This window comes from Bos grunniens, chromosome X (genome assembly GCF_055505025.1).
Source record: "Bos grunniens cultivar Pamir isolate PY7600 chromosome X, Bosgru_T2T1.0, whole genome shotgun sequence".
In the NCBI taxonomy this organism is placed as follows: Eukaryota; Metazoa; Chordata; class Mammalia; order Artiodactyla; family Bovidae; genus Bos; species Bos grunniens.
Window position 1 is genome coordinate 29,379,082 of NC_141194.1, and position 231,810 is coordinate 29,610,891.

The window sequence follows — 231,810 nt, forward strand, 5'->3', positions numbered from 1 at the left end:
TAAATGATATGTTTGTTAGGGTCGATCCTTGGGTCAGGAAAATCCCCTGGAGAAGGAAATGGCAACCCACTCCAGTAGTCTTGTCTGGGAAATCCCATGGACAGAGGATCCTGGAAGGCTACAGTCCATGGGGTCTCAAAGAGTCAGACACGACTCAGTGACTGAACAACAGCAACAAGAATATCATATAGTATTAGTTTTTCTCTTTCTGACTTACTTCACTTAGTATGGAAATCTCTAGGTCCATCCCTGTTGCTGTAAATGAAATTGTTTCATTTTTTTATGGCTGTGTAGTATTCCAGTGTGTGTGTGTGTGTGTGTACACTACATTTTCTTTATCCATTCATCTGTCAATGGACATTTAGGTTGCTTCTATGTCTTGGCTATTGTACATAGTACTGGGGTGCATGTATCTTTTTGAATTAGAGTTTCCAGATATATGCCCAGGAGTGGGATTACTAGATCATATGGCAACTCTATTTTTAGTTTTTTAAGGAAACTCCTTACTCTTTTCCATAGTGGCTGCATCTATTTACGATCCCCCCAACAGTCTAGGAGAGTTCCCTTTTTTCCACACCCTCTCCAGCATTGGTTATTTGTAGACTTTTTAATGATGACTGTTCTGACTGGTGTGAGATGATACCTAATTGTAGTTTTGATTTGCATTTCTCTAATAACTAGCAATGTTGAGCATCTTTTCATGTGCCTAGTGGATATCTGTATGTCATCTTTAGATAAATGTCTATTTAGGTCTTCTGCCCATTTTTTGTTTGTTTGTTTTGAGTTATATGAGTTGTTTGTATATTTTGAAAATTGAGGCCTTGTTGGTAGCATCATTTGCAAATATTTTTCCCAGTCCATAGATTGCCTTTTCATTCTGTTGATGGCTTCCTTTGTTGTGCTAAAGCTTTGAAGTTTGATTAGGTCCCATTTGTTTACTTTTGCTCTTATTTTTATTGCATTGGGAGACTGACCTAAGAAAACGTTGATATGATTTCTTTTGGAGAATGTTTTACCTATGTTCTCCTTTAGGAGTTTTATGGTGTCATGTCTTATATTTAAGGCCTTAAGCCATTTCGAGTTTATTTTTGTATATGGTGTGAGAATATGTTCTAAATTCATTGATTTACATGCAGCAGTCCAACTTTCCCAATCACCACTTGCTGACAAGACTATCTTTTCTCATATACTCTTACCTCCTTTGTTAAAGATCAATTGACTGAAGGGATGAGGCTTTATTTCTGGGCCTTCTATTCTATTCCATTGATCCATATGTCTGTTTTTTTGCTAATACCATACTGTTTTGATTACTGCAGCTTTGTAGTACTGAGAAGTCTGGGAGGTTTATGTCTCCAGCATTGTTTTTTTCCCTCAGAACTGATTTAGCAATTCTAGGTCTTTTATGATTCCATATAAATTTTAGGATCATTTGTACTAGTTCTATGAAAAAAGTCATGAGTAGTTTGATAGCAATCACATTAAATCTGTAGATTGCTTTGGGTAGTATGGCTATTTGGGCAATATTAATTCTTCCAATCCAAGAGCATTGGATATCTTTCCTTTTTCTTAAAATCACCTTCAGTTTCCTTTATCTGTGTTTTATAGTTCTCAGCATATAAGTCTTTGACCTCCTTGGTCAGTTTTATTTCTAAGTCTTTTTTTTATGTGATTTTAAAAGGAATTGTTTCTGGCATTCCCATTTTGATATTTCATTGTTAGTGGAAAGAAATACAACAGAATTCTATATGCTGATCTTGTATCCTGCTATCTTGCTGAATTCATTCATCAATTCTAGCAGTTTTTGTATGTAAACATAGCTTTTACTGGAAAACTAAAAAAAATGTGACTCACTTCATTGTGATATTCACTTTATTGTGGTGGTCTGGAACCAAACCCACAATATCTTATCAATTTATGCCTATAAATTATCAAAAGTTAGAGATCATGAGAATCCTGAAAGCAGCAAGAGAAAAGTGCCTCATTACATACAAAGGGACCCCCAGAAAACTAGCAGCAGATTTCTCAGCAAAAACCTTGCAGTCCAGGGAAGAATGGGATGATAGATTCAAAGTGCTCAAAGAAAAATGCTATGAGCCAGTAATACTAACTATACCTGGCAAAACTCTCCTTTAAAAGTCAAGGAAAAGGCTTCCCTGGTGGCTCAGTGGTGAAGAATTCACCTGCCAGTGCAGAGACATGGGTTCAATCCCTGACCTGGGGAAGATCCCACATGCTGTGGAGCAACTAAGCCCACATGCCACAACTATTGAGCCTGTTCTCTAGAGCCCATGCCCCACAGCAAGAGGAGCCACCACAATGAGAAGCCCGTGCACTGCATCAAAGACCCAGCACAGCCAAAAATAACTAATTTTTTAAAGGCCAAGGAAAGATAAAACTTTCCAGACAAACAAAAACAGAGAATTGTTCACCTCTAGACGTGCTTTACAAGAAGTGCTAATGGGGGTTCTGTAAATTGAAATGAAAGGACACTTAACAGCAACATAGAAGCATAGAAATGTATACATCTCACTGGTAAAAGGAAATATATAGGCAAATATGAAAGTGAAAGTGTTAGTCGTTCAGTCGTGTCCGACTCTTTGCGACCCCATGAACTGTGGCCCGCCAGGCTCCTCTGTTCATGGAATTCTCCAGGCAAGAATACTGGAGTGGGTTGCCATTTCCTTCTCCAGGGGATCTTCCTGGCCCAGGGATTGAACCCAGGTTTCCTGCATTGGAGGCAGATTCTTTACCATCTGAGCCACCAGGGAAGCCCAATAGGCAAATACAGAAATAATGTGATACTGTAAGAGTGGTACATAGGACACATTTGACCCTGGCATAAACGTTAAAGACAAAGGCATTAAGAGTAAATATAAATACAAAAGTTTGTTAGTAGATGCATGCACGCATGCATGCTAAGTCACTCAATTCAGTTCAGTTCAGCCACTCAGTCGTGTCTGACTCTTTGCGACCCCATGAATCGCAGCACGCCAGGCCTCCCTGTCCATCACCATCTCCCGGAGTTCACTCAGACTCAGGTCCATCGGGTCAGTGATGCCATCCAGCCATCTCATCCTCTGTCATCTCCTTCTCCTCCTGCCCCCAATCCCTCCCAGCATCAGAGTCTTTTCCAATGAGTCAACTCTTTGCATGAGGTGGCCAAAGTATTGGAGTTTCAGCTTCAGTCATGTCCACCTCTTTGCAACCCCATGGACTGTAACCCACCAGGCTCCTCTGTCCATGTGATTCTCCAGGCAAGAATACTGGAGTTGGTTGCCATTTCCTTTCCCCATTGTTAGTAGATATATAATATAAAAAGAAGTCAATACTGGTATTAGTAACATAAAGGAAGAGGAGTAAATGTGTAGAAATGTTATATGTGATTGAAGTTGTTATTCATTTAAAATACATTGTGATAATGATTTCATGGATGTATAAAACCTCTAGACTCATCAAGTTGTATACATTAATTATCTACAGCTTTTTGTATGTCAGTCATACTTAAATAGTTTTTTTAATGAGCAAAGAATGCAAAGAGGCATTTCAGAGTAAGAAATAAAAATGCCTAATAAAAAAAATTTAGAAGGCCCATTAAATATCACAGGAAGTTGGGGGAATGAGGAATTGCTTGGTGAAAGGTATAGAGAACTTTACAGAATCTAGAAATAGAAGTAGAAGCAGCTACCACTCCTAGACCCAATCTAGAACTTACAGAGAAGTATGACCATGACTCACTGGATGACAGAGAAGTCATTGTGTGGTCACACCAGCAGAACTTTATAGAAACCCTCTATCTGTAATTTGCTTGGGAAATTCTATATTCCAGGGTTCCTGGGAAGCTGGTAACAGGGAGGTGTCTCATGGGAGGCACTCTGATATAAAACCACTCAAGGTGGGCACCAAGGGAAGTTTCTGGACCCTGAGGGCTGCTGGCTCTAGTGCACTGTGGGTGCTGGATGCTGGAGAAGTTACCCTCACTTGGGACACCCAGCATCCTTTAGGAGCTTGCTGAGCAAGCACATCAGACCATGACATAGAATCCGTTCCCCCCACAGTGTCTCTCCAGCACCTTCTACTGACAAAGCTGAACATTGTGCAGCTGACAAAGGAAGAAGATTTTAAAGGTCCAAACCCATTTTCCCACAACAGGCAGACCTTAGAGTCAGTTTATCAGTAACTGGTGCAGGAAGTGAGAAAGGAGGAGCAGAGGAGTCTGTGAGCAAGGTGATGAAGGCCTAAGAAGTGTCCACACAGCACACCTCCCATAGAGCCACCAGCTTCTGGGGAACAGAAAGCTGTGTGGGCTAGTCCTCCTCAGCCCTCCACCCATAAGGTATTTCAAATATTTTATTTATTTATATATTATTTATTTGGCTGCATTGGGTCTTAGTTGCAGCATGCAGGATCTTTGTTGTGGCACACGACTCTCTAGTGGCGTATGGGCTTAGTAGTTGTAGCACATGGACTCTCTATTTGTGGCACATGGGCACCGGAGCGTGTGGGCTCAGTATTTGCCAATTGCTCTGCAACTTGTTCCCCGACCCAGGAATTGAGTCTGCATCCCCTGCATTGCAAGGCAGATTCTTAACCACTGGACTACCAGAGAAGTCCCACCCATAAAGTTTGAGAGTCAGCTACTAGCACTCTTTGCAACCGCATAGATGGTAGCCTGCCAGGCTCCTAAGAGTTGGACACGACTGAGCATGCACACACACACTAGCTCTCTGCAGGTAAGAACAATTCAGTATTTGCTCTGGGTGCTGTGGTCCTTCCATTCAGAAGACCTCATCCTCCAGGCTCTTCAGCTCTCACTGGCTGTATGTATAAGGTGATTTACTAGCAGCCCAGGAGCATTTACTAGAGAGCATGGCTTGAACAGACTAACATTGTAGTCATTTCCCTGCTGGCAATCAAAAAGGAACAGTAACATAAGAAACATTAAGTATTTTTTGTTGTTGTTTAGTTGCTAAGTCACATCCAACTCTATGTGACCCCACTGACTGTAGCCCACCAGGCTCCTCTGTCCATGGGATTTCCGAGGCAAGGATACTGGAGTGAGTTGCCATTTCCTTCTCCAGGGGATCTTCCCAACCCAGGGATAAAACCTGCATCTTCTGCACTGGCAGATGGGTTCTTTACCACTGAGCCACCAGGAAAGCTCAAGTATTCATTACCATATACTAGAGTGGGCACTTTTATAATATTATATGTGTTAATGTACGTGTGCATCTGAAAATTAGTGGCTTGTCCATCTGGCAGAGCTGTGACTTCAATTCATACCTTGTGATTCCAGTTCCAGAGTTCATCATATGCAATACTGGCTCCCTGTAAGTATCACCGAGAAGTCTTATTGACAAGACGTAGCTGGGTTTATTCTTAGTGCAGTAAAAGAGAGCAAACTTGACAGAATAGTCATTGAGGAGGGGAAAACCAGGATATTTATGAGATTTGGAAGTCTGGATTAAGGAAGGCCTTTCAGTGAGGAGTCTTGGTTTAGGATTAGGTAAGAATTGTGATATACAATATCATGATTTTAGGATTGGTGGACACAGGAAGGTGAGAATTTTCAGGGCAAGGAATTAAAAGTCTGGGTGTGTAGTGTGTCTTTCAGAAAGTTCCCAGAATAGGCAATAAAGTTATATGCAAATATTACCTTCTTGGGCAAGAGTCTGCTGAGATAGTAAATTATGGTGATGAAGACAGTGGAGTATGGAGGAATACAGTCACATTAATGATTGTAGACAGTAAGCTGGGTGGGTACATAGTTTTGGTTGTCATCCATAAGGAGTTTTTTCTTTTTCTCTTTTTCTTCTTGGTAATCAAACCAATTCAAGAATGGTATTGTGGCAGATTATTCTGTGAATGACCGTTAACCAATTTATACATTAAAACTAGCCTTAGCATAATAGCTAACACTTGCATACTACTTTCTATGTGATCTTCATATACTATGTTATTTAATCATCGAAACAACTCTATGAGGCAGGTGTTATTTTCATCTGTATTTTATAGATAGTGAAATGATGCACAGAGAAGTTAAGTAATTTACTCTAGGTCACAGTACAGTAGACAACTGAGCTGGGATTTGAACCCAGGCAGTCTGATTCCAGAATCCTTGGGCTCAGGACCTAATTAGTATACTAATCATTCCATGTTAGGGTTTTACAGCTACAAGTCCCTCAATTCATGTGCAGTTCATATAATTCAAATCAGAGAGGTAAGTCAGATCAATCCATTGCTCAAGGTTAAGCAGTTAATAAACTATGCCCTTAAAACTAAGTTTTTTGGACTTTCCCACCCTCCACTTGGTCTTCTGTACCTCTTAATTTCCAAAGAACAATTCATAAATTCGTTAAATATTTCCTGACAAAGACTAAATACACAAAACATTTAGTTCTTTATTAGTTAGAGGTTTTTGCAAGTTAGAGCATTGACTAAACTTTGATTCCTGCTATTAAATGGAATAAGAAATAGGCACAGAAATTCCTTGTTCTCATAACTTTGAAGTGGCTTCACTAAATGACTTTCATTAAAAGAGGTGACTGAGGGACTTCCCTGACAGCCCAGTGGTTAAGACTCCATGCTTGCAATGCATGGGGCACGGGTTCAAGCCCTGGTTGGGAAACTAAGATCCCACATGCCACATGGCATGGCCTTTAAAAAAAAGGTGGCTGGAAAATAATAGTATCTTATTTAAAACAAATATTCAACTCTTACACTAGAAATGTAAACAAAGCAATGATTTGTGATTTCTCAATGTCTTGTTCCTTGCTGAAAGGATCTATAGTCAGGATAAGCACAGTGCAAGCTTAATATTGCTAACAAGAAGGATGCACAGACAGGAAAGATAAGCTATGACATAAACCTTTTTTGGAAAAGAAAAAGGCATAGCGCCATTAAGTTTCTAATGCTAAAGATTTTTTCCATTAACTCTGGAAATAAAGCTTTATAAAATTATAAGGTCAAGCTTCTTTAGATTTTAGCAAAATGAAAACTCTTTTGTCTTTCACTTGATTTGCCCCTTGTTATGAATTCTAAAGTCAATGGGCAAGCTGATATACAGTCAGTCTTTGAGGTTGGGGGGTGGGGGAAAAAAGATATACAACTTATGAACGATTGCCATATTACCTTTCTGGAACTTCCCTGGCAGCATAGTGGTTAAGACTCGTTGCTTCAAATGCAGGTGGCATGGGTTCAATTCCTAGTCAGGGAACTGTGATTCCCACATGCTACATGGCATGGCCAAAAAAAAAAAAAAAAATTTATGAAGATATTACCTTTCTTTGCTGTGTGTTTCACAAGCAGTTTACATAACCTTTTCAGGATATGTCATCAGCAGCAGCAATATACTTAAATAACATATGCTAACCACACAAGGGTACTTGGCTTTTTAGTAAGCATGGTTTGAAGTGGGCTTTGTGCTTCTTGTCTTTACTCTTGGTGGGTAGAGTGGGAGGAGATAGGAGAGAGGCAGGGCTGACAAGAATGTTCCCATAGGCCTGCTTGAAGAAAGGCAAGTATGTGCTCCCTATTCATCCTCCCCACACAACACACACAGCCACTTTACATAAAGAGCCCCATGCAGATGAAAGAAGCTCTTTATGTCTTGCCTTGAAAATGACACAGTAGTTGTGTCTTTCCCTGGATTGACATGCCCAAAGCTATGTATAACTTCTACTCTGCGTCTCACTCCAACCCCTCCTCAAGCCCCATTCTCCTGACATGATCTCCCTGGAAACCAACCACTGTGGAGACAGTCACCTGGTTCTTAGTAGTTTTCATTTTTATACCAGGGTGAAAAGAATATTACAAGTGAATATGTGCTGAGAAGCTGCTACAGCCCCACACCTTTACCTAATACCAGGCAGAGCAAATTCAAGAAATGCCCTCCCAAACAGGAGATTCTAATCCCATATTTTGCCAACCACGAGGGATTCTATTTGGACAGCCACTCAGCCTTGAAGTTTTGTCCATCCCTCTGAAATGCAACTAGTCAGCATTTTATCTCCACTTTATTTTTTAAATTGTATTTATTTATTATTTTTGGCAGCACGGGGGCTTCACTGCTGCATGGGCTTTTCTCTAGTTGTGGAGAGCGGGTGCTACTCTCTAGCTGCGGTGCGCGGGCTTCTCACTGCGGTGGTTTCTTTTGTTGCGGAGCTCAGGCTCCAGGGCTCATGCGCTTCAGTAGTTGTGGCGCACGGCCTTAGTTGCCCCACAGCATGTGGGATCCTCTCAGACCAGGGTTCAAACCTCTGTTCCCTGTGTTGGCAGGCAGGTACTTATCCACTGCACCACCAGGGGCGCCCTTATCTCCACTTTAAAGAGTAAAACTTAACAGAACTGGGATTTCAAAGACGTACACTTAAGTTCCGGTTTAGTTCTCTCCTAACCTTCCTAACCCTTACACCTCTCTAGGTAGATCACTCTTGTCCGTGATTAATCTCCCGCATTTTGATACATGTTGCCTCCATTTCAGATGGTGGTTTTTTTAACCTCTTTTTCAAATTCTGAGTTGGATACTACTAATGCCACAGCATCAGAAGGAAAGATTGAGCTTGGAGGGGGAGCGGAATTATATATAATTGTTGATGAAAATGTGCACCTGGGACCTTAGAAAAGAATTGATGTTCCTGGGTGAGACGAATTGGGAAATTGGGATTGACATATATACACTATTGATACTATGTATAAAGTATATATTAATAACTAATGAGAAGACTGTATAGCACAGGGAACTCTACTCAGTGCTCTGTGGTGACCTACATGGGAAGGGAATCCAAAAGGGAGGGGAAATATGTACACATATATACATATGTGTGTGTGTGTGTGTATGTGTGTATGGGAATCCTGCGTGCTGTAGTCCATGAGGTCGTAAAGAGTTGGACACAATTTAGAGACTTAGTTGGACACAATGTAGCAACTGAACAACAATGAATGTATACATATGGCTGATTCACTTTGCTATAGAGCAGAAACTGACACAGCAGTGTAAAACAACTATAGCCAATAAAAAAGAATTTAATTTAATTTAATTTAAAAAAGAATTAATGTTCCTAAACAGTATGATTTTACTATACACCAATAAAAATAATTTAATTTAATTTAAAAAAGAATTAATGTTCCTAAACAGTATGATTTTATTTACAGAAGCAATTTCTCTTATTATCCCCAGATTACCTTTTTACTCCTGAATTTTTCATGGGGTTTCTATTTCAAGTTAAATTATATTTTCCTTTTATTTTCCCACCTAAACCTCTAGAGTAAATTTTGTGTATGTGTGCCTGTGGGCATGTCATGTATGTGCACCTCAAATAAATATTACTAGCATCTTTTGTCAATGAAGAGTGATGTTGATACCTGTGTTTTAGCAAGGGCTTTCATGAGTGGTGGAACTTTCTCAAAAAGTGTGGTAAGGACACAGTAACGTGGACACATTCACAATAGAATGTGGTTGTGTCGGTGGGTAAAGGACTCCACAGAAGGACAAAAGCATGGATGCAGACATAGGGCCAATGAATACTCTCAAAATAAAAGGAAGAGAGAAACAATAAAGGAATTAAACACTTGGCAGTCCTGATTGCTTCCCAGGTTCAGCTCACGTGCCAAACTAGCATAACAAGTTTTCCTTCAGCTACACTTGACACAGGTACTGTCAGTGTGAGATTATAAAACCACATTCAGCTTCTATAAATTATTAACATTCCAGCCACTCTGGCTCATGTTGGCAGCATCCCTCTGTAGTCCCAGAGTGGCCATGGTCCTCATGTCTTGTGATAAGCTGAATAAAGGTCCCCCTCTAAATGTCCATTTTCTAATCCCTTGAATAATCCCATGTTCTAATCTCATGGCAAAGGGGATTTATGGTTGCAGATTGAATTAAGGTTGCTAATCACCTGACCTTATGATAGGAAATTTTTCCTAGATTATTCAGTGAGCCCAGTGTAATTATACTGCTGCTGTTTAGTTGCCCAGTCGTGTGCAACTCTGTGTGATCCAAGGGACTCTAACCCACCAAGGCCCCTCTGTCAATGGCATTTCCCAGGCAAGAATACTGAAGTGGGTTACCATTTCCTACTCCAGGGGATCTTCTGACCCAGGAATTGAACCTGCATCTCCCGTGTCTCCTGCTTGACAGGCAGATTTTTTTTCTTTTACCACCAAGCCACCTGGAAAGCCCATGTGTAATCATAAGTGAAAGGCACTCAGTCGTATCTGACTCTTTGCGACCCCATGGACTATACAGTCCATGGAATTCTCCAGGCCAGAATACTGGAGTGGGTAGCCTACCCCTGCTCCAGGGGATCTTCCCAACCCAGGAATCAAACCAGGGTCTCCTGCATAGCAGGCAGATTCTTTACCAAGTGAACTATGAGGGAAACCCATAGCTTCCCTTATGTGTAATCATGCTGCTGCTGCTGCTAAGTCGCTTCAGTTGTGTCCGACCCTGTACAACCCCATAGATGGCAGCCCACCAGGCTCCTCCGTCCCTGGGATTCTCCAAGCAAGAACACTGGAGTGGGTTGCCATTTCCTTTTCCAATGCATGAAAGTGAAAAGTGAAAGTGAATTCGCTCAGTTGTGTCCGACTCTTAGCGATCCCATGGACTTCAGCCTACCAGGCTCCTCCGTCCATGGGATTTTCCAGGCAAGAGTACTGGAGTGGGGTGCCATTGCCTTCTAGGGTCCTCAAATATGGAAGAAGGAGAGTGTCAGGAGTGATGCAATATGAGAAAGACTGGACTGGCCATTGCTGACTTTGAAGATGGCCATAGTCAAGGAATATGAGCAATCTTGAGAAGCTGGAAAAGGCAAGAAAAAGGATTCTCCCCTGGATTCCCCCAGACGGAGGACAGCCTTGGCAGCACCTTGACTTCTCTTCTATGCCTCCTTCAGGAAATCTTCCCGGCCCAGGGATTGAACCTGTATGTATCTCCTGCATTGGTAGGCAAGTTCTTTACCACTGAGCCCCCGGGAAGCCCCCACCATCACTAAATATAATATGTTTTTAATTTATTATTAATCTTATAAGAGATACATAGCATTTTATTATTTTGATTTACATTTCTTTAATTATGTGCAAGGTTGAGGTAATAATACTTTTGACACTGAGTTACTCTGACAGATAACATGCTCATTTGGAAGTATGACAAATCTGTTTGTGAGAAAATAAGGAATGCTTGTATATAAACTGAATATTAAATTGTAACTGTCGAGTTCTGTCACTTTGAGGAGTCCCATAATCTACCTGGGCCTCAATGTCCTCAATCTCAAAATGAGAAGATTGACCTAGATAATCTCTTAAGAGTATATCTAGTTCCAAGTCTACAAACTGAATTGATAAAAGGAAAAAAGATCAACGGGTATCACAAGTATAAATAATAAATGTCTTAGTCCGCTTGGGCCGCTATAACAAAATACCATAGAATTAGTGGCTTATGAACAAGGAACATTTGTTTCTCACAGTTCTGGAGGCTGAAAAGTCCAGGATCAAAGCACCAGTAGATTCAGTGTCTGGTTAGAGCCTGCTTCCTAGTTTCTAGAGCTGTCTTCTTACTATAACCTAACACAGCAGAAGGGACACAGGAGATCACTGGGCACTTTCATAAGGGCTATCCCCTCATGGCCTGATCTCCCAGAGGCCACACCTCCAAACACTGTCTCACTGGGGATTAGATTTCAACAAATGAATTTTGGGGGACACAAAATTCAGCTGATAGCAGTAAATATGGAGAAGGCAATGGCATCCCACTCCAGTACTCTTGCCTGGAAAATCCCATGGACGGAGGAGCCTGGTAGGCTGCAGTCCACGGGGTCACTAAGAGTCGGACACAACTGAGCGACTTCACTTTCACTTTTCACTTTCATGCATTGGAAAAGGAAATGGCAACCCACTCCAGTGTCCTTGCCTGGAGAATCCCAGGGACGGGGGAGCCTGGTGGGCTGCCATCTATGGGGTCGCACAGAGTCAGACACGACTGAAGTGACTTAGCAGCAGCAGCAGTAAATAAACCACAATTTGTAGATGTGGAAAAAAGAAATTGGGGGGCCACGCCACATGGCATTGTGGGGACTTAGTTCCCTGACCCAGGATCAAATGCATGTCCCCTGCATTGGGAGCACAGAGTCTTAACCACTAGACTGCAAGGGATGTCCCCCAAATTCTTAAGATAATAATAATCCACAGCCCCATAGAAGAATTATATTTATCTCTGATTTTTAAACTGTATTTTCATATTTTTATGTTTATACATGGTATAAAATAAAGTTGAACCAAATAATTACATGAGAAGGGAAACCTTCATTTAAAATTATTTGTTACTGAGCAGCAGGGTCCCTTCCAACCCTACTGCTTATACTGTGAATTTTATAAGACTGATATCAATGTCTGTACATTGTTGATTTGTTTTATACAGAATTATGTTATATATTTATTTTCATATATTTATATGGTTCAAACATTTGTCATTTCTAATGGGACTATTAATCTGTTGCCCAAACAGATCACAATGGGCCTAGTAATTTCTACACAGTCGTATTTCAGAAACTTCCAAGTTTTGACTATAATATGAGATGTAAACGTAAATGTCTTTGTAAAAGATGTACTTTTAAAGTACTTCCTTGGAAAAGATTGCCTAAATTCTGTCAGCACTGTATAAGATTAGCATTTTCCCCTACACCTGTGTCAAACAATGACTTGTTTAAATTGATTTATTTTTGTGAATTATAGTTACAATGACACCTTAGAGTTGCTCTAATTCACAAAATTTTAAATTCTTCTGGGAGCTTAACTTTTGAATAATGTCTGAGGGACTTCTCTGGTGGTCTGGTGAGTAAGAATCTACTTTCCAATGCAGGGGATGTTGGTTTGATTCCTGGTCAGGGAACTAAGATCCCCCGTACCTTGGAGCAGCGAAGCCCACTCGCCACAACAAAGATGTAGTACAACCAAAAATTAAATAAATAAGTAAATAGATTTGATTACTACATGTATTTCCTCTTATGTAACTGTACATCATATTCTCTGACCCTGCTTGCATTGGAAAGTAGCTATTGCCTTTATAAACCAGTATCTCTTTTACATACATATTTTGGGTCAGAAATTCTTACTCCTGCATATCAAGTACAAATATCTTTCTCACTCAGTTGTTTTCATCTTATTATTCATTGTTGTGGGAAAACTTTTCATTTCTTATTTTATGCATTTTACCATAGATATTTCTGAGTTTAATTATCAAGAAATTATCTCCCTTTCACAATTAATTTAAGATTTATGATTCTATTTTCTTCTAGCTCTGTTCATAGATGGCTGTTTAATATTTAACCAACTAATTTGAAATATATTTAGGATATGATATAAATATCACTATAAATTAATTTTTCTTCATATTCCTGTCCATTTTCTTCAGCACACTTATTAATGATTCATTTTTATTACTTTGTGTCACTTGACTTGCCATATATTGCTATCTTAAAATGTTATTAGTCTATTTTTTATATCTGTTCTACTTTATAGTTCTGTTTTCTCTACTTAAGATAGCACCAGAAAATTGTGACAATCATTTAAAACTTTGACAGCAAATCCTACAGTTGTCTTTTTTTATATAAAAACATTGGTTAGAATGTTTTTCCATAAAAAGTTTACAGATAATCAAGTTCTGTTAAGTAGTGTGTCGGGAATCACCATATAATCAGTTAACATTTTCTAGTTTACACAGCATTTTTCAAGCAATTAGCTCATTTGAGCTTCATACTAACCCTGAGAGACAGGTCAAATTCCAGACTTGTGACTTAGGAGATGAACACATGTAAGAAATTAGTCCAAAGGTTACTTGGCCAGTAGCTGCTAGAAATGTCTCATATTCCAATATAGAACCGTTTCACCTCCTTATTATCTTGCATCAGAAAACAGTAAAATCCCAATTTTTAATTAATGTTATTCCTTAACTGTCATTTCCTTCAGATCAATTGAAATTCATGATCAATTGAATTGAAATTACCTGGTACAGGGAAAAGCACAAAAATGCTGGCATAGTCATTTATTACTCTTGTGCTCATAAGCAAGGCTTAAAGTCTCTGAGCTCTTTTTTCCCATCTGTAAAATTGAATACCATTCATTCTACTTTTCAAGATTTCAGTGATGAAATGGCATCACATATATGAAAACCCCAAAGAAATGTTGCCCAGGAGAATCATCAAATTTCTCTGAATCTAATTTGTAATGTAGAAAATGAGGTGTGATCGCCAAGGTTTTATCCAACACAGATATCCCATCATTCAGGGCTATTAATAAGGGAAGCAATTGACATTTAAGGATACAGTATCATTACTAGATAATTGCAGTTTCCACCTTTTACAGAGGGTGGCAGTGCTGATCTCTGTAGAGACCAGAATTTGAGGAAGTACAGCAATCTTTTTAGATTTTACCTATATTACCCCACTTAAATATTATGAATGTATATACACATATACATGTATATGCACATGTATATTTTAAGTGGAAACTTTGAGTTATAATATAGTAGTATCCTATTAAGAAAAAAAAAGTTCACCATTGAGATGTCATTTGTACTGACGTTAGAATTTCAGTCAGGTGATTTGTGCCACTACCAAGTAATTCTTTACACTTGAATGTTATGACATTCTTGTTGGCTACCATCACCGCTTGCATATCAGTTCTTTAAGTAGGTTAGAGGTCATCCTCCACCACCACCCTTCTTATTACCTGTGTGAAAAGCAGTGCCAACCATTGAAAGCAGAAGAGTCCATGGGAAGAGATTAAAAGGCACTCTGGTCTACCCACTACCAGCACTGGATATTCTATACTTTATTAAGCAGAGTTAGTCTTGGGCTCAGGCCATGAAAGTTATGTCATTTATCCTCCAGCCTCTCCTTGACCTTTTACCCAGTTCTCTCCTTTCAAGAGGAGCTGGATCTGAGAGGCAGAATGTAGAGGAAAGAGCATGACCCTGGCATCAGAAGATCTGTGTTGTCACCCTTACTGCTGCTTTGAATTTGATTGACTCTGGGTTGATCATTTGAACCCTGGGCCTGGTTTCCTCATTTATAAATTTCAGTGACTGATAGCTTATTGAAGGTTGCCAGAAGATGTGACAAATAAGAAAGTTTTATATAATTGATACATTTGGGTTATTAATTTTCTAAGATCTAAATATAAATATTTAATGCACTGCTTCTTACAGAAATTTGTGAATAATCCCAGGGTTTCTGCATATGCTGCCAACTCTGCTTGAATGACTTCTGCCCTTTACCCTCTGCATTCTGACTCCTGAAGGCTGGTTAGCATTCCCTTCTTACAGGATGCATAGTGCTTACTCTCCCTTCTGTTTAATCTTTACCATATATTCAATCCCCGGTCATCTGTTTATATCTTCCTCTAGACAAACTAGAGTCTTTTGAGGGCAGAGACTTTGAGAACAAGCCTCTTTATAGGTCCTGATAAGAGAGGATGGTGCTGAGAAGACTCTTAAGAGTCCCTTGGACTGCAAGGAGATCAAACCAGTCAATGTTAAAGGAAATCAACCCCGAATATTCATTGGAAGGACTGATGCTGAAGCTGAAGCTCCAGTACTTTGGCCACCTGATGCAAAGACCTGACTCATTAGAAAAGACCTTGATGCTGGGAAAGATTTAAGGGAGGAGGAGGAGAGGGCAGAAGAGAATGAGAGGGCTGGATGGCATCACCGACTCGGTGGGATTAAGTTTTAGCAAACTCCGGGAGATAGTGAAGAACAAGGAAGCCTGGCATGCTGTGGTCCATGGGGACAGGACTTAGTGACTGAACAACAACAATAACTGATAACTAATACAGAGGGCCTTTGACTGTGTGGATCACAATAAACCGTGGAAAATTCTGAAAGAGATGGGAATACCAGACCACCTGACCTGCCTCTTGAGAAACCGATATGCAGGTCAGGAAGCAACAGTTAGAACTGGACTTGGAACAACAGACTGGTTCCAAATAGGAAAAGGAGTACATCAAGGCTGTATATTGTCACCCTGCTTATTTAACTTCTATGCAGAGTACATCATGGGAAACGCTGGACTGGATGAAACACAAGCTGGAATCAAGATTGCTGGGAGAAATATCAATAACCTCAGATATGCAGATGACACCACCCTTATGGCAGAAAGTGAAGAAGAACTAAAGAGCCTCTTGATGAAAGTGAAAGAGGAGAGTGAAAAAGTTGGCTTAAAGCTCAACATTCAGAAAACTAAGATCACGGCATCTGGTCCCATCACTTCATGGCAAATAGATGGGGAAACAGTGGCTGACTTTATTTTTTGGGGCTCCAAAATCACTGCAGATGGTGATTGCAGCCATGAAATTAAAAGACACTTACTCCTTGGAAGGAAAGTTATACCCAACCTAGACAGCATATTAAAAAGCAGAGACATTACTTTGCCAACAAAGGTCCATGTAGTCAAGGCTATGGTTTTTCCAGTGGTCATGTATGGATGTGAGAGTTGGACTATAAAGAAAGCTGAGTGCTGAAGAATTGATGCTTTTGAACTGTGGTGTTGGAGAAGACTCTTGAGAGTCCCTTGGACTGCAAGGAGATCCAACCAGTCCATCCTAAAGGAGATCAGTCCTGAATGTTCATTGGAAGGACTGATGTTGAAGCTGAAGCTCCAATACTTTGGCCACCTGATGCGAAGAGCTGACTTATTTGAAAAGACCCTGATGCTGGGAAAGATTGAAGGCAGGAGGAGAAGGGGATGACAGAGGATGAGATGGTTGGACAGCATCACTGACATGAGTTTGGGTAAACTCCGGGAGATGGTGATGGACAGGGAGGCCTGGTGTGCTGCAGTTCATGGGGTCACAAAGAGTCAGACACGACTGAGTGACTGAACTGAACTGCATACAGAAGGAAGGCGAGAGAAATGATGGATAAAACAAGTACAAGTAAAATAATAATAAAAGGCAGACTGTGAGGTGTCCTGTGGGAGCTAAAGTGAGAACAGGTCACATTTGCTTGAGGAATCCACTTCATGGAAGAAGTAGAATTAGAGATAGTAGATATCACAGGGTGAGAATAACTTGATCAGCAAAAGTTAGAAAGACAGCATCCTAGATGGTGAGAACAGCCCAGTCAAAGGCACAGAACAGGGAAAGAGCAGGACATCTTTGAGAAACAGAAAGCATTGGCAGTGGGTAGAGTACAGATGGGGAAGTTGTGGGGAATGAGACTGCAGAAATGAACAGGAGCTTACTCTGAATTCAGAGATAAGGAAGTTTTAAAGAGTTCCCACTACTGCTTGGCCAATGTCCATTTCTTCCCCTAAGGGCTCAAAACAGGCTTCTCCCCCATTTCTCCTAACACATAGTCAGGGCACAGGCTCTTTCCGCCATTAGGAACTCGCTTGTATCGGGAGCCTCTTCTGGGCCTATCAGAGTGAACCCTGACTAATGATTTCTGGTTTTTATTGCCTCGTCTTCCTACCACCTGTTTACACCTCCTGGGTTTTCTGACTTTGTTACCCTAATTTCTGTTCCTTAAAAAATCAGAACCAACTACATGGACATAGGCCTGCTCTGATTTTTATCATTTTAAACAGTCATGTGATTTACCACACGATCCACACATGACAAGTAAGAAACAGATAAGGTGGAACATGATACCTGCCAAATGAATCATTTAGACAAGCCGTATAGCAGGCTGGGCACTGGAGGCAGAGGGTTTACAAGACAGAAAAAACATTGTGAGCTAGCAGAATTAGTCCATTTTTTTTTCCTTGCCAGGCCCTCGGGACTTCAATAACTTTTCATCTCTGGCGCTAGCCAAGCCTGACCAAAGTAAACCTTCTGGGGTCTGAAGTGCATGCTCAGTAGCTCAATTGTGTCTTTGCAACTCTTTGCAACCCCATGGTCTGTAGCCAGCCAGGCTCTCCTGTCCATGGATTTTACAGGCAAGGATACTGGAGTGGGTTGCTGTTTCCTTCTTCAGGGAATCTTCCCGGACCAGGGATCCAACCCATATCTGCTGCATTGGCAGGCAGATTCTTTACCACTGAGTCACCTGGGAAGCCTAGGGCCAAAGTAGTCTTGTGCTATTAGCCTTGGGCCAGTGCTTGCTGTCATGCTGCCACTTCACCTCTGACCTCTTCTGTATCAGTCAGCTATATGACTGTATATATCTGTGTTGCTTTCCTGATGTGCACAGCAGTTTTCTCATTCCAGGGAAAAGGGCTCCACCCTGAACAACTTGGCTGGCCCTCTCCAGTAGGGTCATGCCGTGGCCTGCAGAGCTGCTAAGTCACGTCAGTCGTGTCCAACTCTGTGTGACCCCATAGACGGCAGCCCACCAGGCTCCGCCGTCCCTGGGATTCTCCAGGCAAGAACACTGGAGTGGGTTGCCATTTCCTTTTCCAATGCATGAAAGTGAAAAGTGAAAGTGAAGTCGTTCAGTCGTGTCCGACTCTTCATGACCCCATGGACTGCAGCCTACCAGGCTCCTCTGCCCATGGGATTTTCCAGGCAAGAGTACTGGAGTGGGGTGCCATTGCCTTCTCTGAGATTGCAACTATGGTACCACATTGGATCTCCTGGAATAATAGTATTTATCCAGAGCAAGCCCATATCTACCATGTCCCTTTAAACTGTGTCATTTTGACTGCTAATAATTTTAGAAGCCATTCCGATAGACTAGTTCCTCTAACCCCTGGACCTGTGTCTTCCCGCTCTTCACCATTAGTCACCACCACTGCCATCTCTGCTAGTCCAATGATGAACATCTCAAAGGTGTGGAAAGGGGAAGCTGTATCCGATTGCATTGCTGACTCCAGTTCTTCAGCCCTCCCTGCAAACAGACACTTGTCATGGTCTCATCATGAATGGAGTGGATTTCCCTGCCCCTTGACCTTGGGCTTGGTCATGTAACTTGCTTTGATAAATGATATCTGGATGGAAGTACCAGTGTGACAGTTTTGAGCCTAGCCTTAATAAGCCTTGCACATTTCCATTTGTTCTGCACTTTTGCCCTCTCCAGGAGATAAACATGCCTCAGAACAAGCTATCTCACTGAAGCAAAGAAGGAAAGAGTATATGTGGAGTAGAGCCTATCTAATATACAACCAGGCTTTCCAGGTGGCGCTAGTGGTATAGAACCTGCCTGCAAATGCTGGAGACACAAGAGACGCAGGTTTGATCCCTGGGTTGGGAAGATTCCCCTGAAGAAGGGCATGGTAACCCACTCCAGTATTCTTGCCTGGAGAATTGTATGGACAGAGAAACCCACAGGCTACAGTCCGTAGGGTTGCAAAAACTTGGACGTGACTGAAACAACTTTGCACACACAATACACAACCAGCAGTGCAAAAAAGGGCCACCCAGGCTACCACAGCAGGGGCACGTAGCCCAGCCCAGCCTAGATCAGCAGAACTCAAGTCAACCAGTAGATGCACAAGAGTTCTTGCCCAACCTATCTGTCCCATGTCACCACTGTGACTAGATCAGGGTGATCACTTGGTTAACGGGAAGCTGACTCATAAGCAGAAGGCAAATGAATTGAGTCAATTAAAAAATAATTTTTTAGTTGTGCTGGCTCTTTGTTGCTACCCATAGGATTTCTCTAGTTGTGACAAGCAGGGCCTGTTCTCCAGTTGTAGTCCACTAGCTTCTTATTGTGGTGGCTTGGCTTGCTGTGGAGCATGGGCTCTAAGGCATGTGGGCTCAGTAGTTGCGGTTCCCAAGCTCTAAAAGGCAGGCTCAGTAGTTGTGGCACATGGGTTTAGTTGATCCTCAGCATGTGGGATCTTCCCAGACCAGGGATCAAACCTGTGTCCCCTGCACTGGCAGGTGGATTCTTAACCACTGGACCACCAGAGAAGTTCAGGGTCAATTAAATTTTTGAGAGTTTGTAAAAGATTGCAATGAGTAAGCAATAGAGGGACTTCCCTGGTGGTCCAGTGATTAAGACTTTGCCTTTCAGTGCAGGGGTGTGCAGGTTTGATCCCTGGATGGGGAACTAAGATCCCACATGCCTAGTGGCCAAAAATCCAAAACATAAAACAGAAGCAATATTGTAACAAATTCAATAAACACTTTTAAAATGGTCCACATCAAAAGAAATTAAAAAAAAAAAAAGCAATGGAGTCTTCTATACGTGGAGACTGAGGTGTCATTTGGAGCCCTGTACCACTTGATGAATAAACAGAGAAAGCTGATCTTTAAGTAGGAAAACAGAGCAGATGCTCAAAGAGTTTCAGAGAAGAGTCACATAGAGGCCAAAAAAATGAAAATTAGAGTAGACTCAGTTCTCAGAGGCTTCTCGTCACCAGCAAACATAAGGCCTGATTGAGCTGCAGGTCTTGTGTATAAGAAGTTGTCTGTTTTGTCATTAAAACCATCACTTAATCTCCCACTTAGCATATTCACGTGCGCACCTGCACACACACTCACACATATATACACACAGAGTTTTATTTTTAGCTAACTTAAGTGGATTTTGTTCCTTGGAACTAAAGAACTGGACTAAGATATTGTCCAAAATGGAAAAAGAGGAAAGGCGAATAACAAGTTATGTGATCGGTATTCCCTCACATGATAGAAAATCAAACTGATTGAGACTGTGTGTCACATAGCTTTTGTTGCAAAACAAACTATCTTGAAATTTAGGGGCTAAGAATAACAAAATATTTTAGTTAGCTCACAGTTCTGTGGATTATTTGTGATGACTGGGACATTTGTGATGGCTCTTGTGGTCTAGGCTGGCTGGGCTGTGGCTGGACATTCTGGGATAGCCTCATTCACATCCCGGTGATTGTTAGGCTGGTTTTTCTTTTCCCTTTTTTTTTTTTTTCTTTTTGGCTGTACCACATGACATGTGAAATCATAGTTCCCTGACCAGGGATTGAACCTGTGCCCCCTTCATTGGAAGCATGGAGTCTTAACCACTTGACCACCAGAGCAAAGGAGCCCTGGCCCAAATGAAGAAGCTTGTTTTAAGTGTCCATTCGTCACAGTGCCTATTGCTCCCTTAGCCAAAGCAAGTCACCTGGTCAAGTGTAGACCTAGGGTGATGGAGACTAAGCAAGGGCTTGGAGACAGGGAGGAGTGAACACATTGGAAGCCATTATTGCAGCACACACAACAGGCTACAGTGGGCAGGGAAGGAGAAGGGACTACTGCTAAAGAAGGGCCTGTGAGAAAGGGCCAAAGGCCAGGAAAATGGAATTTTTAAAGGGGTGAGTCTAAGAAAACCTCCAATTTGCTACAACTTGTCCTGCATAACAAGACTTTAACTCAGAGACTTGTGTGACTCTAAAGCCACAGAAACACTCATCTAAGTAGCTATGGAAAAAAAAAAATGTAGAGACTTCCCTGGAGATCCAGTGGTTAAGTTCCATGCTTCTATTGCAGGGGGCACAAGTTTCTTCCCTGGTCAGGGAACTAAGATCCCACAAGGCATGGCCAAAAAAAGAAAAAGAAATCTTGCCATTTGTGATAACCTGAATGGATCTTGAGGGCATTATCCTAAGTGAAATAAGTAAGACAGAGAAAGACAAATACCACATGATGTCACTCACTTGTGATATCTGTAAAACAGAACAGAAACAAAACAAAACTCATGGATGTGGAGAACAGCATGGTGGTTGCCAGGAGTGAGGAAGGTTTGGGGGTGGGTGAAATGTGTAAAGGGGGTCTCAGGTACAGACTGCCAGTTGTAAAAAGCATAGGTCATGGGGATGGTGAGCAGCATGGTGACAAGTCAGTGGCACTGTTCTGCGTGTTTGAAGGTTTCCAGGAGCCTGGATCTTGAAAGTTCTCATCACAAGAAAAGCATTATTTTAGTAACTTTTTATGGTGATGGATGGTGACTAGACTTACTGTGGTGATCATGTTACAGTGTCTGCAGGTGTCGAATCATTGTGTTGTACACTTGAAACTAATATGTTGCCAGTTATACCTCCATTTTTTCAAAAAAGAAAGAAAAATAGTTATAAAATATACAAGTATCTGAGTATTTTCACTCTGATTGGAATCTATGATCTGCCTTTTCTTCTTTAGAAGAAAAGAGTATCAGTAGAATTAAATGGGGAAAATCAAAAGATTGAAAATAGTCTTTCCTGAATGCAGGCCATGTCACAAGCTCTCTTATATTTGTTAGCAGAGAAGGCTCCCACATAATAAACACAATTATAGGAGGAAAAGCTATTCTACTGCAAAACACTTCACTGAGGGTACTGAAGAAGGCACCAGACCCTCACTTGAAATGGGGCTTGTTCCTTTAAACTTTGTAACCACGTAGCTGTGAATCATGAGTTCGAAGTGGTCACTCTGTTCTCTATTTCTGAACATATATGCCAGTCTGGGTGTCCCTATCTGTGAGATTTTGTTGACTGGCAATGTCTAAAGGATGAAGCAATTTGGACTCCGTCACCTGCAGAATAGGTAGGCATTTCAAAGGATCTGGACATTGGCATTACATCAAAGAAGATTCTCTTTAATGGGCAGAGATGTTCTATCTCCTCGTCCAAAAGAAGACGAAGTCCTGAACTGAGAAACTGATGGTTTTCTCATTGTACAAATACTAATTTACAGATAGAAGTTATCTTCCCTTTAACCAGGTTCCTCTTGCTAGATTGCCTAACCAAAGATTGTGACATCACCATCATTTCCAGGCAGCCAGACATAAACTACAAAGAAAGAATTTCCATTTGTGGACTTTAGTGTCATGAACCAGCAACCGGGGGAAAGGGCATAAAGGGGAGAGGGGAGGTTGAGGTATATTTGAAAATGGAAGTACAAAATATTCTTGAAATTCTCCTGAACAGCAAGGATTTAGGGACCAACTGTTCTTAAAAGAAGGGAAAAAACCCTCTGTCCTCCAGAATTTAGTGATTCCATCTTGTGCCAGTTTTCACAAAATATTTAAAATAGTCTTAGCTTTTTTTTTAAAAAAAGTATTAAATCCATAAGCTTATTAAAATACATGGAAAAGGAAATAGCAACCCACTCCAGTATTCTTGCCTGGGAAATCCCATGGACAGAGGAGCCTGGCAGGCTACAGCCCATGGGGTTGCAAAAGACTCAGACACAATTTAGCGACTGAACAACAGCATTAAAATACAACTAAAAGGAATTCTAAAAAATTCATTTTATCATAAGCAAGAAAATACACCAGTGCAAGCAATGTGGTCAAAAGTAAAGGAGATTGAAGGAATTCCCTGACAGTCCAGTGGTTAGGACTCCGAGCTTCCACTGCAGGGGCATGGGTTCAATCCTTGGTTGGGTAACTAAGACCCCACAAGCTATGTGGTGCAGCAATAAATAAAGTAATAAAGGAGGTCAAGACCAGAGAATCAAAATGGCAATGGGAGGGAAAAAGTGATTTTTCAAACAAAGTAATAAATGCCCAGTAATGTACAGTCAGCTGAGGAGGATAAGTAGGGACAGAACCATCCATATCTATTAGAAGTATTTCTAGTTTCTTTAAAAGAGATTTTTTTAGAGCAGTTTTGAATTAACAACAAAATTGAACAGGAAGGATAGAGAATTCCTATATGGCCACTGTCCCATACCCACAGCCTCCCCCATTATCAACATCCACTACCAGAGTGCTACATTTGTTACAACTGATGAACCTACATTGGCCCATCATTATCACCCACAGTCCATAGTTTATAGTAGGGTTTGCTCTTAATGTTTACATTCTGTGGGTAGTGGTCATGTATGGATGTGAGAGTTGGACTGTGAAGAAAGCTGAGTGCTGAAGAATTGATGCTTTTGAACTATGGTATTGGAGAAGACTCTTGAGAGTCCTTTGGACTGCAAGGAGATCCAACCAGTCCATTCTGAAGGAGATAAGCCCTGGGATTTCTTTGGAGGCAATGATGCTGAAGCTGAAACTCCAGTACTTTAGCCACCTCATGTGAAGAGTTGACTCATTGGAAAAGACTCTGATTCTGGGAGGGATTGGGGGCAGGAGGAGAAGGGGACGACAGAGGATGAGATGGTTGGATTGCATCACTGACTCGATGGACGTGAGTCTGAGTGAACTCCGGGAGTTGGTGATGGACAGGGAGGCCTGGCGTGCTATGATTTGTGGGGTCACAAAGAGTCGGACATGACTGAGCGACTGAACTGAACTGACTGATAATGACATGTATCTACCATTATAGTATCAATACAGAGTAGTTACACCAACCTAAAAATCTTCTGTACTCTACCTATTCATCCCCACACATCCCCACCCCACCCGCCGCTGGCCAGCACTGATCTTTTTACTGTCTCCATAGTTTTGCCTTTTCCAGATTGTCCTATACTTGAAATCATATTGCTTGCTCTCACTTAGCAATGTCCATTTATGATCCTTCCATGTCTCTTCATGGCTTGATAGCTCATTTCTTTTTTAGCACTGAATAATATTCTCTTGTCTGCGTGTACCATAGTTCACTTATCCATTCACCTACCGAAGGACATCTTGATGGCTTCCAAGTTTTGGCAGTTATGAATAAAACTGCTATAAACATCTGCTGCAGGTTTTTGTGTAGATACAAGTTTTCAGCTCTTCTGGGTAAATACTAAGGAGTACAATTGCTGAGTCCAGTGGTAAGAGTATGTTTAGTTTTGTAAGAAACTGCCATTCTGTCTTCCAAAGTGGCTATGCTATTTTGCATTCTCACCAGCAGTGAATGAGAGTTCCCACTGCCCCACATCCTCACCAGCATCCAGTGTTTCTGTGCGGTTTTTAATTACTCATTCTATAACATAGAGAGATTGGTGATAGAGATGAAGACTTTGGTTTTGTGTAGTGGTGAGAAATGGGGCCTTGGGAGAATGGAGAACAAAAAGTATGGTAGAATGACTCTGAAAAGAGGCCACAATTTTTTTTCAGTGATTACTCATTTATGTACATAATGTTTATATGTTTGCAGTATTTTGGGAAAATAGCACTATTGTTTCCTTGTAGGTTGGCTTATACTCTGAGTTCTTTTTTCATGAATAGTAATAAATTCATTGGAGAAGGGAATAGCAACCTACTCCAGTATTCTCGCCTGGAGAATCCCATGGACAGAGGAGCCTGATGGGCTTTAGTCCATGGGGTCACAAAGAGTTGGACATGACTGAGCACACACACATAAGACACACATGTGCATCTCAGTACTTGGTAACCAACCTCATATGTTTGAGTGACTTTGGACAAGCAACTTAGATTCTTGCCTTTATTTTCTCCTACTCTAATAAGTTCAGTTGAGCTAGATAATCTGAAAAGATATTTCCAATCTTTTAATTAAAAAAAGAAATCCAGGGACTTCCATGGTGGTCCAGTAGTTAAGACTCCTTGCTTATAATGCAGGGGGTATGGGAATCCCTGGTCAGGGAACAAGGATTCTACATGCCAAGGGGTGAGGCCAAGAAAAATTTAAATACATACATATGTCTCTTTTCATATAAATTTCCTGAAAGACGCAGATGACTTTAGTGGAATATTTCAAAAATAGAGTTTCCCATTAAACTAACAATGAATATACTTCAATTAACATCATCGTTCCTCCTTTCTTACATGCCCTTACTGAGTGATAAATGAGGTTTTCCTCCGTTTTTTCCCCTAGTCAAGTTTAAATAGGGAGCTTAGACAAACAAACTGTAAAATTACCTTTTCTTTTCAAGAGCACACATTTTTGTCAAAGAATCAGCAAATGAATGATTGTAATCTCACTGAAACTGGTGAATTCCTTCATCCAAACATGTAGTCCCATGCCTACTATGGGACTTTTCAGAAAGGCACTAAAGCAATTTTCTTTTCTTTGTTTGATAGGAATGTGTGAATGGAGCACTTGAAAAGCCATTGCCCCATGATCATAAATGTAATGGATAATTTCTAATCATAATTGAACACAATATTGAACAAAATTGTGATTACACTGACTTCCCTTTTTTAAAATTAATTTTTATTGGGGTGCTGCTGTTTTACAATGTTATGTTAGTATCTACTGTAGAACAAAGTGAATCAGCCATACATATACATATAACCACTCTTTTTTGGATTTCCTTCCCATTTAGTTCACTACAGAGCACTGAGTAGCATTCCCTGTGCTATACAGTAGGTCCTCATTAGTTATCTATTTTATACATAGTATCAATAGTGGATATATGCCACTGAGCTAATTTTTGTCATTATTCATATTTTTTCCATCTTTATATCAGTTTAGTTCAGTCGCTCAGTCATGTCTGACACTTTGTGACCCCATGAACTGCAGCACGCCAGGCTTCCCTGTCCATCACCAACTCCTGGAGCTTGCTCAAACTCATGTCCATCGAGTCAGTGATGCTGTCCAACCATCTCATCCTCTGTCATCCCCTTCTCCTCCTGCCTTCAGCCTTTCCCAGCATCAGGTCTTCTCCAATGAGTCAGTTCTTTGCATCAGGTGGCCAAAGTATTGGAGTTTCAGCTTCAGCATCAGTCGTTCCAATGAATATTCAGGACTGATTTCCTTGAGGATTGACTGGTTTGATCTCCTTGCAGTCCAGGGGACTCTCAAGAGTCTTCTCCAACACCACAGTTCAAAAGCATCAATTCTTCAGTGTTCAGCCTTCTTTATGATCCAACTCTCACATCCATACATGACCACTGGAAAAACCATAGCTTTGACTAGATGGACCTTTGTTGGAAAAGTAAGGTCTCTTCTTTTTAATATGCTGTCTAGGTTGGTCATAGCTTTTCTCTCAAGGAGCAATCGTCTTTTAATTTAATGGCTGCAGTCACCATCTGCAGTAATTCTGGAGCTCCCCAAAAATAAAGTCTGTCACTGTTTCCATTGTTTCCCCATCTATTTGCCATGAAGTGATGGGATTGGATGCCATGATCTTAGTTTTCTGAATGTTGAGTTTTAAGCCAACTTTTTTACTCTCCTCTTTCACTTTCATCAAGAGGCTCTTTAGTTCTTCTTCACTTTCTGCCATAAGGGTGGTGTCATCTGCATATCTGAGGTTATTGAGATTTCTCCCGGCAATCTTTATTTTTTTAATTTAATAATATTAATATTTTAATTTTTTATTTAACTTTACAATATTGTATTGGTTTTGCCATATATCAAAATGAATCTGCCACAGGTATACATGTGTTCCCCATCCTGAACCCTCCTCCCTCCTCCCTCCCCATACCATCTCCCAGCAATCTTGATTCCAGCTTGTGCTTCTTCCAGCCCAGCATTTCCCATGATGTACTATGCATATAAGTTGAATAAGCAGGGTGACAATATACAGCCTTGACGTAATCCTTTTCCTATTTGGAGCCAGTCTGTTGTTCCATGTCCAGTTCTAACTGTTGCTTCCTGACCTGCATACAGGTTTCTCAGGAGGCAGGTCAGGTGGTCAGGTATTCCTATCTCTTTAAGCATTTTCCACATGGAAAATTCCATCTTTATATATAGTAGCCAAAAGCAGAAAATAAAAAGGAGCATACATCTTTGTCTTCTGTTAGCCACTGGAGGCCTGGAGGTGAGCATATGCAGAGGGAAAGGCAAACAAGCACACGAAAGAGAAAGCATGAGGGATATAAGAGAATGTGAGCCTAGAGAGCCAAACAGATGCTAGGAGAAGGAAATCAAAGCAAGCAAAGTGTCATGGTCCCACCTTAAGCACCACTTGCATTTAACAGATCGAACCAAGGCTTCAAAGGCATTCCAGGTATCACCCTTGCCCAGAACCTTATCAGGAACAGGTTTTCAATTGAAAGCTTCTCAACTTACATTAGTTCAAAGGTTTTAGAAGACGAGAAAGCTTCTGGATGCTCATACTTTGACTTTTCCAAAAGAGCCAGTATCTCTGTTGTAACCAAATATGACCAAGAATTAAATTCTGTGAGGAATAGAGATGACATCAAAATGTACTCATCATATCATTTCTCTGGTGCTCTAAAATCAAGTGCCTAAAAACAGCAACCATTTATTATCTCTCATAACTCTCTATGAATGAGTTAGACATAGCTGGTTTTCTTGCTCTGGGTGATATTGGCTAAGGTCACTCATTCAGCTTGGTCCCTCATTTAGCAGCTGCAATCAGCTGGGACCTCTGCTGCGGCTGATACATCCAAGATGGTTTCATTCATGTATCTGGAAGCTGGTGTTGGTCAACAAAAAATGCCATAGTTTACCTTCACATGGCTTCTCATTGGCTAGCAGGTTAGTTTGGTTTTCTTAACAGCATGGTGGCTCAGTTTCAAGAGGGCATATGTTTCTTGTACAAAGACTTATTCAAGTCTCTGCCTGCATCATATTTTCTAACATCCCATTAATCATGAAAGTCACATGGCCCAAGCCCAGTGTCCTCTGTACCTATGAAGGGACAGAAGTGAGTTGTGACTAATTTGGGTAAGTGAGAGTAGCATAGTTACAGGAGATGGAAATGTCTATAAAGTAGTGGTTAGGTTTTGTCTGCTTATCAAGGGAAATGTTACCATTTTATACCAAAAACATTAATATGGGCAGCCTCTGACACAATGTATTCCAAAACACGTCTATATTTTGATATGCTTTTTTACAGCTTAGACTTTGTACATACTGCCCATCACACCTATGACAGTTGTAGGCCTTTATTTGTATCCAGCAGCAAAGTCTATAACAAAACTTTAAAATAGCCACCCTCCTCCTCCGCCAAAATGTGGGAAGGTACAACACAAGGACATTATTATCAAAAGGCACAATTCATTAGGAGCCACTTATATAACAGTCTATCATATTGATAGATTCACTCATTCATTCAATAGTCACTTATAGAACACCCACACCCTAGGGATATAATAATGATCAGGAGAAAATCCTTTGAGGGGTCAGGAATCTGCATCCTTAATAAGTGCCCTAGGTGATTCTGACACAGACTAATGTTTGAGAATCTCTGCCTCTGACCTTTACTACCAGTATTCTAAGTGGATTATTTGATTGTTAACAGAGAACTAAGATTTGGGACAAAGGAGTTCTATACAAGTCAGAAGACAAATTTCTCATATCTCACAGTTTTGCCAAATCCCAGAAAAATAGATATTCTAGCATATGCATGGCACAGTGGCTCTCAAAGTGTGGTCCTTGTACCATAGGAGCGTCACCTGGGAACTTGTTAGAAATGCAGATTTTCATTTGCTGTCTCGTACACAGGGTTATTGTTACCATCTTTCTAAATTCCATATATATGTGTTAGTATACTGTATTGGTGTTTTTCTTTCTGGCTTACTTCACTCTGTATAATAGGTTCCAGTTTTATCCATCTCATTAGAACTGATTCAAATGTATTCTTTTTAATGGCTGAGTAATACTCCATTGTGTATATGTAACCCTGTGTACGAGACAGCAAAAGAGACACCGATGTATAGATCAGTCTTATGGACTCTGTGGGAGAGGGAGAGGGTGGGGAGATTTGGGAGAATAGCATTGAAACATGTATAATATCATGTATGAAACGAGTCACCAGTCCAGGTTCGAAGCATGGTATTGGATGCTTGGGGCTGGTGCACTGGGACGACCCAGAGGGAGGGTAGGGGAGGGAGGAGGGAGGAGGGTTCAGGATGGGGAACGTGGGTATACCTGTGGCGGATTCATTTCGATATTTGGCAAAACTAATACAATATTGTAAAGTTTAAAAATAAAATAAAATTAAAAAAAAAAAAAAAGAAATGCAGATTTTCAGACCTCATCTACTAAACCAGGAATTCTGGGGTTATGGGCCCAGGTTTTAACAAGTCCTCTATATCAGGGATCCCCAACCTCTGGGATCTAATGCCTGATGATCTGAGGTGGAGCTGATGTAATAATAAAAGAAAGAAAGTGCACAATAAATGTAATGGGCTTGAATCATCCTGAAACCAAACCCCATCCCCGTCTGTGGAAAAATTACCATTCGTGAAACCAGTCCCTGGTGCCAGAAAGGCTGGGGCCCACTGCTAGGTGGTTCTAATGTAGGTAAAGTTTGAGAATGATCACCATATCTATTATAACAGTAACATTGCATTAAATGATATATAATGCTAGGGGTTTGTTGTTGTTGTTCAGTCACTCAGTTTTGTCCGGCTCTTTGTGACCCTATGGACTGCAGTATGCCAGGCTTCCCTGTCCTTCACTATCTCCTGGAGTTTGCTCAGACTCACATGCATTGAGTCGATGATGCCATCCAACCATCCACTGTCTGTCACCCCCTTCTCCTCCTGCCCTCAATCCTTCCCAGCATCAGGGTCTTTTCCAATGAGTCAACTCTTCAAATCAGGTAGCCAAAGTATTGGAACTTCAACATCAGTCCTTCTAATGAATATTCAGGGTTGATTTCCTTTAAGATGACTGGTTTGATCTCCTTGCTATCCAAGGAACTTTCAGGAGTCTCCTCCAGCATCACAGTTCGAAAGCATCAATTCTTCGATGTTCAGCCTTCTTTATGGTCCAACTCTCCCATCCATACATGACTACTGGAAAAAAACACGGCTTTGACTATATGGACCTTTGTCGGCAAAGTGATGTTATACTTAGATTGTTAACATGCCTGCGAGGAGATTGTCCAGTTCACATAGCAAGAGGGGAAGGCCCTCAATCTGGCTGTTATTATCAAGTATATTTAAATTTTGAATCTATCTTTAACTTCCTCTGCTACCTTGGGCACAGCACTTCGTGTATCTGCCTAAATCGTTCCAGTCCCATAAAATATAGGACTGTTCCTATTAATTATAATCCTTTCCAGCACTAACTTTCCAGGTTATACTTATTTTTTTGTATCTCTGTCTATCCATATCCAAGTAATCATTAGAATAAAACCAGGAGAGATTAAGGAAAAGCTAACTTTCCAAACAGACTAGACTGTTTGTCTAGAATGTCCAAAATCATTTTGGACAACTGATTTTGAATAAAGACCTGATCAAAGAGGCAGTAAGAAACAAACAAAAAAATAGACTAGAAAAATAAGTCGGGCAAATATGAAAAGACCAAGAAGTGTTACTGGACAAAAAGAAAAAAATTCTCTAAGGAAATGTGGCCTTTCTGCTTATATAAATTCTTTGTAAATTAATAAGAACAAGAAAAACTAGAGGAGAAATATAAATGAAACACCCGGAAACTCTTGGGGGGAAGGGTGGAGTTAACACTGATTCCTTGCTGTACCAGTCAGAGATATTTCACAACGAGCTTTCGATGATTCAAGCTACTTAAATCATTTGCATGAGGGACCTTGGTCTTTACCTCTGGATTTCTTTGATAGAAACATAACTGCTACTAAGCTTCCATCTTGCTTTTCATGATGAACTGTGCTACTTATAGAGTGTTTTCACAGATACTGTGTTACTTAAGTCTCACATTAACCTACCCATGTCAGAGATATTTTCCCTATTTTACAGATAAGCAAAAGAAAGCCATGGGAGGCAATAAGATACTCAAGTTCAGGAAGATTAAGTGTTAAATGCCAGGGTCAACTTCAAACCAAGGTCCTTAGTTTACCAATCCAGTGTTTCTTCTATCGCTTTGCTTACAAATCTCAGTGGGTGTTGGGGAGATCAAGGTGGACCAGCATCCTATCTTATTCCTTTTTATCCATTTCTCTTCCTAATTTTCCTCAGGTTGCCATCAAAGGGCACTCTGCTTGTGTCAGGAGGTAGAAATTCTGGTCTTGGTTCTACCACTGAAGGTCTCAGACAAGTCACTTATGCACTCTGGGCCTCACGTGGACCATTGTTATGATGAGATTAAATTCATTTTATGGCAAGACAAGAAAAATTTAAACATGATGTTATTCTCTGCCTGTTTGGGTTTCCTCTGTCCCCTTTAGTGTGTATTGTGCATCTGCATCACAGACCTCCTTAGGAGATACCATTCCTCCCTAACTTTGTAAACAGTCAGGATGACCCACTACTAGCTTTCTACATGCAGAACTGGATTGTGTAAACATGTCAATATGTCATTTGACATATCACCTTTAGTCTCAAAAACATAACTGTGCTCTGTCTTCTGACAGTCCTTAGAGCTTTCTAAAAGATGGTCTCCTTGGCTATAATCCTCAGGTTGGCTCAGAAAAATTTTCCATTTCTTTCTTAAATCGACTTTTGATTAATTTCTTTTTTGGGGGAGGGCACGCTGCATGGCATGTGGGATCTTAGTTCCCCGACCAGGGATTGAACCTGCACCCCCTGCATTAGGCGCATAGAATCTTAACTGCTGAACTGCCTGGGAAGTCCCTTAATTAATTTTGCATCACCAGTTATTTCCAACTTTTTCTCATAGGATGAAAAATGGAATCAGAATATATATTGGTTGATTTTTATATTTATATATAAATCTATATTAAAAATCTATATATAAATCTATATTTATATATAAATATATTCCCTGGTGGCTCAGAGGTTAAAGCGTCTGCCTGCAATGTGGGAGATCCAGGTTCGATCCCTGTGTCAGGAAGATCCTGGAGAAGGAAATGGCAACCCACTCCAGTATTCTTGCCTGGAGAATCCCATGGAGAGAGGAGCCTGGTAGGCTACAATCCATGGGGTCACAAAGAGTCAGACATGACTGAGCAACTTGACTTTCACTTTCATAATAGATTTAAGTTTCCAGACTGTAGCTGGGGTAAGGGATAAGAAACAGTATGCAAACAGGGATGATTCCAAAAGGATGAGAGTAAATAAGTTTCTGAGAGTCAGAGTAAATATTTAAGGTGTGGAGTTGAGATAAGGCTGAGCTGGATTCTCCCATTTAAGACCCATTGATACCCTTGGTATCAATCATCAATATCAAGGCCTGCAAAACAAAGAGCTTAGTTGGAATCTTAGGAATTGCATTTCCAGAGACACAGATTCAGGTTCTCTTCTGGAGAAGAGAAAGAGTAAAGGGTTTATACAGGCAAAAGCCACAAGGTGGTTCAAGAATTACAACTGAACCAACATAAGAATGGGAATATTTGTCTTTAAGGAATTGTGAGTTACATTACAGTAAGTGTTCCATAAGTATCTTGAGTTTCTGGAACACTGGGCAGATGTTCTGAATGCCTATGTTAAAGATAAGAAGGCTTCAAAGTTTAGATTCCATCCAGGATAAGACATACATAAGTCACTTTTCCTCAAAGACATAAGTTCTGTTTTGGTAAAGGAATGACAATGTGGAACACACAGACTATCATGGGAACCACAAGATCAATAAGTTTCAGAATCTCTAGTACATCTAGCCCTACTTTTTCTGAAATGTTTGAATTCTGATCACACGATACTGCTGAACAAATGATTTGCCGTCCTGTTAGAATCTGAGAGTCAAAAGTGTGTGAAAGTTCAGACATACTCAGGGATTTTTGTTTAATGGATCAATGTGGTAGGTTTGGTGACTTTCTTTTTACTGCCTGTTAGAGTCTAGGAAATCTTTATCTGTATCAGTCAATTAACATTTTTCAGGGTTTTCCATCTGGGACAAGTTGTCTTAATTCCTTTACATTTGCTGGTATGCCTGTCTGTGTCTTTTCCTCTTCCAGGAAATTCAGAAATACTGTTTCATCTGCATTCCTAAAGCAAGTCAGTTTATCAGTACTTACCAAGTCCAGCATCTCCAGAAGTAGGCCTCATCTGGAACACTAGAATTTGATTTCTAAACAGAGTATAGGAAAATTTGCTTCCAGAGCAAGAGTGAGAAAACTGTAAACACAAGAGATGAATAAGTGATGTGGTGGAGAGTAAGGCAAAAGGGAAAAAATAAAAATGATGTTCCAGAACACTGAGAGGAACACTGAGGAAATGGGGTGGAAAAAAGTGTGAGAGTGGAAATAGTACAATGCTTTTGAAATTGATAGAGCACGCTGGTTTACAAAATCAATTTAGTGATTTTTCAACCAGCATTTTAACAAGATGATATGCAATAGAATAACAAAAATACAGAATGCATAGGATTAAAGATAAATATTGTTTTGGAAACATTTAGAACATATGTAACAATATATAAAATATATATAATATGTAACTATATGAATATAAATGCACGCGCGTGCGCACACACACACACTTGAACATATGCCTGGGGTTGTTTTGTTAGCTATTTCTCATAGTAGGTCTCGGTCCAGAGTTTGAAAATTCCTGAAAAACAGGATCCCAAAGAACCCGGCAAAGTAAATTCAAGGTCAAATGAGCAAGCCCCTTTTCTCTCCTTTTTGCTGTCCACAGCATTTAACGGAAGGAGAGGAAATGGCGGGTAAGGGAGAGGACACCAGAGGGAGGTCAAGCGAGGAGCAAGGGCACATCAGGACAGAGAGGAGCCCCGGGACTTTCTGGATAGTCAATTGATGACCTGAGGAGGTTGATTTGTGAGCGCTTTCCTTGAACGCTAAACCGAAAGAACTTCTGAGTTCCTCATCCCTAAAAAACCTCCAGAGGCGAAGGATTCGCGCTGCTCCTGAAGGTGACACTACCTAGGGTCAGCCCCAGTGAAGGAGATTATTCTTAAGTGGGACGAGGAACGGGTAAGTGGGCGGGGCATCGGAAGCGCGGGAAGGCCGGGCGGGGTCGGTCCAAAGAGTGACTCACGCCGTGCTCTGCACAGCCCACCAGAGGAGCAAGCAGTTCCGCATTTTGGAACCCATCCGCGAACTGAAGCCCCAGGGCGTAGGTGGGCTTGTGCCCTTTCTGCGGGCCAGTGATGCTCCCTGCAATGGGCAGCACCAGCTTCCCCCTGCGGCCCTGCCGCAGGCGGGCTTGGCTGCCGGCTCGCCGGGCCCACGTGACCTGCCGCGCGGGACACCGCCTCCGCCGCGCCCAGGCCCCGCCCCATGACGTCACGCTCCCTCAGACTGTCTGAACGTTCCTTCTCTTTCCGCTTTCGGTCATTGGCCGGCCTGGGAGACAGCGCCCCCCCCTTCACCCCGCCCCCGAAGTCGTAGGGAACGCGGGTGGGGGCGGGGCCTGGGCCGGAGGGGCGGGGCGAGAAGGCTCCGCGCCGGTAAAGGGGCCGCTCGGAGCGCGGTCCGAGCCATCTACTGCCGCCAGCCTGCAGGCCCTCCAGGCTAGCCGCACGCCCCTTCCCCGCCCGTCGCCGTCACCAGGGAAACGGGTCAAGACCGCCCGCCAACCCAAAGCTGGTTTCATGGCATCCGCGAAGAAAGCAGTTTTGGGGCCCTTGGTGGGAGCAGTGGACCAGGGCACCAGCTCGACGCGCTTTCTGGTGAGCCCGGGGTGGGTGCCACTTGAGAAGGTGCTGAACCGGGGCGGGAGCCTTGGAACGCCGGGGCTGGGTGTCGCGTCCCCATCCCGTTCTTCCCACGGCCCGGGGCCCCGGCTACGGGGCAAGAGGAGGAGGCCAAGGGTACCGTAGTGGGACTTGCCACGCTGGAGCCGCCCCGCCCGGGCCTGGGGGAACGCGGCCTCTCGCGACCCCCGCGGCTGAGCTGAGTAGCCCTGGCCTCGGTGGTGGAGCGCGGCCGCCTACTGATGGGGGGATTCCTCCCCCGAAGGGAGCTAGGACTCATCGAGCATCCGTGCAGAGCGGCCCGCCTGCAGCCGGGGACAGGTGGCCACACTGACCGCTGCTGCAGTCTTCCCCAGAAGCATTTGGCCTGCCCGGCTCAGGACGTCCTTGGATGGGGGGAAGCTGTGTCACGGCTGTGGGAGCCTAACACAGCGTCTGTGGAGCAGTCAAACAAATATAGTATTTGCGTGATGATGCCTTGTCATCGTCTCCCACAGACATTGCAGAAGGTAGAATGCTCAGGGGGCTGGCGAGTGGCAGAACACGTAAGGGAAAAGTCACACTACACTGCTTTTACCGGAATCTTGATTTCATTTCGAAGCTTCGTAAATTTCAGTTCCGATACTTTGCCTGTTACAAAGATGACTGTCCTCTCGGCACTTCACAACATAAAGTGACAGGGAAATTGTTTCTCTTTTTATTTGCCATGTGTGACAGCAGAGTTTTGCCATAATGGAGTGCTATTTAAGTGACTCTCTGCTGATTGATTTGTTTGGGGCCATTAGGAAACTTGCTCTAAAAGTAATCTAGTACTGAGTTCAGTAAGATCATTTAAAAGTAATTGAAATAAACTGTTGTTGGTTAAGAGCTCATTCTTACAATGGACATTTGACTAACCTGGCAAGTTGATGTAAATATTTAATGATTGCTTAGCTCCCTCTTCACTTCTTTGTCTCAATTCATGTTTTGATGTCTTCTTTAGTATGTATATGTATGTATACATTGTATATACCTTATATATATATATTTTTCAGAACTCTATTTAGTTGACCACTTGACTAAAACCTGCATCTGTACCTTCATTTTGATACTCATCTCTCTTGTCTAAAGTCGGAAGCTTTCAGTCCAGTTTTAGCTTGGTTCTTATTTAATGACTTACGCTGGTTTGAGCTGCCAAGACCTAATTCTCCTGTTTCTTACATTGTTTATCTTTTGATCAGACAGGGCAGGTTTTCCTTTGTCTTATTTTCATATAAATATTTATAAAGTAACCCTGAATCATAAGTAAAAAAGTTCACCTAACTAGATTTGATTAATAAAGTATACAGTCATCACTACCATCTTCCCAAATTAAGAAAGACCATTAAGACATGTGTGTTGACTAACTGTGGGTTGAGTTTTGAAGCCACATTCAAGAATTGCCCACACAAATGCCTGCAGGGGACAGACAGGTAGAGGGAGGAGGAAGGCTGGAGAGCGGACTCAGGCTAAAGGGACAGCCTCTAGCTGCCAGGCGGGAACATTCGCGCTGCACAAGCTTCAGATTCTTTAAGAAAAATTGGTAGTCAAGCGTTTTCAGTGAAATCTTCCTGTCCTTAAATGTTGGCAACTAGTTGCTAATGGACTGTAGGGGCCAAACCAAACATGGCAGTTGTTCCCAAGTTTATACAGCCTTTGCCCTCTCTGAAAGTGGGTAAAATATTTCCTAACTCTGTAGGCTGCCCTTTGAGTTGCCAGCCTGACCGTGCTGGTCTTCCTTTTGACTTGTCAGTGTTGCTGTACATGGGGCTTCCCTGGAGGCTCAGATGGTAAAGAATCTGCCTGCAATGTGGGAGACCCAGGTTCAATCCCTGGGTCGGGAAGATCCCCTGGAGAAGGGAATGTATTCTTGCCTGGAGAATCCCATGGATGGAGGAGGCTGGTAGGCGCTACAGTCCATGGGGTCGCAGAGTCGGACACAACTTAGAGACTAACACTGTTGTCATGCATGTAGCCCAGCAGTTTTCTTTATCTACTACTGCAGGTTGTTCCTGGCCCCTCAGATTCTGTTGCCCGAGGAGTGTCTTTCTGCATTGGTGGGGAAGGAATGAATCAACTTTATATTATCACAGTCGGTTGTTCAGTGTTTGACATGAGTAGCAGGAGCCTTTAAGAAGTCGGCTGCTGTTTACTGTGGCTTGATCTCAATGAGTAAGCTAAGGTGCACATTCAGAAGGCTCCAATCCTGCTTACAGAGTGATGTTTAAAAGTTGATCAGTAAAGTTTCCTGCTCCTTGAGAAACAACTCTTCAAGAAAGCTTCAGAGGTAGATAGAAGACTACTTGTGTGAAGAGATTCTGGGTGAAGTAGAGAAAAATCTGGCAATGGTTTAGAAAGGTTTTTTTTTTTTTTTTTCCTCCCTTGGTTATAAGGAAAGAAGTTGCTAAACCACTGTCTGCAAAATTCAGATAATAGATTTGTTGAACAAGTGCTTCAGTCACAAAGTGATCCCCAGGGGTTGTACCAGTCATATTGTTCCACATCGTAATTATGACTCAGAAATAATTGCTTATCTTCTCAGGAAAGAATACAACAAATAAGAACTGTCATAAGGAAGCTTATAAAGTGAAAAGTATTAAAATAATTTCCTGGCCATTATTCACTGCATTTGCATGTCTCATTCAGTGTTCACAGGACCAATCACCTCACTGAGCTTCCCTGTCCCTTCTTCTATGCCAGTTACATTTTTTCCCCCATAAAGGACACAAGATTTGTTTATTCACGTTCTCTCATCCAAGGGAAATGCCTCCTCCCCATTTACCCATATCTGCTCCTTGAAATTCTGTTCTTCCTCCAAATAGAGGCTCAGTTACCATCTCTTGGTGGAAGTCTTTGCTCAAACCCTTTCTCAGAATTTCTCCCCCTTCCTAGAGCATTCTTTTTATGTCTCTGTTAATAGCTCTTATCAGCTTTACTTTGTGTTATTATGTATCTGCTGAACTTAAAGCAGGAACCTCCTTTTGGAGACTTGTTCATCTTTGTATTCCTTAAAATATCTTGGTCAACATGAGAAATGAACACCTGTCTTCTCTACAGGGAGTGCTTTACACATATTTCTTGAAAAAATTTTTATAGGTCAACTGAATTTGAATTCAGATTCTCCTTTTTATCTTGTCAAAAAATCTTAAACCTCTCTGTCTGATTACTTAATTAATTCTCTTTTAGTAGTAGAGCTGCAAATTTAGAATGTGTTCACTTCTTCCTCTAGTAGTCAAAGGCTTAACCTGGGGACCCTAGGCATATGTTTTGCACCAAAAGAAAATTTCCAACTTGTCTGATAGGAAAGTGAGCTAGGCTTGGCAAGGGTTTACCCAGATTGCAGAGTAGGAACTTCTTGGAAAGAGAATTAGTGTAACAGGTTTAAAGGAGGGGCCATTTCTTTCTAAGTCAAAAGCTTCTGCTTAAACAGTCAACTTCCTTCTTTAATTTGGTAGCTTTGTTGTTTCCCCATTAGATTGACTCTTAAAAAAAGACTCCACCTAGAAGGGTAGGATGGGGTAGGAGGTGGGAGGGTAGCTCAAGATGGAGGGGATGTGTGTATATTGATGGCTGATTGGTGTTGATGTATGGCAAAAACCAACACAACATTGTAAAGTAATTATCCTCCAATTAAAAATACATTAAAAAAACAAAGGCTTGGATTGTGTTGTACCTGTGGTGTGTCAGGTACTTATTGAGGACTTTCCCAGCATTATCTCATTTAATCCTCATAACAACTGTGATGTAGGTAGTATTATTGAGCTCCTTTACACAGGTTATTAGAACATGTTGGGGAATGTGCCCAAGGTTGCAGAGTGACTGGTGGAACTGGGATTCAAATCCAGGTCTCTCCCAGTCAGAAGCCTACCGTCCTAACTCCTCCTGCCTTCAGTAGGTTCCCCAGTTTTCTGAGTACAGTTGTTTCTCCGTATCCAGGGGATTGGTTCCAGGTCTCCCGTGGATACTAAAATCATAGGATGCTCACATCCCTTATATAATGAAATAGCATATCACTTGCATATAATCTAGGCACATCCTCCCTTATGCTTTAAATCCTCTCTAGATGACTTATACCTAACACAAGGTAAATACTGTGTAAGGAGTTGTAAATACAGTGTAGATGCCATGCACATAGGTGACAGGCACAGGGTAACTTCATGTTTTGCTTTTTGGAACTTTTTGGAATTTTTTTTAGAAAACACTTTGGATCTGCAGTTGCTCAAATCTGTAGAAACGGAACCGTGGATGTGGAAGACCTTCTGTGGAGGGAAGATAGGAGGCTGGGCACTTACCAATTCTGATTATGGTCACAGATGAATCTTCACCAAGTAAAACAGACTTACACACTGGTTTCACAATATGTTTTTTTTAAAAGGTTGCCTTTGAATAAGTACTGCTGGTTTTGATCATCTTGTGACTCAGATTAAGTGGGGCCAGGGCAGGGCTTAGGTGTAGTCAACGTGGATAATGGTTGCGTAACCATTTTGTTCCAATAGCCAGCATCTGTGAAGAATGACTTGAATTGTAGCTCTATGCTTATTTTGGCAGGAAACATTGCCTTGGCCCCGGTTGTCTCATCATACTTAGAGATCTCAAGGTTAAGGGATGGGTTTCCGCTTTCTTTCGTTTATGTATTCAACGCATAAATATTAAGCACCCATTAGGGGACAGGAACTAATGAACAGTGAATTTGGTAAAATGAATTTGGCCCACAGTGGAATGAGACCCCTCTTACAATAAATGTAACTGTGTTTTCCAACCCCCACTAAGTTGGTTTTCTTTCTTGCCCATCACATTACAGAAATGGTAAGAACATCTCATCAGAGGGCTGCCACCCTCTCTTGTCCTCTTGTCTCATAAACATAAATGTTTAGAGCCTTCAGTTTGGACCTCCATGAGGGGCAGAGTGGTATCTTTTTTTCCCCCTCTCCAAAGCTTAACACAACATTTGGCATCTGGTAGGTGCTCCTTGGACTTCCCTGGTGGCTCAGTGGTAAAGAATCTGCCTGCCAATGCAGGAGACACAAGAGACATGGGTTTGATCATGGGAGATCCCTGGAGGAGGAAATGGCAACCCACTTGAGGTTTCTTGCCTAGAGAATCCCATGTACAGAGGAGCCTGGTGGGCTACATAGAGTCCATAGGTTCGCAAAGTGTTGGACACAACTTAGCGACTAAACAACAGCAGCAACAGAGGTGCTTGTTACTTGAATAGACATCAGCAGAGAGAGGCCTCCAGAGCTTGATGTGTTGTCTAGAACTCTTGGACTGAAAGACTAGAAAGGGAAAACTTGTGGGGTCTTGGGAAAAGTTGGATTTAACAACTATAGTTATATTAGAGGTATGTATAAATATATGCTATTGAATATAACCTCACTTTTTAAAGAAAAATATGCCATTTGCTATGTTTTCTTTACTTCTCTGGCTTTGGGAAGATGCCATGATGCCATTTGTGGTCAAGTTTGCAATGTAACATGTTCGTAGCTAGTATTTTTATTTTAGATGCTATGGATTTACATAATATCATGGTGTTTTAGAGAAGGAGTTTGCATTCCTGAAAAATGTCTTACTTACCCAGTAGAGTGTGGCATGAGTAGGCTAGAGGGGAAATCACATGGGGATGGGATGCTTGAGTTAGTCACAGAGTGGGTGAGGCAAGCCTGAAAGACAGGTACTTAGTAAGGACTGTATTTCGAGTCTCCACTACTCCCCTTTGGCTGAGACAGAAAAGGTGGGCATTGTTTCAGAAAGTTCTTTTTAAACAGTTCTTATAGAAGTAATTTTCCTTGTTTTAGGTTTTTAAGTGTCCCCCTCTTCCAAATCTGGAAATTGATCATAATGTAGGCACAGTGGTGAATATAGACTAATGACTTCTAACTCTCCTGCTTATAATAGAAATAGTCGTAGTAAGTGGCAGCAGTAGTAGTCGTAGCAACAGCAGTAGTGGTAACATCTTTTGGGTTTCTACTATGTGCCAGCACTATGCTGAACTTTTCTTTTCCTACCTGAACTTGTTTCTTCAGGTTTTCATTGCCCTCCACCACCAAAAACAAACTCCGGAACTGAGACATGATTTGCGCTTAGAGGTGAATACAGAACTGGTGATTTTTTTTTAATTTATTTTTTAACTTACAGTATTGTATTGGTTTTGCCATATATCAACATGAATCCGCTGCAGGTATACACGTGTTCCCTATCCTGAACCCTCTTCCCTCCTCCCTCCCCGTACCATCCCTCTGGCAGATAGGTGATAAGAGTTCAGATTAAAAAAAAAAAAATCATGCATCATCGCCAGTCCAGGTTCTATGCACGATTTTATTTTTTAATCTGAACTCTTATCACCTATCTGCTGCACTGGTGGTAGTAGTAATAATAGGAACAGTAATCAAAATAGTAGCGCTGATAACAACAGTAATTGTAACATCTTTGGGATACATGTTATGTGCTCACCTTGTATGAAATACTTTTCATACATTACTTAGTCCTTTGCAGATGGAAAAATCAGCAACTTAGAAAAGTTAAAGTCAGACAGCTGACATGGGACTTCCGTGGTGGTCCAGGGGTTAAGGTCTTCCCAGGTGGCACTAGTGGTAAAGAACCTGCCTGCCAATGCAGGAGACATAAGAGACACAGGTCGGGAAGATCCCCTAGAGGAGGGTATGGCAACCCACTTCAGTGTTCTTGCCTGGAGAATCCCCATATACAGAGGAGCCTGGAGGGGCTACAGTCCATGGGGTCGCAAAGAGTCTGACACAACTGAAGCGACTTAGCACGAACGCCAGTGGTTAAGACTCCATGCTCCCACTGCAGGGGGCACCTGTTCAGTCTCTGTTCTTGGTCAAGGAAGATCCCACATGCTGTGCTGCATGGTCAAAAAAAGATGAAAAAACACAACCAAAAAACTGATATGGACAGGGCTGAGCTTGAGCCCCAGCCCTAGCTCTTCCTTCATATGACATCAAGCATGAGGCTCTCAACTGCCTTTCTGGCTCACATGCAGTTCTAAAACTCTCTCTCTCTCTCTTTTTTAATAGACATATGGTTGACACAGAAGGTCGTTTAAGTTTAAGATGTACACTGTGTTGTTTGATATATTTGTATATTGCCATATGATTACCACCGTAGCATTATCTCTGTAGCACTGCCTTATCACATCATTCTCACTCATTTTTTTTGGTGGAAACCATTAAGATCGAGTCTCTTAGCAACTTTGAAGTTTCTGGTACATTACCACTGACTCTAATCACTCTGCTGTGCATCAGCTCTCCAGAACTTATTTATCTACTAGTTCCAAGTTTCTCCCCTTAATGGATCTCTTTCTTTCAGCTATGTCCTCAAACATTAGCAACTGACTGCTGGTGTCTTCACTCAAACAGAGGTTGTTTAGAATGAAACTGGCAATCTCTTTACCCCTTTCCATACTGTAATTACTGCTCCTTCCCATACTTTTGTTTTGTAACATTGCCTACTCTTTTTTTTTAACTTTTTATTTTATATTGAGGTATAGCCAATTAACAATGTTGTGGTAGTTTCAGGTGAACAGCAAAGGGACTCAGCCATACATATACATGTATCCATTCTCGCCCAAACTACCCTCTCATCCAGGCTGCCACATAACATTGAGCACAGTGCCCTGTGCTGTAAGTAGGTCCTTGTTGGTTATCCATTTGAATATAGCAAAACACTGCCTACTCTTAACTTGGAACCTGTAACCTGTCATCCTTGAGTATTCCTCCTTTTTTGTCATTCCTCCCTATCCAAGCCCCTAATGCATCTAAATACTTATACCTCCTAAACTGAATATCTCAGCAACACGCTTCATTCAGTACCCACGGCTGCCAAGACAACTCTAGGCATCTTACATGGATCACTGCAGACACATACATCCTCAGCTGCTCTGCCTGCCTCAGCCTACCTTCCCCACTGTTCCCAGTCTTCGTCTGCAAATTACATCTTCTGAGAGCCCCTCTCTGACTCCCCCCAAGTCTGGGTTAGATGTCCTTCCTCCTCTTGATAGCATAGGCAGCCCTATGTTAGAAAACCTCTTCATATTTGCTGCCACTTAATGGATAAAAACATCACAATTAGTCCCGGTATGATTTTGTACTGGAAAAGCTCTGGTATTTAGAAAACCTAGAGCTTAGCCCTGTTTTGTCAGTTCCATCCCATCTCTTGGAGCTTACTTGGTAAGTAAGAGAGCATTTCCGTTAGGTCCATGGGTTTCAGCTTGTATTGTCATTTCACTTTCTGCCTTGGAAGTCCATGGTTAAGTGCACTTCCAGAAGAGTTTAAATCTTTAAGCTGAAGTCAGTAAAATATGAAATCTAAGGTAGGGTGTGGTCCAGAGACTGAGCTAAAACTCTCTGTCCCTCCCTCCCTCCCGGCTTCTGAAGGGTCCTAGAGATGCGGGGAGGATGCTGAACACTGGCCCAGATCTCTTCCAGATCCCATAAACTCTTGTGTATTCCTTTAAATGAATTTTCTTAAAATGAATTTTTTAAAAGGGAGTTTCTGTTCTGTGCCATTGTGCATCTGCAGTTTGGACTGATCTTTAAATTGAGTTTCAAACTTGAAAAGGATGAAAAAGATGAGGAGCATCTGTAACTCAGGGGTGTTTCTCCCTTGCCATCTAACAGTTTTCACACGAATGACCATGCTATTCATTTTATACAGCAAATTGTATAGCCATTGCTATCTTTTGAGATCTACCTGAAAAGAACAGACTAGCATTTTTGCTCCTGGGTAATGTGTTGTCATTGGAGTTACCTACTTCCCTGGTGGCTCAGATGGTAAAGCATCTGTCTACAATGCGGGAGACCTGGGTTCGATCCCTGGGTTGGGAAGATTCCTTGGAGAAGGAAATGGCAACCCACTCTAGTACTCTTGCCTACAAAATCCCATGGATGGAGCAGCCTGGTGCAGGCTACTGTCCATGGGGTCGCAAAGAGTCGGACACGACTGAGCGACTTTACTTTCACCCATCAGCCATAGAGTCTTATGGAAACATCCTTAGCTTACTTTGGATACTTGTCCACCTGCAGACAAATGGATAATCAGGAGGCTTCATTACAATTCCTCACATGAACTAGGTATATGAGAAAAGCACTACTCCACAATGTCACTGTCCAATATGGCAGCCACTGGTCTTCGGTGGCCATTGATCACTTTGAATGTGGTTAGTCTGAATTGAGTTGGACCAGAAGTATAAAGTCTATACCAGATTTCAAAGACTTAGTACTAAAAAAGTAGACAAGCTAATCAATTTTGTATTGATCACCTGTTGAAATGATTTTAGATATATTGGTTTAAAAATGTTAAGATTATTTTACCAGCTTTTTTTTTTTACTGTTTTTTTGTGAGAAAATTTTAAATTATAAAATTATGTTATGAATTATATGTGGCTTGCATTTGTGACTTGCCTTATATTTTTGTTGGATGATGATCCACGAAGCAAGTTGCAGATTCTAAAATAGTAAATCTAAAACTTGCCCCATACACTGGGGAGTGGTGCATGGGGTCAGATCCTAAACACCTAAAGGTGATGTCCATTTTCTCCTCAGAGTCAGAGCTCTAAAGAAGTAGAGAGGTCCAGACTTCATCCTCTTACATCCACATGTTCTGTGATCAGACATCACGCTCTAATATGCCAGATAGGATTTGCCAAATTACTTCCCGTTTCTGTGCCTATTTCAACAACCTTTAAATCCGTTTTTGTGTGTGTGCATAAGGGTCCTGACATTAGCCTACTTAAAACTAGGGGGTGATGGCGGAGGAAGCCTTCTCCATTCATAGCTCCCTAGGTCCACTGTCGAAGTCTTATGAATCCATCTACCAAAAACGCACACCTTATTTTAAAAAAAATTTTCCTTGGAGGATAATTGTTTTGCAATATTGTGTTGATTGCTGCTGTACAACAACTCGAATCAGCCATAATTATATGTGTATCCCCTCCCTCTTAAGCCTCCCTCCCCCTTCCCATCCCACCCCTCTTGTTTCTTGTTCCAGGGTCCTGTGGGGACTTGTAGACTTTGGGATGGAGAAGGCAGTGGCACCCCACTCCAGTGCTCTTGCCTAGAAAATCCCATGGATGGAGGAGCCTGGTAGGCTGAAGTCCATGGGGTCATGAAGAGTTGGACACGACTGCATGACTTCACTTTCACTTTTCACTTTCCTGCATTGGAGAAGGAAATGGCAACCCACTCCAGTGTTCTTGCCTGGAGAATCCCAGGGACAGGGGAGCCTGGTGGGCTGCCGTCTGTGGGGTCTCACAGAGTCGGAGATAACTGAAGCGACTTAGCAGCAGCAGCAGCAGACTTTGGGAATGGGAGTAATATGAGGAAACATACAACTATGGCTTCCTATTAAAGTTTCTGCCATTTAACCATTTCCCATTTGATTTAATAATGTATCTCCTAATAAGTACCTGATAGACCACAGTGTTTTAGATATTCAACAAATATTTATTAATTACCGACCCTAGGCCAGGCACTATTCCAGGCCCTAGAGAAACTTTAGAAAATAAAATGGGACAAATGGAGTGGACATCCTAGAAACTTACACTAATGCTAAAGTTGTAAATTACTGGTATATTACACCGGTTTCTGCCAACTGCCTTTTATTTATGATGTGTCAGGTTAACCTTTGACTTGTGAGATATTTTATCTCCTCAGAGGACTTGAGAATTTTCCTTCTTGCTTTCATTAGTTTATCACTTCCTCCCCAAAAGATGATGTGTGTGGTGAGTAGGGAGGTGAGCAGCGACAAGACTCACCATGTGTTTCCCCTTATTACTTTGTCTTTCTGAGTCTGTCTTCAGCGAGGAATTTTCTCCCACAGGAAACCTAGGCCTGGAAACACTTTCTTAATTGGAGGTGACTTTACTGCTGCAATTAGAGTGATTGGGGAAGTTAATTTTAATTAAAAAATGAACTCTTAACTCTGAAAGGCTAAGTCATGTGATACTTAAATATAGATATACCCAGGTGAAAAATAATATTTGGAAAAGAAGTTGTTAGGTTTTTAGGAAGCGTTATTTTAATGGTGTTAAAATTGCAGAGGCTAGTACTGCACTTATTCTTTGGTAGCTTTCCTCCACAGGTTTTAATGTTTTATAATCCAGGGCCACCAATTCATGTCACAGAGAGCACTCAGCTTGATGCCACCGTCGGTCCTCTTCTCTCCTTCCTGATAACGACTCTCCTTGGCTCTCATAAGAGTGAGATGCACTGTTACACTTTCCTTCAAAGGAATTTACACAGGATGCTTTCCTGCCTGGGCATCTATGATTCCTGTTTCTACATGCAAGATGGATGCAGAATGGAACCTGACACCATCACTATCAGCACTGGTCCAGCTCTTTTATTTTTGGTTTTCCTAATCTCTAAAAGAAATCCATACTATTCACTGGTTGATGTATTAAAGTTCCTACATCTGGAACCATTTTTTTAAAGAATGAAGAATTGCCTCTTCAGCTTTATCTTTAACAGATTTTCATTTATCTAAAAAGAAGTTATTTCTGAAGCTACCTTATAACTTGCATGATTCTATCTGAAGAGAGCATTGTCAGGCATTTCCTCTGAAATGATTCTTCTATCAGTGAATAAGAACTTCAGTTGCTGAATAACTTTTGAACATCTTTGCTGTCTACCTGCATTTTTTACTCTACTCTTGCAATATATTTTTCAGGTTTTCAATTCAAAAACAGCCGAACTACTTAGTCATCATCAAGTGGAAATAAAACAAGAGTTTCCAAGAGAAGGGTATGTTTCCTAATTTAATATGTAAAGATACCTCATATTTATTAGTCCATCTCAACCCACCTGCCCTATGTCTCTGTAAAGTAAACTTGACCAAACACCCTCCTGAGAAGACAAGGAATAGGTATTAGTCAAGAAAAGAAGCAGTAACTTGGGACTTCCCAGATGGTCCAATGGTTAAGAATCGGCCTTGCAGTGCAGTGAACTTGGTTTCTATTGTCAGGGAACTAAGATCTGACTTGCCAAGGAGCAGCTGAGCCCATGTGCCATAACTCAGGCTTGGCTTAGCAAAAAGAATAAATAAATAAGTAAATATATATATATATATATATATATATATATATATATAAAGAAGCACTAACTTGGTAGATCAGCAAAAATGTAGCTGACTGATGGCTTAGAAATTCAGGGACAGAAAAGGAGTTGTAAAGTAATAAAGCAAAGGTGTATTAGATATCAGAAAGTCCACATTGACTTTGAAGGCATTTAGTTTTACATCTTCATTATTGTCAAGCTGCTTCTCTCCTGATTTGCTTGTGAGGGTTTTTTCCTTAAATAAAGAAAAAAAATTTTTTTAACGCATATATCTTAACATCTGCTACTAAATCATCCTTTTGGGAAATAATGTTCATATGTAGTAATTGTGGTATTACTAATATATATGCACTATATAGTACATATACATGTACTGTACAGTGTTCAAAAATTGATATTTATGACACAACCACTTTGAAAAACTATGTGGCAGTTTCTTATCAAATGAATCATATATCTGCTGCATCCCACTCTTAGGAATTCATCCAAGAGAAGTGAAAGCATATGCCTATAGAAAGGCTTATCTACATGAATGCTTATAGTATCTCTGTTCATAATAAAACTGGAAACCCCTCAAATGTTTGCCATCAGTAAACAATGAATATACTATTCATCGGTAAACAATAACAATGAAATACTGTTCGTCAGGTTTAAAACAGTGGCCTCATACATGCAACAACGTGGTTGAATCTCTGATATCATGGAAAATGAAAAAAAGCTGGGCATAGGAGACTACATCCTATATGGCTATCTAAAATTTAAGAATGCTGAACTGATTAGGATGATAGGAATCCCGAAAGTGGTTGCCTGTGAGTGTGTGATTGACTTGAACGCATGAAAGAACTTTTCTGGTGCAATGGAAATATTCTACATCTGGATGGGGGTTAGATTGGTATATGCATTTGTTGAAACTCAACAAATGTGTGCGCTTTAGATTTGTTCATTATATTGTAAAGTTTACTTCAATTTAAGAAAGAGGAAAAGCAGTGCCTTACCAGATTTTCCATTAAAAATGTTCTCCTCTGTTTCAGGGAATTCCTTTGTTTAATAATAAAAGTTATTGACATGTTACTAGCATTAGAATGACTATCTATAGACTTGATCCCATTGCAGTTTAAGAGAGAGGATAGTTAGTCTTGGAAGGATAGAAATTAGAAATATGTGGAAGGAGATCGGGTTTTTGGAAAGAGAAAATTTAGAGACAGAATTCATAGCTTGGGAAAGCTGGGCAGGCCTGGGCGAAAGCTGGGCAGACCTGGAGGAAGGCTGAGAAGAAAGGCATTTGGCATTCCCTTGCTACTTCCAGATTGTAGCATAGGAGTCTTTTAACTTGTGTCATTTCTACTTTTCCATAGATAAGGTATGCCATTTGTTTCTCCCAGATATTCACCCTTGTCATTTATTGTGAGCCATTCATCCTTCTGAGGTCCTTGTACCTTATGTACAATTGCACTGGGATTTGGTCTGAAAACTTAGACCAATCACTTGTCTACATGACATAGTTCTTGGAAGGAATTAAAATTTTTTCCCTACTTTCTAACAAAACATTTTAGGAAAAATCATGACAAAAGTGATTAATATACTTATTTGACTTTAGAATTTGTTGTGCTTCATAAATAAATAAACAAATATAAAAGCAAGGAAATCAGTCAGTGTGTCAAAAGAATAATATCTGTATTTAGTCTGTTTAAAAATGACTAATGACTAGTGAAATGTGAATACTATCAGATTTCATCAGACCTACAAGATATAAAGAATTGGGGAACTTATTTCTTACTAGATTTGAAAAAAAATGATTTTAAAACAGGTAGAATATCTGCTGTTTGTGGCCTAGTATTACCTCCTTTGAAATGGTTAATTACTGCATGAAGAATAATAAAAATGTAAGGAAAATTGGCCCTTCTTTAAGTCATTTCTTTAGAATATTGGATATGCTTTGTTTATCTGATTTTCTTCAGTTTATGCAGCCACACCCTCATAAGTGAACAACTCTAGAGAAATAAATTATATCTGTCTTGCTTGTTTGTGGACTAACCAAAATACTTTCTTTTGTTTGAAGGTGGGTGGAGCAGGACCCTAAGGAAATTCTGCAGTCTGTCTATGAGTGTATAGAGAAAACGTGTGAGAAACTCGGGCAGCTCAATATTGATATTTCCAACATAAAAGGTATTTTTAATGTTTTACTCTCTCTGTGATTATCTCAGTTAAATTCATTCGTTCATTCAGCACATACTCGAGTGCCTGTGCAATGGCAAGCATTTCTTCAAGAACTGAGGATGCAACAATAAACAGGAAGATTAGGTCCCTTTTCTCTTTGCTTTTGGTGCATTTGAGACCACCAAGAACAGCAGAGAAATATTAGCTAATTTCAGATATGGATAAGTTCCATGCAGAAAATAAAACCCAGTGATATGGTAGAGTATACGGAGAAAGGCTTCCTTTAGATTAGAAGGCCAGAGAAGGCCTCTTTGAGGATGTGACACTTTTTCTGATGTCTCAGAGGTCAAAAGGGGCCAGCCATACAAATATCTGGGGGAAGAGTGTTTGAGGAAAAGAAAGTAGCATGTGCAAAGGCCCTGAGTGGGTATAAGCTTGGCCAATTCCTAGATCAGAAAGAAGGCCAGCATGTCAAAAACAACGTAAAAGAAGGGTTGTTTCTTACAACCTGATAAAGGCTTTCAGTTGGAATTGAAATCTGGAAAGTGGATAGGGCATTGTTGGTAAGTTAGGAGTTTGGATGTTGTTCTTAGTGTCACAAGGAGCCATGAGAAGGCTTTAAGTGAGCTGATAGAGGATAACAGGGTCTGACTTGCAGTTTAGAAACAACTCCCTGACCGCTGTGTGGAGAGTGGATAGGAAAGGTGTAAGTGTGGACGCAAAGAGACCAGTGTGGAGACCACCCTGGGAATCCTGAGAGAGAGAGGATGATGACTTGATCAACGGTGGTTGTAGTGAAGGTGAGGAGAAAGGGCCAGAACTTGCTGATGAATTGGATGTCAGGGGAGCAGAGAGAGTACTGGGATGAGGGGGAGAGATGGGTCACAGATGAGACTTGATTTTTTTTTTTTTCCTGGAGCTCTTGGATGGTTATAGAGATGCTCTTTACTGAGGAGAGAAAGAAGGAACAGCTTGGAGTGGACAGAGATTTGAAATCAAAGCACTTCATGTATGAAGTTGCCCTAAAATAATTGAGAGTGTGAGATTATTATAGACACCTCTGTTCATTCCTAGTAGTTTTAATAGAATATCTGCCTATGTTTGACTTTGCTTCATTCATACAGAGAGGGAAAAATAACCCAGACATCTAAAATTGATGTGCTACTAATGTAAAGGGTGAAAGCATAATGTGGTTATTGTCATCTCCTTAGAGTTTAAATGTTTCTAGCTCATCATTCAAGGGCTATTCTGTTTCTTCCTTGGCTAATTTGTCTCTAGATAGAGTGAATAATTAGTTGTTGGTGGTGGTTCCTTAATTCATGTCATCTTGGCTCTGAAATTGACTCACACTCCCAAGTTGAAACATTGATTTTTTTTTCCTCCAGAGTTTCCCTTATTTCCCTAAATAAAAAAAAAGACTAAGCACAATCAAAACTAGTCATTCAGCAAACTCAGAATGCCTACAATGTGCTAAGTGCCCTTGGGACACAGTGGAGCACAAATAGGGTTGTACAGCTGTCAAATGGGAGAAACATGTCAATCCCATGACAAATTCATGGGATACTGTAACAGTGATATTTCTGTTACTGCAGATTTTTACAAGAAATACCCACGGGCAGTTTGATATAGGTTAACAGTTTTTTAATATCCTACCCTCATTTTATTCCTACATCTAAGGGAAAAACTTCACATTTCTTTTAGAGTTGCATTCACCAAGTTTTAGATGAGTTGCATGTGGAAGTGATTGTTGCTCAGTTTTCTTGAGTTGTCCTCACAGCTTTCACAGTCTAAACAGTGTAAACATATGAGGCATTCACCAGCACACTCTGTTGTCAAAATATCCATTACCAGTGACGTTAATCATCTAGGTGGCTGAACGCCATGTTCAGGATGTAGACTCCAGAGCCACTGGCCATGATTTTGACCTCATTCTACCTCCCTTACAGGTGAGGTAGGCTGCGGTGTGTTAGCCTTCTGGACCTACTCAGGTGGTTCTTTTTTCTCTTGTTTTTGTGGTATTCCTGAAGATGACACATGACTGCAGTCCAAGTGACTCGTCTTCCACTTGCACTGTCTGCAAGAGCACTGAACACATAGCTCCCTGCTCTCTGCTCCTCCGTGTCTGGCCAGTGTGAAACTTATACCCTAACCAAAGTGACCCAGCACTTCCTTCTCAACAACTCTCAGCCTATGGCCGAGGAAGAGAACATTCCACAAGCCCATCCATATCAGGCCGATTGTGCTTAAAAAACTTTTTTCCCAGATAATTTCTTGAATGGGCACTGTCAAGGGCCAAGCTTTGGCTAGAGCTCTAGGTCACAGAAGCCTCATGATGTAAAGGATTTTCCATCACCTAAACCTAGTTGTGGATGAGGGGACAGGAAGCCATCACAGGTCGTGGAGCTCTTTAGTGGTGGATAACATGCATGCTCAGCCACCCTGTCTCCTGGTCCAGTCCTCTCTTTCCTGAGCCACACAATGTTAACCTCAAAATGGCTTGAGTTTTGAGTTCCAGTGTGGCAAATAAATGATTTTTTTTCCCCCACTAAAGAGTGACTCATTGATCACTTACCTGGTGGTAATCACTGAGTTCATCATCAGATCAGATCAGATCACTCGCTCAGTCGTGTCTGACTCTTTGCGACCCCATGAATCGCAGCACGCCAGGCCTCCCTGTCCATCACCAACTCCCGAAGTTCACTGAGACTCATGTCCATCGAGTCAGTGATGCCATCCAGCCATCTCATCCTCTGTCGTCCCCTTCTCCTCTTGCCCCCAATCCCTCCCAGCATCAGAGTCTTTTCCAATGAGTCAACTCTTCGCATGAGGTGGCCAAAGTACTGGAGCTTCAGCTTTAGCATCATTCCTTCCAAAGAAATTGGTTGTATTTCTTTTACAAACTCCAGTTTCATTGGTTTTAGTTGTCCTCATCAGCCGAAGTGTGTTGATTTCAGGTCCCTACAAACAAGGTCTCTAAAATCAGAGTTCACTTTCCAGTTTAACAGCTCACAGGAGCCCAAGACAAGTAAATAGGTTGCTGCTTTCCTTCTTGGCTTAGAGAGCTGGGCAGCTCTGTTTGCCTGTCACTGGACTGAAGGAAATACAAAGTATACAGACTGACTAGCCATTATCAAGACTGAAATAATGCCATTTGCAGCAACATGGGTGGACATAGAGATTGTCATAGTGAATGAAGTAAGACAGAGAAAGAGAATATTGTATGACATCCCTTATATATGGAATCTAAAAAGAAATGGTACAAGTAGAGTTCCTTACAAAACAGAGACTCACAGACTTAGAAAACGAACTCATGGTTGCCAAAGAGAAGGATAGGTGGAAGGGATAGGTAGGGAGTGTGGGATGGGCATATACACACTGGTGTATTTAAAAGACATAACTAACAAGGACCTACTGTATAGCACAGGGAACTCTGCTCAGTGTTCTGTGACAGCCTGGAGGGGAGGGGAGTTTGGGGAGGAATGCATACAGGTATATGTATGGCTAAATCCCTTTGCTGTTCACCTGAAACTATCTCAACATTGTTAATTGGCTATACCCCAATAAAAAATTTAAATAAAAAGTATACAGAGTGACAAAACCAGATAATCTCTTTCATCCTCTGTCAGGAGGTACAAACAGAACACAAAATACACTGTTACAAAGTTGAGAGCATCAAATCCTAAGTGATTAGATTGTTCTCACACCCTTGCAAAACAAGGAAACCCCCACGCCCACTGCCTCACCCTACTCAACACATCCACAGGCATTTCCTTCACCTCTCAGACTTGGCCTCTCAGAAAAGGTATTCTTTGTCCCAAAGCACTTCTCAGCAGTGGCCAGATATCATTTGCAATTGTTACAACTTGCCATAAGCACACATCTTCCAGATGCTACTTTCTTAAAAAGCTTTATACTGCTTCCCACATGGAACTTCCAGTAGTCCCAGAGCCTTCCTCTAGGGATTGTATTATTTTGTATGTGTGCGCTCAGTTGTGTCTGACGCTATGCGACCCCATGGACATAGCCCACCAGGCTCCTCTGTCCATGGGATTCTCCAATCAAGAGTACTGGAGTGGGTTGCCATTTCCTCCTCCAGGGGATAGTCCTGATCCAGCGTCTCCTGCATTGGCAGGTGTACCCTTTACTGTGGAGCCACTTTCTTTTACTATGTATGGTTTTCATTTTTTTTTTTTTCAGAAATGTGTTCCAATTATAAATTATAACTTATTTTTAAATAAGGATGCATGTCATCTATAATTCTACAAAGACAACAATTATAACATTCTGGACTACTTCCAAAGGCTTTTTCCTCATTATATTTTCTTAACTGCAGTTATAACTTTTCATAGGCAATCTTAAGCAAAATTTAACCAGATTTTAAATGTATCACTTAACTAGTTAATTTTATAGTGACACTCAGTGTTGAGGAAAACAAAATCCTAAAAAAGTATCTGCCAGATACAAGAGTAATACATTGGGTATTTTATTTGTTTTGTTTGTTTGTTTTTGTTTTTTTTTATACATTGGGTTTTATATGTGCCAATGATTATAATATCTGTAGCTAAAAGACTTGTATGTCATATGCTCTTATTGTAGCTTGACTAGGGTGGCAAATTGTGAAACCTAAACATGTATTCTGAAAAAGAGGGAATTAAAATTGGAAACTATTAAGATAAGTACCTGTGCAGTCAGAAAAGTTTTCTTTGAGGGGCATAGAAAAACCTAGAGCATTTTAGGGTAAAAATGGCAAGTAATCAGCTTGTGAAAGCAGTTCAGAAGTTCAGAGACCTGTATCAGAGAAAGCAGTGCCAGACGTGTTTGTGTCTGGAAGAAAGTCCTGAGAAAGCTGGTTCACTGGACTTTGTCTGCAAGAAAAGCACTTTTGCTTGGCACGAAGGAACCAAATTGAGAGAGAGGGGAAAGAAGGAGTGGTCAGAGTGGAACCTTGTGACTGATGACTCAGATGGCAATAGCTGTAGATAATGTTCTAAATACCAGGTGAAAGAAAGTAAAAAGTAAAATCGCTCAGTCGTGTCTGACTCTTTGCGACCCAATGAACTGTAGCCTACCAGGATCCTCCATCCATGGGATTTTCTAGGCAAGAGTACTGGACTGGGTTGCCATTTCCTTCTCCAGGGGATCTTCCTGACCCAGGGATTGAACCCCAGTCTCCCACATTGTAGGCAGATGCTTTACTGTCTGAGCCACCAGCAAATGAGCCAATAAAGAAGGGTAGCCTGAAGGGCTTAGAATAGAAACTCCAAGATTGCAACTCAGGAAGCAGACAACTAGTTAACCACTAATTAATGCAGTGGGGAAGAATAGGAGAGTTTAGTAGAGCATGAATTCCTGATGAGTCCTCATGGTGAAGGTCACCTTAACAACCATTGCCAAGGTCCTGCTGAGGTCTCTAGCCTCTGCTGTGCCCACAGTGCTGCTAGGGAATTCCTTAACCTTTGAGTGTCCCACTTCGTTCAGTCCTATTCCTTTTGACTGACACTCCACTGTCTGCATAGCAATGATGACACTGAACGGCAGCCTTAAGTAACGTGTATGGAGTAGTTACTGTGTGCCAGGCACTGTTTTTTTAATTTATTTTTAATTGGAGGGTAATTGCTTTACAATATTGTGCTGGTTTCTGCCATATATCAACATGAACCGGCTGTGGCACTGTTTTAATAGGCATCAATTCCAGTTTCTCTTTTTGGAACCTGGTAAGGCTTACCTGGTGACTCAGATGGTAAAGAATCTACCTGCAATGCAGGAGACCTGGGTTCGATCCTTGGGTCAGGAAGATCCCCTGGAGAAGAGAATGGCAACCCACTCCAAGTATTCTTGCCTGAGAAGTTTCATGGACAGAAGAGCCTGGCGGGCTACAGTCCATGGGGTTGCAAGAGTCAGACAGACTGACTAACACTTGGCACTTTCAAGGTGGGAGTTATTGGTGATGTCCATTTTACAGAAGATAAAACTGAGACCCAGGGTTACACTGCTAGAAAGCAGAGGCAGTCTGGCTTTGGAGCCTGCGCTCTATTGAACAGTGCCCAATTGCACAATCCCCGTTTTAGCAGATCGCCTTGTATGCCACTTCATGGAGAAACATGTCCGTATCTCTTGCCCCCTTCCCTCCACCATGGGGTCAGCAAATAAGCTTCTGCCCTAGTGAAGCTCCTCCCTGGGTGTTAATCTCATCCCCTCTGTTACTGTAAGAATCAGGATGGTGTCCCATTCATTTCCAGACCCCTTCCTCCCCTACCCCCATATTCTTCTTTCTCTTCCTATATTCCTGCAAACATTTTTGTCTTCCTTTTGTAAAAAAAAATCACCCCCAAATCTATTCCTTTCACCCTGTGCCTCTAAGTTTCCTGGTAATGGAATCTCATTCATCTTTGGACATCTAGGCAAGGTGTTACAATGAGTAACTCTGCATTGGATGAAGATGATTTAAAACGAGGGAGCTGCTGGTCCCCTTCAGATCTCTGTTGGTCAGAACATTGCTAGTGTGTCTATTCTGGGGTACAGTGTGAGTAATTTGGACAGATAGTTGCATGTTCCTAGGGGAGGTGGTGACGGGACTTTAAACCATGCCGTATGGAGGTGGGGGCAGTGGATCGAAATTGGATTGTTCAGCCTCGGCAAGGGAAGAGAAGCCTGGAGGGACAGAATAACTGCTTCAAGTGTGAAAGGCTGACCTGTGGAAGGAGTCACCTTATTCTTGTATCTCCAAAGAGTGTGGCAAAGATCGACAGGCAGAAGCGACGAGGAAAAGGATTTTTTTCAAATAGAAAAGCTGTGTGGCATAGATTGGTTTGCCTTGTGAAAGGTAGTATCTTTTCACTAGAAGGTGTCTGAATGGTCTCGTAACAGGCAATTCCAGAGATTTGAGCATAAGATGGGTTGATTATATTGCCTTTAAGGTTAAATTCTGAAAGAACCCTTTAGCCCAGCGTATGCAACTCTATGCATGTGGGGAGTATTAAGAAAAATATACCAATGCTCTGATGCTACCCCAGGTAGTTAAATGAAAATGTTTGCTCCAGGCCCTGGGCACTGGAATTCTATAAAAGCTCTGCAGTTGATTCTAATGTACAGCCAAGTCTGAAAACCTCCAATTTAGCTGAATCAAGCTAAACTGAATAAAATGGTATGGAATGGTATTTTACTTAGAGTAACTTACTGTAACTATAGCCCTTGAGTTGTATATAGGTTAGTATGAGGTAATTGCCATCACATATTGTACTTATACCTGATTCAAACTCTATGTCTTGTAAACTATTATTAAAATACATGAAAAAGTTGAATTTCGAACTAACCATAATATGAGTTTACCCAGCATGAAGGATTCTATCGGTGGCTGTTTTTTTTTTTTTTTAAATGCATATGTGTGTGTGCACACACACAGATGGAAATTTCTTGTAGCAGTAAGTAAATAAATGAATGAGGTTATTGTTGGTCGCCTCAGCATAATAAATAGGGTGTTGTAAACTGGGGAAGTTATTGCATTCCTTTTTTATAAGCCAACCTGGGAGTCTTTCTTTTCACTATTGATCTGGGTCTATGTCATGGTGTGCTGATAGTAAAGAGGGAAGGAGTCTGTAGGAAAGAAAAAGAAGCTTGACTTGGAGGTTTGTTTTTCCTGGGGCCATTTGAAGAAAATCAACTCAATACCACTACTAATGTTCCAAATGTTTTTTTTTTTTTCCTTTTCCCCACACTGTTATGTTTACTTGTGCCTATATAAAAAAAAGAGAACTATCCTCAGATTTTTGCTTGTTTTTTTTTTTTTTTTTTAATTCTTTTCTGTTTAATTTTCTCTCAAAAGCTATTGGTGTCAGTAACCAGAGGGAAACCACTGTAGTCTGGGACAAGTTAACTGGAGAACCTCTCTACAACGCTGTGGGTAAGCTGTTGTGCATGGATGTCAAATGCAAGGCCTTTTTCTGCTTGCAGATGTGGTCATGCTAAAACATCTGGCTCAAAAAGCATGTAGTCATGTTTCCTATAATCTCAAAGAGTCTTCTAAGAAATGGGTTGTTATATATTTACCAGTTTCAGATAGTTATTCCCATGTGGAATTAACTCTTTCTTTTGCTCTCCCCTTCCTGATAATTTGTATTAGACAAATGAATCAGTATGGCTAGAACTTTTCGTGATCCCTGCTGTTTCTGACACCTAAAAGAGATTTTACCTCCTCCTCCCCTCAAAACTCAAGATTACACATGTTCCCAGTCCCATGTCTGCCTCTCCATAAAGTACTTGTGTACTTGTTCTTCCCATATAGGCACTTGAATCGACTCTACTGAGCTTATGAAAACAAAAATCTCATCATTTTAGCTCCTTTTGCTATAAACGTGGCTGTGTCCACAGGGTGGAAAGACTGAATCTCAAACATACCACCATTAGATATCACGCTTTATTCAGTGGAAATAACCATGTATATTTTAGTCTCACTCTTAGCAGCATATGACAATTGAGCACTGAATGACACTCTCACTTACTAAAAGGAAGATTTTGTTCTAAATATACAATCACTAAAAGGCATCATTCTGTCACAAATAGAAAAGCACCATTTTTTGGTCAATAAAGTAACAGGTTGTGGGTTGGGGACTGGAGATAGAAGTTGTCAGAGATGGAATGATTTATGGAGTGAGCAATTTTTACTTTGCAGTTACTTTAGTATAGATTGGAAAAAGTGACATTCAAGCAGAAAATGTGCTTAAAAAGTGTTTTGTAAGAGTAGCGTGAATCCTTTGGAAAGAATCTTTATAAAAAATCAAGGTGTTTAATGTTACAGTGTTATAAGAAAGCATTTAGTATGTCTTCTGTACTGGTGATAAAAAACTAAAGATGCAAAGAAAAGGTGAAAGAATTGCAGCCAAAGGTCCTATTAGACAAAGTACCTCTTTTGAATCTTTATTTTCTTCTCATTCTCATGAGCAGCTCATTTTGAATATAAGGAGAATATTACAGTTTTAGTGACTAAGAGAGTATTCTTTCACAGATGAATGTTAGCCAACTTTTTATACTAGTTAGGGTTTTACTTTTTGTTTTCCCCCTTATGAAAGGAAGGGCCTATTCACAGAAACCAGAAAGTTCTTGTTAAACTGTAAACTTTGAATTGTAGAAATGCAGCTTTGGACTTTGAGGTGTCATTTTAAAATAATGCAACTAGGTTAGTTGAAGTTATAGTGAAGGATTTCAGTAAATATTTTGCCAGGAAGACTTTCTGTGATGTGCTTGTTTATTCATTCCTTTTTCTTCTACAATTTCTAGTTTTCTATTTAAAAAATATCAGGTATTCAAAACAAGAATGACTGAAAACCAAGAGAAACAACTGACATTGCAAACAGACCCGTAGGAAATCCTAATACTAGAGTTAATCAGACTTTAACCATGATCTGCATGTTCAAGAAATTCATGGGGAAGATTGATAATCTTAGCAAACAATTAGAAATTTAAGGATAGAAATTTTATAATGGTATTAAACTCCATTGATGAGTTTTACATCATATTAGATGCAGCTGAGGCACAGACACACAAATGTTTAGAAAATGTAGAAAAGTAAGAGAAATATAGAGTAAGATAAGAAGATTCAACATATTTTTAATTGGGGACCCAGAAGAAAAGGAAAGTGAGAGAGGAAAGTTTTTCAAAACTGTTGAAAAATATGCCACCAATTCAAGAAGCACTATGAATCCCCAGGCAAGATATATACACAGAAAGCCATACACAAACACAGGCTGAGACCTAAAGATAAAAAGAATTTTAAAGTAGCCAGAGGATGTGACTTTGATGAGAGCAACACTAAAACTTCTAGCTGATTTCTCAATGGAAACAGAGTACAGCGGAATGAAATTTTGAAGTGCTAAAAGAAAATAATATTCACCTAGAATTCTGTATTTAGTGAAAATATCCTTAAGAAATGAAGGTAAAATATAAAGGCAATGACAAACCAAAACTTAGAAAAATCATTACAAGCAAACCCCTACTGAAAGAAAAACTAAATAGTTTTTTTCTGGTAAAAGGAAAAAAATGTTCTCAGGTGGAAATTCAGCAATGCAAGGAGGAATACAGAGGCCAAGAAAGAGAAAATATGTAGGTCATTCTAGCTGAATTTTGACTGTATAAAATAATAATGTATTGTGATATTCAAAATATATTAAAATTTTAAATACTACATGGCAACAATAGTACATGAAAGGAATATTTAGTAGATGAGGTTAAAGTGTCTTGTGGTTCTAGTACTGTCAAGGATGCATGTTGTAGTCTCTAGGCTAAGCAGTAAAAGAGTAAATAATGTATAATAAAGGGGGAAAATGGAATGACTTTTAAAAAGAATGCAGGAAAGGAAAGAAAAAGGAATAGAACCAGGAAGGACAAATAGGAAGCATTTAAATCCTACCATGTAAGTAATTATATTAAAAAGGACAAGATTACTCTCTTCAGTAAAATCTAGCAAAGGAGTTAATTGAAACTGCTAATGAGCTGATGGGATTAGAACAGTGAGATTGGAGAGACAAATTGGCCAGACCTTTCAGAGGAAAGATACAACTGGTATGTTTGGAAATTGAATAGGGCATAAACATGAAGCAAAAATAAAACACGGCTATAAGATTTTTAGCCTGAGGAAACAGAAGGAAATTAAGTAATATTTAAAGAGTGCCAACATGAGAGAAAAATGACTTTCTTGGACAAGTTGAATATGGGACTTGGAATTAAAGCTCATTTCTGGACAATTAGAATTTGTGGCTCTGTTGTAAAGAGATCGTTCAAAAGGTAGACTTAAAAGTTGATAACAGGAACTTCCCTGGTGGTCCAGTGGGTAAGACTCCATGCTTCCAGTGCAAGGGGTGCAGGTTTGATCCCTGGTCAGGGAACTAAGACCCTGCGTGCCTTGTGGTGCATCCAAAAAAAAAAAAAAAGTTGTTAATATAGTCTCAGTTTATTGTAGATGAATTCACCATAAGAATGAAGGTTACATTAATTTATGCAACTAAAGTTTAAGTGCCTTTCTGTAGACAGGTACTGTGATGACCCCTAGGCAGATAGTGACAAACCAGGCAGTTACTATGCTTGCCTTGGTGACACAGAAGGCTAGGGGTAGAAATTTGGAGGCTAGACAAGGAAAGAGAATAGAAAAGGAGGACAGAGAGTAATTAGCTGGGAGGAGACGCCACTAAGTCATGACAAGGATAAATTCTGCCTCCAATTTTCTTCTACCCAGGAAATACTAAGGTGGCATATGTCCATGCAAGTTTTCAGTTGAGAATATCTACACAATATGAAATCTTTAGAAGCTTTATCTTGAAACAACATGAAAGGGAATTGATGAAAACAGAATCAGCTTTTTACATATTTTTGTCTTTGAGCTTCTTTGTCTTCATTTATATCATGGCCTGTGGGTTTTCAACTTTTTCCCTCTTTCTCTATCTATATATTTTCTTCCTTCCTTGTCCCTTCCTCTTGTAAACCTTTTCTAACTCGATGCCTATCCTGTGCTTCTTCATTTTTCTCTCTGTTTACTTAGTAAATTATATAACCGATGAACAGTATTTGTTATAGGCAAGCACAAGAGAGGGACAGTCTTCTTTTTTTAATTGCTGTTTACTATGTCACCATTTTTATGAGGTCCTGGATAGGTAATCTACTCACTCAGCCCCTGTACAATAACAGAGAGGAGAAATTTGGGGTCCTATTAGTGGACATGAAACAGGCTTGGGGAAGACACTGAAGACCAAGACAGGCTATTTGTTCTTCCTTGTCATTAGGGTGTGTTTGTCATTTGACATCTTTTCTAACGGTATGCTTATGAGATAAAAAAACATGCAAAGGTATCTATTGAGGCACAGATGGTCTGTTTCAGAAGCTTCATATTGTCTTAGCGTTTCTATGTTAGTTCTGTGATTGGCGAGGTGAACATTGGTATGGTACCCAAGGTGGAGATAAAAACACATCCCTCCTTCCTAGTCCCTGTGGCATGATGCAGCCGTTTACCGTGATGGTCTCACAGGTGGATTGCAGCAGCTTTGTGGCCCTGGATCTGAAGCAGGCCTCTGCCTTCTCTCGCCTGTCTTTCGTTTTCCTCATCCCTCTGACTTTCCTCTCTCCCTCTCAGCATTATCTTCATCAATATTTTCCAAAGAATTCCCTCCACTCCTCTCCCCACCATTTTTCTAAGCCTTTTCCTTCCAGAACCACCTTTTTTTTTTTTTTAGTGGTCTACAGGCTTTGCTGTCTTCTTAATAGTATTGAAAAGGAGGTTTATATTGACAAATGTACCACAGACTAAACCGATAAAGAAGCACAAAGCTCCACAGGTAGTTCAGATGTTGAGTGGGGGAAGGCTTGAAGCAACTGATATTTTTGCAAATTCGTATACATATTTCACTGATGCTGCTGGGGAAACATTCTGGCTTGACTCAGATGGCCTGGCTCTTTCCCCACTTCTCGGCTAAGTTTCGTCACTCACTACTGAAGTTGCTTGGTGCGCACGGCAAGCCAAGTACAATAGGACCCTCATCGTGGTAGCTTTCTGTCGAACACAATTCATGATTTAATGTCAAAATATTATTCATAGTAAGGACTAATATCCAGGGAGGCCAGAGTCACTGATGTGAGCCCTGTAGTATATTACAGAAAACCACCAATAAAAATCATGTGTCTCTCAGCCATTATTCCTTCTTTAAATGGTATTACAAACATTTTTTCTAAGGTACTGGATTTAAAGTTTCCTGTGACACATGACTGTTTATGCAGAGAGTGACAGTTTTAGACATTGGTCATTCCCTTTGCCTTTTTAAAAAATTTTTGCATATTAGTTCACCCCAGGCCAATGATTAAATCTGGCTAGTCATCTGTTGAAATCTGAAGGAAACTTGATAAGCTCCATTCTTTTATCTTTTTGGGAACTGGGATATGTTTCAGAGTATCAACATGAAAGAAAACCATAGCTGGCAAACCTCCTAAAACTCCTAAGCAGGCTTGGTCTTAAACAACAAAGGTGTGGTTTTGTATTGTATTGTTTTTCTTGGGAAGGGAGCAGGTTGTTATTTTTTGTTAAAATATGGAGTATTCCACTCTGTCACAATCCACTTATTTTTCGTTTTGTCATATCTGTTGTTACATAGTTCTTTGAATGCCTTACATCTCCTTCAATCCTGGGTAAAGAAATACTGCCATATTTTGTGGTGCTTGGATTCCTCAATTCTGCCAGTTTAAACAAAAAGAATCTAAATTAGAGTTCAACTTGGACCTATGTTTTTTCATATTCTATTTAAGGCTATGACTTCTTCTTGGTTACATCTATATCATAGAGATTTAATTCTGGACTCAGACTCTGGGTTCAAATTCTGCCTTTTCCACTTAATGCCATTCTGTGCCTGTTTCCTGAGTGATTAAGCTGGAGAAATTAAAAGCAGCCCTCATAGGCTTGAGGATCAATGAATTAATACACATGGGACACTTAAAACAATGCCTAGCAGACTATCAGGCTTCAGTAAGTGTTCAGAATGTGGCCACTATTCTGAATTGGCTGATGACCTTTTCAGTCCAGGAACGCCAGATGAAATGGCTGGTTTAAACAGCAGGTGTTCTTTCTTAGGGGAAACGCAGAGCCTACCAGGGGTCACATGCACCCACGTCAGCCATTGGCATCTTGACATTTATACACCTAAAAGCTGAAATAGGTTTTAGCCCCCAAATTTTGACATGCGTGTTTTCATTCACCGCCCCCCCCCAACTCGCCATTTTTCTTTTGGTCCCCACCTGATTTCAGAAAATGTCATCAGCTGAGGGGCAGTCTCTTCCCCTTTACAAATGACCTCATACCCAGCTTAATTATAATAGCTTAACTTTTAGCTAATTACCATAACACATAGCAGTTAAATCTAGTTTCCTAGATTTAATGTCCATTGTGGGGAAAGCAACCCAATAACATTGAGTGTAACTGTCAGCAGTCCTTGCTTAGTTCTTCCATAACCTGTGGCCTTACATTATCTCACTGTCAGGCTAGTAGCACCTCATAGCAAACCATCCCTAGGAGCTGTATTATTTGCCTTTGCTTCTAGTCAACTGAAAATAATTTAGATGATCTCTAGTGTGGTCCCCCCGCCCTACTTTGGTACATTTCCCTTCTGTTGTTCCCAAAACTGATTCAAATTTCTAAATATTCTAAAACAGGTTTCTTACCCTATACTCTTTACTACATCACTCAATTAACCTTGACCCATGGGCTTTGAGGCAACTGCATTTTTCTTTACTCTTAAAACTTTGTTTTTCAGAACAAACTAAATCTATGAGACATATATTGGATATGACTTCATTTAATACAAAGACAAATTCCAGGTCACCCAAGTTGGGTTTTTGGAACCTATTCATTTGATGGTGAGAACCATTTAAATCCAGTTTATTTAGTCTAAGTAAGGGACGTGTTTTCTAGAAACAGGCTGTATGGTGTTCTGGACTCTGTTTTCCTTCTGATGTTTTTCTGAATCACTTTGGACTGAGCAATTCCCTGTTCCCTCTAGACATGCTGTTGCTTTCTGTGGACTTTACCTCCTGCCACCCTTCCAGGGAAGTGCTTTCCTGGGGCACTGCCTTCCCAAAGCCACTTGTTTTCCTATGGATGCCCTGCCCACTTCTGCAGAGACTAGCAGTTCCCTTAACATTCCACTCATACATCCCCTAGTGATGCACTCACTCACTGCATCACACAGCATTTCAGTTCTGCAGTTGGGTCAGCAGTCAATAACCAACTGAGCCACTTTCCTAACTGGGACGCAGACTGTGTGGCCAGGTAGGGAAGAGTCATCTGAACAAGAGGCAGGAATTGACCTGATCTTTGTCCAGCCGGAAATGCTATTGAACCAGAGACTGACTGGACAGCCTCTGTTCCCCTTCTGCTCCACGTCTCTTCCTTACCTTTTTCTACACTCAAATGGGTAGAAGACTGTTCATTGATGAACTTGCCCATGTGAGCCAACATGTCCTAAATGGTCAGGAAGAGAACGCAAACCTTGAACCTGGCCATCTCTAGCATGAATTGCCATTATTTCTCCTAATGCTCCAGCTGCTCCAGTTTCTCCTGGTCCTTCAGATCCAGCTGCCGTTGTTCCCTCTGGCTCTTCAGTTCCAGCTGCTGGCGCTTCCTCAGGTATTGGTGCTCTGGCTCTTGCTCGCACCCCAGCTTCCAACTCCGACGTGTTGGGGAAAATTGACTGCTGCTGTTGGTTCTGGATCTAGCACCTCTTCTGATTGTTCTCAGAAATTACCTCCACATGGGGCTTAGTCCTCCTGCTCGGGATCTTCTCTTTGGCTTTTGGTCTCTTATTCTGCTCATGTAATTCTGCCATCTTAGCTCCTTTAATGAGTTTTCTAATTTTCCTTTGTTCTTAATTCAATTAATTTCAAGCATTTGTGTATTGCTTGGTAGTGTACCGACCACTGACATTTTCCTCTTTGGCAGTTTTACTAATTCATTCCATGTATTCTAATCACTTTATACTCGAGTTATAAAAACAAAAATTCTGCCAGCCTTCTGTGATCATGGGATAATGGAAGGAGAGGGACTTCTGAGACCAGCTAGTCTAAACTGCCTTATTTTATATTCTGGAAACCCAAGTCCTAAAGGGAAATGAGACTTGCTTGAGTCACATAGCTTGTTGGCGGCAAAGTCAAAAATGTAGATTTCACCTCCAGTGTTTTGACTCTCTTTGGTTCATTCTGTGGATACCAGATACTGGTACCAGATACCAGTACTGTGGGTACTTCGAAGCTTTTAAGGGAGGAGGATGGTGCCCCGTTAACTTAAGTAGTCCTTGTCCAAGAGCAATAGAGTCACAGAGCCACTTGATCATCAGTGTGTGTCTAGTTTTGTTTTGAAATTAACAATTGGAACAAATTCAGTGTCCTAAAGAACATGCCCTAAAAAGGGGGTTCTCAAGCTTGAGCAGAACACGGAATAACACAGGTAGGAGGACTCAGGCTCTCCTTGCCTGGACTCGAAACCAGATTCCTACAATGCAGGGACTTCCCTGGTGGTTAAGACTCCACACTTCTACTGCAGGGGGCGCGGGTTCATTTCCCTGGTTGGGGAACTGAGATCCCACATGCCATGCAGCATGGCCACAAAAGGAAAAAAATAAAATAAGAATCCTCTGATGTAGGGACCAGGATGTGTGATTTCAAAGTTTTCCAGGTGGTTCAGGTGAGCTTTCTGGATCAGAACCACTGCTGTTGAGTCTCGCAGTGTTTCTTAAAGAGAGGACGTTTATTTAAAAGGTGTAATTTCTGGGCCCCCTCCCCAGACCTATTGTCCTAGAATTTCTGGCAGTGGGATTTATCTTTAAACTCCCTAGTAATTTTTATGTCCATTAAAATATAGAAAAATGCTGATCTGGAAGGCTTTGAATCAGTAAGCAAAAAAAGCCTAAAGCCTAGAGCAGTGTCCCTTGATAAAAAATAAATTTTACCTCATGATTCAGCAAACCAGCATAACTAAAACAAAGTTTCATAAGTCAATATTTATCCTGCTGAGTTCAGTGAATGTTGACATTTTCCATCCTAACCCATCTTATTTCATTTTTTTTGCATAGGAATCAAAGTTACATTGATTTTAAACCCCTAGCCCATTGTAGTTTGAAACATGGAGGACTGAGATGTGTTCGTGAATTCTACCTGTCACAGATTTAAAACTTTTCTCTAGAATGCCTCTACTTTGCCCAACTACTCTGGTCCAGCCATTAACACCTGCTAGGGTTGCTTGCCTATGAGGAAGGTCCACTTGGGTCACAGTCACACACCACTGCCTCTGTGGACAAAGTGGATAGACTGTCATTTTCCCTGGACACAGGAGACCTTGGAGATTCCATGAGGCTTCTGCTAATGGCTTGTATCCGTCCCAGGGCAAGTCATAGAAAAGTCAGCCCCGACTAAAATGAAGTTATAAAGGGAAAAAAAAAAACCCAGGAATTCTGTGAGTAGTTTTGTTCAGGGGCTGTTTGATTCCTGGGTCAGACAGTATCACCTGGGTCCCCCACCAGTCTGTCTCTTTGAGGTTGACTCCAGTTGTGGCTGATTCAGCTCTCTTCCAGGGCACAGCAGGTCCCAGCTGCACACTCCCAAGCTGAGCTGAGAACAGGGACTCTTGCGGACTAAGCACAAAAATCTCAGGCAGGCTAATCTGACTACACCCGAACCAATCATTGGGGACAAGATCCTAGAGCCGAGGGTAGGGTGGAATCTCAGGCTGAGGTTGAAGGAGGGGTGGTTTCCTAAAGAGAATCAGAGCTACGGCTCCCGGCAGCAAGAAGAATGGATGCCTGGCAGCAAAGAGCAGGGGTCACTGCTTGGCTGTGTATTTCCATGGGCTTCCTCTTTGCCTCCTGTTTCCTTGGTGATGAAGAGCCTTGTTTTTTACTTTGGAAACCAGTATAGCAGGGGTCCCCAACCCCCAGGCCGTGGATCAGTACTGGTCCGTGACCAGTTAGGAACTGGGCCACACAACAGGAGGTGAATGGAGGGCAAGCAAGCAAGCAAAGCTTCACCTGTATTTACAGCTGCTCTCCATCCCTCACATTACTGCCTCTGTCAGATCAACAACAGCATTAGATTCTCGTAGGAGCTCGAACCCTACTGCACTTGAATCATCACCCCTCTCCCCCTCCCTGGTCCTGGAACAAATTGTCTTCCACGAAACCAGTCCTTGGTGCCAAGAAGATTGGGGACCACAGCAGTATAGTATCCTGAAGTCCCTGATTCAGTTCTCCTGCAAAGTAGCCACCATCAAAATCAAGCACAGACTGCCCTCAAGGGAAATAATGCTTTAAGTAATTAAAAAGAATTGATTAAAATCCACAACAGGAAGTAACTGGTTTTTAAATGAAGAGAAAGGCATAGTATAGTTAAGGGTGAACCAAACTAGACAATAACAGCCAGCACTCACATGGGCAGCAGACAAGCATGCATGATCTTCCTGGTGCCCTTTAAATAGACTGTTTTCAGGAGGCATCTGAGCATAGTCAGTGCCTAAAAATATCGAGTGAGCACTCACATATTCAAAGTTACAAAAGTTTGGTTCAGAACTGAAATCTGACAAATAAAGCTCAGCTGATACTATTGTTTGTCTTTCACAATTACTTTGTATACCCTTTAATGCGTTCTCTTTCTCAAGCCTTCTGTTGTAAATCAGAACACAACTTCCTACTTAGGGAGATCAGAAAGCGAGTGATAGTTACTCAGTAAAAACAAGGTTGATCTGTTAAAGTGGAGAGTTTACTTTATAATCTAGCAAGGAGAAAGAATGGTGACCTTTAAATGATTCGTGTAATGATTCCGGATTCTAGTCTACTTTGAAAGAGTTTAATATAAGCATTCTGTACATAAGCAAATGAATCTAATTTTTTCCCTCTATAATAGTGTCAGGTTCTCTACTTTGTCACAAATTGCTACCCAGTTTTTCCAAGGTACAGCCTTTTATACCTAGTACAGTGATCCTGAGCTGTGCATTTTGCCCTGGCAACTAGCCTGCTTTGCATTTAGATTTTTTTCTGCACTCGTGTATGCATAGAAAGTCCATATCCAAAACAGTTTTTCATCTTTTTCTATAAAAAGGATACAAAATAGCACCCTAAGGTATGTATTATTCTCCTAACTTGGTCTATAATTTTGCATAAAAGCTTTAAGTTCTCCCTCATAAATTTATCCTCTCTTCTAACAATATGCCCATTCATTTCTAATTTTCTAATTTCTGTCTTTGGTAAGCTACAGCATTTTAATTGCTTATAGAAACTAATCGGTCTCCTATCCTTGACAGTGATTTCATTAAGGTCTGATTTTTTTTAAATCAAGTTTTTCATATTTATTATTGTGTTTTGATCTATAGTGTGGCTTGACCTAAGAACCCAGTCTACTGTTGAGAGTCTTAGTAAAAGAATCCCAGGAAATAATAACTTTGTCAAGGTAAGAGATCTCTTCAAAAATATGCTATTAAAATTCTTGTTTAACAGAAAAAAAGCTTGGAGATTTCACCAGGCTTTCTGTCTTATTGCACAATTGTTATTTAAATACAATTTATAGAATATTTCTCTACAGATAATTACCTGTCTTCCTTGCTCTGTGGTGAATTGGAGAAATAATGTTCCAAGATAAATAGGCTGGAGGGGATGATAAAGTGTCTCAGAGGCTTAAACCATACTCCCTAAGGAGTGCTTCTATAATTCCACCATGCTTTCCAGATCCTTCTCTCTTGCTTTTTCACCATCCATCAAAGAAAGTTCTGGGTGCTTTTGAGGTTTTAGGCATCTGGACTCAGGGAGAGAAAGTAGAATACACTCCAGCGTTTCCGTGAATTCCTCTTCCAATTTTCTTCATATGAAGATGCCAAAAAATTGCCTAGTTTTCGGTCCTTATATAGATCTCTCTTCAGACAAACGGGGAGAAAAATTTTAAAACAGGTGAGGTACTTTTGTTAGCAAGGTCAAGTTCTCCTAGTATCCAAAAGGAAATTCCAGAGTTTTTTGTTTGTTTGATTTTGGTTTGTTTGTTTGTTTGAGGCTTTTGGTTTATTCCCTTTATATTTGTCAGTGGGACTCTTAAATGGTAGTTTCTTGTGGTTGTTGATTCTGAAAGTGAAAGTGTGAAAGTGAAAGTCACTCAGTCATGTCTGACTCTTTGCGACCCCATGGACTAATACAGTCCGTGGAGTTCTCCAGGCCAGAATACTGGAGTGGGTAGCCTTTGCATTCTGGGTTGGGATCTTCCCAACCCAGGGATTGAACCCAGGTCTCCTGCCTTGCAGGCGGATTTTTTACCAGCTGAGCCACAGTTCAGTTCAGTTCAGTCGCTCAGTTGTGTCCGACTCTTTGCGACCCCATGAACCACAACACGCCAGGCCTCCCTGTCCATCACCAACTCTCATATCCATTGAGTTGGTGATGCCATCCAACCATCTCATCCTCTGTCGTCCCCTTCTCCTCCTGCCCTCAATCTTTTCCAGCATCAGGGTCTTTTCAAATGTGTCAGCTCTTTGCATCAGGTGACCAAAGGATTGGAGTTTCAGCTTCAACATCAGTCCTACCAATGAACACCCAGGACTGATCTCCTTTAAGATGAACTGGTTGGATCTCCTTGCAGTCCAAGGGACTCTCAAGAGTCTTCTCCAACACCACAGTTCAAAAGCATCAATTCTTCAGTGCTCAGCTTTCCTTATAGTCCAACTTTCACATCCACACATGACTACTGGAAAAACCATAGCTTTGACTAGACAGACATATGTTGGCAAAGTAATGTCTCTGCTTTTTAATATGCTACCTTTCTCTTTGGTTTGTGGGATGACCCTTGGTCCCTCAAATGAAAGAAGCATATGTTATTTCTATTATTTCTAAAGCCCATATGTCATTTCTATTATAATTTTTGAGCATGGATCTTTTCACAGTACACTGTGAGCTAAGATTCTTAACTTACAAGGTTGCATTACAGTGTTAAATAGAGATTTTTTACTACGCATATCCATGGGAGGTGAGAAGGAAAAAGGATCACTTCCTGCAGTTAGATGAGGTGCTAAATGAGAATGGGGATTGAGAAGGAAAAGATAGTTGCATTATTTTGATGTATTTTTTTAATCACTTTCACCAGCCCTTCTAAATATAGTGTTTAATATGCTAACTAAAATGAATTGTACTGGATCCATTCTCAAGGAAACCTGTGTTTCATTTTTACCCTCTATCCTTTATTCAGTTAACCTTCCCTTTGTTGAATGTATTTGTGGAATTTATGCAAACTCAATCTTTATATATACACACACACACACTATTTAAATTAATTGAAGTAACACTGGTTTGTAAAATCATATAAGTTTCATGTGTACAACACTGTATTTCAACTGGCAACTACTTTCTTAAATAGAATAACTTTGGGTTGCTTTCATCTGGCGTGTCTTTGAGCTCTATTGTCCACCAATTTTATGTTATTTGAATATGTATGTGTGTTTGACTATGTATTTATTATATTTTTAGCACACAAATATATTGTTTTTGTTAAGTCTTATCTATCTTAAAACAATCTTCTGATTGTGGTCATTAGTTTATGAACTGATAAACTTGCACTCTCTGATTTTTAATAGTTTTAAATATTAATTTCACTGAATATAAAATAAAAGGCAGGGTTTTGGACTAGGTTCTGTGTGTAATACTAACTTATCACAAATGTTAACATCTGTGGCTGAGCTATCTAGGTTTCAGGGCATGTATCATTTAATTTTCTCTTTATCTGGCTACATGGATGCTCTTTGAACTGCAAACATATCCCTCTGATTTTTGTTCACGAACATGCTTTCCTGTGCCACGAGATAGGAAAAGTGTTTTTTATCCATAATACTTTGAGATTGCCTTTAGGGTCATTGCATATTTTGTAATTTGTTGACCTTTTTGATTTGGTGTTTTATTTTAAGCTGTTATGAGTTTCATTTGCTGGCTGAATGTCATAACTGTATTTAGTCCAAGACAGGCCTTCCACTTAGCACTTATTTCAGTGCGGTGAAGCTTCGTTGGCTCCTTGACAATGTGAGAAAAGTTCAAAAGGCCGTTGAAGAAGATAGAGCTCTTTTTGGGACCATTGATTCATGGCTTATTTGGGTATGTTTAAAAATCATGTATGTATGGAAAACATTTTTAAATTGCTTATCTTTTTTCTATGGAGAGTTTCAAACTTTTTAGTTGGCAACATCATTAAGAAAAGCCACTCAAGAAATAGCAGAAAATTTCAGCTGCCATTTGAGAGGCATTTTTGGCTACTTCCTTTTGATTTTTTTCTTGCCTTGTTTCAGTAAAAATGAAGGATGATTGCCAAAACCATATCTCATGTCTGTTACCTTTAGCATAACTAATTTAGGTAATTATCAAGTAGTAAATTTCAGTTGCCTGTATCCCTTGCCTATTATTCACTCCTTTGGTACATGCAGAGGACTGGCTCTAGGACCCACCAGAGATAGTTAGCAGTCTGTATTTACAGATTGTATAATACTATAGTTTTTATTTTAAAAATCTACATATAAGCACGCCAGCACAGTTTGAACCTGTGTTGTACAAGGGTTAACTGTACTTCTTTTCCACTAGCCATTTCTTAGAAGAAATTATCTCTTCTATTTTCTACTATTTAACATGGTAATACACCTGGGACTACTTTTTAGCATTTGCTTTCAACATAACATAGCTGTCTATTACTCAATTAGGCCACGATATGAAAAATCATAGTGGAAATTTCTGTTATATAATCTTCCCTAAACTGAACATGAATGAGTAGAAACAAACATTTCCCAGATACATACATATCTTCTCTTCCCTCCCTCTCCTTATCTCCCTGCCTTTCTTATTCTCAGTTATTTTCAAGGGTATTTTCAAATACACCCAAAACATGGAGGGAATAGTGCCATGAACCTCTAGAATAATGAGTCAGCTACAGTCATTGGCTATGGCCAAACTTGTTCCCACTATCCTCACTCCTTCTCCCCATGGATAATTTTAAAACAAATCCCAGACATATAATTTCATTTGCAAACACTTCTGTAAGCGTGGGATTATTATTTTTTTCAACATTCAGGGAAACGTTAAAGGAACATTGCCCCTCTTGTCACTTGCCAGATCCACAGAACAGATCAGACAAAACCCTCTATCAGGAAGTGGCGCCTTCCCCAGCCCTCCCTGTCTTGGCCAGGGCACGCTCTGCTTTGTGTTCATGGCCAGCAGCTTTCATATGTTTTAGTCACAGTTGAAATAATTCGGACAATAGTTCTCACCATTGCCTGGAGCCAGAGTAAGGCAGTATGTTGAACTGTGAGCTGCAGGACACTCAAGGGAGCACACTGAGCTGTCCCCTTCCTCCCCTGTTCCCACATGATGCCATTGCTGCACTTGTGTTCCTTTCTTACTTCTCACTGCTTCTACATAAAAGAAAGCAGCAGTCCTTGTAGTTCAGGTACAAGGGTATTAACATTAGAGAGTTTAAAGCTCTGCTTTCAGGATAGGTGCTTGGATCAGTGCAGTGCAGCCCGGTGAGAATTGTTACTTCAAAACTGGCACACACGCACACACACACACATGCACACATACAACAAGAACAGGAGCAACACAGGTCAATAACATCCCAAGAGGTAAGCACATCAAATTTAATAAGACTCTGCATCTTCCAAAGATAAGAGGATGAAAGCAAAACTGATTTTTTTTGTTTTCATTAACCATCAACTAGAACTGCTGTCTACTATGATGGCCACTTGACCATATATGGCCATGGAGCACTTGAAATGCAGCAGGTCTGAATTGAGGTGTGCATGAGTGTAAAATATACACTGCATTTCAAAGAGTTAATACAAAAAAGAAGGTAAAATGTCTTAGTAATAATTTCATACATTGAAAGGATATTTTGAATATATTAATATAATATAATAAATAAAACTTACAGTATTATTCATTTCATCTGCTTCTTTATGCTTTTTAATTGTAGCAACTAGAAAATATCCAATTACATGTGTGGGTCAATGTGGTTCTGTTACATTGTATTTCTGTTGGATACCAAAGAACACTAGAAGATGAAGTAATTGAAATGTTTCATTCTCTTGCTGTATGGGCTCTGCAACAGATTCTGGCTCTTGACAAAGTAGAAATTAAATTGCAAATAAGTACAGATTTAACATGTCATTTTCTTCTGTCCAGAGCTTGACAGGAGGAGCCAGTGGAGGGGTCCATTGTACAGATGTAACAAATGCAAGCAGGACAATGCTTTTCAACATCCATTCTTTGGAATGGGATAAAGAGCTCTGCGAGTGAGTTGTGTTTTGCCCTCAGAATAGTTTTCTAATTTGTTGCCTGTCGATAACGTAAATCTTAATTATTTTCAGGTTGTCAGTGGAGCACCAAACTTTGTTGATATTTAACTACAATATACAAGTCTATGTTGTATACTTTTTTTTTTCTAATTGGAGGATAATCGCTTTACAATGTTGTGTTGGTTTCTGCCATACAACAATGTGAATATGTATATATACACCTTCCCTCTTGAGCCTCCCTCCCCTACCACATCCCACCCTCTGGGTCATCAGAGCACAAGACTGGGCTCCCTGTAAGAGACTATTACTGCATATATAATAAACAGGCCAAATTAAGTAATTGTCTCAATTATTCTTCAAGGAAAATTAGGTTCCTTTATAAAAGTACTTTGTTTTTTGTGTACTTTTGCTTTTGTATTGATTTCTTTATGTAAGGAGTGTTAAATATCTAAGCCTACTGCTGGCTTATTTATTTCTTCCCATTTAACTCAACTCTCAAATATGCCCATTTTAAATTTTTGTTTGCATGCCTTTAAATTCATATAAATGTTTCTAGATGTTTACTTAAAATAGTATTATATACCCAATCTTATTTTCTGTTTTTTTTTAGATTTTTTGAAATTCCAATGAAAATTCTTCCAAATGTCCGGAGTTCTTCAGAGATCTATGGCCTAATGGTAAAAAGAAAAAGAAATTTTTTTAATTTAATTTTTATCTTAATAAAAACCTTACTATTCAGAATTCAAAAGTCAGTTGTGTTATGTTTTATATTTTGAGACCCATGAATTTTTTTATGAATGTTGGCAGTATGTAAAATAAGAATTTAATATTGTCTAAATAGTTTTATAACTTCACATTCTTGAGTCCTTCTTGCCAATTTGTTTTATGTATACTTTATATAAAACTACATATAAAACTTTATATACTATGAACTTTATTGGCTTTTCTTTGAGTATTTTAAAGTATTGATGAGATAATCTAATTGCGGTAGGTGATAAGGGAAGATTTGAGCCAGTTTCTTCTTTTAATCCAAATAACTGTTTAGTAGTTGCATTGCCTGCTTTTAATTTGTAGGAAGGTCTCTTCACATTTTAGTGGCATTCTTTTTCCTGTTGAATCTCCTTTAATGGCCAGACCATGTCTCAGATTCTTTGTCAGCCTGAACAAAACTTTAGCAGAGAAGCTGAAAGCAAAGAGTCTGGTCTGATTTGTGATTGTTAAGTAAACTGGTTTTCATCTTGGGCATTTTTACTGTTGCTTTCATTGAAACCACAGAAGAAGTAGTCTAAGCACAAATTACACATAGCATCGCTGAGTATTTCTGATTACACACCAGGAATGAAAACCTCTAGGATGATTTGAACTGGTGTTTAAGCTCAAAAATCTAGAACGTATGGTAAAAATTAAGAAAAGTCTATGATTAATTACCAAAAATTAATGTTTGGACATTTCATAAAAAATATTAGTCTACTTACAGACTTAATACACTACAATACCCGAGTGTTCTGGTTAAAGCTTAAGCAAGAAGTCTTAAGTGTTTCATTTATAATAAAGCCTTTTTAAGGCAACATGGAATTTTTTAAGGGAAGCATAATCATTGCTTATCTACAGTTTAAAAGTGCTTCGATAATTTCATAGCTACCTATAAACTGACTTGGGTCAGAGGAAAAAAAACTGTTCTTGAGAAACAGTTTCAGAGGATGGTTGAAAAAACATTTAACTGGCCTAGTTTTCTCTTGCATTTAAAATATTATCCTTCTGTCCCCCTCTCTCCCCCTTGCTGACTATAGAAAATCTCTCATAGCCCGGTGAGTAGGTTGCCCACCAATGATGCTACCCATTCATTTGGAAAAGATACAGTGCATTTCCATTTAGTTTTAGATAAGCAGAAATCCATTTACTCAGCAAATTAATCCAGACTCTTCCATGACCCTCCAAATTATTATAAGCTCTAATGAAGCTTTAGTTGTTATTAAAACATAATCTTATTTGTTTCTTTTTAAGTCCTCCATAAAACTAGGAGTGATGTTTCAAAATAAAAGACTAAGATAGTTTTCTGAAATGAGAAATTCTGATGGACCCTATTACAAAGTATGGTTGTGATGTGCTTTTGGGCTGTAGCATAATAGGGAAATGAGGTATAGTTTTTGTATGTTCTCTGTGTCTCTTAAATGACATCTTGCCCAACCTTTCAGACCAGTTAGTTGGAAATGCACTGTCACTTTTTCTGCATGCTTCACCAGAGAATATTCCCAGGAATCCTCCAGGGACCCCCTCCCTGTAAAGAAAAAAGAGCGCTTTCCGTGCCTGACCGCACATAGTAGATTCTGCTGGTAGTTTGATAATAACTTGAATAGTGTAAGCAAAGACTTCTTCCAGTATCTGAATACCTTACATATCCAGTCTCTAGGTTTCCTGATTCACTTTCACTTATAAGCCAGGTTCAGATTGTCCAAGAATATATACAGTAAATAAAAGGTCTTGGACTAACCCAAAAGCATAAAAGAAATAAAATATCACCCCACTATCTAGTGGGTATTTTCTAATTTGTGAATGGTTTCCACATGCATGCTCTTACTTCCTAACCATAGCTGTGTGAGGTGGCTTCTCTTCTTCCCCTCACTATCATAGAGAGGGAACCCAAAGCTCCCAGAGAAATGGCAGGCTGAAAGGTCAGGTGAAAGCTTTTGTTTGGTACTCTTCCTAATATCAGGTTCATCATAATGTTTGTTCAGGTTTTTCTGTAAGATGATATGGAAAAACCTGAATGAACTTTTAAGCCAATCCAATACATCACAGGTACTTTGGAGATCATATTCCTTTCCCCTAATTCCTTGATATCACTACATGTTGGTTTGTATTAGTGTAAGTATTTTTTTCAAAATTAAATTTGGTAAAGTTCACAGTCAGCCACTTAAATCTCATTTTTTCCTTAAAGTGCTAGCCATACTGGCTCAAAATCAAAACCACTATTCATGACACAAATTAATTCTTGCTTATGAAAACTTGAAGAATGATGTTGACTATGAACAAATAATGCCCCATACCTGAACCTCTCTCTTGTTTCTTATTTATCAAGAGCAGTTTGGGTAGGAAGAACAGTTAGTAAAATTCAGCCTTCCAAAATAAACATGTTCTGTGCTGGTTTGATAGCTCTGTGTTCATTATGAAGGATGTGTTAGTCTGTTCATAGTAACAGCAATAATAGCAAAGAACTAATGGTCTGTGGCATTCATATAAGCTCAGGCCCATTTTGTAGATGAATAAATTGAGGTATAGAGAAGTTTCAGCAGCCTGCTCAGTGACTAACTTAACTAACCAGGAGTAGATCCTGCATCTCCTGGCTCCCTGTCCAGTGTTTCATGTCCATGTCTCTTCAAGGAATATTTCTAGTATCTCTCTCTCTGAACCACTCATGTAGTTGAAACACTTGCTTTGTCTTGTCTGCCCACATGCTCTGGCATGTTGCTATTTGTGTTCATTTCTATTACAGTTATGTTAGTAGAGCCAAATTTGTGATTATTCATAATCCTTTTTTAAAATTTCATTAGAAAGCTGGGGCCTTGGAAGGTGTGCCAATATCTGGGGTAAGTTTCATCACCAAACATCTCCCTACCACCTCCCTACCCCACCCCCTTTCATGTTCTGGCTTGCCTTAATCAATCTGTTCCTTCTTTAACTATGGAAAATAAGTAAGAGCAGAAGAATTGGCTAATTCTTGTTTTGCTGGGATGCAGTGTGGGCTATTAAGAATTTTGTTGAGTAAATTAATTCCAACTCTCCCTTCCTATCCCTGTTCGGAGCATTAACACATAGGGCAATGGCCAAATGGAGGCAATACAAAGAATATAAGACAATTCGCTCCTTCTTAAATGAAGAAGAAAAAACAAATCTTATGGCTCTCCTAAAAAGAAAATGGATAATATTGTCTTAGTATTCTTTATTGTCATATATCCTTTCAGTGTTTGGGAGACCAGTCTGCTGCGTTGGTAGGACAAATGTGCTTCCAAGATGGACAAGCCAAAAACACGTGAGTTTTAAGAAACAGACCTGCAAACCAAGGGGGTCTCGTTTGTTTGTTTTTTCCTTTGGTGTTTGGAATGAGGAAAAGCTTTTGAAGTTTCTCCAGACCAAAAATTAATAGTTCAAGAGTGCCAGTACCGTTATATATGTTTACACTTTTTGCCATTTGTTTTTCTTCATCTCCTTCACATAAATCAAACCATGGCATATGTAAACACACTGATGAAGCTTGTGAAAACCTTAATTTATAAAATTCAAAACCTTTCCCGTACAGAAACTAAATGCTGGTTTAAAGTATTTTTGCCTTGGGATGGACTTCCCTGGTGGTCCAGTGGTTAAGACTCTACATGTCCAGTGTAGGAGGCATGGGTTCGATCCCTAGTCAGGGAACGTGACAACCCCACATGCCATACAGGCAGCCAAAATGAATATAATTTAAAAAAATTTTTAAATAATAAAAAATAAAGTATTCTTGCCCTTTGCAGAGGTTGTTGGAGGGAGGCTGAGCAGAGGGAAGAAACTCTAATTTTCAACATATTGTTCCTGCACAAGACTTTCTCACTAATTTCAAAGTCATATTTTTGTGGGATTTTTCAAAGTTATTTCTCTGGCACTATGCTTTTTCCCCGTTATTTGAAGTTTCTGCCTCAACACAAAGCAGAAGGAATGACAGAAGTAGAGATTTGGTGCATTTTTCTTCTCATCTTATCTTCTTAATAGTCACACATGTAGTCTGTAACAAGCCCCATATTTAAGAGTGATAAGATGACTCCCACTTTAGGATGAGAAAAACAGATACTCAGAGAAGTTAAGCTAACAAGTGAGGAAAGCAGTCTTTGCATCCGAATCCAGCTGATTCGATTTAGGGCACTTGACCTTTATACTTTACTGTCCCCTGTGTGGAAAAGATTTCCACAGCCCTGGCAGCAGGCTGTCTACCTTTGATGGTTTTTATCTCGAGGATTCTTTTTTTGGCCACACCCCACAGTATGTGGGACCTTAGTTCCCGGACCAGGGGTCAAACCCACACCCTCTGCAGTGACAGTGTGCGGTCTTTACCTCCAGACCGCCAGGGAAGTCCTGTTGAGCGTTTTCTAATTCTCTCACTAATGTTAACTTCACTGCTTACATTCTCCTTTTTGTCAGTAATGGAATGTCTCTGTATTTTAGATGTAGTATTCTTATACTCTAGTAGGGTCAGAAGTCCTCATGCAAAAGTGTGACATTTGGGTGACAGTTTTTCTGAGAAGAGAGATAGGAAAATTCTTCACAGGTCATGCATGGTATCCTGTGGGTCTAGAAACATATTCTTTGAATTCTGGATTCCAGGTAGCTAAGTCAGGAGTCAGAGAAATGATAGATAGAAAAGTAGGCTATCCCCACTACCCTCTTCTTTCCTCCTCTGCCTGGCACCCTAATGCTAGTAAAGCAGATGCTATTTCTCTTTGGCAAGTACCTGACACTGTAGAGCACATGGGAGGTGCCCAGTAAAGTTGCCTGATTTTGTTTCTGTTTATGCTCCCCTCCCTCTTAAGCATTATCAGCCAATTCCAGAAATGCGGGATTTAAGTTAGGGAGGGCAGGCGGAGTACCTCAGCAGCCCCTGCAGGTTGAAAGAGGTGAAGAATTGTAAGATCTTTGGCTCATGTTTCTCTTCCTGAAGGAAAAGATCACAGATATACAATTCATCATAGTATAAATCAGAACTTATGTGCCATAAGAAACTTGGAAGTACTGCTGTTGGGTTTCAAAGGGAGGGAAGAAAAATCACAAAGATTGTTAGTAGTGAGACATTTTGAAGACTGAGCAGTATTGGTGAACACGTGGAACACTGAACCAAGATGCAAATAAGGAAATGGAAAACTTATTTAGAGAAAGAAATGGAAAATTTATTTAGAGAATGTAGAGAACAGTTGGGTAGGGAAGTGATCGTGGGGAAATAAGGCTAAGGTGGTGTGACACCCTAAATTCCAGAGTAAGAGATACTTCCTGAAGGTTTGGGGGCTGCTATTCAGAGATGACTGGAGCTGTTCATTAATGATATGGCAGTCCTGGGTTAAAGTGAGGAGAGGGCTTCCCTGGTGGTTCCGTGGTAAAGAATCTGCCTCCCAATGCAGGAGTCACGGTTCGATCCTTGATCCCAGAAGATCCCACATGCCACATAGCAACTAAGCCCCTGTGCCACAACTACTGAGCTTGTGCTCTAGAGCCGAGGAGCCACAACTACTGAGCCCACATACTGCAACAACTGAAGCTCCCGCACCTAGAGCCCGTGCTCTACAACCAGAGAAGCCACCACAATGAGAAGCCCTAGCACTGTAACTAGAGAGGAGCCCCCACTTGCTGCAACTAGATAAAGCCCGCTCAGCAATGAAGACCCAGCATAGCCAAAAATAAATAACTAAAATTAAAAAAAAAATAAAGTGAGGAAAAACTAGAGGCAGAGAGGACATGGAGGCTACTACAGCATCTCAGTAACAGCAACAAGGACTATGAAGGATGAGGAGGACTGAGATGGAGGTATGGGTGGATGTCCATGGCACTGCAGAGGAACACGAGACAGGAAGCAGGTATGGAGTCTAGTCAGCTGGTCCCAGTGGTTAGACGTAGCCAAAGTATGGAATAGGTTAAAGTAGAAGACTTTATGTTTGGGATACGTTGGTGATACTGGTAGGCTATACATTATACATACATGGTCATGGGGAATGAATGTAGTATAAAAGTATAGATTTTGAATTTCCCATATTTAGAGGTGATTTTTGAAGCAATAAGAATTGATGAAATTACCAAGAAAAAGTATATAGGTAGAGGAGATATTTAGAAGAAGGAAGAGATGACTGGATGGAGAATTCAGACAAATAAAATGTAGTGAGTCATTAATGTGGAGATCCAGGGTCTCTCTTTAAGAGAGGGGCCTGGTAAGCAGTGCAAAATAGAACGAAAAGGACATAGAAATCAGGTCTTCAGTGGTGACCTCCAAGAATGAAGCTTTAATAGAATGCTCAAAATAGAAGCCAGGTTACAAATGGTCAGAAGAGATGCAGGTAAGTAGAAGATAGAGACAGCAAGACAGAATGTGCTATGCAAAAAGGCAACCATCCAGGAAGGGGGAGTGAAGTAGACAGTTTGTTAGATTAATAGGATCTTTCCAACTTTGGGGAATTTTGTTCGTTTGTGTTTTTAATTTAAAAGCTTGTGTTTTAAGTGCCTCCTCTCTCCCAGAGGCTCTAAGTGTAGGAGCAGAGGCCTCCTGTCTCTTCCACAGATTCAACTAGGACCACTCACACACCCCTACCCCACCACTCCCACTGTCTGAATACAGCAGAATCTTGAGAATGGATTGGTAGACCATATAAATGCTGAAAATCCCATATATTTTTGATGACTGGGAATAAAAAAATAACATTTAAGAGGAAAATAATTGCCTATATATGGCTTTGAAAGCAGTAGCCTAGGGACTTCCCTGGTGGTCCAGTGGTTAAGACTCCAAGTTTCTCCTGCAAGGGGCATGGGTTCTATCCTTGGTTGGGGAACTAAGATCCCACATATTGTTTGGCCACAAAAAAAAAAAAAAAAAAAATGTTGTGGCCTAAATGTAGCAAAGAAGTCTCTTCATGTGTTGATAATGCTCATTAATTACTTATTAAGTGTACATGAACTTAAGAATTTACTTCTATGAAGTACCTTGAGCCTCTGTGTCAATTTCGTAATTTAGGACTTGTACACTACTGTTTAGTATACATAGTGTTTATATGGGGACTAAATCAGTACAGATTTCTCCTTTATAAAGTGTGGAACAGATAATTAACTTCCACTTTTATGAATATTTGTTCACGGAGATTGACTTAAAATATGTAGCTTTTTCAGCATTACAGAAGTAAAAAGGTATAGAGATTTATGTGTTTTGACTTCATAAATGTATTATTACCTGAACCTAGTGTTACTTGCGGGGAAGGCAATGGCAACCCACTCCAGTACTCTCGCCTACTGGTGTCTTTGAAAACTGAGGTAGATACTGATGGATGCCATGCTCCCTGAATGTGCTGGCTGGTCATCAAGCAGCCCACAATCATGCTTGAATCAAGCAAAAGAGATGGATGGTATTGGGCGAATTCTTCTTCACATCAGTGGTTCCTGGAAAAATGTTTTTCAGAAAAAATTGCCCCCGTTCTGTTTGCTCCATAAGACAAACACAGCCAGTGGGGTCTGTTGGCTTAGCACTGACTAATATTAATAGCAGCATCTGCTGGGATCTGTCTGCGCACCCCTGGGCTGAGCCCTCCCACCTGGGCTAATGAATGTCACAGAGCACAGCAGCAGGGCCTGTGGGGAGGGAATCCCAGGCAGGTTAGGACAGCTGTGGTAAGCCAGGGATGACAGCCAACTTATTTGAAAAGTGTTGCCATGGGACCCTTGCTGATATCAGCTTGAACCACTTATCTGCTCAGCACAATTCAGAACCACTCGTGCATGTCCAAGTGCCAGATTTGTTACAGAGTCCAAAGCTTTTCCTGATAAGGCCGCCACAAAGTAAATTCAGTTCTTCCCTGGCAGCTGTGCTACGTGCTGGCTCTGACTCTCTGAGCACTGTTAGAACACCCTATCCTGTGTAGGGAAGGGAGAAGATAGACCAGCAATAGCTTTTCCCTCCTAGCTACTCCTGTGCCAAAGTCCAGCTACACTTTTCCCCCACGCTGGACCTACACCGTCTCCATGCCAGAGGTTTACGACTGCCTAATAATGGAGCTAGGCTGGCCTGCCCCATTGCTGAATGGCTATTAGCCATGATGTTTCACTCCACGTGGATTAGTAGAGATGTAACTGTGAGAGAATTTAGGATTTATTGTAACTCAGTGCTATTTTATTAATATAAACATGAACTTGGGTTATGACTAAGCTCCAAATAGTATACTTGCATTTTTTCATTGTTGTTCAGTCACTCAGTTGTGTCCAACTCTTTGCAACCCCATGGACTGCAGCACGCCAGGCTTCCCTTTCCATCACCAACTCCTGGAGCTTGCTCAAACTCATGTCCATTGAGTCGGTGATGCCATGAAACCATCTCATCCTCCGCCGCTCCCTTCTCCTGCCCTCAATCTTTCCCAGCATCAGGGTCTTTTCCAATGAGTCGGCTCTTTGCATCAGATGGCCAAAGTATTGGAGCCTCAGCTTTAGCATTGGTCCTTCCAATGAATATTCAGAGTTGATTTCCTTTAGGATTAACTGGTTTGATCTCCTTGCTATCCAAGGGACTCTCAAGAGTCTTCTCCAGCACCACAGTTTGAAAGCATCAATTCTTTGGCGCTCAGCCTTCTTTATGCTCCAACTCTCACATCCATACATGACTACTGCAAAAACCACAGCTTTGACCATATGGACCTTTGTAGGCAAAGTAATATCTCTGCTTTTCAATATGCTGTCTAGATTTGTCATAGCTTTTCTTCCAAGGAGCAAGCCTCTTGTAATTTCATGGCTGCAGTCACCATCTGCAGTGATTTTGGATCCCAAGAAAATAAAGTCTGTCACTGTTTCCATTTTTCCCCCATCTATTTGCTATGAAGTGATGGGACTGGATGCCATGATCTTAGTGTTTTGAATGTTGAGTTTTTCCATTAGGATTCCACTAAGTACATTTTATTCTAGACTTTTTTCTTTAAGAAAGCACATATTTTTAAAATATTTTGTTTATTTTTGGCCATGCTGGGTCTTGGTTGCTGTGCAGGCTTTCTCTAGTTGTGGCAAGTGGGGGCTACTTCCTAGTGGTGCTTGGGCTTCTCATTGGGTTGGCTTATCTTGTTACAGAGGACGGGCTTTGAGGCGTGTGGGCTCAGTAGCTGTAGCACATGAGCTTAGTTGCCCTGTGGCATGTGGGGTCTTCCCAGACCAGGGATCAAACCAGTGTTCTCTGCATTGGCAGGAGAATTCTTTACCACTGGGCCACCAGGGAAGTCCCTAGACTGTTCTTTAAAACATTATTCCAAGAGTGTATTGATATTTGTTAACTTTTGAAACTTTTCTAAAAATTTAATTTCTTTTATTGTTCTATGTTAAATGTCAATGTTGTATTATTAACGTTTCAGCATTTACTTTTAATAAAATTGTCCCACTGTTCATTCTTCCCCTAACTGTAGGTATGGAACGGGCTGCTTCTTACTATGTAATACAGGCCGTAAGGTTGGTGTTTTTCAAATTAAAAGATTAATGGAAGTCTTCTTTAACTTCATATAAGTAATACTTGAACATAATTTGCTATTAAGTAACTTTTGAGTCAGCAGCTTTTTAAAAAATTTTTATCAGGGTTTAATTTAGAGCTCAATAAAAATGATGAGTATCACTACATTTGAAGCATTCTTGTAAGAACCATTTTAGGTTCTTTAACTTTTATATGTGCGTTTTTAATTGTGTTAGTAGAATATCTCACTAGGAGCTTGTCAGATTCTTAATTCCAATAAGGGATAAACTTTTTGTACTATTTGAGTGTATTGTTTTTTTTTAAAATAATTTTTATTGAAGTTAACAGTTGATTTATAATGTTGTGGTAGTTTCAGGTGTACAGCAAAGAATGTCCACTTTTTTCAGATCTTTTCCCATGTAGGTCATTGCAGAGTGTTGAGTAGAGTTTCCTGTGCTATTGGTTATCCTTATTAGTTATCTGTTTTGTATATAGTAGTATATATATCTCTATCCAAGTCTCCCAAGTGTATTGTTCTTAATACTGGTAATTTTTATTTTTAAGATATATTTTCTAAATTGTCATGTTTATTGAATTATAACTAGATCATTTTTGCTTTAAAAATCTTCTTATGCTTCTTTTTGTTTTCCTGGGTGTAAACTCTTTTTCTCTTTCCTACAGTGTGTATTTTCTGAACATGGCCTTCTGACCACAGTGGCTTACAAACTCGGCAGAGATAAACCCGTATATTATGCATTAGAAGTAAGTACATTTCAATCAGTATAGATAATATGACAGACATTCAAAGCTAAGGAAAATCAGTGGGTTTTTTTAAATTTTTTTCATAAATATGCCTTTTTATTTATTATCTTTTTTTTTAATTTTATTTTATTTAACTTGACAATATTGTATTGGTTTTGCCATATATCAAAATGAATGTGTTATCTGTAAGAATGAAAAGCAACTTCTCAGTCACTATAGCTTTATCATGACTTTGCAACAATTCAGTCACAAAAAAGCTCCATTTCCAATTCTAGTTCTCGTTAATTTTAGTTACTTCCTAGAAACAGTGTTGAACTTCTCAAAGTCATCCATGAGGGATGGAGTGAACTTCTTCTAAACTCTGGTTAATGTAATTTTGACCTCTTCATATGAGTTCTTATGGCATCTAGAATGATGAATCCTTTCTAGTAGGTTTTCATTATAGTTTGCCCAGGATAGATTCATCAGAGAAATCACTGTCTATGGCAACTGTAGCCATACAAGTTGTCTTTCTTAAAACAGTGAGAGTTGAAATTCAAAATTACTCCTTGATTCATGGGCTGCAGAATGTATACTGCATTGTTGTTGTTGTTTAGTCACTTAGTCATGTCCAACTCTTCTTGACACCATGGACTGTATCCCACCAGACTCCTCCGTCCATGTGATTCTCCAGGCAAGAATACTGGAGTGGGTTGTCATTGCCTTCTCCAAGGGATCTTCCCAACCCAGGGATCAAACACATATCTCTTGCATTGGCAGGCAGATTCTTTATCCGTGAGCCATCAGGGAAGCCCATATGTTGCATTAGTAGGCAGGAAAACAACATGAATCTCAATGTAGGTCTCCATCAGAGCTCTTGTGTGACCAGATACATTGTCAGTTCCCTTCATATTTTGAAGGGAATCCTCTTCTGAGCATTATGTTTCCACAGTGGGTTTAAAATATTCAGCACTTCATGTTGTGAACAGATGTGCTGTCATCTAAGCTTTCTTGTTTCATTTATAGAGCACAAGCAGCGTAGATTTACTGTAATTCTTAAGGACCCTAGGATTTTCAGAGTGGTAAATGAACATTGGCTTCAACTTAAGGTCACCAGCTGCATTAGCCCCTAACAAGAGAGAGAGCCTATCCTCTGAAGCATTAAAGTTAGACATTGACTTCTTCTCTCCAGCTGTGAAAGTCTCAGATGTCTTTCCTTCCAATATAAGGCTATTTCATCTACATTGAAAATGTGTTGTTTAGTAGCCACCTTCATTAATGGCCTTAGCTAGATCTTCTGGATAACTTGCTGTGGCTTCTACATCACCACTTGCTGCTTCACCTCACATTTTTATGTTACAGAGACAATTTCTTTCCTTAAACTACGTGAACCAACATCTGCTAGCTCCAAACATTTTTTTCTGAAGCTTCTTCTCTTCCAGCCTTCATAGAATTAAAGAGAGTTAGGGCCTTGCTCTGGCTTAAGGGAATGTTGTGGTTCATTTGATCTCCTATCCAGATCACTCAGACTCGCTCCATATCAGCAGTAAAGTTGTTTCACTTCTTTATCATTCGTGTGTTCACTGGAATAGCACTTTTAATTTACTTCAAGTTTTCCTTTGCATTCACAACTTGGCTAACCATTTGGTGCCAGAGGCCTAGCTTTCAGCCTATCTCAGCTTTAGATATTATTTCCTCACTTGTTTAATTATTTCTATTGAGTTTTTGGTTTAAAGTGAGACATGGGACTCCTCGTTTCACTTGAGCATCATTTAGAGGTCACTGTAGGGTTATTAATTCGCCTAATTTCAATATTGTTCCATCTCGAGGAATAGGGAGGTCTGAGGAGAAGTAGAGAAATGGGGAATGGCCAGTCGGCGGAGCTGTTAGAACATACATACACATTTATCGTTAAGTTCACCGTCTTATATAGGAACAATTTGTGGCACCCCAGAACAATTAGAGTAGTAAAACCAAAAATCACTAATCACAGATCACCTTAACAAATATAATAAAATTTGAAATATTGTTAGAATTACCAAAATGTGACATAGAGATACAAAGTGAGCAAATGTTAGAAAAATGGTACCAGTAGACTTGCTCTGTGCAGGGTTGCCACAAACCTTCAATTTGTGGGGGAAAAAAAAACAAACAAACCTAGTATCTGGGAAGCACAGTAAAATGAGGTATTCCTGGGACTTCCCTGGTTGTCCAGTGGTTAAGACTCCATGCTCCAATGCCGGGGGCCCAGGTTTAACTCTGGTCAGGGAACTAGATCCCACATGCTGCAGCTAAGACCCTGTGCAGCCAAATACATAAATGTTTAAAAAATAATAAAATGAAATATGCCCACCATGGGATTTGTGCCTTCATGGCCATAAATACTGTTTCTGCTACTCTAGTCTGAGAGTTCGTTAATTTAATCTAATCATCCCATTATATCATTGGCTCCAAGAGCATATATTAAAATATCTAGCTCTTTTTGAGTGAATTATCAAGCCACGTCTATGCCATTTTGTATTAATATTTGCACAGATGATCTTTTGTTCATCTAAATTGAGGTCTTTGTTTCTTCCTATTAAATTTCATGATAGTGATTTCAGCCAATTCTGACACAAGTCTGAATGCTTTTTCATTCTTCACCCTTACTCTTCCAGTTTTGTCTTATCTGGAGACTTAACACATTAGCTTTATGATTTTTTTGTATTTCTTTTAATTGGAGGATAATGACTTTACAGTACTGTGATGGGTTTTGCCATACATCAGTATGAATTGGCCATAGGTATACATGTGTCTATTCCATCCTGAACCCACCTCCCTCCCCACTGTATCCCTCCGTGTTGTCACAGAGCACCAGCATATATATTACCATATGATTTTCTTTTGATTCATGTAATTTTTTTTAGTTTCATAGAATTTTAAAGCTGAGGGAAGCAGTGGATTAGATGACAACAGGCTTCGCTATACCCTGCTATCCCCTTGTTTCATGCATGAAGAAGGCAAGTGAAACTGGAGTCATTTGGCCAAGGTAGTTTGATGCAAATCCACATTATTGGACATCAGAGTCTAGATGCCTAGGCTGCCCCACTGGACCATCTCCTTCCTTATACATCTGAATATTCAGGGCTTCAGTCTCCCCAGTCCAGTGTTCTTTTCACTGCATCCCCCATATGTCACACCCTTCTGCTAACCTAGAAACTCGGCCATAACACACACACACACACACTAGTTTGTTAACGACAGATAGAATTTCTTTTCCATATTTTCTAATTCTTTTCACAAAAATCTTGTAAATTTTTTTTAAAAATCAAAAAAGAATGCAGAGAATCAAGCTAGATTGGTATAACTTTTTCTCAGTGAATTCATGCAAATTCCACCTAGTCGCCCTGCTTCATTTTTGGGGAAAGTGCTTATAAAGCAGGTATTTAATACTCATTTCTGTAATTTGACAGATTTTGGTTAGGCTTTGCAATCTGAGGTGTCAAAAAGTAACTTTCTTTACTTTCAGAAGTACTCTCTCTAGGGAATTTCCTGGTGGGCCAGTGGTTGGGACTCCATGCTTTTACTGCCAGGGGCAGAGTTTCAATCTCCCGTCAGGGAACAAAGATCCCACAAGCCACCTGGTGAGGCCAAAATAAATAAATAAATAAAAAATTTTAAAAGTGCCCTCTTTGAAAACAGAAACTATGCCTATCCCTCTTAGTTTTTAGTCTTCTTTCATTATGCCTCTGCTGACTAGGAAGCAACATAAGGCATTTCTAATTGTTTGGGGTTTTTTTTAGTAGTACTTTCAAAATAATAATTATATATTTTTCCAAGAGTGTTTATAATTGTTTAATATTTTTAATAACCATCCAACCATGATGAGGACCTTGAATGCTTTATACCTACCACCTCCACCAGCAGTCATGGAATTTACAATTTTCATTTTCCCCTTTTCTTAAACATACAGTAATTCATACTATTTTCAGTCAATCAAAAATCATATTAATTGACATATTTATCAATTTCTGTGTCCAGTATCATTTCTTTGGTCCCAGACCTTTTATGTCCCCATTCACCACCCCCAGGTTTTTCTTGCTGAGGGACAACCTTTCAAAGTTCATAGAATCTGGGGTAGTAAGCCTATTTTTTATAGGTTTCTCTTTATTGTGCCCTCTCTCTGGAGTGGATATAAAAATCTCAGTTTTTGTAGCTACATCCCTTCCGGCCATGTTTTGCTGCCAATCAGACCTTGGCTGCCCTGATATAAAGTTTTTAAACTTTATATCCTTATCATTGACATTCCATAGTTTTACTATGATATGCCTTAGTTTAGATTTATTTTTACTTATTCTGTTAGGTACTTGGATACAAGTCTTCAGTTCTGAAACATTCTCAGCAATTATCTCTTCAAATATTGCTTCTCTACCACTGCCTCCATCCTCATCTGGAATTGCTATTGTCTGGATATTGGAACTTTCCAACCCACCCTCCATGTCTCTTAACTGCCATTTTATATATTTTTAAATTCTTTGTTTCTCTGTGCTGTATCCCTGGTGAGTTTCTCAGTATCTACATTTCAAAGTTTTCTCTTTAAAACAAATAAAACAAAAACATTTTAATTGTGAAATGTAAAACATAGGAAAAAATGCATAAACCATCAATATACAGCTTAGCATGTTATTATTAAAGAAGACCCATGTGGGACTTCCCTGGCAGTTGAGTGATTAAGACTCCACACTTTAACTGCAAGGGGCCCAGGTTCGATCCTTGGTCAGGAAAGCCAGAAAAAAGAAATATTAAAGATGAAGACCCATGTAACCTCACCCAGGTCAAAAAACAGAACTGCCAAGAACCCACTATGTGCGACTCCCAATCACAGCCTCTTTCCTTTCCCCTCAGGTAACTGCTGCCTTGAGTTTTATCATAACCACTTTCTTATTTTCTTTATAGTTCTAACACTTAAATGTGCAACCCTGAACACCAGAGTTAGTTTTGCATGTTTTTAATAGTTTATATGTTAATAATACAAAAGAGTGAGCCTGAGTAATACAGTATGCAAACTTTGGTCTCTTTCACTCAACATTCTATTTGTGAGATTCACCACTATTGTTTCATTCTTTTTCATTACCATATGTAAATACCACCAGCAGTGTATAAGAGCAATAATTTACCTGTTTTCTCTTGTCTGTTCTATGGTTTATCTCAACTACTACCTTTTATAATCTCACTCAGTACTTTCATTTCTAGAATCTTTAACTGGTTAGTTTTTACCTGATTCTGTTTTATTTCTCTTTTTCTTTTGGTTTGTAATTCATTTTATTTTCATGGAAATCATACCTTAATTTACCTCTTTGGCTTTTGTTTGTTTTTTTCTTTTTTGGCCATGCTACACGGCATGCAGGATCTTAGTTTCCCGACCAGGAATTGAACCTGTACCCTGCAGTGGAAGCTCAGAGTCCTAACCTGGACTACCAGGGAAGTCTCCTAATTCACTCCTTTGAATACATTTAGCACATACTTATTTTAAAGACTTATTTGTCAGATTGGAATGAATTCTGTTCCAACTGTTAAGTTTTGTTGACTGATGTCATTTCTTCCCCTTCCATACATTTTTACTAGAAGTGATGCTTCTAAGCTAGCGTATGATGTGCAGTAATATCTAATTTACTAAAAAGTCTGTATATTTTAATTTAATCAAATTTTAATAGAAGTGTAATTAAATTACACTTAACTTACTTTTAAGTGTACAACATAGTGACTCAGTATTTTTATACATTACAAAATGGTCACCACAATAAGTCTAATTAGCATCTGTCACCGTGCAAAATTATTATAATATATTGACTATATTCCCAGTGCTGTATATTATATCCCTGTGACTTGTTTATTTTTTAATTAATTTATTTATTGGTCACGCCACTTGTGGGATCTTAGCTTCTGATCGAACCTATACCCCCTGCACTAGAAGCATGGAGTCTTAACCACTGGACCACCAGGGAAGTCCCATGCCTTGTTTATTTTATGACTGGAAGCTTGTACCTCTTAATCTCCCTCATCTCTTTCACTCATCCTCCTACCCTCTTCCGCTCTGGCAACCAACATTTTGTTCTCTGTTTCTGTGAGTCTATTTTCTAATTTGTTTGTTCATTTGTTTTATTTTTTGGATTCCACATACAAGTGATACCATGCTATATTTTCTTTCTCTGGCTTATTTCACTTAGCAAGTACCCTCTAGGTCCACCCATATTTTTGCAAATCACAAGATGTCACCCCTTTTTATGGATGAGTAATATTCCATTATATATATTATAAAAGTATCCATTTTATTCATCTATCGAGAGATATTCAGGTTGCTTTCATATCTTGGCTATTGTAAATAATGCTGCAATGAGCATGCTGGTGCATATATCTTTTCTAACTAGTGTTTTTTTCCCTTTGAAAAATTACTCAGAGGTGGACACCAGGGCTCAAGGGTGCCCTTTTCCCCATATCCTCCCCAACACTTGTTATTTCTTGTCTTATTGATAATAGCCATTATGACAGGTGTGGGGAGATTGCATTATGATTTTGATTTGCATTTCCCTGATGATTAGTGATGTTGAGCACCTTTTCATGGGGCTATTTACTATCTATATGTCTTCTTTGGAAAAATGTCTATTTAGGTCCTCTGTCAATGTTTTAATCAGATAGTTTTTGACATTGAGTTATATGAGTTCTTTGTATATTTTGTATACTAACCCCATTTGCAAATATTCGCTCCAATTCAGTGGGCTGCCTTTTCATTTTGTTGATAGCTTCCTTCATTGTGCAAAAGCTTTTTAGTTTATTTTTGCCTTTGTTTCCCTTGCCTGAGGAGACAGTACAAAAAGAATATTGCTGAGGTCAAAGAGCATACAGCCTATGTTTTCTTCTAGAAGTTTTATACTTTCAGATCTTGCATTTAAATTTTAAATCTGTTTGGAGTTTATTTTCATATATGGTGTGAGAAAGTAGTCTGGGTTGATTCTTTTGCATGTAGGTGTTCTGTTTTCTGAACACTATGTCTGATGTTTTAATACTGGATTTCTTCATGTATTTTGAAATTTTCCCTTCTGGTCTCGTTTTCCATTAAGCCAATAGCCTTAGTCAGCAGGTAGACAACTGCTTGTTTTCCAGCACCCCTACACAAGCAGGAGAGCGCCACCGAGCCCCTGGCTTCAAACACTGACACTCTTCCTGGTCTTACATGAAGCACTCTGAATTCTTTTCCTCTGCAGGAGTCAGTTCCAGCCCCTCCTGCTGCCTGACACATACAGAACAATGAATCAGAATCCATCATGCCTGTGGCCTCAAACCCTACTTGACTGTGCATTTCTATTTCTGTCCACACTGATGCTATTCTCTTCTTGAGGTAGCATGTGTTGTTTTGTTTTTCTCTTTTTATATTTTGCCTGTTATCCTCTGTTAGGGACACAGGTGATTTTTTTTAAAGTGCAAACTCAACTATCTCTGTTGATAGGGATTTTATCACTAAGAATGTTAACATCTCTGGGTCCCTATTTCATTGTTAGTAAAAAGGAAGTGGGACACATGATCCTTCAGTTGTTTTGAGACTTTAAACTCATGTTAAACTGCTTAAGTTTGTCCCACTGTTGCTAGTTGGAAATTTTTATTAGTGGTGGAAGATACTGAAACAAAATAGAGCAAGAATTACCAAAATAGAGTGAGTAGTTCTGCCTTCCCTCTGCCATCTGTGTGCCATCTTCCCCAAGCTGTGCTTCTCCCTTCTTCGTTCATCTTTTTCTAAATGTTATTTCCCAAAACAAAATGCTTTTGGGGAGCTTTGATCTGATTATGAACTTGAGCATACTATGGGTTTGATACTTCCATGTTCTGTATTCTGTCACTAGGATATAAGTTCCCTGCGGTCAGAAGACTTGCCTGTCTTGTTCACCACTCTATTCCAGAATCTGGCATATAGTAGACACTCAATAGGTATTGTTTATATACCAAATCCTATATTATGCCATTTTTGCCTATTTAAACATGAGCTCCAAAGAGGATTTCTTATAAGAACCCCATTGTTTTTTTTTAAATTTATTTATTCTTTATTTGAAGGATAATTGCTTTACAGAATTTTGTTGTTTTCTGTCAAACCTCAACATGAATCAGCCATAGGTGTACATATGTCCCCTCCCTTTTGAACCACCCTCCCATCTTCTTCCCCTTCCCACCCCTCTAGGTTGATACAGAGCCCCTGTTTGAGTTCCGTGAGACATACAGCAAATTCCCATTGACTGTCTATTTTACGTATGGTAATATAAGTTTCCATGTTACTCTTTCCATACATCTCACCCTCTCTTCCCCTCTCCCCATGTCCATAAGTCTGTTCTCTATGTCTGTTTCTCCATTACTGCCTTGCAAATAAATGCTTCAAGACCATCTTTCTAGATTCCATATATATGTGTGTGTGTGTGTGTGTGTGTGTGTGTTAGTATATGATATTTATCTTTCTCTTTCTGACTTACTTCATTCTGTATAATAGGCTCTAGGTTCATCCACCTCATTAGAACTGACTCAAATGTGTTCCTTTTTATGGCTGAGTAATATTCCATTGTGTATATGTACCATAACTTCTTTATCCATTCATATGTCAGTAGATATCTAAGTTGCTTTCATGTTCTAGCTATTGTAAATAGTGCTGCAATGAACAATGGGATACATGTGTCTTTTTCAGTTTTAGTTTCCTCAGGACGTATGCCTAGGAGTGGGATTGCTGGGTCATATGATGGTTTTATTCCTAGTTTTTAAAGGAATCTCCATACCATCTTCCATAGGGGCTAACACCCCCCCACCCATTGTTTTCTTTAAATGTCCTTTTTCTCATCTCTTTGATGTGATTTGTGATTTTAGTGTTAAATTTTTCTTTTTTGGAGTTTTTCATCTCTCTTGAGCCAGATATTCATTTTAGGTATAAGCCTTATTTATTAGTTAACTGTTGCTGCATAACAATACTACCACTGATGCAAGTGGCTTAAAACCATACCCATTTATTACCTTACAGTTTTCATGGGTCAGGATTCCGTGCAAAGCTTAGCTGGATCCTCTACTCAGGGTCTTACTGGGCTGCAGTCAAGATTTAGACTGAGATTGCACAAGGTGTAGATTGAGGTTGCAGTCTCATCTAAGACTCCATCTGTTTCTAGGTTCACTCAGGTTATTGACCAAATTTAGTTCCTTGTGGTTGTAGGACTGGAGGTTTCAGTTTCTTACTAGCAGTCAGCAAGAGGCTTCCCTCAGCTCCTAGAGGCCACCTGCAGTTCCTTCCTATGTGAGGACTTAATACCAGCAAGGCGGGGAGAGAGTCCAGAAAACATGTGTGATAATGTTATGCAACGTAATCACATACATATTGCCACATACATCCTGTCATGTTTGACAGGTCCTGTTGGTTAAAAGCAAGTCATAGATCCCACCTTACTTAAAGGGAAAGCATCATGGAAGAGCATGAATAGCAGGAGTTGAGGATGATGGGAGCCTGTAAACATTGTTTATGGACTTTTCTAATGTACTTTCTTAGAAAGTATACTTTCTTCACATATATATATATATATATATATATATATATATATAAATTTATTTATTTTAATTGGAGGCTAATTACAGTATTGTATTGGTTTTGCCATACATCAACATGAATCTGCCACAGGTGTATAATTTCTGACAAATGAGTGCTTTTAATTTTAATTCTCTAACTTGTTACCAAAGTATTAATGATACAGATTACATTTCAAAAATGCTTCCCCAATTCACCTCTCTGCTCCTGTTGTCTTCTCTTTGCAATTACAAATGCTGTAGTTAGATTTTTGCATTTGTAATCATATATAAATTAAGTACAGTATTAATTATATAGTGTTGTGTATTACTGTAGCATACACACAACTATTTCCTGTGCCTAATGGTTGATTTTGAGCACTTTAAGGATAACCTAAAGTTTACATAATTTTTCTCCACATGTACTGATTTTAACCATAACTGCATTGTGAGACACATCCTACATCCTGAAATAATCTACTTTATAATACTGTTCATGGCAGTAACATTCATCTCAAGGAACTTTCGAGGGAACGTATGTTTGCCTGCCATGACATTATATCGGAGCTACCTGGTTATTTTTAATCTAATCTTCACATAGCCTTTTCCTTAGCTTTTCACTTTCCAGGCTGTTTGTCTAGTTTTGAGTAATTTATTTCTCTTGTCCATTTATCATTGAACTTCTTTTTACCCATTTCTATTATGTTTTTCTTTGTGCACGCTCAGTCACTCAGTCGTATCGGACTCTTGGCAACCCTATGAACCTTAGCCCGCTAGGCTCCTCTGTCCATTGGATTTCCCAGGCAAGAATACTGGAGTGAGTTGCCATTTACTTCTCTAGGGGATCTTCCCAACCCAGGGATTGAACCCACGTCTCTGGCATTTCAGGTGGATTCTTTACCGCTGAGCCACTGGGAAAGCCCTCTCATTTCTATTATGTTTTACACCTCAGTTAGGCTTCTGTGTAGCTTTCCCAGTGGATCGTGACTTAGAATAAGAGTTGATTCATATTTTTAGTTGATGAGCTGAAGTATTGAATCTTTATATTTATGATATAATTGACAGTAACTTATTTGATCACAAGTAGACAGTCACCTTCTATCTATCATTTTAGGTTTCCATTCCTGTACTCTTTTCCCTGCCCATCTTCAAAGCATTATACCACCTTCCAATTTATCTCCTGCCTTTGGATTCAGAAGACTACATCTTTTGTGAATTTGGAGGTTTCTCTTATTTTTATTAATTTGTAAAGAGCTATACCAAGTATTATATCATGATACCAAAATTATATACTTATTTCAGATAAGTGTTTTTCATATTAAACCTACTTCTCTGCTCAACAATAGAACACTACTTTATACTCCTGATGACCAAAGTTAAAATAATTTTCTTCTGGAAGCTTGACAGTGGCTTTAAATAATGTCTTCAATAATGTTCTCAATCAGTTACCTTTAATGAAAATCTTGATTTTCCTTTTTTTATAACCACATTGCTTCCTCTGAAAAAAAAATTATCTGAGCGTGTAACATATTGCCCTCATCAGTGGAAAGGAGGTACACCAACATTTGATTTCCCAAAATATGAAGTTCCACTAGCTCATAGCCATAAGACCACTCCACTAGACTTCCAGCTTAATGGCTTTTTAAAATTCGTTGTTTACTCACCTAAAACCATTGGAAACATACACATTTCTTGGTTAGATGCCATGTAGGACCAGTGTCTTTTTGAGTGTATAAGGAGAAAGAACATCTGTTTTTCCATGTAGATCTAGAACTGTGCTGTCCAATATGGTAGCCACTAGCCACACCTGACTATTGAACACTTTGAATGTGGCTAGTCCAAATTGAAATGTGCTGTAAGTAGAAAATATATACCTGATTTCCAAGACTTAGTGAGTTATATATATATATATATATATATATATATATATATATATATATATAAATAAACATATCTCAATGTTTATATTGTTACATGTTGCAATGATAATATTTTTAATATATTGAGTTAAAATATAATTAATCTAACCTTTTTAACTATGGTAACTAAAAAGTTAAATTATATCTGCAACTCACATTATATTTCTGTTAACAGCACTGGTCTAGAGAATCTTACGTGTTTTCTAGTCTTTGGCACTAGTATCTCTGAATTGTTTGCTTCCAAAGGATGTTTCAGAGTTGAATTGTCTCCAGAAGCAAAAAATGTACTTAGTTCTCCTTAATGGTCCTACTCTCTACCTAAGTATATAATATATCAAAGTTAGGAAGTGTATTCTTTGAGGAGAGGCATTGGGTTAGGGTCCCTTGTCAGATGTTTGCTAAATTGTTATTGTCCCACTTTTAAAATCTGGTTCTATCTTCACAGAGATGTCAAATCAGTTCCTCAAATGATTTTTATAGCTGAAAATTCACTGTGTAAAAAGAGCAACTGGTGTTTTGCCAGCTTTTCAGTAGAATATAGTGACTTGTTCTCATAGCAGCTATGAATGGTAGAATGTATTAATAGCAACATGTTCAGCGTCTAGTTTGTTTACATCCTGAAAACTGATGGCAAGAAGGGATAACCATTTGCAATTCAATTTACTGGGGATAGACAGGCAAGCAACGTATAAAAAAGTTCTGTTTCCTACACTTACTGTATTACCTGATGTTTTGGTTTGGAGTGATGCTATGGAAGTAATTTACATTAGTAATCTATATGAAAAACAAAACACAGAAGATGAACAAATGTGTATGAATGAAACATCAGAACCAAGAAACCTTTTTTGGAACTCCTAATGGTTTGTGCTAATACTTCTTTTGGCCCCAGAATCTTTTTTTTTTTTATAAACAGCTTTATGGAGATGTCCTTCCCGTATCACACAATTCACTCTTCTAAAAGTGTATGATTCGGTGGTTTTTAGTATGTTCACAGAGTTTTGCAGTCATCACAACAGTCTAAATTGAGAACATTTTTATTTCCCCAAAGACTAACTCCATCACCTCAACCCTAGGCAAGCACTAGTCAACTTTGTGCCTATGGATTTGTGTACTGTGGATATTTCATACAAATTGAGTTATACAATATATGATCTTTCATTTAGCATGATGTTTTCAACATTCACCCATGTTGTAGCAGAATTTCATGTTTTTTCATGGTCAAATAATTTTCCAGTGTGTAGGTATACTACATTTATCCATACATCAGTCAATGGAATTTGGCTGATATGTTTTTTTAACACTTAAAGAACTAATGAAACTAGTATTTACATTCAGTAATAACTTTCCTGTATATTCCTGTATACTTCCTATATTAAGCCTCCTTGTAATTTCTTTAGGTAACTATTATTATAGTCATTACCATTATATAGGCGAATAAATGGAGTCTTGGAAAGCCCAACTAATTTACCTAAAATTATGAATCTATTAAGAAATAGAATTCAGCCTTAAACCCAGTTCATCTGACTCCAAATTGTATGTTTTCTTCCTTATTGCCACAGCCATACATTCCCCCTCCACTCCATCCCTTGGTGATTTTGTTGTAAAGAATAATTATTTTTTTAATGAATTTTTATTGGGGTATAATCGCTTTACAATGCTGTGTTCGGAGAAGGCAATGGCACCCCACTCCAGTACTCTTGCCTGGAAAATCCCATGGGCAGAGGAGCCTGGTAGGCTGCAGTCCATGGGGTCGCTGAGGGTCAGACACAACTGAGCGACTTCACTTTCACTTTTCACTTTCATGCATTGGAGAAGGAAATGGCAACCCACTCCAGTATTCTTGCCTGGAGAATCCCAGGGACGGGGGAGCCTGGTGGGCTGCCATCTATGGGGTCTCACAGAATTGGACATGACTAAAGTGACTTAGCAGCAGCAGCAGCAGCTGTGTTAGTTTCTGCTGTATAGCAAAGTGAATCAGTTATAAATATATCTGCTCTTTTAAAAATGTCCTTCTCGTTTAGGTTACCACAGAGCATTTGGTAGAGTTCCCTGTGCTATACAGTTAGGTCCTCATTAGTTATCTAAGAATAATTACTTTGCAGTTAGCCTTCTTTGTTGACTTTTTTGTGTGTGGTTGCTAGATTTAATATACTGTTTAATTTGGGAAATGGGCTTAAAAAACTTTCAGGGTAACATTTCCCAATAACTTTGTGGCTACGATGGGAATGTATTCTGGGTGATAATATACCATTGTCATTTAGCAACAGAACAATTGTTCAAGAAACAGATTGCTCAGCACAGTGATGTCCATCTATGGGAACAGGTCCAAGGTCTACTGGAGGGCTCTCTTCTCTGCCTCATGAAAAATTTCTATAAAAACTTAGATAAAACCATGTTTATATTAAAAGACCTGGTTTATGACATTTGTAGAAGTCCCAAAGTTAAAATTTTTGAATTGTATCCATCTGGTAGAATCATACACAGACAATATGCTCAATAAGAACTTTATGTACTGATAACATATTTAATATATTCTCTCTCGGATTCCTTATTTTCCATAGGGTTCAGTAGCTATAGCTGGTGCTGTTATTCGCTGGCTTAGAGACAATCTTGGAATTATAAAAAGCTCTGAGGAAATTGGTGAGTATCTTCTAACAAAGGGCTGGAATCTAAATAATGAAAATTGTTAATATTTTACCCTTGCAGTCTGTTAATGCTTTGCCCTGTATTTGACATTAAACTATATGGGTTCCTATTATGAGTTTGATTTATATATAAAAGACTCTTTGTGAAGATTTATAAAACAACAAATTGACATAATTAGTGGTGCTTATTCATAAACAGTCACGGTAAGGCATAAAAATTACCCAAGTGTAAAATTGAACACCGAAGATTGCCAGAATCTGCAGTTAAATTTATCTGATAAGAAAGAGCTTTAACTCTTATTAGAGTGAGAATTAAAACTCCAGAACCTGTAATTTAAATATTACTATGGCTATTTTCAAATGATAGGTAATTATTTTGAACTCCCTACCCACTCTCCTGCTTGTTTCATTTCACCTGAAGGTGAGATAATCAGGGACACATTTCTGATTAGGAATGCAGTGAAGGCCACTTCTTCATCTGCTAGTCAGCAACCTTAAAAATAGTGGAAACTGGGACTTCCTTGATGGTCCAGTAGTTAAGAATCCGCCTGCCAATGCAGGGGACACAGGATCAATCCTTGGTCCAGGAACTAAGATCCCACATGCCGTGAGGCATCTAAGCCCCTACCCCACTCCTACTGAGGCCACGTGCCCTGGAGTTTGTGCTCCACAACAAAAGAAGCCACTGCAGTGAGAATCCTGTGCCCCATGTCTAGAGAGCAGCTCCCAGGCATTACAACTAGAGAAAGCCTGTGCACAGCAACGAAGACCCAGCACATCCGAAAATAAATTAAATATTTTTTAAAAAATAGTGGAAATGAGCTACAATACCTTAACAAAACGAATCCAGTTCCTTTCATTCTTGGACTGGGTTATATTTTGTAAGGGAGAAATTTGCTTTTGTTGCTCCTCATATTCTGCTACAATTAGCAACATTTTGCTGTACTGCATATTAGGAAACCAAAAGTCCTGTCCTAATATTTTAAACATGTGTGCTTGTTGATGAAAAGAAGTAGTATATATTGGAATGATTTTTTTTGTGTTTTTTTTTTGTTGTTGTTGTTTGTTTTTAACGTTAGAAAAACTTGCTAAAGAAGTAGGTACTTCTTATGGCTGCTATTTCGTCCCAGCATTTTCGGGGCTGTATGCACCTTATTGGGAGCCCAGTGCAAGAGGGTAAGATTTGAAAATAAGGTATGCTTTTGTCTGTCTTGATTTATTTACTATATTAGCTAAAAACTTATTGGTTAATAGTTTTCTATTTTCAAATGATTTTGAAGTATGGAGGAAACCTTTTATACTTGGGAAGTATAATTTTAGAACCTTTAAACTCCAAGAAGTTGGGACTTCCCTGGCTGTCCAGTGGTTAGGACTCCACGCTTCCACTGCAGGAGGCATGGATTCGATGCCTGGTTGAGGAACTAAATTACTGCACTGCATGCCCCATGGCATGATATAAAGAAGAACTCCAGGGACTTCCCTGGTGGTTCAGTGGCTGGAACTCTGCCCTCCCTCCCAATTCAGGGCACCTGGGTTCTAGATCCCACCTGCCACAACTAAGACCTGGTTCAGCCAAATCAATAAATAAATATTAGAAAAAATTCCACGAAGTTATGTCATCTGACAATAAGCCCTGGCTATATTCCTATTCATGTTAGTATTATTATCTTTTATCTTCAAGGCACCTGTAAGTTATGTATTAAAAGGCTATCATCTAGATGAATATTGATTTGGTTTTATATTATTGTCATCTATTCAGATAGGTCATGAACTTTTTCATATGTGGATGCAACATTATAGACTATAAGGATTTTGCCAGCTACTTAATGTTTGTGTCCAGTTTTGGCTTTTTAATGTCTTTTTCCCCCATACACTTCTATGTACCAAATTCAACCTTTCCATATTTAGAACATTCCCGATTAATGACTCATTTATTCTGCTCTAATCTTAAAAATCTTTGTGTGTATTTTTAGGATCATCTGTGGGCTCACTCAGTTCACCAATAAATGCCATATTGCTTTTGCTGCATTAGAAGCTGTTTGTTTCCAAACTCGAGAGGTAATCAATATGGGCCTTTTTCCTGTATTTAATCCATGTTTATTATTCCTATACAAATTTTATATATATATATATGCCAGAAATTTATGAAAATTTAATAAGCTTGTTCTTGTTGTTCAGTCACTAAGTCGTGTCTGACTCTTTGTGACCCCATGGACTGCAGCATGCCAGGCTTCCCTGTCCTTCACCATCTCCAGAGTTTGCTCAAACTCATGTCCATTGAGTCAGTGATGCCATCTAACCATCTCATCCTCTGCTGCCCCCTTCTGTTCTTGCCCTCAATCTTCCCAGCATAATCAGAAATTAAGCCTGGGGACTTCCCTAGCAGTCCAGTGATTAAGCCTTCATGTTTCCACTGCAGTGGGCACGGGTTCCATCCCAGGTCAGGGAACTAAGATCCCATGGGCTGCACAGTAAGGCCAAAAGAAAAAAATTTTTTAATTAAGCCTGCCTAAACAGTAATGTAATAAATGCAAGTTTGTTTTCTTTTCCCAGCTGTCATTACTCTCTAAGTTCCTGTTAGCTGCTGGGCACTGGGCATTTTACAGTTGAGGGGATGCTGAGCGACACATATTAGGCAAAGGATTTGAATAGCAGCACAAACATAGACACCACGGCAGGAAATCAGGGTGCAAAATAGAGTTGTCTGGCTTGCCTGGATATAGAGGTGAGTGCAGAGGAGTGTTAAGAGAAAAGTTTGGTGGTAACCAGACCAAGGAAGACCTAGAAGAAATCTCTTTTTTCCTTCTGTAGGCTTTGGGGAGCTTTTGCGTGTTTTTAAGTAGAAGATGACTATTTTCTGAGATATTACTGTGTGGTACTTTGATGATGTTCATTGCATTGTTTTTTTTTTTTTCAGATTTTGGACGCCATGAACCGTGACTGTGGAATTCCACTCAGCCATTTGCAGGTAGATGGTGGAATGACCAACAACAAAATCCTTATGCAGTTACAAGCAGACATTCTGTATATTCCAGTAGGTCAGTAAGCCCTCATTCCTTCAAACCCCAATAGTCAAGTTTTTTTTGAAGAACTGATTTTTCAGGCATATGTAATTGCTAAGATAGTGATGTTGTTCTCTCCCCTCAGTGAAACCATCCATGCCTGAAACAACTGCTCTGGGAGCCGCCATGGCTGCAGGGGCTGCAGAAGGGGTTGGCGTCTGGAGTCTGGAGCCTGAGGACTTGTCGGCTGTCACAATGGAGAGATTTGAACCTCAGATCAACGCTGAGGGTACTTTTATTTATTTTTTTATTGAGGTAGAGTTGATTTCTAACACAATGTTGTGTTAGTTCCAGCAGCACAGCAAAGTGATTCAGTTATATATACTATGTTTTTCAGATTCTTTTCCCTTATAGGTTATTACATAATATTGAGTATAGTTCCCTGTGCTCTACAGTAATCTTTTTCAGTGAGGGTACTCGTAAAGACTGAAGATTGGTGTACTGTGAAAAGGGAGAGAGAGTTTGGTGGTTTAGTCACAAATCAAGAAATGAAATAAGATTGCAAATGTGAAGGTAATTTCATATTCAGCTGCTAAACATATTTGGCTTCATATCTGAATGAATGTAAATAAGAGAAATAGTTCCCTATTTAAAAAAAAAAACACAAATTTCTATAATCACTTTTTTACCATTCACTTCTACTGATTATAGTCTCTTCATGTACGAGGATAACACTGCCACATTATCAGTTTTATTAATAGCCTGTTAGTGTAACCTTTTCTGACAGTGACAAGGGAGATATATAGACCACTGACCCATCATGTCTGCATTGGGTCCTCTTTAGTGCCAATGACCAGTTTTAGGACAGGATTAACTTGGCTAAGGACCATTCTGGTAACTTTTAAGCACAGCAGGGCTAGCCTGACAAAAGCAGCAACAATTTAAATCAATGAGCATTAAATATTTGACTCACTGTTGTAACAAACAAAACTAAGCCACAAGCCAGACCAATAGACTGTCCCGCCAGGCTCCTCTGTCCATGAACTATTCCAGGCAAGAATACTGGAGTGGGTTGTCAGTTCCTCCTCCAGGGGATCTTCCAGACCCAGGGATCAAATCCATGTCTCTTGCATCTCCTGCATTGGCAGGCAGATTCTTTACCACTGCGCCACCTGGGAAGCCCCAATACCTGTAATTAAGTTTGTGTACAGAAGTCAGGTTTTATATATTCAATTTGGTTTTAAACCTTTTTAAAAAGCTGTGTATAAAATGGTATCATAGAGTCCAAAAGACTGTTCTATACATCTCTGTCTCTTTTGCTGTCTCATACAGGGTTATGTTGATGTATGGCAAAACCAATACAATACTGTAAAGTAATTAGCCTCCAATTAAAATAAATAAATTTATATTTTTAAAAAATGGCATCATAGTGGATTTTGTGGTGGTTCAGATGGTAAAGAATCTGCCTGCAATGCGGGACACCTGGGTTTGATCCCTGGGTTGGGAAGATCCCCTGGAGAAGGGAACAGCTACCCACTCCAGTATTCTTGCCTGGAGAATTCCATGGACAGAGGAGCCTGGCAGGCTACAGTGCATAGGGTGACAAAGAGTTGGACATAACTGAGCAACTTACTTTCCAAGGTCCTCTGCCCTCCCCCAAAGAGAAAGCAGATCAAATAGGATTCTCCTTTCTAATTCATCACCACCTGCTTGTGAATGACCTGGTCTTAGCAGATAGCCTGTCTCCGCATCTCCTTTCATTTTGCAGACCAGGCTGAATTTCCCTCCAACTTCCACACAAGCTTCTCTCTGCAGTCACTGGCAGTCTTTGGCAACCATACTGGGATCTGAGTCCTGGTAAAGCTCCATGTCAGTTAAATACAGTGCAACAAGTGTCAGTTTAATAAGTGAAACAATTTATCAAGAATGATGAGTGAATATAAGTATAGTACTTAGAACATCTTAGTAAACTTTCTTTTTTAAAAAACTTTTTATTTTGTATTGGAGTATAGTAACTAACAGTTGTTATTGATAGTTTCAGGTGTACAGCAAAGTGACAGCCATGCATGTGAAAGTGAAAGTCACTCAGTCATGTCCAACTCTTTGTGACCACATGGACTGTACAGTCCATGGAATTCTCCAAGCCAGAATACTGGAGTGGGTAGCTGTTCCCTTCTCCAGGGGATCTTCCCAACCCAGGGATCGAACCCAGGTCTCCCACATTGCAGGCAGATTCTTTACTGTCTGAGCCACCAGGGAAGTCCAAGAATACTGGAGTGGGTAGCCTATCCCTTCTTCAGTGGATCTTCCCAGTCCAGGAATCGAACTGGGGTCTCCTGGCAGATTATTCCATACATACACATGTATCCATTCTCCCCCAGACTCCCCTCCCATCCAGTCTGCCACATAACATTGAGTAAACTGCCTTTCTTATGTATGGTTTTCCTACCTTCTATTTCTAGAAAGTGAAATTCGTTATTCTACATGGAAGAAAGCTGTGATGAAATCAATGGGTTGGGTTACAACTCAGTCTTCAGAAAGTGGTAAAAATGTTTTTATTGTTATTGCCACTTTGTCCTAGTATGTTAAATAGCTTCTTTAAGTATCTGTTTATACTTAGCAAGGCTGCTCTGAAGAATAGCATTATGATATGCTCATAGTTTCTAACATTTTGAAAACACTTTAAAGTTCTAAACATAAAATGTAAATTATCAGATCGATATATGTGCTTAACTCCTGTCCTGCCATACCTTTCCTTATTAGTTTATTCCTGGTTGATTAGTTTATTCCTTTGATTGATAACTTAATTTTCTAAAAGTAAAAGTAGTTCTAGTTTCTTCCTAATGAAAAAAAAAATCAACTAAACTGTTTTTTTTTTTTTTTCCTCTTCGTGACTGACTTTGCCTTTTTGGGGAGCTGTCTTCATGACTTGAACCGACCAAAAGCTATATTGATTTCAGAATACATTTCACTACTTCCTAGACTGCCCCCAAGTCCTTAGTGAGTGTATGTTGTAAGAATTCATTGAAATCAGAGGAAGAAAAGTACCAAACATAGTAAATTAGAAATGTCATAATTGGGAAATGTTCTTGGCAGAAATTAGAGGATTTTTGTTTTTAATCACTTAGGTGGGAAAGGTATCTACCATAAATAAAATATTTAGTTGTAAACAGCTCTGAGCTGCCTTTAATATTGAAACAGCCTTTAACACACCTTTAATATGGCTTGATAATCCTTTGCTAAATACAAGATTTGGAATTTAATGAATGAAACAATGGCCAATAATATTTTGAAGCATATAGTTTAAGAGAGAAGAGTTTATAAATGAAATATAGCCTGCCTTCCAACCCCAAAGTGAGTATAGAACCACTTTTTTAAAAAATTATTTATTTATTGGCTGCACCGGTGCTTAGTTGCAGCATGTGGGATCTAGTTCCCTGTCTAGGGGTCAAACCCAGGCTCCCGTCATTAGGAGCCCAGAGTCTTAGCCACTGGATCACCAGGGAAGTCCCAAGAACCACTTTTAATGTATCTAGCTTTTCAGACGGAGAAGGCAATGGCACCCCACTCCAGTACTTTCACCTGGAAAATCCCATGGATGGAGGAGCCTGGTGGGCTGCAGTCCATGGGGTCGCTAAGAGTCGGACATGACTGAGCGACTTCACTTTCACTTTTCACTTTCATGCATTGGAGAAGGAAATGGCAACCCACTCCAGTGTTCTTGCCTGGAGAATCCCAGGGACGGCGGAGCCTGGTGGGCTGCCATCTATGGGGTTGCACAGAGTCGGACACGACTGAAGCGACTTAGCAGCAGCAGCAGCTTTTCAGAGAAGCTTCTGGGATCATCCTGTTTCTACTTGAAGCTTTTGTTTATTCTCCTAAATAAGCTTTAGGCTTAATATCCATTGTCTTTAAATCTTTTGTTCTGAGACCCACCTTTCTTTCTAAGATGGTGACAAAGCCTTTCTTGCTAAGACTGTTTGCAGTTTTGAGACCTTTTATAGTTAAACTTCTCAATCATAGGTATTTTTTGTAGCACAGTGCTAGTTGCTTTGAAGGATGCAATAGCCGTGCACTCTGATTTATTTTCTGGTTGCCATCAATTAAAAGCTGATGAAAATGAGTTCTGTGATTTCTTTGACTAGTTGTATTTTTTTTTAATGGCATAGAAACTTCCCTGGCAGTCCAGTGGTTGAGACTCCAAACTTCCAATGCATGGGGCACAGGTTCATCTCTGGTCAGTGAACAAGATCCTGCATGCTCCCCAAAAATAAATAAATAAAATGTATTTTATTTATTTTATGGCCAAAAAAATATTATATGGCCAAATAAATAAATAAAATGGCACAATTCAACCTGTTCCCCTCCCTCGCCATATCCGCCTCCATGTCAATGCCACACGTACTTCTTCCTTACTTGCAGTTGAGGATATAACTTTAATTGCCAAGTTTCCACAAAGCCAATTGATCATTTTCTGTTTGCTTTACCTTATTGTCAGGGAACTTAAAATGCCAAGAAAAAGTGAATGAAAGAAAATTACACGATTTTTTTGTTTCTGCCTTCAGAATTGATGATAAAATAATTTGATTTTTTGAGAGCTTTCGATTTTTCAAACTTGGTGTTTGTTTCAGTTAGGCTGCAGTATATTTAAGGCAAACTGTGAAAACAATTTGTAGTAGATTTATGAAAAGCACTCATGTACAACATTTTGAGAGTCTCTAAAACTGTATAATAATCCAGATAACAATATTCAATTAGTGAAATGCTGATTGTTCCTCAACCAATGTAAGCTATGTAATAATAGTACAGATAGAATCCTATTTTGATGATCTCATAAGGCTATTCAAATTGCTACCTGGCCTCTTATCCTCCTTAAATAGTTTTAATTTATGGGAAGAATATTATGTTAGCTTAATTTCCAAAGCATATTGCCAATTTTGAAGCATTCATATTTATTTTCTTGTTTGTAACTATATTTGAATGGAGTGTAAAGAATTTTTAACATACATTTAATATGTTTAAAATGTAGAAATGATTGGAGATTTAATATTTTTTGGAGAGAGCTTATGATAAATAATGACTTCATGACTTTGTACTCCAAACCCACCAAAATAACGTTTTTTTTCAAAAAGTGTTAAATGTTCAAGATACATAATGTTTAAATTCAAGAAAAGCCTATGTCTGTATCTATATAGCTATTCTTTAAAGGAAATGTTTTTAATCAGGTTAGAAAATATCAAAACAATTGTGTTCTCAGACAATATTTTAAATATAGATAATACAGTTTAGTTTTTAAATTATATAGTAGCATTACTTTTCAGGTTCATTTTGTTATACCAACTGTGTGTAAAAAAGAAAATGAAACCAACAGGGTTTGAAATTCATTTTCAAACTAATGAATTGGACTAATATAACTCTTCTCTGATAGCCAAAGGATCTATAATTTTAATCTGGATGGGGAATGGTATTGCTCACTTAGTATCTTTTGGGAAAGAACCAAGAAAGCTAAAATCAGCAGCCTCCCAAAAAGAAAGTTCTCCTTCAGCTTTCTTTGGCTTTGCCAGTGGAAGGTTTATGTTGGTCTATATGCTCTATGTTCTTGCTGTTTGTGGCATGCTATCTGTATTGTTTGTTAACTGTCATAAGCCCTCAATTTTGATTCTGGTTTTGATTTAAAGTAATAACTCTTTGCTAGCTTTTATGAATATACTATTTTTATAACTTTTTTTTGCTATCATGTGATTCTTAACACAAATATTGTAATTATGTGTCTCTCTTTTGGTTTGCTTGACTGGAATTCCCTCCTACTCGGATGACAACAGGTGACCCTAGTATCTTCTGTAGTCTGCCTTTGGGCTTTTTTATAGTGAGTAGCGTGGTAATGTTAATCGGAGCAAGGTACCTCTCAGGTCAGTTCCTCTTTAAATTAGACAATTATATGAGTTAGCATTAATGTATTTGTGTATAAATGAATAGAAAGTTTTCAGTATTTTTCCTTCTTCCTGTTCTTAGGAACCTGGAAAATCTGTTGAAGGTCTAGTTAATAGACCATTTAATTTAGAATTAAGGACTGTGACTCTGCTTTTATTCTCTTTGATTTTTAGTAGATGATTTTCTTTGAGGGGCTACATTCTGCTGGCACGTGCAGCAGTAAGCACAAGTACTACTGTTCATGCTTAAATGAAAGGATGTTCAGAGTGGTAGATGAAATGTATAGTATTTGAAATCAATTGAACTGTCTTTCAAATGTACTTAAGTTGTTTTTCATACTTATGAAAATCTGCTACAGAAGTCTTAATATTTCAATCCTGGTAAGACTTTTGGCCAGAGTATGTTAGCAGAGTTTCTGTAAAACTCTAAACCCGGGGAAATTTATCGTCACTTTTATTTTAGTTAAGAGAATACATTGGTGAACTGAAATTTTTTTTAAATTATTGCTGAAATAAATTGGTGAAATTCAAACTGAATTATTATTTTTGCATATTCTGAATATTCTTATAAAAGTAAAATTGCTCAGTACATTATAAAACTCACTGTGTAACCAGCATTAATTTAAATATAATAATCATTTTTGGAAGTTGTTCCTGATGATAGTTCAGTTTTTCTTCAAATTATTGGCCTAAATGGAAATGACGTATTTCATGTTGCTAAGAAAGTGAAACATTTAAAAAATCTTCTTAATTAGGGAGTTGGATTATTTCTCTTAATTAATTACAAGATGACCTGGGTTTAAAATGTAAAAATTTTTTATATATATGGGAGAACATCTGTTTTTAGAAGTCTGACAAGCATTAATCAGATTGGCATCATCACTAAAGCACTATATATAAATATGGAATGAAAAGTTATTTATATTAGAAAGGGAATAAAAATTATCTACATTAGCAGAACATTAAATTATCTTTTAAATCATGATAAAATTTCAGTTATGTGCATGAAAATTTAAAATTAGATTTACCATTTTCTGTATTCTTCATGTTTATAATAAATTTGTTCAAATATTTTTCTTCCGTAATAACCATTCCTTATGTTGGTATTAGTGCTTTACATACTACAAAAGGCTTCTGTATACATAAATCTGTACAGAATTAGCAGATGCTTATTTTCTTTCTGCTTCTCAGGAATGTTTGGTGGAAGTGTCTGAGTATTTCCCAGAAGAACTGTAATTTAATTTTTTTTAAATTCTGTTTTAGAAAAAGTTCTATTTTTTTCTTTATCCTGAGGTTTTTTTTTTTTGTTTTGTTTTTGGCTGCATTATGGTGGTCTGGAAGAGAAAAGAAAATAGCATTGCAGCTGAATATTTTCATTGATATTTTTTTCCCTTCTGTTTCCCTTTGATACCAGTACAGAATGAAAAAGCTAGGTCTTTAAAAAAATAGGATATATAACATATCTCTAAGCTGAAGTATACAGTAAATGTCCAAATTCCTAGACTTCCAAAATACATATGATTGCCATCTTTAGGATCTCTCTTGGTAACATATGCTGAGATTTGAGAAAAATTGGAATGACTTTTCTTGGTAAACAGTTAGCAGTAGTGTTCATTTGCTAATTTTGAAATTGGCCCAGTTATATTTGTTGCATTTTACCTGTGAAGCAATATTTAGGAACCATATGGAATTTCTAGCTCAATAATGATTGAATCATCTTCATTGCTTTAACTCCTAAATTGCATGTATATTATTATTGACATATATGATTTTTGTCCAATTTTAGGTATGCCGTAAATACTACCAACTCATGGATTCCAAAGATGCAAGCTCTTTACCTATGGAGAGAATCCAGTGATTCAGTCTCTTAATGTGACGACACTATTCATAAACTGATTTTATTTATAAGCCACTTGCTGCATGATCCTCCAAGTAGACCTGTGGCTTGAAATAAAGAAAATGCAGCAGAAAGAATGCTATAGAAACATTGGGTGTTTTTTTTAACAGCACTAGTTAAGATTGGACCAGCCGCCTTTGGGGCTGACCCCCTCCTTTGCAATCATTTCCTGCCTCATTTCCTGTAAGATCTAGAAAGAATTCAGATCCTGTCCATTGGAATTTTTTATCACATATATTCAGACTCTTATGGGCCAGGATTTGATTCCTGCACTACACACACTTCACTAAGGGGCTATTACTAACCAGCTAAAAATCTGTGATTTTTTGTTTGCTTCTTTTTAACAGACTCCCCTACCCAAAGTCCTCTTTTCTGCTTATTAGGGAGACCACAACATCTTCACTAAATGTTTAAATGGAAGCCTCTACTAAATTCTTAAAATAGAAATTTAGTACCCTCATTCCTTAGGCATTTTTCTAAAAAGTATTTGCCAAAACTGAAAATTCTTCATGTATTTTACATGGTCTCACTAATTATACTGAATTGCTGCTATCTGGATCTTATAGGGAAGGACACTTTCCTTTCTTTTCTCGTTCATCTCTCTTTTTTATATTTTTTACATTGTGTATAACATACATGCCTCTATATTTTGTATAATGAGGGTAGCCCATTTATAAATTAAGAATACATGTTCTCACTAATTACACTGAATTTCTCTCAGGATCTTATAGGGAAGAACACTTCCTTTTCTTTTCATCTCTCCTTTTTATATTTCTTACTTTGTATGTGTAACATACATGCATTTATATTTTATATACTGAGGGTAGCCCATTTATAAATTAAGAACACATTGTATTCAGTGGATTCTAATGGGGCTGGTCTTAAGTGGACCACTATGTGTATAAATATTTTGGGGAAAACAGCTGTATACATTTTTGGGCAATGGTTATACATATTATTTACCAGGAGAAGCTTTCTTGAAGAGCCAACATTTAAAATTTAAGTATATGTTCTATGTGAATAAAAGAAAATGTACTTTATTGTGACTATAATTTCTTATACCATACTTTTATATGCTAAAAAAAAACCTGTGAAATAGTATAGCAAATATTGTTTTCAAATACAAGCACTGAGTCCATATAAAGTTTGCTTTTCCTTTGACATATATTTAGATCTATTTAGGATCCTTTTGAGGGGATATCAAAAAAAGTTTACAAACTTAAGTAGAAAAAAAAAAGCCAAGAATCTCTTTCCATCTAAGTGTGTTATAAATTGCTGATAAGTAATTAAAATTTCTATTTGAGATGATAATATGCTTATGGACATATTATTAATACAATAGAAAAATGGTTTAATTGATAGAAAAAGCTTCCAGTAAACCCAAGAATTTCCTTCTCGCTGCACCCACAACCAAGAAATTCTCAAAAAATTTATTGTGAGGCATTATAACAATTTACCTAACCTAGCTTCTCAATGTCAATTTTAAAATAATCTTAAGATTAATTTTTTTTACTACAAACAAGAAAATACTGCCTCCTAATTATTTTCTTCAGTGATGAAAATGGAAAAATATTTATGTATTTATATATATTAATATAAAAGGTTTTGTTTTGTTTGGAATGAATGGTAGTTTGCATTTTCAGTTCTGATTATGCTGTTTGTAAATTATTGAATCTGCTGGGTTTTATTGGTGCAGCTGCCACTTTAGTGACATAAATGTTACAGAAAGGTACTATGAAATTATTACTTTGTGGCAAGGACACTTTTAAACATCGTTTGTTTCTACAAAGGTAGTTTGAGTTAATGTAAATAACTGTGAAAATCATTGTTCCGATAATTTTAAGATTAATTAATTTTCTATAAATTGTGATATTTATAAATGTTTGAAATGATACACGTTGATATTTAATGATAAATTTACTTAAAATAAATTGACCCTCATTCTTACTTGCATTTCTCATTTACAGACTAGAACTTAGATCAAAGTTAATTGAGAAAGATGGTTCAGGAAACGTTCAGCTCAGCTGTTAGCCCTTGATAAGGCACACACTGAAGAATTAACCAACAGCTGAAGAAGCAGTTTCTGGGATGATGAGCACCTTACTTGTTCTGTCAAAAAAGACTACATTGCCCCATCTCAGCATCCAGAAAATGCCCCGGTGAGGTCAGCATCTGTTCTCAATAGGGTCTTGCAGTCATGGCTAACCATGACTTACTGGTTCCACTCTATGCTTCAGTTCCTCTCTACCTGGGTGAGTTGGTGGAGTCAAGTATGCCATTATTCTCTGAACTCGATCACCAACACCTCAATCTTCTGTTCTCCAGGTAATCAGTAACATAAATAATGCATTTTTGCTCCTGTAATAATATCTTAGAATTTTTTTTAGTGTGTTTCTTTTAAAATGCCTAAGTCTCAGTTCTTTGGCTTATAGGTATTTTGTATCCTGTGGGAATGAAGAATGATTGCAATTTAGGAGGAACCATGAAACAAAAGATGTCATAGCACAGACACTATAACAGCAATGGTAGTCAAGTAGGTAGTTTTTACCTCATAGTGTCTAATCATAAATAGAAGTGCAAAAATTACTATTTTTATAGCTTTAATAAGGTATAATTGATATATAGAAAACTGTACATATTTAAAGTATATACTTTGATGAGCTTGGACTTCATGCATACACCCATTATCCCATCACCAAAATCAAGGTTATAAACATACCACTCACCTCCAAAAATTTCCTGGTGTCCCTTTTGCTTTCTGTGTTTGTATGTTTAAGAATGCTTAACATGAAATCTACCCTCTTAGATTTTTAAATGCACAATAGCATATTGTTAACTATGGCACTAAAAGTTGTACAGCAATCTCTAGGACTTAATCATCTTGTGTAACTAACTTCATACCCATTGAACAATTCCCCATTTCCCCTCTCACCCCACCCCCTGCTAACCACCAATCTCCTATTTCTGTTTGACTTTTTAAGATTCCACACATAAAGTAAGATTACACAATATTTCTTTTTGTGTCCAGTTTATTTCACTTAGCATAATCTAAATTTGTACCAGTGTATCAAATTTGGTACATTGATGTTGCAAACAGTAGAATTTCCTTCTTTTTAAGGCTGATCAAGATTCCATTGTATGTATATACTACATTTTCTTTATCCATTCATCTGTCAATGGACATTTGGGTTGTATCTATATCTTGGCTGTTGTGAATAATGCTGCAGTGAACCTGGGAGTGTAGATATCCTGATTTCGATTCTTTGGGATATATACTCAAAAGTAGAATTGCTAGATCATATGGTAGTTCTATTTTTAATTTTTTGAGGAATCGTTCATACGGTTTTCCATAGTGGCTGCACCATTTTACATTCCCACCAACAGTGTAAAAGTGTTCCAAGAATTAGTTTTTAACTAGAACTTTGTAATAGCTTGTTTTAACTGTACTTTTTAAATAAGGAAGTTTACTTGATCTGTTCTTGCAACCTACAATTCATCAGGTCACATAATAGGCATTACTGGAAAACTGAGTGAGTTTCAAAACCAACTTGATTGCTACTTGATCTATACTTTATAGGTACATATCTTAGCTCTGGTCTTACGTTAAAGGATAAGATGTGTTAAGTATCACAGACAAAGAACTGTCACCAGTGTTTCTAAAGATTTCCTTGTCATCAGATTTAGTGAAAATGACCTAATAACTTAAATTTGGGGACTATAAAGATAAATATTCTGAGAAGCAGAAGATAGGTTAAAAACAAGTTGCTCATGTTAATTGGCTATACCCTAATATGAAATAAAAAGTTTTTTACAAAGTTTTTAAAAACTAGTTGCTCAATTAATTTTAATTAATTTTTGGCCATGCCACATTGCGGTGCAGAATGTTAGGTCCCTAAGCAGGGATTGAAATCTTGCCCCTTGCAGCAGAAGCTCAGAGTCTTAACCACTGTACCACTAGGGAAGCCCCTGCAAATCTAAATTTTTGAGCTTAAATTCAGAGGCCACTGTACACAAATGTTCATGACAGCATTATTCATAATAGCGCAAGAGAAAACAACTGTCTTATCAATTGATGAATGGTAAATGAAAGGTGAGATATCCATACAAGGGAATATTATTCACATGTAAAAATGATAAGGTACCACACACATACTACAACATAAATGAATCTTGAAAACTGCACAGAGTGAAAAAAGTCATACAAAAAGCCACATAGTGTATGATTCAGATTGCGTGAAATGTCCAGAATAGACAAATCCACAGGGACAGAAGGTGGATTAGTGGCTGCCAGAGTCTGGGGCGGGAGTTGGGGTGTGGGGAGGGGAAAAGGGACATGACTGCTAATGGACAGGATTTCTTTTGGGTTGATGATTGCACAACCTTGTGAATATACTAAAAACTGAAGCATACACTTTAAAGGAGTGTATTTATGGTATATGAATTATACCTCAATGAAAGTGTAATTTGCATTTATGTAAAATAGATATATTTGACTAGTCCCTGACAGCATGTGAGCTTATAGACCCTGAAATGAACCCTCTGAAGGAAATAAATTTTATTTGTTCCTCAAAAATATGGAGGTTAATAAATATATCTCCTTTTTATTTCACTTTCACTAACTCTTTTTCAAGTATCTAATATTGGAAATAAGAAAAATCCTTTAGTCACTAATACATAAAAGATTATGAAGAAATAGAAGATCTGGGCTCCCATTCAGCTTCCCAGGGATTTTCATGGTTTGTCCAATAGAATATTACTGATCAAAAGGATACAACTAACTCGTTTTCCCCAAAGACTTGGTAAATGAGGAGGCAGTCTTCTGAACATATTAAGTAAAACATATGACAATAATTACCAGTAACTTGTAGTTTAGAAACTGTGCTGTGTCTTATTTTTCTTGAAGGTTTAATCTCATCTTTCTCCTCAAGCTCATTTTAAACCTTCAGCCTTTTATTAATTTACCACCACGTCTCTTTCTTTACTACAGTGTGTATAGGAGAAAACAATGTCTGTTTGCCACCTACCTCTTCAAATAAGTAAATCTAATTCAAATGACAGTGAATATTTGCAAGTTCATTCTCTACATCACTGGTTTCTCAACAGCCAAGGGACCTCTTTGTAAAATGAGCATTCTTGTCCGTTTAATTTTTGATCAAATTGTTTGTTGGAAATGAATAATACTGTTCTTAGAAAAATTGGAAAATAAGAGGTTAGAAAGAAGGGTAGAAAATCATCCAGACTCGTAAATAATACTTGTGGTTATTTTAATTTTTCCCCTAAACTTTAAGGTGGTATTTTCACAGATCTTGGATGTTCATAAATGTTGTATAAAAATTTTAACCTGCAAAACAACACAGCGTATCATGTATGTGAACACATACAGTTGAACTAGAAGTATGAAACTTGGAGAGGGATGATAGATAACCAAGTTTTGGATGGTGGTTACCTCTGAAAGGCAGAGCATGGAATTAGGCAAGAGACTTCACTGGAACCTGAAAAGTTGTGTTTCTTAAAAAATTAAAAGACTTAAAGCAAACGTAGCAAAATCTTAAGATTTGACTGAGTGATGGGAGTATGGATTTTTTTTTTACTATATCCTCTACTTTTCTGTATGCTTGAACTATTTCATAGTAAAAAGATAAGGTGAAAAAAAAGACAATGTATCATCATCCTAATTATATGTATCAAAGTCCATTAGTTGTAATCTTGTTTATCCTGACACTTTTCCCAATTAAAAGGGCTGAAATCTTACTGATCTTCTGGCACAATTATTTCAAGCACCTCATATAAAGCATCAGTATTAGAATAAATAATGTATATTACAAATTATATCCTTAACCATCCATTTGTTGTGAATTCCATGACTCGGAAAAAATACTTATTTGTCTTATTTCCAGTATAGAACCTTCCAACAAATTTGAATTGTACTACTGTCAGCCCACCACATTCAGAATTATATATTAAGGCTAGAAAATTTCTGGGCCAGAAAGTCTCCATTCTAGATATAGGTTTATTATCAAGGGAGAAAGAGCACTGCCATTATACTGGATTTCAAATTGGGCACAAGACCTGTTTTATTCTATTTCAGGTTCTAGTTCATTACAGTTGAAAGAAAGCACTGAATTATAAAATTGGATGAAATTGGCTTCCTTTCAAACGTGTTTAAAAGACCACAAAGACATGGGCAAAATAAAATGGTGCAGTGACAATCTAATACCTTCTATGGAGGGAAAGTTGGGCTCGGAAACTGAACAATTATCCCCACAATATTCAAAGAACTTTTAATGGCTGTCATATTTCATCTCGGGAGTTGCGGTAATTTATTTATTCACTCTGGGATTACTTCTGTGAACTTTTTTTTTTTAACCCAAGTTCCTAGGTCAGAGCCTTGGGGGGTGGGGACAGACTCCTTTAGAGCTACTGAGCTTCCTGACACCACCATTCCATTCTTGGCACCCATTCCCTTCAAGCCTGCACCTGCCTCATTCCTCAGGTTCCTCAGCTGGAATCAATCGCCCGCCCCTCCAGCCCATCCCCCCATGACATTAGTCAACCAATAAGCCATCGCTGGGTGCTCAGCCCAGCGCCAGCAGCACAAGGGCACCCAAGAGAAAAGGGCTTGACCTGTCTTCAAGGACCCTGCAGTCTGTCTGGAGAAGTAAGTCATACACAGTAAGAACCAAGGAGGTGTTGCACTGAGGGAAGGGTGCCAGAGGAGCAGAGAGGATGGGTTGCTGGGAGCTGTTCGCCTGTGCTGGATTTCTTTTTCCCCATTGTGGCTGGGTATTTCACTTCTCTTTACTCACTGGGAGGTAAGACTGATATTTAGTCGCTTTATCTAATAGATTTTTTAAGGATTTGTGGCCCACGACTGGAAGAACTGGTGAAGGCACAAGTGTTAACATGGATTTCTTTCATCTGATCATAGTAGACAGGATTTCAAATGTAATGTGGTTTTTTTTCTTTAGTTGAGTTGTACTTTGGAAGCTGTAATGGCAATGTTAAGTAATTATAACATGGAAGGATGCTGAGCCATTTCTACTGAATTGTCTCAGATATACAATCACAGTGTGTACCATACAAGATTCCCCTATGTTTTCAAAGTCCATGACTTGAAGTCTAAAATTTTTTGTCGGCTTGCTAAAGGTCATGTGGAATAGAAAGAAGCTGGCTTGTTAGAAACAAATTCAACCGCTAGGTGGCGCTGTTTTCAACACTCAAGGCATTTCTGTTTCTTAGGTAGCCTTCCTTTCCATCATTGTGCGCTGCAGAAGTGGCTGGTATACTTGTTTGGGGTAATCATAATTACATGATAGCATTATAGTGATCATGTGCGATCGCTACAATGATGTCCAGGATGCCTTCATACTGCTGCTGCTGCTGCTGCTAAGTCACTTCATTCATGTCCGACTCTGTGCGACCCCGTAGACGGCCGCCCACCAGGCTCCCCCGTCCCTGGGATTCTCCAGGCAAGAACACTGGAGTGGGTTGCCATTTCCTTCTCCAATGCATGAAAGTGAAAAGGAAGTCGCTCAGTCGTGTCTGACCCTCAGCGACCCCATCGACTGCAGCCTACCAGGCTCCTCCGTTCATGGGATTTTCCAGTCAAGAGTACTGGAGTGGGTGCCATCGCCTTCTCCACCTTCATGCTGCTGCTGCTGCTGCTGCTGCTGCTGCTAAGTCACTTCAGTCGTGTCCGACTCTGTGCGACCCCATAGACGGCAGCCCACCAGGCTCCCCCGTCCCTGGGATTCTCCAGGCAAGAACACTGGAGTGGGTTGCCATTTCCTTCAATGTAGGAAAGTGAAAGTGAAGTCGCTCAGTCCTGTCGGACTCTTAGCGACCCCATGGACTGCAGCCCACCAGGCTCCTCAGTCCATGGGATTTTCCAGGCAAGAGTGCTGGAGTGGGGTGCCATTGCCTTCTGCGGCCTTCATGCTAGGATCATAAAAAAACAAAGGCTTCAGTGAAGCCATTACTCCACTTATACTTTCCTACTGTTTTGGTATTTCTTAGGCTTTTCAGCTCATGAAAAAACTCAGATTTATAGATAATTTTCTTCATCATCTATAATTTAACAATTTAAAGCGGAAATATCTCTGCTAAGTACACATTATTACTCTCCTAAACTTAGTCATAAAAATAGAATCATAGAAAAAATCATAAACAACTTTGGAATTGAGTCATCCAAATTAATTTTTATCTAAGAGAAGTAATGATACTCTGCTTTGCATTGTACTGTCTTCATAGTTGGCCTATTTTATGTAAAGAAGCTTTTTAAAATACCTCTCTGTTCATAGTTGACTCTTGGGAAGACATAGTAGAATCAACCAATTCCAAGGAAAAAATTGTGCACTGATTCTTTTCCCTAATACCAACCAAATTATTTACATTCTTTATTTTATTGTTTCTGCCTCACTTATGTGGTTCTAGAACATTATAAAGAATCTGTTTATAGCAATCCACAAATATGACCAAATCAAGACAAAATTGTGTTAATTGTACCTGGTATTGATCACAACATTATTGTCTCAATACCAAGCAAGTATCTTAAAACTCCATTATCCTGGAGAAGGAAATGGCAACCCATTCCAGTATTCTTGCCTTGGAAATCCCATTAACAGCGAAGCCTGATGGGGTCCATGGGGTCGCAAAAGAGTCAGACACACCTTAGTAACTAAGACAAAAACAATATGCTAAGTGAAACAAGTCAGATAGAGAAAGACAAGTACTGTATGAGATCTCTTATATGTGGAACTAAAATATACAACAAACCTTGAGGAAATAAACTTGATAAACTTTTAGCCAGACTTATTCAGAAAAAAGAAGAATAAAATCAACAAAATCAGAAATGAAAAAGGAGAGGTTACAACAGACAATGCAAAGAAATAGAGGAAAACAACAGAATGGGAAAGACTAGAGATCTCTCAAAGAAAATTAGAGATACCAAGGGAACATTTCATGCAAAGATGGGCTCGATAAAGGACAGAAATGGTATGGACCTAACAGAATCAGAAGATATTAAGAAGAGGTGGCAAGAATACATAGAAGAACTGTACAAAAAAGATCTTCATGACCCAGATAATCACGATGGTGTGATCACTGACCTAGAGCCAGACATCCTGGAATGTGAAGTCAAATGGGCCTTAGAAAGCATCACTATGAACAAAGCTAGTGGAGGTGATGGAATTCCAGTTGAGCTATTTCAAATCCTGAAAGATGATGCTGTGAAAGTGCTGCACTCAATATGCCAGCAAATGTGGAAAACAGCAGTGGCCACAGGACTGGAAAAGGTCAGTTTTCATTCCAATCCCCAAGAAAGGCAATGCCAAAGAGTGCTCAAACTACCGCACAATTGCACTCATCTCACACGCTAGTAAAGTAATGCTCAAAATTCTCCAAGCCAGGCTTCAGCAATATGTGAACTGTGAACTTCCTGATGTTCAAGCTGGTTTTACAAAAGGCAGAGGAACCAGAGATCAAATTGCCAACATCCGCTGGATCATCGAAAAAGCAAGAGAGTTCCAGAAAAACATCTATTTCTGCTTTATTGACTATGCCAAAGCCTTTGACTGTGTGGATCACAATAAGCTGTGGAAAATTCTGAAAGAGATGGGCATACCATACCACCTGATCTGCCTCTTGAGAAATTTGTATGGAGGTCAGGAAGCAATAGTTAGAACTGGACATGGAACAACAGAGTGGTTCCAAATAGGAAACGGAATACGTCAAGGCTGTATATTGTCACCTTGTTTATTTAACTTATACGCAGAGTACATCATGAGAAACGCTGGACTGGAAGAAACACAAGCTGGAATCAAGATTGCTGGGAGAAATATCACTAACCTCAGATATGCAGATGACACCACCCTTATGGCAGAAAGTGAAGAGGAACTAAAAAACCTCTTGATGAAAGTGAAAGTGGAGAGTGAAAAAGTTAGCTTAAAGCTCAACATTCAGAAAACGAAGATCATGGCACCCGGTCCCATCACTTCATGGGAAATAGATGGGGAAACAGTGGAAACAGTGTCAGACTTTATTTTTTTGGGCTCCAAAATCACTGCAGATGGTGACTGCAGCCATGAAATTAAAAGACGCTTACTCCTTGGAAGGAAAGTTATGACCAACCTAGATAGCATATTCAAAAGCAGAGACATTACTTTGCCAACAAAGGTTCGTCTAGTCAAGGCTATGGTTTTTCCTGTGGTCATGTATGGATGTGAGAGTTGGACTGTGAAGAAGGCTGAGCGCCGAAGAATTGATGCTTTTGAACTGTGGTGTTGGAGAAGACTCTTGAGAGTCCCTTGGACTGCAAGGAGATCCAACCAGTCCATTCTGAAGGAGATCAGCCCTGGGATCTCTTTGGAAGGAATGATGCTAAAGCTGAAACTCCAGTACTTTGGCCACCTCATGGGAAGTGTTGACTCATTGGAAACGACTCTGATGCTGGGAGGGATTGGGGGCAGGAGGAGAAGGGGACGACAGAGGATGAGATGGCTGGATGGCATCACTGACTCGATGGATGTGCGTCTGGGTAAACTCCGGGAGTTGGTGATGGACAGGGAGGCCTGGTGTGCTGCAATTCATGGGGTCGCAAAGAGTCAGACACGACTGAGTGACTGAACTGAACTGAACTGACAACAGACAATGCAGAAATATGAAGGATTATAAGAGACTATTATGAGCAACTATATGGCAATAGAATGGATACCCTGAAAGAAATGGACAGATTCTTAGAAACGTTCAATCTTCCAAGCCTGAACCTGGAAGAAATAGAAATTATGAACAACCCAATTACAGGCACTGAAATCGAAACTGTGATCAAAAATCTCCCAAAAAACAAAAGCCCAGGACCAAATGGCTTCACAGATGAATTCTGTCAAACATTTAGAGAAGAGCTAATGCCTATCCTTCTAAAACTCTTTCAAAAAATTGCAGAAAAAGGAACACTTCCAAACTCTATGAGGCCACCAATACCCTGATACCAAAACCATACAAAGACAACACAAAAAAACTACAGGCCAATATCACTGATGAACATAGATGCAAAAATCCAGAAAAAAATTTTAGCAAACAAAATTCATTAACACGTCAAAAAGCTCATACACCATGAGAAGTTGGGTTTATTGTAGAGATGCAAGGATTCTTCAATATAGGCAAATCAATCAATGTGATACACCATGTTAACAAACTGAAAGATCAAAACCATATGATCATCTCAATAGATGCAGAAAAAGCCTTTGACAAAACTCAGCACCCATTTATGATTAAAACTCCTCAAAAATGGGCACAGAAGGAACCTACCTCAACATAGTAAAGGTCATATATGATAAGCCTACAGCAAACATTATTGTCAATGGTGAAAAAGCTGAAAGCATTCGCTGTAAGATCAGGGACAAGACAAGGGTGTCCATTCTCACCACTATTATTCAACATAGTTTTGGAAGTCCTACCTATGGCAATCAAAGAAGAAAAAGAAATAAAAGTAATCCAGATCAGAAAATAAGTAAAGCTCTCACTGTTTGCAGGTGACATAATAATATATATAGAAAACCCTAAAGATACTATCAGAAAATTACTAGAAGTTATCAGTGAATTTAGCAAAGTCACAGGATACAAAATCAAGACACAGAAATCACTTGCATTCCTATATACTAACAATTAAAAATCAGAAATCAAGGAATCAATCCCATTCACCATTGCAACAAAAAGAATAAAATATCTAGGAATAAACCTACCTAAGGAGACAAAAGAACTGTATACAGAAAATTATAAGACACTGATGAAAGAAATCAAAGACAACATAAACAGATGGAGAGATATTCCATGTTCCTGGATAGGAAGAATCAATATTGTGAACATGACTATACTACCAAATGCAATCTACAGATTCAATGTGATACCTATCAAATTACTAATGACATTTTTCACAGAACTAGAACAAAAAATTTCACAATTCATATGGAAACACAAAAGACCCCAAATATCTAAAGCAGTCTTGAGAAAGAAGAATGGAGCTGGAGGAATCAACCTTCCTGACTTCACATTATACTTCAAAGAAACAGTCATCAAGACACTATGGTACTGGCACAAAAACAGAAATATAGACCAATGGAACAAGATTGAAAGACCAGAAATAAACCCACACACCTATGGGTACCTTATATTTGACAAAGGAGGCAAGAATATACAATGCGGCAAAGATAGCCTCTTCAATAAATGGTGCTGAGACGACTGGACAGCTACATGTAAAAGAATGAAATTAGAACACTTCCTAACACCATATACAAAGATAAACTCAAAATGGATTAAAGACCTAAATGTAAGACCAGGAACTATAAAATTCTTAGAGGATAACATAGGCAGAACACTCTGTGACATAAATCAAAGCAAGATCCTCTATGTCCCACCTCCTGGAGTAAAGGAAATAAAAGTAAACAAATGGGACCTGATTAAACTTAAAAGCTTTTGCACAGCAAAGAAAACTATAAGCAAGGTGAAAAGACAACCCTCAGAATGGGAGAAAATAATAGCAAATGAAACAACTGACAAAGGATTAATTTTCAAAATATACAAGCAGCTCATACAACTCAATGCCAGAAAAAGAAACAACCCAATCAAAAAGTGGAAAAAGACCTAAACAGACATTTCTCCAAAGAAGACATACAGATGGCTAACAAACACATGAACAGATGCTCAACATTGCTCATTATTAGAGAAATGCAAATCAAAACTACAATGAGATATCAACTTACACCAGTCAGAATGGCCCTCATCAAAAAGTGTACAAACAATAAATGCCGGAGAGGGTGTGGAGAAAAGGGAACACTCTTGCACTGTTGGTGGGAATGTAAATTGATACAGCCACTATGGAAGATTTTTTAAGATTCCTTAAAAAACTAGGAATAAAACTGCCATATGACCTCACAATCCCACTCCTAGGCATATGTCCTGAGGAAACCAAAATTGAAAGAGACACATGTATCCCATTGTTCATTGAAGCACTATTTACAATTGCTAGAACATGGAAGCAACCTAGATGTCCATTGACAGATGAATGGATAAAGAAGTTGTGGTACATCTACACAATGGAATATTACTCAGCCATAAAAAGCAATGCATTTGAGTCAGTTCTAATGAGGTGGATGAACCTAGAGCCTATTACACAGAGTGAAGTAAGTCAGAAAGAGAATGATAAGTATTGTATACTAATGCATATATATGGAATCTAGAAAGCTGGTACTGATGAATTTTTTGCAGGGAAGCAATGGAAAAACAGACATAGAGAACAGACTTATGGACATGGGGAGAGGGGAGGAGATGGGTGAGCTATATGGAGAGAGTAACATGGAAACTTCCATTACCGTATGTAAAATAGATAGTCAATGGGAATTTGCTGTATGACTCAGGGAACTCAAACAGGGGCTCTGCATCAACCCAGAGGTATAGGATGGGGAGGGAGATGAGAGGGAGGTTCAAGAGGAAGGAGACATGTATACCTATGGCTGATTCATGTTGATGTATGGTAGAAAACAACAAAATTCTGTAAAGCAATTATCCTTCAATTAAAAAATAAAAAATATACAACAAACTAATGATTATAACAAAAAGAAGCAGACTTACGGATATAGGGAACAAACTAGTGGTTATCCTCGGGGAGGGAGATGAGGGCCATATAGGGGTGAGGGAGTGGGAGGTACAAAATGTTGGATGTAAGAGTCTACAAGGATGTATTGTACAACATGGGGAATATAGCCAGTATTTGGTAAACACTGTAAGTGGAATATAAACTTTAAGATTTTCATTAAAAATTATAATTTTTAAATGGAGAAAAATTTCCATTATCATTTTCATTAGCTTTGTACATATTGCTGCTACTGCTGCTGCTAAGTCGCTTCAGTTGTGTCCGACTCTGTGCTACCCTGAGAATCATTTCCTAGGCAGGTTGATAAGGAGTCTAGGGGTCCCCAAGGAGAGAGGGGTCTGGAATTCTCAAGGAGGAAGAAAGGACAAACTTTTTTTCTTTCTCCACATTCCTTAGGATTATATAACAATGTATCCTGCCTAAGGACAGTCTTTGGATTCAACCTTCTGTTATCTTAAAATGTTAATTATGGGAGTAGACCTGGTCTTTACAAGGATGTATCTTGCCTGAGGACAGTGTTATCTTAAAATGTAAAATATGGGAGTAGGTCTGATGAGGTCTTTACAACCTCCAGACATTCTTTGGATTATATAACCTCATTGTTAACACTAGCAAGCGGGTACTCTTTCTGCCCCCTTCTGATGCCTATGTCAGAAGCTTTCTCTGTCTCCTTTATACTTTAATAAAACTTTATTACACAAAAGCTCTGAGCGATCAAGCCTCGTCTCTGTCCCTGGATTGAATTCTTCTCCTCCGGGGGCCAAGAATCCCGGTGTATTCGCGTGATACAACAACCTTTCATCTTGGGGGCTCGTCCGGGATCCTTCAGGACAAAGTAAGGATGCTTGGAGCTTTAGTTCTTTGTTCTCTTAGCGAACACGTTTTCTGCTGTGCTTTACTAACTCTACCGTGTGCTTGTGTGAATGAATGGCATGCCCTGCATGAAGCAAGTAAGGAGCCCTGCTCTGCGGTTCCATGGTGATCTCATAGGGCTTATAGCAGCGGTCTTAGCTTGGGAGGCATTCCGGAAGGTTACTCTGATTCACCCCAGGTGACATCAGAGGCAAGCAAGGTTAAAGGTGAAGAGCTGGACGTCAAGTAGGGATGCTATCAAGTCTACCCCTGGTACATCCCCACCCCATCTCGGTGGTAGAACCGGGAGGGACGAGTACGGCGCCTGCGTCGGTAAGGGACAGACTAAGTCCGACCAGGAAGGAAAAGCTTTTGGTGTAACGTCTGTCTACACCCCCATCTAGAGCAGGGAGGGACGCCTCCGGTAGAAAAAATGGCGCTGGTCGCTTTTTTTCTCTCTTACAGATGGGAGCTAACAATTCCAGCCTCACTCCTTTGAACTGTATCCTGAAAAACTGGGATAGATTTGATCCCCAGGGCTTAAAGAAGACACACCTGGTCTTCCTATGTGATACTGTATGGCCACGGTATCCATTGGAGGACGGCGAACGGTGGCCAGTTGTAGGGTCTCTTAAGTATAATACTGTTCTACAATTAGACCGGTTCTGTAAGGAACAAGGGAAATGGGTAGAATAGCATATGTGTTGCCCTTTTTCTCTCTGCGAAATATGCCAGACTTATGTCCTAAGGGTATAGATTTGGGCGTGAAACCTTCAGCTCCCTCCTGTCCTCTTACTTTGCCCCCGTACCTGGGACTCCAAACTGGGATTCAAACTGCCCACGTGGAGGTCCAAACAACTCCTGTCTCAGTACGACCTCAGACTACTCTGATTTCAGTAGAAACTCAGACCATCGAAGTAAGAGATGAGATGGAGGACAGGAGACAAAGAGAAGAGGAAAAACAGGTTTCTCCAATCTATCCCTGGGATCATATGCACAGAGCAGCCAGAGAGACTGAGGAACAGCCACACAAGCTGTTGCCTCTTTATGAAACACCCACCGGGAGAAATAATCAGTCTGTGAGAGTTAATAAGCCTTTCTCTTATTAAGAAATACAAAGAATCAAGGAGGATCTGGGAGACTATTTAGAGGACCCAGAAAAATATATTAGAGCCTTTAAAGGTGTTACTCTGCTTTATGACCTCACTTGGAAGGATGTGATGTATATCTTGGGACAAACGCTGACTCCTGAGTCAAAGATTCGAGTTTTGGGAAAAGCGGTTGTTTATGGAGATGAATGGCTTGGTAATGAATCAGTAGGGAAGAGGGAGAACGAGATAGCGGCCCTCCCCACTGGGAATCAGGCGGTCCCAACTATAGAACCAGACTGAGACTACAACACAGCTAAAGGAAGATGGGATCAGAGTCATTTTGTTAGACGTTTTCTTGAAGGACTTAGGCAGGCGTTCTAAGCCTTTAAACTATGGCAAATTGGCAGACACAGAACAGGAGAAGGAAGCTCCTGGTAAATTCCTAGATAGACTGAGAGAAGGCCTTCGCAGATTCACTGACATTGATCCCGAAAGTGAAGAGGGAAAAGTGATCTTAAAGGATAGATTTCTCACTCAGTCGGCTCCAGATATCCGCCGTAAGCTATTAAAACAGGTGTATGGACCAAATCAGTCTTTAGATACTCTGTTACAACTGGCTCAGACAGTCTATTATGGTAGGGAATATGAGGAAAAGAAAGAAAGGCAAAAAAAGACAAAGGAAAAGGTGGAAGCCTTCGCCATGGCTATGAAAAACGTTCTTAAACAGCCTGAGAAAAATTTCCAGAGGGGCCCAGGTGAAAAGGGATAAACTTGCTATTACTGTGGAAAGGAAGGGCATCTCAAACGGGATTGCCCTCAGGCATCTAAGCTGCCCCCGGCTCCATGTCCGGTCTGCAAAGGACCACACTGGAAGAGAGACTGCCCCCAGAGGCGTAGGTCTCCGGGGTCCGACTCTCAAGACAATCAGGACTGAAGGTGCCTGGGGATCCCCACACAAGCTCCCATCCTAATTACACCTGAGGAACCCCGGGTATTAATAATTGTAGGGGGCCAATCCGTCGATTTCCTTTTAGATACTGGGGCAACTTATTCTGTGCTTACTGAAGCCCCTGGCCCACTTTCTTCCCCATCCACTTCTGTAATGGGACTGTCTGGACGAGCCAAAAGGTATTATTTCAGTTATTCTTTATCTTGCAACTGGGATTCTGTGCTGTTTTCACACGAGTTTCTGATTGTGCTAGAATCTCCCTCACCACTTTTGGGAAGGGATATACTGAGCAAGGTCCATGCCTCTGTTTTCATGAATATGGAGCCCTTCCTTTCTCTCCCTTTAGTTGAACAAAATGTAAATCCTAGAGTATGGGCTGATGGAAATTCTGTGGGTCGAGCACAAAATGCTATTCCTGTAGTTGTTAAGCTCAAAGACCCACACGTATTTCCACATAAGAAGCAGTATCCACTGAAACCTAGTTAAGGAAGGGTTAAAACCCATCATCGAAAATTTAAAGGAGCAGGGACTATTAATTCCCTGTAACAGTCCTTGCAACACTCCTATTTCGGGTATGAAGAAATCGAATGGTAAATGGAGACTAGTTCAAGATATACAAATAATAAATGAGGCTGTAGTTCCTTTACACCCGGTAGTGCCTAATCCTTATACTCTATTGTCTGAAATTCCTGAACGGGCCAAATATTTCTCAGTAATTGATTTAAAGGATGCCTTCTATTCAGTGCCTTTGGCGGAAGAAAGTCAATTTCTATTTGCCTTTGAAGACCCTATGCAGCCAGCTTCTTAGTTAACCTGGACAGTTTTGCCCCAGAGATTTCATGACAGTCCTCACTTATTCGGACAAAGTTTGTCACGGGATCTACAAAACTTTAATAGCTCTGAAGCAGTGGTGTTACAATATGTAGATGATATTTTGCTCTGTGCTGAGACAGAGGAAGCTTGTTCACGAGCCTCAGAAGATTTCTTAAACTTTCTGGCAGGCTGTGGTTACAAGGCATCAAGAGAAAAGGCTCAACTTTGTCAACAATCGGTTAGATATCTGGGCCTAATCATATCAGAAGGGACTAGGGCCATAGGCCCTGAGAGAATTAAACCTATACTAAATCACCCCCTACCTATGACTTTAAGACAATTGAGAGGATTTTTGGGAATCACAGGTTACTGTCGCATTTGGATTCTGGGTTACGGGGAACTTGCCCGGCCTTTATATAAACTTATAGCTGAAACTCAGCAGGCCCAAACCGACAAACTGGTTTGGTCTCCAGAAACTCAAAAGGCTTTTAAGGTTCTTCAGACTGCTCTCCTGCAAGCTCCAGCTCTGAGCTTGCCCACAGGGTCAGAATTTAATTTGTTTGTCACTGAAAGAAAAGGTGTGGCATTGAGAGTTTTGACACAACCCCGAGGACCTCACCAGCAACCTATTGCTTATCTAAGCAGAGAATTAGATGTAGTTTCACGTGGGTGGCCCCACTGCCTAAGAGTAATTGGGGCAGCGGCTTTATTAGCACCTGAAGCTTTAAAAATAATTAATGGACGAAACCTTACTGTACTGACTTCTCATGATGTGAGTGGAATCTTAAATTCTAAGGTTAATATTTGGATGACAGACAGTAGGCTTCTTAAGTATCAGTCATTGTTGTTAGAAGGACCAGAAGCTAAGCTTGAAGTTTGTGGAAATTTAAATCCTGGCACTTTCCTTCCTGAGAAGGAAAATGAAACACCTGATCACGATTGTTCTCAATTCCTAACTTTAAACTATGCAGCTTGGGAGGATCTAAAGGATACCTCATTAGCCAATCCTGACATGGAAATATTTACAGATGGCAGTTCTTTTGTTCAGGATGGAAAGCGTAAAGCAGGTCACGCCGTGGTGACTGCTGAACAGGTTTTGGAAGCAAAATCTCTCCCCCAGGGAACCAGTGCTCAGTTAGCGGAGCTTGTGGCCCTGACCCGAGCTCTAGAGTTAAGCAAAGGGCAGCGGATGGGCCTGATAATCTATGTGAGTCTACTTCTGCTGACTCCAAATATCCTGAGTCTGCCGTTGGATCCTCAAGACAATGTATTCCTTTCCTGGGCTCACTCCTATGCTGCATTCCACAATCGGTCTAACTGCTGGGTCTGCAGAGAGCTCTCCTCTTCATCAGTGGAAGGCTTCCCGTGGTGGACATCCCCAATTTAAGGAAAAGACTTTCTCCAAGTCCATGAATACCTTCGACAACAATCACATGCGATGCCTCCTCTTCATCTGATGACACTTACCAACCCTAAAATGGACTGGTGCAACACTTTGCACTTTAACTATGGACATAGTGTGACTTTTAATTTTGATTCTGATTGTTTTGTTTTAACTGTTTGCTCCCTACATCTGTAATTGTATAACTGGATTTGTTTCTAGCCGCATGAAAGCTTTTAAGTTACAAATGGTTGCTCAAACTCCTGCTACTGCTGTAGCTTCCTCCAACTACTATTTGGGGCCCCTGGATCAGATATCCTCAATATGAGGATTAGGAGAATATGTTGCCTCACCAATTTAGGGACAATGCCCCTTGTCAGCTCGGAAGCAGTTATGGAACGAGAACGACGCCCCTTTTCCCTAGGCAACATAATTCTCCTAAAAGAAAAGGGGAGAATGAGAGAGTCATTTCCTAGGCAGGTTGATAAGGAGTCTAGGGGTCCCCAAGGAGAGAGGGGTCTGGAATTCTCAAGGAGGAAGGACAAACTTTTTTTCTTTCTCCACATTCCTTAGGATTATATAACAATAATGTATCCTGCCTAAGGACAGTCTTTGGATTCAACCTTCTGTTATCTTAAAATGTTAATTATGGAAGTAGACCTGGTCTTTACAAGGATGTATCTTGCCTGAGGACAGTGTTATCTTAAAATGTAAATTATGGGAGTAGGTCTGATAAGGTCTTTAAAACCTCCAGACATTCTTTGGATTATATAACCTCATTGTTAACACTAGCAAGCGGGTACTCTTTCTGCCCCCTTCTGATGCCTATGTCAGAAGCTTTCTCTGTCTCCTTTATACTTTAATAAAACTTTATTACACAAAAGCTCTGAGCGATCAAGCCTCGTCTCTGGCCCCGGATTGAATTCTTCTCCTCCGGGGGCCAAGAATCCCGGTGTATTTGTGTGATACAACAACCTTTCAACCCCATAGACGGCAGCCCACCAGGCTCCCCGGTCCCTGGGATTCTCCAGGCAAGAACACTGGAGTGGGTTGCCGTTTCCTTCTCCAATGCATGAAAGTGAAAAGTGAAGGTGAAGTCAGTCAGTGGTTTTCTACTCTTAGCGACCCCATGGACTGCAGCCTACCAGGCTCCTCTGCCCATGGGATTTTCCAGGCAAGAGTACTGGAGTGGGTTGCCATTGCCTTCTCCTGTACATATTGAGTTTTATAAAATTTCTAAGAAAATGTTTTTTATTACTGTAGTCCATCAGCACTTTGATTATATATCCACTATAGCACTTTAGCATCCAAATCTAATAAAATACAACTCATCTGGAAATTGATGAATAATTTATAGAATAATTTGTAAACACTTTCCACATACAATTACATGAGATAAAGGGTATACTTTGAAAAAAATCAAAATAGACTCATATTGTTGTTAATAAGCTACAAATAGGATTAAATTCCTTCAATCATAAAATAGTTGTTGAGCCAACTGTTTTAACAATTTATTCCTTAGGGATCTTTTGAATAAATTGTATTTTAAATGGAATTCTTTTTCTGTAAAATAAAACATTTTTCAAAAGTTTCCTTGAATGCACTAATCTAAAAAGAATCATAAACAACTTTAGAACTTAGTCATCCAAATTAATTTTTACCAAAGAGAAGTAGTATAAGTAAGAAATTTAGTTGTAGATGCATAGATGAAAAAAAAAATACTGAAGTAGGAAGACATAGTGAAAGATTCTTTGCTCCCCAAAATATTTTGCCCTTTGCTGTGGAAAGATGTTAAGAAGGAGTTTATCCAAGACACGTGACTAGGATGTTAACCTGAAATAAACTGAATGGCCTTAGAGTTAGACTATTCCTTTCTCTACACTCAGGTTTCTAGGTTAAAGAATGAGTTTTGTTTATTTTATTGAAGTATAGTTGATTTACAGTGTGTTAATTTCTGCTGTACAGCAAAGTGATTCAGTTATATATATATATCCTTTTTCATATATTTTCCATTATGATTTATCCCAGGATATTGACTACAGTTCTCTGGCCATACAGTACAACATCGTTGTTTATCTGTCCTATACATACTAGTTTGCATCTGTTAATCCCAGACTCCCAGTCCTTCCCTCCCCCACCCAATCTTGGCAACCACACGTCTGTTTTCTGTGTCAGTGTGTCTGTTTCTCTTTCATAGATATGTTCATTTGTGTTGTGTTTTAGATTCCACATACAAGAGATATCTATGGCATTTGTCTCTCCCTTTCTGACTTACTTCGCTTAGTATGATAAACTCTAGGTCCAGTGGTTTTTATTTTTAAAGTTGCTTTTTGTGGAGCTACTTTTAGGCCACTTGGGGAAGGGATTAGAGAAAGTAAGATAGAGTTTTTCTTATTATATTTTATTGATCAATTGGCCTTAGTATATCCAAATGGACTTGGCCATTCTAATCATGTATGCTTAAAGATTTTCTGGAATCAAAAGGAAAAAGATTAAAAATCCAATTCTGCCACAAATAATGCGCTTCCTAAAGTAGAATATCCTTAGCTTATTACCAAATTTTGCATAAATATCTTCTCAAAATATTAATTATGTTACTATGTTTCTAAGTTACTGATGTTTTTAGCATCAATATTTCAGTTTAGGGTAGTTGCAGTTTTTAATAACTGGTGGGCTGGGTGTGTCAGTTATCTATTGCTGCATAGGAGACTGCCTCAAAGCTTTGTGGTTTAAAACAACAACAATTGTATTGATCGCAGTTCTGTGGACCATCCATTTGGCCTGGGCTCATTGAGGGCAGTTTTGTTGATCTTGCTTGGATCATTTATGGGCCTCCAGTCAGATGACAAGTTGGCTGGGAGCTGGCTGGCCCCGGGTGACCCCACTCACACATCTGACAGTTAGCTAAGGCTGTCAACCAGAGCACCTAGGTTGCTCACTGTGCTCATGGTGGCTGGGTTCCAACTGAGCAGAACTGCAAGTTGTAGGGCCCCTTGAGGCTTCAGCTTGGGAAATCCTACAGTGTCACTTCTGCTGCTTTCTGTTGGTCAAAGCAGATCATATGCCCAGCCTGAAGTCAGAGGAAGGGAAAATATTTCCTATCTCTTGACAGAAAGAGCTGCAAATAATTCGTGGCCATATTTATCACACTAGGTGATTTGGATCAACCTTCTTATTGGAAATATTGAAATAATATCTTAAAACTATGGAAGACATATATATATATTTATTTATTGACATATATATATATATTTATTTAAATATATATATATGTAAACATATATATATAAAGTTTTATACACTTTATAAACTTTTATAAAGTTTATATATATATATGAACTCCCAGGTTAATGTTTAACGTGGGGATGGTAGCCTGTAGTCCATGATATAGGTTCTCAGAGCACTGAAGATGAATAAGCTTTATTCATCTTGGGATCCAGATGTCCAGGACCAGGACACAGTCACAATAAAAGGGAATCTCTGTGATTCTATAGCATTATGAAGGGACCCAAGAAGACTGAACCTCCAGGATCCATTCCCTTATTCCCTATCCCAGGAGACTAGAGAGAAGGCTGCCTTGGCTCTGAGCACAGCTAGAGTAGAAGAGAGAAGGAAAAGAGCCCCTGAGAAGTTGGCACATGCCTGTCTCATACAAATTTGTACCCCCAGAACTCCTAGCTTCAATGAGCTGGGTCCCTCAAGCCCTGAACTTAGTTGATGAAATCTGGACAGGAAATGCCTGCAAGGTGTCTGGCCTAATCAAACCACAAAGCATCTCACCCAAGGCCATTGGAAGCCACCAGAAATAATTTTCCTAAGGCACCTACCAGCCTGGAGCTCATGAAACCACTGGAAGACAAGACATGATGAAAATTAACCTGCTGAGAGGCTTCTCTGGTGGCTCAGTGGTAAAGAATCTGCCTGCCAATGCAGGATGCACAGGTTTGATCCCTGGTCCAGGAAGATCCCACATGCCATGGAACAACTAAGCCCATATGCCACAGCTATTGAGCCTGAGCTTTAGAGTCCTTGAGCCACAACTACTGGAGCCCGTGGGCCCTAGAGTCCATGCTCCACAACAAGAGAGGCCACGACAATGAGAAGTCTGAGAAGCATAACTAGAGAGTAGCCCCCATTTGCTGCAACTAGAGAGGAGCCCTCGCAGCAGCAAAGACCCAGCACAGCCAAAAGTAAATAAATAAAATAATTTTTGTTTTAATTTTAAAAGAGAAAGAAATGGCCAGACCTGAGTACCACCACGTGCTCAGTCATGGGCCAGTGGCCACCCCAAAAAGCCTAAGTGCAGTTCAGACACTGGGAAGGACCCCAGAGGACCCAACAGCAGGAGGCTATCAGCTAACCTCCCTCCTTGCAGGTGGTCAGAGCCTCTTCCATGCCTGTCACAGACATTGTAAGAAGTGAGAACACCAGTCAGAGAAGGGACAAATATTTGCATTTTATATATATATATATATATATATATATATATGTATGTATGTATATAACCAAGCACTTGTGTCCAGAATTGAAAGAAACTTCTGTAAATCAATAAGAAAAAAGGAGACAACCCAATTTAGAAAAATGGTTAGAGGAATGGAAGAAGCACCTCATCACAGAGGAAATCCCAAAAGCCATACTGTCTTTTTTTAGAGAAGTATATGTGTGTGTGTGTGTTAAGTCACTTCAGTCATGTCCAACTCTTTGTGACCCCATGGACTATAGCCTGACAGGCTCCTCTGTCCATGGGGATTCTCCAGGCAAGAACACTGGAGTGGGTTGCCATGCCCTCCTCCAGGGGATCTTTCCAACTAAGGGATCGAACCCAAGTCTCTTATGTCTTCTGCATTGACAGGCATGTTCTTTACCACTAGTGCCACCTGGGAAGCCCAGGAAGGTATATATAATAGTTAAACTATTAAAATGCAAGGGAGTGACTAACGTGGAAATCAGAATAGTGGCTATTCTGAAAGTCTGTGGAGGGTGTTGTGATTGGGCCATGTCTTAGTCCATTTGGGTTGTGATAACAAAAATATCATAGACCATTGGCTTAAACAACAAACATTTATTTTTCACAGTTCTGGAGACTGGGAAATCCAAGAGCAAAGCACCAGCAGATTTGTTGTCGCAAGAGGGCCTGCTTCCTGGTTCATAGACAACCATCTTTACACTCTGTCCTCACAAGGTAGAAGGGACAAGGGAGCTCTTTGGGGTCTCTCTTGTAAGGGCACTGATCCCATTCATGAGGGCTTCACCCTCATGACATAATCATGTCCAAAGGCCCAACTCCCAACACCATCACATTGGGAATGAGGCTTCAACGATATGAATTCTGAGGGGACACAAATATTCAGTGTATAGCAGGCCATTCTATCTCATGAGTGGAGTTGTGGGTACATGGTGTTCACCTTATAATAATATATTTTATATAATTGCCTATTTATATTTTTATGTGCTTTTCTGTATGTCAATTCTATCTCAAAATAAGAAAGCCAAAAAATTTAAAACACAGCTAAGACCATAGAAGAAAATATCTTAAATGAGAAATAAGCAACATGAATAAAATCTTGGGCCTTATCCAACACTTTTAACTCTGATATTTTTCCTCCATAATATTTATTACCTTCTGACACATCATATATTTCATTAAATGACTTTGCTTGTTTGTTTCTCTTACCATTCTCTAGAATGTATGCTCCATGAAGAGTTTTTTCTAATTTTCTGATTAAGTCTGTTTCTTAAGTCATATTACATAGGAGTGTGTAGAATGCGGTAGATGCTGAATATATATGTGTAGAATAAAGGAATGAATCACATTCTAAGAATTTACCTTTAGCTGCAAAAGACTGTTCTGGTGGTTTGGGAATGGCCATTTTTGAATGCTGCTTTATGAATAATGGGCCTTCTGGTGGCTTGGGTAATAATTTTTCATCATGTATATGGTGATTGGTCACTGGAGTGTTCAGTTTCCCAGAGTCTTGTCTGAAGGAGGGCTCAGTTGCCATTTTGTCTCCTAGGAGTTACCTCCAGAGTCACTTTTCTTCTTCTAAATTCTCCTTAAAGGTTGAGGTAAAGTGAAGAAAGTTTAACAGAAATGATCAGAAATCAGAAAGCAATTCTGGACATAGTTCCTGCATATTATTATCATGCTATTATAAACTCGTGACACTGGTTTTCTCCTACTATGGCCATTGTGATGTCAGTAGAGAATGCTATTGAGATTTTTAAGAAAGGTCTACACTGAACAATTTATGGTGCTTTCCTAGTGTGTAAAGAGGACCATACTTTTCCTAGTGTGGGGTAGGAGACTTTCCCTTTTTTTTAAATATTTATTTATTTTATTTGGCTGCACCAGGTATTAATTGCAGCATGCAAGATCTTTGATCTTTGTTGCAGCATGTGGGAATCTTTAGCTGTGGCACATGGGATCAAGTTCCCTGACCAAGGGTTGAACCCAGGCCCCCTGCATGAGGAGTGTGAGGCCTTACCCACTGGACCACCAGGGAAGTCCCTTCCCTTTTACTGTATATACATTTACATTGTTTGACTTTTTAAGAGGTTTTATAAGAATTGCAGCTTGTATAGATAACAAATAGAAAGTAAATCTCAACTTGCAAGAATCTTGAGGGAAAATAAAATTCATTTCTAAAACATCAGAGGAAAACTAAGGGGAACAAGGATGACATGGTTAAGCTTTTGGGCTCTCCGCCTGGGTTTGACATACAATAATCTGTTGTGTGCTGTTCATCTAGTTGTAAAACTTGTTTGCATTGTTGCCTCATCTAGAAAATAATAACAATCCTCACCTCTTAAGAGTTGTGAGGGTTAAACAAATTGCTTAGAACAGGGGTGTCAGAGAGTAACTGCTCAATAAATGTTAACTATTATTATCTTTTAGTAGATAGGGAAAATAGTCATGATAAGATGTGTGTGTGTATGTGTGTGTGTGTGTGCTCAGTTGTGTCTGACTCTTTTGTGAGTCTATGGACGACAGCCCGCCAGGCTTCTCTGTCCATGGGATTTTCCAGGCAAGGATACTGGAGTGTGTTGCCATTTCCTACTCCAGGGGATCTTCCCAAGCCAGGGATCGCACCCAGGTCTCCTGCATTGCAGGCGGATTCTTTACTGTCTGAGCCACCAGGGAAGCCCTTGCATGTCCTTAAAAAGAAGGAGCCAGAATTTGAATTTAAGTCTGTCTTGTGTGTGCTTTGAGCACTCAGTCGCTCAGTTGTGTCAGACTCTTGCAAGTCCATGGGCTGTAGCGTGCCAGGCTCTTCTGTCCATGGGATTTCCCAGGCAAGAATACTGCAGTGTTGATCCAAAAGTCTACAAATAATAAATGTTGGAGAGGGTGTGGAGAAAAGGGAACCCTCTTACACTGTTGGTGGGAATGCAAACTAGTACAGCCACTATGAAGAACAGTGTGGAGATTCCTTAAAAAACTGGAAATAGAACTGCCTTATGATCCAGCAATCCCACTGCTGGGCATACACACCAAGGAAACCAGAACTGAAAGAGACACGTGTACCCCAGTATTCATTGCAGCACTGTTTATAATAGCCAAGACATGGAAGCAACCTAGATGTCCATCAGCAGATGAATGGATAAGAAAGCAGTAGTACATATACACAATGGAGTATTACTCAGCCATTAAAAAGAATTCATTTGAATCAGTTCTAATGAGGTGGATGAAACTGGAGCCTATTATACAGAGTGAAGTAAGCCAGAAGGAAAAACACCAATACAGTATACTAATGCATATATATGGAATTTAGAAAGATGATAACAATAACCCTGTGTACGAGACAGCAAAAGAGACACTGATGTATGGAACAGTCTTATGGACTCTGTGGGAGAGGGAGAGGGTGGGAAGATTTGGGAGAATGGCATTGAAACATGTAAAATATCATGTATGAAACGAGATGCCAGTCCAGGTTCAATGCACGATACTGGATGCTTGGGGCTAGTGCACTGGGACGACCCAGAGGGATGGTATGGGGAGGGAGGAGGGAGGGGGGTTCAGGATGGGGAGCACATGTATACCTGTGATGGATTCATTTTGATATTTGGCAAAACTAATACAATTATGTAAAGTTTAAAAAAAAAAAATACTGCAGTGGGTTGCCATTTCCTACTCCAGGGGATCTTCCCCACCTAAGGATCGAACCCATGTCTCCTGCATCTCCTGCATTGGCAGGCAGGTTCTTTACCACTGAGCCACCTGGGAAGGCAAACTGCCCAAGAGGTTCAATATCAAGTGTTGATCCTCTGGTTTATAAAACTTTGCTCTTATAAGGTGATCAGTAGACAATAATAATAATAATATTAATTGAGATGTTATTGTATATCCACATTAAGTGCTTTATATGCTTTGTCATACATTATCATGTTGAATTCTCATCAATATCCTTAAAATTATTTAATTCTATTTAACTCTGACTAGATAATTTATTGAGTGTTTTTCTGCTGTTTTTTTCCTTTTAATGCTTGGAGGCCTTTATGCTTGACTGGGTGGGGTGTGAGGGACAAAGATAAATGCTTCTAAAGGCAGTGAGTTAGGAAATAAAGGGCCCAGAGCCCCAAGTCTCTACCAGAGGGAAGGCTCAGGTTCTTTTCCCTACAAAAATCCCAGGAGGGAATTTCAGAGGCCTCGTGGGTGGGCAGGAGTGGGGAGGAGCTGATGGAGTGGTGCTCAAGGAGGCTGATCCTAGGACTAGAATCTTCCCCAGAAGAGACAAGCTCTCTGAATCCCTAGAAGGGGCTCAGGGGTGTTGAGTGATTTGCCCAAAGTCTAAGAGCAAGACACAGGTCTGAGTATGTCAGACTCCAGAGCCAATGCTCTGAACCACACTACCAGACTTCTTAGCATGACTGAGTCTCTTCAGATCACAATTAACTGTTGTCCTTCCACATGCATTTCTGGGGCCCAAAGCTGGGTGACATACATATTCAGAAGTGTTAGCAAGAAACGGTGGTGGGAGAGTAGAAGGTCATGTGCAATTGAGCCACATGCCCTGAAGTTATACTGGGTGAACTTTGATTCCATATTCTAGTCTTTAATGTAGGCTTGCTTCCTAGATATGTGGCTCATTTTCTTTTCTTTTAAACTTTTTATTTTGTATTGGAGTATAGTCGATTAACAATGTTGTAACAGTGTGAGGTAGACAGCAAAAGGACTCAGCCATACATATACATGTATTGTTTCTCCCCCAAATTCCCCTCCCATCCAGGCTGGAAATGTGGTTCATTTTCATTCAATAAAGTTTCCATGATGAATATTTGCAGATGTATGTATTTGTAAGCCTTTATTTTCTACTTCAGTAACCTCTGCCATTAATATTTATGATTAATCTGTAAACCATACAAAGTCATTCCTAAGTAGGTGACCCTAAATTAGCAAACTCCCATCCCATCAACCACAGAAGATTTATCCATTCTAGGAGTAATTTATTTTTTCATCACTGATTCTCTGGGGAGGTTTCAGAGCTTCTTTTCATCATCATTCCTTCTCAGATAACTGGCAAAATAGCCTGAGAAGCCTTTAAAAGTGCTGGATGTTTGATAAATGTCTAGCTAGAACTTTCATTTCAAGTTAAGGACAGAAGGTGATCATTCATCTGTGAATAATAATACCAGAAAAGAAAAGAATGTCTTGATATAGTTGTAATAAAAAGAGCCCTTGATATCTTAGTGTAATAAACAGATTTCTAACCCACCTGTTCTGGGAATTGACAGGTGTAGAAATAATAAACTAAAATGTCTCTGTAAATTTCATAAATGTAGTAGATAAAAGAAAAGGCATCTTTTAAAAAATCTTTTTAAAAATTGGAATTTAAAAGTCAGAGAAACAAGCTACTGTGTCTTAAAACTTTTATAAAGCCACATTTTAAACACAGGGGAGTCGGGTTAGGGGCAGAAGGAAGGGGAAAGAGGCAAATGAAAAAACCTACAAGCAAACCAACCAACCTGGGAACTCAGTGTGGCCAGTAGATTTAAAAGATGTCATTACTGAAAAATCCTGATTAGCTAACCCTGTGGATCCAGGACAATAAGAGACGTGGAGCTGACTCAGATGCTCTTAGATCAACAGACTCCCCAGCTGACTCACAGCCCTGTGAGCACAATCACTGTTGATTGTATGCAACAGATTTTGTTTCATCAATTACATGCTAATAACTGACCAATACTATAGCTGTGTCTGTTGGGCTATTTTTTTTATAATGGAAAGCTGACATAAGCAAACGTACAGTGATCCCAGAAACCCTTTGGGTCAAATACAAGAGAATGGAGACCAAAAAAAAATTCAAGCTTTCCTCTTTAGAAGCCCAAAGCCAACCGGAAGTAATACTGCAGGGCCTGGAGAGCTTGCTAGGGAATCCGTGCTTTAGAGGTATGGTGGAGGATCCAGGAGGAAAGAGTCAGTGGAAGGAGGACGTTCAGTTACTCTCCCCTCTGATCTTGACTGCTGGGGAAGCAACATCATGTTACCGCAGCCAGCACCAGGCTTTTAGGCTTGTCGCCTCTACTCTCGGATCTTCTCACTGTTTTGTCCATTAGGTGAGTTTGTCTTTATAAACTGTTCATAAATTGCTCTTCTGGTTTTAGGGGGTTTAACTGAAGTTCTCTTTGTTCAAGTTTTCTAGTTAAATCATCATATTCGGTACAAAAGGTCAAAGGGGGTAAACTTTGGTTTTTGCTACTTTTATTGCTTTTTGGTGTCATTCCTTTAACAGTCCTTTCTCTAAACTGCCAAATTAAAATTTCTGTCTCCTATACTTAAGATATTGAATAAGTGTTTTATTTAATTTCCTTTTAATAGTTGAGTTTGGTGGGAAGTCTGGGCTAGTTTTAGTTCCCAGTGTTCACATAGCATGCAGTCTCTTGGGTATAAAGTAAGTGCATTTGTTTAAGCCACACTTTTTGATTCATCCAAGCCCACTTTCCAGTATGCTTACCTTGTGACTTAATCTCTGCTGATATGTTTGATACTTGTTAATAAGTTAAAAGAAGTTTTTGACGTTTGTGGAGGGTGAAGGGCAGTGTGTGCGTGCTTTCAGGCCTGATTGAATTAAGCGCTCTGTTCTTAATTTACTACTAAATCCTCCTTTGGCTTTTTATTTCATAAAAGCTTTCTTAGAAAATATTTTATGTTCTTGAGGTAGAAAATATAACACATTTCTTCCCATCCCATAGGTTACACATTGACCTAATGTTTTTATGCCTGATTATTACACTTACTATTATTTCTTTTAGGGTGTGCAGTATATAGACTGTATTAACAAGGGTTGGTGAGGTTTATCGGGCTTTATCAATGATAGAACAGGCTCCTCTGGAAGGGTATGAAACACTGCCAAGTCCTTTGAGTTTTAGGCTACCGCCAGTAGTACGCTGGTAAATAATGCTGTTGTTAGAATCATTTGGGTTTAGGGCTAAACGGAGTGGGATATCTAACCCCAGTTTGGCTGTTGTGTAATCAGAAATGTTAAGGTTAGTTTTACAACTTATTTTTATTTTATTTATATTTTATATCAGAGAAGGCAATGGCAACCCACTCCAGTACTCTTGCCTAGCAAATCCCATGGACGGAGGAACCTGGTAGGCTGCAGTCCATGGGGTCGCTAGGAGTCGGACAACGACTGAGCGACTTAACTTTCACTTTTCACTTTTCACTTTCATGCGTTGGAGAAGGAAATGGCAACCCACTTCAGTATTCTTGCCTGGAGGATCCCAGGGATGGCGGAGCCTGGTGGGCTGCCGTCTATGGGGTCGCACAGAGTTGGACACGACTGAAGCGACTTAGTATAGCATAGCATATTTTATACATTTTATATTTTATTTTATTATTTATTTTTATTTGGCTTATGGTAGCATAGCTAGGACTTTATTTTGAGGTACTCTTTGACATGCTTTACAGTGGATTTCTATTAATTTGGGTACATTGTCTGACTGTGGTGGCCGGCCTAAATTGACCAACCCTGTTCAGTTCACTTCAGTTCAGTCACTCAGTCGTGTCCGTGTCTGACTCTTTATGACCCCATGAACCGCTGCACGCCAGGCCTCCCTGTCCATCACCAACTCCCAGAGTCCACCCAAACCCATGTCTATCGAGTCAGTGATGCCATCCAACCATCTCATCCCCTGTCGTCCCCTTCTCCTCTTGCCCTCAATCTTTCCCAGTATCAGGGTCTTTTCAAATGAGTCAGCTTTTCACATCAGGTGGCCAAAGTATTGGAGCTTCAGCTTCAACATCAGTCCTTCCAATGAACACCTAGGACTGATCTCCTTTAGAATGGACTGGTTGGATCTCCTTGCAGTCCAGGGGACTCTCAAGAGTCTTCTCCAACACCACCGTTCAAAAGCATCAATTCTTTGGTGCTCAGCTTTCTTCACAGTCCAACTCTCACATCCATACATGACCACTGGAAAAACCATAGCCTTGACTAGACGGACCTTTGTTGGCAAAGTAATGTCTCTGCTTTTTAATATGCTGTCTAGGTTGGTCATAACTTTCCTTCCGAGGAGTAAGCGTCTTTTAATTTCATGGCTGCAATCACCATCTGCAGTGATTTTGGAGCTCAAAACAATAAAGTCTGACACTGTTTCCACTGTTTCCACTGTTTCCCCATCTATTTCCCATGAAGTGATGGGACCAGATGCCATGATCTTCATTTTCTGAATGTTGAGCTTTAAGCCAACTTTTTCACTCTCCTCTTTCACCTTCATCAAGAGGCTTTTTAGTTCCTCTTCACTTTCTGCCATAAGGGTGGTGTTATCTGCGTATCTGAGGTTATTGATATTTCTCCCGTCAATCTTGATTCCAGCTTGTACTTCTTCCAGCCCGGCGTTTCTCATGATGTACTCTGTATATAAATTAAATGAGCAGGGTGACAATATGCAACCTTGATGCACTCCTTTTCCTATTTGGAACCAGTCTGTTGTTCCATGTCCAGTTCTAACTGTTGCTTCCTGACCTGCATACAAATTTCTCAAGAAGCAGGTCAGGTGGTCTGGTATTCCCATCTCTTGAAGAATTTTCCACAGTTTATTGTGGTCCACACAGCCAAAGGCTTTGGTATAGTCAATACAGCAGAAATAGACGTTTTTCAGGAACTCTTGCTTTTTCGATGATCCAGCAGATATTGGCAATTTGATCTCTGGTTCCTCTGCCTTTTCTAAAACCAGCTTGAACAACTGGAAGTTCACGGTTCACATATTGCTGAAGCCTGGCTTGGAGAATTTTGAGCATTCCTTTACTAGCGTGTGAGATGACTGCAAGTGTGCGGTAGTTTGAGCATTCTTTGGCATTGCCTTTCTTTGGGATTGGAATCGCTTCTCGGCCTTTTGGCTAAGATCAAGTGTAGTATCAGAGGCTTTAGTTTACTCAGTAAAGCAGATGTGTTTTGCAATTCTCATGCAATTCTCATGCAATTCTCATGATCCAGTGAACATTGGCAGTTTGATCTCTGGTTCCTCTGGTTTTTCTAAACCCAGCTTGTACATCTGGAAGTTCTCAGTTCATGTAATGTCAAAGGTAGCTCAAAGGATTTTGGGCATTACCTTGAAGAACATGAAATGAGTGCAATTATACAGTAGTTTCAGCATTCTTTGGCATTGCCTTTCTTTGGGGTTGGAATAAAACCTGACCTTTTCCAGTCCTGTGGCCACTGGTGAGTTTTCCAAATTTGCGGGTACATTGAATGTAGCACTTTAACAGCATCATCTTTTAGGATGTGAAACAGTTCAGCTGGAATTCCATCACCTCCAGTAGTTTTCTTCATAATAACGATTCTTAGGGCCCACTTGACTTCTCAATCCAGGATGTCTGGGTCTAGGTGAGTGACTATACCATCGTGGTTATCTTGTTCATGAAGACCCTTTTGCGTAGTTCTGTGTACTCTTGCCATCTCTTCTTTTTCTCTTTGCTTCTGTTAAGTCTTGTCATTTCTGTCCTTTATTGTGCCCACCTTTGCATGAAATGTTCCATTTGTATCTCCACTTTCCTGGCAGAAATCTATAGCCTTTTCCATTGTATGGTTTTCTTCTTCTTTTTTTTTTGGGGGGGAGGGGGCATTGTTCACTTAAGAAGGCCTTCTTATCTCTCCTATGCTTAGGATTTAAGGAATACCAGCTAGAAGTCAGCAAATCAAGCAAAGACTAGGAGAGAGCCAATTCAGAGTAAGGTACAGCTAGGAGACAGACAATCAGAGTAAAGTACCAGCTAGTCCTAAGCCAAATAGAGCAAGGTAGAGACTAGGAGTCAGCCAATCACAGCAAAGTACGTTAGGTCTCTGACAATCAGGGAAAATCACAGGCTGGGAGTCAGCCAATCAGATCAAAGTGAGGACTAGAACTGAGAGACATGGATGGATCCAGAACAGGGAAAAGATTTCCACTCTGCCAATGTGAGAAAAATATGTTGATTATTGACACATTCTGTGAAAGGAGTTATAATTAAAAGCGAAAAATGCTGGAAGAAATTCTCACCTACTGAGGGATGGGGAAATAATTCTGGCCTGCATGTGATTTATCTTGAACTTTAGGCTAACCAATACAGCCTGTTTATGGCCTATTAAGCATATATTGTACATATGCTTTAACCATTAAGAAAAAATACATTCAGAAAATAATACAAAGATGCATTTTGATTGTTATCCTCATTGTCATGTCTAATAATTTTCAAGTGTTTGTCCAGGTACTATGACTAAGTAATATTCCCTTTCTTCTTCTGTACCTGTCCCTATACAAGACTGATAAGTATCCAAGAAAAGGGAGGGTTGAAACAGAGCAGAACCCTATGATCCTTGCCCTCCGGCACCCTGCAACATGTCCTCAGCCAGTGTTTTGTGTGTAGAAAACTTTAGTCAAAGAATAAGTTTAATCAGAAAAATGAGAACATGTGGAAAACAAGGAAAACATTCAAAAAAGATCAAATAAGAATAATATACCAATCAAGCATAGACAGTGACCTTTAAATCTTTCTCAAAGCCTTGAGATAATACTCTGAGACACTTGAGATAATACTCTGAGCTGTCATATAGATACCAAACACTAGGGTGAAGAAGTTAACTTCATGATGACCATACTATACCCATGACATAAGGTGCCACAATTCTGAGAACTGGCCTCAAAGAAATGGGAACAAATGGACCCTGGAACTGAAGATTAAGGGTACCTAAAACAACCAAGATGACTCAAACCACTGATGACCATTCTAAGATGATTATCAGAGCTGACTATGCTATTTCTGCATATAGCCCCCTCCTTCTGTCTATAAAAGCTCTTTCTTACCTCAAAGGTTGCCAGTGGTGGGGAGTTGACCTTGGGCCTGACATTCCTCATGCCACTCCAGTTGCCAGCATCTAAATTAAGTAATATTTCCTTTCCACCATTCTGGCCTGTTTGTTGGCTTTTGAGAAGCAAGCAGTTGGAACCTACACCAGTTCAATTCAGTTCAGTTCAGTCGCTCAGTCGTGTCTGACTCTTTGCAACCCCATGAATCGCAGCACACCAGGCCTCCCTGTCCATCACCAACTCCCAGAGTTAACTCAAACTCATGTCCATCAAGTCAGTGATGCCATCCAGCCATCTCATCCTCTGTCGTCCCCTTCTCCTCCTGCCCCCAATCCCTCCCAGCATCAGGGTCTTTTCCAATGAGTCAACTCTTCGCATGACATGACCAAAGTATTGGAGTTTCAGCTTTAGCATCAGTCCTTCCAATGAACAACCAGGACTGATCTCCTTTAGAATGGACTGGTTGGATTTCCTTGCAGTCCAAGGGACTCTCAAGAGTATTTTCCAGCACCACAGTTCAAAAGCATCAATTCTTCAGCGCTCAGCTTTCTTCACAGTCCAACTCTCACATCCATACATGACCACTGGAAAAATCATAGCCTTGACTACATGGACCTTGGTTGGCAAAGTAATATCTCTGCTTTTTAATATGCTATCTAGTTTGTAAATCCCTTATGATTATACAGTGGAAGTGAGAAATAGATTTAAGGGCCTAGATCTGATAGATAGAGTGCCTGATGAACTATGGAATGAGGTTCGTGACATTGTTCAGGAGACAGGGATCAAGACCATCCCCATGGAAAAGAAATGCAAAAAAGCAAAATGGCTGTCTGGGGAGGCCTTACAAATAGCTTTGAAAAGAAGAGAAGCAAAAAGCAAAGGAGAAAAGGAAAGATATAAACATCTGAATGCAGAGTTCCAAAGAATAGCAAGAAGAGATAAGAAAGCCTTCTTCAGCGATCAATGCAAAGAAACAGAGGAAAACAACACAATGGGAAAGACTAGAGATCTCTTAAAGAAAATCAGAGATATCAAAGGAACATTTCATGCAAAGATGGGCTCAATAAAGGACAGAAATGGGATGGACCTAACAGAAGCAGAAGATATTAAGAAGAGATGGCAATAATACACAGAAGAACTGTACAAAAAAGATCTTCACGACCCAGATAATCATGATGGTGTGATCACTCACCTAGAGCAGGACATCCTGGAATGTGAAGTCAAGTGGGCCTTAGAAAGCATCACTATGAACAAAGCTAGTGGAGGTGATGGAATTCCAGTTGATCTATTCCAAATCCTGAAAGATGATGCTGTGAAAGTGCTGTACTCAATATGCCAGCAAATTTGGAAAACTCAGCAGTGGCCACAGGACTGGAAAAGGTCAGTTTTCATTCCAATCCCAAAGAAAGGCAATGCCAAAGAATGCTCAAACTACCGCACACTTGCACTCATCTCACACGCTAGTAAAGAAATGCTCAAAATTCTCCAAGCCAGGCTTCAGCAATATGTGAACCGTGAACTTCCTGATGTACAAGCTGGTTTTAGAAAAGGCAGAGGAACCAGAGATCAAATTGCCAACATCTGCTGGATCACGGAAAAAGCAAGAGAGTTCCAGAAAAACATCTATTTCTGCTTTATTGACTATGCCAAAGCCTTTGACTGTGTGGATCACAATAAATTGTGGAAAATTCTTCAAGAGATGGGAATACCAGACAACCTGATCTGCCTCTTGAGAAATTTGTATGCAGGTCAGGAAGCAACAGTTAGAAATGGACATGGAACAACAGACTGGTTCCAAATAGGAAAAAGAGTCCGTCAAGGCTGTATATTGTCACCCTGTTTATTTAACTTATATGCAGAGTACATCATGAGAAACGCTGGACTGGAAGAAGCACAAGCTGGAATCAAGATTGCTGGGAGAAATATCACTAACCTCAGATATGCAGATGACACCACCCTTATGGCAGAAAGTGAAGATGAACTAAAAAGCCTCTTGATGAAGGTGAAAGTGGAGAGTGAAAAAGTTGGCTTAAAGCTCAACATTCAGAAAACGAAGATCATGGCATCCAGTCCCATCACTTCATGGGAAATAGATGGGGAAACAGTGGAAACAGTGTCAGACTTTATTTTGGGGAGCTCCAAAATCACTACAGATGGTGACTGCAGCCATGAAATTAAAAGACGCTTACTCCTCGGAAGGAAAGTTATGACCAACCTAGATAGCATATTGAAAAGCAGAGACAGTACTTTGCCAACAAAGGTCCGTCTAGTCAAGGCTATGGTTTTTCCTGTGGTCATGTATGGATGTGAGAGTTGGATGGTGAAGAAGGCTGAGTGCCGAAGAATTGATGCTTTTGAACTGTGGTGTTGGAGAAGACTCTTGAGAGTCTCTTGGTTTGCAAGGAGATCCAACCAGTCCATTCTGAAAGAGATTAGCCCTGGGATTTCTTTGGAAGGAATGATACTACAGCTGAAATTCCAGTACTTTGGCCACCTCATGTGAAGAGTTGACTCATTGGAAAAGACCCTGATGCTGGGAGGGATTGGGGGCAGGAGGAGAAGGGGACGACAGAGGATGAGATGGCTGGACTGGCATCACTGACTCGATGGATGTGAGTCTCAGTGGACTCCGGGAGTTGGTGATGGACAGGGAGGCCTGGTGTGCTGCAATTCATGGGGTCACAAAGAGTCGGACACGACTGAGCGACTGATCTGATCTGATCTAGTTTGGTCATAACTTTCCTTCCAACGAGTGTCTTTTAATTTGATGGCTGCAATCACCATCTGCAGTGATTTTGGAGCCCCCCAAAATAAAGTCATTCACTGTTTCCACTGTTTCCCCATCTATCTGCCATGAAATGATGGGACCAGATGCCATGATCTTAGTTTTCTGAATGTTGAGATTTTTACATTTCGGTAACTAAAACACAGGCTAGGAGTCAGCCAACCAGAGCAAGGTACAGACTAAGAAGCAGCCGATCACAGCAAAGGAGATGCTAGGAATCAGTAGTGAAAGCAGAGAACAATCTAGGAGTCAGCCAATGAGGGGAAAGTAGGGGGCTGGAGTCAGCCAATCAGGGCATAGTATAGGCTTGAATCAGCCAATTACAGTAAGGTACAGTCTGTTGTCGCTGCTGCTGCTAAGTCGCTTCAGTTGTGTCCAACTCTGTGCAACCCCAGAGATGGCAGCCCACCAGGCTCCCCCGCCCCTGGGATTCTCCAGGCAAGAACACTGGAGTGGGTTGCCATTTCCTTCTCCAATGCATGAAGGTGAAAAGAGAAAGTGAAGTCGCTCAGTCGTGCCCGACTCTTAGCGACCCCATGGACTGCAGCCTATCAGGCTCCTCTGTCTGTGGGATTTTCCAGGCAAGAGTACTGGAGTGGGGTGCCACTGCCTAAGGTACAGTCTGCTGCTGCTGCTAAGTTGCTTCAGTTGTGTCCGACTCTGTGCGACCCCATAGACAGCAGCCCACCAGGCTCCCCCATCCCTGGGATTCTCCAGGCAAGAACACTGGAGTGGGTTGCCATTTCCTTCTCCAGTGCATGAAGGTGAAAAGAGAAAGTGAAGTCACTCCGTCGTGTCTGACTCTTAGCGACCACATGGACTGCAGCCTACCAGGCTCGTCCATCGACTGCAATTTCCAGGCAGGAGTACTGGAGTGGGGTGCCTTTGCCTTCTCCGAAGGTACAGTCTAGGAGTGAGCAAATCAGACCAATGCACAAGCTAGAGTCAGACAATCAGAGCAGAGTGCAGGCAAGGAGTTAGCCAATCAGAGCAATGTACAGGCTAGGAGTTAGCCAATCAGAACAAAGTATAGGCCTGGAGTCGGCCAATCACAGCAACGTATAGGCCAAGAGCCAGCCAGTCAGAGCAAAGTAGGTGTTAGGAATCAGTCAGGGAAAAATACAGGCCAGGAGCCAGCCAATCAGAGCAAACTACTGGAAAGGAGTTAGACCATCACAGTAAAGTACAGGAACAGCAAATCCTACCAATATAAAGGCTAGACTTAATCAGTTCAGCCCCCCAACAAGCTTTGAGTCAGCCAATCAGAGAAAACTGGGCTAGGAGTCAGCCAATCAAGACAAAGTAAAGGCTAGAATGAGCCAATCAGAGTAAGGTACAGTCTAGGAGTCAGCCAATCAGAACAACATACAGGCAGCTGCTGCTGCTGCTGCTAAGTCGCTCCAGTCGTGTCCGACTCTGTGCGATCCCATAGATGGCAGCCCACTAGGCTCCCCCGTCCCTAGAATTCTCCAGGCAAGAACACTGGAGTGGGTTGCCATTTCCTTCTCCAATGAATGAAAGTGAAAAGTGAAAGTGAAGACACTCACTCTTATCCGAATCTTAGCGACCCCATGGACTGCAGCCTACCAGGCTCCTCCGTCCAGGGGATTTTCCAGACAAGAGTACTGGAGTGAGGTATCATTGCCTTCTCCGAGGTACAGTCTAGGAGTCAGCAAATAGACCAAAGCAAAGGATGGAGTCAGAAAATCAGAGCAGAATACCAGTTTCAAGTCAGCCAATCAGTGCAAAGTACAGACTTGGAGTATGCCAATCAAAGCAATGTACATGCTAGGAGTTAGCCAATCAGAGCAAATACAATTCAGGAGTCAGCCAGTCAGAAAAAATTAACAGATAAGAGTTAGCCAATCAGAGCAAAGTACATGCTAGAAATCAGCCAATCAGAGAAATGCACAGGCTAAAATTAGCCAATCAGGACAAAATAAAGGCAAGAAGTAAGCCAATCATGGAAGAAAAAGGCCAGGAGTCAGCCAGTCAGACCAAGGGACAGGCCGGAGGTCAGCCAATGAGAACAAAGAACCAGGTAGAAGTCAGCCAGTCAAAGAAAAGTACTGGTTATAAGCCAGCAAACCAGACCAATATGAAGCCTGACTTAACCAATCAGGACAGCATGCAAGCTTTGAATCAGCCAATCACTGCAAAGTGCAGGTTAGGAGCCAGCCAACCAGAGCAATGTACAGGCAAGGAGTTAGCCAATCGAGCAAAGTAGGAGCTATGAGTCAGCCAATCTGGGCAAAGTACAGGCTCGAGACAGCCAATCAGAGCAAGGTTTGGACTGCTGCTGCTGCTGCTAAGTCGCTTCAGTCGTGTCTGACTCTGTGCGATCCCATAGACGGCAGCCCACTAGGCTCCCCTGTCCCTAGAATTCTCCAGGCAAGAACCCTGGAGTGGGTTGCCATTTCCTTCTCCAATGCATGAAAGTGAAAAGTGAAAGTGAAGTCGCTCAGTCGTGTCCGACCCTCAGCGACCCCATGGACTGCAGCCTACCAGGCTCCTCATCCATGGGATTTTCCAGGCAAGAGTACTGGCGTGGGGTGCCATTGCCTTCTCCAGGTTTGGACTAGGAGTCAGTAACTCTAACCAATGTAGAGGCTGAAGTCAGACATTCAGAGCAGAGAGCAATTTCAAGTCAGCCAATCAGTGCAAGGCAAGGCCAAGACTCAGCCAATCAGAGAAAACTACCAGATAGGACTTAGCCACTCAGCGCAAAGTACAGGATAGGAGTCAGAAAATCAGAGCAATACACAGGCTAAGGATCAGCCAATCAGAGCAATATACAAGTTAGGAGTCAGAGTCTCAGTGAATTCCGGGAGTTGGTGATGGACAGGGAGGCCTGGCGTGCTGGGATTCATGGGGTCGCAGAGAGTCGGACACGACTGAGTGACTGATCTGATCTGAATAAGGGCAAACTAGAGCCTACAGTCGGCCAATCAGAACAAGGTACTGGCTAGGAGCTAGCCAATCAGAGCAATGTACATGCCAGTAGCCAGCCAATCAGGGAAAAAGACAGGCTAGAGTTCAGCCAGTCAGAGAAATAGTCAGGTTAAGACTCAGCCAATCATGGCAAAGTACAGACTCCGGCTAGGCCAATCAGACCCAAGCACAGGTTAGGAGTTAGCCAATCAAAGCAAAGCACAGGCTAGAGTTTAGCCAATCAGAGAAATGTACAGGCTAGTACTCAGCCAATCAGGACAAAGTACAGGCTCGGACTCAGCCAATAAGAGTAAAGAACAGTTTAGGAGTCAGCGAGTCAGGGCAAAAGACAGGCTAGAGTTCAGGTTAGGACTCAGCCAGTCATGGCAAAGTACAGGCTCCGGCTAGGCCACTCAGAGCCAAGGACCGGTTAGGATTCAGCCAATCAATGCAAAGTGTTGGCTAGACGTCAGCCATTCAGAACAATGTAGTGGCTAGGAGTCAGCCAATCAGAACAAAGTACAGGCTTGAGTTTAGCCAATCAGAAATGTACAGGCTAGGACTCAGCCAATCAGGGCAAAGTACAGGCTCGGACTCAGCCAATAAGAGTAAAGAACAGGTTAGGAGTCAGCCAGTCAGAGCAAACTGACTGGCTCTGACTGGCAGTTTGCTCTGATGGCTGACTCCTAACCTGTTCTTTACTCTAATTGGCTGAGTCCGAGCCTGTCAGAGCAAACGGAGAAGGCAATGGCACCCCACTCCAGTACTCTTGCCTGGAAAATCCCAGGGATGGAGCCTGGTAGGCTGCAGTCCATGGGGTCGCTAAGAGTCGGACAGGTCTGAGCGACTTCACTTTCACTTTTCACTTTGATGCACTGGAGAAGGAAATGGCAACCCACTCATGTTCTTGCCTGGAGAATCCCAGGGATAACAGAGCCTGGTGGGCTGCCGTCTCTAGGGTCAAACAGAGTCGGACACAACTGAAGAGACTTAGCAGCAGCAGCAGTCAGAACAAAAGACTGGCTAGAGTTCAGCCAATTAGAGAAATGTTCAGGTTAGGACTCAGCCAGTCATGGCAAAGTACAGGTTTGAACTCAGCCAATCAGAGCTAAGGACAAGTTAGGAGTCAGCCAGTCAGAGAAATGTATAGGCTAGAGTTCAGCCATTCAGTATAAGGAAGTGGCTAGGAGACAGCCAATCAGAGCAAACTACCTGATGGGAGTTAGCCAATCAGAGAAAAATACAGAATAGGACTCAGCCACTAAGGGCAAAGCAAAGGCTTGAACTCAGCCAATCAGAGCAAGGAGCAGGCTAGGAGTCAGCCAATCACAGCAAAGTACAAGTTAGAGTTTAGCCAATCAGAGAAATAAATGTACAGGCTATGACTCAGCCAATTAGGGCAAAGTACAGGCTTGGACTCAGCCAATAAGAGAAAAGAGCAGGTTAGGAGTCAGCCAGTCAGAGCAAAGTATAGCCTAGAGTTTAGCCAATCAGAACAAGGTATTGGTTAGAAGTCAGCCAATCAGAGCAAGGTACAGGCCAGTAGTCAGACAATCAAACTACCTGATGGGAGTTAGCCAATCAGAGAAAAATACAAGATAGGAGTCAGCCAATCAGGGAAAAACGTATGCTAGAGTTCAGCCAATCAGAGAAATGTACAGGCTAGGACTCAGCGGCTCAGTGCAAAGTGAAGACTCGGACTCAGCCAATCAGAGCAAAGAATAGGATAGAGTTCAGCCAATCGGTCATCTGCTGCTGCTGCTGCTGCTAAGTCAATTCAGTCATGTCCGACTCTGTGCGACCTCAGAGATGGCAGCCCACCAGGCTCCCCTGTCTCTGGGATTCTCCAGGCAAGAACACTGGAGTCGGTTGCCATTTCCTTCTCCAATGCATGAAAGTGGAAAGTGAAAGTGAAGTCGCTCAGTCGTGTCTGACTCCTAGCAACCCCATGGATTGCAGCCTACCAGGCTCCTCCATCCCTGGGATTCTCCAGGCAAGAACACTGGAGTGGGGTGCCATTTCTTTCTAGTGCTAGCAACCATTAAATGTTCTAACTATATGATCTCATTTAATTTCCACAGTAAATCTGTGACAGGGATTCTATAATTAATCCCTCCTGGTGGCTCAGATGGTAAAGCATCTGCCTGCAATGCGGGAGACCTGGGTTTGATTCCTGGGTCAGGAAGGTCCCCTGGAGATGGAAATGGAAACCAACTCCAGTATTCTTGCCTGGATAATCCCATGGATGGAGGAGCCTGGCAGGCTACAGTCCCTGGGGTGGCAAAGAGTCGGACAGGACTGAGTGACTAATATTTTCACTTTCAGTCGGGGGAAATTACAAGCAAAGAGTCAGCCAGTGAGAGCAAGCACAGGCTAGCAGTCAGCCAATTAGAGCAAAGTACAAGTATGAAGTCAGCCAATCAGAGCAAAATACAGGCTAGCAGTTAACCAATGAGAGCAAAGTACAGGCTAGGCATCAGTCAAAAAGAGCTATGTGCAGGCTAGCAGTCAGCCAATCAGGGCAAAGTACAGACTAGAATTAGCCAATCTGCGTTAGGTACAGGCTATGAGACAGCCAATAAGAGCAATGTACAGACTAGAGGTCTGCCAACTAGAGAAATTTATAGGCTAGGAGTCAGACCATCAGGGCATAGTACAGGCAATCAGAGTCAGTCAATCAGAGCAAAGTGATATGGAGAGGAACTCTGAGGTCCTTACCTCCACACACCATGTCCTCTGCCTGCCCTTGGTCTGTGGAAAACTTTAGACAAAGAATAAGCTTAATCAGAAAAATGAGAACATGTGAAAACCAAGGAAAGCAGTCAAAGGAGACCGGATAACAATAATGTATTGATTAAGCATAGTCAAGGACCTTTAAATCTTTCTCGAGGGCTATAGACAATATTCTGAGCCACATCCTGTAAGCTGTCATATAGATACTAACACACTAGGGTGAAGAAGTTAACTTCATGATGACCAGACTGTTCTCATGACATAAGCCGCCACTATTCTGAGAACTGGCTTCAAAGAAATGGGAACAAATGGACCCTGGAACTGAAGATTAACTGCACTTAAGACAACCAAGATGATTCAACGTTGACTGTGCCTTTTCTGCATATAGTCCCCTCCTTCTATCTAAAAAAGTTCTTGCTTCAGTGGTTGCCAGTGGTGGGGGTGGTCCATCTTTGGACAGACATCCGCCCTCCTACCACTCAGTTGCAGACCTCTGAAATAAAGTAAACTTTTCTTTACAACAACCTGGCCAGTTTACTGGCTTTTGAGAGGAGAGCAGCCGGACCCCACACACCTTTTGGTAACAGATTTTGGTGCCCATCTTGGGGCTGCCTACTGCTGGCTCTTGAGCTTTCATGGCACCTGGTTCTCCTGGGTTTTCCAGGGGAGACCTGTGGCCATGACAACGTATGAGCCTGCTGCTTGTGGCTAGCTAGCCCAGAGTAGGGGATTTCAGGGACGTTCCTAACAGCTGCCAAAACCATCTGTTTTGAGAATCCTCTCTGTTTCTCCCTTGCTTGGCACTGGCTGCCAACTTATTCTTTTCCTTGGTGGAATGGAAACTTAGACTTGAGATGAGCTGACGAGCTCCAAATCTTGGTTAGTCCACCAGTGTGCACATGGGCGATCTTCTCATTTGTGAGGACGGGGGAGCCTGGTGGGCTGCCGTCTCTGGGGTCGCACAGAGTCGGACATGACTGAAGCAGCTTAGCAGCAGCAGCAGCAGCAGTGCTGTTTAGACATTCGTGCCAATTGGTTCTGATGTTGAGAACTGTTTGGGGCTTGAGGTGCTATTCCAGCATTTTGCAAATTGGTTCTGATGTGTGTCTGATGTTGAGGATTGTTTGTGAACAGTGCTATTGGTGCATTGATAATTGGTTCTGACATCTATCTACCATTGAGGACCGTTGGTGACCACCATGACACTCACGTTGGTGAGTGTCATTTGGACATTTTGCCAATTGGTTCTGACGTCGGCTACCACTGGGAATGCTTCATGTTGGGGAGGTGTTTGTCTGGGAATCTGTACCAGTCTCCCTCGGAGAGGGTTTGTGACTGACCTGTTGTTTGGTGCGTGTGTGTGTATTCCATTTGTGTCAGTGGCATTTTGTTGCCTTATGCAAAATGGGAAATTCAGGTTCAATTCATTAAGAAAAATTTTAGCCATGGAATCATGACTAACAAAAAAGAAACTTTTTTTTGGACAATATATAGCAAAGTATTCTTTAGATTCCTAAGAAAATTGGTTAAGATGAAACTCTTGCAATTCTAAAAACCGTTTCTCTTTGTATGTGCAGTTAGAGAAGGCTAGCTTGATAATGGCAACCCACTCCAGTGTTCTTGCCTGGAGAATCCCAGGCACGGGGGAGCCTGGTGGGCTGCCATCTATGGGGTCGCACAGAGTCAGACACGACTGAAGTGACTTAGCAGTAGCAGCAGCTTGATAAAACAATTTTTTCAGACCACGCTAAAACAAAAATATGTGTAGAAGAAAGTTGGAAGTTGACTCTCATCATGTCCTTGAATTACAAACATGTCTACTTTGCCTGAGCCTTCATCTTTGTATTAATAAGTAAAACTTCAAGTCAAAGGGGAAAAAGAGAAGGCTTAAAATAGCATATGTAAAATTGACTATTCTGTTATTCATAAATGGATACATTTAACTGCAATGTCTAATTGATGAAATGTAAAACAATGAAACCATGAGATATCCATTTGTCTGGAGGTCTGCGTGTCTCAATATGGGCTTTTGACTTTGGATAATATTGTTGCAGTTAACTTTTAAAGGAGTTCTATTGAATTGGCCTTAAAAAATATAAGCACTTATAAATAAAACAAATCTAAATATATCTACTTTTGTCTTCTTGTAAGAATAAGAAGGAAACTAAAGATGTTTGGGTTTTTAAACATGCATGTTGTATTATTAAAGAAAAATTATGGTGTGATAAAATAAATGTTTTTAAAGTTTATGGAATATATTTTTATTTGCCAATCCGAAAATGTTGCTATAACATTTTAGTCACTTGTATCTTGGATTTGTTATGCTTTCCAGGGTTAAAACTTGTGATGTGAAAAGTGATAAGGAAACCATTGCAGTGTGTAAAGCAAGTAGGATATGTGTTGTCAGCAAAGAGAAGGTATAAAGAATGGAAATATTTTTGTTGAGAAAGAATGATGATAACACTTCTGTCCTACAGGTCTTTGTTTCTGTATAGGGAAATGCAGGACAAATTTGTGGGGATTTAGGAGATGATAAAAAAAAAAGGTTTCTGAAAAAGGAACTTTGAAAAACGAATTTTGTACCTTGGCAGGATTAAGATTACACTAAATTTAATTAGGTAAATGAATTTTATTGATAGTAAACTGATTCTCAATCTAATTTTTTTTTCCTTCTATCTATGAAGAGAGCAAAGTTCTAGTGGAATATTGATCAGAATTTGGTAACAGACTTCTAAAGGAAAGTAATTGTCTTGTTTCTAATCATATTTTGACCCCAGTGTTCAGGATGGAAATATTGTCCAATAACGTGGTCACAGAGTATAACTACTTGTGATATGTAGCACTGCTGGCTTTAAGTTTATGACTTAAAGCACATGTACAATATCTGTATGACAACTGGATACAAATGATAAAATGTATGGCCTAGAAAGCATTTCCCTGTGAACATATCTCTGAGCCTGTTCATGATAATCTGATTAGTTTTCCCCCAACATGAACAACTAGGCAAATATATAAACAAAAACAAAGCCAAGCACCCAGAGAAATGGATGGACCCAGAGCAGGGAAAAGAGCCACTCTGCCAACGTCAGATAAATAATTGATGATTAATGTTTTCTTTGAAAGGAGTTACAATTAAAAGAGGCAAATGATGGAAGAAATTTTCACATACTGAGGTATGGGGAAATAATGCTGGCCTACACATGATTTATCTTGAATTTTAGGCTAACAAGCACAGCCTGTTTGTGGTCTATTAAACATACACTGTACATCTGCTTTAACCATTAAGGAAAAAACAAAGATCCATTTTGATTATTATTCTCATTGTAATGTCTATTAATTTTCAATGCTTGTCCAGGTACTATGACAAAGTAATATTCCTTTTTTCCTTCTGTACCTGTCCCTATTCATGATTGCAGAGTAATCAAGAAAAGGGAGGTTTGAAACAGAGCAGAACCCTATGATCCTTGCCTTCCAGCACCCACCATGTCCTCAGTCAGCCTTTTGTGTGTGGAAAACTTTAGTCAAAGAATAAGTTTAATCAGAAACATCAGAAAATGTGAAAACAAAGGAAAACAGTAAAGGAAACCAAATAATAATAATGTACTCATTAAGCATAGTCAAGGACCTTTAGTCCTACAGATAATATTCTGAGGTACATCCTGTGACGAGTACAGATACCAAAAACTAGGGTGAAAAAGTTAGCTTCATGATGACCAGGCTGTACCCAATGACATATGCTGCCACAATTGCAAGAACTTACCTCAAATACATGGGAACAAACGGACCTTAGAACTTAAGATTAAGGGTACCTAAAACAACCAATATGACTCTGATCAGATCACCGATGAGCAATCAGAAGATGAATGTCAGAGCTGAATATGCTGTTTCTGCTCGTAGCCTACTGCTATCCATGAAAGCTCTTACCACAATAGTTGCCAGTGGTGGGGAGTTGGCCTTAGGCCAGACATTCATCTTGCCACCATGGCTGCCAGCATCTGAAATTGAGCAATCTTTCCTAGCCACTAACCTTGCTTGTTTTTTGGCTTTTGAGAAGCAAGCAGCAGGAAGCCACATATATTTTGGTAACTAAAGCACAGGTTAAGAGTCAACCAATCAGAGCAAAGAACAGGCTAAGAAGCAGGCAAACAGTGCAATGAGGTGCTAGGAGTCAGCCAGTCAGAGCAAACTATGGGCTATCAGTCAGCCAATCAGATCAATTACAGGCCAGGAGTCAGTCAATCAGAGCAAGTAGGGGATAGGAGTCAGCCAATCAGGGTAAAGTAAAAGTTCAAATCAGCTAGTCACAGTAAGGTACAGTCTAGGAGCCAGCGAATCAGAAAAATGGACAGCCTAGAGTCAGAGACTCAAAGCAGAATACCGGCTTCAAGTCAGCCAATCAGTGGAAGATAGAGATATGGAGTCTGCCAATGAGAGCAATATACATGCTAGGAGACAGCCAATCAGAGCAAACTACAGGCCAGGAGTCAGCAAATAAGAGTAAGTAGAGGGTATAGGAGTCAGCCAACCAACGAAAAGTACCAGCTCAAGGAAGCCAATCACGGTAGGTACAGTCTGCCACTGCTGCTTAGTCACTTTAGTCGTGTCTGACTCTGTGCGACCCCATAGAGAGCAGCCCACCAGGCTCCCCCGAGTCTGGGATTCTCCAGGCAAGAACACTGGAGTGGGTTGCCATTTCCTTCTCCAATGCATGAAAGTGAAAAGTGAAAGTGAAGACGCTCAGTCGTATCCGAATCTTAGCGACCCCATGGACTGCAGCCTACCAGGCTCCTCCATCCATGGGATTTTCCAGGCAAGAGTACTGGAGTGGGGTGTCATTGCCTTCTCCGAGGTACAGTCTAGGAGTCAGCAAATAGACCAAAGCAAAGGATGGAGTCAGACAATCGGAGCAGAATACCAGTTTCAAGTCAGCCAATCAGTGCAAAGTACAGACTTGGAATATGCCAATCAGAGCAACATACATGCTAGGAGTTAGCTAATCAGAGCAAATACAATTCAGGAGTCAGCCAATCAGGGGAAATTAACATATAGGAGTTTGCCAATCAGAGCAAAGTACATGCTAGAAATCAGCCAATCAGAAAAATGCAAGGCTAAAATCAGCCAATCAGGACAAAATAAAGGCAAGGAGTCAGCCAACCATGGAGGAAAAAGGCCAGGGGTCAGCCAATCAGAGCAAAGGACAGGCCAGGAGTCAGCCAATCAGAACAAACAACCGGGTAGAATTCAGCCAGTCAGAGAAAAGTACTGGTTATAAGCCAGCAAACCAGACCAATATAAAGCCTGACTTAACCAATCAGGACAGCATATAAGCTTTGAGCCAGCCAATAAGTGCAAAGTGCAGGCTAGGAGCCAGCCAACCAGAGCAATGTACAGGCAAGGAGTTAGCCAATTGAGCAAAGTAGGGGCTATGAGTCAGCCAATCAGGGCAAAGTACAGGCTCGAGCCAGCCTATCAGAGCAAGTTTTGGACTAGGAGTCAGTAACTCAGACCAATGTAGAGGCTCAAGTCAGACATTCAGAGCAGAGAGCAATTTCAAGTCAGCCAATCAGTGCAAGGCAAGGCCAGGACTCAGCCAATCAGAGAAAACGACCAGATAGGACTTAGCCACTCAGCGCAGAGTACAGGATAGGAGTCAGAAAATCAGAGCAATGCACAGGCTAAGGATCAGCCAATCAGAGCAATATACAAGTTAGGAGGCAGGTAATAAGGGCAAACTAGAGCCTACAGTCAGCCAATCAGAACAAGGTACTGGCTAGGAGCCAGCCAATCAGAGCAATATACACGCCAGTAAGCCAGCCAATCAGGGAAAAAGGCTAGAGTTCAGCCAATCATAGAAATATTCAGGTTAGGACTCCTGGAATCAAGATTGTGGGGAGAAATATCAATAACCTCAGATATGCAGATGACACCACCCTTATGGCAGAAAGTGAAGAGGAACTAAAAAGCCTCTTGATGAAAGTGAAAGTGGAGAGTGAAAAAGTTGGCTTAAAGCTCAACATTCAGAAAACGAAGCTCATGGCATCCAGTCCCATCACTTCATGGGAAATAGATGGGGAAACAGTGGAAACAGTGTCAGACTTCATTTTTTTTGGGCTCCAAAATCACTGTAGATGGTGACTGCAGCCATGAAATTAAAAGACGCTTACTCCTTGGAAGGAAAGTTATGACCAACCTAGATAGCATATTCAAAAGCAGAGACATTACTTTGCCAACAAAGGTTCGTCTAGTCAAGGCTATGGCTTTTCCTGTGGTCATGTATGGATGTGAGAGTTGGACTGTGAAGAAGGCTGAGCGCCGAAGAATTGATGCTTTTGAACTGTGGTGTTGGAGAAGACTCTTGAGAGTCCCCTGGACTACAAGGAGATCCAACCAGTCCATTCTGAAGGAGATCAGCCCTGCGATTTCTTTGGAGGGAATGATGCTGAAGCTGAAACTCCAGTACTTTGGCCACCTCATGGGAAGAGTTGACTCATTGGAAAAGACTCTGATGCTGGGAGGGATTGGGGGCAGGAGGAGAAGGGGACGACAGAGGATGAGATGGCTGGATGGCATCACTGACTCGATGGACATGAGTCTGAGTGAACTCCGGGAGTTGGTGATGGACTGGGAGGCCTGGTGTGCTGCAATTCATGGCGTCGCGAAGAGTCGGACACAACTGAGCGACTGAACTGAACTGAACTGAATCATGGCAAAGTACAGACTCCGGCTAGGCCAATCAGAGCCAAGAACAGGTTAGGAGTCAGCCAATCAAAGCAAAGTGTTGGTTAGACCAGTCAATCAGAACAATGTAGTGGCTAGGAGTCAGCCAATCAAAGCAAAGTACAGGCTAGAGTTTAGCCAATCAGAGAAATGTACAGGCTAGAACTCAGCCAATCAAGTCAAAGTACAGGCTCGCACTCAGCCAATAAGAGCAAAGAACAGATTAGGAGTCAGCCAGTCAGGCAAAAGACTGGCTAGAGTTCAGCCAGTTAGAGAAATGTTCAGGTTAGGACTCAGCCAGTCATGGCAAAGTACAGGTTTGAACTCAGCCAATCAGTATAAGGAACTGGCTAGGAGACAGCCAATCAGAGCAAACTACCTGATGGGAGTTAGCCAATCAGAGTAAAATACAGGATAGGACTCAGGCACTAAGGGCAAAGTAAAGGCTTGAACTCAGCCAATCAGAGCAAGGAACAGGCTGGGAGTCAGCCAATCACAGCAAAGTACAGGTTAGAGTTTAGCCAATCAGATAAATAAATGTACAGGCTATGTCTCAGCCAATTAGGGCAAAGTATATGCTTGGACTCAGCCAATAAGAGAAAAGAACAGGTTAGGAGTCAGCCAGTTAGAGCAAAGTATAGCCTAGAGTTTAGCCAATCAGAACAAGGTATTGGCTAGAAGTCAGCCAATCAGAGCAATGTACAGGCCAGTAGTCAGACAATCAGAGCAAACTACCTGATGGGAGTTAGCCAATCAGAGAAAAATACAAGATAGGAGTCAGCCAATCAGGGGAAAATGTATGCTAGAGTTCAGCCAATCAGAGAAATGTACAGGCTAGGACTCAGCTGCTCAGCGCAAAGTAAAGACTCGGACTCAGCCAATCAGAGCAAAGAATATGATAGAGTTCAGCCAATCAGTCTGCTGCTGCTGCAGCTGCTGCTAAGTCACTTCAGTCGTGTCTTACTTCGTGCGACCCCATAGACTGCAGCCCACCAGGCTCCCCTGTCCCTGGGATTCTCCAGGCAAGAACACTGGAGTAGGTTGCCACTTCCTTCTCCAATGCATGAAAGTAAAAGCGAAAGTGAAGTCGCTCAGTCGTGTCCAACTCTTAGCGACCCCATGGACTGCAGCCTACCAGGCTCCTCCGTCCATGGGATTTTCCAGGCAAGAGTACTGGAGTGGGGTGCCATTGCCTTCTCCAAGGAGTCATCTAGTCAGACCATAATACAATAAGATAGTAAATAAAATCAATGTAAAGACTAGGCTTAGCTACTACCATCAGCATGTAAGCTTTGAGTCAGCCAATCAGTGCAAAGTACAGGCCAGAAGTCATCCAATCAGAGCAAACTACCGGATAGGAGTTAGCCAATCAGAGCAAAATACAGGCTAGGAGTCAGCCAATTAGGACAAATAACAGGCTTGAGGTCAGCCAAACAGTTAAATATACATGCTCAGATTCGGCCATTCAGGGTAAAGATCAGGCTCAGAGTCAGCCAGTCAGGGCCAAGACCTGGCTAGGAGTCAGTCAATCAGAACAAAGTACTGGCCAGAATTCAGCCAATCAGGGTAGGCTAGTTTTCACCAATCAGAACAAGGTGTAGGCTAAGAGTCAGCCAATCAGAACAAAGAACACTTGAGTTACCCAATTTGAGCAACGTAAAGGCCAGGAGTCAGGCAATCTCAGCACACTATGGGCTCGGATTCAGCCAATTATAGCAGTGAACAGACTGTGTAGTATCCAATCAGACCATAGAACTAGGACTCTGATAATCAGAGCAATACAGGGCAGGAGTCAGCCAATCAGAGAAAGAAGGGGATAGGAGGCAGCCAATCAGGGCAATGTACAGGCTCGAGTCAGCCAATCATAGTAAGGCACAGTCTAGGAGTAAGCAAATCAGAACAATGCACCATCCAGAGTCAGACAATCAGAGCAGTGTGCAATTTCAAGTCAGCCAATCAGTGCAGGGAAATGCTAAGAGTCTTTAATAGAGCAATATACATGATAGGAGTTAGCCACTCTGAGCAATGCACAGGTTAGGAGTCAGCCAATCAGAGCAATATACAAATTAGGAGTCAGTTGATAAGGGCAAATTACAGGCTACTGTCAGCCAATCAGAGTAAGATACTGGCTAGTAGTCAGCCAGTCAGCTCAGAGTACAGGTTAGAGGTCCGCCAATCAGAGTAATTTATAGTCTTTGAGTCAGGCAATCAGGGCAAAGTACAAGCTACAATCAGCCAATCGTAATAATGTACAGTCTAGGTGTCAGCCAGTCAACAAGAGGTGCAGCCTAAGAGTCAACCAATCAGAACAAAGTACTGGCCAGGATTCAGGCAATAACAGCAAAGTATGAGCTAGTATTCAGCCAATCATACATATGGACGGTCTAAGAAGTAGTCAGAACAAAGTACAGGCCAGGACTCAGCCAATCAGAGCAAAGCATGGGCTAGGATTCCACCAATCACGACAAAGTAAAGGCCTGAGGTCAGGCAATCAGAGCAAGGTTCAGGCTAGGAGTCAGCCAATCAGAGCAATGTGTCAGAGCAATGTACAGGCTTGAGGTAAGCCAAATGGGTCAGGTTAGAAGTCCGCCAATCAGAACAAACTGAGGTAGATGTCAGCCAGTCAGAGCAAAGTACCTGCTATATGACAACAAATCAGATCAATGTAAAGGCTAGACTTAGCCAATAACATCAGCATGCAAGCTTGCCATGCCCTCCTCCAGGGGGTCTTCCCAACCCAGGTCTCCTGCATTGCAGGCAAATTCTTTACCATCTGGGCCACCAGGGAAGCCCAAGAATACTGGAGTGGATAGCCTATCCCTTCTCCAGGGGATCTTTCTGACCCAGGAATCGAACCAGGGTCTCCTGCATTGCAGGCGGATTCTATGAGGTGAGCTATGAGGAAAGGCTAGGTACACCCCTGCAAATTACTTGTCCTGTGTTAAAATTACACTTTCCTCTTTCAGTCTTGAAAGAAAAAATTCTAGTCCTTAAACAGGCATTTAAGGATCTCAGTTTCATCATTTTAGCCTTATCTCCTTAACATCCCCAGCCCTATCTATCCACTGTCTCCAAAACACATCACGGTCTTTTCCACTCCTGCTCTAATACTCATGCCGTTCTTCCACTTCATGTGCATCACTCTTTGTTCATTGCAGTCTAGCCCTTTATCAACATTCAGTTGAATGACTGTTTCCTAACTCAGGATTTTTCTCATCACCAAATCATATGCTAATCTGACTTGTTCAAAGTCCAGTAATTAACATTTGTTCTTAACAACTATGAATTATACTACTTTTACTGTTTACTTCTTACTTTGATATCTAGATTATAAATTCTTTTTAAGAGCAAAGATTTGAAATACGCCAAAATCCATATAGAAATAAGCATTTTATATTGATTTACACTGCTTCCCTTGTGGCTCAGACTGTAAAGAATCCACCTGCAATGGGGGAGACCTGTGTTTGATCCCTGGGGTGGAAAGATTCCCTGCAGATGGGCATGGCAACCCACTCCACTATCCCTGCCTGGAGAATCCCACGGACAGAGGAGCCTGGTGGGCTACAGTCCATGGGGTTACAAAGAGTTGGACAGGACCGAGTGACTAAGCACAGCACAGCACTGACTTACTCATTAAAGAGGTTTACATTACATTTTTCATTGACTAGTTTAGCTCTTGACACTCCGTATCTTCAGAAATACTTTTCCATACAATAAAGCATATGTAATAAAATATACTATGTTTTTCTTTTGTACTTATGATCAAACTTGGAACATAATTTAAAAGGCTGAACCGGAAGAGTTTATTCATACTGCAAATTCATATTGCTATTCATATTGCAAATAGAAGGCTTTATACTAAAATTAAACAAAAATATTTAAGGCATTTTGATGGCTTAAAAACTCATAATAACAGTTAAAATTTGAGAGATTCTATATATCATAAGTATTTTACTTCCCTATTTGTGTTTAGTCTTCCTAACACATGCTTATTTATATCCCTTTTGAAAACGATGAGACAATGTTAGGCACTAGCTAAGTGATATAGGAGGGAATTAAATGAAGGCTGTCTTATTCACACACAACCACATGCAAACCTTCAGGGTAAACACTCACTAAAGTGATGTCACTACAGTATGTGACATCCAAATCTCTGATTTTACAGATGTAGAAACTGACTCACAGGTTAAACGTCTTGCCATGGTCATACAAATACTAAGTGCACAACAAAGATGAGACTAGGAAGCTCCTGGCTCCCTGCATGCTTCGTTTCAGTAGGCAGATGTCAGTCTTTGAGTTAATGCCTGGAGGCTAGTTTTATTTGCAATCAGTTCTGCTCAGTTCAGTTGCTCAGTCATGTCTGACTCTTTGTGACCCCATGGACTGCAACATGCCAGGCTTCCCTATCCATCACCAACTCCTCGAGATTGCTCAAACTCATGTCCATCGAGTTGGTGATGCTCTGTCGTCCCCTTCTCTTGTCTTCAATCTTTGCCAGCATCAGCATCTTTTCAAATGAGTCAGCTCTTCACATCAGGTGGCCAAAGTATTGGAGTTTCAGCTTCAACATCAGTCCTTCCAATGAATATTCAGGACTGATTTTTTTTAGGATGGACTGGTTGGATCTCTTGAAGTCCAAGGGACACTCAAGAGTCTTCTTCAACACCACAGTTCAAAAGCATCAATTCTTCGGTGCTCAGCTTTCTGTATAGTCCAACTTTCACATCCATACATGACTACTGGAAAAACCATAGACTTGTCTAGATGGACCTTTGTTGGCAATGTCTCTGCTTTTTAATATGCTGTCTGGGTTGGTCATAGCTTTTCTTCCAAGCAGTAAGCATATTTTAATTTCATGGCTGCAGTCACCATCTGCAGTGATTTTGGAGCCCCAAAAATAAATTCTGCCACTGTTGCCACTGTTTCTCCATCTATTTGCCACAAAGTGATGGGACTGGATGCCATGATCTTAGTTTTCTGAATGTTGAGTTTTAACCCAACTTTTTCACTCTCCTCTTTCATCAAAAGACTCTTTAGCTCTTCCTTGCTTTCTGCCATAAGAGTGGTGTCATGTGCATATCTGAGGTTATTGATGTTTCTCCTGGAAATCTTGATTCCAGCTTGCGCTTCATCCAGCCCAGCATTTTTCATGATGTGCTCTGCATATAAGTTAAATAAACAGGGTGACAATATACAGCCTTGACATACTCCTTTCCCTATTTGGAACCAGTCTGTTGTTCCATGCCCAGTTCTAACTATTGCTTCCTGACCTGCATATAGGGTTCTCAAGAGGCAGGTCAGGTGGTCTGGTATTCCCATCTCTTTCAGAATTTTCCACAGTTTATTGTGATCCACATAGTCAAAGGCTTTGGCATAGTCCATAAAGCAGAAATAGATGTTTTTCTGGAACTCTCTTGCTTTTTCCATGATCCAGCGGATGTTGGCAATTTCATCTCTGGTTCCTCTGCCTTTTCTAAAACCAGCTTGAACATCTGGAAGTTCACAGTTCACGCATTGCTGAAGCCTGGCTTGGAGAATTTTAAGCATTACTTTACTAGCCTGTGAGTTGAGTTCAATTGTGCTGTTTAGTTAATGTAGCTTAAACTTTCGGTTACAAGCTTACTGTGGGGTATGGTTAAGCAAGATGTTGTGAGTCACTTTTTAGTGTGCTTGATGCCTGCTCCTTTTGATCTTTTATGATTTAGAGGGCATTCTCACTGGGCTGCAGGTACTTGTATACGTAATTTTACCTGAAACTCATAGAAAGGCTGGGGCCAAACCTTATGTGTTTTCAGAGTTAGTAAACTCATCAAAGTATTTTTCAGTGCCTTGATTTTTTTTTAATTAAAAAAAAATATTTATTCTCTTTTTGGTTGGTCTTCATTGCTGCATGGGCTTTTCTTTAGTTGTGGGAAGCAGGGGCTACTCTCTACTCTCTAGTTGTGCATGGGCTTCTCATTGCTGTGCCTTCTCTGGTTGCAGAGCACAGGCTCTAGACGCTTGGACTTCAGTAGTTCTGGCTCGCAGTCTGCAGAGTGGGGCCTGCTTGAGGGCTTAGTTGCTCCGTGGCATGTGGAGTCTTCTCAGACTAGGGATCAAGCCCATGTCTCCTACATTGGCAGGTGGATTCTCATCCACTGGACCACCAGGGAAGTTCAGTGCCTTGCTTTAATTATTAAGCTACATTAACAGGTTGAGTTGGATTTTATATGTATAAAAATTATGTATTTAAGTGATAATATTGGTATTTGGTATGGTAGTTTGGCTTGTGGTAAAATTAGTATTGAAATATTTTTTTTCTTTTGGAGATTATTAAAATGTACTTTCATTTTGATTTTGTTGGAGTAAATGGCAGATGGAGGGGGATGCCTGTCTTTATGAACTTTACACATCTAAGTAATGCATAGATATAGTTAGGAGGCTAATTTGGGGTAATTACTAACTTTAGTCTCATGAAATAAAGGTAATGTTTGTTAGGTGATTTAGATAAGTGTTGTATATTTTATATAGTTTGCCTTTTTTTGAGGGTACAGCAGGGCAACAATAGGTATATAAAGTATGAGATTTTGCAGGGAATAAGGGGGTGTTTTACTAGGCAAACTATTTTCTTGATACACTGTGTGTGACACTAGATGAAGAACACCAGATCAAACAGTAGTTGTACCTAGATAATGTTGACTGAAATAAAACCACAAAATATGGGAGGTTTGAGTTTTATTTGGGGACTTCCTGGAACTATAGCTCAGGAGACAGCCTCTCAGATAGCTCTGGGGAACTATTCCAAAGAGGAGTATTTTGTGATTATGCTGGTTTTATAGAAGGGTTACGTGCTATCATGGCCCGTCTTGGTAGAAGGTAACTACTAGTCACGAGGAACAGACCTCTTAGTTAATGGTTGTAGTGCTTTTCTAAGTACGGGAAGATGTAGGAAATCGGTTTCATAAAAATGTCTCCTGAAAACACGTATCTGAAGGCCTGTTCTGCCAGTTTTCCCAGCTCACAGAGTGCCTCGTTCCAGATTTCGGCCGTGATGCCTTTCGGGGGTTGCTGAAGGTCAGTGACTGCAGTAGTTGATGACAATCCTTGTAGAGCTAGATGGTGTGTGACATTCTTTAGTTGGCAGTCACAATGCATTGATTCTACATAAATGTAAGTAAATCCCTGAGATATTATAGTAGAAAATAGTAGGAAATCCTCCCAGAAGTTTTCAAGTCATTCATAGTTAAAACAATGAAACTGGGAATTCCCTGGTGGTCCGGTCGTTGAGACTTTGTGCTTCCAATGCAGGGGGTGTGGGTTCAATCCTTGACCAGGATCCCACATGCTGTTCAGTTTGGCCAAAAATACAAAATTAAAAAAAAACAAACAAACGTGTGGCAGAGTGTTTCAGTGTTTTTCCCCTGTTTGGTCACAGCTCCCTATATCCATGCCCCTGAGTGAGCCTCTTGTACAATGACTCTGGGCTTGACTGCGTGACTTGTATTGTCCAGTGAGGCGAAAGTAAAGTGCAAGCAAAAAAGCTTGAAAAGTGATAACCTTTTGGGAATCACCTCTTGTTCTTTGGAGCCCTGAGACCGCTGTGGAAAGAAGTCAGGCTTGCCCCCTGGAAGCTGAGATCAGGTGGAACCAGTCACTAGGCCATCTCAGCTGAAGGCCCTTAGTCAGTTAAACTTCCAGCTGACTGCACTCACCAGCCTGAGTGCAGAGGCCCGCAGGAGGGGAACGACCCACAGAAGCATAGCTCCAATTGCCAAACCTCAAAACTGTGAGTAAATAAATGATTGTTGTTTTAAGCCATGACATTTTGGAAGTGGTTTATGTCACAGTTAGAAACTAATGGATACATCTTGTGGGTGACCTCGTGGATGGCCTCTGCAATTCTTACTCAAAAGGAAGTGTTTTGTTCCTAACAAGTTGGTAATGTGATACTGTGATTTATTTATTTATGTGTATATTTGGTCTTCGTCTCCATTTCTGGCACAGAGCTCCTGAAACTTTGGAATTGCATGCGATGAGAGTAGTATTAATAAAAAGGTATCTTTTGTTATGTTAATCAGGCCATTTGGAACACATCTAAGCTTGGGGCGGGGCTGGTTGCATGTAATAAGAGGGTGGAACTTTCAGTCCTACCCACTCCCCTGCAGATTGCTGGGGAAGAGGGCCACGGTGGTTGAGTTCTATCACCAATGGCCAGTGTAATGAAGCCTCCAGAAAAACCCAAAGGGATGGGGTTCAGAGCTTTTCCAGGCTGGTGAGCACTGAGAAGAGCGGCACACCTAGAGAAGGCATGGCAGCTCTGCAGTCCTTTCCACATGCCCTGCGCCTGTCTTCTCTCCGGCTGTTCCCGAGTTGTGGCCTTCCCTCATATCCTCATACACTAGTAAGTCACATGTTTCTCTGAGTTTTGTGAACTGCTCGAATGAGTTAATCAGACCTGAGGGGAGGGGGTTGTGATTTGATCTATAGCTGGTGGGTCAGAAGCACAGGTAACAACCCTGATTTGTGATTGGTGTCTGAAAGGGGCCCTTAACCTGTGGTATCTTACGCATCTCCAGGTAGATGGCATCAGAACTGAGTTGCCTTAAGAGGGTGGTGGTGAGGAGAAAAACAGTTTAGAATTAAAAACACAAATTAGAATTGGGTATAGATTAGAGGTAGAAAGCTTACTAAAGGTATTATTGAGCCATTGATCTTGGAGTCAGCTTTGATACCCCCTTCTCTCTAAGCTTGTGCACACCCATCACCAGAGTCTGTTGTTTTTACCTCTTATAAATCCACAATCTATATCCTTTTCTCCACTGACACTGGCACCACCATAGTCAAGGCTCCCTCCTGAACTACTCAACAGGGATTTCTCCTCATCTCCCTGCCCCCACACCAGTGTCTTCTCCAAAGTAACAGAGCAGTCACTTTAGAAGCAAATCTGACCGTGTCCCCCTGCCAGTTAAAATCCTTCCATGATTCTCATTTATCTTACGATAAAAGCCCATGTAGTTACTGTGACCGACAGCCCTTCATAGTGTCACCAAATGCAAGTGTGTGCCCATGCCCAGCTGAAGCCAAGCACGTCAAATCGTCAAAGTTTAGAGCACAGAAGGGTTTATTGAAGGGCCAAACAAGGAGAAAGGGTGCCTTGGGCTCAAAAAACCTGGAACTCTCTGGTAGTTTGGGGAAGAAATGTTTTTAGGCAGTATTTGGGGTCAGGGCTGCAGGTGGTGTGGCTTTATTCTGACTGGTGGGTGATGAGTTAACAGGGAGGTACCCCAGGACTCTTGTGCTCAGCCTGAAGTTACCATCTTCCACCTGGGTCGGGGCCTTAGTGTAGAAGAGCTCAAAAGTGTTAAGTATTTTCCTTGGAAGGAACCAGGACACTGCCCCACTCTGCACTATAATTCCTTTTTTTTTTTCAGGCAAGGCTTTATTGGGGTTCACAGAGGGAGAACAAGTAACAGGTGGCTGGCTCACTCCCTGAGGAGGACAGGGCTAGTGAGTTGGTTCCTTATTTGGGTAGAGTGAGGTTTGGAGGGGAGGGTATAGGGGCATGAAATGGTGAAGCATAGGACATTTTGGGGGTGATGGAAGTTTTCCGTATGATACCATAAGGTCATGTATTTGTTACTGTTGATTGCTCCTCTGTTTCTGTGGGGCTTCCCAGGTGGTGCTAGTGGTAGAGAACCCACCTGCCACTGCAGGAGACATAAAAAATGTGGGTTCGATCCCTGGGTTAGGAAGACCCCCTGGAGGAGGCATGGAAATCCACTCCAGTATTCTTGCCTAGAGAATCCCCATGGACAGAGGAACCTGGCGGGCTACAGTCCATGGCGTCGCAAAGAGTCGGACACGACTGAGGCAAGTTGGAATGCACACTGTTTCTGCATCCCTTCCATTCCCTGACTGGTAATTGTTTGCCTCTGACCCTTGGAACTCAGGGAAGGTCTAGGGGGCTCAAGCCCTTTTCCTGCCAATAAGAAACGGGAGAAACATAGAAGCTTTTGTACCCAGAAGGGTCCTACTCAGTTTCAACAGCATCAGTCATCCCCCATCCCCCACCTCCAGCCTCATCCTCACACCTTCCTGCCTCCATCTCCCTCCCCTCCCCTCCTTCCTTCAGTTCTGGGCTGGGGCTTTTGCCATGGATTCTTCTCTTGTTGCCCCGCTGGCTTTTCCCAGACCTCTCATCTCACCTCAGGCATCACTTAGGGAATTTGTAGCTCCCTAGTGCAGGCTGTTCTTTTCCTTTGTTGTACTTTTATCTCATTTTGTGATTGAATATACTCATGTTTGTGTGATTTTTTTTTTTCCCGATTGTCTGTATTCCCAAGTCCACTGTAAACCACAGAAAGAAAAGCCTGCCGAATTTAGCTTACCCTTGGAGCTGTGCCTGGTATAGTACCTGCCACATAACGGACACTCAGTACATAGGTGTGGATTGAATGTATGAGTTTGCTATGCAGAGTTGTCATTGCACTTGGCCTATAATATAGTCAGTATATATTTGCTAAACAAATAAGAAATGAATGAATTAGCTTGGGATAGGGAGGGGAGAGCAAATAGGAAAACAGTATCTTCCATGGCATTGTGTTTCTTGCACATAACAAGCTAAATACTATTTTTGGAATGAATGAATCATTCAATTAGAGCATTTTCAAGAGATAAAAATAGTGACCAAAAGAACAAGAATTCTTTTTTATACTTGAAACAGTCAATTAAGTGGTGTCTTTTGTGTAAATAGACAACTAACTTGTAAATAAAAAAATAAATGGAAATAGCTACTTCTCTGAATGTAGATCTACAGGCAGTGGTGAGGTTCTAGGGAATAACATGCTGTGGTCATGGTTACTTAATATTTCTATAAAGTTGGTAGGATGAATTCTCTTGGTTTGTAAAACACTAGGCTAGTCTCAGTTTAAAAAAAAAAAAAAAGAGTATACATTGAAGTCGACTTAAACATAAATAGAAATGAAAAGAGAACATACATACTTTCCTGTCCCCTGATTATCATCCTTATCCTGGAGAATTCCATGGACAGAGGAGCTTGGCAGGCTACAGTCCATGGGGTTGCAAAGAGTCAGACATGACTGAGCAACTAACAAAGCCTCATTGTCTCTCATATGTCAAAAGAAAAAAGTCACCAGGGTCGTAGGAAATCCAGCCACAAGCTTTGAAGGAGCTCACAGGTGAAATGATGAACCCCTCTGCAGTAAATGACTCAGTGCTGGTCCCGTTTGTTTCCACCTTCCTTAGCCACACCTTTAACTGGTCCCTATGGGCACAGACTCAGGGTTTGGCCACGTAATTTGCTTTGCCCACAGGATCATGAGCAATGAAACGATTGTTTCTTCAAGCATCTCTGTTTGGGGTTCCTTCTTTAACCCAGCAGAAGCCAGCTCCCAGTCTTGCGGCTCAAACAGTTTTCTAAACAGGAACCTGAGGTGTTACTGCACTACTGAAGAGCCTTTAAGATTCAGTACTGGCCTTGAGGAAGGAACCATCAATCAGGGGTCAGGGGCTGGATGAGGAGGCCTCTGAGAAGTCAGGATTCATTCAGGAGTTTGTTAGATTTCTGTGTATATGTGTGTGAGTGGGTCAGGAAATGTTCAGTGTTGATGAAGTGACATCTGTTTCTGAAGAATCAGAACTTTTTATCTTATTTTGAAAAGTCAAGGAGACTCTCAAATACAGAAACAGAGTGGGGATTTTTTTGCCACCCAAGACACTGAGTTCTAAGTTTTGGGCAAGGTGAGATGTTGACAGTCATTTCTGTCCTTGTTGAATTTCTTTTTGCTGTATCCTCAGCATCTTAATACAGCCCTCTTGTTAAGATGCAACCCCATTTGCATTGTTAAATGGTGATAAATAGGTCCAGATGCTTTGCTTTAAAAGGAGATTTTAGTTAATGTTCCTTGAGGAGAAGGAGTAGTAACCAGTGTTGCCCATTGGTCTGGTCATGCCAGGCTCCAGATGGCCTCATCACTGCTTGAGGATACAGAAGTGTTTTATTGAGCTGGAAGATTCAACATTATGTGCTGAGCCACTTTTACCACTTTGGGAGGGGTTTTAAATGTAAACCTCTAGCATTTCTGGTAAAATATACACCAAGTGTGACAAAGTCATCAGAACTGCTCTTTTCTGCAACAGAATGTGTGAGCCGTTATTGTGTTTGCCACAATAGCAGTTTCTAGAACTTTCCCTTTTTGCCTACTAGTAGAAAAAGCACTGGGAATATTATGGACTAAATTTACAAAGGAAGTAGTTTCAGGATGCAACATATATGTATACACACAATGTGAGTCTCCAAGATCATTAAGTAGCCCATCTAAAGTATTTGAAAGTGGGATTACCCATTTTTAAGGGTTAAAATGCCAGCAGGAAATTGGTTTGTAGTCACTGTTGGTTTTATCAACTTAATGTATTTCTTGTAAAGTTTGCCTGATTAGCTGTGTGATCATTGTGCCAATGAGATATGATTATAAAAACATTATATTAACACTTTGAAAATTAAAAATAGGGAATTCCCTAGCAGTCCAGTGGTTGCTGCTACTGCTGCTAAGTCACTTCAGTCGTGTCCGACTCTGTGTGACCCCATAGACGGCAGCCCACCAGGCTCCGCCATCCCTGGGATTCTCCAGGCAAGAACACTGGAGTGGGTTGCCATTTCCTTCTCCAATGCATGAAAGTGAAAAGTGAAAGTGAAGTCGCTCAGTCATGTCTGATTCGTAGCGACCCCACGAACTGCAGCCTACCAGGCTCCTCCATCCATGGGATTTTCCAGGCAAGAGTATTGGAGTAGGTAGGACTCCACATTTTCACTGCTGAGGGCCTGGGTTCACTCCCTGGTCAGGGAAATAAGATCCCACAAGCCATGTGATGTGGCCCAAAAAAATTAATTAAAAGTTTTCATCAGTGGTTCATTACAAGCTATAGGAAATCAGTTTAAGCAAACTGTGGTGGATTGCAGACCTGGCCGTAATTGTTTTTCTCTCTTCACAAGGGGATAGTCTATCTGCCTCTTGAATCTGGGATGATCATGTGACTTGCTTTGACCAGGGGGAGCTGAAAAAGTCTGAGGCCATCAGGGGTTTGAAGGGTGCTTGCGGCTGGACGAGATCAACCCGGGCAGCCCAGCATCAGCCAGCTGACTCACTGTATCGTGAGCTCAATTAATGTTTGTTCTAAGCTAGAGTTTTGCAGTAGTTTGTCAAGTAGTAAAAGCTAACTACTATATAGCTTCGGCCAAAGAAAGAGTCACTGGAAGCCCCCCTGCGTGTTTTGAGGCTGAACCAAGTGGAGCAAAGGGCAGGATAAACTTGAGCCTCAGAACAACCAGTACTGGGGACTTGAACATCAGCACAAAATTTGTTGTTGTTGTTCTGTCACTCAGTCGCGTCCAACTCTTTTTGACCCCGTGGACTGCAGTACGCCAGCCTTCCCTTTCCTTCACCATCTCCCAGAGTTTGCTCAAACTCATGACTAGGGATTTGAACATCAGCACAAAATGACTCACCATCATGTGGGATGAAGGTATTTTGAAAGTGGATCAACAATAGAAACTCCAATGTCGACCCCCAAGGAACTCCCTATCCACTCTGAAAATATTCCCTTCATGACTAGAGCAAAAGAAACAATCTGTTTTGATGGGCCCCTCAAATTTTCCCTGCCCGTATTCACCAGTGCAAGGACTGCTTGAGAATACTAAGCAAGCAGTTTCAGCCTTCAGCTGGGGTCCTGGTGCAGGTTTGGTTTTTCATGAAAGGCAAATGTATACTAGCTACAGAAGCTGTTACCCAGAAGACTGTTTCCTTTGAATCTTCTCCATTAGTAAACATGAGTCACTGCAGGGCCCACACAGACTTTTTAAAAAATGTATTATGCTTTCAAGGACTGCCTTAGAATGCAAAAATAAAATTTACATGAATTATGTATACTAATGAGTAAATGCAAATATTTCAAAAAGTATAGACTTCTATAGTTTCTTAATGTTAAAAATTTATTATTGAAATGATTGACACAACCTGGGCTCAAAAAGTAAAGAATCTGCCTGCAATGCCAGAGACCTGGGTTGCATCCCTGGCTTGGGAAGATCACTTGGAGGGGAGGGTATGGCAATCCACTCCAGTATTTTTGCCTGGAGAATCCCATGGACAGAGGAGCCTGGCAGGCTATATAGTCCATGGGGTTGCAAAGAGTCAGACACGACTGAGTGACTAAGCACACATGTATAAGTTTAAGATGTATGTGTTGATGTAATATATTTACATATAACGTGATATTAACACCATAGTGTTAGCTAACACCTCTATTATATCACCTAGTTCTTTTTCTGTGGTGGGAACAGTTAAACACTGAACTCTCAGCAACTTTGAGACTTACAATACAGTATTGTTGGCTGGATTACTATGCTGTGTGTTAGATCTCCAAAACTTATTTATCTATGCTTTTTGCAAGTTTGTACCCTTGAAAACAACATCTCCCTAATTCCTCTGCTCCCCAGCGTCTGGTAACCACCATTCTACTCTCTGATTTTATAAGTTTGGCTTTTTTTTTTTTTTTGCTTTTGGCCATGCCATGCAGCTTGTGGGATCTTATTTCCTCAACCAGGGATTGAACCTGGGCCCTCAGCAGTGAAAGTCTGGACTCCAAACCACCAAAGTGCCAGGAGTTCCCTTAGATTTTCAATGTAAATGATATTATATACTGTTTTTATTTGATTCTTCTGCACATGGTTATCCAGTTTTCCCAACCCTATTGTTAAATAAATACACTACGCTTCCCCATTGAGTGTATTTGGCTCCTTTGTCAAATACTACTTGACTGTAAATGCAAGAGTTTATTTCTGGGGGTTATTCTGTTCCAATGCTCAAAATGTCTATTTTTATACCAGTACCATACCGTTTAAGTTACTATAGCGTTATGGTATGGTTTGAAACCAAGAAGTGTGATGTTTCCATTGTTGACCTTTTGGTTATTCAGGGTGTTCTGTAGTTTTATACAAATTTTAGAATTTTTTCTATTTCTATGAAAAATCCCATTGGAATTTTAATAAGGAATGCATTGAATCTATAGATGGCTTTGAATAGTATGGACATTCTAATAATAATTCTTCTGATGTGTGAACTCAGAATATTTTCCTTTTTTTTGACTTCAATGTCTTTGATCAAAGTCATAGTTTTCAATATACAGATCTTTTATCTCCTGGATTAAATCTATTCCTAAGCACTGTTTCTGATTGCATTATGAGTGGGATACTTTTGTTTCTCTTTCAGATGTTTTACTGTTAGTGTATAAAAACTGATTTATGTGTATTGATTTTTATCCTGCAACTTTATTGAGTCAGTTTATTCCAGCCATTATTTTGGTTGAGTCTTGAGGATTTTCTGTTATATCATCTGCAAATCATGACAATTGACTTCTTCCTTTCTGATTTAGATGCCTTTTATTTTTTGTCTTGCCTAATTTCTCTAGCTAGGATTCCAGTACTACATTCAATAAGAGTGGTGAGAATGAGCTCCCTTGTTATGTTGCTGGTCTTACAGGAAAGTTTTTAGTTTTGCACCCTTGAATTACAATGTTAGCTGCAGTGTTGTTTCATATGATTTTTATTATGTTGACATACAGTCTTTATATGGAGAAGGAAATGGCAACCCACTCCAGTATTCTTGCCTGGAGAATCCCCATGGACAGAGGAGCCTGGCGGGCTACAGTTCATAGGGTCACGAAAGTTGGACACGACTTAGTGACTAAATTACCACCACCGCGTTATTTATATAACGTGGTTTCTTTTTTTAATCATGAAAGGATGTTACATTTTATCAGATGCTTTTTCTGCATCCTAATGAAATGGTCATATGATTTTTTCCTTTCATTCTATTAAAGTGGTATATGATATTAATTGATTTATATATGTTGAACTAGCCTTGCATCCCAGGGATAAACTCCACTTGTTTGTGGTATATAATCCTTATTTAATGTATTATCAATTTTGGTTTGCTGTTACAGAGGTTTTGCATCTGTATTTATCAGGACACTGATCTGTAGTTTTGTTGTAGTGCCTTTACCTGACTTTGATATCAGGATAATGCTGGCCTGATGAAATAATTTTGGAAGTATTCCCTCTTCCTTGGAATTTTTGGAAGAGTTTGAGAAAGATTGATATTAATTTTTCTCTCAAATTTTGGTAGAACTCACCAGTAAAGCCATCTGATCCTGAGGTTTTCTGTGTTGGAAAGTTTTTGATTACTGATTCAATCTCCTTACTTGGTGTGTTCAATTTACTTATTCATGATCCAGTCTTGGTATAAGATTGTGTGTTTCTAGGAATTTATCCATTTTCTCTTCTAGGTTATGTAATCTCCCAGCATATAATTATTCAGAGGAGTCTCTTATAATTCTTTGTATTTCTATAGTATCAGTTGTAATGTCTCCTCTTTGATTTCTGATGTTATTCTTTAATTGTAGTTGATTTACAGTGTGTGTTGATTTCTACTGTACAGCAAAGTGATTCAGTTACACATATATACATTTTCTCACCTTCTTTTCCGTTATGGTTTATCACAGAATACTGAATATAGTTCCCTGTGCTATATAGTAGGACCTTGTTGTTTATCCATTCTAAATGTAACAGTTTGCATCCACTAACTCCAGACTCCAGTCCACTCCTCCCCCACCGCACTGGCAACCACAGCTCTGTTCTCTATATGTCAATCTGTTTCTGTTGTAGATAAGTTCATTTGTGTCATATTTTAGATTTCTGATGTCGAGTCTTACTTTCTTAGTCTACTTAAAGATTCATCAATTCTGCTTATTTTTTCAAAGAATCCATTCTTAGTTTATTTTTTTTTTCTATTTTTCTGGTCTCTATTTCCATTTGGAAATTTGTTACTTTCTTCCTTCTGCTCATTTTGGGCTTAGTTTTTCTTTTTCTAGTTCCTTGAGGTGTAAAGTTGTTTGTTTGTAATCTGTTTTTGTAATATATGTATTTATCACTATAAACTTTCAAAACTGCTTTTTTTTTTTAGCATCCTATAGGTTTTGATATGTTATTTTTCTGTTTCATTTGAAAGATTTTTAAAAATTGCTTTTTTGACCCAAGGTTGTTGAGCAGTTGTTGTTAAATTTTCACATATTCCTAAATTTTCCAGCTTTCTTCTTGTGACTTCTAGTTTCATATAGTTGTGGTTGGAAAGATACTTGGTATGATTTCAGTCTTCTTAAATTTGCTAACTGTTTTGAGTACGATCACTTGATCACTTCTGGAAAATGTTCCATGTGCATTTGAAAAAAAAATGGAAAAATGGATGGGATATTTTACAAACGTTTGGTAAGTCCACAGTGTTTCCTTCTTGGGTTTCTTATCCATTGCTGAAAGTTGGATACTGAGATCCCCTACTATTATTATTTATTTATCCATTCAGATCTGCTAGTATTTTCTTAACATATTTATGTGTTCTGTTGTATACGTAGATCTTTATGATTGTTATATTTCCTTGATGACTGATCCCTTTATCATTACATGACTTTGTCTTGTTATCAGTTTGGACTTCAAGTACGCACTGTTTGATAAAAGTGTAACTACCTCTGCTCTCTTTCATTTTCCACTTACGAAATATATTTTTTCTATCCCTTCACGTTGAGCCTATGTGTATGTCCTTAAAGTTGAAGTGAGTTTCTTGTAGGCAGCATTTGGTTGGGTCTTGATTTTTTTTTTAATGCATTCAGTCATTGTGTGTTTGGTGAATTCAGTCCACTTGCATTTAGAGTCAGTGTTGATATCTAAGAACTTACTAATGCCATCTTTCTGTTTTCTGTTTTGTATTTCCATTGATTCTTTTCCCCTCTGTTTATATGTATCTTTGTAAGTAGGTGATTTTTCTGTGGCTCTATTTCTGATTATCTTTTGTGCATCTATTTTAGATTTTTACTTTGTAGTAACCATAAGGCTTATGTTAGACATGTCATAGAAAAAACAGTACATTTTAAGCTGATAGCAACTTAACTTCAATTGTCTACAAAACTTCACCCTTTTACTCCCCCCTTTTCTATTTCTGATGCCATTATTTACCTCTTTTTATATTGTATATTCATTAACAAATTGCAGTAGCTATAATTATTGTTTTCCTTTTATCTTTGTACTATAGTTAAGTGGTTAACACACTGTTGCATTATGTAATTAGAGTTTTTAAATCTGACTGCTTATTTTTCTTTACCAGTGTGCTGTGTATTTTCATATGTTTTCATGTCACTGATTAGTGTCGTTTCATTTCTGCTTGAAAAACTACTTTCAACATTTCTTACAAGATAGAGCTGCTGCTGCTGCTAAGTCGCTTCAGTTGAGTCCGACTCTGTGCGACCCCATAGACGGCAGCCCACCAGGCTCCCCCGTCCCTGGGATTCTCCAGGCAAGAACACTGGAGTGGGTTGCCATTTCCTTCTCCAATGCATGAAAGTGAAAAGTGAAAGTGAAGTCGCTCAGTCGTGTCCGACCCTCAGCGACCCCATGGACTGCAGCCCACCAGGCTCCTCCATTCATGGGATTTTCCAGGCAAGAGTACTGGAGTGGGGTGCCATTGCCTTCTCCCAAGATAGAGCTAGTGGTGATGAACTCCCTCAGCTTTTGTTTGTCTTGGAAAGTCTTCATTTCTCTTTCAAAATTCAGGATGGAATATACTTGGCTGGTGATTTTTTTTCATTAAACTCTTCGGATGTGTCACTTCACTTAATCTGGACCTGTAGAGTATTTGCTGAGAAATCCATTGATAGCCTAATAGGGCTTCCTTTTGTAGATTATAATTTCTTTTCCATGGCTGCTTTTGGGATTCTCTTTATTTTTGAGTTTTGACAGTTTCATATTAATGTCTTGGAGAATATCTTTTTGCTTTGAGATAATAAATTAATCTATTAGCTTCATGAATTTGGATGTCTAATTCATATCCCAGGTTTGAGTTCTTTGAGCTGTTTTTCTTTAGATAAGCTATCTGCCCCCTTCTCCCTTTCTTCTTTTTGTAAAACCCTGAATATTCTACTATTTACTCCTTTGCTGGACTCCTACAAGTCACATACACTTTCTTCTCTTTTTCATTCTTTTTTCTTTGTTCTGTTCTGACTGGGTTATTTCAAAATTCCTATCATCTCATTTACTCTGTCTTCTGTTTGCTCTGCTTTATTCCAGGTGCTCTCTATTGCATTTTTCACTTCATCATTGATTTTTTTTTTTAGCTCCAGAAATTTTGCTTAGTTCTTTTAAATGACTTTTATCTCTTAGTAAAGATCTCATTTTGAACATTTATTTTTTACTTGACCTGAAACATAATTTAATGTTTGTGTGCACTACAAAGGGATCTCCACCATAACTCTAGTTGCCATCCATCACCATACAAATTGACCGTATTTACCTATTTTGCCTCAACTCTCTTCTCTGGTAACCACCAATCTGTTCTCAGTATCTATGAGATGATTTTTCCTTTTTCTATATTCCACATAAAGTGAAATCACACAGTATTTGTTTTTCTCTGACTTATTTCACTTAGTATGATACCGTCAGGGTCCACCTATGCTGTCCCAACAGGCACAGTTTTCTTTTTATGAATGAGTAATATTCATACACACGCACCTCTCATCTTTACCCACTCATACATTGATGAACAGTTAGGTTTTTCCATAGCCTGGCTATTGTAAATAATGCTGCAATGAACATAGAGGTACGTACATGGTTTTGAATAAGTTTACATATTCTTCGGATAATTATCCAGAAGTGAAGTGGCTGGGCTATATGGTAGTTCTATTTTTAATTTTCTGAGAAACCTCCATACTGTTTTCCATAGTGGCTGTACCTATTTACATTCCCACCAACAGTGGACAGGGGTTCCCTTTTCTCCACATCCTTGCCAACACTTATTTCTTGTCTTTTGTAGAAAATAACTATTCTAACAGGTTGTGAGGTGATATCTCATTGTGGTTTTGATTTGCATTTACCAAGATAATTAGTGATGTTGAACATCTTTCTGTAAACATCTGTAGGTCTTCTTTGGAAAAATACCTACAGTTGACCCTTGAACAAAGCAGGGGTTTGGGATGCCAACCCTCTGACACAGTCACATTTGCAAATAACTGTTTAGTCAGCTCTCTGTATCCCTGGTTCTGCATCTGTGGATTCAACCAATCGTGGATCGTGTAATAACACGATAGCACATACTTACTGAGAGAGAGAAACTTGCATACTAGTGGACCTCACAGTTCAAATGCATGCTATTCAAGGGTCAACTGTGTTTAGATTTTCTGCCCATTTTAAAAAATCTGATTGTTTGCTTTTTTACTCATAAGTTCTTCGTATATTTTGGATATTAGCTTCCTTTAGGATATATAACTTGCAAATGTTTTCTCCCATTCAATAGATTGCCTTTTTATTTTGTTGATGATTTCCTTTGCTATGATAATCATGATTGTGTGTGTGTGTGAGAGAGATTTCAATGAATTGTCTTTCTGTGGTATTTTTTGTAGCTTGTTGAGTTTCTTCAAAACAGCTATTTTGAATTCTTTATCAGCTAGATCACAGACTTTTGTACATTACAGCTTGATTGTTAAAGTATCTTTTGTTGATGACATGATTCCTTGATTTTGTTTTTCATATTGCTGGTAGTTTTGCACTGCTTGGTTTCACATTTGAATTAGCAGATAACATCTTTAAATCTATGCTGCTGCTGCTGCTAAGTCGCGTCAGTCGTGTCCCACTCTGTGCGACCCCATAGACTGCAGCCCACCAGGCTCCGCCATCCCTGGGATTCTCCAGGCAAGAACACTGGAGTGGGTTGCCATTTCCTTCTCCAATGCATGAAAGTGAAAAGTGAAAGTGAAGTCGCTCAGTCGTGTCTGACTCTTAGCGACCCCATGGACTGCAGCCTACAGGCTCCTCCATCCATGGGATTTCCTGCTTTCAAATAGAGTATTCCGGTTGTTAGTGCTGTTATCTGGGGTTTTCTCCGCGTCTGTATCGGTACACCTGCTCCACTCTCTTGCTCCCTCTTGTGGCCGAATCCTTGAACTTTTATGTCTTGTTCTTAAAACTCGTCAGGCTGGCTGCTGGACATCTCATTTCCAGAAGGTGGCACTATAGCTCACGTTTCTGACGTCTGCCTTGCCGGTAAACCCTGGCCTGTTTTCTGAACTCACTGTCTAGAACTAGCTGTCACTGCTGTGCTGGGCAGTGTGCACATGCAACCAGCTGCAGTGTGGCGGGAGGTGTGTCTCTAGCATTCAGGAAATTGAGGGTGCCCAGGGACCTGGTAGGTAGGTAGGTCCCCAGGTGTGCTATTCCCAGAGGCTTGCGGGTAGATTTCCTGCTGAGTGAATCCAATAGGAACCATGTCCCTTTAATGCCCTTTGATACGGTATTCTTGTCTGCCTTTTTGCTTGTTCTCTTTGCTCCTGCCAGCCATGGAGGTCCGATCTCTGTACTCTGGGTGCTGCTGGAGAAAAATGGGTTTCTCCAGCTGCATCGGGTACAACTGGAGAAGTCAGCACTCATTTCCTGCTCTAGTTTTTCACTACTAGAGAGATGGAGGCCCACTGCTTGTTCATCCCCTTGAGGGACAAAGGACAGCACAGGTAAAGTTCTTACTGTTGCCCCTGTGTCCAAACCCATTCACATATTACATATAGTCACATGTTGCAAAAATGCATGCCATATATTTTTACTCCAATGGCATGCTAGAATCTCCCTTTGGAAAGCCTGGACTTCTGCAATTTCTGTCTTGTCCGTGGGTACCTGCCCAGTTTCAGCACTTTGCAAGTTTTTTCTTTACTGTCATGAGATGATATGGGACAGGTTGCTGTTCCACCAGTTCAACAGCGTGTACTGAAGTCTTTCTGCCTGCTGTCTGATGCACAGGTTGGCACGTCCCTTGGTGTGTCGTGCTGGATCCCACAACTCCTGCAAAGGCGCTTTGGTTCATGGAGTGAGTGAAGTCGCTAAGTCGTGTCCGACTCTTTGCAACCCCATGGACTGCAGCCTACCACGCTCCTCTGTCCATGGGATTTTCCAGGCAAGAGTACTGGAGTGGGTTGCCATTGCCTTCTCCAGAGGATCTTCCCAACCCAGGGATCGAACCTGGGTCTCCTGCATTGTAGGCAGACGCTTTACCGTCTGAGCCACCAGGGAAGTTTATGGATAGATGCCCAATTCTTGGTTCATGGATAGATGTCCAATTCTTTATTGAAAGGGAGGGACAAAAAAGAGGAACATCTTGTGTCATGGCGATGCTCTTAGGATTTCTTAATAAAACATAAGTCTTATTGGGGAAAATGTACATGTATCTGTTTTCATGGTTTTGAGATATAGATGTTTAGCTTAGGTTGAGATTTTGAGAACTGTTAAGAAAAGCAGAAGCTCTGGAGTCTGACAGATAGGGTCAAGATCACCTGTGCTGCTATCTAGTCCTGTGACACTGGGCATTATACTTAACTAAGCCACACTTCCTTTATACAGTGTTTAGCATAATGCCTAAAATGCTAAACACTTTGACATATTGAGTTACTGTTCTAATTAGGGCATTAGTAAAGAAAGCATTAGTCTCTGAGATTGAGGGGAAAAAAACTCATCATGTACAAGAGCAAGTGGTAAGAGAATTTAGAAGAGAAGGATCTACATCAGCATATGCTTTATTTCCTTTGACTTGAGATGGCAGTATGTACCTCAGTAACGCACAAGCCTGAACCTAGGGAAGCAGTTCACTTTACTTAGTAAGGAGGCACTTGGATTAAACAGTATTGATTCAGTAGTAAAGCTTTTGTTTCTGAACAACAGAAACTAGCTTCAGCCAAAGGAAAAAAAAAAGCATTTATTGGATGGACCTTCAGGTTTATCTTGGACCCCGAGGACAGGAAGGTTTGTCAGCCTCAGGGTTATAACTAAGAGCTAGATCACCATCAGGTCCTTGCCACTTGGTCGTCTCTCTGCAGACAAAGAGTATTCTTCTGTCACTGCTTCTAATTCACAGGATACAAATTGATCTAAGTCACAGGGTACTAAATGAGATGCCCACAGCTGCCTGAGTTTTAGATGTTACAATGCTTGGGCTTTCCAGGTGGGTCAGTGGTAAAGAATCCGCCTGCCAATGCAGGAGCCACAGGTTCAATCCCTGGGTTGGGAAGATCCCCTGGAGGAGGAAATGGCAACCCACTCCAGTATTCTTGCCTGGAGAATCCCAGGGAGAGAGGAGCCTGGTGGGCTACGTCCATGGGGTCTCAAAGAGTCGGACACAGTTGCACATGGAGGCACCATCAAATGGCCAGTGGTAGACACCACAACACTCTTCTCCTGCTGCTGCAGTGGTTGTAGAGCCAAGTGCCTACCTCAGTGAGATGACCATTTTGAGCAGAGGCCAGAAATAAGCTTTATTGTGTTTAGCCACTGAGATTGGAGGGTTGTTATCACAGCATAACCTAACCTGTTTTGGCAAATGTGAATATTGTTGATTTTCACCTCCTTTTTTGTTCTTTCAAATATTTATTATTCACTTATTTGGCCGGGTTGGGCCTTAGTTGTGGCATGCGGGATCTTTAGCTGCAGCATATGGGATCTAGTTCCTTGACCAGGGATTGAACCCAGCCCCCCTGCATTGGGAGCATAGAATCTTAGCCACTAGACTACCAGGGAAGTCCCCACAGCCTTTGATGATTTTCTCTTTATCCTTCCATGACAGAAATACGCAGGCAATTTTGGAAAAAGGAACTTAAGCTGAAAAATAATTGGTGTCCTCTATACTAAAATTTGCTTTCTTAGTGATCTTAATGCTATGAATGGCAATTCACAAGTGGGGTTAGCTAGAAGGTGCTAACGGATCTCTCCTAGGAAATGAGCTTGCTTGTTAATTATGGAATATTACTTTTAGGGCATATTCTTACCCACTAGTATGAACCACAGTATTTGAAAGCTGCACACACACACACACACTCAAGTCACTGTCAAAAGTTTGATTCATTTCACACAACCAGGATTTGAATAACATGTCAGGTATTGCTTTAAATAAATATGTATTACATAAAGTGTGTGTGTGTGTGTGTATGTGTATGTGTTTTCCGTTTATGTAATATTACTCCTACAGCAAAAACTGAATGGAAGAAAGTGACAACGTTTAGAAGCACTCTAGGTCTTGCATTTGACTAAGTGTAAAGCAATATTCCAGTATAGGTCTAGTCCAGCAACTTGCTTCTCTTTATCTCATTTCTCTTCCTTTGAGATAAAATAGAAGACAGGGAGATAAAGGGCAGGCAGAATGTGATTATAAGCAAGAATCATTAAGATATCCAAACTTATTTAATAAACATGCTTTTTTCAATCAGAAATTTACCAAGAAGTTTTGTGTATTTCCTTCAGTAAATTATTCTTGAATTAAATATTGCATGCTGGAGAGATAAATATAATTACTAAAAAGCATGACATATTATGGAGTTTATTTAATGCGCTGAATAGGTTTTGCATAAAGTAGTATTTGATTATGCAATATTTATGTTGTGAGAAGTATCTATCTGTATCTGTGACAATTGAATATAGCTTAAAATTAGTGATTCTGATCTTTCTCAAGAGATTTGTCCTTTTTGAAACATGCAATTTGGTTTCAAAGGGCATTTTCATAATTATTTTTTGCATATGCTAAAAATAACTTGTTACTAGTCAATTAAACTTTGGCCTTTTTTTGATTAGTTTGTTTATGCAAACCTGTTTCATATCAAGACTTTAGTGCTTCCAGACTGCACTTTTCTATTTTTGTGTGGCTTTTGTGTTTATAAATTACATCATTGCTTTACCACCTACATAAAATCATAATCATTATTTTTAAAATTAGTTCTATCTTCTTGATTAAATCAATATGTTTTCCTTCAAGTCATTGCCTGGTATAGTCCAAAAGTACAAATTATGTGTACTCATGTATTCAGGTATATTAAGCATTTAACATTTTTTTGCACATTTTTATTTATTTATGTTTGCTTTTGGCTGTGCTGGGTCTTTGCGCAGGTCTTTCTCTAGTCGCGGTGATGTGGTGAGCAGCGGGTATTCTCTAGTTGCAGTAAGGGGGGTGGGGTGGGGCGGGGTGGGGTCTCATTGCGGTGACTTCTCTTGTTGTCGAGCATGGGCTCCAGGGTGTGCAGGCTTCAGTAGCTGCAGCTCCCAGGCTCTGGAGCACAGGCTCAGTAGTTGTCGCACATGGGTTTAGTTGCTCTGCAGCACGTGGGGTCCTCCTGGACCAGGGGTTGAACCTGTGTCTCCTGCATTGGCAGGTGGACTTCCTACTACTGAGCCTCCAGGGAAGCTCTACATATTTTAAGGATTTTTTAAAATATTTATTTGGCTGTGCTGGGTCTTAGTTGCGGCATGCAGAATTTTTTTTTTTCCCCCAGTTATGGCATGAGAGATTTTACTTGGAGCATGCAGGATCTGGTTCCCTGACCAGGGATCAAACCTGGGCCCCCTGCATAGGGGAGTGGGGAGTCATAACCACTGGACCACCAGGGGAGTCTCTTGAAGATTTTATCACTGCATTCCTGTAAGTATGAATACTTTTATTATTAAACAGAAAAGCACTCCTTTCCTTCCTATGAAATTTTAGAACTTATGATGAAGATGGCTATTGGTTATGATACTATCTTCTTTGGCCAGAATTTCATAGTACCCTTTTAAAGTACTTCATGAAGGTGTTCATCCATTGCAACGGACACATAGACTGCCTTGTGGGGAAAGGGTGAAGTAGAAACTTACCATTTCACGTAAGCCCCCAGCAGTGGAGCTAGACAGGCATGAATGGCATCTACCCCCATTCCCAGTCTTGCCAACACACACACACACACACACACACACACACACACACACACACACACACGACTCCTACCTTTCTTGTTTGCTAGGTCCCAAGAGATAGGCAAGGACAGAAGAAAGGAACTGTCACTGTTTCCGCCACACACACTCAGGCCCTCTCATGACACAGGGGGACACTGCGGACCGATACTATGTTATCTCTGTTGCTCTCTCACTGGTCTCTCACTCTCTCGCGGCTGGTCTCATTCTCTTCCACAGCGCTGCAGGAGACAGAGCCTCGCCTGCGTGCAAGGAGCGCTGGCTGCAGGGCAGTAGGGAAGTGTGTGGTGCACACTGACGCACACTCGCATGTTTCCTCCCTGATACAGCTGTGTCCAGTGCACAGAAGCCGTGGCTACTTGTCAGCAGATGGACCCCACAGTCCGTCTTTGATCCTGTCCCTGTAGACTGGGGAGCCGAGGCCAGCGAGGGAAGACTCTGCCCAGCTGGGCCCCCGCTGTCTGGCTCTTGGGATCAGGGTAAAGGCACAGAGCAGCAGAGGAATTTTCCAGAGAGAGTACCTCACCTGGAAATCCTGGGCACCCTTCTCAATAGTTTTCTGACTACTGAAGAAGGAAAACTTTCTGTCTAACTAATGATCCAGAAAAGTCTGGGGAAGAACTTTGGCCCAGCTGGGGCCATTTGCTTACTTCTCAGACTACATACTGTGGACAAAGGGACAGAGAGACTGTGGTCGGCAATTCCAGAAATTGGATGAAGTGAGGAAGGAGCATGTCCTTGAAGAAGGTCATTGTTCTGATGAGATAGATGATAAATGTTCTCTAAATCAAGTCTATAATATCGCTGTGAACCAAGAGTTCTAGACTGAGAACAGAATACAATTACACTGCAAAAAACCTCTGTGGAGACTCTTTGGGGGCTGTGCTGGATCTTCATGCTGCACACAAGCTTTCTCTAGTTGCAGCGAGTGGGGGTTACTCTCCAGCTGCTGTGTGCAGGCTTCTCACTGTGGTGGCTTCTCTCGTTCTGGAGCACAGGCTCTAGAATGTGAGGGATTCATTAGTTGTGCACTGGTTTAGTTGCCTCTTGGCATGTGGGATCTTCCCAAGCTAGGGATTGAACCAGTGTCCCTTGAATTGCAAGGTGGATTCCTAACCAGTGGACCATGAGGTAAGCCCCAAAGACGTTTTTAGTTTTTTTTTTTTCCTACACTCCCTTAAATTTTTTTTTCCAAAGACTTTTAAAAATGATTATTATGATAAAAGTTTCATTATGCCAGCAAGTCAAAACAACTAAAAATGTTATGCACTTAATACAGACTGCAAATATATGGTCAAAATTGATAGAAATACAAGGATAAGTAGACAAATCCACAATCATAGTGGAAAATATTAATGTACTCTTCTGATTTACTATATCGCAAAGATAAAAACCATTAAGGCCACGGACAATTTGAAGTACACAATCCCATTTGACCTGAAAGAAACTCTGCACCCAATAGTGGCAGACTTACATATTCTTTTCAAACACACAGTTTGGGAAAATTGGTCCATGAAACAGGTATCAACATAGGCCAAAGAATCAGTACCATACCGGTCATGTTCTCTGAGCTAAATGTGATTCACCTAGATTCCACTTCCTGTGTGGCCAAGGAGGCTCCTAATAAAGTGATTCAACAAAGGGAACTAACAACTCGAACAAAATATGAAATAACTGCCTTAAAGGCTCCAGAGAGTGAAACAAAGCAGGCACATTTGGGATGGGAGTAACCCTTGGAGGAAGGGATTAGCCTCGAGTGACTTCACCATTTTGATAGGGTTTCACTTGAAACTACCTTTGAAAAGGAAACAACGCAGAATAACTTTTGGCCATGTGTATGAGCTTAGTCACTCAGTGGCAACTGTGGCCCCATGGACTGCAGCCTGCCAGGCTCCTCTGCCCATGGGGATTCTCCAGGCAAGAATACTGGAGTGGGTTGCCGTTTCCTTCTCCAGGGGACCTTCCCGACCCAGGGATCAAAACTATCTCCTGTATTGCAGGCAGATTCTTGACCCTCTGAGCCACCAGCGAAGCCCCAGCTTTTGACGGTGCTCCTCATTTATTCACTGATTGCTTGATGGGTGAGATCGATTAACTTCAGGTAGAGATTTGGTTACTACTCAACAGATGTCTTGGTGAAAGCATATGCCCAGCCTTGTCCCAGCCAAATAATTGATATGGTTGGCCAAAAACATTTTTCCAACTCCTCTAAAATCAATTATTTGAACTTACCCCTTAGTCTATCTGAACTCCCTCAACCCATTCAACCATGATCATGATTCTGAAACCGAGTAGTCCTAGCTTACTTGGCTACCTTTGAAAATTCATTCCAAAAAGATGCATATTGACATAGACATGGAAAATTAGACATTATTTACTAGTCCTTCCTCCTTTTCTCCTCCCTTCCTCCCTTCCAGTATGTTGGTAATAAATGTAATACCTCTGAAATCGTCCTTGTTAGATTAGTAGCAGGTCACTAAGTCAGTGATGGGTTTGTAATTAGGGTGAAGTTCTTTCTATTTGCCCATATTACTTTTTTAACCATGCGTAAAGTCTCACTAATGAAGTGGAAATCTGATAAATTGAGACAGTTTAAACTGCATTCTTGTGGCTTATGTGTATTTGCAACAGTTTTGAATGGGAAAGACCCAAGGACATACCAATACACTTGCTAAAAGTTCAATGAAATTGATCAGGGCGGCCGAGAGATGAATAAGGAACACACGAAAAACCAGAAACTGCCAAAAGATAGACAATAGTAGCCTATGTAAAAAACAAATAAAAAACTTTAAAAAGGTGGAGCTGCTTTTTCACTCTTGCATGGAGAAGATACTCTTGGCAGAAGGCGCCTGTGATGAGTCAAGTAAAGGAAATGATTTTGATTATGAGGAATTTTTTTAAAGAAGGAAAATAGGGCATATTTATAACTTGTCAGTTATTGTAAGTTTTATGGCTGTGACTTATTAGCTGCCAAACAAGCAAGTGAATGTTTTTCTGTCTCCTGGCAGTCTCAGTCACCATTCTTGATGCCTTATTAACAAAAATTAAATGGTATGTCAGTAAGATGGCTTTTATTTCAACACACAAATGTTTTTAATAAGTTTTAAAAGTGGAAATAATTAAACCCATTTTCTCTTTTCAGAAGATGTTTCAACTTTGCTTGTAAGCTGTTAATAAGCTTGAAATCCAAATTTTAAAAAATTCATACAAAACAAGGTTAAAGAGGAATCTGATGGGATGTTAAGAGTGGTTCTCTTATGAATGGGATTTTAGTTAATATTACTTTCCTCTATTTTTCTACTCTAAATATACACTTATAAATCAGGAGGAAAGTTATTAAAGTGGAAAACATCTCTGACAAAGACCATATTACAACTAGTCCATTTCTCAAGGCAATCATTTCATTTATATAAACAGCAGATATTTACTGACACCCTTTGTTTTTCTTTAGTTCTCCTTAGTTCCTAGCAAGGTTGTATAACAATGGGTTTATGTGTAAGGCACAATATATGTAAGGAATTAAAAAGTTTTTGTCTTACAGGGATCTTATGAATGGTGTCTGTGTTGTACACATTTAAGAAACAGTGTCAGTGAGGTAAGTGAATTGTCAAGTGTCACATAATTAGGAAGTGACTGGGCTAATTGTTACAGTAATGCCCTGCCCCGCCAAGAAGAACCTCTCCTTATATACATACTCTTTTATCCACACTGACTCTAGGCCATATAACTTGTTACATCCAATCAGACATAAACAAAGAAGACACAAGCAAGTATGTTAAATATACTGCAGTAAGAAAGACACAGAGACTCAAAAATGCTGGCTCACTGGGACTTTTCTTCTGCTCTCTGGGACCCTGAGACTACCACTGGAAGACGCTTGGGCTGGCCAACTGGAAGGTGAGACACCAGGTGGAGCAGAGATGGGCTTGGAGAGGAAGGCAGATCATGACTGAATTGATCAAAATGTAGCAAACTAAGAATGGAGTTTTATTTTGTTGTAAATGTAGATTGCTAAGTAAAATTGTAGTAAGATGGCTCAAAAAAGCATGCAATCAGAGCAAGGAAGAAGAGATGGGAGATAATTGCAGCCATTTAGAGAAGCTTCCCAGGTGGCCCTAGTTGTAAAGAATCAGCCTGCCAATACAGAAAATGCGAGTTTGAACTCCTGTCGGGAAGATACCCTGGAAAACGGCATGACAACCCATTCCAGTATTCTTGCCTAGAGAAACCCATGGACAGAGGAGCCTGGCAGGCTACGGTCCATAGGGTCTCAAAGAAATGGACACGACTGAAGTGACTTAGCACATACACAGGGAAGAAGCAAGGTGATAGCCACGTTTTTGGAAATGATTTGAAGCCTGAAGCAGAAGCTGAATTCTCAAGATTTAAAGCCTGATGTTTTGAGAAGTGTGTGGAAGGAGAAGTAATTTTTTATATCTGCTGTGTGCCAAGCACTTTATACTCAATGTCTCCTTTAATTTTTACACCAATCCTAAGTGAGGTGAAAACAATTCTCCCCATTGTACAAAAAAGAAAACTGAAAAAAGAAATTTGAAAGTGAGTGAGTGAAGTCGCTCAATCGTGTCCGACTCTTTGCGACCCCATGGACTATATAGCCTATCAGGCTCCTCCATCCATGGGATTTTCCAGGCAAGAGTGCTGGAGTGGGTTGCCATTTCTTTCTCCGGGGGATCTTCCCGACCCAGGAATAGAACCTGGGTCTCCCGCATTGCGGGCGGACGCTTTACAGTCTGAGCCACCAGGGAAGCCAAATTCCAAGAGTGGTGAAGTCAGAATTAGAACCCCAGCCTGTGGAACATCTGGTTAGGTGGGGGATACTATAAACAGTGTGGAGAGAAGGGTTGAGTTGAACTTGAAACCTGTATCTGAGACACGGACAAGCATTTAGGTGTGGATATTCAGCCACCAGAGGAAGGGAAACTTCCAGGTGTCTTGGCCGATGCCAGGAAACAAACTGGAGTCAGCTGAATTTGACTTGCCTCACACAATATACTTACATATGCGCTGATAGATTCAAGTTCTCCAAAAATGCCATTTAAGCCAACCAAATCAAATCTTCGTCATCTTGAACAGAGTGAATAACTGCTCTCTGAAACAAAAATAACTTATCTGCTAACTGAAGCATTCTTTGAATGTTTTCAAAGTAGCAGTGGCACAAGTAATCAAAGTCTTGTATTACTGATGTTGATGTCCAATCTGCTGAATTGGTAGGAAGCCAAAAACGAGAGAGTCAAATGTCAGTAAAACATTTGGAGGACATGATGAGATAAACAAGAGCCATCTATTATTTTATATAAACATTCTTCTTTTCCCCCTTAAATAAGGGATTGGCAAACATTTTCTGTAAATGGCCAGATAGTAAATATTTTAGACTTTGCAATCTATGGTTTCCATCTCAACTATTCGATTCTGTTGCAACTGCTCAGCTATGCCACTGTATTAGGAAGGCAGTCATAGAATAAATGTATACGAATGGGTATGGCTGTGTTCCAATAAAACTTCATTTATATCCAAACAGTGGGCTGGATTTGGTCCACAGGCTACAGTTTGTTAACCCCTGCCTTAGATAATATTGTAAGCTAATAGCAATATTTTCTGATTTATATGTACCTTCTAAACCTTTTCTCAGAATGGATAATTGATTCACTTTATTGCTTTAAAATTATAATTGTTATTTATGAATGTAAAATATTAAGATCATTCAGATTTTGAGGGAAGAAACTATTAACTTTTGATCTCCTGTACTTCACTCATTATTTGGAATATATTAAGTGCTCAATTGATGCCCATTTATACATTGCTGAATTAATTGCTTCTAGTCAACCCCATTATCTCAGAGCTGAAGATATGATACCTTTTTTAAAAATAAATAATAACTTATTTTTAAATAAGGGCTTCCCTGGTGGCTCAGAGGGTAAAGCGTCTGCGGGCAATGTGGGAGACCCAGGTTCGATCCCTGGGTTGGGAAGATCCCCTGGAGAAGGAAATGGCAACCCACTCCAATACTGTTACCTGGAAAATCCCATGGACTGTAGCCTACCAGTCTTCTCCATCCATGGGTCACAAAGAGTTGGACGTGACTGAGTGACTTCACTTTCACTATTTTAAAATTATTTTTATATTTGGCTGCACTGGATCCTTGCTGATTTGCTCAGGCTTTCTCTAGCTGTGATGAGTGGGGCCTTCTCATTGTGGTGACTTCTCTTGTTGTGGCTCACAGGCTCTAGGCACGTAGGCGCAGTAGTTGTGGTACATGGGCTTAGTTGCTCCGTGAAACGTGGGATCTTCCTGGACCAGAGGTCGAACGTGTGTCCCTTGCCTTGGCATGCAGATTCTTAGCCACTGGACCATGAGGGAAGTCCCAGTATGGTACCTTTGAAGAAGCACTGTGGCTACTAGGGGATGCTCAGAACTGCACAATTAGAAGGTATAAGTTCTAGTTTTGATTCTGGCCCTAACATTAAACTGCTGTAAGTCACTTCTCTGGATTCATCTTCATCATCATTAAAACCAGTGAGCTGACTTGTGGCAGACTGTCGACTGCCTAGTCGACAGCCATTCCCAGTCTTCTTCCTTGCCTATCTCCATCTAGAGGTTGAAAATACCCAGTCTTCACTATCTAGCCAACTTTGCAGTCAGAATTGGCTATATGACTCAATTGTGGCCAATGAGATAAAAGGGAAATTATAGGAGGCTTCTGGGAAAGATCCCCTCCCACCCATCCCCACCATGAAAGGAACAGGGCATGTAAGGAGAACTTCTTTCCCACATGTACACCCTGTCATGCATAAGCTGTGGCATTCACATCACAGCCATAAGGCCATAAACCTTTATGAAATCATAGGCACCTCTAGTTTGGTGCCTTTATTTTCCAGATAGATTCATTTCAACCAGTATGATGAACTTTACAGTACCTTTTTGATCTGTGACTAAAGTTACATATGCAGTTAATCAAGGAACTAAGCCTTGAACTGAAAGGCAATGGCACCCCACTCCAGTCCTCTTACCTGGAAAATCCCATGGGCGGAGGAGCCTGGTAGGCTGCAGTCCATGGGGTCTCTAAGAGTCAGGCACGACTGAGCGACTTCACTTTCACTTTTCACTTTCATGAATTGGAGAAGGAAATGGCAACCCACTCCAGTGTTCCTGCCTGGAGAATCCCAAGGATGGGGGAGCCTGGTGGGCTGCCGTCTTTGGGGTCGCACAGAGTTGGACACGACTGAAGCGACTTAGCAGCAGCAGCAGCAGCAAGCCTTGAACTCAGTTACCTAATTCATATGCTTTTACTAGTATATGAATCTGTTTATTTAGTGTTCCATTTTATATTTCATTCATCCATTCATTAACTACATTTATTGGGACTACTCTACAATATAGTCATTTTCTTAAGTAGACATTAATACCCATAGTTCATATATGGTATTTTACATGAATCATTTCAAAAATGACATGCAATCAATTGAGATATGCCTTGCTTAAATCTGAGTGTTTGGGGTTCCTTTCTCCTAGATATGTGATCTAATACAAAATCTTAAATGACTTATAACAACTTAAAACCACAAAATACTGAGCAGAGTTGTTTAATGAAAACCAAACAGTTCAGTTCTAATTAGGCCAAGCAGGACAATTCTAGTTTGGCTGGGGAAAAAAAAGTTGCTGGGACAACTTCAAAAACAAGATATTCTCAGAGCATACTAGAAAAATTGAGAAGATACATGTTAATCAAAGTTGATTCAATCGCCCCTAATTCAGAATAACTGTTTTTTATTGGTTGTTTTCTTTTCATGATGAAGTCAAGACTACCCTTGTATAATAGTGAAGTATTTGAGACCAGATATTTAGGAAGATTCATTTTATGCAGCCAACAGACCAGAGAGGATTTTTTAGAAAACTAGAAATAAATGTAAGAGCTGGGGGAAAATTAATCAAAATCTGATATCTAGGTCATTAATGGGACAGATGGGAATGGCAGGAAATCAGAATATAAAAATAGTACTAAGCTGCTGCTTACTATTGAATTAATGACCATATGGCATCTTGGAATAATGTTTATAATATTTAATTATAAGAAGTTTAGAAACCAAAAAATGAGGGGAAAGGAATTTGTGATTTAAGTAAGAATAATTTAAATAATATATGTTCTTTGCAAAGAATAAAATAGACTTTTTTAAAAGTAGAGAATGATATTTTTTTTGGTGAACAAAATATCAAATAGTCTCTTTGAGTAGTGATTCAGTTTTATGACTACAGTAGTAAAGTATTACCCATTTTTAATGTCTTGATTTTATCTTTATATACCAAATACTAATTGAACATTCATCTCCCATATCATTTGTATGATAGAATGTGTCACTTTCAAACCATGTAACTAACGAAAAGTTATATAACGGACTAACATTTTTGTTGACTCTGATATATAGTCTTATACTTGTTGGCTTTGGATTTACATAGGAGGTTGCTATTTTAAAATATGACTGCTGTACTTTAAAGGTTTTTTTTTAATATTTTTAATGTATTCATTTAGTTGTGGCACAGGGGCTCTTCATTGGGACATATGGAGCTCAGGAGTTGGGACACTCCAGCTTGGTTGCCCTGCAGCATGTGGGATCTTAGGTCCCCAACCAGAGATCAAACCGGAGTCCTCTGCATTGGAAGGCAGATTCTTAACCAATGGACTGCTAGTGAAGTCCCAAAATGTTGGCGGTTTTCATGATAAAGTTTCCATAACACATTTTCCTGGCATAGGATCAAATTGAGAATCTCACACATTCCGTTTAGTCATCATGTCTGTCATACGCAACGGTTGTTCTGCCTTCTTTGTCTTTCATCACATGGATATTTTGCAGCCATTGGTTTGTAGAATGTTGCTTAGTATTGGGTTTCTCTAATATTTACTTACAATTCAATGGAGTTGAGCAGTTTAGTTTCCTTCTTAGCTTGTCCTGTCAGGAGCCACATGAAGTCAGTTGGTCACTTACCGGTGATGGTAGCTTTGATCACTCATGTAAGTCAGTGTCCACTGGTTTGCTCCACTGTGAAGTTACTGGTCTTTTCTCTTGTAAATGACAAGCTATTTGTGAAGAGATCAGGGGATTTAAGGGTAGGGAAGCTCTAAGCATATTTGAGGAGGAAGGAGCCAGTGGAGAAGCAAAATTAGGGAAGATAATTGAAAGTATGGAATCCTGGAGGTTGGGAAGAAGTGGTGTTTGATTCATTCATTCATTCATTCCATCATGTAACTTATTCACCAAGAACTGTAGATCTGATTCACATATAATTCATAGTTTTTATTCTGTGCTTTTGTGTGACATCTGAATGATAACCTTTGGATCAGTTACATTGCTCATTAGAGACTACAGATTACAAAAGAAAAATTTTTCTTACTGTTCTAAACAGTAGTTTGATAATTCTCTTTACAAGCTCAATTTGGCCTTGGAAATCAATGCTAATATGGCTCATAATTATCAAATGTTATATTTGTAGTATTATCAATATTTTGTTTGAACACATCTATTTTTCTCTTTATTTTACCTTTCCTCTCTCTGTAAGTCTTTTTAATAAACTTTTTATTTTGAGAAAGCTGATAATACAGAGGGAATTCCTAGGACTTGACACTTTCACTGCTGTGGGCCTGGTTTCCATCCTGGTTGGGAAACTAAGATCCCATAGTCTGCACAGCATGGTCAAAAATCTAAAATAAAATACAGAGAGATCCTATGTAGCCTTCACCCAGGTTCTTCTCATCTTGCAAAACTAGAGTTTAGTATCATAATTGTGTACCATTGAGACTGAAGATTCAGAACATTTCCAGCATCACAGAGATCCCTCATGTTCCCCTTTTATAAACATTCCTACTTCCCTCTCACCCTTAGCCTTCCACTACACCTGTGAGCATAGCTATTGTCAATATGTGAATGTGTGTTTAATGAAGCCAAGCTCTTTTTGGATGTGTGCTCCTATGGTATAGGTAAAGAAGTATAAAAGATCCTTTGCTTCTCCCTCCCTTCATATGCCTCAAAAAGTCAAGTAAATAGCAAACATTCATCATCTTCTACAGCAAAAACTAGTGGGACTTACTGTATTATTTTTTTTAATTGAAAAAAGTAAAAAACAAATTTGGCTGTGTTGCACAGCATATGGGGTCTTAGTTTCCTGACCAGAGAGTGACCCTTGCCCCCTGTATTGGAAGCACAGAGTCTTAACTACTGGACCATCAGGGAGGTCCCACTGTATTTTTAAAAATAAACCATAAATTTTGGAATAATTTGGATTTTCAAAAAAGTTGTAAAGATAGTATGCTGCCGCTGCTGCTGCTAAGTCACTTCAGTCGTGTCCGACTCTGTGCGACCCCATAGACGGCAACCCACCAGGCTCCGCCGTCCCTGGGATTCTCCAGGCAGGAACACTGGAGTGGGCTGCCATTTCCTTCTCCAATGCATGAAAGTGAAAAGTGAAAGTGAAGTCGTTCAGTCGTGCCCAACTCTTAGCGACCCCATGGACTGCAGCCTACCAGACTCCTCCATCCATGGGATTTTCCAGGCAAGAGTACTGGAGTGGGGTGCCATTGCCTTCTCGAAAGATAGTATAGTGTTCTCATATATCCTTCACCTGGTTTCTCTTAATGTTAACATCTGACATACCCATGATACCTTTGTCAAAAGCAAGAGATGAATACTGGTACATTACTACTTACTAAAACTCTTGACTTTATTTGGATTTCACCAGTTTTTATCACTAATGTTCTTCTGTTCCAAAATCCAGTCCATGATACCGCAGTGGATTTAACTATGGCATTATTTAAATTATAATAATTCATCATGTTAGACAATTTAAAATTATAGAAAAATTCTTTCTGATACTAAAATACTTGCATGTGAAGATGATATTGAAATCCACCCATGTAACACATAATATTGATTTAACACTTTTGTAGGAAGACCTGCCCTAGTACCCAGAGAAAAGAATTGAACTAGTAAACTGATCAGCCATTAGGTATTTCAAATTACTTAGGGAATTGTGCTGATAATATTTCATTGTTATTTGCTTGAGAGAGAAATCAGTTCAGTTCAGCCGCTCTGTTGTGTCTGACTCTTTGCAACCCCATGGACTGCAGACGCCAGGCCTCCCTGTCCATCACCAACTCCCAGAGCTTACTCAAACTCATGTCCATTGAGTCAGTGATGCCATCCCACCATCTCATCCTCTGTCATCCCCTTCTCCTGCCTTCAGTCTTTCCCAGCATTAGGTCTTCTCCAATGAGTCAACTCTTCGCATGAGGTGGCCAAAGTATTGGAGTTTCAGCTTCAGCATCAGTCCTTCCAATGAATATTCAGGACTGATTTCCTTTAGGATGGACTGGTTGGATCTCCTTGCTGTCCAAGGGACTCTCAAGAGTCTTCTCCAATACCACAGTTCAAAAGCATCAATTCTTTTGCGCTCAGCTTTCTTCACAGAGACAGAACTGGAATTTTTTTTTTTTTTGTAAATTATTTCTTTGCACCAAGTCTTCATTGTGGCACATAGTATGTTTAGTTGTGACATGTGAACTCTTACTTATGACATAGGGGATCTAGTTCCCTGATGAGGGATGAACCCGCACCCCCTACATTGGGAGCCTGGAGTCTTTCCTAACCACTGGACCACCAGGGAAGTCCCAGAACCGGAGTATCTTTAAAAAGAAAATTTGAAGTTTCACCAAAACAAGTACCGTTGTCTATCAGCTTACTCCCAGTTTCTGAGTGATGGGTGTATAATATGATAATATTTTAGAAGTCTTCCTTCTACACTATTCATTATTCATTTAGTTCAACACTCTTTCATCAGATATTTGTTGAAGGCCTGCCATATGCCCAGTACCATCTGAAACTCTTGGGATTCCTTGGTATAGAGGGGGCATCCTGATTATAAAGGGTTCTCTCCATCTCCACTCACATATCACAGCAACTGCGGTCTCTCTAGCTTTTATTGATCCCACTTGCCTCTGCAGATCTATGTTGGACTGAAATATTAAATAGACACTCTCCTCCAATGGGACTGTACTTAGGAGTAAATCCTTCTTGTCATATAAACGGTGTTTACCTTTGCTTCTATGACAGGGGTTTTTAGGGCTCAGTCTGGCTTTTTTGATAGGAGAACACTCTTTTTGAGTTAGACTTGGAAAGGGACTCCTTATATTCTACATTTGTTTTTGCTTCTCAATCATACCATTAAATGTCATCTGGGCTGTAACAACCTTAGTTAAAAACTGTCCTCTCCACAAAAAACAGCAAACACACACCCCACAAAGTATGATGCCTCCATATAAAGGTTAAAATAGGCAAAAGTAGTCTATGATGATACATTAAAATAATGGTTACCCTTTGGGGACAATCAACGTGGAGAGGACAAAAAAAAAAAAAAAACCTTCTAGGTGCTGAAAATATTCCATACTGTGATGTGGTTGGTGGTTACATGAGACTCTACATATATAAAGTTGTTCAGACTGTGCTCTTAAAATTTACATACTTTCACATACTATTAATAACTTAAGGAAACAGTCCCTTATCCTCTCTCATTAAAATACTTCTTTTCTTGACATCTGTGACATTATGATTTATAATGAGAAATGTATATTTAGTCTTTGTCCCTTTGCTGGCGAAGAGCTAACATGCTTGGAATTTCCTTAGTAATGAGAGTGATAAAGATGCCTTTGTTATGTTAAGGATAGTTCTTGGAAAACCTCTGTCTCCAAAAATGGGGGCTGGTTGCCAGGGGAATCCACAGTGTGATGAGGTGATGAGAGGGTTGAACCTTTTAGTCCCATCCCCAGGTTTCCTGGAGAGGAGAGGGGCTGGGAATTTAGTTAAGTTACCAGTGGCCAACGATTTAATCAATCATGCCTCCATAAACACTCAAAAGGACAGAGTTTGTAGAGCTTCCAGGTTGGTGAACATTGGAAGATTTGGGGGAAGTGGCTCACCTAGATAGAGCATGAAAGCTCCGCCCCCTTTCCCTACGCCTTGCCCTACTCATCTCTTCCATCTGGCTGTCCCTGAGTTTTGTCTATCATATTGTTGTTCAGTCAGTCATGTTCAAGTCTTTGTGACCCCATGGACTGCAGCATGCCAGGCTCCCTTGTCCTTCACTATCTCCCAGAGTATGTTCAAACATGTCCATTGAATAGGTGATGCCATCCAACCATTTCATCCATGATCTATTAGTAGACGTTTCTCAGAGTTCTGTGAGCTGCTCTAGGAAATTAATAGAGCCTGAGGAGGGAGTTGTGGGAACCTCTGACCTATGACAGGTGGGTCAGAGCAAATGACAACCTGGATTTGAGACTGGCATCTAAAGTATGTGTGTATATGTTGGGGAGGAGCAGTCTTGCAGGACTGAGCCCTTAACCGATGTAATCTCATGCTATCTTCAGGTTGATAGTATCAAAACTGAGTTGAATTGTAGGCCATTGCTCATTGTCCACTGAAAATTGGGGTGGTGGTATGAAAAAACAGACACCGGCCTCTCTCTTTTCCACTTGATCTCATGTTCCACTTGGTCTCTTGAGTCCATGTTTATTCACACGTGTATTTTTCCCCCAAATTTCTCTTGTACATTCCCCTCTAGCTTTGCATTATAGAATATTAGTAAAATCCCTGGTTTGGGATTTTGGTTGGGATTCTGGAGTAAACTGGAATAATGTGGAGAATTAAATTTTTTCATTAAATAACAGAAACTGTTGCCGGCCAAAATCTTGGCCTTCTCTGTCCACTGAAGCTGAATGAAATACACGGAGAGAGAGTTTGGGGGAAATAGAAAGGGGGCTTTCTATTCTCAGCCAGTGGAGAGAGGAACAGAGTTAGGCTCGTGCCTCAAGCACTGCGCCCCCTCTCCATGGGGAGTCTAGGGGCTTATGTAAGGCAAGGGCTCGGAGTCAAGAGTTGGTAACGAGGAACAAAGGTAATGAGGTAATAGGATCTTGATTTCTTCCTCTTGCATCGTTTCAAAGACACCCAGAAACTGGAGTCAGTAACCCAGTAATTGAGTCTGGCAGTTCAGTGGCCCTGCGGCCTACTTTCTGATATGTAACTACAAGGGGAAGCGTTGTTGTAAGGGTAAAACACCAGATAGGGGATGCACTTAACATAGAACCAATAGCAGAAAATGTGAATTATAGCTCCTGCAGAGTTAGGGGGCGAGAAAGCAGACTTAGTTACAGACATGCAGACTTAGGTGCAATTAAAGTGAAAAACTAAGAATGTTCAGGCCTGCTCACTGTTCTCTTTATCTTCTTTGTTCTCAGAAAAGGGAAAAAGAAAAACTCATTCCTCTTTTTTCATTTTCATAACAACAAAACCCACATATATACCACAAACAGAAGCCATATACTTATATGCTATAAACTGGAACTTGGGGGGTTCTAGAACTAAGAGGAAGATGTGGAAAATGAATCCTGTGGCACAGTTAGGAGGCTGTATAGACCAAGTGTTTCTGGGGATCCCAAGCCCCTTTATATGTGTCCACACTTCTGGTGAAGAAGGCCGTCTTGGCTAGAGGAGCTGGTGTTTCAACAATGAACCATGTCTCTGGAGCTACAGTTCTCAGCTGTGCCGTCTTGTTCATTCCTGATGATGTAAAAATTTCTCCACCAGTTATGTTCCTAAAAAGAAAGGGCACAGGACCCTCTGGTGTTTTTCTCAGAAAGAGGAGGGTCCCAGAGAAGGGTCCTGGGGCCTGGGAATGTTTATAGTTAGTTCGGCTTATGCCTGCAGGCTTTGTTCTCAAGGCAAGGCACCCCTCCTTGGAAGTTTAGGCCCGTGTGGCTCTGGCACCACCACATAAGTGTTATTGTCACCGTAGGGTCAAAATCATCACTTCCTTTCAACCCTCAGCTGAGACTGGCTTGCTGTACCAAGCTTCTCTTTACCCTATGACAAAATCTCTCTCAGTGGTCCCATTGTTTGCTGCTATTGGTGTATTTAATTTATTTTTGGCTGTGCTGGGTCTTCGTTGCTGCATGTTGGCTTTCTCTAGTTGCGGTGAGTGGGGGCTACTCTCTAGTTGCTGTGTGCAGGCTTCTCATTACGGTGGCTTCTCTTGTTGTGAAGCACAGGCTCTAAGGCTTCAGTAGTTTGGGGCACAGGATTTGTTGTCCTGCAGCATGTGGGATCTTCCTGGACCAGGGACTGAACCTATGTCCCCTGCATTGGCAGGTGGATTTTTAACCACTAGACCACCAGGGAAGTCGGCCATTGTTCATTCATAAAATATGACTATATTCAGTTGCCCATCCTGTCTCCCAGCAGCCTCCTCTGCTCATTGACTCAAGTATACCATACATTCATTCAACCAAGTCTTTATTAAGCATTTATTATTAGTGTTTACCAGGGAATTTGTACACTTCATATGTATATACAAAACATCAGTAGGGATGTAGGTTGACTTGCTTTTGCCCTGAGTTGTCCTTTAGCAGCACATCTATCAGAGGATGGACTTAGGTGGTAAGAAGGTGTTGCTCAAGTCTACCTATTGGAAGAAGAATCAAGTCCCAGCCCAAAGTCAGCCAAAATGCTCAGTTACATTTTCTTATAACTGAGACAGAGAATTTAGACTATTCCACATGGAAAGCCTGGCCATTACTCAAAGTAAATGTGTTAAAAATAAAAAAGTAACTCAATGTGAGAGTTGCAAGTTAAGTTTTATTTGAGGCAAAACAAGGACTGCAGCCCCAGAGGCAGCACTTCAGATAGCTCTGAGAAACTGTTCCCAGGAGGTAAGGGGAGGAGCCAGGTCATATAGAAGTTTTGCAACAAAGGGCAGGTACTCAGGAACATCAAAAGATTGTTGTTGTTGTTAGTTGCTCAGTCATGTCCTACTCTTTACAACCCCATAGACTGCAGCGTGCCAGGCTTCTCTGTCCTTCACCATCTCCCAGAGCCTGCTCAAACTTACATCCATTGAGTCGGTGAAGCCATCCAACCATCTCATCCTCTGTCACCCCCTTCTCCTCCTGCCTTCAGTCTTTCCCAGCATCAGAGTCTTTTCCAATGACTTGGTTCCTCACATCAGGTGGCCAAAGTATTGGAACTTCAGCTTCAGCATCACTCCTTCTAATGAATATTCAGGATTGATTTCCTTTAGGATTGACTGGTTTGATCTCATTGCAGTCCAAGGGATTCTCAAGAGTATTCTCCAACACCACAGCTCAAAAGCATCGATTCTTCAGCATTCAGCCTTCTTTATGGTCCAACTCTCACATCCATACTTGACTACTGGAAAAACCATAGCTTTGACTAGATGGAACCTTTGTTGGCAAAGTAATGTCTCTGCTTTTTAGTACACTGTCTAGGTTGGTCATAGATTTTCTTCCAAGGAGCAAGCCTCTTAATTTCATGGCAGTGACTTTGGAGTCCAAGAAAATAAAGTTTGTCAGTGTTTCCATTGTTTCCCCATCTATTTTCCATGAAGTAATAGGACCAGATGCCATGATCTTATTTTTTTGAATGTTGAGTTTTAAGCCAACTTTTTCACTCTCCTCTTTCACTTTCATCAGGAGGCTCTTTAGTTCCTCTTCACTTTCTGCCATAAGGGTGGTGTCATCTACATATCTGAGGTTATTGATATTTCTCCTGGCAATCTTGATTCCAGCTTATGCTTCATCCAGCCCAGCATTTTGCATGATGTACTCTGCATATAAGTTAAATAAGAAGGGTGACAATATACAGCCTTGATGTACTCCTTTCCCAATTTAGAACCGGTCTGTTGTTCCATGTCTGGTTTTAGCTGTTGCTTCTTGACCTGCATACAGATTTCTCAGGAGGCAAGTAAAGTGGTCTGGTATTCCCATCTCTTTAAGGATTTTCCACAGTTTATTGTGATCCACATAGTGAAAGGCTTTAGCATAGTGAATGCAGAAGAAGTAGACGTTTTTCTGGAATTCTCTTGCTTTTTCTATGATCCAAGGAATGTTGGCAATTTGATCTCTGGTTCCTCCACAATCCAGCTTGCATAGCAGCAAAAGATTATTGTTAGTTAAAATCAGATATCTCAAGGAATATAGCACTTTTCTATGTGTGGGAAGATTCAAGAGTCTGGGCTCACAGAAGCCGTTCCTTTGATATGCACCTCAACTATCTGGGGTCAGGATCCTGTATTATCACATCCTGAGTTCCCTCAGGGCTCATCATGGGGAGTGGCTGCAGTCTGATAGCTGGTAGATGGCAGGGGTTCTTTTCCTTCCTAAGTGTCCTCAGGGCTTGCCTGCTCACATTGGAGGACTGCAGTCTTTAATGACTGCAACATCCTTTGTTTACTGATATGGCCAGAAATATTCCATTTCTCATGTTTATAGTATTCTGATAACTAGTTATCAGAAAACAACTGAGAAAAGTAAGCCTGTGTGTGTGTGTGGGGGGGTGGGGGTTGTGTATGCGTGTATGTAAATGTTTGAATGAGAGAGAGTTCTTTCAATTTGACTTTTGCCAAAAACAGCAGCACAAAATTTGTCAGTTTAAAAAGAGAGTTAATGATGTAAGGGTGTGTGTGTGTGTGCACATGCGTGTGTGAGCTTAGTTGTGTCTGACTCTTTGCAAACCCGTGGACTGTAGCCCTCCAGGCTCCTCTGTCCATGGGATTTCCCAAGCAAGAATACTGAAGCAGCTTGCCATTTCCTTCTCCAGGGGATCTTCCCGACCCAGGTTTTAAACCCATGTATCTTGCGTCTCCTGCATTGGCAGGCAATTCTTTACCACTGTGCCCCAATGTCAGGGTACTTCAAGCAAATATACTTTGATGAGCATGTGATTGAACCAAATCTGTGACTCACTTCCAATGAGGATACGCTCAGAAGTCTCACAGGGAAAGAGCCCCACTCCCACAAAATTGGCAAAGTTAAATTGTTGAGACACTTGCTTTATGCACACAGGATCTCAGGTATTTCACTAAAGTATGTGGTATGTCAGGAGGACAAAATCCTAGTGCTCAGACATTTTAAAGAGGCTGGTCTAGTCCAATGGTTCTAATCCTTGGCTAGAGACTACCATTGCCTAGGGAACTTTGTTAAAATACTGATTCCGTTCTGATTCAGGTGGACTAGAGTGAGGTCTACTGAAATCTAATCCTGTAGAGCAGCACTGTGCCTTAGAAGGTTGGGAAATTTTTTGTAATCCACATTGGTCTAAAAAGATAATAAAGGGACTAAAACGACAAGCCATCCATCAACTGAAATTCCATAACTCCAGCAATCTTAGGGGAACCAATCATCAGGTATCATCCTCCAAACAAATGTCCTTAAAGACCGAACCAAGGACAAAGGTCATCTGCTCAAAGCTGGGGGTATAAAACTTAATCTCATTGAGTTTCTAAGATAGAGATAGGCTAGTCCATCTTGTTGGAGATGAGACATAGGGTTCGCTCAGAGGAGACCTAGAGATCAGAAATGAGATCAGCAGGTGCGTTTGTTTTTTTTTTTTTAAAAAAAAAAAAAAGCGAAACTCATTTGTGAGGTACATCACACTAAGGAACATAAAAAAGCAGTCCTTTGAAGAGTCTTAACTTCTTCACATCTTGTGAAGTCATCTGCTGCCAGAGTTTGCCTAATCCTCCTCCTGTGAAAAATTATAATGATTTTTAGCTTGGTTTTTAAACTGTGAGCTTCAGTTACAATTTTGTAAACTTTTTCTTCTTTTCTTTTCTTTTTTTTTTGGTGTGTGAAACAATTCAAAAGCATTAAAAAGTAGACACATTTTAAGTGATAGCATTTTGAGATACACACATTTTTACACCTACAATACACGTGGCTTCATTTATTTCATTTCAGCTCCCTGGGGGAGAGAGTATGTGGAATTACTTTCCAGTAGGGAAGTAAGGCATGATGTGTAAGAAGTTGTCTTTAGGACATACATAGTAATTGTGGGGGAAAGTTGAAATGTAAGCAGATAGGGTACATCTTTTTGGTGTCCTGTGTTTCTCTATGAATGGAACAAAGTTGCACATTCTCAAGAGCACGTGCATGTACGCTAAGCTGTTTCAGTCATGTCTGACTCTCTGAAAGCCTATGGACTATAGCCCGCCAGGCTCCTTTGTCCATGGGATTCTCCATGCAAGAATAATTTAATGGGTTGCCATGCCCTCCTTCAGGGGATCTTCCTGACCCAGGGATCGAACTCGTGTCTCTTATATCTCCTGCCTTGGCAGGAGAGTTCTTTACCACTAGTGCCACCTGGAAAGCCCTGAGAGCACAAGGTCATGTAATTTTTAAAACTGAAGCAAAACTTCCAAAACTATGTTGAATAGTAATGGTGAAAGTGGGCACCCTTGTCTTGTTCCTGACTTTAGAGGAAATGCTTTCAATTTTTCACCATTGAGGATAATGTTTGCTGTGGATTTGTCATATATAGCTTTTATTATGTTGAGGTATGTTCCTTCTATTCCTGCTTTCTGGAGAGTTTTTATCATAAATGGATGTTGAATTTTGTCAAAGGCTTTCTCTGCATCTATTGAGATAATCATATGGTTTTTATTTTTCAATTTGTTAATGTGGTGTATTACATTGATTGATTTGCGGATATTGAAGAATCCTTGCATCCCTGGGATAAAGCCCACTTGATCATGGTGTATAATCTTTTTAATGTGTTGTTGGATTCTGATTGCTAGAATTTTGTTAAGGATTTTTGCATCTATGTTCATCAGTGATATTGGCCTGTAGTTTTCTTTTTTTGTGGGATCTTTGTCAGGTTTTGGTATTAGGGTGATGGTGGCCTCATAGAATGAGTTTGGAAGTTTACCTTCCTCTGCAATTTTCTGGAAGAGTTTGAGCAGGATAGGTGTTAGCTCTTCTCTAAATTTTTGGTAGAATTCAGCTGTGAAGCCGTCTGGACACATCACAGCAGGATCCTCTATGACCCACCTCCCAGAATATTGGAAATAAAAGCAAAAATAAACAAATGGGACCTAATTAACCTTAAAAGCTTCTGCACATCAAAGGAAACTATTAGCAAGGTGAAAAGACAGCCTTCAGAATGGGAGAAAATAATAGCAAATGAAGCAACCGACAAACAACTAATCTCAAAAATATACAAGCAACTCCTACAGCTCAACTCCAGAAAAATAAACGACCCAATCAAAAAATGGGCCAAAGAACTAAATAGACATTTCTCCAAAGAAGACATACAGATGGCTAACAAACACATGAAAAGATGCTCAACATCACTCATTATCAGAGAAATGCAAATCAAAACCACTATGAGGTACCATTTCACACCAGTCAGAATGGCTGCGATCCAAAAGTCTACAAGCAATAAATGCTGGAGAGGGTGTGGAGAAAAGGGAACCCTCTTACACTGTTGGTGGGAATGCAAACTAGTACAGCCACTATGGAGAACAGTGTGGAGATTCCTTAAAAAACTGGAAATAGAATTGCCTTATGATCCAGCAACCCCACTGCTGGGCATACACACTGAGGAAACCAGAAGGGAAAGAGACACGTGTACCCCAATGTTCATCGCAGCACTGTTTATAATAGCCAAGACATGGAAGCAACCTAGATGTCCATCAGCAGATGAATGGATAAGAAAGCTGTGGTACATATACACAATGGAGTATTACTCAGCCATTAAAAAGAATACATTTGAATCAGTTCTAATGAGGTGGATGAAACTGGAGCCTATTATACAGAGTGAAGTAAGCCAGAAGGAAAAACATAAATACAGTATACTAACGCATATATATGGAATTTAGAAAGATGGTAACAATAACCCGGTGTACGAGACAGCAAAAGAGACACTGATGTATAGAACAGTCTTATGGACTCTGTGGGAGAGGGAGAGGGTGGGAAGATTTGGGAGAATGGCAATGAAACATGTAAAATATCATGTAGGAGGCGAGTTGCCAGTCCAGGTTCGATGCATGATGCTGGATGCTTGGGGCTGGTACACTGGGACGGCCCAGAGGGATGGTGTGGGGAGGGAGGAGGGAGGAGGGTTCGGGATGGGGAGCACATGTATGCCTGTGGCGGATTCATTTTGATGTTTGGCAAAACTAATACAATTATGTAAAGTTTAAAAATAAAATAAAATTAGAAAAAAAAATAAAATAAAACTGAAGCAAAATTGGCATACAATATTACATTAATTTCTGGTGTACAACACAGCAATTTGATGTTTGTGTGTGTTGCAGAAGGATCTCTATGATAAGTTTAGGTAAAATTCATCACCATACATAGTTACAGGAATTTTTTCCTTGTGATTAGCACTTTTAAGATTGACCTGCTTAGCAACATCCAAATACACAATACAGTACTATTAACTATAGTCACCATATATTACATCCCTATGACTTGTAATGTTGTAATGGGAAGTTTGTACCTTTTGACTTGCTTCATCCATTTGGCCCACCCCTATTGCCTCTACCCCTGTTGCTGGCAACCACCAATATGTTCTCTGTAACTATGAACTTGGTTTGCTTTTGTTTTAATTCTGCAGATATGTAAGATCATACAATATCATCTTTCTCTGACTTTCTCTGATGTAAGTCATTTAGCATAATACCCTCGAGGTCCATCCCTGTTGTTGTTAGTGGCAGAATTTCCTTGTTTATGGTTTAGTATTGTTTATGCCACATCTTTACTCATTCACCCATCAAAGGACACATAGGTGTTTTCATATCTTGCTGTTGTAAATATTACTACAATGAACATAGGGGTGCATTTATTTTTTCAAAGTAGCATTTTATATTCTTCAGATAAATACCCAGAATTGGAATATCTGGGTCAGAAGGTAGTTTTGTTTTTAATTTTTTAATTCTATACTGTTTTCCATAGCGGCTATACCAATTTATATTCCCACTACCATTGCACAAGGGTTCCCTTTTCTCCACATTTTCACCACACTTGTTATCTAAAGTCTTTTTGATAATAGCCATTCTAATGGGTATGAGGTGGTGTCTCATTGTGGTTTTAATTTGCACTTCCCTGATGATTAATGATATTGAGCATCTTTTCATGGACCAGTTGGCCATCTGTAGGTTGTCACTGGAAAAATGTCTAGTGAGATCTTCTGCCAATTTTTAAATTGGATTGTTCCTCAGGGAGGGGGTTGGGGGGTTGCTAGTTATATTTATGAGTTCTTTATATATTTTGGAAATTACCCCCTTATCAGGTATGATTTTCAAATATTTTCTCCCATTCAGTAGGTTGCCTGTTCATTTTTTAAAATAATTTTATTTATTTTTGGTTGTGCTGGGTCTTTGTCGCTGCGTGGCCTTTTGTGTAGTTGCGCTGAGCAGGGCCTGCAGTTCAGTTGTGGTGTTCTGGCTTCTCACTGTGGTGGCTTCTCTTGTCGTGGAGCACGGGCTCTAGGGCACACGGGCTCAGTGGTTGCAGCACGTGGGCTCTAGAGCACAGGCTGGATAATGGTGGCACACGGATTTAGATGGTCTGCAGCATGTGGGATCTTCTCGGATCAGGGTTCGAACCTGTGTCTCCTACATTGCATGGTGAATTCTTAACCACTGGACACCAGGGAAGCCCCTGCCTTATAATGTTATTGATGGTTCCTTTGCTGTGCAGAAGCTTTTTGTTTGATGTAGTCTGATTTATTTTTGCCTTTGCTTTTGGTGTCAAATCCCCCAAAATTATCACCAAGATCAATGTCCAGAAGCTTGCCAATTTTGCCTTCTTTTAGGAATCAAATGGTTTCAGGTCTTAATATTCAAGTGTTTAATCCATTTTGAGAAAATCCTATGTACAGAGTAGGACAGTGTTCCCATTTCATTCTTTTGCATATGGCTGTCCAGTTTTCTCAATACCATTTATTGAGTATTGAGATTGTCAATCTCAATAAGTATAAGAGATTGTTCTTTTCCCATTGTATATTCTTGGCTCCTTTGTCATAAGTTAATTGATTATGTATGCATGGGTTACTTTCTGCGCTTTGTCTTCTGTTGCAGTGATCTATGTTTTATTTTTCTGTCGGTACCATACTGTTTTGATTAACATAGATTTTTCCTTTTATTTATTTATTTTTCAAGTACCACTGGCTTGAATGCAAGGATTACTTAGAAACAAGAGTGACCTTTTTTGTTAATTTTATTTATTTGGCCATGTCAGATCTTAGTTGCAGCATGCAGGCCCTTAGTTGCAGCATGTGGGATCTAGTTCCCTGACCAGGGATCCATCCCAGGCCCCCTGCATTGGGAGTGCAGAGTCTTAGCCACTGGATCACCAGGAAAATCTATACTATAGATTTTTAAAATAGTTTGAAATCAGGATGTGACAAAGACATATCCCCAACAGAAAAACTGCATGCAAATTTTAATGCCATAGATTTAAAAAATGAATTAAGCAGTGTTTCTCTTATTTTTTGAAAAAAAAATTTTTACTTATTTTTTATTAAAATATATTTTATATGTGATGTGTCCATTTAAGGGATACAGTGTGTAAATTTGATAAATTTATGGATATATATAGTAATATGATTGCCATTTGAGCACTAACTAGCACCCCTATCTTGTTATATAATTATCCCTTCCTTTTGTGGTTGGAATAATGCCACTGTTTTTGTTTTGTTTTTGCATTTGTTAAGTTATCAGGTAAGCTTTAGAAATTTTTTTCAGGTGAGTTTTTAATATTCAAGTGTAGTTGTTTTCGAATGTTGGGTTAGTTTCAGGTGTACAGCACAGTGATTCAGTTATGCAACACACATTGTTTTTCAGATTCTTTTCCCTTATAGGTTATTACAAAATACTAAGTATATTCCCTGTGCTATGCAGTAGGTCCTTGTTGGTTATCTATTTTACATATATAGTAATGTGTATATGTTAACCACAAACTCCTAATTTATCCCTTTTCCCACTCTCCTTTCCCTTTGGTAACCATAAATTTGTTTTCTACATCTGTGACTGTCTATTTCATAAATAAGTTCATTTGTATCATTTTTTAGCTTCCACAAATAAGTGATATCATATAACATTTGTCTTACTCTGCTTTGCTTACTTTGCTTAGTATAATCATCTCTGGGTCCATTCATGTTGCTGCACATGGTATTATTTCATTCTTTTTTATTAAGTAATATTCCACTGGATATATACCATATGTTCTTTATCCATTCATCTCTTGATGGATGTTTAGGCTGTTTCCTTGTCTTGGCTATTAAAATGAATGATAGGGTGTGTGTATTTTGTCAAATTATGGTTATCTCTGGATATATGCCCAGGAATGGGATTGCTGGGTCATATATTAGCTCTACTTTTAGTTTACAGACCCTCCATACTGTGCTCCATAGTGACTGTAAGAATTACATTCCCACCAATAGTGTAAGAGAGTTCCTTTTCCTCCACACCCTCTCCAGCATTTATTATTTGTAGAGTTTTTGATGATGGCTGTTCTGGTTGGTCTGAGGTGATACCTTATTGTAGTTGTGATTTGCATTTCTTTATATTTAGTGATGTTCAACATCTTTTCATAGGACTTTTGGCCATCTGTATGTCTTATTTTTGTTCTGAGATTTTTCTCTTTTGTTACAGATGTTTTTTCTTTTTTTAAAAAAGCTTATATTGGAGTTCAGTTGATTTACCTTGTTGTGTTAATTTCAGGAGTGCAGCAAAGTGGTTCAGTTATATGTATACATGTATCTATTCTTTTTCAGAGTATTTTCCCATTTAGGTTATTATAGAATATTAAGTAGTGTTCTCTGTGTGATAAAGTAGGTCCTTGTTGATTACCAATTTTACATATAGTAGTGTGTATATATTAATCCCAAATGCCTAGTTTATCCCTCCTCTTATGTTTTCCTCTTGGTATCATAAGTTTGTTTTCTATATCTGTGAGTCTATTTCTGCTTTGTAAATTAGGTCACTTGTATCATTTTTTACATTCCACATAAAAGTGATATCATATGATACTTGTCTTTCTCTGTCTCACTTACTTCACATAGGTTGATAATCTCTAGGTCCATCCATGGTGCTGCAAATGGTATTATTTCATTCTTTTTATGGCTGTGTAATATTCCATATATATATGTGTGTGTGTATATATATGTATATATATATGTACACACACACATATACACACAGATACATATATACATCCTTTTTATGTATTGTTCCACTTGTGAACATTTAGGTTGCTTCCATGTCTTGGCTATTGTAAATAAAGCTATAATGAACATAGGGATGAATGCATTTTTTTGAAATAGTTTTTGTCTTTTCTGGATATATACCCAAGAGTGGACTTGTGGATCATATGGTAACTCCATTTTTAATTTTTTAAAGGACCTCTATATTGTTTTCCATAGCAGCTGCACAAATTGTCATTTGTGTTAACAAATGGAGGAGGATTCCCTTTTCTGCTACACCTTCTCCAGCTCTTCCTAATTGTAGAGTTTTTGATGGTGACCATTCTGACTTATGTGAAGCTTCTCTGGTGGCTCAGATGGTAAAGAATCCACCTGCAATGCGGGAGACCTGGGTTCGATCCCTGGGTTGGGAAGATTCCCTGGAGAAGAGCATGGCAACTCACTCCAGTATTCTTACCTGGAGAATCCCCGCGGACAGAGGAGCCTGGTGGGCTACAGTCCGTGGGGTCACCAAGAGTCGGATACGACTGAGTGACTAAGCACAGCACAGATTGTGTTAGTTTCTAGTGTACAGCAAAGTGTTTCACTATACATATATATGTATCTTTTCTTTTCAAATTATTTTCCCATTTAGGTTATTATGGAATATTGAGTAGTGTTCTCTGTGCTATTGTTGTTCAGTCGCTCAGTCATGTCCAACTCTTTGAGACCCCATGGACTGCAGCACTCCAGGCTTCCCTGTCCTTCACTATCTCCTGGAGTTTGCTCAAACTCATGTCCATTGAGTCAGTGATGCCATCCAACCATCTCATCCTTTGTCACCCCCTTCTTCTCTTGCCCTCAATCTTTCCCAGCATCAGGGTCTTTTCCAGTGAATCGGCTCTTCACATCAGCTGGCCACAGTATTGGAGCTTCAGCTTCAGCACCAGTCCTTCCAATGAATATTCAGGGTTGATTTCCTTTAGGATTGACTGCTTTGATCTCCTTGCTGTCCAAGGGACTTTCAAGAGTCTTCTCCAGCACCACAGTTCAAAAGCATCAATTCTTTGGTGATCAGCCTTCTTTATGGGCCAACTCTCATATCTGTACATGACTACTGGAAAAACCATAAATTTGACTATATGGCCCTTTGTCAGCAAAGTGATGTCTCTGCTCTTTAATACACTGTCTAGGTTTGTCTTTCTGCTATATGATAGGTCTTTGTTGATTCTTTGTTTTACATATACTAATGTCTATATGTTAACTCCAAATGCCTAAGTAATCCATCCCTTAACCTTTCCCCTTTGGAATCATAAGTGTGTATTCTAAGTCTGTTTCTGTTTTGAAATCAGTTCATTTATATCATTTTTTAGATTGTACATATAAGTGATATCATATACTTCTTTGACTTTCTTCACATAGTATATAATCTCTTGGTCCATCTGTGTTGCAGCAAATGGCATTATTTTTTTCTTTTTATGGCTGTGTAATATTCCTATGTGTGTGTGTACATATATATATATATGCTGTGTGTGTGTGTGTATATATATATATATACCATATCTTCTTTATCCACTAATTCATTGACACTTAGGTGGCTTCCGTATCTTGGCTTTTGTTGATTGAGCTACTATGAACATTGGGCTGCATGTATCTTTTTGAAGTTTTGTTTACTCTGGATCACATGGTAACTAGTTTTTAAGGGACCTCCATATTGTTTTCAATAGCCCCTGAACCAATTTACATTCCTATCAACAGTGTAGGAGAGTTCCTTTCCTCCACAGCCTCACCAACAGTGTTGAAATGTTCCCCTTTCTCCACACCCTTTCCAGCATTTCTTATTTGTAGGATTTTTTTTTTGATGATGGCCATTCTGACCGGTGTAAGGTGATACCTCATTGTAGTTTTGATTTGCATTTCTGTAATAGTAATGTTGGACATATTTGTATGTGTGTTATGGCCATCCATATGTCTTTTTTTAAAAGTATTTTTTCTCTTTTGGTTTCTTTTTTCTTGTGTTAAATTCTTTTTTTCAAAATTTTATTGGAGTATAGTTGATTGACTATGTGTTTCCCTTGCACAGCAAAGTGATTCAGTTATACATATACACATATGCACTCATTTTTATTTTCATTTCCCATATAGGTCATTATAGCTACCCCACATCCGAGGTCAGGGGTGGCAGCCGAGAAGGAAGGATGCTAAAGCTGAAACTCCAGGACTTTGGCCACCTCATGCAAAGAGTTGACTCATTGGAAAAGACTCTGATGCTGGGAGGGATTGGGGGCAGGAGGAGAAGGGGACAACAGAGGATGAGATGGCTGGATGGCATCACTGACTCGATGGACGTGAGTCTGAGTGAACTCCGGGAGGATGATGGACAGGGAGGCCTGGCATGCTGCGATTCATGGGGTCGCAAAGAGTCGGACACGACTGAGCGACTGAACTGAACTGAACTGATAGGTCATAAAAGTATTGAGTAAAGAGTATTGAGTAGACTTTCCTGCACTATTCAGTAGGTCCTTATTAGTTATCTATTTTATTTATAGTAGTGCATATATGTCAATCCCAATCTCCCAATGTATCCTTCTAGTAGTCATAAGTTTGTTTTCTACATCTGTAACTGTAGTTGTTTTGAAGAGCAGTTCATTTGTACAAATTTTTAAGATTTCTCATATAAGTGATACCATATGATAGTTGTTTTTGTCTGATGCACTTCACTCAGTATGACAATCTCTAGGACCATCCATGTTGCTACAAATGGCATTATTTCATTTTTTATGGCTGAGTAATATATCACACCTTCTTTATTCATCTGTTGATGGACATTTAGATTGTGTCCATTTCTTGCTATTGTAAATAGGGCTGCAAAAAATATTGGGGTGCATGTATGTTGTCAAATTATGGTTTTCTCTGGACATATGCCCAGGAGTGGCATTGCTGGATCATATGGTAGTTCTGTTTAGTTTTTCAAGGAAAGTTCATAGTGACTGTACCCAAATTTACATTTCCAGCAAGTGTGTTCCCTTTTCTCCACATCCTCTCCAGCTTGTATTGTTGGTTCACTTTTTGATGATGGCTGTTCTCACTACTGTGAGGTGATACCTCATTGTAGTTCTGATGTGCATTTTTATAGTAAATAGCAAAGTTGAGCATGTTTTCATGTGCCTTTTGGCCATCTATGTGTCTCTTTTTTCTGAGGTTTTTTCCTCTTTCTCAGTATTTTTTCCCTTTGTTTAAGATTTAAGAAACTTTTTCAGATTCTTTTCCCATATGGGTTATTACAGAACATTGAGCAGAGTTCCCTGTGTTATATAGTAGGTCCTTGCTGATTTGCATACAGTATACCCACTCCTCTCCCCTTTGGTATCATAAATTTCTTTTCTAAATCCATGAGTGTTTCTGTTTTGTAAATCAGTTCATTTATATATATCATTTTTCAGACTCCACATATAATGATGTCGTGATGTTTGTCTTTGACTTACTTAGGATAATCTCTCAGTCCATCCATATTACTGTAAATGACATTGTTTCATGCTTTTTTATAGCTGAGTAATATTCTACTGTGTGCATATGTGCTACCACATACCACACCTTTATATATTCCTCTGTTGATGAACATTTAGGTTGCTTCCATGTCTTGTCTATTGTAATTAGGCTGCGGTGAACATTGGGGTTCATGTATGTTTTTGAATTATGGTTATCTCAGGATATATGCCCTATAGTGGGTTGGAGGATCATATGATATGTCTACATTTAGGTTTTTAAGGAACCTCCATAGTGGCTTTATGAATTTACCTTCCCATTAATAGTGTAGGAGGGTTCTACATATCCGCTCTAGTATTTACTATTTCTAGACTTTTTGATGATGGCCATTCTGACTGGTATGAGGTGATAGTTTATTGTAGTGTGGATGGACTGGCATTTCTCTACTAATTAGTTATGTTGAGCATATTTTATGTGCATTTTGGACATCTGTATGTCCTCATTGTATTTTTTGAGTTTTTTCCTTTGTCATAGTTGTTTCTTTTTTTAAGAAATTTTTTATTCTATATTGGAGTACATTGACTCAGCATGTGTTAGTTTCAGGTATATAGCAAAGTGATTCACTTTTATATATACATGTATCTATTCTTTTTCAGGTTATTTTCCCATTTAGATTATTGCAGAATATTGAGTAGAGTTCCCTGTGCTATACACTAGGTCCTTGTTTATTATCTATTTTACATATAGTAGTCTGTATGTGTTCATCCCAGATGCCTAGTTTATCCTTCCCCTCACCTTTCCCCTTTGGTATCATGTTTGTTTTCTAAATCTGTGAATCTGTTTTGTAAATCCATTCATGTGTATCATTTTTTAGACTCCACATATAAGTAATATCATGTGATATTTTTCTTTCTCTTTCTGACTTTACTTCCCTTAGGATGGTCATCTCTAGGTCCATCTATGTTGCTGCAAAAGGCATTTTGTCATTCTTTATATGGCTGAGTCATATTCCATTTTGTGTGTGTGTCTTTATCCATTCATCTGTTGATAATTAGTTTGCTTACATGTCTTGGCTATTGTAAATACATTTGCTGTGAACATTGGAGTACATGTGTCTCTTTGAATTACTACTTTTGTGTTTTCTGGATATATGCCCAGGAGTGGGATTGTGGATCACATGATAAGTCTAGTTTTAGTTTTTAAAGTGGCCTCCATATTGTTTTCCATGGCAGCTACATCAATTTACACTCCCACCAACAGTGTAGGAGGGTTCTTTTTTCTCCATATCCCTTCCCACATGTAATGTTTGCCGGCTTTTTGATGATGGGTATTCTGACTGATGTGAGATAGTTTTGATTTGCACTTTTTGTGATCACTGACCTAGAGCCAGACATCCTGGAATGTGAAGTCAAGTGGGCCTTAGAAAGCATCACTATGAACAAAGCTAGTTGAGGTGATAGAATTCCAGTTGAGCTATTCCAAATCCTGAAAGATGATGCTGTGAAAGTGCTGCACTCAATATGCCAGCAAATTTGGAAAACTCAGCAGTGGCCACAAGACTGGAAAAGGTCAGTTTTCATTCCAATCCCAAAGAAAGGCAATGCCAAAGAATGCTCAAACTACCACACAATTGCACTCATCTCACACACTAGTAGAGTAATGCTCAAATTCTCCAAGCCAGGCTTCAGCAATAGGTGAACCGTGAACTTCCAGATGTTCAAGCTGGTTTTAGAAAAGGCAGAGGAACCAGAGATCAAATTGCCAACATCTGCTGGATCATCAAAAAAGCAAGAGAGTTCCAGAAAAACATCTATTTCTGCTTTATTGACTATGCCAAAGCCTTTGACTGTGTGGATCACAATAAACTGTGGAAAATTCTGAAGGAGTTGGGAATACCAGACCACATGATCTGCCTCTTGAGAAATTTTATGCAGGTCAGGAAGCAACAGTTAGAACTGGACATGGAACAACAGACTGGTTCCAAATAGGAAAAGGAGTACGTCAAGGCTGTATATTGTCACCCTGTTTATTTAACTTATATGCAGAGTACATCATGAGAAATGCTGGACTGGAAGAAACACAAACTTGAATCAAGGTTGCTGGGAGAAATATCAATAACCTCAGATATGCAGATGACACCACCCTTATGGCAGAAAGTGAAGAGGAACTAAAAAGCCTCTTGATGAAGGTGAAAGTGGAGAGTGAAAAAGTTGGCTTAAAGCTCAACATTCAGAAAACGAAGATCATGGCATCTGGTCCCATCACTTCATGGGAAATAGATGGGGAAACAGTGGAAACAGTGTCAGACTTTATTTTTCTGGGCTCCAAAATCACTGCAGATGGTGACTGCAGCCATGAAATTAAAAGACGCTTACTCCTTGGAAGGAAAGTTATGACCAACCCAGATAGCATATTCAAAAGCAGAGACATTACTTTGCCAACAAAGGTCCGTCTAGTCAAGGCTATGGTTTTTCCAGTGGTCATGTATGGATGTGAGAGTTGGACTGTGAAGAAGGCTGAGCGCCGAAGAATTGATGCTTTTGAACTGTGGTGTTGGAGAAGACTCTTGAGAGTCCCTTGGACTGCAAGGAGATCCAACCAGTGCATTCTGAAGGAGATCAGCCCTGGGATTTCTTTGGAAGGAATGATGCTAAAGCTGAAACTCCAGTACTTTAGCCACCTCATGGGAAGAGTTGACTCACTGGAAAAGACTCTGATGCTGGGAGGGATTGGGGGCAAGAGGAGAAGGGGACGACAGAGGATGAGATGGCTGGATGGTATCACTGACTCGATGGACATGAGTCTGAGTGAACTCCGGGAGTTGGTGATGGACAGGGAGGCCTGGCGTGGTGCGGTTCATGGGGTCGCAAAGAGTTGGACATGACTGAGCGAATGATCTGATCTGCTAATAATTAGCAATGCTCAGCATATTTTCATGTGCATTTTAACCATCTGTATCTCTTCTTTGAAAAAGTGTCCATTTAGATATCCTGCCCAATTTGTGGTTGCTTTGTTTGTGTTTTTTTATATTGAGCTATATGTGCTATTTGTGTGTTTTGGGGGGATTTATCCCTTGTCGATTGTATTGTATTGCACATATTTTCGCCCATTCTCTAGGTTTTCCTTTCATTTTATTTATGGTTATCTCTGCTATGCAAACACTTAAGTTTAATTGGGTCCCCTTTGTTTATTTTTGTTCTTCGATTACTCTAGGAGGTGAGTCCAAAAAGATATTGCAGTGATGCAGGTCAAAGAGTATTTTTCCTATGTTCCTCAAGGAATTATATAGTATCTAGTTTTACATTTATGTCCTTAATCTACTTTTAGTTGACTTTTGTACATAGTGCTAGAGAATGTTCAAATTTTATTGTTTTACATGTGACTGTACAGTTTTCTCAACACCACTTACTGAAGAGACTGTCTTTTCTCCATTGTATATTGTTGCTTCCTTAGTCATAGATTAGTTAACCATAGATGTGTGGGTCCATTTCTGAACTTTGAATCCCGTTCCATTGATCTATATTTCTGGTTTGCACCAATATATACTGTTTTGACTACTGTAGCTTAGTAGTGTAGTCTGAAGTCAGGTAGTCTGATTGTTCTGGTTATCTTTCTCAACTTTTTTTTTGCTATTTGGGGTCTTTTGTGTCTCCGTACAAATTTAAAATTTTTTTGTTCTAGTTCTGTGAAAAATGTCATTGGTATTTTGATAGGGCTTGCTTTGAATGCCTTTAGTATAGAATTTAGACAATATTGAGTCTTCCAATCCAAGAACATGTGCTATCTTTCCATCTGTTTCATCTTCAGTTTCTTTCATTAGTGTTTTACAAGTTTCAGAGTACAGGTCTTTTGCTTCTTTAGGTAGATTAATTTCTAGGTATTTTCTTCTTTTTAATGCAGTGGTAAATGGGACTGTTTCCTTAATTTTCTCCTTTTGATCCTTTGTTGTTAGTGTGTACAAATGCAATAGGTTTCTGTGTATTAATTCTGTATCTTGCAACTTCAGCAAATTGATAGATGAGCTGTAGTAGTTATCTGGTAATGTCTTTAGGATTCTCTATGTAGAGTATTGATGCTTTTGAACTGTGGTGTTGAAGAAGGCTCTTGAGAGTCCCTTGGACAGCAAGGAGATCCAACCAGTCCATCCTAAAGGAAATCAGTCCTGAATATTCATTGGAAGGAGTGATGCTGAAGCTGAAACTCCAATGCTTTGGCCACCTGATGCAAAGAACTGACTGTTTTGAAGAGACCCTGATGCTGGGAAAGATTGAAGGCAGAAGGAGAAGGGGATGACAGAGGCTGAGATGGTTGGATGGCATCACCGACTCAATGGACATGAGTTTGAGTAAGCTCTGGGAGTTGGTGATGGACAGGGAAGCCTGGCGTGTTGCAGTCCATGGGGTTGCAAAGAGCCGGACACAACTGTGCAACTGAAATGACTGACTGATGTATAGTATCATGTCATCTGCAGTGACGTTTTTACATTATTTCCAGTTTGGGTTCCTTTTATTATGTTTTTTCTCCTTTGATTGCTATGACTAGGACTTCCAAAACTGTGTTGAATAAAAATACTGAGAGTGGACCTTCTTGTCTTATTCTTGCTTTCAGCTTTGCACTGTTGAGTATGATGTTAGCTATGGGTTTGTCATATTTGGCTTTTATTATGTTGAGGTGGGTTCCTCCTATGCCCACTTTCTGGAGAGTTTTTATCATAAATGGATGCTGAATTTTATCAAAACTTTTCTGCATCTATTTTGTTGAACATATGCTTTTTATTCTTAAAGTTGTTATTGTGGTATATCACACTGACTTGAGAATATGGAAAAATCCTTGCATCCATGGGATAAATCCCAGTTGTTCATGGCATGTGATCTTTTTTATGATTTGTTGGATTTTGTTTGCTGGTATTTTCTTAAGGATTTTTGCATATACATGTGTATCAGTGATAGTGGCATGTAATTTTCCTCTTCTTTTTTTTGTAACTTTGTCTAGTTTTAGTATCAGGGTGATTGTGGTCTCATGGAATGTGTTTGGAAGTGTTCCTTCCTCTGCAGTTTTTTTGGAATAGTTTCAGAAGAATAGGTATTAACCCTTTGATAAATGTTTGATAGAATTCACCCATGATGCCATGTGACCCTGGACTTTTGTTTGTTGAAAGTTTTTAAATTACAGATTCAGTTCTTGTAATTGATCTGTTCATATTTTCTATTTCTTTCTGGTTCATTCTTGGAAGATTTTTTTCTAAGAATTTGTTTCTTCTAGGTTGTCCATCTTATTGGCATATAGTTGTTGGTAGTAGTGTCTATGATCCTTTGTTTTTCTATAGTGTATGTTGTACCTAATCCTTTCTGATTTCTAATTTTATTGATATGAGTCCTTGCCCCTTGTTTCTGGATGAATCTGGCTAAAGATTTATCAATTTTGATTATCTCCCAGCTTTTAGATTCATTGATCTTTTTATTCTTGTTTTTAAGTCTCTTTCATGTATTAATACTCTGATCTTTATGATTTCTTTCCTTCTACTAACTTTGGGTTTTGTTTGTTTTTCTTTCTCAAGTTGCTTTAGGTGTAAGTCTAGGTTGTTTATTTGACATTGTTCTTGTTTCCTGAGGTAAGCTTGTATTGCTACAAATTTGTGTCTTAAACCTGTGTTTGCCTTGTGCAATAGGTTTTAGATCATTATGTTTTGTTTTCATTTGTCTCCAGGTTTTTTTATTTTTATTTTGTCTTTGAATTCTTCAGCGATCCATTGGTTGGTTAGTAGTATATTGTTTAACCTTCACATATTTGTGTTTTTGCAGTTGTTTTTCTTGTGCTGTGCTTAGTCACTCACTCGTGTCCAATTCTTTGCGACCCCATGGACTGTAGCTTGCCAGGCTCCTCTGTCCATGGAAATTCTCCAGGCAAGAATACTGGAGTAGGTTGCCATTCCCTCCTCCAGGGGATTTTCCCAACCCAGGGATTGAACCCAGATCTCCCATCTTGCAGGCAGATTCTGTACCATCTGAGCCACCAGGGAAGCCCTGTTTTTCTTGTAGTTGATTTCTAATCTCCTACCCACTCCAGTGTTTTTGCCTGGAGAATCCCAGGGACGAGGGAGCCTGGTGGGCTTCCATCTATGGGGTCTCACAGAGTCGGACATGACTGAAGTGACTTAGCAGCAGCAGCGTTGGATATACCAAAGAAAGGCAATGCCAAAGAATGCTCAAACTACCACACAATTGCACTCATCTCACACACTAGTAAAGTAATACTCAAAATTCTCCAAGCCAGGCTTCAACAATATGTGAACCGTGAACTTCCAGATGTTCAATCTGGTTTTACAAAAGGCAGAGGAACCAGAGATCAAATTGCCAACATCTGCTGAATCACTGAAAAAGCAAAAGAGTTCCAGAAAAACATTTCTGCTTTATTGACTATGCCAAACCCTTTGACTGTGTGGATCACAAGAAACTGGAAAATTCTGAAAGAGATGGGAATACCAGACCATCTGACCTGCCTCCTGAGAAATTTGTATGCATAGAACAACAGACTGGTTCCAAATAGGAAAAGGAGTACATCAAGGCTGTATATTTTCACCCTGCTTATTTAACTTATATGCAGAGTACATCATGAGAAACACTGGGCTGGAAGAAGCACAAGCTGGAATCAAGATTGCTGGGAGAAATATCAATAACCTCAGATATACAGATGACATCACTCTTACAGCAGAAAGTGAAGAGGAACTAAAAAGCCTCTTGATGAAAGTGAAAGAGGAGAGTGAAAAAGTTGGCTTAAAGCTCAACATTCAGAAAATGAAGATCATGGCATCCAGTACTATCACATCATGGAAATAGATGGGGAAACAGTGACAGACTGTTTTCTTGGGCTTCAAAATCACTGCAGATCGTGACTGCAGCCATGAAATTAAAAGACACTTGGTCCTTGGAAGAAAAGCTATGACCAATCTAGACAGCATATTAAAAGGCAGAGACATTACTTTGCCAACAAAGGTCCATCTAGTCAAGGCTATGGTTTTTCCAGTGGTCATGTATGGATGTGAGAGTTGGACTATAAAGAAAGCTGAGCACCAAAGAATTAATGCTTTTAAACTGTGGTGTTGGAGAACACTCTTAGGAGTCCCCTGGACTGAAAGGAGACCCAACCATTCCATCCTAAGGAGATCAGTCCTGAATATTCATTGGAAGGACTGATGTTGAAGCTGAAACTCCAATACTTTGGCCACCTGATGCAAAGAGCTGACTCATTGGGAATGACCCTGATACTGGGAAAGATTGAAGGTGGGAGGAGAAGGGGATGACAGAGGATGGATGGCATCACTGACTCATGAGTTTGAGTAAACTCCAGGAGTTGGTGATGGACAGGGAGGCCTGGCATGGTGCAGTTCATAGGGTCGCAAAGAGTTGGACACAACTGACTGAACTGAGCATTGGATAGGACTATGTCTAGGGGCATCTGTAGGCTCAAGGGGTCTCCAGGAGCCTGTCTGCTTGTGGGTAGGGCTTTGTGGTCACCTGGCTAGTTGACTGTACTGAGGTTTCTCAATACTGGTGCCTACAGGCTAATAGGCGAGGGTAGGGCAGAGTCCTGAGGCTCATAAGGTATATGGGCGGGGGGGGGGGGGGGGCAGGCAGGGATTCCAAAATAGCACTTGCCAGCACCAGTGTCCGCATGATAGAATAAGCTCCCCCAAATGGCTGCCACCAGTGTTTATGACCCTGGGTTGAGTGCCACTGACCTCCTGCCTCTCTGGGAGACTCACCAAAATCAGCAGGTAAGTCTGACCCAGGCTTCTTTAAAATTACTGTTTCTGTCTTGGGTCTCAGAGTGTATGCATTTTTTGGTTTTTTAAGAGTGGAGCCCTTTGGGACTCTCATAGGTAAGCTTTTCTGGCATTCAAAGCCAAGTGTTCCAGAGTTTAATATTACTGGTGCAGCACCCTCAGGCCGAGGAGCCTGATGTGGGGCTTTGACCCCTCAGTCCTTGGGGAAAACGTCTGCAATTGTAATTATCCTCTGATTTGTGGGTCAGCCACCTGGGGTTAGGGTCTTGACTATACTATGGTTCCACTCCTCCTACCATCTTGTGGTTTCTTCTTTCCATCTTTAGTTGTAGAAGGTCTTTGCTGGTAGGTTCTACTCTTTTTTGTTGTTAGGTGTTCTTAGATATAATTTTGGTGTACCTGTGCCAAGAAATGAATTCAAGGTCTTCCTACTCTGCCATCTTGGCCAGTGTCCTTTCCTTAGACCTTTTGATACTTGTGATTACAAAATTATTACATGCAGGTTTCCCTGGTGGCTCAGCTGGTAAAGAATCCACCTGCAATGTGGGAGACCTGGGTTCGATCCCTGGGTTGGAAAGATCCCCTGGAGAAGGGAACATCTACCCACTCCAGTATTCTGACCTGGAGAATTCCATGGATTGCATAGTCCATGGGGTTGCAAAGAGTTGGACACAACTGAAGGACTTTCACTTTCACTTTGCATCATAAAATAAGAACAGTCCAATGATTTTTTTTTTTTTTTAACTTGCCAGAACTGGACCCACATTCAGTTTTTAATTACTTGTTTTGGGTTGCAGTGGGTCTTTGTTGCTGCATGTGAGCTTTCTCTAGTTGGGTTCAGCAGGGGCTACTCTTTGTTGTGGTGTGTGGGCTTCTCATTCTGGGGAGCGCAGTTCCTAGGCTCACAGGGTTAGTAGTTGTGGCTTGAGGGCTCTAGACTGCAGGCTCAGTAGTTGTGGTACATGGGCTTAGCTGATCCTTGGCATGTGGGATCTTTCCGGATCAGGAATCAAACCTGTGTCTCCTGCCCTGGCAGGCGGATTGTTTACACTGAGCCACCAGGGAAGTCGATGGACCCACATTTAGACTTAGTTTAAATGTTGCCAAATTGATGTCTAGCAGTGTGGGAAGGCCCCCAAGTTCTGGGTATTACATTTTTCATGTATCTACTGTAGTATTTGTTCAAATAGATTACTGTTGAATTCAAGCTATATTTGATTCTTTTGACCTGGACTTCTAAACATAGAAAATTACAATTAAAGAAATCGCCACCAATAGAAAATACGCTTACTTTATTACACATGTAGTTTAAAACTAGGAAATAAACAAACCACAGGTAATGCTGGGCAGAAATAAGAAATACTGTCACTGGTGGTTTGGTCACCAGTATAGGAATGGAATTTGTGGAACTGATTACTTAATGAAGAAAGATCAGGCAGTGAAATAAATCAGTGCAGGATCAAAGAATAAAGGGGAAGGGTAATAATTAAAACTGGATAATCCTATATTTTAAAAATATCTATTAAGCAAGAAAAGGGCCCTGTGAAACTATAATAACCAAATGCTGTTTTAATACATGAAAAATTTTAAATGTACAGCTTATAGACACTCAAATGTAAAGTAAATTTGCCTTCTAGTAGCTCAAAATATAATTAATTTCTCACTCTTTATAGAAGATAATGCATCTGATTCAGAAAACAAGGGATTTCCAATTATTCATTGTTTAGATTTTAATATGCATTTTTTAAAATGTTTAACAGGTACACCAAGGGATTCTCAAAAAATTTCAAAACTCAGTATATTCTCCTTATCTTCATCAAATTGATCTATTAAAAATGAAACAAGTTGAATTTTGAAATTGTCTTTGGCAACATAAAGACACCAGATAGTTATTTAAAATTTTGAAAATGTCTCAAACCAAAACCATTGTCTTTGAATTTTCTCTATAATACTGAGTTCTGCACAAGCATATCCATTATACTTCAACAAAACAACGTTAAAACTTATATACTGTCTTGCTTTTTATGAGAAACTTTTATAGTCTAGTTGAATATGTTAAGAAAAATAGCCCAAATATCTTAGAAATGTGAAATTTCATTTTTTTTGTCCATTGGTTACATATTGGTCTATTGGGCTTACAAACAGCAACACTCTTGGGCTGATATTGTTAAGAATTTTGCTTACATTTTGAGGAGAGAAAAAAATTTCCTAGGTCAAAAATGAATCATGAATAGATTATATGTTGATACCCATAAGATAGATTTTACTCAAATGAAAGGCAATAGTGAATGCAAAATAAAAATGGAATGAAGGCAGCTTGAAAATTAACAAATTAAAAAGCAAAATAGCACTCTATTCAGATGTATTGCCATAGTCATTCATTCCTTAAAAAGCTGTGTGTATAACTAGACTTCAAAAGCAAAACATCGAAACAAGCATTGCACACTGAAGATGCAGAAAGTTTTACCAGAGACACTTTTGTTTCCTAACACCTAACAGAGACATACAAGCAATTTTATTTTGCTCACAGTCAGTTAGCTGTGGCCACCACCCCCTCCAAGTTAACTCTTATTCCAGCTAACCAAATAAGTATCTGATGAAAGAGACTGATTATCATCATCTGGTTAAGTCATTTCAGAAAGCCTCCCAGCTATAGTTTCTTTCTTTTTTTTTTTCAAAAAGCCTCCTAGCTATAGTTTCCAGTTCTGGGTGTTTCCCTAGGGAATCTAGCACTGGAATATAGAGTTCTGCCTTGACTAGACTTGGATTTTATGATTCTTTCCATTTTTAATAGCTTTGTGTTTCTACATAACAAATGGCCTTACTAATGAGATCGAAAGTTTTTTTCTGCTGAAGTGTTCCCACAGACAACTGCCTATTAGGGTTTTCCCCTGCGCACTTGGAGAGTGTAGGATAGCAGAGCTAGAGAGCACAGGTCTCCTCGAGGCCTGGAAGGCTTTCCCTCAGTAAGCCTGTGACTGTGAGAGGTCAGTGTTCTGGGCTGGGCCAATCTTTGTCCACTCCTGTCTTAGACTTAAAGCTTCTCTCCACTATCTGTCCACGTGTAAATCTTGAAATTGCAGAAGCTATAACTTGTCAATCACATAAATCACACTTAAAGGGTTTTGTTTTGTTTTGTTTTCACCACAATGAATGATGAGTAACCTGGCATTTTTGAGCAAAGCCTCTATCACATAATTCTTTCATATGGTTTCTCACCAGTATGAGTTTTCAGCTGGTTACACTGGGTGAATCTCTTCCCACACATGTAGCAGAGGTAGAGTTTGAGTCCTTTGTGTATACTCACGTGCCTTCTCAAGCTGCTGGCTTCTAAAACCACTTCTCCATACATGTTGCACATCAGCTTGCCCTTGGAAAACCTCCAATCCAGTTCTTTCCTGGAGCTTTCCAGCTCCTAAGGATTCTTAACACTGGCTGTATTAGGTACAGTGTGTATTTTCTCCTGGAGTATAGTTGAACTGACTTTGCACATTTTGGTTTTACTATTAGTTAGCACGAAGACATCTAATCCTGGAAATGTATTTCATCAACTCAAGTTCTGAATTCTTTCTTTGTGCAGCTTGTTCTGTTACAAGTGTGGACGATGTATTTGCATCTAGAAATATTTCAGTAGATGCATTTTCTAAAACATCACTGAGATACCACATTTTTTAATCTGTCATTTTCTGGGAGTTCAAAGCTTGCTTTCAACATAATACCTTTGCCAAAACCTCTTGTTGAGGATTTGCCTGCACTAAATCTGACTTTGTTTTCAATTCTAGTTTTTGGATGAAAAGCTTTAGCTTTTTTTTTCCTTTTATGCTGTTGTTGTCTAGTCACTCAGTCATGTCCGACTCTTTGAGACCCCATGGACTGTAGCCCACCAGGTTCCTCTGTACATGGGATTTCCCAGGCAAGCATACTGGAGTAGGCTGCCATGCCCTCTCTTCCAGGGGATCTTTCTGACCCAGGGGTTGAACCTGGGTCTCCCACATTGCAGGCAGATTTTTTACCATCTGAGCCACAGAGTTGACTCAAATTCATGTCCATTGAGTGGCTTGATTTGATTAAGTAAATTTTAAAGCTTTAATGTCTTGCAATCAGAAAAATGTGGCCTGTATAATTATTGTAAAATTTGAGGTTTTCTTGATAAATCTTTTTGTAAATGGTGAACATTAAAAAAACATTTAGTTCACATGAGATAGAAAATTTGATTATATGGAGATTTAATTATACTGATTATAATATATACTAGTCTGTTCTGCATGTCAAAATTAGATATATTCAAGTTTTACAAATTTAGAATTCTGATGTCACCTTTGTTTATCGTTTATCTTGATAGGTAATATTTTAAAACCCTCTCATGCCCATGTTTCTTCTGTATTTCTTGCCTCTCCTCTATCTGCTGTGTTTGTTCCTTCTGGCATGGCTTATTGTATTTCCTGCATCTATAAATCACATTTTTTGTGTGTGTTAGTTCTGAATTCTAGAATAGTTTCTTTCTTGACTCAGATCTGTGAAGTCTTACTACCTACATTTTTGGTTTAGAACTTCAGAAAAAATTTTATTCAAAAACAACCATTCCTTTTCTCCACACCCTCTCCAGCATTTATTGCTTGTAGACTTTGGGATCGCAGCCATTCTGACTGGTGTGAAATGGTACCTCATAGTGGTTTTGATTTGCATTTCTCTGATAATGAGTGATGTTGAGCATCTTTTCATGTGTTTGTTAGCCATCTGTATGTATTCTTTGGAGAAATGTCTATTTAGTTCTTTGGAATACAAACTAGTAGCCACTATGGAGAACAGTGTGGAGATTCCTTAAAAAACTGGAAATAGAACTGCTTTATGATCCAGCAATCCCACTGCTGGGCATACACACTGAGGAAACCAGAAGGGAAAGAGACACGTGTACCCCAATGTTCATCGCAGCACTGTTTATAATAGCCAGGACATGGAAACAAGCTAGATGTCCATCAGCAGATGAATGGATAAGAAAGCTGTGGTACATATACACAATGGAGTATTACTCAGCCATTAAAAAGAATGCATTTGAATCAGTTCTAATGAGGTGGATGAAACTGGAGCCTATTATACAGAGTGAAGTAAGCCAGAAAGAAAAACAGCAATACAGTATACTAACGCATATATATGGAATTTAGAAAGATGCTAACAATAACCCTGTGTACGAGACAGCAAAAGAGACACTGATGTATAGAACAGTCTTATGGACTCTGTTGGAGAGGGAGAGGGTGGGAAGATTTGGGAGAATGGCATTGAAACATGTATAATATCATGTATGAAACGAGTTGCCAGTCCAGGTTCGATGCTCGATACTGGATGCTTGGGGCTAGTGCACTGGGACGACCCAGAGGGATGGTATGGGGAGGGAGGAGGGAGGAGGGTTCAGGATGGGGAACACATGTATACCTGTGGAGGATTCATTTTGATATTTGGCAAAACTAATACAATATTGTAAAGTTTAAAAATAAAAAAACAAAAACAAAAAAACAACCATTCCTGAACTGATTAATACTTTTTGAGAGATATGTTCAGTTCAGTTCAGTCGCTTAGTCGTGTCCACCTCTCTGCAACCCCATGAATCGCAGCATGCCAGGCCTCCCTGTCCATCAACAACTCCCGGAGTTAACTCAAACTCACATCCATCGAGTCAGTGATCCCATCCAGCCATCTCATCCTCTGTCGTCCCCTTCTCCTCCTGCCCCCAATCCCTCCCAGCATCAGAGTCTTTTCCAATGAGTCAACTCTTCACATGAGGTGGCCAAAGTACTGGAGTTTCAGCTTTAGCATCATTCCTTCCAAAGAAATCCCAGGGCTGATCTCCTTCAGAATGCACTGGTTGGATCTCCTTGCAGTCCAAGGGACTCTCAAGAGTCTTCTCCAACACCACAGTTCAAAAGCATCAATTCTTCGGCGCTCAGCCTTCTTCACAGTCCAACTCTCACATCCATACATGACCACTGGAAAAACCATAGCCTTGACTAGATGGACCTTCATTGGCAAAGTAATGTCTCTGCTTTTCAATATGCTATCTAGGTTGGTCATAACTTTTCTTCCATGGAGTAAGCGTCTTTTACTTTCATGGCTGCAGTCACCATCTGCAGTGATTTTGGAGCCCACCAAAATAATGTCTGACGCTGTTTCCACTGTTTATCCATCTATTTCCCATGAAGTGATGGGACCAGATGCCATGATCTTCGTTTTCTGAATGTTGAGCTTTAAGCCAACTTTTTCACTCTCCTCTTTCACTTTCATCAAGAGGCTCTTTAGTTCTTCTTCACTTTCTGCCATAAGGGTGGTATCATCTGCATATCTGAGGTTATTGATATTTCTCCCAGCAATCTCGATTCCAGCTTGTGCTTCTTCCAGCCCAGCGTTTCGCATGATGTACTCTGCATATAAGTTAAATAAGCACGGTGACAATATACAGCCTTGACGTATTCCTTTTCTTATTTGGAACCAGTCTGTTGTTCCATGTCCATTTCTAACTGTTGCTTCCTGACCTGCATACAGGTTTCTCAAGAGGCAGGTCAGGTGGCCTGGTATTCCCATCTCTTTCAGGATTTTCCAGTTTATTGTGATCCACACAGTCAAAGGCTTTGACATAGTCAATAAAGCAGAAATAGATGTTTTTCTGGAACTCTCTTGCTTTTTCCATGATCCAGCAGATGTTGGCAATTTGATCTCTGGTTCTTCTGCCTTTTCTAAAACCAGCTTGAACATCTGGAAGTTCACGGTTCACATATTGCTGAAGCCTGGCTTGGAGAATTTTGAGCATTACTTTACTAGCGTGTGAGATGAGTGCAATTGTGCAGTAGTTTGAGCATTCTTTGGCATTGCCTTTCTTTGGGATTAGAATGGAAACTGACCTTTTCCAGTCCTGTGGCCACTGCTGTTTTCCACATTTGCTGGCATATTGAGTACAGCACTTTCACAGCATCATCTTTCAGGATTTGAAATAGGTCATTTGAAATAGGAATTCTATCACCTCCACTAGCTTTGTTTGTAGTGATGCTTCCTAAGGCCCACTTGACTTCACATTCCAGGATGTCTGGCTCTAGATGAGTGATCATACCATCGTGATTATCTGACATAGCAGTACATTTGGTTTTGAATTGAAATCAGAAATCAAAGTTTGCTCTTCTGCTCTGATTCTGGTTAGAATGAAGTCCCTTTTCCAGGAGACTAAATGTTTTCATCTGTTGACTGATTTTTAAGGAATGTTTAAAAAGATAATGTGGTCATACTGCTTAAATCTTGTAATCCTAAATGACAAAGAAAACATTAAGTTTTCTACTTTTTTCTGTAGCTTCTTCTCAGAAATTACTTGGTTACAGAGTATAGGAAAGACGTGTACATGCTAAGTCACCTCACTCGTGTCCTACTCTTGGTAACCCCATTGACTGTAGCCCACCAAGCTCCTCTGTCCATGGGATTTCCCAGGCAAGAATACAGGAGTGGGTTGCCACTCCTCCTCCAGGGATCTGGCCGACCCAGGAATTGAACTTGAGTCTCTAATGTCTTCTGCATTGTCAGGGGGGTTCTTTACCACTAGGACCACCTGACGTACAATGTTTTGCTAAGCATTTGCTTCTAGCTAGTCAATAAGCAAATGCCAGTGGGTGCTACTTTTAGGTGTTTACTGTAGGGTTGAAGCTTGCTCCTTGCAATGTTGAGCTAGGCTAAGATTTTCCTCCATATTCATATGGCAGCTTGAAGTGACTGAGTGCCTCAGGCTCCTTAAGAACATGACCGAACAAGTTGCACTAAGTAAACCTTTCTTAGACAGCTGTGGTGCAAGTGAGACAGAAGGCAGTTGCCACAATCTCCCCACTTTCTGCTCAGCACATATCCATGTGCTACTCAGAATCTAGGGCTCTTTATAGCCTCCATTTGGGAGCCCCAAAGACTTGATTTATAGGTTAACCTTCAGTGGCAGCTGGCACTGTGCACTGCTTGACACTGGTTGCTAGCACCCTCAGTACACCCCCCATCTGCATCCTTTGGCCATCTGATGCAAAGAGCCGACTCACTGGAAAAGACCCTGATGCTGGGAAAGATTGAGGGCAGGAGGAAGGGAGCGACAGAGGATGCGATGGTTGGATGGCATCATTGACTCAATGGACATGAGTTTGCGCCAACTCCAGGAGATGGTGAAGGACAGGGAGGCCTAGCGTGCTGCAGGTCATCGGGTCGCAAAGAGTTGGACATGACTCAACAACTGAACAACATCTGTATCTTGTCATTTCCTACCCTGAGTGCAGCCTGCCCTGTTCTCCAACCCTTAAAAATGTTATCATTAGTTATTTCAGTAGAATTTGGGAAGAGAAACTCAAATGATACTCTCAAAATAGGAGTACCCCTGCCAGCTGTGACCATTTGATTCATTGTGAAAGTGTACAGAGAATGTAAGGTATTTCATTATGCTAATCCAATTTTCTCCTCCCCAAACCTCAAGTGCCTTTCAAATAAAGACCTTTTTTTGTCATGTACACCCAGAGCAGGCTATTTTTAGTGACTTAAAAGAAATCATAACTGGGGGATGGGATTTAGAAATGGCTGTTAGTGGTTCTTGGTCAAGGGAACAGGAGGTTCCCTCAAATCAGGTTCAGTCTCCAAGTGAAAAGTTAGTATTATATTGCTCCCAAATCACCATATGAAACCAAGTAAGCTAGGCTGCATCACTTGATGTTCCCACATTCTCTTTCTTACCACTAGAATGTCAGGAGAGGCTGGCTTAAAGTATACCCATTGCTTTTCTGAAGGCAGGACAAGTGAGATGGTTTGAACACTCTGAGTCTGAAACTGGCGAACCCAAATCCCACCCAAACATTATATATCATATTAAAACCTTTGAAAGCTCCACCTTTACATACCACCTGGACAATGTCTTAGGAAAAGGCCTCTTGGTCCAAGTGAAGTCAGGAAGTCTTTGGAAGAATCGGAGTGGGAGACACATCCCACACTCAGCAGTCTCCCCACATTTCTGGGTGGAAACAGAACTGGTGAGTACCTGAAGGGAAATCACTGTATGGGTAGTGGGATTACAGATAGATGGTGGAGGTCTCACAGATGCCTAAGTAGCAGAGTGAGCAACATAAGGAAATCACTATTAGGGTATTGAGATTTGAAGTAAATTTCTATTTCAAAACAGATTGTTTAAAAGGGACAACACAGGATGTGGGAAATGATGAGAAGAGGGGAAAAAAAAAAAAAACCAAAAACCTCACATACTCTGTTTAAAGTTATCTTTGATGTTCTATGTTACTTTACACTAAAATGTGGTGGAGGGTCACCAAATACTTGATGAGGTAGTTTCTTATAACTTCTGAGAGGGAGCAAAGGTATACATGCAGGTTAAAGATGTATGATACAGAAGAATCAATTTCAAGTATTCTCAATATTGAGACCCCAGTTTAGACATGCTTATAAAAAACGGTGAAACCATTAGGGAAATTTCACACTGGATATTATCTTGTAAGATCTGATAACATGCTTATGTTCAAGTTTATTTACAGAGAAGTTGCTACAATGTCTAGGGTTTATTTTAAAATAATGGTGGATGGTGGTGGATGAGAAAGTAGATGAAATAAGATTGCCTATATATGGATAATTTTGGAAGTGGGGAAATGAGTAAATGGGGATTATAGGATCCTTCTGTACTTGTGTTTTCTTTTTGCCTTTTCATACTGTTAATGGGGTTCTCAAGGCAAGAATACTGAAGTGATTTGCCATTCCCTTCTCCAGTGGACCATGTTTTGTCAGCATGCTCCACCATGACCCATCTGTCTGGGGTGGCCCTACACTGCACGGCTCATAGTTTCATTGAGTTAGACAAGGCTGTGGTCCATGTCATCAGATTGGTTAGTTTTGTGACTGTGGTTTCTACTTCTGCTTTATTGACTATGCCAAAGCCTTTGTGTGGATCACAAGAAACTGTATTCCCATCTTCAAGAGATGGGAATACCAGACCACATGATCTGTCTCCTGAGAAATCTGTATGCAGGTCAGGAAGCAAGTTAGAACTGGACATGGAACAACAGACTGGTTCCAAATAGGAAAAGGAGTACATCAAGGCTGTATATTGTCACCTGGCTTATTTACCCTACATGCAGAGTACATCATGAGAAACGCTGGGCTGGAGGAAACAGAAGCTGGAATCAAGATTGCTGGGAGAAATATCAGATGCAGATGACAGATGACACCACCCTTATGGCAGAAAGTGAAGAACTAAAGAGCCTCTTCATGAAAGTGAAAGAGAAGAGTGAAAAAGTTGGCTCAAAACTCAACATTCAGAAAATGAAGATAATGGCATCCAGTCCCATCACTTCATGGCAAATAGATGGGGAAACAATGTAAACAGTGACAGACTGTTTTTTTGGACTCCCAAATCACTGCAGATGGTGACTGCAGCCATAAAATTAAAAGAGGCTTGCTCCTTGGAAGAAAAGCTATGACCAGCCTAGATAGCATATTAAAAAGCAGAGACATTACTTTGCCAACAAAGGTCCGTCTAGTCAAGGCTATGGTTTTTCCAGTGGTCATGTATGGATGTGAGAGTTGGACTATAAAGAAAGCTGAGCACCAAAGAATTAATGCTTTTAAACTGTGGTGTTGGAGAACACTCTTAGGAGTCCCCTGGACTGAAAGGAGACCCAACCATTCCATCCTAAGGAGATCAGTCCTGAATATTCATTGGAAGGACTGATGCTGAAGCTGAAACTCCTATACTTTGGCCATCTGATGTGAAGAACTGACTCACTGGAAATGACCCTTATGCTGGGAAAGATTGAAGGCGGGAGAAGGGAACAACAGAGGATGAGATGGTGGGATGGACATGAGTTAAACAACAGGAGTTGGTGATGGACAGGGAGGTGTGGCGTGCTGCAGTCCATGGGGTTGCAGAGTCAGACACTACTGAGCGACTGAACTGAACTTGTGTATGTATGTCTGCCAATTTCATATATGTAAAAAATGTAGTGGAAGTGATTCCAACTTTAAAATAAGCCTAATCATTGAAAAAGCTATCTTCAAAAATTCATCTGCAATATTCTCTGTGCACAAGTTGGGAAGGGTGACTATAGAGATTAGGAGGGTGATTATTTCCCTTTGAAAAACTAACTACAAATGATATAAAGAAAAAGAACCAGTCATTCTTTTGTAACATGTATTAATGTGGAGTGCATGAAAAATGTAAATTCTTAACATATGCCACCTTTTATATAAAATTTGCTTATTTATACTTTTAACTAATTTCTAAGTTACAGTAATGTACAAATACTTAATACCCCAAAAATAACATGAGTACATTTTCTAACAGAAGAACAGAGATGTGATGAAAGATGAGG

The 231,810-nt window shown here is 40.2% G+C and overlaps 1 protein-coding gene, 1 long non-coding RNA gene, 1 other non-coding gene and 1 pseudogene across 21 annotated transcripts; 3 read left to right on the plus strand and 1 right to left on the minus strand.

The window, feature by feature from the left end:
• The first annotated feature begins 34,856 nt into the window (after nt 1-34,856).
• Nucleotides 34,857-109,175, plus strand: GK (glycerol kinase). Of its 15 annotated transcripts, XM_086388439.1 has the most exons (23): nt 34,871-35,126; nt 41,192-41,254; nt 46,854-46,927; nt 49,299-49,405; nt 57,219-57,296; nt 64,464-64,547; nt 68,277-68,353; nt 70,888-71,025; nt 73,099-73,208; nt 73,822-73,888; nt 75,002-75,019; nt 76,763-76,798; nt 77,174-77,241; nt 83,366-83,408; nt 84,088-84,168; nt 98,186-98,264; nt 99,349-99,445; nt 100,243-100,327; nt 101,187-101,307; nt 101,417-101,560; nt 103,734-103,814; nt 107,094-107,180; nt 108,988-109,175. In XM_086388439.1, exons 1-23 carry the CDS (start codon nt 35,049-35,051, stop codon nt 108,996-108,998), a joined length of 1,827 nt encoding a protein of 608 aa, XP_086244565.1. In that variant the 5' UTR covers nt 34,871-35,048; the 3' UTR covers nt 108,999-109,175. The 15 variants fall into 15 exon arrangements, with proteins under 15 accessions (XP_086244559.1, XP_086244563.1, XP_086244565.1 ...); XM_086388425.1 differs by lacking the exon at nt 41,192-41,254 and having other exon boundaries at nt 34,884-35,126; XM_086388429.1 differs by lacking the exon at nt 107,094-107,180 and having other exon boundaries at nt 34,905-35,126.
• Nucleotides 109,176-138,209: 29,034 nt separating this feature from the next.
• On the plus strand, nt 138,210-190,018 carry LOC147340084 (uncharacterized). 5 transcript variants are annotated; one of them, XR_015159453.1, is made up of 5 exons: nt 165,959-166,048; nt 166,428-166,663; nt 183,673-183,818; nt 187,668-187,721; nt 187,845-190,018. It is a non-coding gene; the product is annotated as an uncharacterized LOC147340084 (long non-coding RNA). The 5 variants fall into 5 exon arrangements; XR_015159456.1 differs by lacking the exon at nt 165,959-166,048 and adding an exon at nt 186,127-186,227 and having other exon boundaries at nt 166,381-166,663; XR_015159454.1 differs by lacking the exons at nt 165,959-166,048; nt 166,428-166,663 and adding an exon at nt 138,210-138,383.
• LOC147340085 (U2 spliceosomal RNA) lies at nt 141,152-141,300 on the plus strand (annotated as a pseudogene).
• Nucleotides 180,362-180,433, minus strand: TRNAC-ACA (transfer RNA cysteine (anticodon ACA)). The gene has a single exon. It is a non-coding gene; the product is annotated as a tRNA-Cys (tRNA).
• Nucleotides 190,019-231,810: the final 41,792 nt, after the last annotated feature.

Excerpts from the sequence above, each read along its gene's own strand:
- GK (XM_086388439.1), top strand. The coding sequence starts at position 35,049 with ATGGCATCCGCGAAGAAAGCAGTTTTGGGGCCCTTGGTGGGAGCAGTG. Across the intron at positions 49,406-57,218 it reads TGATATTTCCAACATAAAAG|CTATTGGTGTCAGTAACCAG; the intron begins GTATTTTTAATG and ends TTCTCTCAAAAG. Across the intron at positions 68,354-70,887 it reads GAAATAATAACTTTGTCAAG|TCCAAGACAGGCCTTCCACT; the intron begins GTAAGAGATCTC and ends AACTGTATTTAG.